General features: G+C 43.4%; 12 protein-coding genes and 1 pseudogene across 32 annotated transcripts; 6 read left to right on the forward strand and 7 right to left on the reverse strand.

Moving 5' to 3' along the window:
* Window positions 1-12,172: 12,172 nt before the first annotated feature.
* LOC108922583 (secreted frizzled-related protein 1-like) lies at window positions 12,173-38,271 on the reverse strand. Its single transcript, XM_018732800.2, has 4 exons — window positions 38,004-38,271; window positions 36,057-36,560; window positions 27,651-27,731; window positions 12,173-14,403 (listed from the first exon to the last, which is right to left on the reverse strand). Exons 2-4 carry the CDS (start codon window positions 36,553-36,555, stop codon window positions 14,078-14,080), a joined length of 906 nt encoding a protein of 301 aa, XP_018588316.2. The 5' UTR covers window positions 36,556-36,560; window positions 38,004-38,271; the 3' UTR covers window positions 12,173-14,077.
* A 24,924-nt stretch (window positions 38,272-63,195) lies between these two features.
* Window positions 63,196-73,808, forward strand: pkn3 (protein kinase N3). The gene is made up of 23 exons (XM_018732840.2): window positions 63,196-63,241; window positions 63,608-63,636; window positions 64,274-64,550; window positions 65,397-65,551; window positions 66,160-66,286; window positions 66,429-66,580; window positions 66,704-66,920; window positions 67,003-67,185; window positions 67,421-67,530; window positions 68,443-68,586; window positions 68,663-68,738; window positions 68,847-69,024; window positions 69,565-69,664; window positions 69,849-69,916; window positions 70,045-70,117; window positions 70,444-70,535; window positions 70,881-71,057; window positions 71,332-71,394; window positions 71,536-71,610; window positions 71,713-71,857; window positions 72,193-72,300; window positions 72,852-72,932; window positions 73,374-73,808. The coding sequence occupies exons 1-23, from the start codon at window positions 63,232-63,234 to the stop codon at window positions 73,578-73,580; spliced, it is 2,847 nt and encodes a 948-aa protein (XP_018588356.2). The 5' UTR covers window positions 63,196-63,231; the 3' UTR covers window positions 73,581-73,808.
* A 196-nt stretch (window positions 73,809-74,004) lies between these two features.
* zdhhc12b (zDHHC palmitoyltransferase 12b) lies at window positions 74,005-79,340 on the reverse strand. 2 transcript variants are annotated; one of them, XM_018732844.2, is made up of 6 exons: window positions 79,080-79,340; window positions 78,842-79,006; window positions 77,616-77,755; window positions 77,290-77,382; window positions 76,179-76,348; window positions 74,005-75,708 (listed from the first exon to the last, which is right to left on the reverse strand). In XM_018732844.2, exons 2-6 carry the CDS (start codon window positions 78,936-78,938, stop codon window positions 75,393-75,395), a joined length of 816 nt encoding a protein of 271 aa, XP_018588360.2. In that variant the 5' UTR covers window positions 78,939-79,006; window positions 79,080-79,340; the 3' UTR covers window positions 74,005-75,392. The 2 variants fall into 2 exon arrangements, with proteins under 2 accessions (XP_018588360.2, XP_018588361.2); XM_018732845.2 differs by having other exon boundaries at window positions 76,179-76,345; window positions 78,842-79,339.
* A 336-nt stretch (window positions 79,341-79,676) lies between these two features.
* Window positions 79,677-85,591, reverse strand: uap1l1 (UDP-N-acetylglucosamine pyrophosphorylase 1 like 1). Its single transcript, XM_018732859.2, has 9 exons — window positions 85,226-85,591; window positions 84,925-85,129; window positions 84,287-84,462; window positions 83,911-84,083; window positions 82,636-82,829; window positions 82,407-82,547; window positions 82,098-82,283; window positions 80,435-80,501; window positions 79,677-80,081 (listed from the first exon to the last, which is right to left on the reverse strand). The coding sequence occupies exons 1-9, from the start codon at window positions 85,521-85,523 to the stop codon at window positions 79,992-79,994; spliced, it is 1,530 nt and encodes a 509-aa protein (XP_018588375.2). The 5' UTR covers window positions 85,524-85,591; the 3' UTR covers window positions 79,677-79,991.
* Window positions 85,592-89,698: 4,107 nt separating this feature from the next.
* Window positions 89,699-99,059, reverse strand: LOC108922609 (amiloride-sensitive sodium channel subunit gamma-like). Its single transcript, XM_018732833.1, has 11 exons — window positions 98,730-99,059; window positions 98,346-98,542; window positions 98,078-98,208; window positions 97,257-97,420; window positions 95,790-95,894; window positions 95,578-95,698; window positions 94,987-95,059; window positions 91,317-91,374; window positions 90,944-91,017; window positions 90,775-90,850; window positions 89,699-89,890 (listed from the first exon to the last, which is right to left on the reverse strand). Exons 1-11 carry the CDS (start codon window positions 99,057-99,059, stop codon window positions 89,699-89,701), a joined length of 1,521 nt encoding a protein of 506 aa, XP_018588349.1.
* A 3,006-nt stretch (window positions 99,060-102,065) lies between these two features.
* slc25a25b (solute carrier family 25 member 25b) lies at window positions 102,066-129,946 on the reverse strand. Of its 7 annotated transcripts, none has more exons than XM_029252866.1 (11): window positions 129,569-129,946; window positions 113,227-113,353; window positions 112,175-112,262; window positions 111,406-111,441; window positions 110,625-110,736; window positions 107,988-108,146; window positions 106,050-106,202; window positions 105,862-105,969; window positions 105,597-105,764; window positions 105,340-105,490; window positions 102,066-105,067 (listed from the first exon to the last, which is right to left on the reverse strand). In XM_029252866.1, exons 1-11 carry the CDS (start codon window positions 129,908-129,910, stop codon window positions 104,883-104,885), a joined length of 1,629 nt encoding a protein of 542 aa, XP_029108699.1. In that variant the 5' UTR covers window positions 129,911-129,946; the 3' UTR covers window positions 102,066-104,882. The 7 variants fall into 7 exon arrangements, with proteins under 7 accessions (XP_029108699.1, XP_018588459.1, XP_018588458.1 ...); XM_018732943.2 differs by lacking the exon at window positions 111,406-111,441 and adding an exon at window positions 120,413-120,687 and having other exon boundaries at window positions 129,569-129,636; XM_018732942.2 differs by lacking the exons at window positions 111,406-111,441; window positions 129,569-129,946 and adding exons at window positions 120,413-120,687; window positions 120,941-120,960.
* LOC108922672 (nuclear apoptosis-inducing factor 1-like) lies at window positions 129,942-133,560 on the forward strand. The gene is made up of 3 exons (XM_018732948.2): window positions 129,942-131,393; window positions 132,486-132,536; window positions 132,858-133,560. Exons 1-3 carry the CDS (start codon window positions 130,964-130,966, stop codon window positions 133,328-133,330), a joined length of 954 nt encoding a protein of 317 aa, XP_018588464.2. The 5' UTR covers window positions 129,942-130,963; the 3' UTR covers window positions 133,331-133,560.
* A 1,512-nt stretch (window positions 133,561-135,072) lies between these two features.
* eeig1b (estrogen-induced osteoclastogenesis regulator 1b) lies at window positions 135,073-168,099 on the forward strand. The gene is made up of 12 exons (XM_029253110.1): window positions 135,073-135,473; window positions 135,739-136,057; window positions 157,187-157,307; window positions 157,726-157,755; window positions 162,878-162,994; window positions 163,646-163,692; window positions 164,163-164,317; window positions 164,523-164,627; window positions 164,776-164,950; window positions 165,123-165,244; window positions 166,005-166,074; window positions 166,939-168,099. The coding sequence occupies exons 2-12, from the start codon at window positions 135,912-135,914 to the stop codon at window positions 166,982-166,984; spliced, it is 1,134 nt and encodes a 377-aa protein (XP_029108943.1). The 5' UTR covers window positions 135,073-135,473; window positions 135,739-135,911; the 3' UTR covers window positions 166,985-168,099.
* Window positions 168,100-172,010: 3,911 nt separating this feature from the next.
* Window positions 172,011-173,807, forward strand: dpm2 (dolichyl-phosphate mannosyltransferase subunit 2, regulatory). The gene is made up of 4 exons (XM_018732873.2): window positions 172,011-172,039; window positions 172,354-172,443; window positions 172,546-172,648; window positions 173,372-173,807. The coding sequence occupies exons 1-4, from the start codon at window positions 172,037-172,039 to the stop codon at window positions 173,425-173,427; spliced, it is 252 nt and encodes an 83-aa protein (XP_018588389.1). The 5' UTR covers window positions 172,011-172,036; the 3' UTR covers window positions 173,428-173,807.
* A 1,297-nt stretch (window positions 173,808-175,104) lies between these two features.
* On the forward strand, window positions 175,105-190,216 carry pip5kl1 (phosphatidylinositol-4-phosphate 5-kinase-like 1). Of its 4 annotated transcripts, none has more exons than XM_018732896.2 (10): window positions 175,105-175,312; window positions 176,502-176,693; window positions 185,552-185,602; window positions 186,370-186,524; window positions 186,626-186,750; window positions 186,915-186,949; window positions 187,878-187,933; window positions 188,086-188,198; window positions 188,674-188,836; window positions 189,746-190,216. In XM_018732896.2, the coding sequence occupies exons 2-10, from the start codon at window positions 176,502-176,504 to the stop codon at window positions 190,203-190,205; spliced, it is 1,350 nt and encodes a 449-aa protein (XP_018588412.1). In that variant the 5' UTR covers window positions 175,105-175,312; the 3' UTR covers window positions 190,206-190,216. The 4 variants fall into 4 exon arrangements, with proteins under 4 accessions (XP_018588412.1, XP_018588410.1, XP_018588411.1 ...); XM_018732894.2 differs by having other exon boundaries at window positions 175,105-175,293; XM_018732895.2 differs by lacking the exon at window positions 175,105-175,312 and adding an exon at window positions 175,845-175,911.
* A 5,602-nt stretch (window positions 190,217-195,818) lies between these two features.
* sh3glb2b (SH3-domain GRB2-like endophilin B2b) lies at window positions 195,819-238,831 on the forward strand. Of its 11 annotated transcripts, XM_018732898.2 has the most exons (13): window positions 195,819-195,932; window positions 205,811-205,952; window positions 207,865-207,876; window positions 210,627-210,755; window positions 211,671-211,804; window positions 212,412-212,504; window positions 222,895-222,957; window positions 225,223-225,246; window positions 226,263-226,352; window positions 226,979-227,079; window positions 235,404-235,418; window positions 235,542-235,758; window positions 237,809-238,830. In XM_018732898.2, the coding sequence occupies exons 1-13, from the start codon at window positions 195,870-195,872 to the stop codon at window positions 237,914-237,916; spliced, it is 1,191 nt and encodes a 396-aa protein (XP_018588414.1). In that variant the 5' UTR covers window positions 195,819-195,869; the 3' UTR covers window positions 237,917-238,830. The 11 variants fall into 11 exon arrangements, with proteins under 11 accessions (XP_018588414.1, XP_018588416.1, XP_018588417.1 ...); XM_018732900.2 differs by lacking the exon at window positions 235,404-235,418 and having other exon boundaries at window positions 237,809-238,831; XM_018732901.2 differs by lacking the exon at window positions 225,223-225,246.
* On the reverse strand, window positions 202,290-203,800 carry LOC108922586 (tubulin beta-4B chain-like; annotated as a pseudogene).
* A 25,425-nt stretch (window positions 238,832-264,256) lies between the features above and the next one.
* LOC114910692 (tumor necrosis factor ligand superfamily member 15) lies at window positions 264,257-266,790 on the reverse strand. Its single transcript, XM_029252832.1, has 4 exons — window positions 266,565-266,790; window positions 266,330-266,366; window positions 266,155-266,211; window positions 264,257-265,005 (listed from the first exon to the last, which is right to left on the reverse strand). The coding sequence occupies exons 1-4, from the start codon at window positions 266,769-266,771 to the stop codon at window positions 264,593-264,595; spliced, it is 714 nt and encodes a 237-aa protein (XP_029108665.1). The 5' UTR covers window positions 266,772-266,790; the 3' UTR covers window positions 264,257-264,592.
* Window positions 266,791-288,358: the final 21,568 nt, after the last annotated feature.

Genomic DNA, 288,358 nt, shown 5'->3' on the forward strand with positions numbered 1-288,358 from the left:
AGCTGCAAACTGAGGGCTGTGTGAGCTCAGCAGGGTTTTATAGACTTTTCCGGAACACCAACACCCAGGAGGAACAATGCAGATGACTACAGATCTCCCGCCGCACTCCATACCATCACCCATAAATTACCGTCGCGTGTCACCAGGTCTGGTAAACACTGGCTGAGCAAGGAAGAGGAGCCTCGCCCTCATATCAAAGCATCTTGTGCTGCACATTTGTATCTCAGCTGCTTGTCACTAAGTATCCGCCTGCCAGCATTGACAACAGTATGAACGGCCTCCCGCAAGCGGAGCAGGCATCCCCTTTGCTGGATGTCAAGAAGGAAAAACTGAGAAATGAGACATTAATGTGGAACAAAACGTCTGGGAAGCAGGCGCATGTGGGACAGCGGTGATCTGGGGAGGCAGATGCCGAAACGCACCTGCAACCGCAAAACGTGCCCAACACAGGGTTCCCCCAGGTCAACAGCTCAGGGCCAACACCAGATGAGGCCTGAATTGGAGGCACAGAGATGCTTTGTTTCTTCTCTGTGGCTGTGGATCGTGACAGAGGGGAATCACAAGACACGATCAGACTGTTCCCACGTTTCAGTCAAAATTAGCCAAAGAAATGACGCAGATAAAGAAGTCTGTGACAGTGCTAGTAATTAGTGACTAATTTAACCATGTTTTTCAGCGCCTCCACATATTGTTTGACTTAATCTGGAAAAATGCAGATGTTTGCAAGCGGCTTGGTACTACTTTCATCAACTTGAAAGAGAACATTCATGATCACGGGGGATGCGGTGGTGGTCAGCCTATAGTCAAAACACTTCCGGTTCAAATCTGACCTCCTTCTGCTGTTCCCTTGATCAAGGTACCTAACCTCAACTGAGGTAAAAGTTAGTATTACATGTATTGTAATACAGTGAGGTATTAACTTTTTTTTTGTTTGTTTAAAAAAGAGATTTTAACCTGCACATTCCATTTCTCAGCAACAACTTTTGCATCACATGCAAGACGAGTGTCGATGCACTATCAAGACTCGCCGCCAGGTGGAGACAGTTTTACAACTGCATCTATGCAAAAGGAAGAGCAAATGAAAGGGTAAATTAGTCTTATGCATTAAAATCATTAGAATTTTTTGTCCTTGAGCCCTACACGAACTGTAAATAAATTTTTAGGTGGTTATGGGGGGTATGTGTCTTTTTCTGATACTAACTGGGCAAAGGCTTGCAATTAAGGGCATAAAGGCTGTGAGATGTCGGCTGTCTGATTTTCATTTGTTTGTGGTGCTCTTTAGTGCTTCAGATACACTTTATATGGTGAAGTTGCCCAGCAAGATGCATTAAGTTTTGTTCAAAAGGTTTCAAGCTCAGAAAACCTTTCGTAAAAAATAAATGATGATTTCCTCTTCAAATTCTACTACTTGGTTTAACCAATGCAACTTGGGGTTCACTTATTTTTACAACTTCTCTACTTCCATGTTTCTACTACACACATAATTTTCTCAGAAGCAACATATGGAATCGGTTATTATACACCTATTATGTCAGATGAGGAAGACTGGTTCTCATTAAATATAATAACCCTTTCATGGTAAAACTAAGGGACACAAGGGCTTTACGTACACATGTATACATGTGTGTGATATGTTAAGTATTGTTACTATTTTGCATGTTAAAGACTCTATAGACATAGCCATGTAGTGGTACTTTCACCATAACCATTAGTGCATCCTGGTTTCCCTAGCAAACAGAACAGTTCTCCAGTTCTGCATTCCATACACTGACGTATTCCCTTCGAAGGACCACAGACAGTGATGTCTTCCAGCTTTCAGCATCCTTTATTACATAAAGGACAGTGCCAGTCCCCTCAGATCATAATCACATAATACTGTGATGCCAGTATTTATCAAAATGTGCCCTCAAGCGATGGGTTACTGCAGACTTTGGTCCAAAGTAGCTTTGCTTAATTTTTCTTTTCTTAGAGCTTGGTGAGCACACCACATGTGAGGTCTGAAAATGTCATGATGGTGTCTCTCTTATGAAAGGAGACATTTTGTTTGCATTTATTAATCAGACACTTGTCTCCAAACTAATATACAACTCATAGTAAAACAGAAGTGCATCAACAACAAAGAGCTGTAGACCCAAATACAGCACTACTGATGTAGTGCTTGTGTGTCTGATACCACTATGTTGCTGTTTCACATCTCTCAAGTAGCTGCCTATAGAAGTGACATTCAGTAGCCAATACATAGATAATCATAGGAGATGGAGTTCAACTGCTATCAAGAGATCAGGAGACAAATGGCTTGAGAAAATGGTTTGAGGCCTTTCTTGAATGCTAGAAGGGATTGAGCAGCTCTGAAGGACGAAGGGATCTGGTAGACATCACTCAAGTAGCTGCTTGTATTCAAATAGCTAGTAGAAATCTGCTGGCCTTCCATCCCCACACATTGTGAATAACCTCCCCAACAACTTGTTCAATTCTTAATTGCTCATTGACAAATAATCATTGTGGCAAAAGAAGCCAAACAATATGGTTTGTGGTGAAATTCCTTGCATGCATAGTGTGTGGCATGCAATCAAGGGCAAGCCACCGCCGTTTCCAAGGTGCACCAACAAAGAGTCCACGCACACGGAACAGTCCTCACCCAGTATAATCAAGAGTGATTGCCTAAGCAGTAATAACATTATTTTTCAAAGCGAAGTTGAAAAATAATGTGTAGTTCTGTAGGGCAGGATGGACGGGAGAGGCCAAGACGAGTATTGAATCCAGACTCGGTGCTGCCTGGCCAAATGCCGCAGAGACGAACAGAGTCTGAGCAAACATGGAAATGTACAGAAAGGAATCGGCATGGAAAATGATACCTTCAGGTGACACCTTTGAAGGATAAATAAGTGTCAACGATGAAGCAAAAGGACCGTGCAGTCATCAAGTCGTGTTGAGTGTGGTCTCGACCAAGGGAGACTCATACCAACATCCCAACTGGCTACTTTGTCCTGTAAACACCCCATTGCTTGACACTGAGGGAGCAAGTTTACATATGTGGCCCATTAACTGGATCTCTCTTAAGACACACACACACACACACACAGAGAGACATGTGCACACAGAGCAGGCTCCCCTGAATATGAATATCCAGCGCGAGTTTCCATCCTCCAGGGAGAAATTTATCTGAGCAGTGGGAGTCGGGTGAAACAGAGCAGGATGCCTGTTTGGGAAGTCAAAAGAGATGTTCCCTGGAACTGCCAGTCATCCACACAGGCTGGAACTGTCTGCCACGTGAATGCAGGTGCCAAACCCTTGCTCAATATTTTCCATTATTAGTGAAAGTAGAGCATAACTGTCTAATTTGCAAGTATAAATGTTGCAGATGAACTGTAATTGTTGTTCATGGATCTTTTTCAGTGTTTAGAGCTTTTGGCCAAACAACCTTAAGGACCCAGGTTCAAATCTCTGCTCCTGCTATGGATGTAGCCTTGATCAAGATACTTACCCTGACTTGCTCCAGTGAAAATTACCCTGCTGCATAAATGGGTAAATCAGTGTGAGTAGCGTAGTGGAGCTTAGTCCCGAATCTCATATTGTAAGTCATCTTTGAGAAAAGGGTCAAATAAATAATAAAAGTTATTAATATTAAACAAAAAGGGAATTCCCCTGTATTGTAGCATTTTATGAACGAACTGCTGAGGTTCTTGCAAGAAACTTGAATGAACTAACATTTGAATGTGTCCTGCTTACTATATTCATGTGGGTCCACATTCAAGGAATGTTTCATGACAAAGTCCAGCAAATCATGGAGACATGTCTTATGGGGGTGTCCCTGTCAGACGAAATGAGCTAAGCACCCACAGTTCCCATACCAGGGCACAGTGTGGTTCTGTTTCCCAGTAAATGAGTTGCAGGCAGTGAATGTGGTTTGTCACGCTGCGGGATACAACAAGGCTGAGCCATTGAGTGGAGTCTACCGCAGTGTATGGTCCAACGTGGATGATTACCCCAATTCAATGTACAAGAGATGAGGAGCTACTCTGGCTAAAGGAGTCCACTGGGATGGCCTGCACACATGTCAGAGAGGACCCAGGAAGCGATAAACAGACAATGTTTTGACTTATGAACAGTGATTACAATAAAATACTGCAAATTAAATTTTTGAAATATCCAAATGAATTATTTACAATTGCTGTTATGTGAGAAAATCTGGCATTTCCAAGCACTGCATGGATTATTGTTAAAATTGTCAGTATCAAAATGGAGTATGTGACCTTTGTATGTAAAAATCCTCTTCAGACAGGTAAGGCCCAAGAAATGATCTAGTTGGTGGAACTTGAGGCTCCCATTTTCATCCTGAAACCCCCATGGCAGAATGGGGAAATGCTTTAACAAACATCCATATGCTGAGCTGGCCAGAACTGCAGCTTTCTGTTTATAATAAAAAATGTGTAAAAGCCAAATAAATAGCTAATAAACTGTTAAAATTTAATGAAAACTAGTAAAAAAAAAAAATGAATAACAATGCAGCGCCCCTCAAATTAATATAACCATGTTTGACATTTTCCATGAGCTCAATTCCAAAATTCAGAAGTGCCTAAATGTTAGGTGAATATCTTCAAGACATAGCCTAATTTCACATGTATCGGACATTCTTCTTTATGCAACAAATACTTATCTCCGATAAATTATATAGGGAGCATTTTTTTGTGCATTAAAAGCATCATCCAGCCATTGTCAAAAACCACTTGTCCCAAGTAGGGGTTACGGTGAGCCAGAGCCTTACCCGGCAACAGAGGGTGCAAGGATGAAGGGGAAGGGGACACACCCAGGACAGGATACCAGTGCCTTGCACGGCCCCTCAAGCAGGGCTTGAACCCCAGACCTACCATTCAGCAGGTACCAGCTGAAGCCATCGTGCCACCACACCCCCCACACATTAAGAGCATATACTGTGCATTTTATTTGACAGTGTTTGCCAAGTTTTGTGCTAAAATATTTTTTTCCTGTCTTTCATAGCAAAGGCAAAACTAACAATACACAATAAAGGACATTTGTTATTTACTCCTTTATGAAAAATTGATTTTAACATTTTTATAAAACATGTGCTTTTCCAGCTTTACCACACAGTAACAAAAAACACTGCCGCTATGTCTCTTCTTGCTGGCCACACAGCAGTGGATTGCTCTGTGAAATGTTTACCGTCATGTTTTCAGTTCTGCTGTCACAACACGAGTCCCTCGGCAACAATGAATATTAGAGATGTTTTAAAGTGATGATATATAAACAGGACAACTGCTAAGGATGACAATCTGCTTTTCAACGAGGCCGCTTTAATGAGAATCACACTACTCATATGATGGGCTGCTCTGCTTTCCTAGTCTCCAACAGGACACCAGAAGCTGAGCTGTGGCCAGAAGATTGTAGGTGTAATTCACAGAAGTTGCACTTCTTTTGTACCAAGGCCCTCAAACTGGAATTGCTTCGGTGAATATCCAGCTGTTTGACATAAACTCAGTTAGCTGATTTAGATAAGGGAGCCTTGGTAAAAATAAACATCTGAAAACTCTTACAGGTGGGCTGAGCCAAGCCTGTTTGGGCACGAAAGCAGGCAGGAGTCCTTCGTCCTGCTGGAAACACAAACACCACGGTCGGCCTCTTACCAGAGTAATTATCCAGAAACTTGCAGATGTTCCAATGCAACGTTCCTCACCTTCCTGTCAAACACTTTACACCTGTGCTGCCAGAGCTTTTAGTTCCATCCATAATTCACTGGGACATCCTGTGGTAAGATAACTAGCCTTCTTGGCAGAACATAGCAGAAGGCTTGTGGGGTCAGCAATGAAACTGCACATGTACCTTTGGACAAAGACCGAGCTCGCTCAACATAAGAATAAAAAAAAAAAGAAAAAAACAGCAGAATTGTTAGCCCTGTAAGTACAAAGTACAATAAATAAAAGTAGTAAGTGGATCTTGGGTGACCTAGGCTGGTGACTGAGTGGGTTTGTGTTGCTTTGATAGCGTGGGCTTGGTTTTGGCAGACAGTCAGGTTTTGACCTCAGTGTGAGCTATCGCTGTCTGTGAGTCTCAAGGCACAAACCCAGAATCCAACTGAGAAGTTCTGGCAGGAAGAACGGAGATGACGCAGGGGAACCAAAAGCTTATCATGAAATATGGATTTTTTTTCTATTGGAATCATTTGTACAAATGCTCAGAATGAATTTGGAAGGGATGCTTCTGACAGCGACAGAGCCCTGAAAACGACTCACATTGAGGTGAGAGCAGAAGATCCACAGGGTACTCAAATGCTAAGTCTGAGGCTGCATAAATGTGGTGATTCAATGTCTCTGCTGAGAATCTCCTGTAATCTCCATCTGTCTCAGCTTGCAATTGCTCTTAGAGTGCAGCTCGTTGTCAAAAGTTATGAAAAGTAAAAGAAAACACTGATGCACCCGTTCCAGGGAATCAAAAACTTTATTTAGTCTGTCAAGCAATTCTCCAGTTTGTTAACGACTCATTTAGTGTGCAGTTTAATTGAACATTTCATATGCTAATGGTTCTGACAAAGTCTGAAAAGACGATGCTGTGTGTTCATATCATCTTTGCCTTTTTGTGTTCTCCACATCAGCTTACATTTACATTTATTCATGTAGGAGACGTTTTTGTCCAAAATGACACACATCTCAGCAAAAGTACAATTTATGCATTACATTAAGAGAAAGAGACATAGCTGGAGACATGTGATTCAAGTAAACCTAGTTTGTTGCCTACCACTTGCTGCACCAAGGTTCATCGTTCAAGTAGGTACATAAAACACAAGACAGACAAATCCTGATACCCTACCAAATTTTTTTTAAATAATATTATAAGATACACAAGCAAGCAAAAACAATGCCGGAGTAGTGGCTGAATAAAGGCTTTGTCTGGTGATGCTCATGAAGTTAAGGTGCATGAAAATTTACATGAGCTGGAGAGATCTTGGGTGAAATGGGTCCGGAAGAGGTGAGTTTTCAGACCCTTCTTGAATGTAGACAGTTTTCGCAGTTCTGAGTGAGAGGGGAAGGTTGTTCCACCACAAGTTTACTTCTGTTTTTCATGTGGGAACCTCAAGAACCATGAGTTTCTATGCTGTTTCATTCATTTGTCTTGTTCTGCTCCAGGGAGGTGGTGGTCCAGATTCCAGAGAGGCAGGGCATGAAGGGGGGTATACCCTGGAGTGGCGTTATGTGTACTCATTTGCTCACACGCACAATGAAGAACTTAGAGTCACCAGTTCACCTGAAACACGTCTTTTGAGTGTGGGAGGAAACCAGAGCACCTGGATAAAACCAATATGAAGAAAGGGAGAACGTGCAAACTCCACACAGACTGAATGGGGATCAGATCTATGCCCAGTTGCACAATCCAGATGCTGTGAAGTATTCTGGCTACCTGGTACGACAGTGTACTGCCTGACATAAAATTTTTCTGTTTGACATTTCATATTTATTTCTTCCTTTGTTCCCATACGTATTTGTTTCTTTGTTCGTGTCTTGATTGCTTTCAATAATGGTAGGGAAAACAAAGAGCAGAACAAATTATATAATGTTGACAAAGGAGGACAAATCAATTAAAAGCACTGGAGCTGAGTACCCAGATGGCATCATTGAGGGTTCAGAGGGCTGAAGGTTCAAGTGGCTCATCTTTTGGATAAACCTGATGGACTCAGCAATGAACACTTGGCTGGTTACTGAAGCATGGTATTTCAGTACATCTCAAGTCTCTTCAGTATTGGTCAAATCTTTTGTGCATCATACAAAAAAGGAAAGTTCTTTCAATGAAAAATGTCAATGCGCTGTTCAAACGACAACACATCTCGCCTGCGGCTGTCAGGCAGTTAGAAACTGCGTGACGCTGTTAGCCACACTGAGACAGCGTTGTCAGTCTACATTTCAGCATTCACTAAATTCACCTTCTGAAGTAAATAATATAGAGGAATATGACGTGTCTCTAAACTGTGGTTCATCTGGTCTCAATAAGGCTGTGAATGTCAAGTAAGTGGCAGACGTGGCCTCATCTCTTTCGAGAATAACAGCTTGGATCACAGAAACAGCCGTTTGCTTTTGACGATGGCCTAACGTTAGCTTTGCAAGTATGCTGTGAAACTGTGTCCGGTACTTTTTTTATTCTTCTGGGCCTAGTTTTGTTGTGCTGTTGTCCTCAAAACAAAGGGATCAATAATGGATCAGTGCAACAGGGTGTGTGAGCCTACCTGAGACATTGACAGGATGAGTGTTTGAGTCATACAGGAGCCATTTTTGTTTGGGTTTTTTCATTTGGGGAATTGTGAGAAAACACATATCCAAATTGCTTGTCTATACCTTTTTTGTTTTGGTATTTGAAGTTGAAAGGAAAGTTTGGAAGCTCATCTGGTTGAGTTTGATGTTCATCTAGTCTCCAAGCTTGGCATTTTTGGTGTGTTTTTAAAATTAATCAAGGTACAGATGAGGTAACAAATACTAAAACTCACCGATCAACTTAACATCAAAATACTTATGCCACATTATTGCGTCCTAATTTGTTCCTGAAAATGGGCTGAATATTAAAAAAGCTGAATAACAAAACTACTTATTCGAGTATAGTTTGGGGCTGGGGCTCGAGGGTGTCCTTCGACAAACAGGCCATTGGCCCAGCACCCTGTGCCGCTGGGCAAGGCTCTGTCTCACCAAGAGAAGCAGTTGACAATGGCTGGATTATCGTTTATGGAGAAGAATTTCATTGTGTTACAAGTCCATCCCAAGTTTACCTCACAGTGACCTTAAATGAGGCTTAATATCATAAGAAAAAAGTTGTGCAACACATTAAAATGGAATGCATAGCAGTTAATAACATTATACGCAAAATAAATTAAAAAAAATACTGAAAGTAAATTTACAGTGATAATCTGCGGACTGGCTTGAGTAAGATGAAGGCTATATTATACACACACACTCTCAGAACCGCTTGTCCCATACGGAGTCGCGGAGCCTACCCGGCAGCACAGGGTGTAAGGGGAGGGGACACACCCAGGACGGGACGCCAATCCATCGCAAGGCACCCCAAGGGATTCGAACCCTAGATCCACCGGAGAGCAGGACTGTGGTCCAACCCACTGCGCTACCATACCCCCTGGCTCTGTTACACATTTAACTAAATGAATATTTAGAAAATTAAAGCATAATGGTGCAAAACAGAGAATGTCAACACAAACTGTTTGCGTACAAGGTCTTAGAATGCCACAACACAACTAAAAGCATGGGTACACTTTTCCTCAATGCAGTGTGTTTCCCAGTCAGGTGCTTGGAGCAACTCTCAAACGCGGACTCAGTTTATGTCTCAGGACTAAACGTTACTGTGGTAGATCAAGTAAATTAAAATCTGGATTGATTAACATTCAGCAGTTATCCCAGACTAAATATGTGAAAACCCAGATATCAAGAGCCTGAATAAAAGGGGATAGGTTTATAGGTGTAAGCTACATCAGGGACACTGGGGGAAGGTTGCCAATGATCCATAAAGAGTACCCAACATAGAAAAAACTAAACTTTAATGGCCTTTGACTAAACTGCTGCATCAGCGCAGTATCCCATGACCTCTGTACATGTGAAATCAAAGTTTTGTTGCTGCTGGTTCTTCGCCATCCACTGTATTTCCATGTACTCCATCATCTGATCCTCTTTTGGCAACTTGGTGTTGCTGCAGCTGGAGGGGAGAAGAAATGGCATTGTATAAAAATAAACAACCCATCAACACCTTTCTTCAAGACACTTACCTGATTAAATCGTCTTAGAGTTGGCAGGAGCCAAGTCTTTGTACATGTCGATGCGGGGCTGGGCCATAAAGCGTGGATGAGAGCATGGCCCATTTAATTGTTACAGATCACGACTAAAACAAACACAGTTAAATGAACAAAGCACTCTTTTGATGGATTTCCCAAGGTATGGATTAGATTATCTGAGATGTTTATTTAAGATTAGGCAGAAGACGTACTTTCACGCATCCCTTCCACAGTTTCAGAGCCCTGCCTTCACACCCAGCATCGTGTTGTTTTTTCGGCAAAAAGGAGCGTGCGTATCTGAGGCTCACACAGCCCGAAGCAATAACGGCTTCACTGTCGACCACTGTGACGGCAAGCCAAGCAGAACACAATGATCGGACTGTTTATTCATCGGAGTCTCAGAGAAAATGGCTGACAGCGGCCGGTTTCAGACATTGATCGATTACTGTTTTAATTAGAACTCTTCAACAAAATGCGGCAGCCGGGCCCCAAGTCCTTCTGTGAATGCAACCACAAATCAGTTCTGCTGGGTAGCATCCCAGCCACATGCCAACATAAATATGTATTTATTTCAGGGGTGCATTCTCCCCATGTTGTTTTCCCATTTCAAAGCTATGTTTACAGCTTCAGTTAGTGGATGTACAAGGAGTGACTCGAGTGTATATTTTACCGAGCAGCATGTAATGACAAAGACCAGTGCGACCCCAGCTGGGGACTTCCAGGTTTTTTCATCCAAGTGTTTTGTCGTGCAGCAGAAGCTTGGGTCTTACAGGGTAATTTGATGTTCTGGGTGGCATATTTCATTTTCTCCAGGATGACCCTTAAAGACATACCACAAGAAAGAACACTCTTCCTTAGACATTTTGACCTCAAACAGATGTTGCTTTTGTGAATGAATGCATAAATATGATATCCAAAAAATGTAAACATGTGAGTGTCTCAGTGAAAAGCGGGTGTGTTCGTCTTTGGGGACAGGACAGCGTAGCATGAGATGAATATTGAGAAAGAGTTTATGTCTTCAAGTTTACAGGGCACATGACCCAATTCTTTGCCATATGCATTTTGCTCCTTTCACTCCAAGGGGAAAATAGAGAGACGATTAAACAAGGTTTTACTAACTCAATAAGTGAGACATCTACTTTTCCTGCTCAGTGTCCTTACTATTTCCTGTTTCCGTCCACTAACCCTCCTTTATGTCCATCAGGAGCAGTGATCGATTTGTGATTCAGTACTTGAAGAGCGCTGAAGAGGATCATGTTGTATATCTACTGCATCATTATTCATTAGGTAAAGGGAGACCCAGAAGACTGCCAGCCAGAACAACTCATCTTAGTAGAAAAACATGTACTATTTTACAACTGAAGCCCTTTTGTCAGTTTCTATGTCTCATGCCTATGTATACTCAGTTTTTTTAATCATCCCTAGCTGTAATTGGGGTGGTACAGTGGGTTTGACCAGTATCACCTGTGTAACAAGTCTAGAGTTTTAGCCCTGCTTGGGTGACTTGTAGTAGCGTGGCATCCTGTCCAGGGTGTGTCCCCACCTCCTTCAGCCTTGCATCCTGTGTTGCCAGGTAGGCTCTGTCTTGCCGTGCCCCCACTTGGGACAAGCATTTATAGACATTAGTTGGCTGTAATTGAAATGTTCATGCACGGCTGAGGTATGGCTTTAGTCTGCACTTCTCATGGAACCTCCTCAATGGCCTGAAAATCAAGTGTAAATGCTAAACTTCCAAGTCTGTAACAGCAATTTCAAGGAAAAAGCAAGAATAGTCATATTGAAGCAAAAATGTATTAAAGTCAAAATGAGATTTGTTTGAGTAGAAGTGAAGCAAAGCAAATAAATGTTTGAAATTTTTAAAATGAGCTCTGGATGTGTTTGTTTTTATGGTATTGTTCGTCACTTACTTATATGTATTTCATTTAGAACCAATGAGTACCTGGGCTTTTAACATTCAAGGATACTTTATGAATATTAATCAAATTAAAATTGTGAACACAAAATTACATGCCTTACTCAGTTGAAGTTTTCATTAGGTTTTATGAATCCTAAAAATATGGAATGGATTGAATACAAACTTATAAGAGTTACTTTGGGGCATGACATGTAGCTGTTAGAGCTGTCACCCTGCAGTCCAAAAACCCAGGTTCAAATCCCTGCTCTTAGTGTAATATCCTTGATCAAAGTACACACCCTGAACTGATACAGTAAAAATTTCCCAGGTGTAGAAATGGGTAAATAAGTGTAAGTGGCTTAGTGCACAAACATTTCATTGTTAGTCGCTTTGAAGAAGAGCATCAGCTAAATAAATAAAAGCGAATGTTACAAGACAATTTTAAACAGCTGTACGTGGAAAATGGGAGTGAGAGAAAAAAGATACACAAGAGTGTTTGTTGTTCTTCTCATTTATATTATGGCTAGAATTGTTATGTACATAGTGATAGGCAGCGTGAGACACAAGCCGCAATTTCATGAAACCTCAGACCAAACAGAGCACTGGTGACACTACACAATGCTAACAGCCTGAAACACACAGTCCATCTTCAGTTATATTACAACTACCCCACCCTCCGACCTCCACTGACCCAACCAGTGATGGTGAAACACAAGACAGTGAACATGACCACATCTGAGCTGTGTACATTCAATACCTTTCTCTGGAGTCATGACTGGTGTTTTTGGTCTTTGCTTTTTTGTTTGACAAAATACTGCTGAAGGCTGGCTGGTGAGGCTCACACCACAGTTTATTAACTTGATTAAGGAATAGTAAATGAGTACATTTTTTTATGGTGTAACTATTAAACAGCAATTCTTTTTGGATCATTAAAATAATATTACATTGAGGAGTATTAGTAATCTACAGGTATTCAAGCTCTCACCAACATTCAAGCAAATGCTATCCTGGAATTACATATTGAAGTCACTACCTACTAGTTCTTGATGGTAACAGATGAAAGTAGAAAGGATGAGCTATATTAACCTCTCTGCTAATGAATAATGATTATTAAAAATTATTATTGACCAGATTGGACAGCTTCTTCCATGTCAGAGAGGTGTTTCCATTGCCTTCATTGAACTGTGGCATAAATCTTTCATAATAGCAAATTACATTCTTTCTATTTTGCATGTCAAATACTAACAGAGTTGCAGGAATGCCAGGAACTGGTTACTTTCATTTTCTTTGCTTTTCTTATTGAATATAACTGTTGTTGACGTTTCACATAAGATAAAAAGCAAAGAGCACATCTTCCCAAAAGCACCAGTTCAAAACTATCAGTACATGAACTGAGAAACATCTGGAATAAACAATTAAGCACAAAAATTCTGTTACCAAGGCAGAATAAATGTTTAACAGTGTTTCACAGTATTGTGAGGCAATTTATAACAAACATAAACAAACAGGCCGAAAAAATGAAAGCAAACCCTCCCGAAATATCCAACTACATCATAGTGCAGCATGAATTAATGAGTTCAAGCCCTTAGCGAGAAAATTAAGCGTAAATAAACTCACAGTAAATTCTTGAAAAATAGCAAACACAAAAATAAAGGTATCTAAAGATATCAGCATTTATCGGCGTTGTGCTATATTTGTGCTATTTTAAATGGTTCTTTTGTAATACACGAAATACAAATATATATAACATCCATCAGTTTAACCCTGCTCTGATAGAATATGCTTTTTTTCAATATACACTACAGGAAATTTAATGGTGGCTCTAAGGAAATTGGACATTGTTTGCAAACTGAATTTCACAGACAAAATAAAAGCCCTATGCCACACCTCCCTCATGCAGAGGATTTTGCAAAATGTAGAGCTGAAAAGGCATCTCGAGGTAATCCGACTAATAAACAGGGTAAATTCAGTGCTGACGTTACCTTTTGGCATTTCTTTGGAAATTCTTTTTTTTAATTTCTTTAAATTTATTTATTTATTTGCAACAACAGCAACACTCAAAATTCTTGTGGTAGGTGGTTCTGTGGTAAGGACTTCTGGGCCTCAGAGAAGCATTTGCCGCCCACTGAACAAACTATAAAGTCATGTTTCAGATCAAAATATTTGCAAAAGCCATCAAATCAACTTCAGATGTTAGACTCAGTCATACCTGTGCAAGTTTACATGGTGTAATACCATCAATCAAAAATAAACAGTGACAGAGTTAAAATCAGACATTAAGGCGCTAAAAGAGTAAAATCTGTATATTTATAATATATACTTAAGAAAACAAGGACAATTAAAAAAAATGTTTCAGGTTGTTTTTTGTGCAAGTCCTTTCAAACAGCAAGATTTTACACAAGAAGGGATCATTTGAAGACCGTTTCGTAGGTTGGGCACTTATGGGATTTCAGCTTCTTTATGGCCTTCTTGAACTCCTTGCTGGACTTGTCCCACTTGTGGATGCTTGTCAGTAGGTACTGCTGATCAGCCTTGCGGCCCATGATGAGGTAAATGTTGGCCAGGTGGTCCAGCTGTGGGCAGGGGCAGTCGGCTCCATTCTTCAGGTAGAGGACCAGCTTCTTGAGGTCCTTCTTCTTCAGATTGCCAAGCTTCATCACCTTCCTCCGCTTCTGCAGGATCACCTTGCGGTCTGAGTTCTCCCGCTTCACTTCCTTGACCTTGGTCTTGATGGCTAAGGGATTGAAGAGGACAACAGAGCAGATGTTAGAAACAGGAGCAGTGGAAGGAGATCAGAAATGGAAAGGGACAAGTCTTAACGTAACCTCCCAGGTTCATTCACACAGTCTGCACAGAGAAACGACTGCTGTTAAATTAGGACTCTGGGAGAAGTGACAAGATCTAAAACAGTAACAGCATGGGTGGGGGGATATTCACAAGCTTGGGTTCATTCATTTTACTTGAAATAACTGTCTGTCACTAGGCAGCACTGTAAATTAGCAAGTTCTGGCTAGCCACAACCCAGAATGGTGTGTATCAAACAGAACTACATATTACCTAAAGACAACAGCCTGTGAACGTGAAAAGGCAAGATCAAAATAATGGTTGAACCTGAGCAGTGAGTGCTGCACAGGTAATGTAGGAATGATTCACTCAACTCATCAACCAGCTTTTCAAGTGACTAATCACTGTTGATTGATCACATTTAAAAAATAACAGATTCATGAACACTGACAACATTATCTTTCCCATTTCCCCATTTATATTCAGTTAGCACACTCTCTTCTCCCAAGCAAAGTACACCTCGGAATATAATACAGAAAAGTATATTATATGAACGGAAAGAAAGATTTTCGTTACACAATTAGTTGTGTGTAGTCTTGTTTTTTAATGATTAAACAAATAACACACTTTCTTCTTTGTCAAGCACAAAGGAAAAGAGGAGAAAAGTCCAAAAGAGGTTAGCTTTGAGACCCCTCTTGAATGTTAAGACATGTTAAGCAGTTCTTAGTGAGAGAGGGGGATCATTTCAATACATTGAAGGCAGAACTGAAAACATTTGTGCTTTTTCCAGTCTTTAATTTGATGTGAGCAGCTATTGGAAGTCAAATCAGAATGATGAGGAGGAGAGATACGTGGGAACGCTTTGGCAAATCAAACACAACTTATACATAAGTATTCTGTCTCAGCTGGAGACGTTTTATGGCCAAAACCAGAAGGCCAGTCAGGAGAGAGTTGCAGTAGTCCAAATGGGATATCACAATGGCCCAGAACTTGGCAGAAGTTGCATAGAGTTTGTTGTAAGACAAGGGCAGATCCTGCTGATGTTTATGAAGGCTGTATTTGCAGGACTGGGTTATAGCTTCAAGAGAAAAACAGATGTAAGTTGATTGTTACTCACAAGCACTCATGTGAAATGAGTGAGTTGTCCAGTTTGATAGAGAGCTCTCAACAGCAGGACGGACCAGCTGGGAGGTGTAGGATCTTTGTTTTGGAGAGGCTGAGCTGTAGGTAATGATCAGAGATCCGAGCAGAGATGGCAACGTGTAAGGAAATGTCTATAGTTCCAGGAGTGAAATGAGAGGAAAAGCTGGGTGTTGTCACCATAGCAGTGCTAGACAGGACTGAGGGAAGATGTGTAGACTGAGAAGAGTAGGAAACCCAGCACCAAGCCTGCTGAGTTATAACGTTCACAGTACCATTAAGTATCACAGTATCCATCAGAAACATGCAAGGGCACTATTTCACTGGGTTTCAGCTTATTTTAGTGACAGACATGAAAGCACACTACACTATATTTCTGTTGTCCTGATGAAAGATCATTTTTAAACACAGATACAAGACACAAGACACAAGAATATCAAAGCACAGTTTGTCGGTCTGACACCACCATGGGCTAGGTCAAAACCAGAATCTTGAACTTGATACCGGCAGCTAAGAGACAAGGTCAGGGGATGCATGGGAACACTATGGCAAGACAAATACAACTCACAGAGCAGCATTATTAACCATAATTAAAAGGCTTGACTGCAGAGGCCAGAAGACCTAATAGGAAAGAGTTGTCATAGTCCAAAAAGAATGTCACCATAGTGTTGTCCAGAAGCTGGATTTAGTTAGACCTTAACTTACTTTAATAAGTCTTGAATTGGAAGCCCATGCAATGACTGCAGTTAGTTAAGTAATGTTGCACAAGGCTATTCTCAGATGAGAATATTAGCATGTCCTGTAGGATCGTGTGGCTAAGGTCATTGGCTTGTCACCCTTTAAAGGAAAGAGAGCTCGTTTTCAAAGCTTGTACAGAGAGGCTATAAAAGGTCATGAGTCTACAATGATCTGAAAGTTTGCCAAGAGACAGAAGCAGAAGGAGAGGGTATCAAGTGTCTGTCTGGCTGGACAGTGAAGAAGACAACTGGCAAGACTTCTGTAAACACCTGCAGTGATACCTAACCTGAAACAGTGTTTCTTAAGATATGTGCTCTGCTGCTGTGCTATCCAATATCCATGACATCTGGCCCATTCTTCTTCAGGAGACAGCAGCTAAGGTTTCCATACCAGGACCTGAACGTGAACTAGCAGAAAATAAAGGGAAGAACTAGTAGTAGCTGTCACTTCTTTGTCCTAATACTGAGCATTTCATACTGATGAAGCAGATCTGATATCCCTCACTCACAATATGTGCCAAGTGAAAGTGAAGGCATTAGTATCTTCTCTTTTTTCTGATGGTCTTCTAATCTGAGTTATCTGTTTTTCCTTATGGAAAAACCCACCCCTGGTCTTGGTTCACAGATTGGTTTTTCTTAATTGAAGTCATGGATCACTGATCTCTTTTTCACCCTCTGATTACACAATATCCTTTCACCACTCATTTCTTGCCTGATCCAGCATTGGGACCCAAAGCCAAGAAATACTGTAAATTGATCACATGAAAGCCAATCTTACAAAGGTGCACAATACACAAGCTGTCACAAACAAGGCATCTCACATGGGCCTTGGCAGGTGACCTGCAGATAATCACATAAAACCTGTTATACAAATGTAAAAAGAGGGGTTTTAGGTCACTCTGCACTTCACAGGGAGTTGAAAGCTGTACCTAGGTAGACTCATTTCTGTCACTGATCATTAAACCATAACTCAGATGATGAACATTGAGTGTGTACAAACACCATAAAAAGAGATGGGTCCTGTTTTATCCCAAACAAGACCAAAAGACAAAATTTCTTACGGATCCAAATGAACTCTCTGGGGGCCTAACATGCTGCATTCAGAGCTAGAGTTAAAGGCTCTGTGTGTGTAAGCCTGGGAAACTTTCCTCTTTGTGTGATGTTGATGTCTTTGGTCCATTTATAACGAAAAAGGAGTTGGCATACAATAGAACCTGTCTCAAGGATCCATTAATTTTATAATATCAGTAAATCAGCAGCACACTTGATTATATTTTTTGACATTTCATGATAATAACTGAAAATATGTACTGTCTATGTTTCCTTAAGAAAAGCTGTGCCAAAAACCACTTAAATGAGTTTTAATGTGCACATTCATACTCCAGTGTATATCCATTCAAGTTACGAGAATTCCACTTGATGAGGAATTTAATTTAATACTCCTACTTCATCTTAGAAGAATTACTGAATTTGGATTTGGCGATTAACAACAGCTGAGCAGCACGAGACCAGAGCCACCCTGTGTTGTTATTCGCAGTTATAGTTTGGCTCGTGCTGCATGAAGTTCTCAACCTCCGCTATCCCTTGTTTGCTAGCTTCATCACGTTATAATCTCCATAATGACGACCCCGTTTGAACTGTGCAAACCATTTCAATTTATTCACTGAGGGTCAGTCCATTTAAATTGTTTTCACTGATTTTTTCTGTCTTCAGCCTTCTGTTTGTTTTTTCATTAAAGGTTGAATTAATGTGTAAGAAATGAGTATGATATGTTTGTATGTTTTATTGAGTATATAAGTGTACAGTATGTAATAACTGGAAAATAACGGAATACTGGCAGGTAGGCATTTGTTATGTTGTATTATGACTGCTAATGTTAACTATTGAAATAATTATGCCTATTTTAATCGGATTTGATGATATTTTAGGATAAATGGGTGCCAGATTTGTGGTTCTGGGCAATATAAAAATTTTCACTTTTGAAACTAATGGTAGTCTTCAGCTTATGAGAATTCAAAGGGTTTTCAGGAACAAATCACATTCATAAGATAGGAGAAGACTGAAGTGTAAAATAGATGCCCTGACTTTCAGGTTTAAGGAAACATTGTCCCCTGTAGCCACATAAAAGTGTTATATTCATAAATTATCCTTGCTTTATTCACCCTTGTTGACTCGGCCTTTTGTTCTGAATAGCCTTGGTTTATCCTCTGCCTTATCTTTTCATTTAAACTTCAATTTACAGCATTTTATCCATTTAATCCACATTGCTTTTGACAAGACATAACTTATATGAGCAGCATGGAGGCACAGCAAGTAGCACTTTGCCTCATAGTGCCTGGGTGATGTGGGATCAATCCTTGCTTAGTATGCATGGAGTTTGTATGTTCTCCCCATCCTTGTGTGGATTTACTTGGGTTTCTTTCCACAGTCCAAAAACATGGAGTTCAGGTGAATTTTTGAAAATAAACTGGCTTTGTATCAATGGGGGAGTGACTGTGTGTGTAGCTACCCTGTGGTAGACTGGCATCCTGTCCAGGGTATATCTGGGTTAGGATGTACAGTAGTTCACTGTGAACCTGCTTGGGACAAGTAGTTATTGAAGCTGGATGCATGAATATTACTATTACTTAAATCATAAGGTACAAATTAATCTTTAAGAGATATTTATAAATGCAGTGTGCCTTAAATACTTGATTACAACCATATATACTGGGATTTTTGCTGACATTCCTTATTCTACTTTGCAATTACATTTATTCATTCAGCAGATGCTTTTCTCCTTAGCTACATCTTCAAGAACATTATAAACACTGGCTTAATACTTATGGGCCACAGTATTCATTACATTTATTAATTTAGTTGACACTTTCTCCAAAGCATCGTATAATGTTAACGTAACTGCAGTTATATAGCTAGGTAATTTTAGTAGAGTACTTTCAGTACAACTAACTTTCTCAAGGGTAGTAGAGCCAGAGGTAAGATCTGAACCTACAATTTTGAGAGTCAAAGGCAGCAGCGCTAACCACTATAGTATCAGCTGTCTCATGAGGAAACTTACAACTAATTCTTTGGCCAACTGGATTTCAGCCCATATATCACAGAGAGGGGTCAAAGTGTTAACTTCTGGTTACAATATTTAGACAGAATGTTGTAGCAACAGTATTTTCTTGTTTAGTATAATAATATGGTATAGTACAATATGTTAATGTTTCTTCTCTTAATGCTTAAAAGGTAATTAATATTCTGACAAAGGAAGGCATTGACGTTTTACTTGCAAGGCTGGAGCAGTAGCATTAGTTCTCCTCCGGAAAATAAGTATATCTATGCAGTGGAACGGGTGCAAAATACCTTTTCTTTTAAATGCCCTGCAGCAGTGTCTCTGATGAGCTGCTGAACATTTTGTATGCAGCCCTACATTGCAAAACAGATGTCTTTGTGTGTGTCCCAGCCAAGAGACCATAAATAATGCTGTCAGGGCCCTGATAGCATTTTTCCATAATTCTTTTCAGAACGTTTCCAAATATTATTTTCCAGGTCATTTTTTAGCAGCAAATCCATCCCTGCAGTCTGTACAAATGCATTTGTAATTATGAAAAATTGACAGATTTTTGTTTGCTGAACAGCTTCTCCAGGAGTGGGTAGCAAATTGTTTAGGACTATTCCCCTTGTAACTGAAGGTCCTGGGTTCAAATTCTACTCCTGCAGTAGTACCTCAAAGTACTTATTATGGATTGATACACATAAGCATTACCCTGCTGTAATAAGTGGGTAATTCACTAAGAAGCTGACCATCTAACACTGTAAGCAGCCTTGAATATAGCTGTCAGATAAATAAGTTAATAGATAAAGTTGCATCCAGAAATGTTTTATCTACATTTTCCATTGTCAGACACCTATTTTGATACCTAATATTTTGCTTATTAACTTTGGGCCACATTTACACTCTTAAAGCACCTTTTAATCAATTGACTATTTACTGCCAGCCAGGGTTGTTAATGCTATCATTTGTTCCTACAGAAATTGGGTGATAATATGGAGTCAAAGTATTGCATGTGTGGCTCCTATAACTTCATCGTAAACCATATTCTACCACTGTAGATTTATGTTAAAATAATGTACCTGCCTTCCCATAAGGTTCCTTAACAGCACACTTCAGCTTCCCTGCTGTTCAAGAGGAAAATATATGATCTGCCAACTAGATCCTAGAACTAGGACCTAAATATGATATATGACCTGCCACCTAGAAGGTAGGATTTCTGACCTAATCATACAGCTAATTTTAATAATCATGTCTCAGTGGTTTAAACATTTGCAACGAAAATCAACTTGATCTAATGGATAGTGTGAATCTTACACTTACATTAAATCCGCATGTTAATGTGGAGTTGCACAACAAGCAATCTGGGTGTTCTGACCAGATGAATACTGTAGCAATTAAAATAAAGATTTAGTGCTGTTTTGCACACAAACAATAAATCCAGCTATATGACTGTTGAGTTTACGCCAGTTAAATTTATTAGGATTTCATGTTGATCTCTTTGTTACAGTTATACATATATATAGTTTGTTTCCATTTATTGTCATCATGACTGTAATGTAAGGGGAAACATGATATGAAATGGTTTTCAGAAAGAGGATCGATCCTCTGTGATATATACCCCCCTCTCTAGGTTGATGAAACCTTTACTATTTTATTAATTTGGTCAAATCCAGGTCATAGACAGGTTTTTATGTCATTACTTAGCCAGATTACTGAATATGACACAACACACAGAGGAATGAACTCAGAGAAAAGACCATGAGGCATATTCAGTGGTCAATCACTGAAATGATAAAATGACCAAATAAATTATGAGCATCCCGGTAAATAAAACATGAGTGAGTGGAACAGCCAATAATTTGAGATTTCCTGTAATTCTGCTGGATTCCACAATTGGGATTCAGCCTCTATCATTGTATCAAATCAAATACACTTTGCTGGGATTAGTTTAATTATATTACCAGACAACAAAACAACTAAAATGTTATAACCAACCAATAGCTTTCTCGGTATTCCCTTGAATTGACCAAACTTCTCCCTCCTTCCCAAACAGCCTTCCAGCAACAGCTGTACTGGTTCCTCCATAAGCCCCAAGGTCAAGAATTTCTGAGATCTTGCAATTTCTAATGCCTATCTAATTATCTAAAAAAATAAGAACTATTTTGCATCAAGAAATAAATATAAACAACACATTCACATTGAAATTCATGTCATGTGTGGGTGAAATACTCCATAAAGTCAGCATGCAAGACAGCAGCTTTGGTGGAAAACACTCATCAGAAAGGAATGAAGGACATTTTTTTATTTAGGAATAATGTTGTGGCTCTAGAACATGCAGTGCATTATCAAAGATAATCAAAATAGATGCAGAAATTGTTCAAAGTTAGTTTGGAGATGTATCAGATATATTATTGCACAAAGTTAAATATCAGTTTGAATTAACACCTAAGATAAAAATAGAAGGGGCTCACATGTACATCCACCCCTCCTTCTCCAGCTGAACTGGGGTGCTGAAGTGGTTAAAGTTCAGGGTAAACCTACCAATGCAGAACACAGGAATATACAACCCTGATGTCTCTAAAAAAAGCCATAAAACCCCATGATACCACTTTGATAAAAGTAGAGCCATGCTTTTGTAGGCCATTTCCTCCACTGTAGAAACATGCCAGCAGCAATTGGTCAAAACCAACACTTAATGCAGCAGGATGCAGAAAAAAGCTCAAAAGAGAAACACTGTAAAAACATTTGTGGGAGATGGAGATTGTGGGTTAAAGGAAGGTGGGCTAGGAGCTGGCAACACACCATGGCAGTTTCTCGGCCTATCTTTGTTTATTCCCCGGTGGTCTGTGTGTGCACTCGGCTTTTGACAATACCCATGTTAGGTCTTGCAATACAATATCATCAGTTTCCCCAGCCAGAGCATTTTAGACATTACTGTGTAGGGTGTTTTCGCTCAGAAAAGGGGTTCCAGGTATAGACGCAACACAAAAAAACAAACAACCAATGGCCCACCACTGCACTGAGGCAATGGTCCCTTCCAGAGGTGAGATATATATAGAGCCAGACAGGTATACAGGAAGGGATAGCATGTCCCCATACCCCTAAAGACAGGGATGCCGAAATGCCAGGGAGTGCTGGAGTAGTACTGGCTATACAATCAAATTTTGAGCAGCTGGCCACAATTCCAATTTGATTTCAAAGCATTAATTTTTCCAAACCTATAATTCAACATATGGCAGGCATAATCCCTGGTTTAGTCTGGCAATCGACTCTGCTTTTTTTATATAATACCTCATTCTTTGTTGATCAGGTCTGTTCTTGTCCAGGACAGAAAGTGCATTTTTTTTGCACTAAGTCACATCAAGTCTGTCTGTTTCAGTTGCTTCAGTTGTTTGGAAGGAAAAATTATAATGGACTGTCAGTAATGTGAAACAATTAGCTCATTAAAAATTTGTTGCCAAAAACATTTCAGAACCGCTTGTCCCATATGGGGTCACGGGGAACCGGAGCCTACCCGGCAACACAGGGCGTAAGGCCAGAGGGGGAGGGGACACACCCAGGACGGGACGTCAGTCCGTCGCAAGGCACCCCAAGCAGGACTCGAACCCCAGACCCACCGGAGAGCAGGACTGTGGTCCAACCCACTGCGCCACCGCACCCCCATCAAAAGATCAATTGATTAGAATTAAAGCAAAATCCTCTCTGCAGACCTATATACCCAACAAATTTGCCAGATACTAATAGATTTCAAAGAAAAAACTTTATATGAAAAACAATCAATGTAGGCATTGCCATACTGACTCATATTTAAATTAGAACTCATTTATTTTTCACAGTAAAGGTATTATGAATAGTGTACTTAATTGTAAAAAAAAATGGACTACAAGCATTAACTGGCCAAAATGACAAAAAAATAAAGGTATAGGTCAGGTTTCATTACACTGGAGGATAAAGTGGTGGCTTGACTAGAATAAAGCCTCAGTACTGAACCCTGCCACAGTGCCCTAATACCGACTATACCACCAGTGACTTTCCAGAGCCAAGCTGTCATTAGTCATACACTGTATGTTAATTGTATAATATCATTTAAACTACACTAAATGCCCATACACTTTTAGAGCTAATGCTTTAATTGTTTAATCGACTGTGCAGGTTAAAGGTCTAAAAAGAAAGCTGTTATTACGCTGGTTTCCGTGACCACCGAAGGACAGTTGTCATTACCATGAAGATGCAGGCCACCCTCTCACACACATAAGGAAGGTGCAGTGACCCTCCTTGTGCTCATGGGAATTCAGTGACAAGGTACTGCTGTGCCTTCTGTTGAATTTTTGGTCAACATTTGTCTCTTGTTGAGTCAGCACTAGTCTCTCACTTATCTGAGACCCAGAGGGTCATGTGTTCAAAGAGGGTCAACGGGAAAATTCATGGAAGCTAAAAGTAGCAGGTATCATAGTGGTTAGAGCTGTTGCTGACTTTGCTTCAAATCCTACCTCCTCCTCTTGTACCTTTGAGCAAGGTACTTACCTTAAATTAATACTGTATTAATTGATACAGTATTGATACAGATATACAGTGCTGTATAAATGGCCAAATCACTAAGATGAGGCAAGCAAGAAAAGTGTCTGCTAAATAAATAAAATGTAAGAATGAAAATCCTGCAGAGACAAAAGTACAGAAAAGATACAGAAGTTTGCTTATTTAAGTACAGGCAGTGTATTTGTTCAGCTGATGCTTTTGTTGAGTGTTCTGCACCACTGTCATTAACACATGTGTATACAGTATATCACTGTAGCGCAGAAATTCAGGTTAAGTGCTTGACTCAAGTGTGTTGCAGTTTCCAACTTAGGACTGGAAGAGGTTCCTTGAGGTGACAAGTCCAGCTCCTTGAGCATCGAACTGACATGTTGTTGGCATTCTGAAAGCAAATGTAGGAGCTGCATTTGCTCCTAGCTTTGCTGTTCATTTCAGCTGCAGGTTTAAGCAAAAGCACATCTGCATGGGGCCATGTCCTCAGATTGCCTCCAGAATCCAGCTGGCATGGATGCAGGGCTTTCTCCCAGGACAGACCTCTGTCTGAAATGCTAAGAACGCCTCTCAAAGTAACAGAGTCAACCAGACAGATAAAAGATGCAATAAATATCTGGAAACAAGGATGTCAGCAGGAAAAAAATATGGATTAAGGACGGTCTGAAATGCAAAAACATTGAGGCAAACATTTTAAATTGGAGATTTGTATAAATGGGGGGCGCGGTGGCGCAGTGGGTTGGACCGGGTCCTGCTCTCCAGTGGGTCTGGGGTTCGAGTCCTGCTTGGGGTGCCTTGTGATGGACTGGCGTCCCGTCCTGGGTGTGTCCCCTCCCCCTCTGCCCTTATGCCCTGTGTTGCCGGGTAGGCTCCGGTTCCCCGCGACCCCGTCTGGGACAAGCGGTCCTGAAAATGTGTGTGTGTGTGATTTGTATAAATGCTCCAACTTTCAAATGAAGATGCTGGGTTTACCGAATTGTTTTCCTTTCATTTACAACAACTTGGAAAATATCACATTAATGGTTTCCTTTTCACAATGCATCCCAGATGCTGACTCACTTGGCCAAACTGACCCCCTGGCAATGACCTTGCCATGTAGCCGTGGTGTAACAACTTCAAGTGCTACCCATCTTTGCACTCCCAAAAATCATGCCATACATTGATTGGTGGGTTTTAGCAAAAGTGTTATAAATCTTCACTCGATTGTCCTCAATCCGTGTAAAGGCATGTTTCATGAAGCTAGTTTTGCTCAACTTACATCTGCTGTGGAATCTGAGGCAGTAGCTTCGCAATACCCTTTGTAAAAAAAAAAAAAAAGAAAAAAAAAACAGCAATTCCTGCTGGGGGCAAGGTGTTCAACGACAGTCTTGGCTAAGTTACCTGGCTGCCTTTAACAATGCTGCTAAAATCCATGAAAAGGTCTCAAGCATTGCTAGATGCTTTCAACAAGCCAATGCTCAAGCAAAAGATTCCTGTAAAGGCCAAACAATTATACTGGCTTGAATTAACATACAAAGAGCTCGTTCAGCAACAACATACTGCAAGTACGCAACTTCTAGTCTAAAGAAAAAAAAACAGCTGTCCCGTGACAAAGAGAAAAACAAATGTAATCTGCATTTAATGTGCAAAAGCTGACTCTTCTGAGGTACAGCTGCTGGAGTTGATTTCAGAAAAAGAACACTGACAGCAAGGAAAGGAGGAGAAGGAGGGAGTCGTAAAAATACCCTTAACTTGCAGTCCACCATCCCTACACTTGCCATGTATCCACTGGACTCATCGAGTTTACCCCTTCTGTTGCTTCAGTGTGTGTTCAGGTCCAAGGGACTTTTATTAATTTAGTTCAAAAATCCACATTAGAAAAAGAGGTAGGAGGGGAAAGAAAAAAACAACATAGCACATAGTTATTATTGAAAACAAATGTAAGAGATGGAAACTGGGCAGAGGGAAATCACAACAATATGATACCACAGATTTCATCCTGAATCACCAAAGCCATTACATTGCATTACATTGCCTAGGGCCACCTCACCCTCCTCATCTTTTTTATCTTTAAAAACCAAACCATGCACGTGAGTCACAGCTCCTGCCATCCTGGGTTCTAGCCCTAGGCCGGTGTGATCCATTAAGGGAGTGCACCCACACAGCGATGGGAACATGATCACTTGAGAAGAGGAGTTCTGAGGGGTCATACCCACTTCAGAATTTGGCAGGATCCCACATGGTTCACTGGGTGGTAGAGATCAACCTCGTGGACCAAACTGGGGAATAAATATCCCACTTGATTGCTCTAGACAGCTACTTAACAGGGGCCAAATTGTCACTAAGAATTACGCACAATTCATTTGTCCCATAGGATTATTATCCTTTCAAAGGGGAACACGGAGCATGACATGGATTTAGCCAGGTCAATGGAAAAACGTACTTTGAGATGCTATTATTAATAATTTGGTGCAGCTGAGGTCTACAGAAGTGATGTGGGCACAGAACAAAAAATCCCAGCCTTTTAACAAACTCATACAGATAGTAAAAGAAGTCCCGACAATACTCCCCATGCGGTCCTGTTCTTTACTTTTACTTTACCTGTACTGAACTGTGTTGGGTGTACTGTTTCCCTTCCAAAGTCATGTCACTACTGCATAAGTAAGCCAACATTCAAGTCATGCTGTAATTACTGTGTCAGTTCTATGAAACTGTTGAGTCCCGCTTTTAACACACTAACAGCGGTTAATGTTGACGAGGTCTTCACTTTCATCCATCTTCATTGTGAACATCAAAATGTTGCCAAATCAATGTGCTCAAACTGCAGCTGCCTGAGTTATGTATTTGTTGGGGACATTTCTGCTATTGTTTTGAGAGGAGAAACCCTTTCCAACACACACAGTGAAGAGAAACTTGACAGAATGCCCTGAATCAAGCCTCGTCAAAGCCCAATAAATTCTTCATAAATCAAAGGCAGGCCCTTCACGTTCCTGCACTGTCTACAGATCTCCAAGGGGGAGTGATTAAGGAGGAGAAGGTCAGCCAGGGGGTCAAAGGGAAGTTATTTTTTCCTGATGTCTCATGAAGAATGACAGATGATATCTCCATGGAAGATTGAGATCTCTACCTCCCCACACCAACATACCCAGAAGAGTCCTACAGGAAAAGTGGGCTGCTCCAACATCTGTCACCAGTCACCTTTACTGTCAATACCTTGCAATGTCCAAGAACTGAACTTCCACACAACTGCTTCCAGTCTCCTGTGCTGTGTGTCAAGGTCCTGATCCACTAGGCACCGCAAACATGTGACTTGATGTTAATCCTTTTCTTTTTCCCTCCCAAAGTGAAAGGCTTAATTAGAACTTCTGAATCAGTCTTAATCCCCTGTTCTTTTCTCATTCCAAGGAAATCGCCCTTGTTTCAAGTTGACCAACCAAACACACAAACCTAAATGTTAATCATTAAAGCACTTGCATTACGTGCAAAACAAAAACAAAAATGTGTGTCTGGGACAGGAAGTAGCGAGCTCATTACTGATAGCTTTTTCCGTGTTTGCTGCTCAGCATTGTTTTGCACCTTTCAGCAATACAACCCAATCTCCATCCATACCAGTTTGCTGAGAAACCAGAAATTTCTGCTGTCCACCACGGGGACCAATGCCTGATGATGTCATATATGTTTATGGCATGCCCAGCGGCCTTCCAGCAGCTTGTTGAGACACCACATAGATGGGAAGGAAGAGGGGAGCAAAGAAGAGGGTTGCAGTGAGGTTCTTACCAAACTCACTGGCACACATATGCTCAAGGATGGCTTCTGCTTTCATATCATTGTCACATGGTGGGCAGAGCGGCGAGGGACCTGTGGAGATAATAGTCAAAGACAATGAGAGAAAGAGGACATTGTTACAGAACATTGCTGGACCAAAGCGCACAAAATACATTTAGGTTATAAGCAGTCATTCAGATTTTTGCATCTGAACGGAAACACATTGCATGCTCTGTTAGGTTTTATTGTTTTTCCTGCACTATGCATTTGAGAGCCTGTGCAGCAATCATGTTCCATCACACCTTCACCGCATCCTGCCCATTCATCCATTGAAATAAGCTATGGAACAAGGGAGGAAGATGCCTCTACTCCACTCCGCACCCGGGCCTCTTGTGAAATTGTGGATGTTTATGTATCACAGTCATGGGTATTTGCCAAACCAAGACAACCATCCTGATGCAGACATCTCAGACTAAATACTTTCTGCAATGCCATGATAAAATTAATTCTGAAAGCATCTCTGCAGTTGTGTAACACTGGGATGAGCGTGGCCTGGAATCAGATAATAACCAGAGTCTGAACTCTGTTCCAGCATCAGTACAGACCCAGCAAACAAAAATGACCCCTTGGAGAACATGCCAGTTCCTGGTTCTTCACACACACACATTTTCAGAACCGCTTGTCCCATACGGGGTCACGGGGAACCGGAGCCTACCCGGCAACACAGGGCGTAAGGCCGGAGGGGGAGGGGACATACCCAGGACGGGACGCCAGTCCATCACAAGGCACCCCAAGCGGGACTCGAACCCCAGACCCACCGGAAAGCAGGACTGCGGTCCAACCCACTGCGCCACCACACCCCCTCCTGGTTCTTCAGTAGTAGTTAAATCCTTTTTGTGACACACTTTCCCCACATATTTTTTCACTCTTACCTTTTTCCTACAATTGGATATTTTATACAGTTGTACACAATACATTTTACTTAGATAGAAAATGTTCAGTAATGGACTGAGAGCTGGTGAATTCTAGAAGAAAGTTGGAACTCCAGCTCAGTGGAACACTCCTCTGGACAAACTGAACCAAAAATATTTTCTCTAATCCTTTATAACAGTCTCAACATCAGGAAAAACATCCACCCTTGCTGTTCCCCCTCTCTCTGAATCCAGAAGTGAGCCACAGGAACAATCAAATGAGCATGGTTTTTGTCTCAGCAGGGGTTGAACTCTCTCTAATGCTTCTCCTTCTCCTTAAAGGCTTTCCAAACCAAAAGATGCAGCAGGGTGGGGTGGCAGAGGGGCTAAAGGGGAGGAGGGAAGAGTTTTCCCTTAAATGGCCAAATTACATGAAATCCACTTTCACTCTGGGACGTGTGATGACTCTAGCTTTATGTCAAGACTGAGAAAGTCATTGACACCAGGGTGATAAAGACCTTGGGGCAGTAAAGAGCTAAATGTACCCATAAAACTCACCCCAAGAAAACAAAATACAGTGTCTCAGACCTACAAATGGCTTTTCCCAGTAACCACCCACACAACACCCGAACTGGGAACTTACCACTTTTTCACAGGTAAACTTTGTCTACATTTTTTACATTGATGTAATTATTTCTACAGCTGAATCCTGGCTAACTTCCTAAACATGAGGTTTGGACACTAGGCTCTTGACAATAATTTATCTACTTCCAAATACTCAAAGGTAGTAGAGTAGGGATTTATACACAGGTCCTCTGATTGCAGAATGATGACTGTACCACTATGCCGCCTCGTGATCTATAAATGTGGAATGTAGGTAGTGCTGTGACTTGAAACAGAACTGGTACCTGAAGCTGTAAGACCATTGAACAAGGTACTTGACCTTAATTTCTATGAGATGTATATATGTCACTTTGGAGAAAAGCATCTGCCATGTGAATAAATGTAAATGTAATCTAAATGGGTGGGGGCGCAGGGGCGCGGTGGCGCAGTGGGTTGGACCGGGTCCTGCTCTCTGGTGGGTCTGGGGTTCAAGTCCCGCTTGGGGTGCCTTGTGGTGGACTGGCGTCCCGTCCTCGGTGTGTCCCCTCCCCCTCTGGCCTTATGCCCTGTGTTGCCGGGTAGGCTCTGGTTCCCTGTGACCCTGTCTGGGACAAGCAGTTCAGAAAATGTGTGTGTGTGTGTAATCTAAATGGCTTCTGTAAAAAAACCCAACTTTGTAAAATCAGCTTTAAGTTTACTTTAGGTCTGAGTTGGTTTGGGTATATCTGATTTAATTGGAAATTGCAAGGTAGCAAAAAATGAAGGAATGAAAACAGTGCTAACAGTAACTGGTGTGTTTTAACTGAGAAAGGGCAAAAAAAGAGCATTGACACACTTAATCGCTGCCTAATTCTCAGCTTTCGGAAAGTCTGGTCTGCCGAGCGAGACGTTGTTACAACCTGAGGAGTGAGACAAAATCTGCCAGCAACTTCACACCTCAAGGCAATGCAATAAACCAAAAAGCTTACACAAGGAAAGAAAAAAAAGCAGTCCGTTATCAACAGCACTTTTTGCACTGCTCTTAAAAATATAACATCTGTCAGCATTCTCAGCTGGGTGAAAGACAGGGACATAAAGGGGAATTTATCCTACAAAGTGGTTCTTCCTCACACTCAGTCCCTCAGCCACTATGAGTGCAGGTAGCATGGAGCACTTGGGCTAAGGAACCACATCTGTGGCTGGGGAGGTTATAGTCCCAAGCCCTGGGAGGCACACTTTAGCAAGACACTAAACTTAATTTGTTCCAGTAAATCACAGAGCCGCATAATGGAAACACAGGGTGTGAGTCTATAAGGGAGCTCTGGCACTACATAAGACAGTTGGAATGTGCCGACATATGGAAGCTTGTAGCAGGAAGATGTGGAAATCGGCAGCTAGATAAAAAGCACATCTGTAAACAGACCCAAATAAGCTCACAACCAGAAGACACATACATACGGCCCAGCGCAAAGATGCACAAACTTACGCAAACGTGCAAATATCTGATCACAGGCAAGCATATCTGCACAGGCAAAACACCGTAGCTGTTTCCAAGCGTAACATGTACATATGCACACCCTCATCTGCCCTCACACACAGGAGCACAAACACGAGAAGACACAGATGACTTTTCTGTAACCTGCTGCTTTTTAGCCAGGCTCATTAATCACTGCCAGGACCCGAGTGCCAGGCACAGCATGGTGGGAATGGAGAGGCCTAGAGCGGGACAGTACTTCCAGCCAGACTGCTCACCTCGAACTGACAGGTCAGCGGGATGTATGGGTATGTCCTCCGCCCTTCCAATCGCCCTGTTTGGAGAGACACACTCGGGAATGGCCTTCAAGCGTGAATGCCAGTTTGCCACGGTAAGCCAAGGGCTTGCTGACCGCTAAATATGATCTGCGATCGTTCCAGCGGAGCCCACCAACCGCACAAAGTGCCTTGCCTCCTATAAAATGACTACTTTCAACATTTTCACCGGAGTGAAAAAAACCAAATGAATCCTTCAGTTTTATGAGTTCGCTTTTCAAATTTAAAAAAAAGCTCATTAAACTTACACAGCTTACAGTTTTGCACTTTTTTAGTTTGTGTAACTAGGTATTTCTTTCATGGTTTAAATAAAGCTGCATTTTATTCAGGGAACCCTAAACCTGAACCTGAATTATATGTGCACTATAACAAATAGCAGCTCCATAGCTCACCGATTGGTCAGGGCTGACTACTGAAGAAGATGGCAATGCAGAGACAGAAGAATGTCAGGAGAATGAAAGGGCATGGAGTCAATTAATAGAGGCAGTGGTGACCACCAGGTGCCAGTCATACTCCTACTGAAATAGCTTACAGGTATATGTAGCTGCTAGATGTAGATGAAGCTCGTAGATGATAGCTGGTTGAAGAAATAGGATTACAAAGTCATGTACACATACAACAACATCATCTGCCCGGTCATCTGAATAATATTTTTCACGACACAATTAGAGAAGCAGGCAGCATCACAGTTAAGGAACTAGAACTTCACAAAAGTTGTGATTTAAATGCCATATTAGGACTTATTCTACCGGTTAACCGTCTTGAATGACCCAGTTAGCATTATATTTTTGCCATACAGTTACAGTTCTAAAATGAGAAAGTTTCATATTTATGAATAGTATTGTCCTTAGATATCCTGCAAAGTACAGTTTTTTAGATAATATTCCATAACTATAGTTAATAAGGAAAATTAACAAAAATTGTATTCCATCATATTCAATTATTATTCAGTTTCATAATTTTATTTCACTATTATTGTATTTTGTAATTTTTATCATTTTAGTCAGGTCAAAGGTTGGTCCAAATCCATACAGAAGTTACACTTGGTGTGGAAAGGGCTTTACAAAACAACCTGTTGACAAATTCTTTCTTTTCCACACACACACACACACACACACACATTTTCAGAACCGCTTGTCCCATTTTGGATAATTTACGCCACGTTAAGCTTTAAAAATATTTCCTGGAGATTTCAAGTGTTACGGTCAAATCTGACATGAAAGCAGCAGCCGATACATTTTCCTTGTGTTACAAATACCAACAGGTAACATGGAGTCACAAAAAGCACTGAGCTTTCGGGAAATGCCGGGCCTTATAAATCTTCAGAATCGCCCTGAATCAGTCATCTCCTGCCATTTGAGGGGTAACTGATCCCAAATGAATCAGCTTTACAGGTTTCTTCCCAGGTCCTCTGGGAGGTGTACCACAGACAGCAGAGAAAGCCTCCCATAGGGCCCTTAGTGTTAACATGTCATTTAGCTTAGTGTTAGCTTATCACACCAAATCACCATGTGGTCATGCACTAGTGAGAAGGGGGTTAACTCCACTTCCTGTGACAACAAAAACCCTACCTAAAGAAACAATCCTGGCCATTCACTCTAACCCAACCCCTGAAACCATAAGGTGGACAGGAGCTGGTTCCGAGGTCTCATCTCAGACAAAAGCAACCCCCAGTTCTTTGGCTTCCAGATTGGAGACCCAAGCGAGATCTCATACGTATCGAGCCATGATCCTTCACCCTGCAGGCATCACAAAAAATATAGCATCTACATCTGAAATCTTCCAGAACATAATCCTTGTTCCTGGAAACCATCAAGCTTAGTTCAATGCCACTTCACCCGGTGGACCACAGCATCTGTGCACCACCCCCAGCTAACTATCACATGAGGTCTCCGGCGAAAGCCGAATTTCCATAAACTGTCCCAAACATACCCCTTCCACACCCCGGTATTCAGATAATCAGTTTTGGTACATTAATTTAACATTTCCATATAGTCCAGTGATGTTTACATTAAAATGTAACTGCTTTAAGTTTCCAGTCCTCTGTTTTCCATGAGTCACTGGTGGCAGGAAGACAGAAACAAGTATCAGATGATGGTGAAGGACCTGGCCACTTCCAACCCCAATCCACAAAACAGGAAAAAAACAGGAAAAGGCTCATTTTATTACTTATGAAAACAACATAACTGCCATGTGACGTTAATTTCTACCACATTACAAGCGAAGAATGACATATGAAATTTTCAGATTTTTGGTTGACTCCTTGAAAAGACAAACAGCTTTGTTTGATGTGCTTGCACCAGTCCTCAACAACAACTCAGACGGTTTCCTCATGTACTCTACTCAGAGCCCCAGATTTTTCTTTTTTCGCCTTCTGTGATGCGGAGGTGGGGTGCTCTCTTTACCAGAACATCAGTGGTTCACCCTTAACTCAGTAACATGGAAATGAAGTCCAGACCTTCAGTGGCATCCAGTTCCACAGCACCGAGTTATCAGTACCCAACAGTAACTGTGCTCTGGTGTAGAAATGGGGATGATGACAAACCCGAACCCAAACTCTAACTCTAACCTGTCCCTATCAGTAAGACTAACAAAAATAACAGCAAAAAAAAAATAAAAAATCAAGAAGAAATATTGCAAACTTCTCAAGAACTTCTCCTTAGTTTACTAAAACACCCTGGATGAGAATGACTACCAGCTGCCGAGATAACAAACACAGGATTGGTTTCAGATGAAGTTTGCAGGAGGAAAATAAAGTCTGAAAGAGGCCCCATTGTTTTCTGTCAAACGCAGCCAGACTAAAACAACCCTTTAATAGTAAGAACAACAATGCAGTTATGAACACCAGGCATGACCATGTACACAGTCCTAAAAAACAGGCTGTGGTCTTCCCAGTGTTCTTTTCGTCAGTGCCAGGTCAGGGGTCATTTTAATTTTCTGCTGTAATTGAAGGCCTGTCATTCTGAAATGGCTGCTGTAATTTAACTCTGCAGATGGACCTTTCTGGAATTGCCCTTCAGGCTAACCTGCACACCATCTGAAACCTAAGTCACCTGCACTACCTGGAGGACCTTTCAGAGTCCTGATATGGGCCAAAATGTTAGACCGTATGTTAGCGGTCACTTTTGGACAGCGCTGAGTAACCCGAGACATGAAGCTGCAAGTGCGAAACATCTCAGAAGTCCTGCAAAAATATGAAATATGGCAGACATAGACCTCTGATGCCAGCATTTTCTCCCCACGTCTGTGTGAGTTTCCTCTGGGTGCTCTGCTATTCCTTCCACAGTCCAAAGACATGCAGTTCAGGACAAAGGGTGACTCTAAAATTGCCCGTAGCGAGTGACTGTGTGTGTGTGTGTGTGTGTGTGTGTGTGTGTGTGATGGATTGACATCCCGTCCAGAGTGTACCACCCTCAGCCTTCCAGTAAATCTGGAACATCGCAACCCTTACCAGGACAAGCATTAATTAAAAATAGATGGATGGATACACCTCATTTAAAAATGCTTGCTGAATTAATACTGCCATTTTTGGAAAGTCTGCTTTCTACAGTGTCGGAGATTTGCTTTAAGATTTTCCCCCAGAAGACTGCTAAAATGTGAGCGGCATGTGGCTGGAAATTCTGCAGCCAGACCGCTGTGCTATCGCTCCATGTGGAAAGTGTTCATTTTGCTAATGAGCATTTTTTAAATTATGACAGGCAAAAATGCGCCGTGTCATTATTCAGATTCATGATTGCTTTTTCATTAAAGGAATGTGACAGAGATATGAAAAACCTATGAATTCTTTATGTAATAAATTCATCCATTTGACTACGTATAATTTCCTACTTTTATATTACTTTTAAACTGCAGTGGGTCTAAACTCTAACCCCATTTAAGAAGATATTTCACTGGTCTCAACTGACACCACAAAACCACACACACACACACACACACACACACACACACACACATTTTCAGAACCGCTTGTCCCTTACGGGGTCACGGGGAACCGGAACCTACCCGGCAACACAGGGCGTAAGGCCGGAGGGGCAGGGGACACACCCAGGACGGGACGCCAGTCCGCCGCAAGGCACCCCAAGCGGGACTTGAACCCCAGACCCACCGGAGAGCAGGACTGCGGTCCAACCCACTGCGCCACCGCACCCCCCACCACAAAACCAATAAGGGCATAATCCATTGCAATATATGTTGCAAGTAAAATATTCGTGTCAGTATCACTAGATGAGCATATATATTACATTTAATTAATCCACCTCTTGAATCAAGCTGCAATCTATTACAAACTTTAATCTGAATTTATTTAATTAATTTACCTGATGCTATGCTAAACCAAATGCAAAGAAAAAAAAAATAATGCAGGTTAACAATATGTTACTGTAGAAATCCATCAACCCATCTAAAAGTGTTATTCATAGCATGAATTTAAAAGAAATATGAAATACATATCTGGTCATGCTTTCAAAGGTCGTAACTTAAAAGCATCTGTACATTTAAATTTAATTTCTGTATTTCTTTGAAATAATAAACATTGTGCCCTTTTAATATTTATATCTGATATTGATTCTAACTAAAACGACGCGACAAAACCAATAAAGGCATAATTAGCAAAAATATTAATTGCAGTAACTGAAATATGGATTTTGGCCTCTGTTCTCGGTGTGCGTACATCATTTTAAAAGTTAGCCTTTGGAATTCAGTCAGAAATTGTTATTTGTTGTAATTTAACCCAGTTCATTTTCCTGTTGCAAGGACACACGCACACACGAACTGAAACCGCTTGTCCCAAGCAGGGTCCCGGCAAGCTGGAGCCTCACCTGGCATCACAGGGTGCAAGGCTGGAGGAGGAGGGGACACACCCAGAATGGGACACCAGTCCGCTGCAAGGCACCCCATACAGAACTCAAACCCTAGACCCACCAGAGAGCAGGCACAGGCTAAGCCTGCTGCACTACCGCACCCCACCCTGTTACATACAGTCACTAATAATTAGTTCAAGCACATTTCAGTACGGACATATATTATAATTAAAGTGATTAAGATGTTGCACACTGCTGTGCACTGGGAGCCCATTACAGAGGCCAGAGGTGGGGGGGGGGGGGGGTGTCACCCTTACCTGATGGCTGGGGAGTCACTGTGTCATTCATGGCAATGCACACGTCGCCCTCCGGGAACTTGTCGCAGGTGAGCATCTCTGGCCAGGGGAAGCCGAAGGCCTCCATGATGGGCGTGCAGCTGTCACGCACTGCCTCACACAGCCAGCGGCATGGTGGGATGGGGCGGTCCAGGCACACGGGTGCGAATAGTGAGCATAGGAATACCTGGGTGCTCGGATGGCAGTTCTTGTGTACCAGCGGCACCCAACTGCCTGCCTGCTGCCGCACCTCAGCCATTGTCTCATGGTCCAACAGGTTGGGCAGCAGCATCTTCTCGTAGCCCACGCCGTGGCACAGCCGCAAGTCGGTGGGGATTTCTATGCACTTTGGCTGCGGAACGTAGCGGCGCTCTCTGCTGTATTCAGAAGCTGAGCCATGCACCAACTCCAGAGCCAGGGTCAGGGTCAGGGTAAGAATGGCAGGTCTCCAGTGGAGGGTGGGCACAGGGGGTCGATCCATTGTTGCTGTGAGAGGATACAGACAGGGAGAGAAGGAGTGAGCAGCTTGCAGGTCCACGCTCTGACAACCCCCTCTGCTGCACAGCCCTTTGGGGGAGTTAGTGTGGAGAGGGCTCAGGTTACGGCCATCCCAGGACCACGCTGCTGCGTCTTTCTCTCACACACACACACACACACACACACACACACACACACACACACACACACACAGTGTTTCACACAAGGCACTCCGCTGTTCTTTATTTGACAAGATCAGAGCAGACCTTGAGGAGGGGTTCAGCCAATCAGGGGGTGCCTTTCAGCACGCCACTGTCAGTCAAACGGCCTCCAGCCAAGGGACCGAAAAACATTTGTGTGTCTATGTGATTGTGTTTGTGTGTGAGTTTGAGCATCAAGTAAAATAGCATAAACTGCTCTGTCATTTCACTAGTGTCCCTGCACAGTTCCTGCATAGTCTTTCATGCAGTAGAATAAAAATGTGCTTTTTTTCATACATGAGAGAAGATTTATTGAAATGTATCTCTCATTTTAAATGCATTGTAAAATGTATAACCATACAGCTGTATATTATAAATTAAGTTGTATGCAACACACTGAACTATATACTACACAATGAACCGTACACTATATACTAAATATATAAAAACATACAATACAAAAATATTGGACATACTAACATGCATCCTATATTCAAAATCATGTAATAAACTCTATTCTATACAATTAAATATAAACTGTATTATGAGTCACACACTTCATTGTAACCTTTATATAATACACTAAACTTATTATACAGCAAAGTGTATACAACATATTGAAGTGTGTATTATTACATTTATTTATTTAGCAGATGCTTTTCTCTAAAGCGACTTCCAATGAACTGTATGCAGTTATCAGCCCACACACCTTTATATGACCAAGGTGATTTACAATGCTGCATACACTACTTACAATGGGTCACTCATCCATTCATCAGTGGAACACACTCTCTCTGTCACTCACACACCATGGGTGAACCTGAATAGCATGTCTTTGGGCTGTGAGAGGAAACTGGAGCACCCAGCGAAAACCCACACAGACACGGGGAGAACATACACACTCTATACACACTGATTGGGGATCAACCCATCTTACACAGACTAAAGAGGGATTGAACCCATGTTCCCTCACACCACCAAGGCACTGTGAGACGGCAGAAATATTTGCCGTGCCACCATGCCGTATTATATGCTACACTCTATATAAACGTAAAGCAGGTTTAGTTCCCTTGGTTACACCAGTAACAGAAAGGACCCACACAGCTATGCAATGTGTCAAGACATACACTGGACACTGAGCTCACGATTCCCTGAATTGGGACCAAATGTGTTCAGGACCCAAAAATGATCAGAAATTAAACGTGATCAGGACCTGCATGCTACCAGAGCTCCACTGTTAGTGATCACTCACCTCAGTATTCTTCCCTCCTGCGCAGGTCTAGATGATCCAAAATACCTTAGAGTCTTGAAGCTCAATCTCCCCACAGCGTAGTTAAAAACCCTCAGCTAGGGGCACTTGAAAAACTGTGAAGACTTTGAAGACCTAGAGGACTTGGAGCACCTTGAGGAGTCCGAAGAGTCTTTGGAGTTTGTGGAATTAGTGATTTGCATGTAACAGAATGCAGCTGGAGAAGTGAAATGAGCAGGTCTTGCAAGGGGAGTCGCTCTGTCTCTGTCTCTCTCTCTCCCCCTCTTTCTCTCTCTCTCTCAGTGTTTTGGGGATTTGTGTTTTATTGCTTCCATCCTCCTGAGGCATGAGGTTTGATTCCAGAGTACAAAAAGGAGGGAAATGCAGTGAAGTGAGCAGTATACCATACAAACGTGCACACATACAAATGCATACAGAAATAAATACACACACACGATTAAGAAGAATTTCTTACATATATATTACTGCTGGGAATATATAACTTATTAGATGTTTCTCTGTTTTAACTAATTGTAGTTTACGTTTCAGTTTAATGTTTGAAATTAATTTTAATTTCACCCCTGTAGTTTTATGCAAAACTATAAAAGTGTCATTTTCTTACTATGATAAATGATGAAATAAGAGTGTAGAGCTGGTGTTTGTTCATTATATTTCTGCAGGTCACAGTGCACCTTTCACACTGTTCATTTACTGTACTTCAGAATATCTTGATCATTGTGATGGTCCTGCATATGCATCTCACAGTTTAACTCTTTTAATAATGGGGATGGAAGCAGGACCTCAGTGGAAACACACTAAAGTTTGCATTCATTAAATCTGTGCTGATGTATATTAAATCCAAAGGCACATTATGTCAAAATTTAATTTGTCAATCTACACTGCAACACAAGCAGTAAACAGTAAAACAGTATGAAAACAGTAAATAATTTGTCTTGTCAACTGTGTAATTGTTTAAGCGACTTTCTTAATAAAGTGGAGGACAGAATCACAGAAACATACACACACATTTTCTGAACCGCTGGTCCCAGACGGGTTGCGGGGAACCGGAGCCTACCCGGAAACTCAGGGCGTAAGGCCGGAGGGGGAGGGGACACACCCAGGACGGGTCGCCAGTCCGCCGCAAGGCACCCCAAGCAGGACTCGAACCCCAGACCCACCAGAGAGCAGGACCCGGTCCAACCCACTGTGCCACCGCGCCCCCCTTATCACAGAAACAGATCATCATAAAATTTGGAAAAATATCTAAAAAAGCTGGATTTTAAATATTTGTCTAATGTTATGAAAAATAATTTTAATCAAATAATGATAATAATAATCTAAGATGTGGTTATGACTATAAATCAAACCTGAGACCAGTGGATGGAAAGTTGCGCACCAGGAGGGAGGAGATCATGAATTTGTTCCAAATAAAAGTGATAAAAACAAGTTAACCGTTTAACCATTATTTAATTTTTTTTTTTTATTTATTCATGCTGACAAGAAATGGCTTGTTTTGATTGATTGGTTGTAAATTCGTCTTTATTTTTTACATATGATTTCCTTTGGGCTCCATGGGATATTTAGAACAAAAAAATATGACAACAATTTGCTGCTCGTTGAAATGATGTCTTAATTAATGTTTTGTAATGATTTTCTCGTTAATAATGAGGGTGATTCCTTACAGCCCCTCATTCAGCTCTGAAATTTGTCATTTGAGTTGAGGAGGACTTAAGTAATAAAGTTAAATTAAATCTCCACCTTCCAAAACATAAATGATGGGAAACTGTACAAGAATAAGCTACAACTTCATAGATTATGCAGTATTTTCATTTTACATTATTATTTTATATTATTTTTATTTAAGCATTAAGGCCACTGGGTTTGTGAAATATGTATAATTGGACTGGAGTAATAAGTAAGATTAGCTTTTGAAGTTTTCCTGCATGTTCTGAATTTTCTTTTTAACTTTGACTGGAAGTGCTTAAATGTACAAGAATAAAAAGGAGACACTGCTGAATAGCTGCATTATATTTGTGTTGAACTCTAACAGGGGTTTCCTGTGTTTCAGTCTGAGCCTTGTCAGCAGCCAGTCATGTGTGAGAGCTGATAACTGGGCTGCAAACTCAACATTTCCTGGGGGGTGAAAAAGAAAACCTGACACCTCCTGTTTGCTGAGGTGGGGGGGTGGGGTCAGGTAGCACTGCCTGGGGAAGTAAAACCACCCTGGGGACACCTTTTTGAAGGGTTAGGGGTTGAATTTAAATTCTATATTTTTAAAAATTAAGCTGCATACAAACCTTAATATAATAATAATAATAATAATAATAATAATAATAATAATAATAATAATAATAATAAAGTCTTTGTTATACCAAGGCCATAGAAAGGATGTCGGTCACTGTGCTGGTGCAGGACTGTCAGAACCATGTTAAAGAGCGCATGCGTGTGGTGATTCCTGGTCCTCAGAGCTGCATCCACACACCCAGTTATTTGTCTCTCCACAGCATACACTCCGTCTGTGGAATCCTGACAGGAAGGAGGAAGTAGAAGGGAGTGTGTTTCTGAAACACTTTTGTGGAAACAGCTGCAGGAGTGTCACAGCAAACAGTCTTACTGTCCCACCAAGGCTGATGGAGGAAAGAGCTGGAGCACCATGAGGCCAGTGGGTGACAAGGCCCTGGATGTGCTCAGATCTTTTATTGTTACTTTTTATTAAGCCAAAGCCTTTGCCCAAGGAGACTGTGTATACTATTATGGTATCGTTTTATCCCTAGGAGGGGTGGACAGTCACTTTTACTTGGAACCCCACAGGTCCCTTTCTTTGCAGTTGAGTTTTTGTTTTCCCCTCCTCCGCTGCCAGCCTGCTTATTCTGTGGTTCACTATGACCTTTGCTTATCACACCCTTTAATATTGGTTTCTTCACAGTAAATGTGTTCAATAATCCTTGTCACTCTGGTGAGATGAGGGCTTCATAAAAGTAAAGCAAAATTGAGATTATTTTTTCATTTTTATTTATTTGACGATTTTCTCCTTATTGAGGGGTGTGGTGGTGTGGTAGGTTTGGCCTGTGACCGCTATGTTGTGGGTCTGGGGTTCGAGTCCCACTTGGGGTGCCTTCTGGCGGACTGGCATCCTGTCCAGGGTGTGTCCCCTCCCCCTTCAGCCTTGCACCCCGTGTTGCCAGGTAGGCTCCAGCTCTCCGCAGCCCCACTTTGGATCAGCAGTTGTAGACATTGTATTGCATTGCTTTTCTCCTTCATGTTTATATAATGAGCTACTTGCAATGATTTACCCATCAAATCATAAATGATTCACCTAGCAGGGTAAGGAAACTTGAAATGTTAAAGTTACAATCATTTATGTATTTACACACAGCAGAGTATTTATCCTTATTGTATCAGTTCAGGGTAAGTACCTGCCTGAAACACATTACAGCAGGAGGTGCATTTGACGCCAGAACCACAAGTCTGGAAGCTAACAGGCCAAACCACTATGGTACCACTATCCTACCTGCAGCCCCATAACTTTCTACTTTTCTGTAAGGTGTCCTATCAGTGCGGCAGGTCAATGTAAGAACACCAACACGGGCCCCTTTTTGTGGGTGTGGACCACTCGGTGGCCCTTGTTCAACAGAAGGTCTGCTGTGTGTGTTGTGCATCTGTCAGATCCTTGTCGAGGTGGGGCTATGTTCTGTATCACACATGTAATGCTGAATTTCCATCAACATGGATTTAATCACAGATGAGGTCAATGCCATACATGGTAAAAACAGAGTCACAGTTTTTACCTACCTCTTACAAAATACTTAGGATAGCGATTTTGTGTAGATACATATTTATCTGTAAAAACATCCCTGTTGGTTTATCTTGGTAGATTGCATCATGTCTGCTGGAGTCATTATAAGCATAGCTATGAAGATATTTCAGTCTTGGATATTTTACAGAATAATTAAGTTCCACTCACATTAAGTGGGGGTCACTGTACAGGTTGATCACAGCAAATATGACAACCCAAGGGACAATATATAGGACTACACAGTGTATAGGGATAGCGCTATATGGAATAACTTTTAACTTTGTTCATATCTGCCACCGCATGCTTGGTGTGCTATTGATAAGGATCTGGGATCTGAAGGGGGCTCAGCACAAAAATATGCAGGGGTCTAAAAAACATGCAGGGGCTTGTGGTGTTCCATCCGGTCAGGGCATGCCTGAATGCAGAGGATATGTCCTGGATGAAGTCTGTTTAGAAACAGGGAAGACATCCGCTGTATATGCACTGCTATGTCAGCCTTCTTTTTACCACACTCTGGGTACAAATATCAGCATAGTGAAGAGCATGAAAATGTAAAAATCACAATTGAATTATAATGCAATCATGTAGTTCCTCAAATAAAAATGGTCAAGAGATGAATTTTGTAGCACAGCAAATACCTGTTTCCTCATACCCAGTGTAAAATAGATGGCAGTAACAACTGGTAAACAGAGTAAGGGTATGAGGACTGTCTCGTTTTCAACACACATCCACAGTCTATTTTCAGTCATTTCTTATGTCGGTTTTAATGTAGCTAGAGTTAATAAAATAGTAAAATGAAAGTTTTTTTTTTTTTTTTTAATTATATCTGCAGGCCAGCTTTTTAGAAAACCTTAACAGTGAGTAAATGGACGGACTCGTATTGTTAAGTTTTTATTGATATTAACTACGTGATGAACGTTACCCCTGAAGTTACTAACAAAATGAATTATGACCAGAGTTCAGTCCCAGTTCTGTTTGTAAATTGATGAGCACATTTATATTAAAATTTAAATGCACAGCAAACGTAAAAAAAAAAACACGGAAAATGCAATGTAGATTGTACTTTATGAAAGTGATGTGATCAATGCCTCTTGTAGTACTTTTCATTAAGATACCTAACCTGAACTGATATAGTAAAAATTACCCAGCTGTATAAATGGGTAAATAACTGTAGGTATCTTAAGACTGTAAGTGGGTTTGGAAAAAATCATCAACTGAATAAACACATCTAGACATGAAATAAATATTTATGATTTTACTATGCATATTATACAGTGCATTCAAAAAATGCATTCCATCCAACCTGACAGAACTGGAGAGGATCTGCAGAGAAGAATGGCAGAAAATCGCCAAATCCAGGTGTTCAAAGCTTGCGGTGTCATACCTAAGAAGACTCGAGGCTGTAATCATTCCCAAACTAAGTACTAAGCAAAGGGTCTGAATATTTTTGTCAGTGTGATTTCAGTTTTTTATTTCTAATAAATGTGCTAAATTTCTCCAATTTTTCCAATCCTGTTTTCGGTTTGTCGTTATAGGGTATTGAGTATAATTTGATGATGGAAAAAATTAATTTAAACAAGCATAAGGGTGCAACATAAAACTGTGGGAAAAGTGAAGAGATCTGAATACTTTCTGAATGCACTGTATATGTTATACAGTTGGGTGGACAGCAAGAAAATTATAAATCTGCCGAAACCCTCATGGGATTTCAGTGTGAAGCCTAGTTAGAAGTGGAGTAGAGCTCAACCATCATTCTGAGGCAGATTTTGAAACATACCATCATGCTGCCACAACACCAGCCAACATCTCACCAATGTGCGAAACTCTCCAAACCCTGACATGTTCACAGAGTAAGATGAAAACTCAAACACTCTGATCACACTGGATGACGTGCAGCAGAATCAAACCAAATCTGGATTTATACAGGTGCCCTGGTGATGGGTGTCAGGCCATTTGTAAAGGCCAAATATGCAGCTTTATTTATTATTGTATTCATACAAAACAACAAACGTCTCCAGCCAAAAGAAAATAACTGTAAAATGAATTATGTGGAGTTACATTTTTCAGAGGAAAAAATAAAGCATTGAGTTGATTTATTCCCCCCTTTGGCTGTCCCACTGGGCTCCTCGAATCATGCCAAACTCTTAAATCCACCATGTGTGCAGGGACACAACTCCCTAGGACCAGGGGCCATCCACAGGTTACTGTGGTAACGGATGCCTCTTATTTCATTTGAGATTTACAAATACTTAAGACAGTATAATATCGCATAATAATCATGCAGGCCCAAACTCGGACTTCGGAAGATCCAACGTGGAACATCGGCCCTTGACTACAGAAGTGGATTCACCTGTTTGTCAGCAATGACTATGAGAAAGATTTGTTTAAGATGACTAAGATGACTAATGAGCATTCCCCAGAAAGATTACAGGTAATTTACAAATGGGATAAATAGCCAGAGAGGGTATTATTTAGTGGGATTAAAATCTGACGCACAAACCTTCCAAAGATGCAGTAATGGATTTTGTGAGGGATGTGATGCAGCTCGTGCCCATTACTTGGTGTTTTTTGAGCACACAAGTAAATGCAGGCGTGTACAAACTCAGCAGTTCCAAAAAAATGCTGCAGCAGTTTTTTTGGTTTTTTAACACTACAAACACAAAAAAGACAGATATGAATTCCAAGCAGATGAACGTTACACAAAAACCTTGAAATAAGCTTGAAATAAGTGTATAATTCAGTTGTTTTTAAGGCTTTAAAGTTACTGGAGATTTAGATTGTTCTCAGATACTGCTTCATAATGAAATACAGCAAAGAGAGGTTTTTTGCTACTAAATTTGCTCTTATGAATATGAGATTTTGCTTTGAAGTTAAGAAGTTTGATCAGACAATATCTGTTCTCTCTCTCCTTATCAGCTTTATAGAAACCAAGCAGAAAATCTTTACGTAACCAAGAAAAATTACTACACAAATTACTTATGTTGAATCTATGCAGGTCTTTCCAGAAGGTTCAGGTATATGAACAATTTCAAAACCAATGTAAAGCAGGTACTGCAAAAAGAGCCATTTGTTTTGCTATTTTTTCTTTTTTTAAAATTTTATTAGAACATCTTGCTGGATAAAATCTATGAACGTTGAAGTTGTGTTATTTCTTTCCTTCAACTGGCAGCTGCAAAACTGGCCCCTAGAGGCCAATTTGGGAACTGCAGACTGATATCTACCAGCACTGAGACATGATATGCTGGATGAGCAAAATATTGGAAACACCAAGCAACATATTTATATGAAGGACATAACAAGGAGTAGGGCCATCCATTGCCTTCAGACCAACTTAAGTCCTTCTTGGAATACTGTCATACAAGTCCTGGACTGTGTGTAGTGTGATATTGCACCATTCTTCAAGAAGAAAAGTCTCCAGTTCTTTGAAGGATGAAGGCAGAAATTTGCTTTGTTCTCTGTGCTCCAAAACTTCCAATGAAGGAGCAATGATGTTTACATCTGTTTAGCAGTGTGTCTGGGGACATTATCATCCTGCAATGGGGTAACATCATGAGGGAACAGTGTTGGCACCATAGGGTGGACCTGGACCTGTAGAATAGCCTCATATTCCTTGTCTGTCATACAACCATGCAGAGCAGTCATCTAACCAAATGACTCGAATGAGATGGTGCCCACACCATTACAGATCCTGCACCAGCTGGCAACAAACATTGTGGACTGAAGACATCCTTTGACCTTCTCCATATGTAAACTCATCCAACTGTAGGACATAAAATGAACGATTACTCTTCAGACCATTTTACTTTGTCTAAGGCTCAGGGTCCAGGTTTTGTACTCCTTACAACAGTCCTGCCATAAACTCCAGCTTTGTGAAGCTCACAATGTACAGTTATTGCTGAGACTGGGTCACGAAGGTGCTTATTCAGTTCTGTGGTCATTTTTGAGGCTGAATTTTTGAGGCATTTAGTAACTATCCTGTGACGTATCCATCTTCAACATATAATCCCTGCTCCTCTGTGTCAATGCAGTTTGTCCATGTTTAGAATATGCTGTCTTTATTTTTGAAACTGTTCTCCTGGATACATTAAATAATTGAGCAGTTTTTGTGATTGATTCACCTGGAATCTGGTCAACAACTATTTGCCCTCTTTCTTGGTTGCCTCATGTTTCTTTGAGAACTCACATACCAGTATGTTACTCGTCAGACCTCTTTTATAGTAGACACATACTGGTACCTGGCAATCGACCGAATATGACTCACTTTTACAGCTGTATTTGTAATTGTCATTTAGTTACTTTAAAATGAAATTCCTTTTTCCCATTGCCTTGTTTTCGTTACTTAGTTTACCCCCTGTAGAAGCCCTTTAAGAAGTATACAGGTAAAGCAGCAGGTAGGATTGTGGTTAATGAACTAGACGTGTGAAAAGAAGAAATCCAGTTCTAGGACTGGAGATGACGGCCGTTGTTGCTCTCAACCTGAATTGTTCCAGTAAAACAAAACCAGCTGTGTAAATAATCATCTCTGCCGGCATTTCCTGTTTGCAACGTCTTACCAGGGCAGCAAGCACTGGGGCCAGGGGCCAGGTGACTCCCCTCCAGAGGACTCCAAGCCAAAAAATTTAGCTTTCAGTACTGATTTACCTTTAAGTACAGTGTCCTAGAAATAAATTTATATTGTTTGTACACTGAAATTAAGAAGGTGTGAAATATTGATCAGTGTAAGTTGTTCTGGATGAGTGAAGAATAGAGTAAACAATCTGATCAGGCTTGAGAGGACTTATGGCAACCGAGCCAAATCCAAAACTTGGACGCAGACAAAATTACAGTGAAAACCAGGGCAAAAATGGTAAATGTGGGTGGGAAATATGATTTTCATGAATAGACGGAATGTGAGGTTCACCTTCATGTTCATCATAAAAAACCACACAGCACAAGAACATTCTTCCACAGTTTATATATCTGCCATCCCATTTGCCAATCACTGCATTTCATCAGTGTTATTAAATGGAGGGGAATGTGGAAGAGGTGTAGAAAATAGGATAGGTGGAGGAGGGTACGGGTGTGAGAGCGATGGGAAGAAGAGGAAGGAAGCTGCAGTGCGTGTGAAGAGGAGAAGACCTTGCCAGGCCTAGTTTTCATGCTTTGGATTCCTCTTTCTGATTGGTGTTTGTTCAGGTCACCAGAGCCGAAACAAACACTGCATTTAATGGTTGTTTTGTTTTCGTTTGTTTGCGCAGACCCCAGTTCAAAGGCTCAAAACAGCCAGTATACCATACACTGTCCACAGCTTTGCTTTGCACACGTTTAAATGCAGATTTGGGCAACCCCTGTTTGGGTCTCGTGCAGGATGTTGTGGCACAGACACTGACCTACACCAGAACAGGTGCAAGGGATCAGCATCAGATTTGTGACTGGAACCACAGTGGATGTTTATGACCATGGCCAGAGACAGACGGGTGAGGTCAGCTTACTTGTAGGCCTGTTGTGCACTTTAGGGAAAGCACAAATGTACCATCAAACAGTAAGTCCACTTGCATTCAAAATTTAAGCATTAAGCTTCATGTATTTAATACCTTTGACTTTAAAATTTCACAATATATCCATTAATACATCAAAGTAATTTTCAGCTCAGAGGATCTTGATTGATGGTATTGCAGTAGAAGAGGAATTAAAACCCAGGACCTTCACACTGCAAGGTAACTGCGTTAACTGGTACACCATCCATTTGTCCATTTTGTCTTGTACCATATGTCATAGTGAAAATATATCTGGTGCATTCTTGATACTTTTTACTGTTTTTGTGGACATACACAAAGAGTCGGTTTTCTTGAACTAATATGTTTTTTCCCCTCTGCAGTTCTAACTATATCTTAAATCCAATGCAGAAATATTGTCCAACATCATGAATGTTGGTGGGAAAATAAACACATCTTTCTCTTATATAATGGTACTCTTAATGCACCCTTAAGGCTATAAATCACACACACACACAGTCTGGAACCACTTGTCCCGAGTGGGGTCGTGGCAAACCAGAGCATAACCCGGCAACGCAGGGGCAAGGCTGGAGCTGGAGGGGACACACCCAAGACGGGACGCCAATCCGTCACAAGGCACCCCAAGCAGGACTAGAACCCCAGACCCACCAGAGACCGGCACAGGCCAAACCCACTGCGCCACCGCACCCCCATAAGGCTATAAATATTATATTTAAATTTAGCAGACAAATTTCTTCAAAGCAGCTTATATCTCGTAAAACAATTTTTCATTTTCTAGTTCTTAATTTTCATCTCAGAGATCGGTTTTTATTAAATAGGAATCAGAAAGCCATGACTACAACATACAACCATAGGCAACCAGAGCCACTTTTAGACAATACTTTGCAGTCTTCTTTGATCATTCCCGCCTCCTCCAATCTAATGACCTTATTAAAAAGCAATAATCATTCAGCAGCATGTCGTTGAAACATCCACATGGCCCGTTTTTCAATATCTCGCTCTCTTGTGGAAAAAGAAAACCATTTGTGCAAGCAGAACTCTTCTGCAGATGGATGCAGTATGGAGTCCAAGCACACCCTGTCAGCCCTTGCGTCCTGCATGATGAATGGAGCCGCCCTTACATTCCTGCCACCTCACTGCCTTTTAGGGTAGCCTGAGGTATTAATTGCTGGAAAGCTGTGCTCCTCCATCTGTCTTTCGAGTCAGCGTGATCCCACCAGTGGTTTAAAATGTCAGAAAGGTAGAAAATGTGCAAGAAAAGCAGTTTGCCACATTTCCTTGTCTGGTTTCCTCTCAGATAACATACCTGGCCACTTCCTGTCCTCCAAACACAGTAAACTGCTCAATGCACAACAGAACATTGATCTCTTAAGCTCATGTAAGGTGTAAATGTTCATGCACCATAACTCTATGACTATGCCCAGATAAGCCTTTACACAGCCGCTACTCCTGTATTGTATGTAAATGTTTGTGTAGCTCCAAAAAAAAAAAAAAAAATTGTCAGAAGGTGATCAGGAATCATCTATTCTGAGTTTTATGCAGCTACTCATGTAATGAAAATTGGTGCAAATAGTGGAAAGAAACAAACTAACTTTACTTAAGAATCACACACACACACTTTCTGAACCACTTGTCCCATACGGGGTCGCAGGGAACCGGAGCCTAACCCGGTAACACAGGGTGTAAGGCCGGAGGGGGAGGGGACACACCCAGGATGGAACACCAGCCCATCGCAAGGCACCCCAAGCAGGACTCGAACCCTACACCTGCTGGAGAGCAGGACCCGGTCCAACCCACTGCGCCACTGCGCCCCCTGTGCTTACTTAAGAATCACACATCTGCAATTGTATCTCTCTTTCTCCTAATGTAATGCACAAATTGTATTCTGTGAAATGTATGTCGCTTTTGAGAAAAGCTTCTGTTAACTGAATAAATGTAAATGTAACATGGTACCGAGGCGATTACATTGCCTTCCACAGCCAATTTGCCAGTTGTGTTGTTGCCACTCAACACTACCAAGATCGTTCCAGAAATGCTGTTTTCAGTGAATAAAGGGACACTGCTGGTCATCACGAGGGGTGTGGTGGCACAGTGGGTTGGACCCCGGTCTTGCTCTCCAGTGGGTCTGGGGTTCGAGTCCCGCTTGGGGTGCCTTGCGACGGACTGGCGTCCCGTCCTGGGTGTGTCCCCTCCCCCTCCGGCCTTATGCCCTGTGTTACCGGGTAGGCTCCGGTTCCCCCTGACCCTGTATGGGACAAGCGGTTCTGAAAATGTGTGTGTGTGCTGGTCATCACAGCTCTTTGATATAATTTTTGACTGTTCTGCTATTGAAAATATTGATAACTATTTATTACCATTCAAATTGCGTTGTTCTAAGAAAACTTTTTGCAATGTGCAAAAATGATTTCATCGGTCTCTAAAAATAAATTGAACAGGCCCTAAATAGACATTGAACATTAGACAGCAGTTACATTATAACATTTATTTAAAAATAAAAAAAATTGATTTTCAGCTACTTCTGTCTAACATCAGGTAAGGTGACGGTGAATGCAAAAAGTCATAGAGTCCAAGCTATGGGTAGGTACAGAACCTAACTATCCATCTGTCTATCTGTCTAAACATTGTTTTGGCTCTTTGCCTGGAAAAACCTCTATGTTTATGTGGCGAAAGCTCAATTAGTACAAGAGTTAGCGACTATATGGTGTAATAAACATTATAAATTATTAATTACTGTGAGACACAGGTGGGGTAGTTTGGTCAAAGGCAATTCATAGCCAAAAACTCAGGTGGTATTCATGCTAAAGGAAGCTATGGGAGTGGTTTATTGTGCATGTCTTTGGACTGCAGACATGGAGAGAGCTGTAGGTCACTTTGGAAAAAACATCAAATGCATCTTTTGGCTAAGGCACTCATGAGAGGTCTAAAATCAAAAGTTCATTTGTTCTTAGTTTTGCCCTGATGTGGTGGAACAAACTCCCTCTGTCTCTCACAGCTGCTGAATAGCTGCCAGCATTCGAGAAGAGTCTTAAACATGTCCCTCTCAGACCCAGTTCTCTCCTGATCTCCTGACAGCTACATAAATGAATCCAACACAATCTGCCATGATTATCTTTGCATTTTCTGTTTGCATGTCACTTCTACAGGCAGCTACCTGAGGGATGTGAACCAGCAACATGGAGGTGTCATGCAAACAAGTTATGTCGCAATAATACTGTGTCTCTGTCTGAAGCTCTTTGTTGTTCATGCAATTTTTTTTTTGTATTGCCTTGGATAAAAGTGTCTACCAAATGTAAAAAATGTAAATGTGATACTTTTCACTGCGACTGAGAGAGGCCAGTGCAATCAAGGGCTCATCTTGAACGACTCATTCTTGGCTTCAGTGTCCATTTTTGAGATGTGTGTGGATATGCACTGCTAATGTGCCAGTGAATGTGTCATGGTGTTTTATCTCAGTTATGACCATGGTGCCATATTTAAACAAAGCAAAATGATAGCCTATCTCAGTGACCATAAAACCTTCATTCTATTTTAACCTCAATGAAAGTGTATGGGGGGGTGGCTGGTGGCATCATGGTTGAAGTGGCTGCCTCCGACTGTAGTGCCCTTGAGCAAGGTGCTTGCCCTGCAATTGCTCCGGTACCTTTGCCCGGCTGTGTGCCTGGATACCTAGCTGTGGTCCTGCAGTGGACTGGCGTCCCATCCAGAGTGTGCCCCCCCACCCCCTCAGCCTTATGCCTAATGTCTCTGGGATAGGCTCCGGTTTGTCGCAACCCTGTTCAGGAGAAGCAGTTATTGAAATTGGTTAGTTGGTTGGTTGAAAGTGTATAAAATGATCCAATGAAATGGGTCTCCGATTAGTAATGCTCTAAAATAACTGAATAAAAATTACTGTCTAAGCAAAACTTGCCCAGTTTGATGCTTGGTGTCAGTGTGAAATACGAGAAACTGGAAGCAATGTTGCTTCAGGAGCATCATTGTACATTTACAATGAAAGTATTACATTAAAGATACATAAATGCTTAATATTATTAGCCTACTCCTAAGTTTTATGTGTTTCGGCAACTTATGAGTTGGGCATATCATTAACATTAGTAGAATTATTTAGCAACTCAGCTGGTTTTTATATTCCGAAAAAAAAGTATGAAACTACATAAAATAGGGCACATCTGGTTTATTAAAGATATATTACTGACCTCATCTAGACCTCAGTTAAATCTGAAATTGGGGTAGGTTGATTTTTGTTGTTCTATGCAAACACAGAATACCATGCCATTATTATAGTATTTTGTTTGTGATTGCCGGAGCAAGATAATAATGAACAAACCTTCAGCCTTGTGTTGTAAGAGATATAATGTAATGAATATTACATGAGTTCAACTTCTTTACACAAATCTAAAATCACAAAAAAGTTTAATACATTCCTTTGACTTTAATGAAAAACAGGGGAAGATAGAGATGTTTCAGATTTAGTCTATTTAATTTGAGGAAGTTCGAAGAGAATAAACAGTCATTATTGTTCTTCATTTAGTAGAGCGAACCTTTTATTTTCAATGCTTGTAATGAACTAAAAATTAAAGCGGTGGAGACAAGGGAAGCAAAGGGCTGTGGTTTACTTTTGTCATCAATCCGATCTGTCCTGAAGGAGACAGTTGATTAGCTGAAATTGAGAATGTTGCACCCTGGCCTGTGAGACGACAGCTGGAAGAGGCCAAGCATCCACATTCCATACAAAGGCTGGGGAAACTGGTGAAAAACTGCATTCGGAGCACATATTCACTGCAAGATTCCTTTTAACAAATGGGCTACAAATCTTTCTCATTGTCAGCAAAACCAAGACACTGAAAATGAAAAATACATAAAATACTAAACTATTACAGGGTCACATAGTGTAAAATAATGTACAGTAAATTTCACTAACAAGGTCTCAGTAGTAAAATGTTCAGAGTGAACACATACACCACAATGTTAAGAAATATTGGCTTAGCTGCAATGTTTTTCTGCTATTTACATTAACCTTGTCTCCCCTGATCTGGCAAGCAACATTAGAAAATGAGTGAATGATTTTATTATTCACCTAATGATCTGAGCCTCACATAGCAGTAGGTGGTTTGGTGGTTAGAGCTCTTACTTTGCACCTGGAGGATCTACATTTAAACCTCTGCTCCTGCTGCAGTATCCTTGATCAAGGTGCTTACCTTGCACTGATGCAGTAAAAATTACCCAGCTGTATAAATGGGTAAGTTATTGCAAGCAGAGCTTAGTGTACAAGCCTAACACTTGTAACTCACTTTGGACAAAGATAAACAATAGTTAAAAATTAATACTTTAAATAGTAGTAAAACTTAGGTTACTAAAGCAATACATTGTCAAGGGTTTGTATCCCACTGTGGAAAAGGAACCTGTAAACCTCTAGCAATAAGTTCAGGTTCATCTTCTTTATATCCAGAGGAATTTATTGGGTATTTTATCAGTTCATGACTTAAGTCTGTATGGGCTTGTGGCACTCGACCCACAAAGTAATGAAACTTCACAAGAAAAAGCCATAAAAGAACCAAACACTATTTTAACCAGCATTCTGCACATTTAGTTCTGCCTTCATGCAAAACACATTTATATTTATCTGACACTTTTCTCCGAGCCAGTTTACAATATTATGTTTTTACACTAAACTACTTACAGTGATTTACCTGTTTACAAACACTGACATCAAACTCTGCTGGAGTCCACTCTTCCCTGGGAGGTTCCCTGTTCCTCTCATCTAAGTGCAATAAATACCTTTTCAGTTCTAGTGTTCCTTCTTCAAGCTTTTAAAAATACGGCCTTAAATTTAATTAAGGATTCGAGGAGGCTGAAGCTCTGGAGGCCCAGTGCAGAAGGGTGCACAAAGCAGTCCTCCATAGCACATACACTCACAAGGTTGCCTTCATCTCCAGGCCCAAATCAAAACAACACCTAAAAGCATGTCATCTCAGAATTACTATGACATTTGGCTGTTTGAAAAGCTGTCAATAAATAATGGACAGCCACAAAACTGGAGCAAAAACAGAGCCAAATGTTTCCTCCCCCCCCATGTGAACGAGGGCCATTTCCCCTGGAGCAGATAAATATGTGGTGGCATATTAATGGCAGAAGGTTTGCATGAAGAAAGGGCTGGCTTCCAGCAAGCTTTTCCTGAGAACACACTAGAGCAGAGCGCCATTTAACACTTTACTTTCTTTTGAAAACGACAAGTTGGTTCCGCGAACATGAATAATTACATATAAAATATTAATTCATTAATATTCAATTCATTTTCATTAAGAATTGTTCTCAACAAAGCGACAGAGACCCAAACAATAGAACATGTACAGCTGGCTCATAAACGATAATAAAAAGCAAAGACAAAAGAAAGCACAGAATGCGGTTTGCTAATCTAGTAACGTCAAAACAACACACTTCAGTCAACTGACAATAGTAAGGGTTTAGTTTTTGTGCTAAAATTCCATCTGGCTGTAGTCTTCTTTTAAGAAAAAAAAAGGGAACTGCACTCTCAAATTTAATAATTCATTTAAATTCATTTTTATTGTCATTATAAAAGTATAATGAAATTTAATTTTTGAACTCCCAGAGTGTAATGCAGCATTCAAATGCAAAATATATAGTACTGGAAGATGCAGAATAAATAGCATTATAAATAGCATATGATTAAACAAAAGAGCAAAATAATTAGTGACAAACTGTTTTATTACTTATCCTTTTTATTTTTATTTAAATTTTAATTCAATACATTTTTATTTAACATTTTAATTCTTTTAAAAGTATTAAATAAATGTTACACAGTACACAGAAGCAAGGCAGCCGTCATCAGTGTGCATGCAGACTACAGAATTACACCTATAAAGTGTACAAAATATGTGACAAGTTATTATATCACAATTACTGGAAATATTATTGTACTGATCTGAAATACACCTTCTGGCAACCGAGGAAAGGAAAAGAGAGAATTCCCAAGTCAAGAAAATGGGAGAAAAATAAACCTCTGGGGGTTCAAGTATTAGAGGCTGCCCACCTCTCCTGGATTTTCAAGGGAATTAAAGTGGAAATTACAGTGTGGGGTTCTTCTGTAGCTAGAATGTTCAGCGCAGTTGATTGAATTCACACTGTAATCTGAGCTGAACAGCAACGCTTCACATGGTCGTGAAACCAGTTTTACTGATTGCTTGTGTTTGCTCCCCTGGCAAGTACAAAAAGACTCATAAATAAATCTTTTTTTACACTGGTAGTGTAATGGATCCCTCCTCCAATGTTTCACAATATCTCCACACATGGAAAGAGGCAGAATATGCCAAGCAACAGAGTTCTCTTTCATTCGCTGGAGTGAGCAGTAGAAACTTTTGTAAAGTTTTCAACGATTTAAGATTAGTTGCCACTTTTTAAGGTTCTTGAGGTGTATTCGAGAGCTCATTAAGAATAGGAATGTGCACAATTAAGTGTAGATTGCAGGAGATCAGGTGTGTGGGTTGCTATTAGTCCTCGGTCATCCAGAGAACTCAAAAGAACTGAAGAGGTAAAAAGGCACAACTGGCCAGATATTAAACAGCTAAGAAAACAAAAGCTGAGAAATTTTGGGGTCTTGTCAGGCAATGCTTTTACCGTGTGGCAGACCGATGTGGGAGGAAAGCGGATGTGGAAGTTTTCCAAAGGACAATGTTCAAGCTGTTACAACTGAGGATCCAGAAGTGCTGGGACAGATGAGCATTTTGGTTTAATGTGATGGATGGATATGTTTATTTTCTCTTTACGAAATTTAGATCCCTGGTATTAAAAAACATCAAGGGTATCTTACCATTTGACATAATACCGTATATTGTACAGCTCTCTATACACACTTAATCCATGTTTTATAAGCAGTTAAGGTACGTATTTTCAGACATACACAACTTCCTCCAATTTATTTTTTAATGTATTTTCTTTGCTTACATTTTTTAAAATTTCTTCATTTTGAAAGCAAAAGTAAGTCGTATTTGCTGTCCAAACCGATAAATGACAGTACAGAGTACCCAAACAGAATAGGAGTTTGGAACCTCCTATTTTCAGCTGACATCAATAGTGCTTACAGTTCATGTATTGTGTTTCTGAGCATCAGTTATAAATAACAAGATAAGGAAAACTGAACATTTATATGAGCAAGTTGTTAATCTGCATTTTGTGGAAACAACTGTTGTCATTTTGACATCTTCAATTTGTTTCAGTTTGAATGTTGCTTGAACTTAATTTAAAAAACAATATTAATATAAAGTCTTACAAAGTATTTTTATTTATTATAGCATTATCCTGATTTTTATGAAACTAACTCATCAATAAACTAAGGGACATCTGCATTATAACCTTTTACTGAGCACTACTCATTAGTACTGTCTTATCAACCTTTTATTTTATTTGTTTAGTGACTTTGGATTTATGAGAAAACTGAGTTATGAAAAGATTTCCCTGCTGTGTTTGTAAGATGTGGAGTCAGTGTACCATTATAGCTGCAATATCAAAGCATTGCAGAATAAGAACAGTATTTCAAGGGTGGAGCAGGAGCATGAATCGCTTAATTACATGGCACCTTAGTTGAGTCCTGACAAATACTGTAGCACTGAATCTATACTAGAACACTTTCTTATTGCATTTTGCATTCACTTAAATGAAACCACCCTCCAGTTATGAAAAACTTGTCTTCAAAATAAAAGACTTGAGCATCTGCGATTTCCTCAAATTATGTGAATGCTCCAAATTGCCAAGAATTATTTTCTGATGGCATAAATGCTTTCAAACCAAGATGCAGATGTCTTCATAGACCATGAGACAACGTGTACAAGTCCACAGCACACAGATTGGATTTATAACCATCCATGTGATGGGAAGCAAATTATTATCTTGTATTTCTACAGGCTAATTGATCACCCATCTGACAGCGCCATCTGTGCATGTGGAGGATGCTGGTACTCAGCTTTTCTAATGCAGTTACGTGGTGCAATGCACTGGAGGTCTTGTTTTTGTTGGTACCGATGAGAAAGAAAGGCTTTTGTGACCATGTGGACCTCACATTGGCCCTTACCTTCACGCTACTGAAAGAAATTAAAAAATGCTCAGCAAAAATGGGTTTTGAAGGAGGAATAATTTCTTGGACTGTAGCAGGGGGATTTTTTTACAAGTAAAAATTGAGAGCATCCAGTGGAACGACATCTACCATTACGGCACCAAGTTTTACATTCTGCTGACTCTCTCTTTTTGGATGCACAATGGTAATTTAACTTAGTGCTGTGCCCCATGTTCCAGGTGCTGATTCTGGCTCCAAGGGGGTGTTTGTCAAACCTTTTAAGCCTGGCATGAAGCATTTATTTTGTACACTTCCATTATACAAATTCCAGAAGGAAGGCAAAAAATTTAAAATTCAAATACAGCAGGGGCACCATGTTTTCAGTTATTTAGACAAGGTACAAAATTAACTACCTTGCTCTTGGGGAATGGATCTGCCAGATCCACTTATATTCAGAAGCCTCAAAAATGTCTGGACTGTTTCTTAACTGGCCAATACAGCAGGTTAATGTGCAATACAATTACACCAAACACAAAATCAATCAATTTATGAGAAGGAATTTAAAGGTATGCAGCAGGTGGTGTGCTGATTCAGGAAATTCACCTACACGCAGCTGGCTGCAAATTACCATACCTGCCCTGCTGCTGAAAATCCTCAGAAAAGTACTTATGCAAAAATGTGAAAAATGTGCAGTAGAAATACGCATGTACATATGAAGGAAAAAAAGAGGATTCCATTTAAGTTACATAAACCATTAAACCATAAACCATTTCAGTATTTCAGAGACCATACAAATTAATTAAGTAATATCAAAAATATTTAAAATATTATTCAGATTTGTGGATGTTTTTGTTTGTTATCCTCAGGTCTGAATCCTCATGCAGTTTCTGATTTCACTTTTCAGTGTCTCCTCAAGTTTTATGAGATACTGTTCGGTTTTTGCATGCACCCTCAGAAGGGTTATAAGGCAGCTCCATGAAACTGCCTCTCCTACAAACAGCACAAATGAAGAGCTATAAAAGCTGTAATGAAAGACTTGTCATCCTTTCTGTTTCCCCAAACCATTTAGTCACACTTCAGAGATTGAAGACCTCTTCAAAACTTCAACACCATCATCAAACTACTGTTTCACTAGTAGTGAAACAAGTGGAAACCATCATCAACATCAACTGTAATTTGGTGAGGGAGGCACGATGGCGCAGCAGGTCTGGCCGGGTCCCACTCTCTGGTGGGTCTAGGGCTCGAGTCCTGCTTGGGGTGCCCTGCAACGGACCGTCATCCCACCCTGGGTGTGTCCCCCCTCCCCAGCCTCGCGCTCTGCACTGCCAGGCTAGACTCCAGCTCGCCGCAACCTCGTTTGGGACAAGCAGCTTCAGACAGTGTGTGTGTGTGTGTGTGTGTGTGTGTGTGTGTGTGTGTAATTGGATGGAGTCTATTATTAGAGGGTTAATCACTCAGTTCTCCTGTTTTCTACAGCCATCTTTTGGTTCATTAAAGTACTGCATCCCTAAATAATGCACAATCCATTAATATACACACTTTCAAGTCTGTTTAGTTATGTCTAAGAAATAAAAAAAAATTTAAAAGAAAATAAATAACACACACACACACACACACACAAACTGAAACTGCTTGTCACAAGTGGAGTCGCGGCGAGTCAGAGCCTAACCTGGCAACAGTTCCTGGATCGGGGCCTTGGCGTGGCGGAAGGGCTTGCGTGATCTAGGGATCTCCAGAGCTATGTCGTCGGGAGCATTATGCTCCTGGTAGATCACCATCTGGTGGTGAGTTGGGTCAGATGGTGGGGAAAACTGATGGACAGACCCGGTAGGCCCAGACATTTAATGAGGGTGTGCTGGGAACGACTGTCAGAGGACCTTGTCCGGAATGATTTTCACTCACACCTCCGGGAGAGCTTCTCCCATGTGCCGGAGGAGGTAGGGGACATGGAGTCTGAATGGACCCTGTTCAAAACCTCCATTGTGGAAGCAGCCAGGCACAGCTGTGGCCAAAATCTTGTTGGTGCCAGCCAGGGCGGCAACCCGAGAACCCGCTGGTGGACACCGGTGGTGAGGGAAGCCGTCAAGCTGAAGAAGGAGGCCTTTAGGGCTTGGTTGGCTCTGGGGACTCCTGACTCAGCAGACAGGTACCGGCAGGCGAAAAAGGCAGCAGTGGCTGCGGTTGCAGAAGCAAAAGCCCGGGCATGGGAGGAGTGTGGAGAGGCCATGGAAAACGACTATCGGTTGCTTCAAAAAGGTTTTGGAGAACCATCCGGCAGCTCAGAATGGGTCGGAGGAGTTTCACTCAGGCTGTGTTTAGTGAAACTCTGACCTCTGATGAGGACATTGTCAGGAGGTGGAAGGAGCACTTTGAAGAACTCTTAAACCCAAGTGATATCAGAATCAGAATCAGAATAAGCTTTATTGCCAAGTATGTTCACACATACAAGTAATTTGACTTGGTGACAGAGACTTCCACAGCACAGACAGAATGACAGTGACAAGACAGATGAGAAGATAGAATATGTGAATGAAGGATAAAAAATATATAAAAATATAAAGTACCCAATATACAAAAATAGTCACTAGACATTGTATGTATGTACAGGTATGTTCTATACAAATGTAAGGGAGTCTGAGTAAGAGATATGTGATAAATAGTTATAAACATAAATATAAATAGCGTTGTGTATTGAACTGGTTTACTCTCTAGGGGGGATTTAGCTGTTCATGAGGTAGATGGCCTGAGGAAAGAAAATTTTCTTGTGCCTGGCTGTCCTGGTGCTCAGTGCTCTGTAGCGCCGGCCAGATGGCAATGGTTCGAAGAGGAAGTGGCCTGGATGTGAGAGGTCTAGAATGATTTTGTTAGCCCTTTTACTAACTCTGGACGAGTGCAGTTCTTGGAGAGCTGGGGGGGTATGCCGATGATTCTTCCAGCAGTCTATCTGCTGTAATCTTCTGATGTCTGATTTCGTAGCTGAGCTGAACCAGACAGTTATAGAGGTGCAGAGGGCAGACTGGATGACTGCGAAGTAGAATTGCATCAGTAGCTCCTGTGGCAGGTTGAACTTCCTCAGCTGACGAAGGAAGTACAACCTCTGCTGGGCCTTCTTCACAATGGAGTCTATGTGGAGCTCCCACTTCAGGTCCTGTGAGATGGTGGTGCCCAGGAACCTGAATGACTCCACTGTTGCCACAGTGCTGTTCCTCCCTTACAGGAGTCAGGGCCAGAGGTTTTCAGGCTGTCGGAGTCCATTTCCGTGGTGGAAGTCACTGAGGTAGTTGGTAAGCTCCACAGTGGCAAAGCACCAGGGGTGGATGAGATCCACCCGGAAATGCTTAAGGCCCTGGATGTTGCAGGGCTGTCATGGTTGACACGTCTCTGCAATGTTGCATGGACCTCGGGGACAGTGCCCTTGGATTGGCAAACTGGGGTGGTGGTCCCTATCTTTAAGAAAGGGGACCGGAGAGTGTGTGCTAACTATCGGGGCATCACACTTCTCAGCCTCCCTGGGAAAGTCTATGCCGGGGTGCTGGAAAGGAGGCTCCGGCCGATAGTTGAACCTCAGATTGAAGAGGAACAATGTGGATTCCGCCCTGGCCGTGGAACAGTGGACCAGCTTTTTACCCTCTCACAGATCATTGAAGGGGCATGGGAATTTGCTAATCCAGTCTACATGTGTTTTGTGGACTTGAAGAAGGCCTATGACCATGTTCCCTGGGAAATTCTGTGGGAGGTGCATCGGGAGTATGGGATACCGGAGCCACTACTGCGGGGCATTCGGTCCTTGTACATACGGAGCAAAAGCTGTGTCCGCATACTCGGCATTAAGTCAGGCCTGTTCAGTATGGGTGTTGGACTCCGCCAAGGTTGTGCCTTGTCTCCACTCCTGTTTGTGGTTTTCATGGAAAGGATATCAAGGCGCAGTCGAGGTCAGGAGGGCACTCTGTGTGGGAATTGGAAGGTGACGTCTCTGCTTTTTGCAGATGATGTTGTCCTTTTGGCACCGTCACATGGCTGCTTCCAGCATGCACTGGAACAGTTTGCAGCCAAGTGTGAAGCGGTGGAGATGAGGATCAGTACCTCAAAGTCTGAGTCCATGGTTCTCTCACGGAAAAGGATGGTATGCCCCCTCCAGGTAAGGGGAGAGTTTTTGCCCCAGGTGGAGGAGTTCAAGTATCTTTGGGTCTTGTTCACAAGTGAGAGAAGAAGGGAGCGTGAGATTGGCCACAGGTTGGGAGCAGCGACAGCAGTAATGCGGTCGCTGTACCAGTCTGTAGTGGTGAAGGGGAAACTGAGCCATAAGGCGAAGCTCTCCATTTACCGGTCGATCTACGTCCCTACCGTCACCTATAGTCATCAACTCTGGGTGATGACCAAAAGAATAAGATTGCGGATATAAGCGGCAGAAATGAGTTTTCTCTGCAGGGTGCTGGGACTCATTCTCCGTGACAGGGTGAGGAGTTTGGACATCCGGGAGGAGCTCAGAGTAGAGCCGCTACTCCTTCACATTGAGAGGAGCCAGTTGAGGTGGTTCGGGCATCTGATAAGGACGCCCCCTGGACGCCTCCATTTGGATGTATACCAGGCACAGCCAACTAGGAAGAGGCCCCGAGGTCGGCCCAGGACCCGCTGGAGGGATTATATCTCACAGTTGGCCTGGGAATGGCTGGGGATCCCCCAGGTTGAGTTGGAGGAAGTTGCGGGGGATAGGGGTGGCTGGGCCTCTCTGCTCTCCCTGCTGCCACCACAACCCTTTAAAGACAAGTGGGACAGAAGATGGATGGATGGATGGATGGACATTGACTAAAACTGCTTGTCACAAGTGGAGTTGCGGCGAGTCGGAGCCTAACCTGGCAACACAGGGCGTAAGGCTGGAGGGGGAGGGATACACTTATTACGGGATGCCAGTCCGTCACAAGACACCCCTGACCCGCCAGAGAGCAGGACCCAGTCAAACTCGCTGCACCCCCCTTATAAACAAACAAACAAACAAACAAACAAACAAAAGAACAAATAACAAATACGCCAGATATCTCAGATTCTCTGCAACAAACCAAGAAGGAGATTTATGACTCAGAAAGGGTAACAGCTCTGCTAGTCATTAGCCTGGAGTTTTATAGACTGGCATGAAACAGGAAACACTAGTGTTTCACTCTCCAGGACAGGATAAGCAGATTCTAGTCAAAGTACCCTTCCAAAAAAGTTGGCAACAACCTTTTGAAATTCTTCATTTCAAAGATCTAATGTGCTTTTTTGGCCTAAAAGGTGTCAGACACACATTTCAAATCTGGGCAATGCAATCACTTTAAATATAACGTTGTTGTTGTTGTTGTTGTTGTCGTCTTTTTCCTAAGTGACTGACAATGTTTGAAGGCATAACTTTATTATTACTTACCCATTGATATAGCTAGGTAGTATTTACTGTAATCATTCCAGGGTTAGTAGCTTGGCATAATGGTAAGCGTTTCGCAGTCTTGCACCTTGCAGGTTTGAATATCACCAGTCCGTCGCAAGACACCCCAAGCAGGGCATGAGCCCCAGACCCGCCACACGGGGGGAACTGGCCAAATCAAGTATATCTGTCCAACAACTTGTTTACTTGTTCTGTTTTCAAATTCCAGCTCGCAGTACTTCTCAGTGGACAAACAGAAGACTATAATGATATACTGTTTTTTAAAATTCTGTATATTTCCAGGAAACTAACAAATCAGTCTCAAGCTTATTACAGTACAGCTACATGACACAATGTGATTCTATTTGGTTCAAACCATTGAGGCCTCTCTGATGTACGATGAAGCAGAGGGAAAATGAGTGCATTTGGAAAAAGGCCACAGCAGCCCATTTCCAGTAAACAAGCAGAAAATAAACAAATAGGGTTTTGAAAAGCCAGTGAAGGCAAAGACAAGCAGCCACCCAGTAGGCCTAACACAGCCTGTTAAAGTGGAAATGTAGAGCTTTTGTTTTCTTGTTTTCTTTTTCCAAGAAAGCAAGCAGTGCATTGTGCAAACATGACTGTCAGAATCATTGCAGTCACATCGCATTGGACAAAGACTCGCACTGCTGACTTTGATTGTGGATTCACACTCAAGAAGGCCGCAGCCATTGATGATTGGCAGTGCTGTCAAAGAATTAGGTTTCAGCAACCAGTAAGGTTGTGGGTTTGCATCCCGAGGGGTTAACATTTATCTCGATAGTAAAAAATAAAAAAAACAAACACTGCAGGACATCCATACGTGCGTCATCAATATTTCTTGCATCGAAGCTGCTGAGCAAGGAAAAATAATTTGCTTACCTAGCAACCCTATTGTAAGGGTGATGCTGAATCGCCATGGTGACGTCACCCTCAAGTGACGCTAACCAACAAAGTGACGTCATCTACAGATGATGCTGAGCCCAAACACTTGCTCCTCCCAACTCCGCTAAGCATTTAATACTGGGGATAATATTAACAGCAGGTATAGTGTCCAAACAAAGTTATTGAAATGTTTCTATTTATTTGTTTCTTATCTGACGCTAAATGACTGACAGGATTTTACCTGTTCATACAGCTGGGCATTACTCGTATTATACATTTTTAAAATGTAAACATAAATAATAATTTATATGACATAAACCTGTATGCAAATACTTAGTGAAATCTAATTTAACGGCGAGGTCTTCTTAGGTCGCGTGGTAGCGATTTACGTCATTGTAAAAACGATAAGTCCTCATTAGGAGGCGCGACCCTGATGACAGATCAGCCGTGGGAGGGGTTGAAGGAAAGGGGTAGCGGCCGCTAATCTACTGTGGACACGGTAGAACAGGTGATCTGATGCTGGAATTCTTGTCTGTTTGATCGTCCCACGTGACTGAAGGTTGCACGAGAACTTCTCGATGTTCGCAGGTAAACGTTTTCAGCGATTTGTTCTCCAGATCGACGCTCAGCGCACGTTTTACATGTTTCTATTGTTATCAGTTTTCGCAATTATATTCGTGTTAGTAGCTTTTTTCTGCAGTTTCTCTCGGTTATCACGGATTTACACCATTTTCCCCCGTTTTTTTTTTTTTTCGTTTTCCACCCTTCCCTTGTTTCTAGCAATTTTCCTTGTTTTCACACATTTATACCAGTTTTCTCCGGTTCTTCCGAGTTCTCACCGTTTAACTAGTGTTATCCCCTGTAACTACTAACTAGTCTTATCCTAGCTATTTCACACAGAGTTTTACCCAGTTTTTTTGTGTTTTCACCTTGTTCACATCATGTGTCTTCCAGGACACATGGCGGCGGGATCAGCACTCCAGGTGAGCAAAGGAACGCTCATTTTACATAATTTTAAGTGAAAAGAGAATATTGGTAAATTCACTTGTAGTTGTCACCTAAAAACCGGCTATTAATGCTATAAAATTAACCTTTGATTTTAAGCCTTATTCTATAAAAATGATGCACAAAGCTTGAATTTGTTCAGTGTCTGATGTGCTGAATACCAGATAGGATTGAGGATTATTCAAAAATCTTTAAATTTTAAATATGTACTGCATGATAGTATTTGCATTCATTTTTAAATACCCACGTTAGAATTTCTTTTGACTGGAATGAATCCTGGTATGCTTGCTTGGTATAGTGGACAGTTCTCTGGACTGGTCCATCAGAGAGCGTACACACACACACACGCCACTCAGCCATGTGCTGAAAAACAAATTGGAGTAATTAGTTAACCCGAAAAGTGCAGTTCTGTAGGAGGCCTTGAGTATATCCAGTCTGTTTACCAGTTCCCCATTCTGACTAGCCTATGTTGTTCATTATTTTACTGCAATGCTGTGTTATTTGTTGTATGCACTTGTACATCCTGAGAGCATTTGCTCCTCTGTGACCCTTGGCTGTTGTAGTGCTCCATTCAGTGTTTTCCTCAAACCACTATGGCTGCCATCCTGTTGGCAGAGCTCCTGTTTGGAGGGTTTGGCTGAGGGGGACATCCTGGATCCAGAGTTCCAGCAGCGGTTAGAGGATGCCCGTGCGCTACTGCGGCAGGAGATCCAGAGGGAGCTGAAGATCAAGGAGGCAGCAGAGCGGCTGAGGCGTGTGGTGACAGGCCGGAAGAGTGCCGCCGAAGTGGAGGGCCAGCTCCGTGCCTCCAGCCGCAGGTTGGAGCAGCTCCACTGGGAGCTTCAGGAGCTCAATGCCAGGGCTATGGCCGCTGAGAAAGAGAAATCTGTAGGTAGGCGTTGGGTAGGAGGTCTGCCTTCCTACTTCTTAATTTACCTTAATGGTGAAACTATAAAAAGACCATCAGCACAGGAGATTTGCATAAAATTAAACTCAAAAATAGTCTAGTTAAGAGAACTTGACTGAAATAGTGACTGTGTTTTATCATTTCAGTACTGAGAGAGTCACACACACACATGAATTAGATCTTCATGTATACACTTATGTTGTACATTCCAACATAAAATCCAGCTGTAGAAGCGTTTGGGTTGTAGCCGCTGACCTTGTGATGGGTGGGTGGATAGATGAAGTCATTTTGATACTGCACAATGTTCACAAGCACAGCATCCTCACTATCCCTAATGGTGATCTCCATCCATTCACACAGTCCAAAATCCATTCAGTCACTTCTTTGTACCCCCAGCATCTCTGCTCAAACTCATCCAGAACAGCAAACCTCTGCTGAACGAACAAACAGGCTACCTCTGCAGGACAAATTCAGCTGATGTCCCGTATGCATAAAATCCCTACTGCTGTCACAGTTACAGCCCTCAGTGGGATAAAGCACCCAGTGAAATTAACCATAAACAAGCTCCACAGCTGTTCCACATTCTTAGTGAACAGAGTACACAAAAAAGTCATCCTATGTAGCTGGTGCTGTGTAGCAAACCAAAGAACATCAAGGAAAAAATTAAAACACTAAGAATAAAGAAAGCATGAAAAAAATACTGCTGCACTCCAGATTGAGGTTTAGCAATGGTAAACTAATCTTGTGTCAGTTTCTTAATCTAATCTTATGTAAGGCAATGCTCTTGCATCCTATGAGTCTGTGGGTGCAGTGTGATGTCTTTTCTGCTAGATGACACCACCTCTCCTGACCCATGTCACTGGGAGGAGAGCACCTCCCCACTGGCCGCCAGGATCCGCACCTTGAAGAAGCAGCTGACCGTAGAGATCAAAGTGAAGCAGGGTGCGGAGAACATCATCCAGAGCTTTACCAACAGCTCTGTTAAGGTGTGGCAGAAGAGGGGGTAGCAGTTAAAGGGACAAAACCCGTGACTTGGCAAATTGAGGTTACGGAGCGTGTTTTGGTTGGAGGTGCAGTTGAGAAAGAGAAATGTATTTCTGTAAAATATCTGGGAATAATGATGAAAAGTGTGTAATTTAGCATTCTGGATTTGTTTTAGGAGTCACTTTTGTTCAAGTTCCTCATCCATTTATGTGACGGTGTCACTTGTAACTGGGCTTTCCCTTCACTGGTCTAGCTGCATAGATGATATTCCTTTGAGAAAAACAAAGTTCAGGATGTATGTAGAAGTGGCTGTAATTTAATGTTAATCCAAGAGATTTAAGATCAAGAAAACTTGGAGAACTAACATCAAAGAAACCGGGCCGTTGCCCAGCATCGCAAGAGTATTGCTCCGCATATCGCTTGCCTGGGAAAATATCTAAATTCAGAATTCAAAGTATGGTTTCTACTGAATGTCTATTGCCAACTCTCCATCATAAAGTCGAAAAAAATCGTAAATTGAACAATCATAAATCGGGGACCACCTGTATATATATTCTGTATATATATGCTATCTGCATTCGATTGCTCTTCCCTCACCCGTTTTCTACAGGATCGGAAACTGTTGTCCACCGCCCAGCAGATGCTCAGAGACAGTCGAACTAAGATTGAGCTGATCCGCATGCAGATTGTCAAGGTTACGCAGGCCCGTGAGGGTCGGGAGGGCATTGATCCCGAGGGTGAGTGAAGCTGCTTCGGGTGCATGGCTACTAGCATTTGGAAATGCAGGTTTTTGTTTTTTCTGTATTTGTATTTACTTATGCTAAATTTTTGTCCACCTTGGTACCATTTTGTGTAGCGGTCACCTTTGTCGTCCATCAGGGCGCCCGTTGGACACAATCAGCCCACTGGAACTACGAATAGCAGAGCTGCGCCACCACCTAACGATTGAGGCAGCAGTGGCAGAAGGGGCCAAGAATGTATTAAGGCAGCTTAGTGGGAGGAAGGTCCAGGATCGACGTGCTCTGGCTGAGGTTGGCACTAAGGGTGGCAGGCAGGAGGGAATGAAATTAGGGTTGAGTAGTAACAGGGAAAATCAGAACAGGAATCTGTCTTGATGCTTTGCTCATCAAGCTCTGTGTGTGTTTGCTCACCAGGCCCAGGCCCGCCTTCTGGAGTCTTCTCAGAAGCTGGACCTCTTGCGACTTTCCTTGCAGCAGAGGCTGAGCGAACTGCCCCTGGATCACCCCCAGCGAGCAACCATCCAGGAGGAGCTGACTGTAGGAGCCACTCCGTGCATGGGGCCACAGCGCTCTCGAATGTGCTCCTCTTCCTCCTCATCTTCCTCATTGTTTAAACCCGCCTCTCTCACAGGTACCTGGATGTGGTACCACACCATTCCACTGAGGTGTAACTATTCAGGTTATTACTGGGTGCTGTGTGTTGCCCCCTGCAGGCAGACTAGATGTGAAGCTGATTGGCTGTCAAGACTTGTTGGAGTCAATGCCTGGGCGTTGCCGTGAAACCAGTATTTCCATGACACCTGGGACCCCCGCTGAGGGCCGATCTCTGAGGGTGCGAGCCGGGCTGTCGGGTCGAGGAGGTGGAGGCAAAACGAGCAAGATGGATGAGTTCTGCAGTGAGTGTCTTTGAGTGATATGTGGTCGTCTGTGATATTGACATGTTTGTTGTTTTGTTGACTTTTCCACTGGTCACATAGGAGCTGCTTGCTTGTTTACATGAAAATAGGTGGAATGGAACAAAGCTCCCCTAGCTGTAGATAAATTCAGACACTGTTAGGTGAGTTAAATGAGTAATGAGACTGAGGCACCACGTGGACACAATAAGCCAGTCAAAATGTCTCTCATCCACAGTGGAGGTGAGTGGGGTGCTGAAGCTGGACAACCACATGGTAGGTCGCACCCAATGGAGAGCCCCAAGCCCTAAGGCTTGGAACCAGAACTTCAGCATCGAACTGCAGCGTGTGAGTCCCTGATCAGTCTGGATCAGACCCCTGCTTGGAACATCTCCCTCAGAGGAGGGACTTGTTCAATGTTGCGATAATACCAGGTCACATCACCACTGTGCTTTGGTACCACAGACACATTCACACCACTGGTTTGTCTTAGTACCAGAGAACACAGCACCTAGGTGGAAAAATCGCAGCATGTGCTGCTTCGATTGTTTCACATGAATTTGTCTTTGGGTACTTCAGACATGACTTTCATCTTCTCTACACCACTAGGACTTGAGTTTTTCTACAATTGTATCCATAAATACATTTAATGTCAGTTTCAAGAGCAAGTGGGTAGTGTAATGGTTAGACCCACTGCATTTGGACTCAAAGGATACAGGTTTGAATCCCAGCTCTGGTCACAGTACTTTTGACCAAGGTACTTACATTCACTTGCTTCAGTAAAAATGATCCAGTTGTATAAATGGGTATCTAACTAAGTAGCTTTGGAGAAAAGCATCTGCTAAATAAATAAATGTAAAAACAAACTAAAGGTGCTGTTCTACATATTATAGGAAAGGGAACACCCCCAGTACCCACCCAAGTAAAATGAGACCTTTCAAGTCCATCCTAATTGTACAATACAGTATGGTTTATACTAATATAGCACTATATCTTAGAGGGAGTCTGAGTGCATTCACAATTTTACATGTGAAAGAAATCATAACAAATATTTGTGGAAGGTATTATATAAGTGCAATTAAAATGCTCACAAGTGCAAACTGAGTGAACAGATATGATGTAATAGTCATAGATGTAGTTCATAATGAGGGAGTGAAGATGAAGTAAGGAGGAAGTGGCCTGTGGGTAGTGGAGGAAAGGGGCGAGGACTCCACACTGGAAAATGTAAAACTTGGTTTGACCCCTGGTCTTGGTGAACAGTCCCGGGAGCTGGAGATTGGTGTGAACTGGCGGGACTGGAGGGAGCTGTGTGCGGTCAAGTTTCTCCGACTAGAGGACTTTCTGGACAACCGGCGGCATGGCTTGAGCTTGCAGCTGGAGCCCCAGGGCATGCTGCTGGCTGAGGTGAGGCCTGGCACTTTGAAAATGAGAGGAGCTTACATATCACTTATTCTAGTTCTTAATTTTCGTGATCTTGCAGGTGACCTTCATTAACCCTGTCATTGAGCGGCCCCCCAAGCTGCAGCGCCAGAGGCGCATCTTCCCCAAGGAAAAAGGTCAGCGCCATCATCACCACTGTGACGCAGGCCTTCACAGGCAGAGCACTCAACTTAACGGTTGTGGAAGGTCTCAGGACTGCTCCTCAGACCCGTTTCTCTCTCCAGGGAAGAACTTCCTACGGGCTTCACAGATGAACATCAGCTTGGCCACATGGGGCCGGCTGGTCATGAGTGTGTTGCCCCCCTGCAGCTCCATGACAGCTGTGAGCCCCCCACTGCCTGAGCCAGGTGTCATCTCCCCACCATTTGCGAGCAAGGACATGTCCACACCTCCACCACTTGGGTGAGAGAGCCTTGCACCTTGGCACCTGTCTGTGGGTTTCCAGAAACTTGCTGACCTGACTGAGTCTTGAGGCAGCAGGTGGCATTGTAAGTAGAGCTTCCATATACCTCTCATAAAGATCCAAGTTTGAATCCTCCTGCTGTAGTACCTGTGATGAAGGTATTTAGCTGAAATGCTTCTGTACAAATTACCCAGTTTTATCAATGGGTAAATTAACTTACAGTATTAAGCTGCTGAGTATGGGGGTGCGGTGGCGCAGTGGGTTGGACTGGGTCCTGCTCTCCAGCAGGTCTGGGGTTCGAGTCCCGCTTGGGGTGCCTTGCGACGGACTGGCGTCCCGTCCTGGGTGTGTCCCCTCCCCCTCCGGCCTTACGCCCTGTGTTGCCGGGTAGGCTCCGGTTCCCCGTGACCCCGTATGGGACGAGCGGTTCAGAAAGTGTGTGTGTGTGTGTGTGTGTGTGTGTATTAAGCTGCTTTGGAGGAAAACATTAGGGAAAATGAATGCATGTAATGTAAATTACCCCCCCATCACTTTTGTAGGAAAGGGGCTGTAATGAGGCTTGACTTCAGTGAGGAGAAGCTTCCAGGGAAACCAGGCAGCCACATGGGAAACTCTCCTCCAGAGAGCCCTTTCACCTCGGTATGAAACATGCAGCCTACACATTTCATTGCCACCTGAATGGTTCATCTACGTTTTCCCTGGTGTGGGTGATTGGTCAAACCATAGCAACAATGTGGGCAGTGCATTATGTCTTATGTAAATATAATTTCAATGTAAACATTCTTAATGTGCATTTAAATTTATACCTGTTTTCCTTTTCAAGGCAAGCCCTTGTGAGAATCTTCATGCTCCTCCAAAGCCCTCAAGAAAAAATCACACTGAGGAGCTTAGGTAAAGCACAGTAGGGGCCATGTCCATGAGAACCACTCCCACAGAGTGGCTTCTGGGCACCTCTCTGTCACTCCTTGCTAAGGGAATGGCCCATCCTCTAACGTCCCTCAACCATTTCTCTCCTCCAGCGTGAGTAGTGGCGCCATGCAGATGGAGGACTTCAGCTTTATTGCGGTCCTGGGAAGAGGCCACTTTGGAAAGGTACTGATTTCATTGGGCTTGATAGAAACATCACCGTTTTGGTGCTGTCAGTGTTAATGCATGAGACTTCCATCACCAAGGATAAACATGCCCTCTCATGTCAGATGATGTAATCCCTTCCCCCATTTTATGTTAGATTTAATAAGCAGATGCTTTTATCATGTTTGTTTTTATATATGGATTACAGGTGTGTGCTTACATTATCGAGCTTCTCCAGTGTTTTGGAGGAGTTCTCACAGTCCAACAGCATCTCCTTGTCACAAATTTTAGATCTGCAATTCTGAGACTACTAATCCAGTCCCTTCACCACTCATGTTCCTGCTCAGGTATTACTAGCAGAGTCCAAGAGGACAGGAAAGTTGTATGCCATTAAAGCCCTGAAGAAAGGAGATGTCATAACTCGTGATGAAGTGGAGAGGTATGTGTCTGGGTGTGTTTGTGTGTGTGAGCAAGATGTGTTGAAACAGTGGTAACTATCTGCGATTAGTGCATGTTCTGCTTTGCTTTGCCCATCATTTTTCTGCAATTTTCCAATGCTTTTGACACTAAATTTATAGTTACCTGAACTGAATAACAATTGATGTTTAAAAAAACTTGCTACAAAATCCCTCATGGAAATCAGTCTTTCAGTTTTAGATACGGTAAACATCTCACCCAAACGTGAGTTTGCTGAGTGTTCTTCTGGGTAGAGGACTCTTTGCATTCATATTTTCCTCTGTATGTGTGTGTGTATATGTGTATGCACATGTGTACTTGAGTGTAGCCTGATGTGCGAGAAGCGCATCTTTGAGACAATCGGAGCATCCCGACACCCCTTCCTGGTGCACATGCACAGCTGCCTCCAGACAGCTGACCACGTGTGCTTCATTATGGACTACTCCCCGGGTGGAGACCTGATGATGCATATCCACAAGAACGTCTTCAACGAACAGCAGACCAGGTGAGCTCTGCCAACCCCTGAATGATCTTGTTGACGGTAATACTGACTTATACCCTTAAAAGAGCTTAAAATGCTAACATGCTGATCAATTAATGAAGTTTGGTACTGAACACAGTAGCCTAGGATAGCATGGTCCATACCTAACAGCACATGTATCTTCTGGTGCCTTGATGTTAACACTATGTACACTCCCCCCCCCCCCCCCCCCCCCCCCCCCCGAAGATTGTTTGATTTTACTTTTCTCACAGGTATGTAACTTTTGCTTTAAATCTAGGTTCTTTACTGCTTGTGTGGTTCTGGGGTTGGAGTTCTTGCACCTCAGTGGAATTGTCTACAGGTGAATATTGCTGATGACCTTTGCCACCCTGACCTGGGTTCTCTCTTTTAGAATCTGAGAACATCTTTGGGGTTGTACCTCAACTGACCAATTGGTTTCTTTTTCTTCTTTTAAAAAAAAAAAAAAAAAAAAAAAAAAAAGGGATCTGAAACTGGACAACCTGTTGATGGATGCTGATGGCTATGTGAAGATTGCAGACTTTGGGCTGTGCAAGGAAGGAAAGACAGAAATCTGATTGTAGATGGTTTTCTCATTACCGCTCCCACTCCTCACATGGAGGAGCTACGTGTGTGACTGCCCTTCTTCCCACCTCACCACAGGAATGGGACACGGGGATCGTACGTCCACATTCTGTGGTACTCCAGAGTTCTTGGCTCCCGAGGTGCTGACGGAGTGCAGCTATACCCGTGCTGTGGACTGGTGGGGCACTGGGGTCCTCATCTTTGAGATGCTTGTTGGAGAGGTCAGTCATGAAATGGAGTGGTCTGTCTTTACAAGGTAATGGGAGAGGTTGGTATTAAGATGCTGGTGGGTGCGAGGTTGGTCTTGAGATGCTGCTGGGGGGCGGGGTTAGGTCAGTCTTGAGATTCTGTGGGGTAAGTTGGTCTTGGATTTCTGCTAGAAAGTTTGGTCTTGGAGTAGAGGTGAGTCTTGGGATGGTGCTGTTGGTCTTTAGGATACTGGTGGACAAGTAGTTCTCAAATTATGGAAGGATGGCTTAAGAGAACTTATTTTTTGCAGGTAAAAAATCAACAATGCCTTGTACCCATGTGTTCATCATAATGACTCTTCTCACAGTCTCCATTTCCTGGCGACAGTGAAGAGGAGGTGTTTGATAGCATTGTGAATGATGAAGTACGATACCCCAGGTTCCTCTCACCTGAGTCGGTCTCCATTATCCAGAAGGTGACTTGTCATCCAGAGCTTCATTAATGTTTCACAAAGCATTGCTTGCAGTCTAGAGTTGTAACAGTTCTGAATACGTTTTGTCCAACACATGCTACTGTTAATATCTACAAACATGATTTTCCCCATAGGAAGTGATTTACACTGTAAATTGACTGTTTAACATCACTCAAGATTTGCTGAACCTGTCTTGGAGAGTAGCATTGGCAGGAACACTTTCTGCAGCCTTGGGGCTATACACTAATATTTTATGCTGACAAGGGCGATGATGCAGGTGTCGAGTGGCAAGTGCTTTTCACAAGGCATCTGCAAGTTTTCCTTAGAACTTCAGTGACTGTTGCTGAGTAGGAACAGCAGGTGGCATGGTAGTTTAGGAAATGGACTCATTCAAAATCTGAGATTTTATATGGGTCCTCCTTTTGCTTTTTTACTTGAACAAGGTACCTCAGTCAAAATGCTTCAGGCTATATCATGCTGTAGAAACAAGACGGTGTAGTATTATGACTTATAAATAATGTGCTCAATAAATAATTTGACTCCTTGGATTGCAGCTGTTGAGGAAGAACCCGGAGAGGAGACTGGGGGCTGGAGAGCGGGATGCCCAGGAGGTTAAAGGCCACAAGTTCTTCCAGGTGACTGACTGACACTTAAAAAATTTTAGCTGCTTATTTCATATTCAGCCTCCTTTTTCTATTTTGTCATGGGGGAACTTATGCTACCTCACTCAGCTTTGTAGGAGAAAACTGTAGAGGTGAAAAGGTTCCATAGAGAATTTTTTTTATTTTTTTTGGCTCATCAAACCTTTAATAATTTGTACTGATTCATCTTTACGATACTTTCCGGTCATTTTTAACTGCGGTTCTTGTACAAAAATGCACAATAACCAGCTTATTTGAAAATTTAAATTATCACTCTTGACTGCGTGGTATTCCTTGTATTTAGTACAACTTAGGTCAGTTTACAATATTAATGGACATTATTGATCAAGAAGTAGTTTCAAACATTGACACATGCCCGTGTAAGGTTTAATAAAGGCGTTGGGAAAAGCCACTGTCCATGTTGTTGGTTTGCAGGAAATCGACTGGGTAGCTATGCTGGCTAAAAAGATGAAGCCCCCCTTCTTGCCCTCCATCAGGGATGCCACCGACATCAGTAACTTCGATGGGGAGTTCACACATCAGCGACCTGTCCTCACACCCCCACAATCGCCATACTTCCTCACGGCTGACCAGCAACGCATCTTCATGGACTTCGACTTTGATGTTGCTACCCCACTGTGAGCTCAGGACTGACACTGGGTGGCTTTTTCAGGTGTTCTCAGCAGGAGGTGCCAATGTGTGCCATGCTCCCTACCCCCTCCCTCTTGCACAGGCATGGACATCCAGTGTTCATGTGGCTGAGTTTTATGACAATGTGTGTTTAACTATGAACTACTGTAAGCCTAGGAGAACTATTTTGTATTTTCCAGTAAACAATTGTGTAAGCAGGTAATACTGTGAAAAGTCTTGGCCCACAATATATTTACAAAAAATTTAATGTACTGTAAAGAGCAAATTTATATGAAATAAAGGTATATAAAATATCCTTCTGAAAGTCCACAGGAAGAAAAAATACACTGCAAAGGCAGAGGAATTTTTATTGGGGACATTTTACTCAGTTTAACATTTTTAATGGCTTACAAGTTTCAGGTTTTTAAAAAATACTTAAATACTGTTAACATGAAAATATTGCATAAACTTCTATAACTGTATAATCTAAACTGCAGTAAACCTTAGAATTTCTAAGAGATGTAGGAAACTGGCTGGTAAGAGTCACAATTTAAACTGCAGTACAGAAAAGTGATTAAAAAAGTTATTGCCTAAGTTCATTCATACATAATTTTCTACATTAAACAGTTTACACCCATAGCTATGGGGGGGTTAATGCATTGCACCTGTTGTCAATCTGTAGTATACAGGAAGCTAACAATGGAAAAGTCTCATGCTGACATGAAAATGACTTCTGCTGAAATGGAAGCACTTCTAGTACACAAGGGGGAAAAAATGGCTTGCGTTTATAAATATTAACATTTACAAAAGAGATGCCATAGAAATTACCCTGTATTTATAAGCTTTGTTCTCAACTGCCAGGAAATGTACAACCATGACACCACACCAACTTGTCAACTGGTCCCATCAGCTGCATATGAAGCACCCTCAAATAATAAAGCTGTTATCAAATGTGCACCTTATTACCTATAACTTTGATACAGCCTTATCCCATGTGGGATGAAAGACAGGTATGGTTACTTTAAAAGGACAGAAAATGTTCACGTGCAGAATCTCTGATGGTCAGGCTGGAAAACGCTCTCCCTTTGCAGTGTTACATCTGACAAGGCCAGGTAGGTCAACTGCAGGTCACTGCACCAAGTTCTTGGATGGAAATCGGTTACAAGTCCAACCCCTTTGAAACAAGAGTAACGAGCTCCTTCGGTCCCTAAAAAAAGCAGCTATTAAGACATTCGATCATTCAGACACCTCCTTTGTCAGGCAGCTGGCAGCATGCAGCCCCAGAATCAGTCAGCATTTCACAGTCCCTTTTGGCGGACGAACAGCTCCTCCCTGCAAACTGACATCCAACCGTGTGCTAAAATGTAAATGAACGTCTTCCATCCATTTGTAAAACGAGCTGTGCAAAGAAGTGCTGTGCTTCAGGAACAAATAAAACCGTAGAACAATGAACCCAGAGCACTGCCTGTACACTCAGTACAATGCTGAAGTCCTGAGGTTGTATCACCCCCAACCTTGAGACTTTGATTTCGGTTTCCTGAAAGGATTAGAGCCCGGGGTGCACGGAGATGAGGAAAAAAACAAGGAGTGTAGTATGTTATGATACCACTGAAAGTGTCCCTTACAAAAATCTACTGAAAAACCAGGAGCTGTGCGGGGAAAATAAATTCTGGACAAGAGTCACATCAATAGCTTTTGTCATAAGATGTAGAAAACTTCTATCTTACTCAGCTCCTGAACTTGAGCTGCAGTGTCTTGTGGCCCACTCAGGGCACAGCCTGGAACCAGCCAAGGTGAAGGGGTATGGTTTAAAGAGGTACAGGGTTACACAGAATCACTGCCCTCTGTAAAGTACATCTGCTCCCAGACAACAGAGCCCCACACACAAAAGAAGGCCCACAGGTTCCGAAGTGTCCCGCGGTCAAAGGGGTTCTCATCAGCACCACAGTGCTTGAGGTAGGAGATTCGATGACGTGACATGAACTCCCAGGTGGTGGTGTTGAGGGAGATCAAGTAGAGGTGCGAGCCCAGCAGCAGCAACACCACCATGGAGAACAAGGCGAGCAGTGAAGAAGCAGCCAGCAGGACACCATTCCTACTCAGCCACTGCTGCCAGCCAGGGGCAGGGGTAAATCCCGACCTGTGAGGTAAAGAAGGAAATGCCAATACACATGTTAAATGTTAATACTTTGGCTGGCACTTCGGGAGCTGAGCAGGCAATCAAGTCATTCAAATTGTAGGACAATAACTTCTGCTGTACCCTTTAAGAATGATACTATGATTTCCTGCATGTACATCTAACTTTATGAAGCCATCAATCTATAAGTACTATATAGTGGACACTAAGCATTAGTATTAGTATTAATGTATTAAGGACTCAGTTTCTATAGTGCACTTCAGTCATGTCCGTCAAGATCAAGGTCTTCTCTCTTTCCTAGCATTCATTTTGTTAACACCTCCTGGGAAATTAACCTGAAGTCCATCTCGTTTACCACCAAGCTACCCGGTAAGCTATTCAGGTACATCAGTAAATTCATCCCAAACCCAAGACAGAATTATCTTTGTCTTTGCCATGTTACCCCCGTGACCCTGGGGCCAACAAACACTTACCAGGCCACCTGCAGGCCCCAGAGCAGCACCACCAGCTGCACAGCCAGGTAGAGCACAAACCAGCGGTGGTTCCTCTCACCCACGCAGTTTTCAATCCAGGGGCAGTGGTGGTCATAGCGTCGCACGCAGTGCTGGCAGGCCTGGCAGTGTTTGGCTCTCATTGGCTGCTGCTTGGAATATGTGACAGGAAATGGGGTGGAATAACAGATAAAGAACACTTTGAGATGAGGGCAAGCAACCTAAAGTCAAGCTTCCTACCGAATCACTGCACACATTTTGATGGAGCAGTGGAAGAACTGATGGTCCATTCAAATAACAGGATGACAGTACATGCATCAAGTTCCAAATGTAGCATCATAACTGAAAACTGCAGGGTTTCAGACTTTCAGCCAGGTCTTCACCAAGTTATATCTGTCCATCAGACAAAAATACCTCAACATCACAACTCTAGATACTTCCCTGAACTTCTACAGTTTGCTGTCAGAGTTCAGTGTTTAAATAGCTATTGTATTTTGGTAAATTTCTTAAAACGCAGTACAAGCAGGAGGCAACAACAAAACATACAGAACTGTATGTAAGATATATAACTATTAACCATGTTTGTTAAATTGACCAATTTTTGTAAGATAAGTGTTGTAAATGTTAAGGAATCTTGTTTGTTTTTATATTCATCATCAGCAGTATACTGTTCCTTTCAGGGAGTCCTGCTCTCTCCTTTAGTGGGTGGAAATCACTTCTGCCAGACTGAATATTTCTTAGGGGGTACGGTGGTGCAGCGGGCTTGGCCGGGTCCTGCTCTCTGGTGGGTCTGGGGTTCGAGTCCCGCTTAGGGTGCCTTGCAATGGATTGGCATCCTGTCCTGGGTGTGTCCCCTTCCCCTCCAGCCTTACACCCTGTGTTGCCAGGTTAGGCTCTGGCTCATCGCGACCCCACTTGGGATAAGTGGTTTCTGACAGCGTGCGTGTGTGTGTGTGTGAATATTTCTTCAAAAATTGGAAATGGAACATGGTAACAAGGGAGTGACATATCTGCAAAGTAACATTTACTGGAGTGTCTTATTGTGAGGACCACCTGTTACACAGAAAAAAAAGTTGCTAGTGTGCATCCATACCTGGACAAGGCAGTGACCACAGCGACGCTGTCGAAAAGTCTTGGATGTGTGAGGGATCATATCCTGGGTCTCCTCAGTGATCCCCAGACCAAACTGGAACACACAAAAATATAACTACTGAGTATTTCTGCACATCCTTGTCTAAATACATGTTTGTTCACGTCTGTTCACATCTATATGAGCCTCCTCACAAGCATTCCAACGCCCAGTGTACCCAGTATAACTGTGCAAATGGCAAATAAACGACTCTGACTCTGGATGCTCATGAACATGTAGTCCGTTGTGTTAACTGGTGGTGTGCTTGTTTGTTGTGTGGCGGGACTGACCTTGCCCTCACCCTCTTCAGACATGACAAAGCCAGGGTCCATCAGTGACACGGCGAAGTAGAGCAGCACGGACACGAGCACAAGCAACACGAAGAGTACAGGCTGCGCGAGCTGACCACTTTCCTCGTGTCTGCGCAAGTCTGCAGGTGGACCGACACACATAGTTAGACTGCACAGTGTCTTCACAGATATTCATCAATGGGGGTTAAGCCATGCATGACCTGCAGTGAAACAGGTTTAGACCACATAGCATCCATAATAACACTGGGTCTGATCACAAAGCATTCTTCTCCAGAGAGACATCAAAAGCCTGACCAAAGGTCCACCCCAAAGAGGGTCTGCCCCTACAGCGGGACACTCCAGGAGATTCTTACAAAGGCTGGCAGACATCCTAATGCTCATAGCAGTGCCTACACAGACAGCTAATTCTTATTAATATATTCACCATATATAATACATAGAGATCATTGTAATTATTTATCATCCTACATAAACAGATTTATGTGGCCAGAGACAGTGGTGGAACAGAAGTCAGTTTCCTCAGGACTGACAGCCAGTAACACAATACTGCACCCAGCACTGACCAACACACCAGCAGCAGGACAAATTTTGTGTGGGTGTTGCGATAAGGTTGACTAACAGTCGTGAGGAGGTTAAGAGGTTTTATAAAGGTTGTGTGATTGTTCAGCATAGTGTATGCAGGTTGTCATGGTTGCGTGATGACTGTTGAAGGTGTGCGATGGTTGTGTTAAGGTTGGTATGGTTGCATTGAGGTTGTGTGATGGTTCTGTTAAGGTTGTGATGATCGTGTTGAAGTTGTGCGGTGGCTGCGTTGACTTGTGATGGTTACGTCTAGGTTGTCAGTAAATTATACGGTGACAGTGAGTTCTGTTAAAATTGTGATGGTTGTGCTGAGGTTGTCTGTAGATTTTCCTAAAGTTGTGATGGTCGAGTTGAAGTTGTGTGATGCCTGTGAACTGTGATGGTTCTGTCAAGGTTGTCAGGAGGTTCTGTTAAGGTTGTGTGATGGTGGCATTGAGGTAGTCAGCAGGTTCTGAGTGGTGTGATGGTTGCGTTGTGGTTGTCAGAGATGTGTAAAGGTGTGAGAGCTGCATTGAAGTTCTTACTAGGTTATGTTATATTTGTGGTGAGCAGGCTCTGTTAAGGTTGTGTAGTGATTTTGTTGATGATCATGTGCGACGACGGCTGTGCGTTCTAGTCCTTACCTGTGTCGTAGAGGAAGAGCACAAGCGTGATGACCCATGTCAGGATCACGTGCGCCGTCCTCACGAGGAATCCAGAGCCGAACACATTTTTGAACATCCTAGCATCCTCAGCCCAGTAATCTCACATCCATAGAATCTCCTATTCATATGCAGATGATGATGTAACTGACGGGAAAAAAATTATGTAGTTACGCCTCTCTGCTCAGCGCATTCCGCCAGACCAACAACACCGACTTACACGAAGTAACCTGCTCTCCACGACGTTCGGTTCGCACGATATCGATTAACATCTAGAGATGTTCGATCCTGTTTTTTTCAATATTTTAAGTGTTTCTCTTTGATTATTCCACTATGACGCTCGCCTTCCTTCAACATAAAACACAGCTGGAGGTTTGTGTTACACGTTCCGTTTGCGGAGGCAAACAAGCGCTCCGATTGGTTATAATTTATCACGTGGTCATCGCGACAGAGGGAAGTGCTATCACGTGCCACCCACGAGGGTGGAGCTTTGGAGGGTCGGGCGTTTTGATCGGCAACTCCATATATCGCCTCCGTCGCCAGGGGGCAGCTTTTCACACATCACATGGGTTCTAGTATCATGAAATACTATGAACTACTATTGCGGAAGACACTGCAAACTTCAAACTTTTAATTAATTAAAAAATGATACATTTTCACCTTGAAATGCAGCTTCCCGCATCACTAGTTTATGAACTGTAGATTTCTGCGAGTGATTATTTTCACATAAGTGATCAGTTTTTTGAAAATAAAAATACTGTAACGTTAAAAAGATCACTCTCTGGTCTTTATCAAAAGATATATTGAAGTCTGAGGTTCTCAATACAAAAGCACAGGAGAATTACTTAGAAAGAAGACACCTGAAAAGTGCAGTACACTGAATATTGAGTTTTGGATCAGAGAAAAATTAACTCCTTCCATCTTGCTCACTTCATTTTTAACATGCACTTTCATCCCTCAGCGTGAACCAGAATTTCTGACGATTTGTCGCTCACAGATAGCTACTATTTTCTATATAAACATAAATGTGTGGCATCTTCATGAGCACCATGTAATAATCCCTTATTATTGAAAACATCTCTTCTCCAGCAGGACAACACGAGCAGGGGGGTCACGTCAGGAGCATGAGGAGCTACTGAACCCACAGGAGTTCCTTGGCCACTTTGTTGTCCAGAATGAAGGGGGATGTAAGGGTCCTGTCTCTGAGGAGCTGCTCAAGGCCCTGAAGGATTAGAGCAGATGAGGATGAGAACAAGCTCTGATAACCGTGGGAGAAGGGCCGGCCGCCTGAGTCCCATCACAGGCAGCGAGACCCTGCTGCTACCCTTGGAAGACCCCTGAAGGTCTAATTGAAGGTTCCAGATTTATGAAGTCCCAGTGTAGTTTTTATTTAACCTTTTCAAGATTTTTTTTTCCTCTTTAAGTTTTTTTTCAAAATTGTAATATGTGCAAAATAAAATTTGCTCGTTCCTTCTGTGAGTCACTTGGTAACATAATGGTTAAAGACCAGAAATTATCTCCAAGAGTGTTTCTTGTTCAAATGTCATTATTCAGTGGAGCAGAGAAGAACTTCACCTCTCCAAAGTAGGAGACCAATGGGGAGATCTCACATATGGCTGGGGGGTCCTCATCCAGTCCCACACTGCACAGGAGGAAGGTCAAACTGTCAGTCAACAGAAAGCCTAACATTTTTTTCCCACAATAACTGGCTCCCCATTTTATGAACAGTCAAGTTACACAGTTCTGGAGGTACAAACACTTTCCTTTTTGTTCATTTTTATTGTATTTTTTCCACTTAGCTATTTTCTAAAATTTCAGTTTGGAGGGGAATGCAACCTGTGTTTACTTGTTGATAGATGACAATAAAGAATAGGCAAACATCAGGAGTTAAGGCCACCCTGAATTAATTTACTTCCAGTGTTTACAGCTTCTGTCTGGTGTTCTTCAGTGTTGGTGATCAATGAAAAGATGAATACAAGTTGGAGCAAACAATGTATTTTTATGTTTAGAAATTTTACATAAATTTTAATATTGCTCAAACTTTATAAAAATATTAAAATAAATCCTACAAAGTATTTTATTACAATTATTGCTGGAGATTTTTACAGAATCCAATCCATAAACAAATCTAGGCATGTCTTTATTATGAAGCTATCATGGCTTCTGACTTAGTGCTACATTTACATTTATTTATTTAGCAGACGCTTTTGTCCAAAGCGATGTACATCTCAGCAAAAGTACAATTTATGCATTACATTAAGAGGAGCAGACATAGCTGCAGACATGAAAGTCTCAAGCAAACCTAGTTTATCACGTACCACTTGCTGCACCGAGGTTCATCGTTCGAGTAGGTGCCGAAAACACAGGATAGACAAATCCCAATACCCTCCCACCATTTTTTTTTTTTTTTTTTCTTTTTAATATTATAAGATACGTGGGGGGGCGTGGTGGCGCAGTGGGTTGGACCGGGTCCTGCTCTCCAGTGGGTCTGGGGTTCGAGTCCTGCTTGGGGTGCCTTGCGACGGACTGACGTCCCGTCCTGGGTGTGTCCCCTCCCCCTCCGGCCTTACGCCGTGTTGCCAGGTTAGGCTCCGGTTCCCCGCGACCCCGTATGGGACAAGAGGTTCCAAAAATGTGTGTGTATTATAAGATACACAAATAAAGTACAATGCCAGAGTAGTAGCTGAATAAAGGTTGTATCTGGGAATGCTTATGACGCTACGATGCGTGAACAGTTACACCGTAAATGAGCTGGAGAGATCTTGGGCAAAGTGGATCTGGAAAAGGTGAGTTTTCAGACCCTTCTTGAAAACAGACAGAGTTTCCGCAGTTCTGAGTGACAGGGGAAGGTCATTCCATCACAACGGACCCAGAACCGAGAACCTCCGAGCTTTACCTTTCTTGCGCGGGACCACCAAGCGAGCAGAAGTAGACGAGGGAAGGGGCCTGGCTGGGGTGTAGCGGTTGCTAAAAGTGACTTTAAAATTATGAACAAATCAAATTACACTTACAGCAACCAGTAATAAAAAAATATTCATTTCTAGTGTAACTACATAAGATTGTATTAGTCACTTAAAACACACACACGCTGTCTGAAACCACTCATCCCGAGCGGGGTCGCGGCAAACCAGAGCCTAACCAGGCAACACAGGGCGCAAGGCTGAAGGGGTAGGGGACACACCCAAGAGAGGATGCCAGTGACTAATAAATGAATAAATGTAAATTAAAATGTTCTTACCCGGGTATGGGCTTGATGGGTTCCCCCTGGGTGTTCCGGAAGGAGCCCCCAGCACCCAGCACCCACCGATAATGCTGGGCAAGCAGGGAGCGCCTGGCTGTGGTGGGTGTGTCGAGGGGAGCACCATCTGCGTTCTTCAGTGGAGAGAACTCCTCCTCCCTCGCCACCTCAAACATAACAAAGTTCCTGCACACACACACACACACACACACACACACATCAAGCGTACATACAAAGGGACTGGGGGAGAGTAGAACATATTGACATCGACTCACCACCATTACCACACTTGGGGCTGACATGCCTCACCTGGAAAACTGGAAAACATCAAAGACAAACTTCTCCATCTTGATTCCGTTGGGTTTGGTCGGTTTCACTAGGTTCCCCTCCAAATCCACAAAGGGGACTTTTTTAATGGCCACGTGCTGCTTCAGCTTTCTGTGAAACTTTCTAAAAGAAGGTAACATACAGATCAGTTGGATTTGTTTGACTGTAGAGACCAGTATAGAAGCCAAGCACCGCAGGACCATAGACTTACTGGGACACCTCACTAAGGAACTCCAGGGTGAAGAAGTGGTTGCAGATGTTTCCAGCGCTGTAGATCAGCTCGCCACTAGGGCCACGTTGCTCGGCCACCTCTGGCGGGACCTCACTGTACTCCATTACCTGGCAGACCCCATCCACCCGGCAGACCACGCCCACCGGCTCCGCAGCATACGCCTTCTCCACCACCTGGACAATGTAAACACAAAGCATGACAGCAATAAATAAAAGATTTACACAACAGGTGGCTTTATCTTTCATGAAATTTTGTACAGAATTGTACAATATGTTCAGATGAGTTTTAAACTGGCTCCACATGTTACGAATGGTTAAAGTATGAATTTACGAAGATACATATTTCAGTTTATGCTTTTAACTGGATCTTGTTCACTGATCTTTTTCTAAATATTCTGGCAATAGCTAAGCAAAAATAACCTGGACTTTCCCTTCGTTCCAATAGTTGGCGATACAGGGCACTCGGGCAGAACGGGAGTGTGCAGTCACCTTAATTCAACTCTGTTCCACAGTGTTAACAGCTTGTGTTTGGTGTTGCTGAGTGTTGTGATCAATAACAAGATGAGGGACATTGGACATATTTACAGGATGAATTGGTCATACATCAACTCTGAAACCAGCAGTAGCTGATAGCATGGTGGCAGGAGCTGTTCCCTTTGAATCCGGAAGTTGCTGGTTCAACTCTCCTCTAATGCTGTACTACCCTGGAGTAAGGTACCTACCCCGAATTGCTCCAGTAACATTACCCAGCTGTATCACCGAGTAAATAGTTTGTATGCAATATAATATTGCAAGCATCAGCTAAATTAATAAATGTAATTTACATTTCAGAAAGTTTCAGTCAGTCATTTTAAATAAATTTTCACATAGCTCAAAGTTCATAAAAATTAAAATGTATTACAATGTATTCTTTATTCCAGCTAAAGTTGAGATTTTTGCAGAATCTAACCATTAAAAAACACATATTATGTGGCTTAGTGGTAAAGCGACTTCGGATTCACAAACAAATCAAATTAACAGACTTCTAGCTGCAACTGAGTGCCTAAGATGAAAAGCCAGTGTACACTTTTTTTTCTTTATATACAACTGGATAGCCACAAATTTAGGTTAAGTAACTTTTCTAAGAGTACAAATGGGAAAGCTACCTTCATGTAGACCTTATTCACTATACCACCTATTGGCTGAAGTAGGTACAAACACCAATTTAAAAAAATTTTAAATTAATTTTGATTCTGTAAGTCTTAGCCTAAGGTACCTTAGCGCCACAGTCAGCCCCCTTCTTCACACAGAAACCGACGAAGACCGGGTCGGCCATTTTGACCAGAATATTGTCGACACAGTAAACATGAAGGTACTGCACTCCTCTGCGCTCCATGTCCTCCAGGATTTTGTTTTCCAGGAGGGCCTGGTAGAGACCCCCATTTCCATCTGAATCACAGAGGACACTTAGAAGAAAGAAGTCACTGAGAGGAGGGATGCTTATTGTCACCAAACTGTCTAGACTATGCAATCATGCAAATTTTATCTGATAAAATGTAGTAAAACCCAAACTGCATTAAAGTGAAGCTGCGACAAGGTAGAACTCAAAGCCCAAAGAAGAAAACACCCATAATGCAGCGAGATGTTCGGACCTGGTGCCATAGCGATCTTGTTCTTCTTCTCCAGGATGACCTTCCCATCGAACGCGACAGCCGGGATCATCCTCTGCTCAAACATGACCACGCTGGACGGGTCAAGGTTGAAAAAACTGTTGTCTTTGAAGAACCTCATGGTAGGCTCCAGGGTGAACTCACTGGTCATTATGTACCTGGAGCAGAGAAGGTGAAGAAGATGAATGAGAAGGTGAAGAAGGTGGGGTTAATCGTGGAGAAGGTGGTCGAGGAGGTGGAGAAAGTGGTCAACAAGGTGGTCGAAATCATAGAGAAGGTGGGCAAGAAGGTAGTACAGAAGATGGATGGCAAGGTGGTAAAGAAGGTGGAACAAGTCAGCAAGAAGATGGTGGAGACAGAGAAAATGGAGGAATTCCATTCCTGCGCTGAAATGTACGCACAAACTTCAGTAAAAAAGAATATTAATGATAAACCCTTAGTGTGACCAAAGTCTTATGTTCAATACCACTGTGCCACCATTACTACTTTCTTACCATGGTACTAAAATAGCAACATTGACTCCTTACAATGGTACTGAAACAGTACTATGTTGTTACCATGGTACTAAAACATCCTCACTCACCTCTTACTACAGTGTTGAAACAGCACCATGTTCTTACCATGGTATGGTACACTTCGTACCGTGCTGAGCCTCCGCCAGCTGTTCCACCCTCCTCAGGCGCTCCGCCTGGATCTGGTACAGGGTTTTTCCACTGGGGAGCCCCACGCTGAACATGCCCTTAGGATAAGGGACCCCAAGGCGAGTGCCCTGTCCTCCGGCCAGCAACAGCGCCCCCACGTGGCCGTGCGAAATCTGCAAGAGCCCTGGGGGAGAACAACATAGCATGGGATTTATTTAAATATTAAATTATTCGGATAAACATCCTGCTGAGGTGAAATTCCGCGCAAAAACCACAGGACCTTCGAGTTCCCACTCCTCCAGCGTGCTCCTGTCGCACCCTTTCACCCTGCCAACGGCCTCCGGGGGAACGGGTTCCATGCGCAGGGGCGGCCACTCATGGGGGTCCGAGCCTCGGCGGGCCGCCTCCACCGCCCTCCTGCAGTGGTCCCGCAGCTCGGCAGAGTCCAGCTGGGAGAGTTCGGCCAGGAAGCGCTGACGCTCCTCAGGGGCGAGTTCATCCCAAAAGCGCAGGAGGTGGGACTGACCAGCCTCATCCAAATGCCTCCTCAGCTCATCCACAGACACTGTATCCATCATGAGCTGCGGGGGGAGGGGACACCTGTCCAGGTGAAGCAGGAGAGACCCCCAGCTGTGGAAATGGAGGACTGCACAGAGGGTGTCAAGAACACAGCAAAATAACTAAAAACAATGAAACAATGCAAAATAGCTATAAACATGGAAAATTACTTTTAAAAAAAGCAAAATAACCAGTAAATGGTTATAATGACTACAAAAAACAGCATACATAATTATAAACAGTAACTGTGAAATAATTTTAAAATGTGTAAAATGACTATAAAACAGTGTAGAAAATAAAAACATTATAATAAAGTAACTATACAACAGCAAAAAAAGTCGGAACGGTGTAACAAATATAGGGAGTACAGTATGAAAAATTCTGTAAAACACCTACGCAACTTTAAAAAAAGAAAACAATGTAAAATAAACTGTGCAAATACCTGCCGACAACTAACAATGCAAACAATACAATAGCAAAATCGTAAAAATAATTTCAAAGCAGCTATAACAACTACAAATCTGTAGCGACAGAAGTTAGCGCTAACTAACTTGCATCCAAAGGTCGCAGGTTCGATCCCAACTTGCCAAGGCTGTAAAACTATTTAGCTGCAAAGTACTTACCTTGATATTGCTCCAGTAAAATTACCCACCTGTATAATTATAATGGATGGGTAAATAACCGTAACATTGATTGATTGTAAAAGCGTCAGCTAATAATATGCATAAATGTAAACAGCGAAACTTCAGGTGCTCCTGACTTCTCACCTGTAGCTGCAGCACTACTCGTGAGCAGAAAAGGTTAAATCAAAGAACCCTGATCTATTCGTAACTTTGCTTATAGCGAGTGAAAGAATCAGAATGTTCAGACCGGCTCTTCTCGTGACCACGTAAAGGTCCAATAGAAAAACTCCGGTCTGTTTCCGCGTGACTGCTGTGTCTCGTGACTTGACCCGTCGCCCAACTCAGCAAACGGCTAAACCGCAGGTCCACTCGTGAACGCGCCAGCCGTAGAGCCGCTGTCGAACTCCCGTTTCCGAGGCTGACGACTGGGATGATGACGGGCGCGCTGATCACTTCCTCGACTCCCTGTCGCGCGGGAATCACGTGCTGAGCTGCAGCCATGTGAGGAACTTCCCGTGGCGTGAGACACCCCTGATCTGCCGCCCTTGTCCGTACCGGCGGCTCGTGAGATTGAGAAAGCTCAATGCGCTGTCTCTACACCAGGGGCGGCCAAGTAAAACCCAGTGATTTCATTGGGGTGGCCAAAAAAAAATCACAACTGACTGACATGCTGTACCAAAAGCAAATTCTACAGACAGAAATTCTATAAATTCTAGAATTTATTTATTACAAACGTACACAAGAAATTACAGTGGCAGTACTTAGAAATGTCTGTGAAACATTATAATATAATTTAATACGATTATTCTACATTATTTGTATATTAAGATGCTAATGATGCAAATTGGATATTGGAAATTATTATTTTTTTATGTTTGCTGTTACAACGTATGTAACCTACATACCTGGTGGACAACGACTGACTGCATGAGTGTTTTTGCTCATCTCTGATTCTGGTCTGATGTGTGCTGTCTCTGTAGAGCTTCTCCACAAGCTCCCTCTCGGACTGTATCTCTGCGTCCCCCTTGTCTCTCAGCAGCATTAATTTCCCCTGCCTCTTTCCTCTCTGTAGCATTCGGTTCCCTGCCTCTTTGTCATTTTCAGTTTTACTGCTACTAGTCCTCAGTTTGTAAAAAAGGAAAGAATCTTATCTTCCCCTGCTTTCCTTTTCATGCTCTGCAGTTTAGACAAACACACTTATCAAGAAACACTTTTATTATTATTAAATTGAATAGCTACTTACAAAAAACAGTGACAGACTCATAATTTAATCATATGATATGGTAATGTATACACACACACACACATTTTCAGAACCGCTTGTCCCTTACGGGGTCACGGGGAACCGGAGCCTACCCGGCAACACAGGGCGTAAGGCCAGAGGGGGAAGGGGACACACCCAGGACGGGACGCCAGTCCGTCACAAGGCACCCCAAGCGGGACTCGAACCCCAGACCCACTGGAGAGTAGGACTGCGGTCCAACCCACTGCGCCACCGCACCCCTGCATGGTAATGTATATATTTTTAAAAATTAACTAGCTAGCAGCTGCAGTAACTTTAGCTAACATTAAGCAAACATTTGTTTCTCATCATATGATTAGCTAATGACTGTTGTTTCTATTTGTATAGACTCTGCAGGGGGAGTAGCTACGTGGTGGCCGTGGGTGGCCAGCGCCACCCCCTGACTGAAGCTCAGCCACCCCTCTGGCCACCCCTGTTGTGCAAAGCACTCTGACCACACTGACAGGTGACTTTTTTCGCCGCTAAAACTTGTGCAATGCACATATTGTATGTATACGTATATTTGCTAATACTGCGCAGTAGATGGCACAGTGGTTGGAGCCTTGGAATAAAAGGAGCTCTGGCTTAATCTCATCTCCTGCTGTAGTCCCCCTCATCAAGGTACTTCCTCTGAATTGATGCAGTGAAAGTTATCCAGCTGTATAAATGACTCAATAATTGTAAGCATCTTAGTGCACAAACCTCAGATTGTAAGTGACCTTGGAGAAACATCACATAAATCATTAATAATGAAAAACACACACACACACAGAAGCTGCTTGTCTCACGTGGGGTCATGGCAAACCGGAATCTAACCTGGCAACCCAGGGTGCAAGGCTGGAGGGGGAGGGGACACACTCAGGATGGGACACCAGTCTGTTACAAGGCACCCCATGCGGGACTCAAACCCCAGACCCACTAGAGAGCCGGCACAGGCCAAACCCGCTGCGCCACCGTGCCCCCACTTAATAGTGAAACATCAGAAACAAAAAAGGAGACTGATATGGTAACAATTTATTGTTAGAGAATTTCACATTTACATGGTGTGTTGTCTCACCCTCAGCCAGAAAACACCATTTGTAAAGTAGACTACTATAGAATGACTCATGCATTTGTGTAAGATCTGTGATCTTAAGTGTAAACTCATGTCATATGTAATGCAACAAGATATTAGTGAGGTGTAAATATAATACAGTATTTCAAATAAATCAACACAAAAGCAAGTCCACTACACAGAATCCTAGGAACATGATGATAATCTGTTAAAGCACCATCTAAACAAAGCATCACAAGTGTCCAACTACTACAGTATAATTCTCACACTACCTCGCTCCTATATATTTGCTGTTTTTCTAAATGTTTACGACATAAATTGATTACACAGAACCCCTCTGCCTTTTCCAGCTTTTCTAAGGAAAACAATTATAAATCTGTTGGACTGCCCACAGGCAACCTGTGAGACACTGATCTGAAACCTTTATAGCCAATGAAGTTAGGAGGGTAATTTGACAGTTTTAATATCATTGACCCAATTATATCTTATATTTGGTCTTTAAGAAAACGTACTGATAGCTGTAAGAAATAATTCATTAAAAAGAAGCTGTTATTTTCAACAAATATTTTCATGGGTTTAAACAATATTTGATCTGTCACATCCCTTGCTATGATAACAGCAGTGCTCAGTATAATCAAGGTGGCAAAAGAAATGGACTTTGAAAAACTGTGGATTCAAGTCCTGATTGGGGCCCTGCTCTTGTACATCTAAGCTGGATACCAGACCTGAACCCAAGTGCAAAATACTAATTTGTATAGTACATACAGTATAATAGTTTGGGTTCAGTGCAGGTCCTCACCCAGTGGGGAGTTAGAGGGTGTAGTGGTTATAGTCATTATTGTGCAGAGGTATCAATCCCCCACTTCAGCTGTAGGACCCTTGTCCTAGGTGCTTACCCTGAAATTGATAAAATAAAAATTACCCTGCTGAATAAATGTGCGAATCAGTGTAAGTAGCTTAGGTGCACAAACGTGGCATTGTAAATCACTTTGGAGAAAGCATGAAATAAATGAACAATAGTTATTAATGTTGTCCAGGTGTACCAGGTATTCATCAGCTCTGGGAATCAGGGGTAGGGCAGCCGTTTGATGCTGCAGGGAGAAAACAGTCAGCTGCTCACTAAAGGGCGAGTATTGTATGGTATAGGCTGAAATACCTCTTGAAGCCTTTACAACTTTACCGTCATCACCCAAAGCCATTGCATGGAACTACATGTCCCCAGCCCCTTCTGAGTGGTTATGAGGGCGGTCCTTCTCTGCCTGCCATCAGCGCTGAGGAGGCAGGCCCCTGTGAGCGGCTGCTCAAGCATCCACGGGCCACGATGAGCACCACGTTGACTGCGAACTCCAGGAACTCAGCCAATGTGCAGAGAGAGACCCCGACCCACAGACCCACAAGGCCTCCAACACTGGAAAACAGGTCGATGTCCTGAGGAAGCGCAGAGGAGAGAGGGTTCCACATTGTGTTTGTATTTCTTATAGTTTGGGCCACCAGGTGATGTTGTGGTTAGTGCTGTTGCCTTGTCTTTCAAAGGATCCAAGTTCATATATCACTTCTGCTGTAGTACTCTTTACCTTCAGACATACCCTTAATCACTCCAGTAAATGTTATCCAGCTTTATAAATGGGTAAATCAGTGTTACGTCATAGTGTACAAATGTCACACTGCAAGTTGATTTGGAGAAGTGTCACATATATGACTACACTACATTTAGGTGTATTTCTAATACAGTCATTTGAAACACCTTGACTGCGCACAAGTAATCTCCATGTAACCAGTTATGTAACTTCTAAAACCAATTGCCTGTATAAGTGATGATTTAGGTGTGTCAAAGTAAATGGGGTGAATACTTTGGCAATCACTTATTTTGTATTGTAATAATTGTAATATTTAGATTAATTTGTAGAGATTTGATTTCACTTGCACATTTAAGAGTCTTTCTGATGGTCTGTGTCAAAAACACCTAATTAAATCTATTGTGATTCAATACTGTAAAACAAAACATGAAAAAGTGCAGGGGATGAATACTTTTTACAAGCATTGTATCGTGTTTATTTCGTGCATTAAGTTTTTAATAATCATTCAGTTGTATATTAAACCTATGTTATTTGTAGCTCTCCTTGCAGACAACACTTTTTGAAATAACTTATTGATGGCAGGTTTCAAGTTCTTGAACAGTCCATAAGCAGCACTGAGCATGCTCTACATCTTGCCAATATTATTAATATTAGACCTTTCTTTAATTAATTCTAGTATAATCCTTTTTAATGAAGACATACAATATGTTGTGCCTCATTTGTGTCTTTTCTTACAGTGATGAAGGGCTCCTCTGAAATGTGCTCATAGTTCAGCTTCTGGTAGTAGACCACCACCTTCACCATGTTGTCTCTGGAATGGAAGAGAAGAACGTCTCTTAGGACTTTTTCAGAAACGGACCACACAGGAGATATGGACGGCACACTGACACTGCCTTGTACAGACCGTATGTCCTGGGGATTATCTGCTATGGCTTTCAGCTGGCCACCTTTGCCTCTAAGGTTGCTGGAGAATTTGTCCTAGAGTCAGGGAGAAAAAAGAGTTCAGTAGAAAAGAGTTGTACATAAAAGCTCCTCACTGCTTGGTTTTTTCACACCTTACTCAGACCACCATGGATGTTTTTACTGAAAGAATTTGTTACTGTAGATAATAATCTTTTGGATACAATCCACTTCTTTTTGATATGATTTTACCTATTTCTTTCACAGAAAATACTCATGCTGAATATTACTAAATATTCTGACTGAATCTGATATTTTTAATGTTTTAATGTGTACATCCCATTTAGACACCAAGTTTCAATGTGTTAGACACTCACCAAAAAGGCGGTTGCTGGCCACTGAGACCCTGACACAGTCAGGCTGTAGAGCTCCTCTCTGAAACCAGCACATGGATCAAAGCTCTGAACAAATCTGACTATCTGTAGGTGCAGCTCTACTACACACTGTTCATATTCAGTCATTACTGAAACTGACATACTATGAGCTTTGGATACAAAGGTACTTTCTTGTTCTATGCCCCCTTGCAGCACTATACTTCTCAAAAGAATCAATGTGCACGCAGTGTAGAGTATTTTAATGTCACAGACCTCTCTCTGTTTATTTATAGCTTAGGTTCTGTACAAATCTCAAATACACAGTAGCTATGAAAAATAGAAAATACCCTGTAAGACTTTAATTCCTATTTCATCATAATTAAAATTAATGTAAAATGACTGAAAATTGTCTCCACAAACTGCCATTAAATACATTTACTTATTAGAACCTTTTCTCCAAAGCAACTTCTAATGAACTCTCTAATGTTATCTACTCATACATTTTATTCACCAAGGTGACTTACACTGGTAGATACACTACTTACAATGGGTCACTCAGTCATACAGCAGTGGAACACACTCTCTGTTGCTCACACACTATAGGTGAACCTGAACAGCATGGTTTTGGACTGAAGGAGGAAACCCATGCAGATACAGGGAGAACATGCAATCTCTACACAGACTGAGTGGGGATCGAACCCCCATCCTCTCGCACCACCCAGGCACTGTAAAACAGCAGCACTACTCGCTGTACCGCCAAATACCAATTTTAGACAGATTCATCCTGTAAACTTGCAGTGTTTCACACCTTGCTGTTAATCACTGCCATGGAAGGACACCAGACATGGGCTATAAACATTTTGGAAGTGAATTGAATGATGTTCCTGTTGTGTTCAGGTGCTCTTTACTACCATCTGTCGGCTGGGCAAATAAAAAGTGGTCACACTTGCTCGGCAACGGGAAGAATATTTTGACAATAGCTAAGTGACGAAATGCAATTAAAAATAAACAGGAAAAATATTTGTATCTTTGAAAATTTGCATCTTGACAGTTTGTAAATCAGTGCTCATAGTTCATGTATCCAGGAAAATTGGTTCAGCAAAGAGAAAAAAGCACTCGAAACTCATTTTAACATACACACCCCATACACAAATATAAAACAAAAAACAACGGTGTCATGACAACCAGGTCAGTATGTTAGTATCACATGGTAATGGTGACCTACTTTTTAACCATAAGATGCCAGCTCCCCCGCTGTCCCCTGCCTAGATCTTCCTAGGCCTAGCCAGAGCAATAATTGGGTCTCATAGGAAAAGGGGAGTTAATCTTCTAGAAGACCTATAGTCTTATATAAGATCAGTAATTTTGATCCTGAGACAGAATGTCAAGCCACACTGACTGATGTTTTATGAATGATTGACACATGTCCCTTCAGGCCAAAGCACTCTTCGTGTTCCCGAGGTGTGAAGATTTGACACCTCCATCTGCTCAGCTCTACTCCAGTTAATGCTGTAATTATTGATATGACCATGTGTTCCTAGTTGTGCTGTGGTCTTCCAGGTCCTAGATTGTGTTTGAATTTCCAGCTGCCCGTTCTTTCTCAGAATGCCTTATGTACTGGAAGTAGACAACTATATAACACAGTTGTCAGAATCAGCAACCTTGGGCCTAGAAAATGAATTTTAGCTTCCATAGACTGTACCTGTGCCTGGACTGATATACCAGTCTTTTTCTGTTTTAGACATATCCACACTGGTGCTCTGTCACCACAATAAAATGACCAGGATGGGTCAGCTACCTTGGATCCCCAGATATATTTTTCTCCCTTTCTTTACAGGTTGGAAGTTTTTTTGTTTTCCTCTCCTCAGCTCCCAGCTGGTTTACTCTATTGTTAACTATATCTGTTGTAATTATAATATCAGATCTGCAATATTGCAATCTTGTGCAGCATTCTATGTCACTCTGGTGAGAAGAGTACCATATAAAAATAAATTGAACTGAGTTCTTGGTTAGTCTTGGATACCTGTTCCATTCCTTTAGAATATTATCTACCAGCAGTTTTACTCAATGTCTCCGTGTGTGTGTGTGTGTGTGTGTGTGTGTGTGTGTGTGATTTTCAGTAGCCTAGAAATATCAACAGCGGCTGCCAATACCCCTAGTAAAAACAGAGAGTACGTTTTCCCTGCAAATGAATAAAAAAATTATCCCTCACCATAGCTCACAGACACACACCAAGGTGACCGCTCTTCATACTATAGAGAGATGCCAAACCCTCTTGAACCCTCCTGGGTTTTTTTCATATCTAAATCATCTGATCGACCCCTGCATGCTGCTTGAGGACCCCCTTAGGCAGCTTTTGGGACTTGTCAGGGTCCACAGCATGTACATTTACCTTTATAAATTTAGGGCAGCACAATGGCACAGCGGCGGCATAGCGGCGGCATAGCAAGTAGCAGTGCTGTTCCCACAGCAGCTGGGTGGTGTGAGAGGATGTGGGTTCAATCCCCACTGAGTCTGTGTGGAGTTTGTATGTTCTTACCTTGTCTGCGTGGGCTTCCTCCAGGTTCCTCCCACAGTTCAAAGGCATCCTGTTTAGGTGGACTAGTGACTCTAAAACCCCTCCATAGTGTGTGTGAGTGATACAGAGGAAGTGTGTTTCACTGGTAGGTGGATGGGTGATTCATTGTAAGTAGTGTGTCTTGAATTGTAAATCAGCTTGGGTAAATAAGGTGTGGTTTGATACTACTACACAGTGTATGCTGGAAGTTGTATTGATGAAAAGTGTCTGCTAAATGAATAAATGTAATATGTTTCTCTAAATAAAAAGGGGTGCGGTGGAGCAGTGGGTTGGACCATGGTCCTGCTTTCCTGTGGGTCTGGGGTTCGAGTCCCGTTTGGGGTGCCTTGCGGCGGACTGGCGTCCTGTCCTGGGTGTGTCCCCTCCCCCTCCGGCCTTATGCCCTGTGTTACCGGGTAGGCTCCGGTTCCCCGCGACCCTGTATGGGACAAGCGGTTCTGAAAATGTGTGTGTTTCTCTAAATCAATGTACAACTTCAAAAAGTACAACTCACCAACAGAGATACACACACATTTTCTGAACAGCTTGTCCCATTCGGGGGTCATGTGGAGCCAGAGCCTAACCTGGCAACACAGGGCGTAAGGCTGGAGGGGACAGACCCAGGACAGGATGCCAGTCTGTCGCAAGGCACCCCAAGCGGGACTCGAACCCCAGACCCACCGGAGAGCAGGACCCGGTCCAACCCACTGTGCCACCGCGCCACCGCACCCCCGCGCCCCCGCGCCCCCCCCCAACAGAGATAAAGACAAGCAATTCTAGAAGTAAAGTAATTTAGTCCAAATAGCATTGTTTTTGTGGGTGCGTATTTCATCAATGGCTATGAAATTGAATATAAAATTGATGGGGTGTTTTCATTTTTCTAACATTGTATTAAAACTTTATGGAACAGATAAGAAGTGTGTAGAGAAGTGGGTTTAGAGGAATTCAGCAGTTCTGAGTGAGGGAGGGAGATCACACTGGACCAAAGTGAGAAACCATGGCTTTGTAGAGATGCTTACTACTATTGTGCCTCACAAACATACAGTACACACCACTTAGCTTTCACACATAGTCACACTCTGGGTGCTGGAACGGCTGGGGGGAATTTGTACCTACTTGCACTGAAGAGGACAGTGGCATGGCAGTATATCCTGGGCAAATTTGTATTCATACAGCTCCAAACATCTCCCTGCAATAAGATAGACAAACAGGCAACATGAAGCAACACAACATAAATGGTCATAACAGGTCAAAGCCTTAGAAAGTGGAATAAAATCAAGATTATGCTTTATTATTTTTTATTTTATTCTTTTTATTACTTTACTGTTTTTTATTACTTCTGTCACTTCTTACATTATTTTTATTACTTTGGTGAGGACATCCAAAATGCATGTTATTTGGCGTGACAGCACTATATAGAGAGACAACAGGACAGAGCAAGAAAGTGACACATTCTAAAGTGAAATAAAATTGTTTAAAGCAATAAACTGCTTTTTTGTTAGTTTCCATGAATAAACATGATAAATCCTGCATTGTCTTCAATTTGGATAGACACTGATCTACTACACTATTGTAATTACTATTATTATTGTTGTTGTTCTTCTTCTCAAGTATACAATGACAAAATTGTGCAATTTTCCCCCTGCCACTTCTGACTGAATCAACCCCTCAATTTTAGAATTATGCATTGACATAATATACACTCACGGGTAGCAGGAGAGCTGAAGTTGCATTTTGGGTATTGCAGGTCAGGGAGGACGGCAAACTCCCAATGGCTGCATCCACAGTCCTTCATGATGCTCTGCTGGGCACAGGTTCGCTTGCATGCCTGGAAGGAGCATGTAAGAGCAGTGAATGCTTGAATCAGTCTGGCCAGCTTCATCAGTGAACGAACAGCAAGAGAGTATGCAGACACACACCTCTCTGGTGTACTTGAATCCATGAAGGTCATGGTAGAAGTTGGTGATGCCCTCTCCATCAGTGCAGTTGCTTCCGTATGGGTGTTTCAGTCTCCTAATGCCAACCTGGTGAAGATGTCCAAAACACATAGTGTGACCTTTGAGCACTCTATTTTAAATGTTAGCACAAATGAAAACATGTGCACTGGATGTCTCATTTTAAATAAAAGGAAAATGTTATTTGGAGATGAGTCCTTTATATGTTGCTGTCACTCTTCCATCATTCTTACAAAATGCTTCTGTTATCCTCCCAGAGTCACAGCAAAAAGATTTTTGGATGTATTTGTAGGATTTCTAAAAAGTTATCCAAGCCCCCCCCCCCCGCCCCCCAGCATATGATAACATTTTAAAAGCTTAGAATTTCCTCCTCAAGGATTCAGCATTATAGCATATACAGTTTAGGGGATAACATTTAAAATATATGCCCTCAGAGGGGAGAAAAGTAAATGGCTGGGTCCCAGGAGGCTTATAATGCATACGTCATTTACAAACATACATTGAATCTTTGACTTAGAAACTGTCAAATTGCACACTTTTGAAGATGTTTTTTTCCCAAAATGTATGAAATAAATTTTATATTGTGTTTACATATCTACTTTTTAAAATCTATGTTGACAGAGCAACAGGGACCTGTGTTCAGCTGCCAAGCCTATAGACTGCAGTAAAGAGCACTCAAACACAATAGTGGTCTGTATTAGTGTCTTTAGACCTGTCTGTTCAGCTATATCACAATAATTACATTCATTTAAAACATCCTATTATGATCATTTGTGTGAGAAAAATAAAAATTTTAATAGGAAAAATAGGGTTTGGGCAGAGCACATAAAACAGGGGTAAACATTGCATACAAAAACTTATAGCACGCCAAAAATAAAATTACAAAAAAGCATAATTGTTTGAAAATAAATGATAAAGCACATAAAACAATGAAAGAATGTATCCAAATATCTACAAATTACATAATTAAAGCTGTGTTATTGCAGAACTGATTGTATTTGTGATTTTAATAATGACGATCGGATGAAGGCAACTGTTACTATGGTAGCCAGAGTGGACAAAATAAAGATCATACCATAAATAGGACTGTTTTTATTTTCAGTCATTTTAAAATAGTTTTAAAGGTTGCAGCTAAAGTTAAAATAATAAAATAAAAAGTCTTACAGAGACATTTGTATGGTGTAATGAACTGTTTACTGTACACGTGACAATAAACTTGAATTTTTTTAATAGCTTTATTTGAAGATTCTACAGAAGCTAACCTCTATTCATAAATAAAAACAAATAACTAGTTACAAACTGTTTTCCAGTACCAGTTCATAAAATGACAAGTAAGTGTATAATTTTGTTTAATGAAACCTTTCTTCTTGGCCATACTTCCTTTCTTCCTTCAACCCCCAGCACACACCAACCCCTTCTAGCTTTCCTCACCTTTGTGATGCCGATATCTGTCTCAGTTCCCGGGGGGATGTTGACTCCCTCGTCTTCGGGGAAAGGAGTGGCCAAGTGGTCATGGATGAGCATGCGGATACCAGCTGAGTGGGTGATATCTCTGACATATTCGTTCTGCTGGATGAAGAGCTCCAGGTGCAGTCCTGCGCAGGGTGGTGGGGTACCTGACTGTGACTTTTCTCTGTACAGTTTGCTCCATACATTACAAGACACACACTGAATTAATACCCAAGTGTTTTTGCCTCCTGCTACCAGCTACCTTGAAACACACACATCACAGTGTTTTAACTCAAGAACAGATTCTGTGGTGCATCCGATTATTAAAGTGACTGACAGATAGCCATGCAGTAACAACCTGATTCCCTGAAATTTCTTTAACAAGCAGATCATACCTGTGATGGCCTTGGAAGAATTAGACTTCTTTTGTGAACATATTTCAGTTCAGGTTACATTTATACATTTATTTCACTGATGATTTTCTCCAAAGTGACTTACAGAGCTAAGATACTTTCACATCATATACCAATTTATACATCTGGGTAATTTTTAGTGTTTCAATTCAGGGTAAGTGTCTTAAGGAAACTACAGCTTTGGATTCAAACCTAGGTCCTCTGAGTGCAAAGTGGCAGTTCTAACCACTACACATCTGTTGCCCTAAGCACCATTCAACTATTTGGCCTATTCCCATGTCTATGACTGTAGGGTGGTTATAATTTTCTGCAAGTTTTGCAGAAGGAAATATGGAGATGTTTCATTACAGTGTTAAACATGCACATGCCACGTTCCTTCTTCAAACTCACCGTACATGAATCCAGCCTTTGTTGTGTTCAGTGACTCACTCTTGATGGGCCGGCCACGGATGTCGGTTTGCTTGTGAGAGTTGAACGTGTAACAGTTACCGAACTTGTAGTTGATAAAACCGGAGAAAAAACTTCAGGGTGAGCAGGTGGGAAGATGTTGAAGAAAGAAAATTAGGTGGAAGGAATGGAATTTAATTCATATTACTGAAAAATACATATGATTTTATGTTCATCACCGTTTGGTAAGATCATGGGAATTTGCTGTCACCTCGTGTTGCATGGCTGTCCATGATAATTGCAGAATAAGAGCATGTCCTCTAGCTGGTGTCCCATGTCCAGCTTTTCCTCATCTGAAAGCCTGTTGAACTCTGAAGCAAACTTGCTGAAAGAGTTGGCACACCTGTTGGTATCCCTGGTGGCACCGGGGTAACCAGTGCTGTTCCACCGTTGGGCGAGGCAGAAGTCCTGTTTGAGGAGGAAGAGCACCAAACTGAAAAATAGTTTTTAATGTTCTTATAGGGCACTGCAATGATGGACTCAAAGCTGCAGCCCAATGAGAATAAAAATGAAGAAAAATCAAATTACTTCATAGGATATTGAATTTCAGTGATTTAACATCATGTTAATATCACACTTAAAACACACTACTAACCAAGAAGGTGTTGTTCAAAGCAAAGTTTCTCTTCAGAGCAGAGTGTCTCACACTGTTCAGGTTGCAGATGGTGACTGCTGGGAACATCAGCTTGGTATCGGAGATGAGCCTGATCTTTTCATGTGAGGGGTAACTGTAGAAGGTCATGATGATCTCCATGCACTGCCAGATTGCACAGCAGAATGCAAAGATGACAAACATGGCCCACAGGGAGCGCCGGAACCAGTGCCGTGCACGGAAGATGTTTGGGATCCCGTGGGCTGTAGTGTGCTGGATATCATCTCTCAGCATCCACAGCGAGGTCATGGCTCCAGGTTTCTTGGGTGGCATGTTCAAGACCTCACCAAAGAAAAACACAGAAGGCTTACCCACTGAACCGTCACAAAAGGAGGTCCTGTTGGTTCTTCAAGCACAATAAGCACGATTTTTTGTCTTTTAGCAGCACTGAACAATTCACAGGAAGAAAACATCCAAGAAATGAGGGCCCTCTTGGACTCAGAGGGGTTATATTTATATCACATGTCCACATTCTAGGTCACTGGGGTCCACGTCTATAATAAGCACTGTCCACAGGTGTTGGCGAGATACGATAATCCACATAATTCCACTTTGCAATAGGGCTGTAATGAGGAAATAATTTTTTTTATTCCTTCAGGCTGTGAAAATCAACAGATTTCTCCCACTAATGAGAAGTGTCTTCCGTGTGAACAGAGGGATCTGTCTATGACTCACCTGTACAGGCAGGTGTGAAATTGGCATCGGACAGGCAAAGGCAGCTAACATACAAAAAATTTACTTAACTATCGTGGCATTAGATTTTGCCAAGAAAAATGTTACGAACACAATTGTTCAAGATACCTCTTCTTGACCAGAAGGAGTCCCAAGATGTAGATGATCATTGTTCATATTGCCATGGAGTCCCATAAATACTGCTCAATACAATTATACTGCAAATTGTTCCTGTTATATCATTTGTGTATGCGCAAATAAAAATGATTATAAAGAAAAAAATTCTGTAACCTGGTCCGTCCAGACAATTCTTATCCATATTTACCTAATTAACGTTATTGTTAATGGGGAGGAGACACTAATTAAAGCCTGATTATGATGAGTCTGACAAACTAAAATCTCTTCTGTTGTTCACCTGGGGAGGAATTTCAAAGCCTCTTGTCCTGATTAAAGTCCCATGAGTAAGAAAAAAAACACATCTTTATATGGTGAGCAAAAATATCATGCTGGTTGCTGAAAAACTGGAACTGTGACCCAAATGTCTGCTAGTGGAACCAGGTGCTGTAATGCTGGGAGGCATACTTAGCATACACTGATTTTACTTACAGGCAAATGGGGAAATGATGTAGTGTCCGCTGATAATGTAAATAACAATTTTAAAAGTCTGTCCATCATCATCAAACACTTGTCCAATGCAGGGTTGCAGTGGTCAGGAGTCTATCCTGGAAACATACTGTGTAATCACAGACCAACACAGGGGAATCACAAACACACAAACACACACACACATACATACACACTAAAGGCAATTTAGAGTCACAAATCAGCATGAAATGCATATTTGGATCATGGGGGAGAACTGTAGCCCACTGGGGACACCCCCACAAACACAGGAAGAAGATGAAAACCCCAAAGCAAACTGAGCCAGATTCAAACCCAGGTTAAAAGTATCTGTTGTAAATGACCCCAGTTAAATTATTTAGTACAGCAGTATGACTCATTGCCTGAGAATCAACTCTCATATCTGCTTCAGTAAAAATGTGAAAAATTCTCCAGTATTTCCAGCTACAAAGGAATGTAGTGTTTACTATGTATATCTAGTGCTGTGAAAAACTATTTCACCGCTTTCCAATTTTCATTTTTGCATTTTAACATTAAATTTGACATCTTAGTTCCAGTAGGACTGAGAGAAGTGTGGTATCAGTGTTGGTTTATGTCATTTCCTTGCAGTGGAAGATGTCAAAATGTGTAGACAAAGGTGTAAAAACAATACCCCTTGAGTCGATAACTAGTTCAGCCACCTTCAGCTGCAATGGCTACAACTAAATTTTTCATGTACTTTCTCCCACGGGCGCAGGAAAAAACACACGGAACTCAAGACGCTTTCACTATGCCTATCCCGACAGTAGTGCATCATGGAAATAGCACACGTGCACAAATTGAGTATTAACTTATGGAAATAAAGGTTCCGCTCAACAAAGCAATTAATCACATGAACTAAACAAATCTGCGGGCAGAACACTTCATGTTGAGGAATTTTGGCCCCCTTCTTCATGCAGAACTGCTTTAGCTCACCAGCTCTTGCAGGTTTTTGAGAATAAACAGCTCTTTTCAAGTCTTGCCACAACACCTCAATCCAATTCAGTTCAGGACTATGCCATCACATAACTTCAATTTTGCATTTTTTAAGCCATATTGATGTTGAATTTCTATTATATTTTTGGATTATTGTTTTGCTGCAGTGCGGGGATGCGGTGGGTTGGACCACAGTCCTCCTCTCCGGTGGGTCCGGGGTTCGAGTCCCGCTTGGGGTGCCTTGCGATGGACTGGCGTCCCGTCCCGGGTGTGTCCCCTCCCCCTCCGGCCTTACGCCCTGTGTTACCAGGTAGGCTCCGGTTCCCCATGACCCCGTATGGGACAAGCGGTTCTGCGTGTGTGTGTGTTTTGCTGCATGATCCGCTGCACTTCAACTCTAGTCTGCAAACCTTCAAAATTTTGATAAAGAGGAATTCATGGTTCCTTCAATGATGGCAAATATCTCCACACTATTACCCTGTCACCACCATACTTGACTGCTGGTAGAATGCTCTTATTCAAAAATGCCATATTTGATTTTTACCCAGCATGAAGTCATTATGTCTTTAACAAGTATCTAGATGACTCTCAAGACTTCAGGACAATGTTCTGTGGAGTGACAAAATTACACTTTTGTAATTCCACAGAACATTTTCCTGAAGTTTTGAGAGTCATCTAGGTACCTGTTGTCATACTGTAGAAAGCCTTTCCTGTTCTTTTTAGTGAACAGTGTCTCGGCTTTGTCACGCTCCTCTGTATTATTTTTACAGTATCTTTCTGACTGTTAATGAGTCATGAACACTAACTTAAGCAAAGGTGTTCTGCAGTTCCCTGGATGTTGTTCTGGGGTTCTTTTTGAGCTCACTAAATTTTACCGAATAGAGAAAATTGTAAAAGGTGGGGTGGTTTTACATAGTGTGCTTCAAAAAAACCATTAAAAAATCATTTATATTTTCAAACCTGAAAAATACAAAAAAGTCAAATAAGAGCAAACAGGTGAATGAAGAATAACTTTATTTTACAGTTGTTCCCATAAACATAAATACTTCATTACATTCATTTACTCATTCTACAAAGGACAATATTAAGATTGTTTAAACAGTTTTTGCATTGCTCTTTGCGCCACATCACAATATTCTCCTTTACAAAACAAACCTAGTATTAGGGCTCAGTACAGATATGTTTTGTTACTCAAAAATTTGGGTTGTCCTCTTCAGCTAGAGTTCTTTACATTGAGGCCCTTTGTTTTAAATATTTTTCCTCAAATTTCTACATTAATTACACATCAAATGTCAGTCAATACTGAACATTCAAGTTTACATAAGCAGTAGTGCCAGGCTGTCAGCTGTAGTAAATGTAAGGCGCATGACTTCAGACTAAGAAGTTGGACTTTTTACTGATGTGCAGGGGATGCTACACGCGGTATGTACAGTTCATAAATAGCGTGACGCTGTACAGGACAGATTCCCTTTGGACGAAGCAAAAATGCACCGCCTTTACAATTTTGCACACAGGAGAAGAGGTGGTTACCAATCTTATGGAAAATTTGAACCTGGTGGCTTGTTTGCTCTCATGTCAGAAGTAAAATTTGGAGCAGCATGCTTCTACACTGATGATACGATTGAACAGAAATGGGCTGAACAGGAAGCCCAGTCTCCCAACAAATGTCACATAAAGCATTATCGTTTCAGCCACATTAATTCCTTTGAGCCACTTAGAGAGATTTTCTGCAAATTAAATCATCCTCGCACCTAAACTCTGTTAGGAGGAAGAGAAGAAATGAGGGAATGACCTCAGCATCACCAGTAAACTGGAGGAAAGAGAAAAGAGCTGTGGTGAAAGTGGTGTTAAGACTAAGGAGGCAAGGAGAAGTGCAATTTCTGAATGTCAGTAAACAATTCCTCGGTACCTTCTGCCAGGAATCTCCCTGAGAGACATATACGAGAAAATCAGAAGTCCGTCACCAACTTCTCCCTTCCTGCTCCTGTGGAAGCAGCAAAGGCTGAAAGCAGCCATACGTCTCGTGCGGTATAAGGCAACAAGCGATGAGCGACATCCACAACTTTCAGTACACAACTGGGAATGACTGAAACCCTGTTGGGTTAAGGACACTAGTAGACTTGCACCAAACTTCCTTTAAAAAAAAAAATACAAATCTTAAAGCAGTGCATTCCCTTTAAGACAACAACAAATATTTAGCAAACTAGCAGTCTCCCTTCTGCTTTATGCTAAAATAAATATGATTTTATTCAAACAGCCATGCACCTACACCGAAACTATTTAATAAGTCATTTCACTGCTCTTTTTCTGGCAACCTCGGTTCAATTTGTTTATGAGATGGAAATAACTATGTTTTTAAAGATCATTATAAAGTGCTAAAGTGTTAATCCACTACAAATCTACACACTTCACCTTGGCAATAGTTTCTATTATAAATACTTTTCCATTCACAGTGCTGGCCTTCGGTGTCCGATGCTCTTGGGGGAGCGGGGTTACATGAGGCAACTCAAAGACCACTTCCCAGACCCAAATGCCTGACTTTGGGAAAGCGGAACTGGAGTTAACTGGAAGAGAAGCCTGCATGTTACAGCAGGCACCTAGGACCAAGGTTCAGGAATCTGGCTTTAACCAATGCCATTAAGATAAATTAAGCACAAAGAATGCCATGTACTCTGGGGGGCTGGTCCATCCCCCAACTTGGCTAGCCAGGCTTTGAAAGGGAGATCCACAACAAGATTCACCCATTTGCAAGAGGAATTGCATCAAACGGGGAAGATCTGCGCTCCAAAATGATTAACTATAGCCAAACACCTTCTTTTGTAATTACACTAACTCATAGTGTCAGACTTCTACTTGCAAAAAAAGCAAAAAAAAAAATCTACAAAACAGGCTCTGTTAAAATAAATATCTGTTTAAAAGTTACAAAAATAAATTGCCTCGCAAGCAACCCTTATTTCTTTCCTAATCGGTATGAATTCACACTGATAAAGCAAATTTCCCACTTAAGTGTTATTTAAGTGTTATTTTCAAACATAGACCCTAGTCCCCAAGTTTTGCCCCTCCCCATTTATACAAGTTTTGTTTTGCAGGTTTGGTTGCTTGCAAGAGGTGCAATTACAATCTTTTATTGTAACTTAATGAGAAAAAAATAAATAACTAAATTTCTCTTAGGGGTGAGGAATAAAATCAGCATGTGTACTACTAAAAACATGTAAATGGATGGATTAATTTATGTATTACAAACAAGACTGATTAATAGCCCTTATATGTCTTTTCTTATGTACATTTAATAATTTTGGGTGCAGGTTCTCTCAGACCTTCTGCAAACTGCCTTTAGGATTGCCACCTGTAATCCTCCAGGATTGCAGTGTAAGCAGTTTGGTCAGTCTGAGCAAGAAGCAATTGGGTGGGCTGCAGAACAGTGCTGCTTGGTCCTCAGTCAAGTATCACACCTTAACTCCTGGGTAGAATCTCAAAATTAGACAAGGGAATATAAAACAATACAGAAAACCATTTTAAAGACTACTAAGATTTTTTGGACCTTGCAGGGACTTGAAGCAAAATGCAACTTACTGCCACCAAGACATGCCTTTTGTGACAATGACAATTACTAGAATAAAATGGACGGCAAAACTTTTTAAAAGAAAAAGGGTACGCAATGCTCCAGCTGGATGTCAGAGTGTCTGTGTCACCTTCTCCTGCTTAGCCTAGTGTTCAAGCTCTGTCCACAAACATTCACAGAATGAAACGATTGTGCAACACTTGAATAGTGGCAGTGTTGTCCACTCCCCTCTCTGGCTTTATCTGTGCAGGATACAGATGCCCTTATTCGGCCTCCTGCAGGCCTCCTCACCGCGACTGGACCCCTAGGGTCACCTTCAGGTTCTCATAGACCACATAGCTGATGCTGACTGCTGGGATGACTTTCATGAAGTTGGGAGCCAAGCCCCGGTAAAGTCCTGTCACGCCCTCTGTCTGGACAATGTGCTTGAAGAGCCCTGTCATGCTCATCTGGGGGCCACCGTGAAGAGAAGCTGTGGGAAGTCATAAGAAACAAGACCGATAGATAGTAAATCATTAATGCCTGCTGAGAAGAGGACCACACTACTGGCAGCTTCACAATCATTTCACAATAATGGGGTCACAATCTCATACTTGTTTACATCCCGCAGTAGTCAGCAAGTCACAGTGGATCACAAAACCTTGACCTCACATTCAAAACAGGTCTTAAAAGACAACTATTACAAATACAGGACTGAGAACCTTATGACAATGCCCCTTTCGGCAGCACGAGCCCTGCCATCACCTTGAGCCTGCATGCGGGTCCGGACCAGTGCAAGGGGGTAGCTGGCCAGCTGGCCACAAGTGCTGGAGGTGGTGCCGCAGGCAAGCAGGACAAACACACCAGGGTCAGCACTGTCAGTGGCATACCGCTGCAACCAGGCATTCTTCAGTGTCTGTGGTGGGATGGGGGATGGATTTTATGTGACAATTTCCAGCTAATCAGTGAAAACCAAATAGCCCTTGAGGTATCATGTTCAAACATGACCAAGCCTGTCCCACCTCATATACAGCCAGGTCAATGCCAGCATAAGGGATGATGCCAAGCATGTTTGGAATGTAGCCCTTGTAGAATGCCGCTAGGCCCTCCTTCTGAAAGACGTGCTTGGCACAGTCCATGATGCCCAAATATTGACCAGTTTTCCTTAGGGCTAGCCGTGTCTTCAGAACCTAAAATGGAAAGACAAAACCCCACACAGGCTGATAATCCAGATGAACAAGGTCGTGAGACGAGGTAAAAAAAATCTTTGACATCTTTCTGGCTCACCTCCATCGGATAGATGCTGCTCTGAGCAATGGCTCCTGCCAGAGAACCAGCCACCAGGCGTTCCATGATGCCCAGTGTCTCCTGATTGCTGCCAATCAGCCGCTTTATCTGGAAGTTGCCAGCCAATCAGAGCAAGACTACACAAAGATATGTACAATATAGTTCTCAGGAAAACACAGGTTCTGTACCTGCTCATAAGCCACAAACTTGATGGCTGACTCAGGAGCAATCTTGAGGACATTGATTCCATTGCCTCGCCACAACGAGCGCACACCCCCTTCCCGAATCATCTGGCCAAAGCCTCCCGTGATGCACATAGTGTTGCTCCTAGAAGCATGCACCTGTCCAGGAACAGACACAGGAAGTTACACACCACACTAGTCTAAATGGAGATCTTATCAGCTGGATGCATTCCAGATACAGTGACAGGTTAAAACACCTAGGTTAAGCAACAGGAAGTGTTAGGAAAAAATGCCAGGACAAAGCTATCTGGTAAAACAGCATAAAACTAAGGTATGCATGCTACAAGAAACACTTGAGAACCAAAAGAGCAAAGCAGTTTTAAAAAAAATAAATAAAATAAAACACCGTCCTGCTGTAGCACCCTTGACGAAGGTGCTGAATTGATTGAACTAATAAACATTGTAAGTCACTTTCAACAAGGTATCAGATGGATGTAAAACAGGATACAATGTTTTGGTCCAATATTACATATGAAACTGAATCATTGCTGTTATTTAAAACCCAACAATGAATCCAAAAACTGCTGCCATCTCTGCTTATGCCAAAATTTGAAAAGTGGGGAAAATTATTCATGTTGAATAGCAGGCATGTATATGATTACTCATATTTTATTTGACCAAAAAAAATTACATTATTCATACTTGTTGAAAAGGGATGTATTAATCAGACTAGCAAAATCTAATTTTCATTTGCTGCTTCCTAGATCCATCTACCTTTGCATTGTGATTTAGCTGACTTCTCCAAAATGACTTGCAAAATTGAACTACCTACAAATTACTTACCTATTTATACAGCTGGGTAAGTACATTACTCAAGAGAGCAAAGGCAGCAGCTCTAACCAGTAAGCAAGCTACCAGCTGCTCCTGCTTGTTCACCTCATTCATCTGCTTGAATGAACCATTTTTTTCTTTTTTTTTTTAGATAAAGTCACTATGGTTACTGCTTTGGAGTTAGATGCTTCATCACCTTCACGGTCTTAAAACTCACCTCTTCCAGACTCACTTCGACAATGATCTAAGCTCATGTAATGTACAAATGTTCATGCACTGTAACTTTGAGCTCATGCCTGTTAAACAATGGATAAACCTTCACGCAACTACTCCTGTAATGCAACGTAAATGTTTATATTTAAAAAAAAAAATACTAGGAAGGAGTCACCAATATTCAGATAGTTTTATACAGCCACTCATGTGATGTACATTGGTTCATTTGGTGGTAAGAAACTAACTGTACTTTAGAATAATGTGTCTCCATCTATGTCTCTTTCTGTTAATGTAATCCACATATTTTCAGTAAAATGTATGTCGCTTTGGAGAAAAGCGTCTGCTAAATGAATAAATGTAAGTGTAAGGAAAACGAGAACTGTCTTGCAAGTGTACAGCAACCGATTTGGAGATGAAATTGAAAATAATAAGGGAGTATGACAGTGCACAAAAATCATTGTCTATAGCACAGGAACCAGGTTTAGCCGTCTCGACTGAATACAATAAAGAAGGATGTTGCACATATAAAGGAGCACGTGAAAGGAACCGCTAGCATGAAAACAACAAGAACAAAGAAACGTCACGGTGCAGTAACTGAGATGGAAAAATTATGTTGAATGGTGGAAGAGGAGGGGGAATTTTACATACGTAAATTCTGACTTATGTAAGGGGTTGAAGGACAGGCTATTTGCGTAAGCTGAGGAGTGTCTGTACTACAGCAGTAGGTCTGATCTGAACCTGTGAATTTTAGACTCAAAGGTGGTTGCTCGAACTAATATACTATCAGCTTCTCAGCAAAGATTTCCCCTAAATCAAACCTTGAGTAACAACAGGTCAGATTAACAGTTCCAGTAGCCACTGTTTTAACTGATGTTTTATGTAAATATCAAATTAACTCACCTGCATGAGCACTTTGAGTCTGTCCAGTGGAGCTGTGCAGGTCCGAGACACAGCGCCAGCTCCCCCTCCAGCCACCAGGTGCCGCCACAGCATCCCTGTGTTCCTCTCCTCTGCTGTGAACTCATCTGGCACCATCATACTCTCCCCAACATCAAAAATCTAGACAAAGGCAGAGACATACACAGAGGATAAAATAAGTTGATGGGTTTCAATTTTACAACAAAGTGAAATGTGCACAAGGAAACAAAAAACACACTGCACCTACACCACACGCTGCCTCAGAAAGACGATGCGCACCATGAGAGATCATAGTCATCCCGCACAGGCACTTTTCTCTTCCCTGCCATCTGCAAAATGGTTTAGGTCTATTCGAACCCACACAGCTAGGTACAGGAACAGCTTTTACCCCACTGCTGTAAGACTATACAACACTAACCAATGTGCCACCTTTAGTAACTAGAGTTGGTCTGCTCCACCCAAGCACATTGGTAAATTACACTGCCACTTTAAGCATTCTCATTCTTTCGTTCTGAGTTCTGACTGTCAACTGACATTATTTTTACTACTGTTACCATTATTTATTGCTATTGCTGTTACACTACTCACTGTCATTGTCTTGTTTGTGCAGTATTTCTATTGTCTTTGTCCACAGTCTGTGGAGAATCATTCCGGAAGAATTTCACAATACATGTACATGGTACTTGTATCTATGAGAATAAACTTGAAACATAACTAACAAATGACAAACTGGGCAGCATGGTGGCACAGTGAGCAGCATTGCTGTCTCACAGCACCTGGGTGGTGTGAGAGAATGTGGGTTTGATACCCGCTCAGTCTGTGTGGAGTTTGCATATTCTCCCCGTTTGAGTGGGTTTCCTCCAGGTGCTCCGGTTTCCAACCACAGTCCGAAGACATGCTGTTCATGTTCTCCCGTAGTGTGCGAGTATCACAGAGAGAATGTGTTTCACTGATGTATGGATGAGTGACCCATTATAAGTAGTGTATCTAGCAGTGTAAATAACCTTGTTGAATAAGGTGTGTGGGCTAGTAACACTACATAGTATCCATTGTAAGTTGCTTTGGAGAAAAGCATCTGCTAAGTGAATAAATGTAAATGTAATGTAAACTTTCAGTATAATCATCCATAATATTCCTGTGGAAATTAATCAAATTTAAGGAAAGAGTATTTTTTGAATAAACTAGTTAGTCTGTAGGGGGCGCGGTGGTGAAGTGGGTTGGACCGGGTCCTGCTCTCTGGTAGGTCTGGGGTTCAAGTCCCGCTTGGGGTGCCTTGCAGCGGACTGGCATCCCGTCCCGGGTGTGTCCCCTCCCCCTTCGGCCTTACGCCCTGAGTTGCCGGGTAGGCTCCGGTTCCCCGCGACCCCGTCTGGGACAAGCGGTTCAGAAAGTGTGTGTGTGTGTGTGTGTGTGTGTGTGTGTGGTTAGTCTGTACATGAGGTATATATAGAACTGATCATGACATTTTTAAACACGTGTATATTTTTCAAATATTTTAGGTTTATAAGTTGGAAAAGCAGGGACAACCAGAGGAAGCTGGAGTAACTGTTTTGACAGCCGAGTCCACAGGACAAGAGAGTCACATGTACAAAATAGCATGAGGTGTTACACAAGCACACTGGGTGTTAGTTAGGATGCTGGGGATTCCATGATACTGAAACGTGAATGACAACACGGGGCGAGCCGTTTCAGGTTCGCTGGAGACCATTTCAATCTGACTACATTATTCCCTTCTCCTCACTTCTTCAGCCTCAATCTTAGCTGTGTTTTGCCCTGCACTATATGGTAATGAAACCGTCGATGGCTGTTTTGCTCAGACTCAAATATCTTCTTTTCAGATGCATTGGAGGGTACTCAGCCATCACAAAGCTAAATAAAATCCAGAAAAGTTAAGGCTGTCCCTCTAAATAACATGTTGGCATCTCATCTTACAAACAGCTGAGTTATGAATGTTCAAAGGCACTATATAACAATAATAGCAGCAGTTTTTTTCCCCCACTTACCTAATTTCTTAAATTTGTGTTTGTTTCATGAAGCAACATGTGCACCCAAAAAGAACAGGAGTGTGAAACTACCTTAATTCCCCTCACTTCCACAGTGAAAGTTAGGGGTAACACTCTTGTCTGGCATTTCTAAATGGTGATTAATAACATGATGAAGGCTGCACATGTTCAATGGGATAAATCAGTCAATCAGCAATGAATAAGGAGTTTGTTGAAATAAAATGTTAGCAATACTGATTCAATTTTTTTTTTTTTTTTTAATATCAAACTTTGTGCAGTACGCATATTGGTGAGAACCAGCCGAGATGTTTACTCTCAAGAAATTAACCCATAGCTAAATAAAACTTATTACTCTCCTCACCCAAGGTCAGAAAGAGCATGTCATCTGAATATAAATTGTAGGGAATTGTGTCTGGTCAAAAGTATAGGTATGCTAGTACAAGTGTAAGCAGGTGTCTGTAACAAGGAACTTACTGAGTCACCATGGAATTACGAGAATGAAAAGTCTTTTTCACATCAGACTCCACTGATGAATTTGATTTATACATCTACTGTTGCTATGCTACTCCTGCTGTAGGAAGCATAACGGAGGCTCTCCTGGCCAAAACAGACTTACTGTGGAATGCTTCCAGTATAGGATGATCTCTGGGATATTGTCCGCAGGGTGGAGGAGATGATAGTCACGCCACTCATTCCAGTCGATTGTCATCGTCCCATTTTTGTCCATGCTGTTGGCCATCAAACACAGAGCACTTTGAACACTTTAAGCCAGTCATGCATTAAATGTGTGGGTATGTGCATGCACCATGTCCATGGGCAAACACCAGGTGTATATTTGGTTTGGTGTGTATGGTGAAAAAAATAAATCGTTAGGATAGCAGACAAACTGCTCAAGTGCAGTATTCCTTCAGAAGCAATAACGTTCAACCTGTAACTTTCAACTACACCGGCTCCTCAAGTTACTAAAGGTAGAGTTATGAATTTAAAGCAATTTTTCCACTTTCTTCACTTGTCTATTTCTTAACATTTTTTTCTGTAGTAAAGGAAACTCAAAGTCTGTTTTTTTTCCCCCATCTTGCTGATATGTGGCAGTAAAACACACGTAGAAAGAATTTATATTAAAAAAAAGTACGGGACTATCTTAATTCACCTCACTTCCAGTGTTCACAGCTTGTGACTGGTCTTCCCGAGTCATTGATCAATAAGATGAATGTTGTCCATGTTTATGAGAGGAATCAATCAACATTTAGCACTTCAGCTGGAGTTTGTTGAATAGCTTGCTCTCACGCACAAAAAAAAAAAAAAAAAAAAAAAAGGATAAAATTTGTCAAATGGGGTAAAGGAGCAGAAAGCAAGACCTGGAAAGCCAAGCAACTGAAGTGGCGTCCACTACTTACTATGCGATAGGAGCCCAGATACAGCCCCTCCTGATTCTGAGACAAGCAACAGTGTTGAGGTGAGAGGAGGGGGAGAGAGAGGCAGGGGAGGAGGTACACAGACAGTTAAAACCACAGACAAAGACAGGTAGAAGACAAGTTTCTGCACGAATGCATACCCTGGAAGGCCGAACAGTGCAACCGTGGGAATGATTTACAGATCGTTTCCACACCATATTTGTGTGTGTATTGGGCTTTCAGCTGCACCTGGCCTTGTCCTCAGACTGGATGAGGTATTAACAAAAAAAAAAAATATAGATTTACTGAGTAGTTTCTTTCTTTAAACAATACAAAAATTCCCAGAATGCACCACAGACCAAGTACACTTCCCAGGAAAGGAAATGCTTTTTAATGGAACGGCTGAATAGTTTGGTTGATCTTTAAAGTGCCGGTTCAGGCCTGGAGAAACTGCCTGTGCAGTGGGTCAGGTTGAAACTGGTCACCAGAATAGCTGGCTTGGGTTCCAGGCAAACAGTGGACATTGACACCAGCATGCAAGGAAAGGGAGACCTGGACTATAGTGTCAACCTGACCACCCCACAGGATGGATCAGAGCACCACCTAGTCAAGATCAAACTGCCTTTAGGGGAGACAACAACACATTCTAGACTGATTAACACACAGAAACGCACACTGGCACCAAGAGGACATTCCACAATAGCTTAGAGCAAGAGCCAGCCAAGAGCATCCTCTCCCACTAGTTTTTCCCTCAGATCGCAACAGTTCCCACCTTCTCAGGATCTTCTCTGCCTGCTCTTCGGAGATGTGCACTCCAAGGTCTCGCAGCGACTGCACAATCTCTTGTGAATCAATGCGGCCTGCAGAGGCAAACGATGTAGACATGCATCTGTTAGACACCTACAGCACCATGTTGGTTCTGTAACATAGGGGAGGTCCAATAAAAAAAAAAATAAATAAAAATCAAATCAAATATCAGTAAGCAGCAAATGTCTTTGGAAGCCCACAGAAAATACAGAATTTGAGACAGGATGGGTCATCTTATCTACTGTTACTGGTGTAAATCAGGTGTTTTCTTGATACCTAAAGAATGTTGGCTTTCAATTATCAAAGTCAAACCTTCTGGTCTATAAACTATTACTGTAATTATAAGACTAAAACTTTAATGGCCAATTGTGTATGCACATACAAGGAATTAGTCATGGTGGTTGCTCATTTAGACACATTCTATGTACAGAACATCAAAGTGGCAGGGCAATAATGTAGTCACAAACTTTGGAGAAAATTCAATAAAGTACAATTACTTACAGGGAAGTGTATGTGTATTTGTATCTAGATAATATGGGTATAGAGGTGGAATAACCAGGAAGTGGTTGGTAACATTTACATTTATTCACTTAGCAGATGATTCTTCTCCAAAGTGACATGTATCCATGACAGCAATAAAGAGCAGCAGAGATTTTGATGCAGACATATGACTGAATACAATTTCTTATATACCACAGTATAAACCAGTGTAAATTAAACAGCTGTTTTTTTTTTTTTTTTTTTTTAAATTTAACAGATAACATAGTACATATTTTAATAAATCTACTTTACCAAAGGTATTACTTTGGGTTTCTGTGCAAATTCCCAACTAGATTGTTAGTTTAGGAGCTGAATGTCAACAGCAGAATCTTAATGTCCATTCAAGTGTGAGTATGGATTATAATGTATGCTTCAGGGGTAAGTAAGGGATGATGCTTGAAAGAAAAAGCAATAAAAGTATCAGTGATAACTGACGTTTGGGGACAAAGTCAATGCATCAACCCAAAGAGGTCTTACCATCATTCTTCTTGTCCAGGCTCTTGAAGACCACCCTTAGCTTCTTCTCATGGTCGCGAAGATAGTGCACAAACTCTTCAAAGTCCAGCTGCCCATCTAGGTCCTTGTCTCCTGCCTTTACAATTTTCTGCATGGTCATAGGGTGGTGGGGGTTGGTGGAAAGAGGGGAAGAAAGGCACATAACTTACTGTACAACAACACGTGCAAAGACAGTGCTTATGTGTTTGCCTAATGGCACAGCTGACTCCGGTGGAAAGGAAACCAAACATTGCAGGTAATTACAGCAAATTTGGATCTGTAGTCACCTAAGCGTGAGAGATTTCAGATTTAAAGACACCAAAGAGGCACAATGCATTCCTCTCCGCAAACACAGAAAGCACAGGTGACAGGTTCCATTAACAAAGTACAGCAACAGCTTGCGTGATGACTCCCAGCATGTGCATGAGTGTGCGTACAGGCTTCTGGACCATTGAGCAAGGAGGAGGCATATGAGCAAGGCACAGTCCTGAGCTCAGTAAACAGTGTTTGTCAGCCTTGGTCCATCACACCTGCAGAGGGTACGATAAAAGCAACCAGCACTGACTTGTCCTGGGTGTCATGTATTTCCTGTCTGTATTGCCCTTCTTAAACTCATCTTCTGGAGAACCTTATCAAAGAGTTTAACAGCTGAACGATGTGACTTACCGGAGCACGTTACAGTACTATTTCGCACAACTGAAAAGCTCGCTTTTCATCATATTCCTACATTTAGATATTTATTGAAACCATGTGTCAAAAGCAGCAACAGCAGAACCCTTCTTGGTATTCTGAACTACAATTAGCTCTAGTTCTTCAACAATCAATAAAACAGAAAATAAATGACTCAGATCAACTTGGTTAGGTAGAAACCATAAGAAATGTAGGGGACGTGACCTATCTGCCAGTCACTCCACCTCTATGTCCACATTTCTTGTTTACAGGTTGGTGTTACTGCTTCCTGGGAAACATTCCTGGTTGCTGGTTTCTGGTGTAAACCAGCTGGAAGTCTCAGCCTGCGGTCACAGAAGTGCAGGAAAACATTCTCAGTCACTGCTACCCTAAACTGTGTCCTAATAAGTGACCTGCAGATTTCATTCAGGACTAATATAACACACCTTCAAATTGGACTTATGCTGAAGTAAAGGACTCAGAGCAAATTGTGCCTGTGGATTTAAGATCAACCAGAATTCAGGCACTGAACCCTGTAGTCACCGAGATTTGCAATGCAGAGTAAAACAGTACCGCCCCTGAAAGGTAGCTAGGATGTCACTGTGCAACAGTGAAGTCATGCAGGCCTACTGAGGACTACACCGGGGGGGGGGGGGGGGGAAAAAAAAAAAAAAAAAGCTCTTCTGAATTACCTATACCCCAGCCAACCTCTTCGCTGACCAACATGCAAGACTGCTTGGTGGCACACACTCATAGTCTGAAAGCAACTTGATCACTTCCATGCATTAACCATTCTCAGAATTCTGACAGTTTGTGCTTGACTAAGAAGCTGCAAAACAGAGATACACTTTCTGAACACAAACCCATTGGGATGCCCAGAGACAACTGCTTAGGTCTCGCCAACTGCATTTACTCATGCACCAATTCAACTAATTCTTAGACTACTCAGTTTCATTAAGCAAGGCAGTGCCGCAAAAATGATTTCCAGCACAAGCTGAATCGTTGTTTCCTGTAAGTGGAACACGTGTCATGCTCCTTACAAAATCACACCCACTGTGACATCATCAAGAATAAAACAAAACCATGTAAAAAACCTCTGAATCAAATCAAACTAAAGCAGGAATTTTTAACCTGGGGTCCACAAATGGGTTTTGGGGGGTTTGTGAAGCACGGGCTTGCTTTGAAAACAACAAAGTATATATATATATATATATATGTTAAAAATACCATCAGTAACATGATTACAGGCACTCCTCACTTAACGACCGAGTTCCGTTCCTACGGCTAGGTCGTTAAGCGAGGAGCCACCCCTTACCGATATTTCAAGCATACTATATAGTGTATGCATACATACATACATACATAATGCTTGAACAATGCTTAGCAATTGATGAACCAATCCTCAAATAAAGCTTACGTCATCCATGCCTTGTTACTTGCACGACAGTAAACGGGCAGCGTGTGCTTAACCTGCTTCAATGCACGTGGGTTCTCGGAGCGATAGATGAGGAAAGGCTTTAACTTGAACCCAACGATATTTCCTCCCAACAACGTGACCCTGTCCTTAAAAGCTTGAAACCGGGCATTGTTTTAGCTTCTTTGTGTATGTAGGACCTTTCAGCATTTTATTCCAAAAAACGCTGGTTTCATCTACATTGAAGATCTGTTCCGGACGGTAGCCCCCTTTCTCAATCTCAATATGCGGTCTTGGAGATTGCGAACGCTAGTGCAGTGAATACTGACCGACTGTGGGAACGAGACTGAGAAAGGGTGATGCGAGATGAGATGCTTCATGCTGAGATCCCGCGCTGCCGTTTCCAAGACCAAAGTTCTTGTACACAGTGTACAGTACCGACTGGTCGGAGAGCTGGTTGTAAGCCCGCGCAGTCGTTAAACAGGTAGGTTGTTAAGTGAGGAGAACCTGTATATGTTACGGTAAACAAGTTAGAGTTAACATTGATTGGGTCCTTCTTCAGATTGTAATGACTAATGTAAGGGGTCCATGACCTAGGCTAGAAAAGGTTAAGAATCTCTGGTCTAGAGAAAGCACCTAAAATCAAATTCATAAGTACACATACAAATGTGTATGTACAGTACATATATTTAATACACACATACAAGAAGCACCACATAATAAATATATTATAAAAATATTTACAATCAGGGTAATATGGGAATCATCATGGACTGGAAACCTGCCGCTATAGTATCGTGATAGAAGGGCTGCAGTGAGTCTATCACTCATATGTTACCAATCCTCACCAGCAGAAACCCCCAAAAAATCCAGTCTGCTAGCTGTGGGTGCACTGAGGTGCGAAAATGTGTTAAAAGTGTGTACCTTCCTCCATCTCTGGTACGTGGAGAGCTCCTGGGAAGGCAGAAAGAGGCTCAGTTTGAAGAGTGTCTTCAACTCGGACGGCAGTCCCTTTGACTCGAAATACTCAAATTCCGTCTGCTCCAAGACGGGAACCGGCACATAAAAGCACAGGCAGAGCATGTCGACTTAAATAAAGGAAAGGAAAACTTTAAATATAACTAAAGACAATAATTCTTGTACGACCCAGCTTAGCAGCTTTTCGCATTGGCGCCCCGCTGATATGCCGGTAAAGCGGCAACACATGGTTAGTAGACTACCAGAACACCGCCCACTGCAACTGGCTCAGTCACGGTGCCTTGTGATTGGTCCAGACCACAGCCATGTTTTGTCTACATCGTGAATAACAGCTCCGATAACCAATTGCAAAGTAACCCATTTCCGCCTCCTCCCCTTTCCTGAAGATGAATGCTCTAGAAAAAAAGAACCCTTATAGTTCGTCCCCCACAAACCAGTAAAAGGCACACAAAGCTGAATTACGGTTTACCGGGCTGCGCAAGTGCTTATGTATACAGTTTTTTTTTTTTTTTTTTTTTTTTAAAAACAAAGAATATGACCTGTAAATAGCTCTAACAAGGTATCGGCGAAGTACCGCACACAACCAGTGCCGTAAAAACATGTATGCCTACTTTAACATGTTAATTCAACTGAAAATGTGAACTCGTTAAATAAAAGTATTTCGCAACACACAGGGGACGTAAAGAACACAAGTCGAATTTCGAGAACTGAATCGTACAACCACGTCCCTCACCAAGACGACCGAGCTCACGGGGGAGTAGAACTGCAGGGAACTGGTTGGTCGCATTAATTAGGGGAAAAAGGTTGCGTTTTAATTTTTTTTTTGGGTAATTATTAAACAGTGTAAATGAGGATTCAGCCTGGATTCCTACCGTAAGTTAAGGGAGAACTGTAGCACTGTATCTGCCTAATATTTCAGCCAGTGCTGTGAAATACATAAATGTTATTGTAATGACCCGCATTACTCGTGAATTTGAGCGGTAAAATGTGTTTATTGTAAATACTTGAATTATGGGTAAAATGGAATTATGTTTAACCGTTGTGAGAACGTACTGGAATATAGGGGGTGAGTCTAAAGCAGGCTGCCTTGAGGTGCAGGTCCTGAAGAAAAGGGGTCCTCAAACCAAGGGCATTATTTCCTTGTAAATGTACATTTATTAATTTGTACTGGAACATCAAATTCTGTCAGGTCTGTAGCAGTTATGAATTGGACATCAGGCATAAGGAAAGAAAGCTAAGAAACTGATAGGGCCCGTGTTTTCCAGTCTTCAGCACATTTGAGCCCGTGGGTGTCTTGGATTGCCTACCATCGCAGAACAGCCAACTGAAGCACATGAATAAGTAAATGTGTGGTTTGTTGGGATCTTCCAGAAACGAAAACTGTCAATGCTGCAGTCACTCTGAACGTCCTTATGTAAGCAACCGCACCTGGCAAGTAAACCTGTTTGCAGTTTAAAATCAGGTGCTCTCTCCTGCATTGGGAGAACTGAAGGTTTTTCTTGAATGCATTGCAGTCCTCCTTGAGTTCAGGTACTCTTTGAGATGCTGCCATGCTATAAGCGTGTTACATTTATTTAGCTGATGCTTTTCTCCAAAGCAACTTACAAAGTTATTCTACCTACAATTACTTACCCATTTATACAGCAGAGTAATTTAGGTTAAGTGCCTTGCTCAACAGTTCTAAAGATGGAAGTGAGATTTCACCCTGCAACCTCTGAATACAAAGGCAGCAGCTCTAACCACTAAGCTACCAGCTAACCCTAGTTAGTCTTGTAGTATTAGACAATGCATGCTACTAGTCATCTACTGGTTGAGTGCTAATAAAACCAAATGAAAAATGTAGGCATCCCAACCACAGTAAGGACTACAAGATTGCGAGGCTCGAGAAAGGATAGCGTTTGTCACTGAGTATCACGTGCCTCATGCTGGCCACTGTTACGGGGTCATGACTGCTGCTAGAGCTCCAGCGCACTGAGACAGCTTTGGCGGTTAAGGAGATGTGTTTTCCAGACGCAGGATGTGGGCCAGAGGACTGCTTGAATCGCACTCCAACTAGCCAAGGAACACCCCTGTAGCTTTGGGTGAGAAACCCTGGAACAATCCAACCACACATGGTGTCAGAATGAAGTGTGAGTGGATAAGGAGAGGAAAAATACCTAAAAACATTTGTTGCCACTGGTTTATGCCTTCTAATTTCAAAAGATCACAAGATGAAATTGCTAGAGTGCTGGGGAGTTGACTGCATAAATTGCCTGTCTCTAAACCCACCCCTCACAGCATAAACCCATTCCAATCCCTCATTTTCTGCCATGGTTAAGACTTCAGACCAGCTCCCCAGAAAGACTGCCTAAGGTCCTGTATTTAATTAAGCAGCTTTTGTAAACAGGGAGGAAGCAGAAAGTCTTTCCTTGTTCAAAGGGTACTTGACAGCAGCAATGTGCCTCAACCCAAGACCATGCATGGAACTTGTTAGGTTCATCTTCATCGAGGGCTGAGCAATGAGAAAACAGCAACAGGGACAACTGAAGCAATAATAAACAACAGGCAGGAACTCACAGTAAATCTATCCACATAACCACTTACCCATCTAGCAATCAGAGACACTGTTCAACTTCTCAATTATATGCCACACCCCTATAGATGAATCAGTCAATAACTCCTCTGTATTTTCTATCTGCACAGATAATGGTGAAGTCGGTAAACATCTGTATCTCCACCAAAGAGGGACTTCAAAGAGCCACTGCAACATGCTGGGAATTTTTTGGGTTGTAACATAGGAAGAAACATTGCAGCACATTGGCTGATAACATGGTGTTTTCTTCTCACATTAACACTGTTGACACTTTGGAACCTGTTCTGATTGGTTCTGTAAACAATTTGTAGTGTTAAGCATTGAAATGTGTTGGGGCAGACTGGTCTTTGGTTGAGCCTTAAGGGTGAAATGTACTGCAGTTGGGGAGAGGAACTACAACTGGGGCACCCTACCATTCTACAGAAGTTAGATGGGCAAGGTGACAGCTTGACAGAGGAGGAAGACAAAAACTGGGCTGGTGACTACATAGTTACTTTTGGTTACTTTAGTGCATAAGATGAAGAACATGGGAACTTTGGCCAATCCTAAAAACTGGCTTTGAGCACCCTCACTTAGTATTCCCATCTCAAATGGTGATTCAAAGAACACCTCACCCTCAAAGCTAATCCTGTATTATCATCACACAGACCAGATAGAGAAACTCCTGTCCGCTGGATTTTTTTTAAACACCCGAGAGGCGTAAACTTCCAGCTTACATGAGGACACATTGCCTTGGAGCACTAAAAAAAAATGCCAGCCAGGTCAGATGTTTGATAAGTGTGAAGTTGATCAACCCTGCAAAATATTTCAGTTGAAACCATTTACTGGTTACTCCAGTTTCATTCCAAGGCATGCTGCTGACAGGTGACCAGGCCTCTCCATTACCCATGTTACATAAATCTATGAGGAAAAACTTTTGTACATTATCAGGGCAGATAAACCTCACCTGTCCACTTCTACCCAACAACACAGAACAATAACAGATGTCCAGTAAGATGACTGATCTGTACACTGCACAAATGTACCCATTATGCTAGACTGCTACAGCACTGAAGCCTTCAGGAGTCCCGACTCTTCTGATTTCTTCTGTAAAAGAGCAAGCTGAATATATGGCTAACTAGTGAGAGCTTCTTTGCACTTCAGTGGTACATCAGCAAATGTCCAGTCTAATATTCAGATAAACTTGACATTAGGGTTATCATACTTTGTTACACATTATGAGAAGATGTGCTTTCTCAAAAAGATATTTTATAAAAGTATGACGAAAATAAAGAAAAGGAATAGCTGCAACAAATGGGTGGACTCAAATCACAGCAATGATGGATACGCCCCTTTCAACACTAAGGGCATAAGTGGCGGAAAGAACATTCTCGATGGAGTATCTTTGGGGTCAACAACAGTCCACACTGACTCGACAGCAGTCGTCAACAACTAACTGCGCTTCCAGCAACCCTCTCACAATGTCTCCGGGCCATTATGTCCTGGATGGGCGAGGAGGAGGTGTTGAACATGATTTTAGCCCCATGATGCTATACCTGTTTGAAGTCCGGCGGGGGAGCCACCATGACTAGAAGCGTAGTCTTCTTATTTGGGCCGGAACTCTTTTCATTTGTCACTGGTGGGTCCAACTGAGCCCCAGACTCATGCCCTGTCTCTTTGTCCACTTCCTCTGCTTTCCCAGAGCACCCTGCGTTGAACTGGCCTTCAGTCTGACCTTCCGTCGCCAACTCGCACGAGGCTTCACCAGCCCTCGAAAGCCAGCAGGAGAAGGACTCCCAGAGGCTTTGCAGCATCCCTTAGCCCGATGGCGCTGCCACAGAGAGAAGCACGAATGCCGACTCAGACGGACACACGGGGTTATCGGCATGCACAAAGGCCAGCCATACACTGACCTAAGGGAGGAAATGCCAAGGGACATACAGGTTACACACAACTAGTGAGGGTACACTCAACCACACTGCATGCACATGCATGAACAAAACATTCATGTGAACCCAAAACGCACGGAGTCATCTAAAATGTACAAGTTCATCACACAGTCAGGTAATCTCTCTCTTACTCACACACGTCTGCAGACCAGGACTAGATTGCAAAGAGGTTCTGAAGCTTCTTCAAGTCACAGGGTTCGTCCTTGATCCCAAGCACTCAGGAGGGCCCCCTCTCCTGCTCCTTGTCCTCTTCCAGATCTATCTTTGCACTTTCCCTACAAGCAGGGTACTCCCTAGTAGTCCCACCCCTCAATTGCACACCGCATGACAACAGATGCTTTCATTTCACCTTAGTAAGGAAATCTCTGAGGCTCAGTGGCAGCAGAACAATGAGAAAAATCACATTTATCTTTGGGTATCCATCACTAACTTCCAGCATCTCAGGAACAAGACACGTGAGGTAAGCACAAAGGAGGACGGATGCCCCACGATGTCTCTCCCTGTGTGCGCTACTGTAGATTCCCAACCGGTTCCGCACCACTGCCCAGTGATGCAGGAAAAAGCTGCAACCTCACTGCAGCTGCGCTTGAGCCAATCACTGCACTCCACACTGACGGGTTTGGCCAAGAGGCCGGAGCCTCCACAGCCAATCAAAATGCGGGATAAAAGCCAGCTATCGGCTGATTGATGGTATGCCATTTGAAAATCAATGGATGGAGAGGGGAGGGGAGGGAATACAGGAGTAGTTCCTCCAGGTCCCCTAGTCCCTCCGAGCTGGTTTTCCTAGGCCTTTCTTCCTCCTCCTGTTCGAGATGCAACCTCTTCCAGCATTTCCCTGTCACCATGGCAACACCACCATTACAGGCTGGGGGGGAGGTAGGCAGGCTGGAGGGAAGGCAGGTTCAATAAAAGCCCCCCTCCCAAAGACCACTTGCTTCATTTGCACACATACGAGACGCAGCCCCTATTGGGCTCCAATACCCCTCTCTTCTCAAACCTTGGCTCATTGTTTTCATCAGACTATTCCGCCATGCTGCGTGTTCCACAAAGGGCTCATGAATGCCACCCAGCGAATGGGTTAATTGGCTCTTCATTGTGGATTAAGGTGGCACTTTTGCACAAAGGTGTAAAACAGGCTGCCATTTTGGGTTGAGGAAAGTGCACTATTTTTACACTGTAGACAGGTCAGCCAGTTCAGAGCTTCAGAGGGGAAGAAACACAGTACAAGTATTTATTCACCTGGCCTTGCCGGCTCCCAGCATGGCACAAAAACCAAGCTATTAGAGGCACCATTAAAATGCTAATTAACTCTGGTAAGTGGGGGAGGGGGGGCATGTCCATGTAAACCAAAAGTGTCCTTAGTCTCCTATCCACCAGTATCCAGCAAAAAAAGGTTTTTGGATATACGTATTCTAGCATTTCTACAAAGGTGGCCCAACCAAGTGTGAGACATCAGGTAAAACTGCAGAATGTTTAAGATACATTAGAACTCAGCATTGTAGCACATACTGTTTGGGATATACACTTAAAAGTATACATCCTCTAGATTAGACAAAAATTGAATGATTGGGTCTCTGGTGGATAATCAGGAATTTGTGAAGGGGGAGGGGTTTCCAGACAAAAGAAGAACCCTAAACAGCCACATAGTGCCTGCCCTGATGAGAATGTCAGCTCAGTGGATGGGATGTAAATGTGGAGGGAGCGTCCCTTTGCATACCAACCCCAGCCTGGTGTCTGCAGCTCTGTCCCAGAGCAGTCACAATTACTTTACACCCCCCACCATCACCGGAAGCATCCTCAGCTGTGGCTCAGGGCGTGACAGCTGACTTAGAATTGCTGCCAAATCCCTAGTGGAAGCCAAGGGGCCCGGGGGATTGGGGGTATTGCTGATACGGGCAGGCTCACGCTGGGGTCATGTGAGGAAACACTTGATCCTTCACACTAATATACAGCAAATTTAACTGCGTCCAGCCTCCCATGAAGTGTTGTACTACGGGCTGGAAGTGTGTGTGTGTGTGTGTGTGTGTGTGTGTCTCACAGATTTCTGTCAGCAGGCCAAGCATGGAGGGTTGGCCAAGACTGCACAAGACAAATCACCAAGCACAGAGTTCAGTCTGCTGCACAAAACACACAGTCAAGTTCTTTCACTCGGCAAAATAGAAAAGAGAATGTAGAGGAAGGGGGTAAAAGGGGAAGGGGGGCACTCCTGGCCTCATGAACCTCCCAGATGAATGTTAGGAAGCTCCCTGTTGGCTGATACAGGGACTGCACTATTGAACTCATACTGTATTCTGTTTTTGGTTTGAAAAAATTTATCGTACATTTCTCCAGTATGATTTATAGTACTAAATTTGTACACTGAGCCACTTATACTGACTTACCCATTTCTATAGCTGGGAAATTTTTACTGTATCAATTCAGAGAAAATACTAAAAGAGTACTGCAGCAGGAGTAGGTTTTCAAACCTACATCATATGGTGCCCCAATATATGTACACACACACTCTTATAAGCATAGTTAGGAAACTTTACAGACAGTATCTTTGCTGCGCTACAGTATTTTGGCAGGAGCACTTGTTCAATTTCTGTTGCTGTGCTGCATTGTTATTGGCAAGCAGTTCATTGAAGCAGGTTTTTCCAACAAGATTGGATAGCAGGTGGCACAGTGGTTAAGGTGCTGGACAGAAAAACTTCATACTGCATCCATTCAAAAGGATGAATGGTTATAGGCCTAGTAAGTGATCCTGAATGAGTGTGTGTATTAAACCAACTCATACAAGTAAACAAACACATTGAGGTGTGCTCGTGGAAAACCCAACTATTTGAGGAAGCACCCTGAACAACAGTGAAGCGCCTATCAGTGGCAGCCACTCTGAGGTTCGCTGGCTCACACTCACAGTAATTTGTAACTGTCAGGGCTCCTATGGCCTCACGAGTGTCCTCTGGGACCCAGAGTCCCACTAGAGCACGAAAGACACATCCTCACTCTGTCTACTTGGTGTAAACAGTCAGACCAGTGCCGGGGGTCACCTTGGGGATACATGGCTCAACATGGAGAAAAACAGCTTCGCCCCCAGGTATCCTAAATAAGCCTCAACCCACACTCGAACCATCATACTGGGTGTTGTACTGACAAAATTCTATACGACTAGGTCTGTCATTAAATAGATGTATAATTAAAACTAGTGCAAACAGTAGATGAGGCTACTAACAGACCCTTTTGTTATGACTGTACAGAACCGCTACAGCAGCTGCATGCTTCTAGAAAGTACTGTGAAGTTCCCACTGTGTCCTGTTCACTTGTATACAAGCATAAAAGTAGCAACATTAGAAAATGTTCAGCTGCCACACAATACTAATGAAACTGAAAATAATTCACCATTGGTAACCATTAGCTGAACTTGAAAGTGAAATAATTCAGTTGCTCCCAAATTTTCAGCTTCACATGTCATCTCATCTCAACATGTCCACCAACACTTATATTCAGATAAATATATACTGGGGGGATCTTATGGGAATTTGTGTGTTACGTTAAAAAAATGTAATAGTGATGTTCATTGCAATGTTAAGGAATGTGACAATACATTGCAGTAATTAAAAAAAAATCTAAGGGAGCGTTTGCTGCAGTTGAGAGATGAGGCGGATGGTGTGAAATGTGTAGTCTGGGCTGACCGAAGGCACAAGGAGGGAATGGCTGCCATGTGACACCTGCTAACTTGTCATTTCAGCACAACCCAAGACTGCAGCCCCTCTACGAACACCTCTGACGATGGAAATATGTAAATACACAGGAACAGGGTAACTTAAAAGTGGAGCAGCAAAGGAAGGTTTTACACCAGGACTCAAGCATGATGATGATATGTTAAAACATTTAAATATAAAAATATTTACAATTATTTATTCAGCAGACATTTTTTCTCCAAAGCAACTTCCAATGAACTCATACCTTATTCACCAAGGTGACTTACACTGCTAGATACACTGCTTACAATGGATTACTCATCCATACATCACTGGAACACGCTTTGTCACTCACACACTATGGCTTGTCATACATGAACCTGAACAGCATGTCTTTGGACTGTGGGAGGAAACCCACGCAGACACAGGGAGAACATGCAAACTCCACACAGACAGAAGTGGGGATTGAACCCACGTCCTCTCACACCACCCAGGCACTGCAATACAGCAGAGCTATTCCCTGTGCCACCATGCTGCCTGTATAAAAACTGATCCATATATAAAATTGATCCATCCATTATGAATAACTACTTGTGCAATGCAGGGTGGCAGTGGTGGAGAGCCTATTTCAAAAAACAGGGGATGAGAGAGGGTATACCCTGGATGTGATGCCAGCCCATGGCAGGGCAATAACACACATTCACACAGCCCTAATTTAGAGTCATCAGTTTGCCTGAAAGACATCTTTGGACCGCAGAAGGAAACCAGAGCACCTGGGGGGAAAAAAAAAAAAAAAAAAAAACTCATGAAAAAGGGAAAACAGGCAAAACTTCACACAGACTGAGCCGGATTCAAACCCATGTTGAAACACCCGCACCAGTGCTACCCACTGCATCACCATTGCCTTACTATCTTTCAGTTTCCAAAACACATACACAGACAAAAAAAAAAAAAAACCTGAAGCACACACAGACAGACACCTGGGGTTTAAATAACATTCCACTGACAATGAGTCTTTGGCTTTCCAGTAAAAAGAAAGTCTCTCCCCTCCCCTCCTCCAGGGAACTCACTGAGTAACTCACTGGAGTCTGGCCTCCATCTCATAGGAGTCAGCAGTCAGCCTGGACCAGAACAGGAAGACCTGTGGGAGAACGAACCTTCTCTCCTGGTGGAATGGAGTGCAGGAAAAAACATCCCGTGCTGTGTTTACAGAGGGCAGCCCAGACAGATGCTCATGGGGGAAGGGTTCCTTTTTAAATCGACCATCAACATCCTCTCCATCATTTCCTGTGCCTATCAGCAATAGAAGATCAGGGACATCGGCTGACAACCAGCAGGCTACCGAGGGACCAGGACGACATTCTTGTGTCCAAGCCCTGTGAGAGGGGACTCGTGACCAGTTGGCAAAGGGTCAGGAGGCTGTGCCAAACAGGTCAGCGTGTGAGCACGTAAATAGGTCTGTGCAGAAACACACACGCACAAGGATATTGACATGTATAGGACAAGCTGATAGTGCAGCAGTTAGAGTTGCTGCCTTTGGATCCAAAGATTGCAGGTTTGATCCCCACCCCCACCTGTAGTAGCCTTGAACAAGGTACTTACCCTAAATTGCTCCAGTGAAAATTGCCCAGCTGTATAAATGGGTAAATAATTGTAACCTTAACATTGTCCATTCATCCATTTTCTTGCCCGCTTGTCCTTCTAGGGTCGCGGTGGCAACAGGGAGAGCAGAAAGGCCCAGCTGCCCCTGTCCCCCTCAACTTCCTCCAGCTAAGCCTGGGGGATCTCCAGCTGTTCCCAGGCAAACTGTGAGATATAATCCCTCCAGCGGGTCCTGGGCCAACCTCTGGGCCTTGTCCCAGTTGGCCGTGCCTGGTATACCTCCAAAGGGAGGCGACCAGGTGACATCCTTATCAGATGCCCGAACCACCTCAACTGGCTCCTCTCAATGTGGAGGAGTAGAAGCTCTACTCCGAGTTCCTCCCGGATGTCCGAACTCCTCACCCTATCACGGAGAGAGAGTCCCAACACCCTGCGGAGAAAACTCATTTCAGCCGCTTGTATCCGCGACCTTAGTCTTTCGGTCAGTACTCGGAGTTCGTGACCGTAGGTGAGGGTAGGAATATAGATCGACCAGTAAACAGAGAGCTTTGCCTCATGGCTCAGCTCCCTCTTCACCACTTCAGTCTGGTACAGCGACCACATTACTGCTGCCGCTGCTCCCAGTCTGTGGCCGATCTCTCACTCCCTTCTCCCCTCAATCGTGAACAAGACCCCAAGATACTTAAACTCCTCCATCTGGAGCAAATTCTCTCCCCTTACCTGGAGGGGGCATGCCATCCTTTTCCGTGAAAGAACCATGGACTCATACTTGGAGGTGCTGATCCTCATCCCAACCACTTCATACTCAGCTTCAAACCTTTGCGTGTTCGAGGCAACCACGTGACAGTGCCAAAAGGACATCATACGCAAAAACCAGAGACATCACCTTCCAACTCTCACATAGAATGCCCTCCTGACCTCGACTGCGCCTTGATATCCTGTCCATGAAACCTTAACATTGTAAGTCGCTTTAAAGTAAAGCATCAGTTAAATGAATAAATGTAAATTTCAGTTGATCTGAGGAGACATGGTGGCACAACAGGAGATTGAATGTTCAAGTGGGATTCTTCCCATAGTCCGAAGATAAGGCTCTTATGTGAACGGGTGACTCGAAATTGCCTGTAGAGTGTAAGTGAATGAACAAAAGGACCATCCAGGTGTACCCTGCCTTACACTCGATGCTTCCAGGATAGGCTCTGGACCACTGCAACTCTGCGCTTAAACAGCTTATTTACTGACTGATGGATGGCAACCAGACGATACTGAAGTGTAGTGTGCTGTGTCACTAGGTCAGATCCACCTTGACGAGGACAGTGGGTGAGACGGGTTCTTTTGTGGGCTCTTTATCGGCTGGATCAGAATGCTGGGACACCTCAGTCCTGCTCAGCAGATCGACTGGGTATCAATTGTTTAAGCCAGTCCAGCAGAAAGCAGTGATGCCACAATATACACAGAACAAAATGCAGCTCTGCACCTATTCAGCACTTTCAATTCTTCACATAAACAGCGTGAAGCAGTGCATCATGGGAAATCTCTGACCTCCAAATGCTGCAAACCAACTAATGAGGCAAATTAGACTAACGAAGCTCCTCCAAGATCTCCAAAAATGGCAGGACCATGACTCAGAAGTTGTGTACTGGGTAGAGTCATCACCTTGGAGTTAAGAGTCTTGGTTCAAACCTCTAACACTCTAGGACCCTTAGAAATAGATAAATCATTTTAAGTAGCTTAATGTAAGTTGCTTAGATAAAGGCTAAGATAAGGAATATGGCAACAACCAATAAATAGTATCTAAAATTACCAGGCAGAGCTTATCATTTGACCTTTTACCGTTTATACAACCAAATATGTTACTGAGCAGACTTAGATAGTCACGGTGGCATTTGAGCCAACAGGCCCTGGGTCTCTCAGTTCCAGTTCATTAACCACGCTGCCAGTGGCTGCAGCCATACCTCTGCAGAGGGGTCATCTAAGGTCACCTGGGCTGCCCAAAAGGGAAAATCACCTGCCAGCAATGCCGACCCCACACGGAGGTCTGAGAAAGTGACTCTTTAAAGGGACAGAGAGGTTGACCCTGATGACCTCATCCCTCCTCCACCTGTACCAAACAGGGTGACCAGCAGGTTTCTTCAATTCAGAAAGCCACATCGTGAAGGTAGAACAGCAACTCTTTGATTACATTGCAATAAAAACTGAACCATTACACCAGTACTGACATTTGACCTCAGACAACTGTCACCTCTTTACCTGAATTCTCTGTAGGAGCAGAGATCTCATTTCCTTACTCCCAAACAGTCCCCAACACATACCTCATTGTTAATTATATGGACACAGAAATTCAACTGTACTTTGGGTAACAGAGAAAAAAGAAACCAGTAACAATACAAATAATAGATTTTTTTAGACCAGATTTTGCAAACCAACCAAGCCCATGGTTTAAAAATAAAGATTTACTATTAAGCAAGGATTCATTTTTTGAAAATGAACAGATGTACAGATTACAGATGTATTGAGAATAGAAGTCAAACATCCGTATTTGTTAAAACAGATGTGTGTAATGTATGGGTAAAAAGGGTAGACTAATTATACGTATATATGTATGATTAGTCTACCCATTTTATAGATTAATCCTTGCCAGATCAAGTCCTTTTAAAGAAGGAAATTGAGAGGGAAAAAAAAAAACTTACCCAGAAGTTTCAATTAAAAAAAAGAAAAAAAAAAACGCTCTTTACTATATTTAACTGGAACGATGTTTAAGGAGGTATCGGACGCAATATATTTGACACACTAGAGCCACAGACTTAAAGATACCGCAAAGTAATACCGGGGCTACAGTATACTTTTCTGGATTACAAATTATGGCTATATTAACATGCTCCGACGCTCAGTTAGTGATGAATCAAGAACATGTTTCTGATGCTCAGTGGTGTGACTGAACTGCAGCGACGAGGTGATCCGCTTCCCCAAACATTAAATTAATATATACTGTATTACATAATCACCTCAAAATAGAATGCAGCCGACAGTCGTTGCGGATCACATTTCAATCAATCAATGCGTTTTCAGTGCGGATCAGTCGATTCTCTCGGCGTCTCCGATGTTTTCTCTCACTCACACACCATCAGTATTGAGACAGTGTCCGTGGCTCTTAGTTTATCCCGGATATGTTGCGTCCTTCACACCAACAGGCGGGACACCATTGTGTGCGAGAGACAATGAGCTCCCCTTCAATCATGATCTCTCACAATCACGCGGGGTGCGTTTGCCATCGTTTCTTCAACGGGCATGGAATACGCTGGAAGATAATCGGTGTTTAACAGATACATGCGGATACAACCTGCTCAACGCGCGCGCGAGAACACACGCGGACACACACACACTCGCGCGGATGCAATGATTGAATGTAACGGGCCGGCTTTTCCTATAAGTATCTTCGCAGAACTTGGGTGACGTGCACGCGAGCGCGCGCACACCCGCTTACCATGAGCTCGTTCTCCGTGCGGTGGACGCCCAGTTTCCTGAGGCCAATGCTGAGATCCTGCACGCAGATGCCGCCGTCCTTGTTCACGTCCAAGATCTGGAAGAGAACCTTTAGCCGGTGCTCCTGCTCCGGGCCGCCGCACACCTCGCCACCGCAAGGGTCCGAGGGGTCGCAGTCGCGTGGGCCGCGCACAGGGCAGTCCCTGCACGCGGGCGCCGGACAAGAAGCGGCTGCTTCGGGAGCGCTACCCGAACCGGTAGCGAGCGCAGGACCGGGATCCGAATTGCACTGACACAAGACACCGCTAAGCAACGGCGACACGAGCGATCCCTGGTGTTGCATCGTACTGACTAGGATAAAACAGACAAAAAAAAAAAAAAAAAAAAAAAAAAAAAAAAACTTTAAAAATTAAGTCAGTTTCAGAGTAGGTTCGCTCCCCCGTGTTCACGTGCTCATCCGAATGAATGAGCCGCCTGATCCTTGTTTGCCTTTTAGCCTTTTTCTAATCCCGCTTCAAGAATTAAGAAGTCCCTACGTCTATCCATAAGATGTCCCCGGGAGTGTATCCATTAAAATGTCCTTATTCCGAATTGGTTTCAAACACGGCTGCTTCCTCGGGATGTCCAGTTTCGGAGATAAACCACGAGGATGTCGAGCCGAGTTCCCCGTGACGAGTGTACTCGTGGAGTCCACAGCTACTACGGCCCGGCGACTAGGGCGCAAGCGCCTGATCCACGCGTCTCGTCGATAATAACCTTCATCACTTCCGTATTTTCTGTTGTGATTTCTCAGGTTTTTTATTTAATCGATATAGGATCCACCTTCGGATTGACAGAGAATAAAGAAGATAGAAAACGCCGGTAACTGAGGACGATTCCAGGACGGAGATACCAGCCGCTGATGAGTGGGAGGAGCCACCCAGGCGCTAAGGGAGGGTCAGGCTGCGATGTGTACGATACCCAATCATCTTCCACTATTCAAATTAACGCCACCCACTTGCAGAAAAAAGTTGTTCGGAATTGAGCTAACGATTGAACGAGGAAGTATTATTAGGTCAATTCTTAGGTATAAGCGCGTTTATAAATTTTAAATTCATTTTTTAGATTGAAAATATAGCTAGGAATTAACGCTATTCATTTACATAATGTTAATAAAACCAAGTAACTAAATATTTCATCAGTTGACTCTGGGGAGGTATGCTAGAACCTTTAGTCTGGCCAATTGAGGAGACAGTACGAGACGATGGGCGGGGTTGGCAGCCGGCTGGGAGGGGGGGGTCTTCGGGCTGGGGGCGCGGGCACGTTCAGGAAGCCATTGCGGAGCTCCGCTCTTTGAGTAACTCCCACTGTTTTTGCGTATCGTACGCACTGCATTGCACGATTCCGCCACACAGAAATGGCATCGGCAGCCAAGAAGAGGAAGATGAATTTCTCCGACAGGGAGGTGGAGATCATCGTGGAGGAGATCGACAGACACAAACACGTCCTGGTTAACCACTTCAACGCCGGAGTCACGCACATTGCCAAGAACAATGCGTGGCAGGAGATCCTCAAAAGGGTCAACGCCGTGACCACCTGTCCCCGGGAGCTGGCCGAGGTGAAGAAGAAGTGGTCTGACCTGAAGACCGAGGTGCGCCGGAAGGTGGCTCAGGCCCGAGCCGCAATGGACGGAACCGCGGACTCGGCCCCGGTGTCTGTCACCTTAACTTCGACGCAGCAGCACATCTGCAACTTGTTGGGGGAAGCGACGGTCATCAGTGTAGCAGCGGGGGAGCAGAGCACCGAGATCAGCCTTCCCGTGACCACGGTGACCCTGTCCGCACAGGGTGAGTGGGTCCGGCTCGATTTTTTTGCCCGTCGACAGGTCTTATTATGGAGACGCCGGTCTACGTTCTTCCGCCGCAGGCGCAGGTAGCTCCGTTTTCGTGTAATTTGTCCAGTCCGTAGCGGGCATTCTGCATTCTAAAGTTTTGTTTTTCTGCATTATTTAGGCTTTGATTGCACATCAGAAAGTCCCATAACTCATAAGTTAGCTGAACAAAAAGTAAATTATATGTTAAAGCAGTAATAAAGTAAAACTGTTATAATGTCGCCCGCAGCTCGTGTCGATGACCTCTTTCGGGTGCTTCTAGGTGAGATTTGCTTGTTTTAAGTGTCGCACATGTGTGGTTTCGCCTTTGAGGACTTTGGATTGGTGGCCGCATGAATTTTTTTTGAACTGCTGTCCCCCGTAGACACGCCCCCAATGACGCCAGGTTAGACTGTGATGAGACGCCTCTAAATTACGTCAAAAAACGAGTATAGTGACACGTTGGGAAAGTGGGCGTGGCTAAAGAGCACGGAGCCCGCGACGGCGTTTTAAAATTAACGTGCTCAATGTACTAAAGGTTCAGGGATCCAGAGGGCAGCTGCATATTTCAGTGGGGTCAAACATACCAATATGTGTAAGCATTTAAAGTCTGCACTTTCATTGCCAGGCAGCAGGAGCTATTGTGGTTAGAGCTTGGTTCTAATACCACCTCCTACTGTTGCACCCTTGATCGAGGTGCTTGACCTGACTTCCTATAGAAAAATTTCCCGCCCATATACAGTAAATGTAAGTTTGGTGTACAAACCTAACATTGTAACCTGTAAGAAAAGCGTCACATGAAATTATTATTCTTATTATTGTCAATAGTTCAAATATAGTTCTTGTATTAGCCAGCAGAGGGAGTTTAATGAAATGAGGTGTGTTCTTTCACCCCCTAAAAAGACAATCTGGGTGAAAGGACTTGACCGTGTATTTTTTGCATGGCAGATTATTAGTACTTTAAAAAAAAAAAAAAAAAAAAAAAAACCCTTTGTTTGGGCAGTGAAGTACAGTATGTTGTATGCTGAAGTACAGATGCTGATGGAACCTCTGTGGTTGACTCTCCTAGGTATTGAAACTGCAGGGTCCGCAACCTTTGAGGTTCAAAAAACTCTACAAGGTAAATATCTCCCTTATATATTCTTCATATTTTTAAAAATAAATATAAAATTTAAGAGTTTTTTTTTTTTTTATAACAAAGTAAACAGTTATATAACTATATCCCAATTAAAGAGGCTATATTGGAATGGCACTTTAATCAAAATCTTTGGAAGTTAAACATTTCCATCTTCAAGTGGCGGGTAAATAAATGTAAATGTAAGTGGTTTTGATACATTTCAAATAGTTTAAAAATGTTATAGATATGAATCAGAACTTTTAGAATAGGTTTTACATGAGCGGTGTCCCGCTCAGTGTGGCTTTATAAATCCCCCCCGTGCAGGCGAGACCACTTACCATGTGCTGGAGGATGGAGGGATGGTGGAGTACTGCACAGCAGAGGCAGAGGTGGCAGCTGATGGCCAGGCAGAGGTGCCCACAGCAGAGGGTACGGAATGCTCCGCTCGTCCTCAGGAGCTGAAGAGCCGCATCGCTCTCAACTCGGCGCACCTGCTGCAGGAGCAGCGCGTCACAAACCTGCATGTGCGTGAGATCGCCCAGCACCTGGAGATGCAGACAGGCATGCTGCAGATGATCCGCCGTTCACATGAAGTGCAGGCCTGCGCCCAGGAGAGGCAAGCTCAGGCCCTGGAGGGCACACAGGCCACCCTGCATGCCCTCGTCCAGGCGCTGCGGCCTGCTCTCAAGGACCTCCGCAAGTTCCTGCAGGGTGCCACTAACACGGCCGCCTCAGCCACCCTCTCGGAAGAGGCACAGCAGCCGGCCACAGTCCTAAAAGTGGAAGATCTGAACTAGATTGTGTGTCTACCCATGTGGTTACCATTCCACATGCAGGCCCTGTGGAGCAAAACATTTGCAAACTCTGAGAAATTTTTGTAAACAAGGGCCATAGTTGCAGGTACTGCAGTGAAACTGTGATGATTATCGAATGTTTTAAGTTATTTTTGTATTCTAAAAATTATAAATGGGGGGGGGGAGCTTTTCTTGTTTCTGCCTATAACAAATAAATTATAAACTTTTGCCTTGTTTTTTATGGATGGATGGATTTTTTTTTTTTTTTAAACTATGTGGTTTTACACTTTTAATAACTGCAAGAGTTATCTGCGTTTTCTAAAGAAAAAGAATCTTTAAGTGAATTAAGAAACGGATACACCTCGTTCATGCTGTGTACTTGACTGAAATTCTACATTATTACCGACAGGTGGCGGCAAGTATCAACAAATCAATATTTCCTTACAGCACTGTACCTGTTACAGGTAAATTAAATCTTTCCAAGATCCCACCTTAAGCTGTGATTGACAGTAATCGTGCGTGTAAATTTAAAAAACTATGGAAAAGGGTATTAGTAGGATTATATTCCAGCTGCTTTCATTTTAGTAATTTTGTCATGATAGCTGGTACCATGGTGGTCAGAGCTGCTGTCTTTGGACCCAAAGGGCATAGGTTTCATCACCACTTCCAGCTGTAGTACCCTTGTTCAAGGTACTTACTCTAAAGTTTCTCCAGTTAAATTACCCATCTGTATAAATAGGTAAATAACTGTAGGTAGACTAATGTTGAAAGTTGTTTTGGAGAAGTGTCAGCTAAATGAATATACTGTAAATGTAATATGCATTCAGTGGCCAAGGGTGCTGTTTAATGTGTTTGATAAATGGATGAGCTGCTTATTAGTGATACAGTAGTCATGACATTCTCATTGGTGATGTTCAGCCGAGCAGCTGAACTTAGATCATATCCCACTTTCCAGTGAGGACTGAAGCCACATGGTGTCAAGTAGTGATCACAATGCCTGGGTGGTGCAAGAGGATCTCAGTCTTTGTGGAGTTGGCATGTTGTCCCCATGCCTTTCATCCGGATACTCCAGTTTTCTCCCACGGTCCAAATACATGCTGTTCGGGTGGATTGGTGACTCTAAAAGTCACCCATGGTGTGTGTCTGTGAATGAAGTGTTTCAGTGATATATGGATGAGTGCCTTATTGTATGTACTGTATCTAGTGTTGTAAGTTACCTTTGGAGAATAAGGTGTGGGCTGATACTACTACACAGTGTTTATTGGAAGTCGTTATGGAGAAAAGTGTTGACTAAATGAAGTAAATTTAATGTAAGCTGGAGTGTAGTTCTCATGTGCAGCTTCTCTAGATGCTGTATGCAGACTTCTGTAGGATCATGCTCAGAGGGAAAGAGAGACTACAGTATAGGATAAGGTAGATGTAGAGAGGTGAAGGTAGGTGAGACATTAAAGATAAGAAAAGGTTGAAGAGAAGGATAGACTAAGGCATTTGAAAGAAGAAAAGGTAGTTAAGTTAGTTGAAGTTATGAAGGTAGTTCAAGAAAAGGAAGATGGAAGAAGGGACTAGAAGAAGGTAGTTGAAGGAAGAAAAAGGAGAAAGAACAGAGAAGGAATGACACTGGAGAAGAAAGCTGATAGATGAAGGAAGAAAAGCAAACAGAGAAGATGGGATGCGACCGGAGGAGGAAGGAGACAGCAGAGAAGATAAGAGGAAGAAGAAGTCGGGAGTAGAGAAAGCAGAGAGGAGGTGAAGAGAGGAACAGGAGGAGGGAGGAGAAGGCGGCGCTTAGCCGGCTCTAGAGGAGGGTCTATCCGCGTTTGTCGACGTCCAAAGTGCGCCGGAGATCAGTTCAGTTTCGGTTCGGTCGAACCACTCGAGTTCGGATCCCCGGAGAGTCGACGTAACAGAGTGGGTTTAGTTCTTGGCGCTTCACCTGGCAGATCGACTGCAGCTCTGCGCTTTGCGCTGCAGAACTTCTCGCGGCAGAGTCGGGTCCCGGAGCGTCCTCGAGATCCTGCAGATCCCGGCTTCTGTCCTTCTGGTCCCGGTTCTTGGAGGTCCTGTAGATCCGGGAGATCCTGGTTGCCTCCTATCCTGCAAGAACCTCCACGTCTCCTCGGAGTGCCGAGCTCACGGGAACAGTACGGTGAGTTGTGCGGAAGAACTCCAGGAGGTGTCGGGTTCGCAGCTCCCAGCCGGTGGACCAGCGATCAAAGCGGAACCTGAGCTGACACTTCGGTTTGGGTTCGAACATGGACTCGAAGTAATACAAACAAACCCAGCTGAATCGCCACTTGAAGTGAAAGTACATCCCTACCAAGCTGCACTATTTAACGCTCATTAAAATTTATTTGCTGAGATATTTGTACTTGTTTATGCAAAAAAATAACATTTTCAATTCTTTATCCTAGGTCTTCCCCGTCTCCAACGGCCGTTCAGAGATGATCAGAACCGGGTTCAAGACAAACTTCCAAGCTCCAGATTAACACCCCCAGAACTCGTAATTTTATTGTTTTTTTTATTTTGAATATTTAAGTAATTATTTTAAACTTTCCTGGGTCTTGGACTTGGGCTGCTCGAACTCATGGCGTTTTTGATGAAAAAGAAGAAGTTCAGGTTCCAGATCTCCTTCATGCTGGAGGAGCTGACAGCCGTTCCCTTCGTCAACGGGGTCCTCTTCTGTAAAATCAGACTGTTGGACGGGGGAGACTTCGCTTGCGCATCCTCCAGGTACATCATCATCATCATCATCATCATCATCTCTTTCCAATGACATATATATATGATATATACTTCCTTTACCATACACATGCCATGCCATCATGCAGTAATAGGTACTTAAACCTCTATGTGATTCTATGGTTCTGTGTGTATTTCTATGTCTATTATCTATAAATCTATAACTGAGACAATTTATTAATTATCCCATAACTATACAATTAGTGGACAGAACCCCCCCTCCTCTTTTGTGAACTCTTCTGTGGACGTTTTGCAATCAATGTGTTTTCTAACATGGTTTTTAATATCATATCTTGGCAAAGGCATAACTGCTGAGTGTTTTGGGTGTTTACTGCTGCAACGCATCATTGTGCTTCACTGCCTATTGATGGGGATGTCAATATGTGAGCCCGTTTTTACAGTGGCTGTATTTACCGTGGTAAATCCGAGGATGATGTGAGAGGAGAAGTTCTTAATGAGAAAACCACCAGATCCATCATCAAACGTTATCATGATATGCACAGGTTTTCTCTCACTCTGTATATACTGTATATATAAATATATAGGTAGATAGCATGTGTGTTTACGTGTCATTGATGCATTCATTTTAGGAGTATCATCGAAATCATTTCCTGCTTATACAGCTGTAAAGTCAGAACAGGTTAATGGACCCTGCATCTCCAGGACTCATTGCTTGTAGAAGTCCAGTCTTGGATGCCTCAGGCTGCTCTGATTAAACCACAAACAACCTGAGCCATGTGGGTATCAAACCCCAGGCCCCATTCTGTCTCTCTCTTGATCAATAGTAAAACCTGAGGATTCCCTGGTGCTCAAGCCCCACCCTGTGATACAAGTTTGTTAGCACATGGCCCCCTCTAGACAGACATGTTCTGGTGAAATGCACCATAACCCTAACCAGTAGAGCTCTGGCCCTGTTTTGGTTACCAGCTCTGACCCTTAACTAATGTCCTCCTTGCTCTCTTTAATCTACTCAGAGTTAATCCATGCAAACAGGTGACTGCAATGGTGATTCACCAAAGTAACAGTTTTACTTCACTGGCCTAACATGGTCTCCAAGGTGTGGTGCTCTATTTATATTATTTGTTTGCTCAGCAAATGTTTATTTTGAATGTGGAAGTGTGTTTTTCCCTCTTTCCTAAAGTGCACTCTAACTTCAGGGCCTTGTACCCCTACCTTGGGTTCTTCCCTCTGGATTCTGTCAATGAGTTTCCTCTCTCAGTGGAGCTGTGCTTTCCACTTGAAGATAGTGTGCATGTGTGTTTTCAGCATGACGTTATCCGTCACACGTGTCACGTGTTTCCGCCTTGTGCCGCCCTACCCCTCGACTTAGCAATTCTCCCACTTATCACCAGACTAGGGTCTGACCCAGTTTAATGAATAACATGGGAGTGCAGCCTAGGCTTTGTCGAACTGCTCCCAACTTCTCACAGGCCTGGCGTGTTCCTGTGTTACAGAGCAGTGTTAACACGTCACAGCGCTGCATTGTGTTCCAAAGGGCACCTGTGCAGATATGCAAAACAAGGCATGTTGTCATTAATATTAATTTCTTTCCATAAGCAAAGACTGTCGTTTATTGCAACCTGCTTTTATTTATGGTTTGATACCGTTCTTGGAGAGGTTCAGTCTACCGTCTCCTGGTTGTTATTCATGGTTGTTTCATTAAACGTGGCTTATTATCTGTAATATTCTTCATGTTATGTCTCTTCAAAGTGACATACAGTATGAGGTTTCTACTCTACGATACTGATTTACCCATTTATACAGCAAGGTAGTTTTTACTGTAGCATTCTTGGTAAGCACATTGATCAACCCAAAGGGTGCGCGGAGATGTCCGCCATAAAAAGGGTATTTTTGGTACATCCACCCTAACCCTAGAGGGTATACAGGGTACGTGTACTATAAATAGGGTACGTTAGATTCATCCACCCTAACCCTAAAGGGTACACAGGGGTTTCACCCCCAGGCTCCCACTTGGATAGCTGCACTCCCCCGTATGTACATTCCTGTGGTTCTAATGCTCCCAGGAAGCTTTGCATACGCAGGGCATATTTGACGGCTGCCTTTGCATGTAGACCTTAATGCGGATAACGGGGCCATCCCTGTGAAAGAAGGGGTTGAATGAGCAGATCCTGGTCGTCCATCTCCCCCCTTGGTGTGTGCAGCTGTCAAGCCTCATTAGAGCAGGACTCTAGCACTGCTTGGAGGTTTTTAAGACGGCTCAGTCAGCCGGGGTCTATGCAGTGTGGTTGTCTGTCCAAGCAGAGCTGTTAGGAAATAGGTCATTTGTCCCATCTGTACTGTGTGTGTGTGTGTGTGTGTGTGTGTGTGTGTGTGTGTATCAAACAAACCGCAGTGCTGTTTGTTTAAAATAGGGAAGAGGAAAGTGTGTGTGTGCATGCGCACATGCAAAGAATGGAACAGTCCAGAACTCATCCCTTGTTCTTTTCATGACCCTGTCCCACCCTATGGCTCTCTCCCCCCCGCCCCGGCATCCTGGCATGGGTAGCATGCTTGACACTGGCACAGATGTCATGCCCGCTTGGTTTGCAACAAAACGGGACAGCAGAGAGGAGGAGCAGGAGGAGCCTGGGTATGAGATGAAGAACAAAGGAAAGATTGAGGGGAAAGAGGTTTTAAAAACAGACGGGTCATTGTTTTAATACGAAAGACTCACACACACACACACACACACACACACACACATACACACACTTTCTCCCTCGCAAAGCCAGTTCAGTTTACTGTGCTTTATCTGTGACATTTATGTCTGGAAATCATGAGGGAGAACAAAACAAAATGTTCAGAATGCTGCAGCCAATGAGATCAACTGTTCACACAAAGGCTCTGAAAACTATAACTCGAAATGGAGTGAATATTAGTAGCAGCAGGTGACACGGTGGTAAGTGGTATCACCTGGAAATTGGTGTACCCAGTTTCAAATTCCACATCCGGATGTGGCACCCTTGATCAAATTACTTACCGTGAATCAATACAGTTAAAAGTACCCTGCTGTATGAAAGGGTAAATAATAAGTAGTTCAACATTGTTGTCAGTTTGGAGAAAAGTAGCTCATGGGTAAATCACTGTAACTAGCTTATTGTACAAACCTAACCTTGTAACTGATTTTAGGGAAAATCAGTAGACAGATTGATATATTTGCATTTATTCATTTAGCTGATGCTTTTTCCAAAGCAGCTTACAATGTTTTACTTAGAATTATTTACCCATTTATACAGCTGGGTAATTTTACTGGAGTAATTTAGGGTAAGTACCTTGCTCAAGGGTACTGCAGCCACAGGTGAAAATTGAGCCTGTGACCTTTGGGTCCGAAGGTGTTAGCTTTCATCACTACGCTACCGGCTGCCCTCATATACCCGCATACATAAATAATAGGGACAGCTGGTAGCGTAGTGGTTAGAACTACTGCCTTTGCATCCAAAGGTTGCAGGTTTGATCCCCACCTCTGGCTGCAGTACCCTTGAGCAAGGTACTTACCCTAAATTGCTCCAGTGAATTTACCCAGCTGTATAAATGGGTAAATAATTGTAACCTTAACATTGTAAGTTGCTTTGGAGAAAAGTGTCAGCTAAATGAATAAATGTAATAGTAATAACAGTTCCAGTGTGGGTAATGAAATGTGTTGTGTGTTGAGGTACAGCTGCTAAGGGATCCTCTGTGGTTGACACTACTGGGCACTGAGCCTGCATTGTACACAACTTCTGCAGGCATTCAGAAATTCTAGTGGATACATTTTTGCCCTGAAGCATTCTGGATATTTTTTTTTTTTAAATTTACATTTAAAATGGATTAATAAAAAGCACTATCACATTCTGCACTTTTCCCCAGATAAGTCTCTAAGAAGAACTGTGAGAACTGTAAGGTGGAGGTGTGGCTATGGATGGACGGATGGATGGATATACAGTAAGATACACTGGCTGATGCTGTGAGTGACCCATGGGAGACTGGACTGAACTGGGTGGGGGAGGACTGGCCCTGTCTGAACTGCAGTTTTTTGGCTCTATTTAAGAGAATCGAGGGTGGGAAGGGTGAGAAACCTTGATGATGTCTTGGGAGTTTGTGGGAGTCAATGCTGGAACCTCAGACAAGGGTGTGGAGTACGGAGGGGTTGGGTGGGGAGGGATGGGTAACAGGGACCACCTCAATGGGGCACCCCCAATGTGGAAAGTCCCATCTGCCAATGGCGTGTGTTCTTGTACTTCTTAGTCTTGGAATCGAGCTCAGGTGGCGCACATGGGTTATCTGAAATCCAACACTTTGTGCTGGCCATGTTCCAGTTCTTCTCCACTCCTATCCAGAAAGTTCCAGACACACGGGTGATGATGTCACAGCTGGGCTTCATGTGCTGGTGATTTTCCTACCTGATACTGTGGGCATAACAGTGCAGTGCATGACCTGCAGTCAGGTAGTCAACAGTGGTCATCCTTCCAAGGGGAGTGGGCGGGGCTGTTGGGCTGGGTAACTGCAGAAGGAAGGGGGTATCGTCAGACTGGCATCATACCACCGAGAAATGATGGCTCTGTACAACACTATAACTTGCAGGGAGTCAAAGGTCATACCCTCACTCTCCTGCTTTCCTTGCTTGCCTGCTCTGTTCACTCTCCCACTGTCGGCACCGATGACTCAGCACACAGATTCACTTTTTCCAGTTGAGAGCAGAAAACAAAAACAGTGGGAGGATTGAGAGAGTGGATGGTGCCGCCCTCCCATCCAGCCCCCCAGCTGGACCCTGGGACTCGCTCCAGGACAATGCTCCAGGGATTGTCCCATCGCCCTGCTCTGAGTTCCAAACTGCATTGTGGACTTCATGGAAAGAATACATTATCAGGCTGTACTGCAGAGACTGTCTTTGCGTGTGTGCGTGCGTGCATGCATGCATGCATGCATGCGTGTCTGTGTTGACCCTTCCTATTTCCCTGGAAATTCTCAGTCCCATACTGCTACCATCAGACCTGGGTACCAGGTGGCGCAGTGGTTAGGACCAATATTTGCAGTCAGACTCGGGTTCAAATGACCCGTTTGGTGTACTACTCTTGAGAAAGTTACTTACCCTGAATTGATACAGTTAAAATTACCTAGCTGTATAAATGGTTAAAACTGTATATTTGGTGTAGAAAGCTAACATTGTCAGTCACTTTGGAGAAAAGTGTCCCCTAAACAAAAAAAAGTGAAAATATTAATGTTTAAAAATTGTTCAAGAAGGGAACTTTTCTGCAGGATGTTTAACTGAGAGATCTGCAGGACTTCCATGTTTCTGCTGGGTGGTCACCCTCACACACTTGGACTGATACATATTCCATCTTATGTACATTATGGAATACGCATGCTGCGCACCTGCATCTCTCGCTGGGTTGTGTTTAACGTGGCAGGACATTTGTGGAAACTGACAAGCCTGCATTGCTCACATTCCTCTGGATGGAGAGAATTGGGGAGATAGAGACAGAGAGAGGGAGAATCAGGAGGAAAGAAAGAGAGAGAGGTTTGGGTTTCACAGGGAGGGACAGAGAATGAGAGAAATGGGTGTGGAGCGCAGCTTCAAGTCTTCTGCTCCTTTGGGTTTGGACCCAAACACCTAATTCTTCAGAAACACCCATATTCCTGGTGTTTGGAATAGTTTCCAGATATGTGTCTGACTCTATAGGTCCACTGGTATTCAGCAGAACACCTTCAAGGCTAGGTTTGGACCCCACAATTTCCAATTGCCCTTTGCTCACTACGGGTCCCATACCAGGGGGAGATGAAGGTTCGAGAAGTGATTCTGGTTTGCACAACCATCCCTTATCAGTGTCGGTAACAGGGATTGACATATTTATACAATTATTTCTAAATTTTTCTGATTCTTTTCTCCTAAGCAATATAGTTACTGAAATTATTTACCCATTTATAACAGCTGGATAATTTTTACTATAACTACATTGATTAGCAGTACTGTAGGAGGAACTGGGATTCAAACCAGGGTCTTTTTAGTCTAAAAGTAGAGCTCTAACCACTGCGCCACCTGCTGCCCAAGTACACAGGGCAGCTTGCTCTTTCCTAGTCTTGGGTGGACATGACCCTGGTCTCTTTCCCCACTGTGCTGCAGTGTGCTGTGGGCGGTAATTTCACAATACTTGCCACGCTCTGCCTATCCTGCCAAGCCTACGCATCTCCTTCTGCTCATGACTTCATTAACTTCATAATGAGCACATCTTAGCATGTCACTCTCACACATTCTCCCCATCTCCTTCCCACCGTGCGTGTGTGCATAACGTGGTTCTGTTGAGCGGAGCGGATCTGCAGAAGATCAGCACCTCTGTGTCGTTTTGGACTGCAGACCACCATTTGGTTGTTAGACTGAGTCCCAGCAAGTGGCCCTGCTGCTGTGCTTTTAAGTGATTTGATCTAAACTGTTTTCATACCTCATCCAGCTACGTTAATAATAAGCTGCAAATTATCGACACTTGGGGTGTGGTAGGTGATTGAATTAAGGTTTTTTGCTGAATGAACATGTGTGTCATGACATATGAATAAAAATGTGTACAGTAACATACACACGGTGCGTGACTCTGGGTTTTGGTTCACGGTACCTCCACCATTGATGCCTGAGCAACCACAGAGCATCTTAGTAACAACAAGTCCATATTCACTCATACTGTGGCTGTCGTGCTGGCATAACTATAACACACACCCACACACACACATACGTACACACACAACAGTGACACTACTGAGTCACGGTTTGCGATGGGAGGGGACTCACGTCAGCGAGGACATGTTTGGATTTGTGGGGGTGTGTGGCAGACTGTCAGATCTAGCGTGGGTCCTTGATGCAGCTGCTTAGTGTGGTTTGAGTGGATGTGTTAGGATGTCTGTAGATGAAGTGGGTCTAGCTGATTTACCAATAGTCTGATTGCCTGATTGAAAGCTTTCTGTGTCTCAGAAATGGCCTTCTTTGAAAAGTTCCTGTGTGAGTAAAGCAAAACTCAGAGGGACCACTTTGGTCTGCTTACCACAGTGTGTGTGTCTCTGAGCAGAGGACAAGAGCGGTGTAAGACAAGAGGGGTTGTCAAAGGGTAGCTGTGTCGAAAGAGGCGAGATTGGAGGTGACTGGAGGCGTGTCATTGAGTCAACGCAGGTGTATGTTTGGTAACCCTGGGTGCTGTTCAGAACAGGGAAGAACAGTTGGACACTCCCTGGTGGGCGGAGTCACTTCTCCAGCCAAAGGCTGTCTTTGTCACCTATATGTAAAGCCTGTGGAAGAACAGGTTTGAGGATACAGCTTTGTTCTCTGGGGACCTGCCAGTAGAAGCTATTGCAGATAAATACACACATCCACACCATAATTGCACACACGGTAGGAGCCCAAGTAAACCTTCCTGTGATCTAACTAGAGCCTAGGTCCCCATCTTGTCCATCATGGTCATATGTGCTGTCACTGGCATCAAGAGGGTTGCTCTCTGCAGCGTGGATTCTGGTTGGTGGAGGCTGAACTACAGCAAATAGCGTCTGCATGTCCGAGCATCACAGGGCCTCTGTGTGACCAGCTGGTCCAAGGCCCCCGCCAGGTGGAGAAAGCAATGAACAAGGTGCATCACCAGGTGTGGGTGCCTTCTGTTCAGTCTGGGTCAGTCCTCTCATCATGAGTGTTTTTGAACCCCCCCTGCCCGGAGGAGCAGACTCTTGATGATTGCTGCAAAAGCACCATACAGATGAGTCCACATCCATCTGCCAAATGAAACATCTGTGATGCGTCTGTGCCTCCCAAAAGTACTTGTGTGCCACTCTCTTCGCCATCATGGCTTTGGTAAATCAGCAAAACATCCAAATTCTGCTCACCATGCGGTACCAGGGGCTGTCCTCTGTTGGATCAGGAATTGCACATGCATCAACACTGTTGGTTTGGAACCAATGGCTGCGTCCCCCTTTGAAGGACTCAATGTCTTCCTTTCTTTATTATATTTAGGCTTAACTTGATACCGTCAAGGAAGTGCAATCAAGATATTGTGGGTTCAGATTCAATGAGCAAAGCACTATACGAAGCTACTTATCTTGATTCACCCACTAGTACTGCAATATAATTTTTACTGTACCAGTTTAGGGTAAGTACCTTGATCTAAGGTACTGTAGCAGGAGTTGGATGCAAATTCTAGTCCTTCAGTTGTGAGATAATGGTGCTAACCACTAGGTCACCTGCTGCCCCTATGCTGCTTTCTACCCACTTATGGCTGAAGCTGGTAAGGTCTTTCTTTCTTCCTTCTTGAAGTTGAGAGGAAATTCAGTGATAGCTTATATTTGTCTGGGGGACCATTTGTTAAACAGAGGTTGGCTAAAAGATCCTTCCTTTTATCAAAGATGAGGGCTGTTAGCACAGTGACAAGACTGGTACAAGTGAGTTGCCCAGGACCAAGTCTAGTTTATGAAGCTCTATAAACAAATCAGGCAAGATGAAAGATGGGTCAAAGCTGGCGTGACACGGAAGGAGGTGTGGTACCCAGAGGCTAATTACTCGCAGCTCTTTGTTCCTTAAATATTCCTGCCAGATATATGCTGCTTTCTTCTTTTGGGACAGCTTTTAATTGCTGTGTGACTTGCAATCTATAACGATTTATCAAATCAATCTATCTGGTACGATTGTAGTGTTTGTACAAGTCCTACTGCTGATGGTTCCTACATTCAATTTGGATCTTGGCCTCACAGGCAGTGCTCTAAGTTTTTTCTAGTAGTTTGTGTTACTCCCATGTGGTGCCCAGAGTACTCTGTGCTGACGTTTTCTAATCCACATCAGCACTCATTCTCAGGATTTCCCCACAAGCAAGCATTCGAGCTCTACTGTGGTCAGTTACGGACACTTTCCAATCCCTCTTGACGTTTGCTGGTTGATTGCGATGCTGAAGGTTCCTTCAGTGAACCAACTCTCCATTCCAGCGGCGCTTTGTCACGCACCGATACTCATCGGCAGCCTTATCTCTTCCAACTCCATCCTGGCATCTCGGAATGTTAAGAGTGGAACCAGACACCCCCCACTCTCTCCACCTCCTCTTTTATGAACACAAATGGAACCTTTCAACGAATTCCCAGACTCCAAAATAGAGGCTAGTCAAGTTTCTTCTGATCTGGATTAAAGAGGGGATTTATGCATTAAAGAGGAGGGAAAATAAAACGGGGGCTTGAAATAAGATTCGACTTGCTTATGCTTACTCTCCTGTTTGCTTCATTTTTTTTTTTTGGTAACTTTATCAGGGTGTCTTGAGCCAACATGGTCCTCCACTATCCTCAAAGGTCCACCCAGGTCTAGAACAATCTGCGTGAGAGCAGGAGAGAGGGAGACTTTAGCTGACAGTTTAGCCGTTTGGTTCCTGTGTTGGATTACAAGTTTTTCTTAAGGACTGCCGGAAAGATGAAATGAGATTGGGTGAGATGGCAGGTTCCCAGGCATTTACTAGGCATTGCGAGATTTGCTCATAAATGAATGCTGTTTCCTCCTTGTAGGGTTGGCCCATGGATTTTTGCATTTCATGGCTAGGAATAAAGCAGCAGTGAGACTACTTTACTTTCTCCTCTGCGATCTAGGAATAGAACAACCCATTGTAGTTGTTTTGTTGCTCTGTGGTTAGTTCCTAGTCTTGGACTTGACCGAAGCCATAAAACATTTTTGGTTTTCTAATTTGATCATCCTGATCTGACTTATATTGTCCTAAAAAAGAGAATTTTGCTATTGGGCATACTGATAATGCTTCTGAAAACAAAAAAGGAATATTCTCCTCCATAAATTAAGAAAGTTTTCTGCCAAAGAAGCAGGACTGATGTAACAGCTTGTTCTGGCTTTGAACCTTGAGCTCCTTGTAATCCACCTGGGCTCCTTCAGAAAGTGTGCTCTATTGCTCTGGGGAGCAGGTATCCCAGCTTCTCCAAAAGCAACACTGAGACAAATCGTACATTAGATCTGCCTACCTGGGGGATGTGGTCCCTGGGAAGTGCTCTTGGGGAGCACAGCTATTGAGTGAGCACTCTAACTTGGCTCACCTGGAAGGAGATAGCCTTGTGGACAGGTTTCTTTTTTGTTTTGTGTGATGGGAGGTATTTGTCTGTCCCACTCATTGAACTGCTGTGACCATCACTGTGTGCCCTCAGCATGGAGGTATGTTCGTTAGAAATAGTCAAAGATTTTACAGCTTCGAGATGCAACCACCTCTGGTGCAGGAAGCAGCATTAAACTTTGGCACACCACATTGACATGATCGGGCATGGCCAGGCATCCCTAAAACCGGAGACTCTGTCCTTTAATTAGGAAGGAATCTGCCTTGGAGGCCCTAAAAAAGGACGAGTGCACATACATACACACAGAAAAATCAGTTTGTCACTGTGTCACACTGCACCACCATTCTGTCAACTTATTCGAGGTCGGTATGATTAGAGGCATGGCGGTTTGTGGGCAGGGCTAGAAGGAAGCTAAATCACAGGGTTGCCTCTTCCTTCCTCTTCTTGAAACGGTTCTTTGGGAACGTGTGCCCTACGCCAACCCCCCACCAACACATTTACCTTAGCCATGTGGCAATCGATAGGACGGACTCACATTGTGCATCATGGGAAAATAGAAGGGCGAAAGACATCCTGTAGAACTGGGTGATGGTTCATTGTGCTCCTGTTTGTACTTGTACTAATGGGCCATTATAGACCCATTGGCTGTGAAGGGGTTCACAGACATGCAAAAGCAAGTACACACATGCATACACAGTAAAGAGGAAAGGAATAAAGTTCAACAATGAATGATAGAAAAAAACAGTGGTTTGGAAATCGGGATCTGGTGGTCAAACCTGTGCTCAATTTCATTTACCATTCCCCGATACCACTTCCTCGCTATGTCAAGCACATGGGGAAACAAACAAAACTGGTCATAAACTGCAGCCTAAATCCCCCTATCGCAGCACGTTTGAGTGTTACTCAGGCCACCCTGTGTCTTATTTCCCAGATTGCAGTAAATGGGACTATCAAGAGATTAAATTTGTAATGGTTCATAGCAGCAGTAAAATATCATTAAAGGCTTTATTTTGAGGTTCTTTAAGTGTGCATTGATTTAGGTGGTGATTTGTGGTGTGCATTGATTTAGGCTTTATAACTGCAACTGCCAGTGGAGGATTGAAGTAGAAGGCAGTACTCTAACTGAAATGCTTTGATTTAAATATTTTATTTCACAAGTATTATATTTTTGTTTCTTCTTCTTTGTACTTTAATGGTTAGATTTTTTTTTTTTTTTTTTAAACTTGGGTGCCCTTGTTTGATACAGAACTTCTATGATTTTACAGATACTGTAATATTAATGGAACATTGAAATGGTATGTAGAGTTTTCCTCCAGATTTTTTTTCTTAAAGTTTATTCTTTTGGCACTAAAATGTTTTATAATTTAGCATTTTAATGCAAGGTTCAAATGTAGTGTACTGAACTGAATGTCTGTTTCATATTGAAGAGCTAAAATGTATGGTTTTGTTTAATATATTCTTATTTTTGCTAATAATTAAAGGGACATGGGTTTAACGCATATAGTGCTAGTGTCACGCACGCAACCTCGTGCCGAACAACCACACCTGCAGCAAGGCAGGCTATTAATGACCGCTCCGACGCACCGGTTCACAGAACCTCATTTGAGCCACCGCAGCCTCAGTGACTACTCGACACAAGCTTGTCTCCTTGTTTCCCTTATTCCCTTTTGCTGTGCCTTCCCTGTATACCCATAATCTGTTTCTGTGAATTTCAATCCTTGGCTTTGTTTCCTGGACCCCATCTCTGGTTTTCCCCGTTGGTATGACGTTTGCAAATCGGTGACAACCTGCCTGTTTTGGACTACACTTCCGCCTCTTCCTTGTTGGCTTAGATGAAATAAAGCACCAGCAACTGGGTCTGAGGCCTCTGTTTCTTGTGGATGCCACGATAGCTAGATATGTCTCAAGTCCAGATCCTGAAAGCCTTCTTCAGGCACCCCACTGTGCAAAGAAATCATGTAGTCAGTTATGTTTGCTCTATCAATAAATTTGCATGGAAGTGATCCTTAAATGGGAAGCCCTGAAAGTGGCTTTCTGTAGCACTATATCCGAACTGTCATGTCACCAGGATGATGTGTGCTTTTGCTCCGTTTTGTTGATGTTCCCAATATTAGCTTTTGTTAGTATTTGGCTCAAAGGTGTGAACTGTCATCAGTGAGTACTCTGAAAGGAATGTGAGCAATGCTACTGAACGTCCAGTTGTGACTTTTCCAGCTCACCTGTCCACTAACACCTCCCTATTTGTTTGCAGTACTCTAGTGTGTCCACCGTGTACTCCATGTGGGCAGGCAGGCGGTCGACTTCGTAGGAGATCACCGCACTGCTGCCCCGAGACCTGTCGCAGCATGCGTGTGCTTGTCTTATGTGTTCCATCCTACAGCTGCATCTGCATTCCTCAGCTTGTGGCTGTGATGCGTAGATATAGAAGTACCGGTTTAATCCCTTCACTTGACAGCAAATCAGGCAATATTTCATGGATGTGAAACATAAGAAGATTAATCTCACCCCTACTTAAAACGTGCATGAAAGATGTGATGTGGACATCGCTGTCTGCCTGTCAGTTAAGAAGTAAGGTTTCATAATCTGTGAAAAGTTTTGTTACAAGGTCAGAACACCAGCGTTTATATGGAAAATGTGAAAAATCAGGGTTGGAAGTAACATTTATTGCATTGTAAATGTAAAACATGCTTTCTGATAACAGCAGGTATTTGAAAGGCCAAGCAGTGGTTGGATGATGATCTGATCATGTTGCTGGAAGGTATCAGGGGCCCGTGAGGGGGGTTGTTCAGAGTCCTATGTGCATTCCTTACCCTGTGGGGTGAAACTAGGTATAGGGGTGAATTAGAGGTCATATTGGCATCTGAAGGTGGTACCAGCATGCACTTGGGTGAAGGTAGGTATACAGGTAAAATGATTAGAAGTGAGAGATGGGGGTAGAAGTGGGATTTATCTCTGCAGTCAACAGGTTTCATAGGCATCTGTCAACCTCCAATTAACTTCCATGATTACAAAGGACTCTCTTCCGCATGCACATTGCTCAGGTCAGATGAAGAATTGAGTAAGTTGTGAAGCTACACCTCAAAACCTCTGAACCTCCCCTCCAATCTCAGACTCAGCTGAGTTGAAGATTTTGCATGTTTTTTCGTGGGCATTTTCATGAGAAATATCTCAACAGGCCTAGCAAAATATATTTACCCTTAACAGGCCCCCTAAGTGATTTTTCCATTAGCTTCAACATTAATCAGCTAAGGAACCCTGCTACTGTTTATACACCATGTGAGCATATAGGATGGTGGGAGGAGGGTCAGAGTTAAGAGGTCGACAAAGGTTTAGTTCTCGTGAATGCATGTATCTGTGTGCATGTAAGGAGTTTGTGTGTCTGCTCTGGTAATTAACTCCACACATACGTTCCCCTGCCCTTGCTTCCTGACTCAGGAGCCATCGGCAGTGAAGCGTGGCTCATTGCATTAACCGGATGCCTGTTGGGTGTCCAACAGGAGGGCACCGGAAGGAGCCTTTACTGCCTGAGAACATGGTCATGGGGGAGGGTTTGTTCTGGGTAGGTGTTCCAGAAGCTTCCTAAATTTACCTTTTGTCAGGGATGCTGTGCCACACGTCCCGCATGTCTCCTGTCGCAAGGCCATATCCACAGTTCTGTAGGACCTGCTCAGGGCATAAAGAAAAGTGCTGGTGATAAAAAATGCATGTCTCTCTACGTTGAGTTGGACAGGTTGTGGGAACGCTTCTCTCTTCATGCAGTTGCTCTGCCTCTTATCTTTCAAACATGCAGAGGACCTTTTTGAATTATACATCAGATCCATGCTGGGGGGTTTTCAAGAGGTGATGAGCATTCACTTCTTTTATTTCCACACCTGGCTAAAACACACATTTTGTTCAGTAGTCTCAGTGCTACAGTTGCACCTGGGATTCAAACCAATGGCCATGCGGTGCTGCACTTAGGCCAGCAAGGTGCAAGTCAGTGCTCAAACAGTGCTGTGGACCAAAAACACTGCCTTGGGTGCTTTGGACGAGATACAGCTAACAGCTGTGAGAGTGTGTTTCACTGATGTATGAATGAGTGACCCATTGGAAGTAGTGTATTTAGCAGCGTAAGTCACCTTGGTGAATAAGGTGTGTGAGCTAGTAACACTACATAGTATCCATTGTAAGTTGCTTTGGAGAAAAGCGTCTGCTAAGTGAATAAATATAAATGTAAAATGTAAATAAATGTAAATGTTTATGTTGCTGTCGGTTCTGCAGGGACAGGAAGGAAGATGATGGACCTGTCCCTATGCCACACTAACCTGGCCATGGTCCTGCTGGGAGTTGGGGGAGGGATATGTGATATCCAAGTCTAGCTGCAGATGATTTTCCGGCAACACCAGCGATTTGCCTCTGCTTGAAGGTGCTGTGTGTGGTTCCATGCACAGTGGATTTAAATTGTTGTTGCTTGTGAGAATGCAGACTGAGAGCATCTACAGAATGTACAGCTGCCCAGGTTCTTTTTGACAGCTGAAAATAAAACTGGTTTGTATCAGAATTTAATGAAACTGGTATTGGGACAGTAGGTGGCATCATGGTTCGAGCTCCTACCTTGCACTCAAACCAACTGGGGTTCAGATTCACTTCTTGCTGTAGCACTCTTCAGCAGGACACTTACCCTGAATCAATATAGTAAAAATTACCCAGCTGACTTGTAAATCATATCTAAGTAGCTTAACGTTGTAAGTTGCTGTGGAAGTGAATGCCATTTAAATAGTAATGATGATAAATTATTATATGAGGTGTAACTTGTAAAGAGTGATTGTACTATAGCCTGCCAGAACCAGGCTGAGGGAGTACAGCTCTTACCCAGCCAATGTGGTTCTTTAGTGGTGTGCGTGCGTGCGTGTGTGCGTGCGCGCATGCTATCTGTGTAAGGTCATGTTGACTGCTCTGAGCTCAACATCCTGACCATAAGTATTGGGAAACATGGGTGGTTGGGGGTGCAAACACAGGTAAAGAATGTGAAACACGGCTGAAGTTCAAGAGTAGGTAAGGACGAAATTGGGGGAAAGCATAGACAGAACATTGGACCAATATGCTGGCTTCTTGTAATATGAACATTTGAGATGAATTTTCTCATTACCTATTTAATTTAAAATATTTTCTTCAGTTTTTCCAAATTTTCTGTTGCAGATGACAGCCTCTGTTTACCCTCCAAGTTGATAGATGGCAATGAAGAGAAACAAGACAGGATTGTGGGGCTGATCTGATTCAGCTCACTTCCACAAGCTCACATCTGCTGTCGGTTAATATAAAAAAAAAAAAAAAAGGGCAATCACAAGAACAAAAAATATTTTTGGTTTGTTTTAAATACATCTGGGACAGCCGGTAGCATAGTGATTAGAGCTACTGCCTTTGGATCCCAAGGTTGCAGGTTTGATCCCAACCTCTCGCTGTAGTATCCTTGAGCAAGGTACTTACCTTCAGTTGCTCTAGTAAAATTACCCAGCTATATAAATGGGTAAATAATTGTAACCTTAATACTCTAAGTCATTTTGGAGAAAAGTGTCAGCTAAATGAATAATGTAAATCTGAGATTTTTCAAAACCTAATCTGCGAATAAATTGAAATATATAGTACCTCTGTTATTTGTATGAAAACTGAGGAGCAATTGTGGTGCTAGGGAGTGACTGGGAAGGACAGTGTTGTGTCCCTTTCTACATGATTCTGGATCAGAGGTTCATTGGTTCAAGTCCCAGAACTGAACTGGGGGCACGAGGATCAGCAGGGAATGTCTAGCCTTGAGGGTCAGTTTCCTCATCTCCATATGAACCAGATGCTGGATCAGGAAGTCCTGGATGGTCTGTTTTACCTTGAGATAATTTTCCTGTGCTGATTGGATGCAGGTGTGTTTGTGTGTGTGTGTGCGTGTGTGCGCGCGCGCACAGCCCTGCTCCGACAGTGAGTGTATTCGCTGTCTGTTTAGACCAGGCTCTCAAGTGTCTTGTAATTGACTGCCAGAGAGATGTCTCCGGGGCAGAGGTCACTACACTGAGGATGTCATCACATTCACCGTTTGTTGCCACAGCAACTGATTAGACCTTTGAATTGATGGATTCATTTCCGTGGCAGGTGTGATGGGTGACTTTTTTTTGTTTGTTTTTTCTTCCTGCGGTATAGCTTGAATGTGTCTTCTGTCTCTGATTCCAAAATTCAGGCAAGTGCCATAGTGGTAAGAGCTGCTTCCAAGCCTGGGCAGTGAGTACAGTAGTGGGATTTTAGTGTAAGAACCCAGGTCAAAGGCTTGATCAAGGTTCTTAGCCTGGATTTATGCGTTAAAAATGACGCAGCTGTATGAAAGAGTAAATTACATTTACGTTACTTCATTTAGCTGACTCCACAGCAATTTACAGTGTTAGTCTACCTACAATTATTCATCCATTTATACAGCTGAGTAATGTTACTGGAGCAATTTTAGGGTAAGTACCTAGGCAGGTAGGCAGTAACTGTAACCAATATGCTATCAGCTGTCCCCAACTAGACTGCTCTAGCCTCTGTTACCAGCTGTCCCCAGTAAATAATAGTAAGTGGCTCAACATTACATGTAGATTAGCAGAAAAGTATGAGCTCATTAAACAAATAATAATAATAATAACAATAACTGCAGCATTGTGGTGACTTTCACATTGTGTGTTCAGTGCAGTAAAGGCTTTCAGTGAGGACCCTTGACTTGAACGTCTGATGGGAGGTCCTTTCAAAAGGGACTTGTTCCTAATAGGTCTGTATGGGTGAGCAGGGGCTGCTGGGTAATGTTGTAATTTCACCACAGTAACCTGTGGGACACTGTGCCACCTCATCGCTGGAGGTGGATAATTGAAGCCATTGGTCAATGTTGTCACAGGATTTTCAGTCCAAGCTTTGGTCCAGCTGCCAAGTGGTGTGTATCAGTCATTTACCTTCAATCGAATTCCCTCACTCCGTGTCACTGCGGAAATGAGGAGAAACTTTATTCCCCACTAAAGCACCCTCTCCACCATTTTCCTTTCATTTCCCCTTTGCTTTGAGGCTGGAATACAAACGAGGAGCAGATGGGCTCTGAGAAGTGCCTGCAGATGTGGCATCCAGTTGTGGTACAATGCTGAGACATCCCCTCCCCACGCGTAAAATGCTGGGAAAAAACCTTGCTAATATAATGCATGTCAATGAGATGTATTGTTCATGTGCACAGAATCGCAGTGTGAGGATTCCCCTCCCGCTTATCCCTTGTCTATCAAGGCCAAAAAAGTCTGATCGGTATGGTGTTTCCATAGCAACGCACTAACCAAGACCCATGCATATAAAGCCATGTGTTCAGAGTCCAAAGTGACAGTAACGTGATTATGCAGTCACACTAGTAAAGTTAAAAGGTAACAAAGTGGGTTTGGAACATGTGGTTTATTATTCTGGGACCATGAATGATGAGTCCTGCATGAACAGCCGTGACTCACTGACACGGAGCACCAACGCCGCATCACCATCTTAGTGGAGCATTCTTCTTTTAAGAGGGTGCAAATAAACAAATGGGAGGACGTTTTGTGCGTTGGCTGTGTCTGTGTTTGCATTTTCAGAGAACACATTCATGCTGTGTGTTTTGTGTTCGGCATTGTCTTTTCATGCCTTATGGTCATGTTTCCTGGTCAATGGATGTTAGCGGTCTGTCCTCCTCGCGCCACTGAGCTCAAAAACACAGAGGAGGGTTGGGATTTCACACACAAGCCTATTGGCTAATCCTGGACAGCAATCTGAGCGGGCCCGGTGGCAGATGGACCGCACTTGGTGCTTTAATCTTGCTCCAGTGTCAAACGTGCGCGCCTGTCTGCGCACATCGCACAGCGGGGGCCCCGTGTGATGTCTGACATCTGATTGGCGGGTGCGGATTACATATCGGATATGGCAGGCTTTAGGTTTTGTGTGGCGTGCGTGCATGCGTGCGTGCAGGGGTTCACCTGAGGTAGCATAGCTTACCTTCTTATTTTTATTTTTTTTTTTTTAATAAGGCCAAGGTTGCAGTTCTGGTTCCTCTACTTTTTTACACCGCTGTTTTGTCTACTGGGTAGAAAACCATGATCTTAAACAGAAACTGGAGACACTATGTTCCCTTTAGCTTGATGTAAAAATTAGATATCTCATTTACATATTTTTTTTTTCTTCTCACTCAAAATGACAAACAGAAAAGTTGTGTTAACAGGTGGTGTAGTGGTTAGAGCCCTCGCCTCGCAGTAAGCTGTTCTGTGGTTCAAATCCCTGCTCCTGCTGTCGTACCGTTGATCAAGGTTCTCACCCTGAACTTATGCAGGGAAAATTAGTGTGCTATATAAATGGGTAAAACATCGAAAGCATCTCAGTAGAAAATGAGTATAGAAAAGACTATAAATTTAATTAAATTAATTACAAATGTGAAATGTCTCATACATGAATGTGAAGTGTAGTTTAGGTAGTAATAATATGAAAGGGAAGTTCTGTGGTCCTCGATCCAGCCTTGTTCTGCTGAGTCACAGTGCTGACTTTTTTTTTTTTCTGTTTTTTTTGCTGCTGCTGTCAACAAGGCTGGACCACAGAGCATATACTTAAAGCAACTTGTGTACAGAGCAGAAATGGACACTTGGTGAATATTTAGGACTAGGACCGTGGAATGGGTTAGTTTTGCCATCTGCCTGACCTGCCCCATTCCTCACCTGTTCTGCAACGTTCACAGAGAAGATTGAGGCCACTGAGTTGAGTGTTTTTGACACTGGATCTGGAGGTTGTGGGAACAGGCTCTGAAGATACGAGGCACTGGATCTGACAATTTGGGACACTGGGTCTGAAGATTTAGGATGCTGGGTCTGAAGATTTGGTTAACTGGATCTGATAGTTTGGGACACTGGGTCTGATGGTTGTGCATTGACATCCCAGCAGGACCCTGCTGTTGCACCTGTGAAAAAACTACCAGAATCACCCCAGGTTTTAGAACAAAATTTGCACCAGAATGCACTCTTCGAACATAAGTGTGTATAAATGACCGCTATTGGAAATGTTCATGCAGGAGGTGGTAAATAATAGTAAACACATAAGCAGGACAAGAAAAAAGTGCAATGGTGACCCACTTTTGGATTCGTGCTCGTTGTCTTAACGGCTGGAAATAGAAAGTACCATCAGTTGTGTTGAGGTGCATTCGCAACATGACTCTTCACTTGACTTAGCGCTGCAGTAGGAAATAGGTTTGTGTTAGACAGCTCCACTTGGACCTTCACCTCGTACGCACTCAGAAGCTGTGTGGCGTCCTTCAAACGAATGTTTCTTGTCTCTCTCCCACAAGGTCTAATGTGCTGCTAATGCAAAACCAAAGCTCCTCATTTCTGCAGCAATACTCAGAGGTCCTCAGGCCATGTTTGAGGGATATAAATAGGCTCTTGAAGACAGTGATTGAACTGTCCTCCGTTGGTCCTTCATGGTGATACAATTGGGCATAAATGGGAATCAATGAGGGCTGGGTCCTGGAGGGGGGGATAGCAAGTGTTATCAAACCAAAGGCAACCAGAAGGATGCTGTCGCCCTGGGCGCCGTTACAGTTGCATAACAAATGGTTGGGCTCTCGCTGCCCTCCACAGCCAGCTTGGTCCCTTTCTTTAACTGTTTCTCCATAGCAACCTTGCACAATATTTCAAAAAGGAGGGAGATTGAGAAACATCCTCTCCTCAAAGAGTGACGTGGGAACTGGCCTTCTCAGAGATTAGTTGTAGCCAGGGGCATTGCTGGACTTTCACAGAGGTCTCAAGGACCCGGAACAGTCTTTCTGAATATAATGATTGCCAGGAGGGGCCTAGACTTGCAGTGATGTTTTTGAGGACACAGAAACTAACACAAACAATCGGAAAAGAATAGATGTCTACAATAGCTGAGGGTTATTTACTGGATTCATTACCCTCTGTTAGTAAAGCTGAGATGTTGCTGGGGAAATGAGTGCGGAGGTAGACAAAGGGGTGTATTTGGTTACACTGATAGAAAAAGGAGATGGATGGTCATAAAGTGAATGGATTGGGGAGAGGGGGTGGCTGCCACCCTTGACACTGAGATTTTAAAAAGTTTCAATGTCTGCAGTCCTTCATGTCTGCATGAACACAGCCATGAGTCCATTAAGTACACAACAGATCTTCTATTCCTGTTTACTGTGAAAAGTCAAGCAGGATGGTGTGCTCATGACTCCATGGCGACAGAGTTTGTCATTATTGCGCCCTAACAGGAAGTCAGAAAAAAGGAAGTGGCACATGGTCAACAGGTGGCGTAGTGCTTAATTACTGCCTTGTAATCAAAGGTCTTGGGTTCATATCCCACCTCCTATTGTAGTACCCTTAATCAAGGACCTTACCCAGAACTAAAACAGTAAAAATGACCCTGCTGTATAAATGGGTACATCAAGTTGCTTAACACTAAGATTCTTTGTAGAAAAGTGACAAGTAAATGAATTAATAAAAATATTGAATCTGTTGTTTTAAGTTGTGATATTACATTGGTGTTAATCGGTGATTATGACTGGTTGAGATTGCCAATGCAGTAGGATGTTGTTTTCCCATGTTGCCTTTTTCTCAGCATAATTAAGTTTCTGTACATGGTTAAGTGAGTTTATTATGTTCTGTAATTTTCTTAAATTTTTCCATGAGTCTTCACTCCATCTTTCCTCTGCTGCTCTTGTACTGAATATCTGATCTGAACTGATAACCAGGGGCAGAAGTGGTGTTGTCAGGAATCACCTGTATGGGGTTAAGGACATTAGCATGGTGTCATTGTCATTTGCATCCTTGTCAAGATTGTACATATTGGAAGTAAAAATAACAGTCTGATGAACAAAATGAAACTGTACTGAGTTATTTGCCCATTGTATGAAAAATGTTTTGCAAAATAGTACAAATTGCAGGAGCCTGTTATGCAAGGAGTGGAGTGGATGTAGTCACTATCTGATGACAAGCAGGTGGATTTCTAATGTTCTTTCTGAACGATGTAAATGTGACTGTGCCCAATGATCGCCACCGCTCTTTGGACAGCAGTGGCTTCCTGACCGGTATCTCTTTTCTCATCCTGCAGGGAAGAGGTGCAGGAGAACTGCGTTCGCTGGAAGAAGAAGTTCTCCTTTGTCTGCAAGATGAGTGCCAGCTCCACAACAGGGGTGCTGGACCCCTGCATCTGCCGTGTGTCCATCCGCAAGGTGAGGAAGCCCTTGACCATAAACCTTTCCTCATGATTCCCATTGAGATGGGAGTTTCAGTATAGGAATGAGGGACCTGAGAACTTATCCTCTACCCAATGCAGATTTAACCCAATGGGGTCTTCATCCAATGTGTGCTCTGCCCGCTCTACGGGGGCTCTATCTAATGAGTGGCTTAACCCAACAAATGGCTTTTCATACAGACATTGTAAATGAGGCAGGAAGCAGAAGTTTTGTTCAGACTTCTTTTCCTTCCTTCTTTGCACATCTGTGATCAAGTAGGTGCATGTAGCGAGGTCTTTCTCAACTCATTATAACTTTGCTCCCTAATGTGAGTCCAGACCACATTTGAGAACAAACACATAGTCGTAAAATTTTCCCGAGATCCAGACTTACATATTTCCTCTTTCCGTCATAGGAACTCAAAGGTGGAAAGACTTTCTCAAAGGTAAGAGAGTGACTATATTGATGTGTCTGTCGCCTTTTTTCCTTCATCCTTTCATTCAGCTTGCTCTTCCACATCCGGCTCCCCATCTCCTCACACATTTATAACAGGCAGAATATGCCCTGCATCAGGTTTTGATGCAACATTTAACAGAGCAGGATAACATTTATCATGCAATTTATCACATGATAATGTATTAATATGCATGGGGAAGCTCCTTGCATAATATAGATATTATCTTGTAGTTCATGATCCCTGAATGAATTCCCCATCCTGCTGTAGTACCTTGATCAAGGTACTTACCTTGAATTAATACAGTAAAAATTACCCAGCTCTATAATTGGGTTAATTAGTGCAGGCAGATTACCTTACAACTTCAGGTGGTTTCCCTTAATGAATTACTCTCTAATACTGTTTGTCTACCTGTGCTAGTTCAATTCTTTCATACATGGGTACACACCATATATTTACACACTCATGAACAATATATGGGTGGGTGCCGTGGCGCAGTGGGTTGGACCACAGTCCTGCTCTCCGGTGGGTCTGGGGTTTGAGTCCCGCTTGGGGTGCCTTGTGGCGGACTGGCATCCTGTCCTGGGTGTGTCCCCTCCCCCTCTGGCCTTGCGCCCTGAGTTGCCGGGTTAGGCTCCGGTTCCCCGCAACCCCGTATGGGACAAGCGGTTCAGAAAATCTGTGTGTGTGTGAACAATATATACATACATTTGATACTCAATGTTTAATTAGTCATAAGTAATCAGTAATGTACCCTTTCATGCAAAAAACTGAAGAGTACACAGAAAGAAATCAATGAAAACAATGCAAATCGAATCACACTCGCCAAACAAGTCAACACAGTGTCTCGGAGTGGCTGAACTGTGCAATTTGACATGGGTCGATTCTGGCTTAGTCTGTGTGTGGTTTGTATGTTCTCCATGTGTTCTTGTGGGTTTCCTCCAAATGAGAACAGCAAAACCAAACCTGCCATCAAACACTGTAATAAGAGCAGAGACAGAGGACAGACACACACTGGCTCCCTGCAAATAGTAGTGCCTGCAGTGTTTTGGTGATGCTGCCTTATGATCTCCTTCCTACATATTCTTACTAGTCCTTTCTTTGTCTGCCCTTTATCCTGCTGAGCTTCAGGTTTGAATCTTCCTAAGGTCCTTAGACTCCCTTCATTATTCAAGAAAATGGAAGAGCTCATTGTACCTCTGCAGGTAGCACCACCTAGTAGACACACACACACACACACATACACACACACACACTGGCTGAAACCGCTTGTCCCAAGCAGGGTCGCGGTGAACCGGAGCCTAACCCAGCAACACAGGGCGTAAAGCTGGAGAGGGAGAGGATACACCCAGGATGGGATGCCAGTTCGTTGCAGGCCACTCCAAGCGGAACTCGAACCCCAGACCCACCGGACAGCAGGACCCGGCCAAACCTGCCACACCACCTCCCCCTCCCACCTAGTAGACTGGATATATTTTTGGACACTGAACAAGGTTACAGTGAGCAAAGTTAAGGGGCTGCTGGTCATGTAGTGGTTAGAACTGCTGCTTTTGAATCTAAAAGTCACAGGTTCGAATCCCACCTCTAGCTGTCTTACCCTTGAGCAATGTATTTACCCTAAATTGCTTCAGTAAAATTACCCAGCTGTATGAATAGGTAAATAATTGTAGGTATCTTAACACTGCAAGTGGCTTTGGAGAAAAGAGTCAGTTAAATGAATAAAGGTAATATATTGGTACTAGAACTTTAGTAGGATCCAGGTGTCCGAGAGAAATTTAGCAACTGCACTGAATGGGATTAATTTAAAAGGACAAAGGATGCACCTGTTCCTCTTTGAACATTTACTGTTGTTGAGACAATGCTGCAATGAGCAGGACACCTACAGTTTCTCTGAACGGAAGCTCCACAGGCTTTGTTGTGTTTTTCAGAGGGAAAGGGGAAGGATGTTATCGACTGGTCTGCACGTCTCTGCTTTTCTTGCTTCCTCCTCTTTAGGTGGTCTCCTGCGTTCGGGAGGAAGGGGGGAGGCCCCAAATATTCTGTTAACTCAGCAGGTTGTGTTAAGGTCACCCAGCCCAGCAAGGTGACAGCAGTTTCCACCCCCCGTTTCTATTGGCTTCACATCCCTGCCCATCACCAGCATATTGTACATGGTCACCAGACAGAAGAAAGCCTTGTTCAGGTGTCACACATCTGTCTAGGGGAGATGACCTCCAGAAGCTCATATTGCTAAAAATTTACTAATTTATTCAGAAGCAATTTTGTAGAGCTTGTTTTTAATGGTTTTCAGAGGTTCAAAAGGATTTCCTCTCTTAGGAACACAATAGCAATAGGAACTCTCCTACTGCTCAGTGACTATAGATATACACCCTTAAAAACTTTGAGTTTTGGTAGTCTTGATAATGAAGAACCATTTGACTGGTACTTGGTGAGTTCCAGGATGTGGCACTTGTCTTTCTGCACCATTTCTCTCCTGCTGTCCATTATTGGACATCTCCTGTTGGTTCCTGTGTGGTTTTTCTGAATCATAGATCTTCATAACTTCAGAGACGGCTCTTTCCATAGAAGTCTAAAATAACCCATTTGTAGCTGTACAGAGGAGTGTTTTTAATAGCTTTGGAAAGGAGAAGCTACCAATCGGAGGTATTTTTGGGTGTGTAATGGCAACGTGTTTGAGGCCTGAAAAAGACTGTAGGACAGAATAAACATGTCCCACCTTCTACGATCATGTGTTTGTCAGTTGCTGGAGGCGGGTTAGGGCAGTGTTCAGAAGAAATTACGCTCCGAGTGCTGATACAACTCCTTTCTACTGTTAAGACAAACCTTTGCTGTTGCTTTCAATTTCCGCTGATCACTTGGGCTACCCTGAACTACAGCAAAATTTCCTTCAAACACATTTCCATTACTTGTATGTACAGAAGCTCTTAGACTTATTAACTTCTCAACCTATGAGCACAGTTACGCTATAAAGTCTGTAACTGCAAAATCAGTTTTACCACTAAGTCACAATCAGCAAAAGCTTAATATACTTGATTTATGTATAGGCTAGGTTCTATAAAATTATGATGAAGCTATAATACATTTTAGAAATTAATACTTTTTACTGTAATAGTTTTAATTTTGATATACATTGCAATCACCTTTTAAATGACTGAAAGTATAAAAAAAAAAAAAGGAAACTGAAAATTTTGTACTTTCAAAAACTTAACTCTAACACAAAGAGCCAATGTACTCTTTTTTTTTTTTTTTTTTTTTTTTTTTTTACAGCAGCCACATCAGTAATGCAATTTATTCTTCTGTTACTCTTTATTCTGAATACAGACTCACTAATTCATTCACCCATGCATTATCTATAACTACTTTGCTGATGCAGGGTTGCAGTTGCCCAGAACCTATCCTGGATGCATTTTATTTGTGTAAAACTAGATAATTTACCAGATAAATTGTATTTAATACTCTGCATTGCAATTTGCATCCTTTCTAAGCTTCGGATCCAGTCTGCATGTCTTACCCAAGAGTTTGGTAACATGACTCAAAGGGTCATGGGATGACATTGAAACAGTGTAACACTTCTTACTATAAGTGATTGTAAAATGATCAGTGAGGGGCAGCTTAGTCAGAGTTGTCACCATTATGTATGTACAACTTCTATGGATTCCCTTCTGGACATACATGTTGAGGAAGTATTCTCCAGGCTAAAGCCACCATTCCAGCCCACTGCTGTGCTGTAGCGACATTAACAATGAATGTGACGCCTTTTCAGTCCTGCCGAGCGATGCCCTGGGACTGTCCTTGCAAGCCCATTAGTGAGCATCACGTTGCTGCAGGGCCTTCAGCACTGTGTTTCCTCGGAAACAGAGATGGAGGGCTTGGGTGGGGGTTGGGGTGTGGCGTCCACTTAGTAAGCAAGTGCATGCTTCACGGATGGGCGCCTGCCAGCTTCACACAGGGATGGTTATGTAACGGCACGTGCTGGGAAGTTAACCCTCTCCAAACCTCCTCCTCACGGCTGCTCTTGTGCAGACAGTCACCAGAGCAGCTGTCACGTTGTTATTGTTCTTTATTAATTTTTCTGGCACTTTCTGCAAAACGTGTTACAATGTTACTTTCGTTAACTGGGCAGCACGGTAGCACAACAAGTAGCACTGCTGTCTTACAGCACCTGGGTGATGTGAGAGGACGTGGGTTTGATTCCCCACTCAGTCTGCGTGGAGTTTGCATGTTCTCCCTGTGTCTGCATGGGTTTCCTCCAGGTGCTCTGGTTTCTTCCCATAGTCCAAAGACATGCTGTTCAGGTTCACCCCTAGTGTCTGAATGATAGAGACAGTGTGTTCCATTGATGTATGGATGAGTGAACCTTTGTAAATATTCCATCTAGCAGTGTAAGTCACCTTGTTAAATAAGGCGTATGGGCTAATAACACTATGTAGATTCATTGGAAGTCGCTTTGGAGAAAGCGTCTGCTAAATAAATAAATAAATAAATGTAACTGTTTGTCCAAGTCACGGTTGCGGTGGTTTGGAGCCTATCTTGGAAGCAAGGAGCATACAGCTAAGGAGAGTACACCCTGGGTGGAATGCCAGTCCATTGCAGCATTGCCAAAGTGTAATCTATTGCAAATGAGTTTTATAAAGCATTTCAAGATAAAGCTTGTAGCATTATAGCCTTTCTCTCTTGATCCCCACCATTTATTTGAACTCCAGAACGTCTTTACACCCGTATCACGTTAGACAACCATGTTTCGCTGTACTACAGTAGATCAAAAATTAGTACTAAATGCAAAAAATGCATATGTACATACCTGGTTTTGTTTTATGAAAATTGCGTTTCTCTGTTTACACATCATGTCATAAGAGAATTGTGTAAAGAAAACACAGAACTGACTGTATGTGACTGATATATCCATTTATATAGCAGGGTAAATTTTACTCTAATTTTTTTTCTGGGTAATTCGTGGGTACTAAAGTAGAAGTCGAGATTTGAACCTGAGGCCTCCGAGTGCAACTATTGTTACTACTCCTCTTCCTCCCATCCACCTTGTCTTCATCTCCCTCATATCCTCCCTCTCTTTGCCACATTCTTATCTCTAACTGTGGACCTTCTCTCTGTCCAGCTGGGTTTTGCTGATCTCAACCTGGCTGAATTTGCTGGTTCGGGCTCTACGGTCCGCTGCTGTCTGCTGGAAGGTTATGACACCAAGAACACCCGACAGGACAACTCCATACTAAAGGTCAGGGATCAGTGGTCAAGGGCTGTCAATGCTGGGTATGAAATATGGTTACCTTGGTTGTTCACTTGTGAGCATGGTTAGGGTGAGTGAGTGAGTATGATGGTTCATGTTGACTGAGACAGTCACCAAAGGGCTCATCGACAACCTAAAGGCAGTAAGTGGGTTTCAGTCCAATTTGAACACCACAATTCAGCCTGACAGATGGGTGGTGTGTGTGTGTGTGTGTGTGTGTGTGTGTGTGTGTGTGTGCATGCTATCTGCAAGTAAATTAAGGATGTGTCACAGCCCATAACTGTAAATCTGCCATCTTAGCTGATCTCTACGGAGCTCTGATTCTCAGCTTCACGGTTGTGTGAACTTTGCAGCGAGCAGCCATCTGTCTGCCGACCTGGAGGGATTAAACAAATTGTCAGATCTCATCATCTGATCTAGCCTGACCTTTCTTCACTCGGCTCGTTTTCCATGGCTGCTGCTTCAGTGTTGGTTTTAAAAGTCATAATTGTCTCCAGTACAGTCTTCACTGTGGCTTTTTATGAATTGTTTGGTTTTTTTCATTCACGGGGTGTTCTGAGTAAGTTGATTTGCTAACAGTGGTTATTAATATTAATAATTATTATATTTAATAACAAGATATCATGGTTCTACCTTCAGGTAACGATTGGCATGACGCTTTTGTCTGGAGACCCTTGTTTTAAAAGGTGGGTTTTTTGTTTTTTTTTTTTTTTTTTTTTTTTTTGCATCTGTCCATACGCTATTCATTTGTGAGATTTAAGCTTTGGCGTCCCCTCTTGATCAGAAACGGTACTGCACCCTTGGAAAATACAGCAGAATTACGCTTACATTTATTTCTTTAGCGACTTATTTAGAAACGTTTTCCTGAAGCGATTTAAGGTATTAAGCTACTTACAATGATTTACCCATTTACACAGCTGGGTAGTTTTTACTGTATCAGTTCAGTTCAAGTGCTTTACTTGGTGGTATCTCAGCATGAGGTGAAAATCAAACCTACATACTTGGGGTCAAACAGAGGTTTTTACATTTACATTTATTCATTTAGCAGATGCTTTTGTCCAAAGCGACGTACATCTCAGCAAAAGTACAATTTATGCATTTTTCTAACCACTACACCACCTTCCAACCGATAATTAAAGGTTTACCTCGTCCCCAGACCCCCCAGCACTGCTAAGTCCATCTCAGTCCCGGGTCAGGACCACTCCTTGCAGCTGGACTGCAAGGGCGAAGGAACTGGCTCCCCTTCCACTTCGTCTGGAGGCATCACCATGGGACGTCCCCCTAAACCCAGACTTCCAGCACTCAGTTCTGGTAAGAGGAGGTGATGGATCCTGGCCTGAGTGACCATTTGTTCAAGGGTTCAAATTCCAGGAAGGGAGGAGCGTGAATTGCTGAGTAAATATGCAGCTTAACCGTGTGGAATAAGGGTGAATTGTAACACATGTCAGGAAACACACAAATACAGCCTAGCTTATGCTGGTTTGTCTCACCTGGTGGTTCTCTGTTACGGTCCCAGGTCTGCTAGAGGAGTCGGATCAGAACCTGTCCAGTCCGGATGAGGTCTTCCGCTCGGGTCACTCCCGTAACTCCAGCTATACCAGTCAGCATAGCAAGAACTCAGGTGAGAGTCCCCCTCGCTTCTTTCTCTTGCAAACTCTCTCTCTCACACACACACACACACACACACACACACACACACACACACGCATGCAGTCTATTCTTCTTGTGTTGATGCTCAGCACCTCCTGCCCTCGTCAACGCCCCTTCAGGCTGCAGCGCAGAGCACTCATTCTCCTCCAGCCTGACGGACCTCACACACCGCCGTAACACCTCCACCAGCAGCAGTGCCTCCGGGAGTCCTGCTGAGCCAGAGAAGGACCCCGTCCGTACTGATAGGCCACCCCGACCCCCACGCCCCCCCCTCCCCTCCAACAGATCCTCCAGGTAACCCCGCCCTGGGCTTCACCACATGACTTATTCTTCCAGTACACTGTAGGCCCTCACTGGTTCTAAAGGCTATGAACTGAGAGCCATCGACAACGTAAGGGTGTGGGTTTTGAAGACTGCTTTGTGAGAGCATTTCCACCAAATCTTCTATCCCATTCCCCTCATACAGGAGGAAGAAGGACTCCGAGGAGAATCACCCCACTTGGGTGGATGATACCCGGATCGACGCTGACGACATCGTGGAGAAGATTGTGCAGAGCCAGAACTTTGCTGACGTCAGCAACAACGAAGGTGAGGAGAGAGGCACAACCTCCACCAGTGGGTGGCATTGTAACTGAATTCAGGCCTCAGCAGACTTTCAGTGCAACTCCCAGCAGAAATCTTAAATCAAGTGCTCAATAATACGAGCTGGTAAGATTTGTAGAGAATAACGTGACAGAGTATGAATCCATTGTCCTTTTACTGCTGCAGTTCTAAATCTGGAGAACATTGGCTTTCAAACCCATATTAAAGTATGATAAAAAATGTTAAAAGTACAAATGATTAACAATGAGTTTCATTAAACTATTTTAACATTACTGAAAATAAAAAAAAATTTCCATAAAATTCCCTATTCAGTTGCCAGTTGTCGACTGATTTATTCCACAAACATGTCCGGCGTTCATCATGTTGTTATTCACAACACTCAGGAGCACCTGACATGAGTTCTAATCACTGTGGAAGTGAGTTGAATTAAGGCAGCCCCACGGCCACCTTTTGGCTTGGCGGGTAAACATGGGTTATGTTCACCTCGCTACAGACAGAAGTTTTAGGAAAAGCACACTGTAAGCATGGAAAATGCAATTAAAACAAAATAAAAATGTGTAAGTCAGCTGTTCATTACACAAAGTGGTATTGTACTGTGTGAATGGGACTTGAAGCCCAGGAAGAGCACTCTATTTTGATGATATTGGCACTAACTAAGAGGTGTGTAAGACGACGATGGTGTTGCTGTGATGTTACAGTACCATGTTTTGTGCTGATGCTCCCCACCCCTCCTTCCCTGTCACAGACAGCAACCTGAGACTGTTCATCAGCCGAGACGGCACCACGGCACTCGGCGGGATCCAGCTGGGCAACCGGTGGGTCACCAGGGGCAGGAAAGGCTGTGGGGCACTGAATCAGTGAATGTAATTTGGGTATGGTCTGAATGCCTGGATACACTCAAAATTACCTTGTTGTACAGATGCATAAACCAGTATAAGCAGGTAAGACTACAGATCTCATAAAGTTGGTAAACTTGGAGAAACAGCCCAGGGTTGTAAAATCAGATCGATCCAGCACGTGTCTCAGTAACCATGGACTTGCAAGTTAGAAAAAACCTCCCATTGTTTCCCAGATGAATTAAATGGGGCAGCATCTCAGGTTTGAGTCCCAGGTCAAATTCCCAAGTTTGAATCACACTCTCTGTTATAGGACTCGATTAAGGTACTTACCCTAAAAATTGTTTCATTTGAACTTACCCAGTTGTATAAATGGGTAAATCGCTGTAAGTACGTTAACGTTGTAACTGGAGAAAAGCATCAGACAAATGTAAATGTAACCTGTGCTCGATCCAATAGGAGTGAATCATGATCAGTAAGTGTTCAGCTTGAAGACGTGTGGGTGATCATGGCGAGCCTCTTGAGTCACTCTGGTCTCCAGCTGTTGGAGAGGATATTGTTCTTCACTACTTCCCCCAGCTGCCCTTCTCAGGGTGGCAAAACTGACTCAGTCTGGTCACAGAACCGGCTAACCAGCCTGAGGAGTGAGTGGGAGTGTTACACTGTGGGGTTTTTTAGCATGGTGTTGCACAATGAACAATTTGCCCGGGTGCTGAAATGCATGAATATTGTGTAAGTTATGAACTAAAAGGAGTGTTCCTGTAATGCGTCCATAGAAGTGACGATGACTAACCCCCATCCTGGTTTGTTGAATCCTAATATCTTGCCCTCCTTCTCTCACAGGGTATCCGCTGGTGTCTTCGAACCTGTTGTCATCGAGAGCCATTAGATGCCTGACGCTTCTGGCGTGTGTTGAAAACCTCTTTCCCACATTCCAGTCCCTACCTGTGAGAGTCTGGGGTGGAGTTACCCTTGGGTTGCCGTGGAAACGGCAGCTTTCTGTAGACACCCCATTTCTGCTGTAAACTGTGTGTGAATGTGCATTGCATGTGTGTGTTTTGAATTGGGTGACTGTGTGTGAAAATGCAAAGCACTTCAATGGACACCAACATGCCACAGTAACATTACACGCATGACAGCCACTAGAGACAGGTATTTCTTTTGACATTTTAATCAACTTAAGTGCACATGTGTAAAAATCTAATTAGCATCCCAGTGGTGTATCATGGGAGTTGCAGTCCAACACTGAAATTGGAGGACTTCAAGAATCCCACAGTACTTCATTACATTCCTTGTGGCCACCAGAGTCATGTAGTAGACAAAGGGGTCAACTGTACTACCAGGCCTTGAAAGAGAGCTTATCTTTTGAAGTTGGTACCCACTGATGTGTGATTGTATCCTGCATTGACAAGTCTTGAGTTGCTAAGAGATGGGGTCTGACACTTTGGCAAATAAGTTAACTGAAGTGGGAAAAGTGGGAAGCCCTTGAAACTTTTAAAGTCAAGTAGCTCTCAAGCAGCCCACAATATCCATTTGACAGGCAGTTAAACACCAGTATCTGTGTTTGGCCAATAGTTGACCAACAATGACTGTTTGGCCAGCAGTTGATTAGCAATGTCTTGTGTTTAACCAAAATTTGGCCAACAATGTATGTGTTTGACCAACAGTCTGCCAATAATGTCTGGGTTTCACCAACAGCTGACCAGCTATGTCAGGCTTTTGTTAGCAATTTCTGAGTGTTTAGTGGTGCTATCAGAAGCTGTTTCTTGACTCCTTGCCCTTCATCCTTCAGGGAAACAGAAACATACAGGTAACCTCTGTCCTATTTTTTATTAGACCAATTAATTGAATTCCAGTACAAACACACGCGCAGCTGAATCGGTCGTCATTCTAGCTGTCTAACAGACACGTTTTCATGATGGATGGAGACCTTGAGTTTTTCTTTAATTCTGCTTTCTGTTCATAAGCTACCTCTCTGGTTGGGGGGTTTGCAGTGAATTGCAGGAGGCCTGAGAACATTGAGTTAAAGGAGAAGGGGATAACGCTTGGATGATGCCTCCAGCCAGGGAGAGGAGATTAGATCCGAGAAGGGTAACGCTGTCGACCAGTGTGCCCAGCTTTGGTGCTGACCAGGCTCACGGTTCCACTACCTTTAAACACAACACATGTCACATTACAAGCAGTGAGCTCATCTGTTCTAGAAGTTGGTAGCTGCCTTGAGTGAGGACAGAACTGCATCGTTGGTAAAATCAATTTGGGGTGGAGGAAGTGTTAATCTTCTTCTGTTATGGGTTCCCTTTTTGCCCCAGGTGCTCCCATTATGAGCCAAGCAACAGCCAAGTTGAAGATGTTTTCCTCTCATTAAACAGGCAATGTGTTTCACTTCTAGAATTTCTCTGTCTGAATTTTCACAGCCCAAGTGGAACCATATCTATGGGTTGGGATCTTAGCTGTATTTTCATAATGTGCTCTATTAGAACTTTTTTTTTAAAAGAAAAAATCCCCCGTTTTTCATGTGTTTCAAGTGCAATATGGGCCTTTTCTCTGAAGAGCAATTCCTACCTTTACCCAGAATCCTGCTGGTCCCCTCCTATATGTAACCTCTGAATGCCAGCAATAATCCAACTGAAATATAACTAAATTCTGGCCTCACCATAAATGCTGCATACCCCTTACTTTGTTACATGCAAACGTCTTGGGGAAATAAGAGGGGACTGTATTGAGATTTTTGGCCCGGAGGTCTGCAGATCGTTTGAGGTGTCTGAAGTGCCCCCTTTACCTGTGCCTTCAGGACAGTCCTCTGCATTCTGATAAGACAATGGGGCAGCAGAGCAGTAGCTCCTACATCTACATTGCCTGTGCACTTTTCTTTCTCTATTGTCCTTTATCCATATGTGTATGTGTTTGTGGCCCCTCCACAGCGATCGGTGGTGTAAGCAGTAGGAAAAACCATGTCCTAAATTAAATTAAAGCCCAGGAGCCAGTCACTGTGTGTCTTTTTTTCTTTAGGAATGTATGAGAACGTAGAAGAAAATGTGAGTTTTTCCTTTTGTGTACATTCACACACACAATTGACATGCCGAAAAGTCACTACTGAACAACCCACACGCCGCCTGGTGTGGGGTCATACCCCACCTGCTTGAATAAGTTACTGTTCCTTGTCTGTGCAGAACTCACTTTTTTCTTGATAGGCATGTTTATCACTTGTTCTTTTTTCCAAACCAGCAGGCTGGTTCCTTTTTTTTTTTTTTTTTTTTTTTTTGTTTTATTGTATAGTCTTTTTTGAAGAGTTTGTGAGGAAATCCTTAATCTCTGCTCTGTGAATCCTAGGAAAAAAAACACCTAGAGAGACAAGTACATGAACTGAAAGTTTGAAAACTAAGAGTTAGTGGTGTCATGCCTGGATTTGGTTTTGAGGTTTTCTTTGGTTTTACTCCGACTTCCTACATACTTGATTGTTTTTAACCTGTGATTTTTAATAAAGAGAGAGGTTCAAATCCATCTCTGGGAAATGTTATGTGTATAGCACAAGGGTTTCAGCATGTCTTTTCTTACTAATGTAGACATGTTTATGTTGTGATCGTTCTCAAGTGGTGCTGCACCTCTCTCAGCTGGCTGCGCTAAAGAAAAATCGTGATGGCTGTTAGGGTTAGGGTTGCTAATGTTCTCTGTTGGAGTCGTGGATCTGGCTCACATACATGGTGTGGAAAGAAGTACTCATTGACTCCTCTTGCTTCATTGTAAGACTCCGAGCTTTTTGGCATTCAGCGCAGCACCACTTGAAGGGTCACCACTTGCTTTGCTCACTTTTAAAGTGTGAGTTTAGGTATTTTCATTTGATAAAGGGATTTAAGCTATGCACAAAAGGCCACTGATTCCTCACAACAATTTGTACACTTTAATTGCAGCCCATTAATACAGTGTTAACAACAAGTGACATTTGTATAATTTTCTTCAGTCTATATGCAGAATGGATTGTAATGAGAGGACTATATAGATGGCTCTATTTTTGTGTATGGAAATATTTTATTTGATCTGAGATCTATCTGATCTAAGTAAAAAAAAAAAAATTAATCTACAAAAAATATTTTATTTTCCACTGGGAAACATGTGATGAGCATGGCAGAATATGGATGAGGCACAGTGATTACAGATCAAAAGTATATTTATATGCGTATCTTTGTTTCCTACACTAGATTATACCAGTAAACCTGGAATAAATGTATAATTTTACTGAAATAAAGATTATGTTGGATATCCCAAGGAAAATTTGTTGTGCTTCAATTTTCTTTTTAAAATTTCTTGTTTTGCTTTTGTTGTCAGCAAACTTCTTTCTTTTTCCAGGACTGCAGACACCATTTGCCTTTTTTTAAGGATATTAAAATATCAATCTTTTAAAATTAATTTCCAAAAGTGATACATATCTCTACACACTACTTTATTAGGAACACCTGTAGACATGCTTGTTCATGCAATCAGCCAATCATATGGCAGCACCTCAGTGCACAAAGTCATGCATACACTGTTGAAGAGGTTTCAATTAAGATAAAATATAAAAATGTGGAAGAATTGTGATCTAAGCGGCTTTGAACCATGGCATGGTTGGTGCTAGACAGGGTCGTTTGAGTATATAAAAAAACTATTGCTCTTGTGGGATTTTCATGTGCAACAGTCTCTAGAGTTTACACATATTGGTGCAAAAGACAAAAAAACATCCTGTGAATGACAGTTCCGTTAGTGGAAATACTTATTGAAGACCACTGGTCTGAATAATTTCAATTTCTCCTGAAATACGCAGATGGCAGGGTCAGAGTTTGGTGTAAACAGCATGAATCCATGAACCCAACATGCCTTGTGTCGACAGATCAGGCTGCTACTTGTGTAAGGGTGTGAGGAATGTTTTCTTGACACATATTTGGCCCCTAATACAAATCTAGCATCATCACCATGTGCATCCCTTTATGGGCACAATTTACCCATCTATTAATACCTATTCCCTGACATCAATTTTTGTGTATGTATCTCACCGGCCCCTTTCTTAGGAGCACCACTCCAATACTATGAAGGATCTCTTGCTCTCAAAACAGCCTAAATTCTTAGTCAGGTGCATGAAACATTTTTGACTCTACTTATATTTAATGTATTCCAGTTTCTGAAACAAGTGAATGTCAGCAACACCTTACCTTGTAATTAACAGATATTTGAAACCTCATTAGGCAATAGAAGAACACCTGGGACCTGTCATTATTTAAACATTTTGCAAAAGCAGAAATATGCAGAGAAAAAAAAACAGATAAAAAGGAGAAGCATAAATACAAAAAGTTAAGAAAAAGAAAAGGCAAATTTAAAGCAAATGGAAAGAATAAAATGCAAATAACACTGACGGCACTCATTAAAAACTTACTTTTGCACTTTTTCTTTGATTTCTGATTTGTTTTATGAACTTTGATGACTAATATTTAATTTTCAATTCTGTTGTTACATTGACTTCCTTACAAGTTTTAATCATTTAGTTTTTCAGTTTTTTGTTTAATCATAGTAGTTTTCCAGGGTTTTTGTTTCCTCCAACAATCCAAACACATGTTTCAGGTTAACTGGTGACTTTAAATTGCCTGTAGTGTATGTTTCATTGCTCTCTGATGAACTGAGTTGTCCCATCCAGGATCCTGCGCTTGGATAGTCCCTGAACTTGAAGCTGCATGGAAAAGCGGTTATGGGTAGTAAATGAGAAACCGCTCCTCCGTGAGAAATTTCTGCGAAGCAACGAAATACGAACATAAACAAACTGAACCAGGCGACCGCTTAGTCCTGAACGTCTCATCCCGTAGTCCCAAAGAATCCGACTGTGCATTTGCAACTACATTTCCCTTCATGCCTTTCGCCTTTAGCCAATGTTGGTTAAACTTCCAGGTTAATTTCGCGGAAAGGGCGAATCACAAAAATGGTGAGTAAGGACTACGTGTAATTTTTACACAAAATTAAGTTTTAACATTTATGAATTATAGAAGCATGCTGAAGAACATTTTTACATTGCTTGCAGAAAGTAGTTAGACAATAGGAACATAATTCAGAGAGCAAAACGCTCGTTCAGTTGCTGTGTTTCAGTTAATCATCGTCCACGTGACAGCTACTGAATAGTTACTCACTGTGTGTGAACGAACGAATGAAAACTTTATTAATAGCAATGGAAATTTCACAATATCCATATATATCATTTTTTATGCATACTTCACTGTCTCTGTGTTCGATGCTTCAAAGGCTACGGGAGCGGATCAGGTTGCCGGGATGAGCCTTGTTTGCTTCAGCTTAGTGCTGTTTACCTACTACACCGTCTGGGTCATCGTTCTGGTGCGTATTCACTCCACATCTGCTCATCATAATCACTATTGATTGTAATGACAGTAGTGAGGACGTGGTGGTGCTCACTCTGGGTCTCCTTTCCCCTCACAGCCATTTGTGGACAGTGATCATGTGATTCACACCTTCTTCCTGCCTCGTGAGTACTCTGTCATCCTGCCCGGCATGGCAGCACTCATCTTAATCCTCTGTGTGGGTGAGTGTTTGAAATGGCCCAGAGAATATAGAATCTGATTAAACGCTGATCACTTAATACACCCCGGCAAGAATGCTACACTCCTCCACCTCTGGCCGTTTGGCGGTCCCACTCATGAGTGTCCCAAAACTGAAAGTATAAGTTCTCAGTTTTGGCTCTGATGTGGTGGAAAGAGCTCCCTCTGTCCCTCAGAGCTGCTGATTCCCTGACAGCATTCAAGAAGGGTCACAAACACATCTTTCAGAACCATTTCTCTCCTGATCTCCTGTCAGCTACATCAGTCCAACACCATCTGCTAGTATGATTAGATAATCATGTATTTGCTATCTGACTGTCACGTGAGGGATGTGAACCACCACCCCATGGTGGCATCATACACACAAGCTTTGCTTTGATAATCCTGCTTCTTTGTCTAAAGCTCTTCATCTGTTGTCGATGTGCTTCTGTTTACCCTGTTGTTTGTTACTGTTAAGAAAAGTGTCTGCTAAATTAAGCACTAAACGTGTCTGCTAAATTAATATGTGTAAATGTAAGTCTACGATGACTCTTATTCTAACGTATATCTATACGGCACATACTTATGTTTTATACCAAATACGAATGTACGAGTACGAATGTCTAGTAAATGTATTTTGGGAGCACTTTAGTTTTTATAAATTACTTTTGTCTTTAGCATTTTTTTTTCCTTCTTATTAATACCTTAGATGTGTTTGTTTACCTCAGGGTTGTTCATCGGCGTTGTAACGTGGAAGAACCGCAAGCCCAAGAAGGTGGACTAGACTGGGGGGCCCCAGCAGTGCTTCCACCCATCTGGAGGGGAAAATCACGGCTGGATTTGCTACACACATTTACCATAGAGACATCACCAAATGACAGGATTCCCATACTCTGTCCATTCCAGGTGTACAAACAATGTCTCCTTGATGAGTCAAACATTACGATCACTGATGTCAGTGCCACCAAGTCCTTCCATCAGTACGCTCTGTGATCGTTCTGCTGGGCTGGTTGACCTCAGTGGTACTGTGATTACACCAGACAAGGAGAAGATCTGCTGAAGAAGCTGTTTATTCCTTTTGTTTTGTCAGGGAAAAGACAGCACCACAGCACAGAACACACCCCTCCCCAAAACTGGATTATACTACATTTCCCCTCAAAAAAAGCATGAACAACCATTAAATGAGTTCCCACCACTGCATTGTTCAGCTCACTGTATCCAGTGTTTAAACTGGATGTGATGTAACTTTAGAAATATGATGAGTAGTTTGAATGTGAATATTTATATAGGCAGTATTTGCAAAATTTGGCTATTCCAGTACATTGTGATGTTTAATATCTTGCGTAAAACAATGTAGCTTGTGTGATTCACAATGTGGAGCAAGAGCAGAGCTATTTCCTTTTTGTAAAAACAAGTACAGATTTGCAGAAGTACAGGTATGTAGCTTGGCATTTTATACAAGCTTTAATAAAAACAATTCACAAGACCAATGCGCTTGTTTTTATTAAACAACATTGTCATCAGTGGAAGATGTGCTTTGCTTTTATAAACCTGGTTTACTGCAGCACAGCTGCAAAATGCTGATTAATTTGCTTACGATGAGTAATAGTAAGGGGGCGCGGTGGTGCAGTGGGTTGGACCGGGTCCTGCTTTCCAGTGGGTCTGGGGTTCGAGTCCCACTTGGGGTGCCTTGTGACGGACTGGCGTCCCGTCCTGGGTGTGTCCCCTCCCCCTCCGGCCTTACGCCCTGAGTTGCCGGTTAGGCTCCGGTTCCCCGTGACCCTGTATGGGACAAGCGGTTCTGAAAGTGTGTGTGTGTGTGTGTGTGTGTGTGTGTGTGTGTGTGTGTGTGTGTGTGTGTGTGTGTGAATAATAGTAGGGGGTGTGGTGACGCAGTGGGTTGGACCGGGTCCTGCCCTCTGGTGGGTCTAAGGTTCGAGTACCGCTTGGGGTGCCTTGTGACAGACTGGCCTCCTGTCCTGGGTGTGTCCCCTCCCCCTCTAGCCTTACGCCCTGTGTTGCCAGGTTAGGCTCCGGCTCCCCGAGACACTGACTGGGACAAGCAGTTCGGACAGTGTGTGTGTGTGTGTGTGTGTGTGTGTGTGTCTGTGTGTGTGTGTGAATAATTATAAACTACAGATGTGCTGCACAGTGTTGGAGACAGAGGGACCAGTTGGGTGATAGCAGAAATGCATCACTGTTCTATTTCTGAAAAAAAAAAGATTGGTTCAAAATATAAAGGGAAACTACAAATTTATGTATTTTTATTGCGCAGGAAAGAGGAAACGCCTTTTTAGTCTTTTTTATAACCAAAGAGCCACACTGCATGTCGGGAATAACATTATTTCCAGAGAACGTATTTTACTTTGTTATTACCATGTTTTTTTTTTCTGTGGAGTCACAGTCTACGCCCCCCACGAGCACAATCTCCCCCCTCTTTGGTTCCGTCTCAGTAAAAGACACCGACCGCATTTCTAGACCAGGCAGAAGAAAAACCCCGCGGAAGAGCGACGCGACGGGATCGAGAGCCGTGCGCGTTCACGGCGAGACGCGGCCACACGCACAGTCACGCGCGTATCGGCCACGGGCGCGCGAGACGCGCGCATCTCCGGGAGCGCAGGATAGATGAGTGGAAATGAGTGACGGCGAGGTATGAGGGAGTCGCGCGGGTGGGTTGTGCTTAAAAAAATAACATGTTTGTTTGTACAGGTTGGGCGGAACTGAAACGAGCAACAACACTGGCGTTATTTGTTGTATTGTTGTTACCCATTCCTTCCGGTATGATATTTATTTATTGTCTCTGTGTACGTTCATAGTAAACACGCTCCAGTCAATGATGCTGTAATAATTGTGAATGAATCAATGATGATGTGCTGAAGAGGCCGCAGTGTGACCGCAGTCATATAACCGCACAGGAGCGGGATCTGGTTAAAAACCTTTTTTATTAATCATGTATATTAATAATAATCTGCAAATATTTACATACGAAATTCTATTGTTGCTTGAGATATATGACATACAACATGTATAAAGACAACTTTGATCTTATTCTATAGATAAATCGACTATAAAACGCACAACAACATCAGAGGTGGGGATGATTTTTCATGATCATTCATATTATTATCATATGCCAGGTGTGAGGGTCACATCCAGATTGCTGGTCCCTGGTGCTGCCTTCACTCCTTCATTATTTTTGCTGTGAATAATTAGAAAGACAAAAAAACATCTTTTTGAAGGTTGGAGCTCCAGATATGCTTTTGTATAGGTGTGTATGAAATACTATCATATCTTTTGGTGAACATTATTTGGTATGTCAGATTAGCTGCAGAATTAGCCAATAGGAGATGAGTTTGAGACCCCGTTTGGCAACACCTCTCCGGCATCATTTGGCAACACCTCTCCAGCATTATGTCAGGAGACCAAACTTTCCCCATTGCGGGACCCCCAGGGAGCCCTTTCCCGTGTTTTTGAAGACGTCCAGGTTGTGTTGGGTCCTGAGGTAGAAATTTCTCCCAACAGGGACATAATTACCACAGTCAGATGCTGGCCTGGCAGCAATGTGGCTCAGTGGGTAGCACCAGTTCCTTGAGTGTGTGCGTGTGTCTGCCCTATGATGGATTGATATCCCATGCAGGGTGTACCCTATTGCACACCCTAGTTACACCTGCACATCTGTCTGTAGTGCATCTTTTCAATTTCTGAAACTGCAGGTGATGTTGAACACGACCCAAACAGATGACTGACGTCTAAGGTGTTCCCCGAAGCAGTTGGGAGGTTGAGAAAGGTCAACAGTGAGGGTACCCCCACCCAGCACCAGCACAGTTTCGTGTGTGTATTTCTGCTTGCATGTTGCAGATGGAGGCATCGGAGGCAGCACCGCATCACTCTCACACTCCGAAACGGCGCCTGTGGCGGGGTCTGCGGCAGCAGTGGAAGCTGCTGGGGCTGTTTGAGGTCGACCCACGGCACGAGTTCTATGGCTTCACCTGCATGATGAAGGAGGGGCTGTCAGCTGCTGTGCAGAACACTATCGATAACCCGGTGCCGGTAAGGGAATGGGCTATCGCATATGACAGTGAGATGGACAGCAGGTGGTGTGGTGGTTGAGGAACTGATCATTTACATAAAGGTTTTGAGGTGAAAATCCTCAGGGGGCCTTGCTGTTGTACCCAGGTGTAAAACACTTAACTCAAACAGAGAGGGACAGCCGGTGGCACAGTGGTTAAATTCACTGCTCTTCAGTTTACGGACCCAGGTACGAATCCCTGCTCCTACTGCAGTACCCTAACCAAGGTACTTACCCTGAACTGATACAGTAAAACCTAGACAGATACAGTATATAAATGGGTAAAGCACTGTAAGTAGCTTAGTGTAGAAACCTTCCACTGTACAAGTCATAATGGAAACATCACATGAAAAAGGAGTTTAGCTTGTAAATGTGAGTCATTTGATTGTGTTTACCAGTTATGAGTATGTGTCAGCTTTAAGTAATTATATTATATATCATTATTAACAATTATCACTTTGATATGTGAGTTTTAAAAACTACATGAAGCAACTAACAAATAGGAAAAATAGTCGGTGCCCACATTGCAGGAGTGTCAATCACAAAAACTGCAAAACTGCGAAACTATTCAATGTGTCCAGGGGAAGAGTGTCAGTGATGAAAGCCAATGCCAAACAGAGACAAACTGCATCGATAAAGAGGAGCGGGGATCGCACGTCAAAGATGGACACTTCACAGAATAGGTACTAAATGCCGCAAAAATCCTGCCTCAGAAATGACCACAGAATTGAATCAGCACCTTTGCGACCCAGTCTCAGCAACAACTGAATATAGCGAACTTCACAAAGCTGGTGTTTATGGCAGGATTGCTATTTGGAAACAGCTTGTATCCAAGGTCAAGACTCATAACCTGGTGTAAGAAGCACAAAACCTCCAAAGAATGCCTACAACTCACAATGTCTGTTGCTAGCTCTTATACATGGAGGAGGGTCTGTACTTGAATGGACAACCACCTTGTGAGAATTATTAGGTCTGATGTTTGCTCTGCATAGTTCTATAACAGATAAGGAACATGAGGCCATTTTACAAGACCAAGTGCACCCTATGGTGCAGACATTGTTCCCTCATGATGTTCCCATATTGCAGGAGGATGAAACCCCCACACACTGTTAAACAAATTCAGGTTGTTTTATGAACACCAGAATAAAGTCCAATTCCTTCTATGGCCTCTCCAATCATAGACCTAAAGATCCATTAATGAACCTTTATGGGACCTTTTGAAGTGCAGAGTGCAATGCAAATTTTCACCTTCTTCATCTCTCAAAGAGCTGAAGGCTTTTCTCCTTGAAGAACGGTGCAATATCCCACTGTATAGTACATGGTACAGTTTTTTTTTAAGGAGGCAACAACAACAACAATAATAAATGACTGCTTTATGACATTTACTCTTTTAGCTGATGCTTCTCTCCAAAGCAGCTTACAATGTAAAGCTACTTACATTTATTTACCCATTTACACAGCTAGGTAATTTTACCAGAGCAATTTGGTACCTTGCTCAACAGCACTACAGCTAGAGGTGAGATTCAAACCTGCAATATTTGGATGTGAATGCTGCAACTCTAACCACTGTGCTACCAGCTGCTCTAGATGTTACCCAGTGTAGCTCCACGACAGTAACTGTTAATGTAAATGTGTGTAAATGAAGAATGAAGCAGACATCCACACCTCTGTACTTGAGGTGAACAAGCTGTTCACTGGTTATTTCTGGAATCCAGCAGTGAGCCTTGGTGGTCTAGTGATGTGACCCTGTGCCCTAACCCCATCACACTGCATCCAAAATAAACTGAAATGAGTTGTTATTTTCTCCCAGCATCATTCAAGATCTTCCCTTACCCCAACTGGACTCCATTTGATTTCATGATATTCTCCTTCAACTCAGATACATGTAGTGCTTCCTCTGCCAACAGCCCCATCTCTGTTTTATTGTTCCCCTATATGTTTACTGACACAGCCTACCCAGAATTCCACTTTCCTCAGTGCTTCACTTCATTGTGACAGGCTCCCGCTGGGCACTTTGGAAGACAAGTGGGGTGCAGACAAACACATCCATTGTCCCTGGCGAACAGTCAGAATTGGAATGGAGTCACAAAACAAAGCAGGGACACATTCCATCAACAGACAAGGCTTGTTCCTCACTGACACAGGGATGTGAGAGCAGAACCCAGAGAGCCAGTATCACCCTCTCAGCCTGTATTGCCAACATTACTACATACATCTTCAGAGGACCTTCTGATCAAAAAGGATGTGAACAGCATGTAGTGTTACTCTTTGTCATCATTGTTATATACACTGCATCCTCATGTTATGAATGGTTAAGATTCAAATTTGTGGAGGCAACTTGCATTTTCATTCCCAACCAAGAGGTGTCAGTAAAGTGCACTCAATCAGAAGAGGAGTGTGGGGCTGCCTTTAGTTCAACCAACCCAACTATGTCTACAGCTTGTGTTTGGTGTTTGCTGTCAATAACAAGACAAAGAAGATGGCATATTTACATTACATTTGTCAGACATCTTTCTCAAAAACAACTTACAATGTTAAGCTACTACACTGATTTACCCATTATTGAGCTGGGAGGTTTTTACTTAAGTTCAGGGTAAGTACCTTGATCAAGGACACTACACTAAGTTCAAGTTTATTGTCATAGGTACAAGTACCACGTACAAGTATCATGAAATTCTTCCTGAATGCTTCTCCACAGACTATGGACAAAGACAGAGACAATAGAAATACTGCACAAACAAAACAATGACAATGACAGAGAGTAGTGCAACAGCAATAGCAATAAATAATGGTAACAGTAATAACAATAATACCAGTTGACAGCCAGGGAACTCAGAACAAGAGAATGAGAATGAGAATGCTTAAAGTGGCAGTGTAATTTACCAATGTGCTTGGGAGGAACAGTCCAGCTCTACTTACTAAAGGTGTCACATTGGTTAGTGTTGTATACTCTTACAGCAGTGGGGTAAAAGCTGTTCCTGTACCTAGCAGTGCGGGTTCGAATAGACTTGAGCTGCTTTGCAGATGGCAGAGAAGAGAAAAGTTCCCGTGTGGGGTGACTATGATCTTTCATGATGCGCATCATCTTTCTGAGGCAGCGTGTGGTGTAGGTGTCCTGGACTGCTGGTAGCTGTGTGCCGATGATTCCCTGAGCTGTTTTGACCACCCTCTGCAGGGCTTTCTTGTCCTGTGCAGAGCAGCTGCCACCCCAGGACGTAATAGACCCTGTGAGGACGGACTCCACAGCACACCTGTAGAAAGTGGTGAGGACTGTAGTGGACATCCGGGCTTTATTCAGACGCCTGAGGAAGTGGAGATGTTGATGGTCCTTTTTGATGGTTGATACTCTGTGCTTAGTCTATGTGAGTTTGGCAGTGAGGGTGACCCCTAGGAATCTGAAGCTGTTGACCCTCTCTACAACGTCCCCTTCTATGTAGATGGGTGCATGAACTGTATCCTGTTTCCTGAAGTCAATCACCAGTTCCTTAGTTTTACTGACATTGAGAGACAGGTTGTTGTCCTGGCACCACTCTCCCAGGAGCCTCACCTCCTCTCTGTAGGCCGTCTCATCGTTGTTGGTGATCAGACCCACAGTGGTGGTATCGTCAGCAAACTTTATGATGGTGTTGGAGCTATGACTGGCCACACAGTCATGTGTGAACAGGGATTATAGCACTGGGCTCAGGACACTTCCCTGTGGAGTGCCAGTGTTGAGGGTCAGTGGGGAGGAGGTATTACTGCCAATCCGCACACGCTGGGGTTTGTTGGTGAGGAAATCCAGGATCCAGTTGCACAATGTGGCACTCAGTCCCAGCCCTAGTAGTTTGTGGATCATCTTGGTTGGGATGACAGTGTTAAATGCTGAGCTATTGTCCACAAATAATAGCCTTGCATAGCAGTTTTTATTGCCCAGGTGAGACAGAATGGTGTGAAGTGTGTGTGATATTGTGTCTTCAGTGGATCTGTTGTGTCAGTAGGCAAACTGCAGTGGGTCCAAAGTGTCTGGGATGGTGTCCTTAATGTGTCCCAGCACCAGCCTCTCAAAGCATTTCATTGCAATAGGGGTCAGTGCCACTGGGCGATAGTCATTAAGGCAGCTCACTTTGTTTTTCTTAGGAATGGGGATAATGATGGTGTTTTTGAAACAGGTGGGTACAGTTGAGCTTTTTAAGGAGGTGTTAAATATGTCTGTGAACACAGCAGCCAGTTGTTCACTGCATGTTTTTAAAACTTGCCCTGAAATTCCGTCTGGACCAGCAGCTTTGCGGATGTTGACACGGCTAAAGGTTTTTCCTCACTTGTGCTATAGAGACGGTGAGACTGGCGTTATCATGCAGCGCAGTGGGGATCCGCACTGGGGAGTGTTTGTCCTTGAACTCGAAGCAGCCATAAAACGCATTCAGTTCGTCAGGGAGAGACGGAGCGGCACCTGTCAATATCCGCATCTGTGGTTTATAATCTGTTAAAGTTTGGATTCCCTGCCACAGCCTACGTGCATCTTGAGTTCAGTTAAACTCTGATTCCACCTTCCTGCTGTATTCCCGTTTTGCGCTGGCTATGGCTTTGCGAAGCTCCTACTTGCTCTTCTTGTACACGTCCGTGTCTCCGGACTGAAACGCGCAAGTTCACGTGCGGATCTTATTTCGGATTTTGGCGGTTAGCCATGGTTTTTGGTTGGGGAATGAGTGGACTGTTTCATGTGGTATGCAGACATTTACACAGTACCCGATGAAGTCTGTGACACTGTGGCATACTCGTCCAGATTGGAGGATGAGTTTCTGAACATGTCCCAGTTCACGGAGTCGAAGCAGTCCTGGAGCCTTTCCTCTGCTTCTGGTGTCCTTCGCTGCACAGTACATGTCACAGGCTCCTCTCACTTCAGTTTCTGCTTGTAGACCGGGAGCAGCAGAATTGAGGTGTGATCTGACTGCCCGAGGTGTGGACACAGCAGGGAGTGGTACGCACCTTTGTGTGAAGTGTAGCGGTGGTCAAAGGTGTTTGAGCCTCTGGTGGGGCAGGAGATGTGCTGATGGTACTTTGGGTACACATTCCATCCATCCATCCATCCATCCATCCATCTTCCTCCGCTTCTCCTGGGCTGGGTCGTGGGGGCAGCAGTCCAAGCAGAGTCCCCCAGACTTCCCTCTCCCCGCACACCTCCTCCAGTTCCTCTAGGGAAACCCCAAGGCGTTCCCAGGCCAGCTGGGAGACATAGTCTCTCCAACGTGTCCTGGGTCTGCCCCGAGGCCTCCTCCCAGTGCTCCTGAGCTCCTCACCCTATCACTAAGGGTGCGCCCAGCCACTCTGCGGAGGAAACTCATTTCTGCCGCTTGTATCCGCGATCTCATTCTTTCGATCACGATCCAGAGTTCATGACCATAGGTGAGGGTAGGAACGTAGATCGACCGGTAAATTGAGAGCTTCGCCTTACGACTCAGCTCCTTCTTCACCACAACAGGACCGGTACAATGACCGCATTACTGCGGACGCCGCATCGATCCGTCTGTCAACCTGCCGCTCCATTTTTCCCTTACTCGTGAACAAGACCCCGAGATACTTAAACTCCTCCACTTGAGGGAGCAACTCCCCACTAACCTGGAGGGGGCAATCCACCGTTTGCCGACTGAGAACCATGGCCTCGGATTTGGAGGTGCTGATTCTCATCCCCGCCGCTTCGCACTCGGCTGCAAATCTCTCCAGTGCACGCTGTAAGTCTTGACTCGATGAAGCCAACAGGACCACATCGTCCGCAAAAAGCAGAGAGGAGATCCTGCGGCCACCAAAACAGACACCCTCCGTTCCCTGGTTGCGCCTAGAAATTCTGTCCATGAAAATAATGAACAGAATCGGTGACAAGTGGCAGCCCTGGCGGAGTCCAACATGCACCAGGAACGGGTCTGACTTACTGCCGGCAATACAAACCAAACTCCTGCTCCAGTCATACAGGGAACGAACAGCCCGTAGCAGCGAGCCCTGGACCCCATATTCCCGAAGCACCCTCCACAGGATCCCACAAGGGACACGGTCGAATGCCTTCTCCAGGTCCACAAAACACATATGGACTGGTTGGGCAAACTCCCACGAACCCTCCAGCACCCTAGTGAGGGTATAGAGCTGGTCCAGTGTTCCACGGCCAGGGCGAAAACCGCATTGCTCCTCCTGGATCCGAGGTTCGACTATCGGTCGGATTCTCCTCTCCAGTACCCTGGCATAGACTTTCCCAGGGAGGCTAAGGAGTGTGATCCCCCTATAGTTGGAACACACTCTCCGGTCCCCCTTCTTAAAAAGAGGGATCACCACCCCGGTCTGCCAGTCCAGGGACACTGTTCCCGAACTCCACGCAATGCTGCATTCCTGAAATCAGCTTGGTTAAAGTCCCCAGAGATAATGAGCAGTCCATCTGGGTGCTTGTTCTCGTACTTAGTGACGACGTGGTACAGTTTGCTCACTAAGAGATGGGATTCAAACCTTGGGCCTTTGGGTCCAAAGGTGGCCGATCTAACTAGTACACTTCGCAATGAACCAGTCAGTAATTTTCACCAAATAGACTTGCTGGAGAGTATACAGTATATTTTATTTTCAGTCACTTTACATTAGTTTTCATTGTAATTTACCTTGAAGTTAATTAAAACGGGTGGCACGGTGGCACAGCAAGTAGTGCTGCTATCTCAGAGCACCTAGGTGGTGTGAGAGGATGTGGGTTTGATCCCTGCTCAGTCTGTATGGAGTTTGCGTGTTCTCCCCATGTCTGCGTGGGTTTCCTCCCACAGTCCAAAGAGATGCTGTTCACCCATAGTGTGTGAGTGACACAGAGAGAGTGTGTTCCACTGACGTATGGATGAGTGACCCATTGTAAGTAGTGTGTCTAACAGTGTAAGTCATTTTGGTGAATAAGGTGTGTGGGCTGATAACACTACATAGAGTTAATTGGAAGTCACTTTGGAAAAAAGCATATGCTAAATGAATAAATGTAAAATAATATCAATTTAAGTATTAAAAGAATCTGTGTTTTTATTTATTATAGCTATTTCCAAGATTTTGAGAGAGCCTAACCAGCAAAATAAAATTGAGGGATGTTATTGTTGTTTTAAGCGGGGGTGCGGTGGCGCAGTGGGTTGGACCGCAGTCCTGCTCTCTGGTGGGTCTGGGGTTCAAGTCCCGCTTGGGGTGCCTTGTGGCGGACTGGCGTCCCGTCCTGGGTGTGTCCCCTTCCCCCTCCGGCCTTACGCCCTGTGTTACCGGGTAGGCTCTGGTTCCCTGTGACCCCGTAAGGGACAAGCGGTTCTGAAAATGTGTGTGTGTGTGTGTGTGTGTGTGTGTGTGTGTATATATATATATATATTGTTGTTTAAAATTGTATTCATAATGTTAGGAGCCAAAAAAAGCAGTTCACAAGCTCAAAGATACAACAGGAATTCCCCCTGGGATTTAAACCACAGTCTTTGATCCTAAATTCAGTAAAAGAAAACACCTGCTGAGCCCTCTCCTTTCTAGTGTTTTTGGAAACTTTACCGTTTTTCGTACTGTACTTGTTTATTGCATCAGGTGTGTTTGTGTTGGGAAGAGGATGCTTCAGCAGTGAGGGGAAAATTCATCATGGATAAACCAAGTGGCAGTTGGCTTTGGTCATATGAGCAAGTTTGGGAGTATAGGTGGTGAAACTGAGTAGTGTATTGCTTATGGAAGGGAAACACACACACACACACACACACACACACACACACGGTGCACATTAACACGATTAGCTGACTCGGCTGATTGGTTAATGGCTACCCTGACCATTGTCCATGATTCACAGTGTCTTCCTTCCTATTGCCCAGCAATACTTCCCCTCTTGTCTTTACTCCTCACACATACTCTAACACATTTATCCCACCCATCCTACAACTTACAATTAAAGCACAGATTTGGTTTTTGACAAATCTACAGAATGCGTGTTGATTGTTCTTACATGTTTGGCATGAACATGCATTTTATTGATATGATTGTTATATATTTGCTACATGCCAACCAGACTGCTGCGCTCTTCCACATCTGCCAGCTTGATGGTCCCACACACGAATGGTAAAGCATGGAGGTTCTCGGTTCTGTCTCCATTGTGGTGGAATGACCTACCTCTCTCACCTAGAACTGCTGAATCTTTGTTCACATTATAAAAGGGTCTTAAAACTCATGTGTTCCAGACTCACTTTGCCCATCATCTTTTAAGTTCATGTAAGGTATAATTGTTCATGATCAGGCTTGGATCAATCCTTTACAGAGCCACTCCTGCAATTTAACGTAAATGTTTATATGTATTTTTTTTTTTTTTTTAAAAAAATGACTAGGAAGGTGATTAGAAGTCAGCGATATTCTGGTAAAATTTTATGCAGCTACTTGTGTGATGAACGTCGGTGCATATGGTGAAGGAAACTAACTGTACTTAAGAGTCACACATCTGCAACTATGTCTCTTTCTCATAAGGTAATGCACAAATTGTATTTTCTCTGAGATGTACATTGCTTTGGAGAAAAGCGTCTGCTAAATGAATAAATGTAAATGATCAACACCAGAATTTCCCTCCAAAAATATGTTTGACTCAAATGTCCAATTTTCTTCCTCTAGAACAGTTAATATTTGACCTCTGTCATAATTCTAATAAATTCTAGAAGATTTGGTCACTTTACTGTATCTGCATGTATTTGCATAGTCTCAGTATTTTGATTTTTTTATGTCCTTGTGACCCAGTTCTGTTGTGTTCTGTTACAGATACCCATCATAAAGTACCTCCACACCAGCTAAGAATTGTCTTCTGCATCTCATATTTTTGATGATCTGTAAGCTATGTATTCTCTTCTAGGATGAACTTTCTGAAGAAGACTTTGATATGGAAGTCACCCAGATACATGAGGTACAGCTGGAGATCTCAGAATGTTTATGAATAATTTCCTCATGCTCAAAAACAGATATTCTTTAAGAACCTATAATGAAGTGGATATTTAGGACAACGCATGAAAAACCTGGTTAAATTAACACTGGCTTCTTAACATTCGACACAACTGGGACCTGAAGTCTGTTCATAACTTGATTTGTTTGTATATCACAATCAATGAAAGCTTAGTAATACAGACACCCCTTGATTTATATGCCCAATAGATTCTGTATAAGTCTTAGATATTGAATTAAAAAATAAAAATCCTTGGTATAATTATTAATTTTAACCATTTATCAAGTTTGATCTACACTAAAATTAAATTTAAAATCACTGAAAATAAAAATACATTGTCTCCACAAATTTCAGCTGTCGATTGGTTCATGCCACAGACGTGTTCAGTGTTTCTGGTCTTGTTATTGATCATCAATACTCAGGAATATCAGACATGAACTGTAAACATGATGGAAGTGAGCTGAATTAAAATGCTGGTCTCACACTCCTATTCAGATTTTGGTACTGCCATCTAAAGGCTGGATGTGTAAATGCAGATGTGTAGATGCAAGTGCACATAGTACAGTTAAACGGAAAAATGTTTGTATCTTCAGCAATTCGTAACTTAAAACTTTTTAATACGTGGACCTGTATATTTTAGACTAAAACTCTCCCTCTATTGTTACTCTTCCGATTGTTCTCTCTCACTCCCTCTCCCTCTCTTCCTCCATCATCCCTGTCCCTCCACTCAGGGCTTCCGGATGGAGACGTATGCGGGACCCGTGTTTGCCTGGCTACGCCGCTGCCTCGGCATGGATGAGAGAGAGTACCAGCGCTCGCTTGCCTCCCATGGCTGCTACCTGCAATTTATCAGCAACTCCAAGAGCAAAGCTGATTTCTTCCTCACGTGAGGCTGGCCTTCTGGGTAGTGCCCCACACGCAGTCTACATGCAGTCTACACGCACTGCCATGTGACACAGCTTGTGCTTCTCATACCTTGTTTTTCAGAAATGACAAGAGGTTCTTCCTGAAGACACAGAGTAAGCGGGAAGTAAACTTTCTTCTGTCCAACCTGAGGATCTACCTGGAACACCTGGAGAAGTACCCACACTCCCTGCTGGTGAAGTTCCTAGGTACGAGTCTTTGAAACACCTGAGCCATTTGAATGACATCGATCATGGCCAGTCAGATTTCAGTGCTGTGCCCGTAATGGCAGTGAGACTGAATCTTACAGCCATACTTTGTTTTGAATCCTTAATCATACCTTGGTATTGTCACAATTGCATTTTTTATGTAGGTGTCCATCGGCTCAAAATTCCTCGCCAAAAACTGGTAAAGCATTTCTACTTGTTTCCCATTAAAACTGATTATGTGTTTTATTATGATTATTACACTGACTACTCCTATTACAGTTGAGAACTTTCAAACGTCCAAATTCTGGTGTATTTATTTTTAAACACATTTCCATCTGTTCTAATGTTTTTTCTAAACTGTCTACAGTAAAAGGGACCAAGACTTGTTTTTCTGAGTCCAGCCAATAGCTGGCAGTAAAGAGCTGCTAAATTTATTTTTACTCTCTCTTCACATCCATTTTTTAAAACTTCAGTCTTTAATGAATGCAACTTCTTTTTATACGCCAAGCAGATAGGTGGGGGTAAAGAGTATCCACAGATTATTTATTTTCAATTACATTTTTTCTACATCCATTTCCTAAAATTTCTATTGGTAGGAGCAAAAATGACTTATGTTCACCGCCTCAACTGATAGATGGCAGTAAAGAGCACCAAAATATAACAGAGGGTGTGGAACCACCTTAATTCAACTTTCATTCACATTGTTTGCAGCTCCTGTCTAGTGTTCCCTGAGTGCTGGTAATCAATAACAATATAAGGAATGCTAACATGTTTATGGGATGAAGTAGTTAGCAATCAGCATTGAATCAGAGTTTGTGGAGAGAACATACTTTTATTTTGAGTCATTTAAAATTTTTTTACATTTAATGTAGCTCAAAGTTAAACTAAAATGAAGTTAAAACTAAAGTTACCGTCTTTAAAATTATAACTATAGGTAAGATTTTTACAGAACCTAACCAGAGAACAAATCCAGGGACGTCTGTTTTATGAAATGTTTATTAATTGTGACTTAGGAGGTGAAGTTGGAGTAATGGACAAGAGGAGTTACAGTTTTCTTTGTAAGATGAGGAGCTGTTGAACTGTGGCCACATATTAAAGGTTTTAACTTCCTCATGTGTGCTTTTCAGAAATATTTTATTGTGATGCAAAGCGTCTTCTACCCAGATGAGAGGATTCAGGCCAGGTAAGCTTGATCGGAGTGCAAATTAAACCAGTTAAAATGCTCTAACCTGACTGGACTGGTACAGGGTCACTGTTACAAATGAAACAGCATTAATGCACAGAATTAATGGAGAGTAACACCAGCTGAATTGTCATGAGTCGGAATTTCGGCAGGTATGACTTTAAAGGCTGCGAGGTGAGTCGCTGGACCGATCCAGCCCCAGAGGGGAGCCAGGTCATCGTTGTCCTGAAGGACTTGAACTTTGAGGGGAAGCAGATCGTCCTAGGTGAGATCTTAAATGGTGTTTTCATCTCTTATTGTCATCTGTTACAGTAAAAACAGGTCGAGAGTTAATAAATAAAAGTCCCAGTGTTACAGAATGAGCTGCTACTCTGCAAACTGCTTCCACACCAGTTCAGATGACTGTTAATCGTAGTATAATGTTCTTTAGTGTAATGTAATGTCCAGGAAGAGAGAATTTCCTATCCATGGAGACATGCAGTGTTAGACTGTTAACTTTGCACTGATTTACCCATTAATACAGCTTGGTTATTTTTACTCTGTCAATTCAGGGTAAATACCTTGATCAAGATTATTACAACAAGAGTGGGATTCAAACCTGGGTCCTTACACTACAAGCCCACTACTATACCAAGTGCCCCTGAGACAGATGAGCCCATGATCAATGTCCACCTGACAGAGACACACAGAGACCCAGACACACACACTCCATTGAGATGTATGTTGCTCCTGGTTCCCAGACCAGCAGCGCTCCTGGTTCCTGCGCCAGGTGGACATTGACACAAGCTTCCTGCAGAGGCTCAACGTGCTCGACTACAGCCTGCTGTTGGCCCATCAGCCGCTGCACCAAGATGAGCGGCAGCAGGGCCTCTCCTTTGCCACGCTTGTCATGCGCACTGCCAAGTAGGAACTACATCTCCGTCGGCTTTCATGAGATGCTTATACAAAACATGGGAAAAAACCATTTAAATGTTCCTATAAATTCTTAGAAACATATTAACATATATATAAAAGATATAAAGCTTCCCATAAAGACATAAGGTTTTTTTATGTGTCCGAATACATATATTTGTACTTGCAGATCCTGCTCTCTCTTCAGAACAAGGCCAATGACTGGCAGGCATGTAAACAAACAAACGGAAGGAGTTAAAAACCTGCTTTTAAACTGCTTAACAACTTAGAGAACTAACATTTGGTTTAATGAATCTGCCATTGTCACTAGACAAATTTCTGTCCAATTCGATGATTAATTTCTTAAAATATTGCCATAAGCCAAAAAAGAGCAACTGTAATTTGAGAAAGATTTATTTTAATTTCGTTAATTTAGCGCACGCTTTTGTCCAAAGCAACTTACAATGTTAAAGTTACAATTATTTACCTATCTGGGTAATTTTACTGTAGCAATTCAGGGTAATTACCTTGCTCAAGGGTACTACAGCTAGAGGTGGGGATTACGGTTAGGGTCCCTAACCCTTGGGATCTAAAGGCAGCAGCTCTAACCACTACGCTACCAGCTGTCCCCATCCCCATTTTAGTTGCTAAATGTGTGAAGCGATAGTTAATGCTTCCTGATGTGGACTGTGGGTTTGTGGGTTTACTCTTGTTTGTTACCCTTTAGTATGTTTATGCTTTCAGAGGGCTTGCTGTGTTTTGGGACTCAAACCAAATAAGCTTCAGGTTATTTGTCTGTGCCCCTCATCACTTTGCTGCTGCTGCTCTTGATACACACACTTCACCACCATTGTTGCTGTTCACCTGTGAGTCTCTGCAAGAGTGTGTTAGTGATTGTTCCATTCCCCTCTGCATCTGCAGGTCAATGAATGTGGGTTCTAGCCCCTCCCAGAGCAGCCATGCCTCTGTTCCAGGGGCTGTCCCAGAGGAGGACTCCACCCTCTTGGTGGCACAGCTGGATCGGCAGACAGATCGCTGCCGTGTTGTGGAGACGCGCCTCATTGATGGGCGAGACCTGCAGTCCGAAAGCCCTGGGGGGCAGGCCTTGGGAGCAGAGGTGGGCACGGACTCTGAACTGGAGGAGATCTGGGCCCAAAACCGACGGCTACTGCCTGGCACCAAAAACCCACTTCACGTCATTGATGGCCCGGAGCTACGCTACTTTGTGGGCATCATCGACATCTTCACTGTCTACGGTTTCAGGAAGAAGCTGGAGCACCTGTGGAAGCGGCTGCGCTATCCAGGCAGGACTTTTTCCACTGTAAGCCCACCAGCGTATGCCTGCCGCCTCCGCCAATGGGTACAGGGTCACACCCAGTGAGGTGCCGCAGTGGGACGAGTACCCATTGGGTGTAGATGGGGCCTCGCTGGGTCAACACAAGCATAACGATGCCACGACAACACTGTGACAATGCCTTGACAACGCCATGGCAACCGCTCTCCTTCTAGTCCTCCAGCCCAGCAACCATTGCTCAGCAAAGCCTTTAAAAAGATAACAATTTTATTAAGTTTCATTTAAACACTGGCTTCAAACTAACCCACATTAGTACATTTAAATAGTTTACAGATGTTTTTTACCATTTAAAAGACATAAATCAGAAAGTATACTTTAAAGAGTATACTGAAAGTACAAATGCTGCAAACCAATAACTATGTAAATTTTACAAACTTCCGTGAGAATTGGCTCACATTTGTATGTATAAAGTACAGCTGCGTGAACTGCTTTATGTAGAAATATTTGCAACATTTTTAATGTGCTATTTCTTTAATTTGACTTTTATATACAATATATGATTTTGAATTATTTTAGTGTTACAGTTGGTATTCCTGAACATGAGATAATAACATTTAGCTGAACATAAAAATGGAATGGACATTTAATTCTGGATCAGGCGGCAGTGAACAGAGAAAAATTTGGATTATGATACACTTTTAAAAGGTCACATAAGGTAATGTATAACCTGTGACTGATGACCACACCCCTGGTCATTTTAAAGGTCAGTTTCCACCTGATTTACAACTGATTCATCAGGTCACATGACTTGTTACCCATAATTAACAAAGTAACAGTAGAAGGAAAATCTTTCAAAATGTGTTGATTTGGAAAACAAAAATTGGTGATTCCTCTAAGGGGTCTGCAGGAAAAAAATCTGAAGAAAGCAAAAATAAACAAAATAATCGTTTGAGATATAAGCCCATTTACACATTCAAAGGTGTACAAGAATCTTATCGATACAAAAATATGAATGTATGCCATGTTCTGCACACATTTGATGAAGCGTCATGCTTCCTCACTGTGGCTGTACCATGAATTGCAGCCGCTGCACCTGCCTATGCACAGCTGACAGCCTCAGTTTGCAAGTCATCGGGGAGCGTTTTATACCTCATGCTAAGTTTACATTATGCATGGCAGCTGATCTGGCATCAATGATACCAATGGACTTTCCTCACCAGTAAACTGAGGCTACAAATATACAATTGCTTTACAAATATACGATAAATATAATCAATTGTAAATATCCAGTACGATATACTGTAAGTAATTATGTATAATTACTTTTGGGACTGTATATGTTGAGCTGATCTTATGCGTATTCAAGGTGCAAAACTCTGACATGGCCTGATGCATGTATGCACTGTGAGGGAACTGACTGAGCATGACAAAGAAACAATGAAATCCCTTATGTTACTTACTCTCCAGGACAGAAAGCGAGAGGCTGAGAAGGTAAAAATAAAGAAATTACCAAAATATGTACATCAAGTATGCAGAATCCAAATTAATTCAGAAGTCTTCCTGCTTGGTTGCAGATGTCATTCTCCTGTTTCTCTCCGTCATCTTGCTCAGTTCAAGACACACAACTGTCAATAGGTGAGATGGATGAAAGGTTCAGAACCAATGTACGCACTGATTAATACACACTATGTAGTAGCACATCCTTGGATATCATGTTGTGTTTTACACATTTTTATTGTAATGGCATGGGCAAAAGTGTTATCCACAGTGACATACAACACTTATAAGTTTATGGTGTAAAAATACTTGGCTAGTATAGGATGGTAGTACTACATATTCAAATAACGACAAATTAATGTTATAAATGACATTAAAAATGAAAAATTCGCTTCATTTAAAGCTGAGAAGTTACACAAAAAATACATAGAATAGACCATATAGTAAGTATATACTGTGTGGAGTACTCATACGGATTCGCTCAAGCCACACAAACAATACATAAAAATGACATTTTTAATGTCATTAATCATTAATGACATTAAAATGTCATTTAAAAAACAATTTTTAATTTTAAATGTCAGTTTCTAGGGATTTCAGTTTAATTTGTGCTGAAAAAAAGCACGCTCTTTACAGCTTATAGTTCTTTGCAAACTACAGAGTTCGACACTGGAGAATTTTTTAAAATGTAAATTTCCAGTGGCAATGTTAGTACAGTGTTTCAGAACAACGTTCGCCTTCTGATTGGTCACTTTTCTTACCTCACCATGCGGACAGTGTTTTTATTGGTTCTAAAAACCACCTCGCGCTGCCCTGTCTTTTTTTTCTCAACTATACATGCGCAATGTGGCCTCCTTCAGCCACAGACAGAAAAAGGAGAGCGACGATGTAATCGGTTGAGCGGTCACTTATAACTACCTCTTATTTTCAAATAATAATGGCCACTGAAAATGTCTAATATTAACATTTTAAAAGTATTTACAGAATATTTAGTTTGTTAGTTATTCATTTAACTGATGCTTGTCTTCAAAACGACTACAGAGTGTTAACCTACGTACGTATCATTCATTGTTTACCCACCCAGTGAGTTAAGTACTACAATTTTAGCCTACGTACCTCAAACGTGCTACAGCATTAGCTGGTATCCAAACCAGTTTTTCTAGTGCAAGGGGGTTCTATTTATTATGCAACCTGTTGCCCCAGTTACTCTTAAAAATAAATATTATCCACATTTCTTTTCAGACAGCATAGTCTGTTGCTAGCTGTTTAAACATACATGTTCATGTACTGGCTTGTAAATATATTTTTATGCATGATAATAAAACTAACATATTTTATAATATCTGGAACAAAATTCTCTCACTTATCTGAATTACTGAAACTTGCACCAAGGCTTATCTGACATCCTACCAACTAGACCATAAGCTCCACCTTACTCTGTAAATAGTATGATAATGCTGGTGATAAATGCTGAGGTACATGTATAATAATAATTAAAAAAAATCACTATATGACAAAATGTAATATAAAAACAACCAAAGCAGCGCTAAAGTAAAACAACTGTAAATAAATGTATAAGTCACTGACCGTATCTGGAGGGCATGGCCCGTAGTCACTCTGGTGATTTGGAAGGAGAATGGTGCAGAAAATAAGGAGGGAGCTCATTAAAAGGATCATCAGAGTCTTTGGCAAGAGATTGAATCATCTTTGAATCTTCAGCATCACACTCGGACTCTGATTCTGATTTGTAGACCACTACAGAAACACTTATGTTTTGGAGTCCAGAAGTGGAAGGCTCAGGGGTACCAGAATGCGCAGTATCAGAGCTGGCTTCACTTAATTTCCTTATTTTTTTTGTGCTCTCTTTCCTAGCGTTTTCTTCCTCTACTTTCCGCTCTCTTTTTCCAGATTGAAAATAACGTAGCATAGATGACTGCTGTAAGTGCTGCAGTTTTTTTTCATATAACACATGGTAGGGGTTGAGCGTTTGTTTTATTAACTTTCGTATGTGAATGCTTCTTTCGATATCGTCGTCATAATTAGCTATTTTGTCATTAAGTTGCTTTTCAAGGTTAAATATTTCTCGCAGCATTTCCACATCGATTTCCTTAACTTCTGTGACTTCTTCCAGTTCTTCTTTATCCTCTTCAGATTTTCGTGCCTTCTCCAACTCAACCAGCTCTTCAGTTCTCAGCTCTTCATTGTGTGAGGTCAGGACTTCTGCAACATCCTCCTCATCCACATCCTTGAATCCTGCCTCTTCTGCCAATTTCACAATCTCTTTTTGGATCTTGCTTTGAAGTTCTTCGGGTTTTAAACCTGGGAGACCGCGAGAGTGACTCGGACAAAGTTTTGACCACACTGCATTCATGGTTTCAGGTTTAATGCGATCCCAGGCTTCTGCAATGAAACGAAGAGCAACCTTGATGTTGAAATCCTTCCAAACATCTAATAATGATTTGCCGCTCTCAGATTCACTGACAAGATGCCTCATGAGATTCTCAAGATAGTACGCCTTGAATGTCGCTATTATGCCTTGGTCCATTGGCTGCAGCAGAGAAGTCGTCCTTTGAGGCAGAAATACGACTTCAACGTTGTCTGCATAATGAATAGTTCCAGCAGGATGTCCTGGGGCATTGTCAATGACAAGGAGAGCCTTGTTAGGCAAATTGTTCTCTCTGCAGTATTTCTCGACAAATGGTGAAAAATAAGACCTAATATAGTCCATAAACACATCTTGGGTAACCCAGGCTTTACGATTAGATCTCCAAATTACAGGAAGGGCTGATTTGAGCATTCCTCTCATTGCCCTGGGGTTCTCTGAGTGGTAGACTAAGAGGGGTTTCAGCTTTATGTCCCCATTCAGATTACCACCGAGAAGCAATGTTAGCCTGTCTTTGGAAGGTTTGGGACCCGGCACCCTCTTCTCCCGCTGTGATATGAAGGTCCTAGAAGGCATTCGTTTCCAAAACAGGCCAGTCTCATCCATGTTGAACACCTGCCTGGCATCATAACCACCTTCCAAAAGTTGGTCCGGGAAAATGGTCACTGATTCAGCATCGGCAGAAGGTGTTTCACCCGACAACCTAAGAGTATGAAGGAAGACCCTCTGACGAAACCGATCAAACCATCCCCTACTGGCTGCAAATTCAACCTCTTTCACTGTCTCATCCCCCTCTTCCAGCATCTTCTTCTTCAAGCCCTCAAACAATGACAGAGCCTTTTCCTGAATCTGCATTGTCGACAACGGAATGCAATTCAAATTTTGGTCCTCGATCCACTGCAGAAGCAGCAGTTCCATCCTCTCAAGTATGGCATGCCGAGAACGGGACACCTTCGACAATTTGTCACCGCCAAGCAGAGTTTCTGCACTTCTCTTTATCTTTTCTTTGTTTTGAAAAATCGTATAAATAGTAGAGCCAGCTAAACCTGTACTTGCAATAATATCTTTCTGCTTCTCGCCACGTTCAATGCGATTAATGATTTCTAACTTGTATTTTAATGTTATATTTTTTCTTTTCATTTTTTCCTTCTCTGCCTTTGCAGCCTTTCCAAAGGCCTTTTGCACTTTCTTTTCAGCCTTTTTAGGAGCCATTTTGACAGTTTGACTCAAAAACTTAAATGAGATAAAGAAATAAAAGCCCTTCACACAGCACAGAGACAATAAACCACATGGACACTGGCGTCATTACTAACAAAAGCTTGAAATGAGATAATATTCATTTCATTAAGGTGTTAACTGTGCTACCAGCCATCGTTTCCAAGGTTATGTAGAGGCTAATACACCAGATTTAGCCAGAAAAAAAGCCAAACTGGCACCGCTGAGGGACAAAAATCGTTTGTTTGAGACACCAAGTGTGAACCTCTGTCACAAAATGTCTGATACAAGCCGTTGCACAAAATAAAACGCCTGCTGTGTAAAGAACATGACCGCGTAACCTGAGAGAACGGCGTTATAGAGGAGAAAATCCCGTTGTACAAAAAAAGGTGTATATTTTCACACGCCGTTGTAGCGGTGTTTCGTTGTGCGAGAAGCCGTAAGACAAAAGACGAGGAAACCACCAGCGGCTCTCCTCGCGCCGAGGTCAGCGAGTCGATTTCCGACAGCATCGATAACAGGGATTAGCGCGCTCCCCTCCGAGAGCCTTCGTCTCGCGGCTCGCATCCAGCGCGTGACGCGCGTCGCATCACGCACCGCGCACCGCGCACAGAGCCCATGCTGCGGGGCCGACGCTCGCGCGCTTCGCCGACAATATGGACTTCAACGTGAAGAAGCTGGCCTCGGATGCGGGGGTGTTCTTCACCCGGGCCGTGCAGGTACCCGGGTTTTCTTTTATGTAATTTGGAATAACAGTTTCGCGGGGTGGGGGGGAGGCGTGATGGCTGTTTCTTCTGGTTCCCAACGATGACTGTGTGTGTCCGCTTCAGCACACCGATGATCATGATGGCCAGTCAGGGTAACCCACGCGGGCTGGCTTCGCGGGTGGCCCCAATCTGCACTCTCACTGCGCGTCTCCGACCGACCTCGGTGTAACCTGATCGCGGTTGGACGGATAAACGCCCAGCATCTATTATTTACCCGCAGCCAGGGAACCGAAAGTCGGGATTTTCATACACGAACCCCTCTGCACCCCGTGCTCCTCTGCCTGCGCTGTTACTCAGTGTTTTTAAATATATAATATATATAACATACTGCAAACTCTACCATCACCCGACATTAGTCATTCTAAGAGACGTGGGTGGTGTTATTCAACGAACTTGGGCTATTAGGCCCGATTGTCTTCAAAAGATCCGCACGACGGCACGTTCCCAATTTAAACATTTTTTGCGCAAAATAGTTTTTTTTTGTTTTTCAGAAAGCATGCTCTAAATTTGTTTTATTATTATTATGTAATACTAATAATAGTAGTAGTAGTAAACATTTAAGAAATTGGTTTTCCTATTTAAATGGGGATGCTGCCATTGTACCTTTGAGGGAGGTACTTCTGGGAGCTTCTGAAGGTGTCGGTCAGCGTATACCTGGGTGTTGCTTTGTTCCATCTCTTGGCTGGGAGGCAAAAAAGGATTAGACACTTTTCCAAAAACAAAAGCATGATGTATTTTTGAAGGGGAAATTTTACGCCTCACTACAGTGCAATGGATGTGTTTGTTTATAAAAATTATTATTATTGTTGTTATGTATTGGTCTAGCTGACACCTTTTTCCCAAGGCAAACTAAAATTGTATATCCCTTTGTATAGCTGTTTTTTTAATTAAAAAAGCTGGAGTACTTTAGGGTAAGTATCTCTAATTGAAGGGGCAGCACTGAGGAGGGGCGTGAACGGTCTCTGTCACCTCAGATGGCCTCCTTCACCTTCTGGAAAGTGGGAACCATGAGTTTCCGGAAGGACAGATCCATCATCTACTTCCATTAATACGAAATCAGCTGACGCCACAATGTCTGAAGACCTCAAGATGTTCTCGTGGAGATTTTGTGCTGCGCCAGTTCAAAATATCGTTTCTGTGGCTGGTAATCTGTACGTAGAGTATGCCAAGTTCTCAGGTGTAACTTTTTGAATGCAAATGAGGTGGGGTTTGCTAAGAAGTGAAGTGTGGGTCACTCTGTGGTGCTTTTGTACAGCTGTAGGTGACTGCTGAGTGTACACTGCTTTTAATTTGTAGGGTTGATCACTATAAGTGGTTTGTGACCTCACTGTCTCTCTCGCTTTTACCTGAATAACTGCTTTTAGCAAATTGATTTGCTTTAGGTAAAGTTGTCCACTATAATAAAAATTCAATTTATGTAATAGTTCTTCTGTTGTTCTGTGCAAAATTAATTTTATTTTTTGTGATAAAGTTTAGTAAAAAAAAAAAAAACTTTCATAAAATCATGATAAACATAGTTGATGTAGTTTAATATTTTTTAACTGCAATCTGTAGTATATTAAAACTTTTTCAAAATTACTGAAAAATAATTCTTTCTCTGCACAAACTCCCATTTAGTAGAGATTGTTGTTTGATTTGTCCCATAAACATGTGCAGCATTCCACATATTTTCTCTGATCACTTAAACTTCAGCTGGGACAGCTGGTTTCATAGTGGTTAGAGCTGCTAGCTTTGCACCCAAAGGTTGTAGGTTCAAATTTTGCTTCCAGCTGTACGATGCTTGAGCAAGGACTTACCCTATATTACTTGAGTAAAATTACCCAGCTGTATGAATGGATAAACAATTGTAGGTGCCTTAATGCTGCAAGTCACTTTGGAGAAAAGCATCAGTTAAATAAGTTAATGTAAATTCAAGAACCACAGGCAGAAGTTGTTAATACTGTGGGATGCTCTTTACTGCAGTCTACCAACTGGCAATGTTTAAAAAAAGGAATTGGAAAATGTTTGTTTCCTTCAGAATTTATATCTTGACTGCAGGTAATGCAAGGAACTTGTGCACATTTGTGGTTGCTTTGTTTTTTTTTTTTTTTGGTCACCATCAAGGGTCTTCCACTGAGTTTTGCTCTCATCCTTTTAATACTGTGTGGAGCTGCATAAAAATAGGATAGGCCAGTGCTGCCTGAGCCAAACAGTCTGGCACTTATTAATCTTTAAAAACTTCTAGTGGCCTAACGGATGCAAAGGAACTTACATAATTTAAAGTGACAGTAGCCCAAGAGTTATTTTTCCCGCTCATCTGTTGTTGGCTTCTATCTGTCCTCTGGGGTAAGCTGTCTGTTGGTCCTTTCCTGTTTTATAGAAGGATATGCATAAAAGATGTTTCAGGGGCTTTCCTTGTTAATTAGCTAATTATCATAGAAACCTACAATATGTTCTACCGCTGAAGCAGCCAATCGTTAAATAGGCGTCGACACTCTGCCCCTTTTCATACTACAATGAATCTGTTTTTATTCAGCAATCCCGTGCCATCGATAGCTGTTGTACTTTTCATATCAATTTACATTACATCTAAATTTTATTAATTTCCAAGGTGACTTACTGTGTTAGGTGTGCACAGTAATCTACTTATAATAATTTACCTCTTTATACAGCTGGGTATCAGTTAAGGGTAGATACCTTGCTTAAGTGTGCCACAATAGGTGTGGGATTCAGACCCAGCTCCTTTCATTGTAAGACGACAGTGCTAACTGCTCTGCCACCTGCTGCCCTGAATGTTCTTAATATTTACAAATTGAAATGCAAAGAGAGCAGTGTGATGTGTCATATCTCTGGACATGAGGACAAACCCACTCAAAGCAATGCTTTCCGAGGGGGGGGGAGTCTTGTGACACAGAAAGGGAACTGCAGTCGGGCTGAATAACACACGGTGACACAACGTATTTATGGAATGTGGGAGTTTAGCTGCACATGCGGAGGAACCTTTAACAGGGTGTTCAGTGTGGAGAGTTAGTCACCTTCCCCTGGGGCCGCCCATTGCTTAACCCCACCCTCTGCAACATAAGGCCAAAGATGCCACGATGTTAAGAAAATCGTTACTATGAGGGGAAGGGCATTTCATTACATTACTTCATTTAGCTGATAATTTTACTCAAACTGACTTATGAGTTCTCAAAGGTTTGTATCCCACTGGAGCAATGCATGCTGGGTACTGCAACCATGATGGGTGTGGGATCCAAACCAGCAAATGTGAGGTTATACGTCAGTGTCCTTAACTGCTGCGCTCCCTTTGGCCACATGTTTTATGTGTTAGCCGATCAGTGTGGTTGGGTGTTCACCTTTGCACCACCTGGAGTAAAGAAAAGTGCATTTCACAACAAAAAGTCGTAAATGCAGATATGATGTTCTCTAAGCACAGTCAGTCTGTCCAATACCAGTTTTTCCCAGCACACATTAAATGAGTAGCTGCTAATAGCATTGATAGAAAATAGAAAGGCAACCATAACAGGATGTGATATAAGTTTATGGAGCTATCAGGAGAGAAGCAGGTCTGAAAGAGATGCGTTTTAAGATCGTTCTTCAATGAAAGGGATGCAGTAGCTCAAAGCCAAAACTGAAAACTGACAGACTTGATTTTTGTACCTCCTGTCTGGGATGTACGGAGTGATTTAAGACTGACTGCTGCCTGTTTGTCTCTGGGGAGCACCCCATGAGTTGGACCAATCATTGACCATTGGAAGGAAGCATGTTAAAAGCACTTTGGTGTAGGTGAGCACAGCTGCCTGTGGTCAGCCGCTTGATGCTCAGAAAGGGATGATTGTATACGGGTGGGTTCGCTTTTGCTGCCACCCACAGATAGAGCAACGGTCTCTAGTTTCCTGAGCCTCTATGAGTGTTGGGCATTTGCGGCCCACTGAACAGATGCAGAGCACAGCCAGCTTAAGCGGAGCTGATCCGTTCTGGGTGGGGCACATGTAGCACACCTGCTGCCCAGCTATTGAACAACCCCCCCTCTGCGTCATCAGGGTTACAGCCCTAGTCCTCCATCTGTGCATGCAGCATTATAGCCATTGTCATCATGGGCTCTTGTGCATTTTCTTCTCACCCACCAGCTTCACGTCCTACTGAATGGTACCTTATATTCAGGGATGTTTATGTCATCCTTGACAACTGGAGCAGAATAGTTTACCCGAACATCACATATACTTGTCTAGGTAGTAGTCCAGGTCTTCAGTGTTCATTGTATTACAGTACGCATTAGGTGGCTTTAGATATTTCAGATGAAGATGTCAGGTGGTGCTTTTGTGATGCTGATCAACCTACGGTGATTTCAGGTATGAGACTGGGATCATCACTCAGTGTCTGACCCGAGTGAGTAAATTAAGTAAGGATTAAAACCACCTGAACAAAAAAAAGAAAAAAGTATATTCGCCATACTTGATCCTGTGGAATGCGATTTATCTATATTGTGTGCTCATTTTGTTTCTTTCCTTCCCTCCTCCTCCTCCTCTCTTGTGGTCGTGCTGCCAGGAGTCGTGCTGTGGCTGTGGAGGCGGTGTGGGGAGGGACTGTTAGCCAATCACAAATCTGCCGATGATGATGGGAACAGTGATGTATGGGCTGCACTACGATTTGCAGAGCTAATGGAGGGTGAGAAAAAGCCCATTTGATGTACCCCCCCCATGAAGATTCGCACAAAAGGATGTTAAAAGCGACTTTGAAAATAGGCACCTGTAGTAATTTCACAGAGATGCAGCAATTTTGGCCATGTCCTCTGACTTGTCTACTGCAGAATACAGGTTTAGCTATTTTATCAGTAAATGTGGAAACATTACTGTTGTTAGGTTGACTCTTATATACAAGGTGATTTTGAAATATCAGGATAAGTATAACACATTAGAATACATTACAGTGCTATAATACTGAAGTATATAAAAGGCAATCTGTCAAATGTATAGGTTAATGTAGGGTTAATTTCTTCCCCCAGTAGTGTAAAATTGTGGTGCACAGCAGTAAAAATCTCCAGTAACAACAGCCACTACGTGGCATTATGGTTAAAGCCATCACCTTGCAACTGAAGGGCCCTAGTTCGAATCATGCCTTCTGTGGTAGTCAGGTTTAACAGGATAATGTAACAGTTACCCAGCTGTACATATATATGGGTAAATCAGTGCAAAGTAGTTTAGTGTACAAACCTGATGTTGTAAGTTGCCCTGGACAAAGGTAAATAAATATAAGTAACTTGGCTTTGGTAGCTTAAATTGACCAACCTTGAGGCTGAGAGGGAGTGAAGCCAAAGAGTCTGGCAGTACATCAGTCCATGTGTCCACATGTATGTGACAATTAAGCTGTCATTTGCTACTTATCAGGCCCGTGGCTTGCCGGTATCTGCTGCTTGGTGCTTTCAAGCCAAAGTGATGTGAACGTGCTGATCAAGCAGAGCACCAATGCTTCCGTGTGCGTAGGATTTCGTGGAAGCATGATGAGTTGGCCCTTAGCCTTCTTCTATGGCCTCTCCTCCTCTTGGAGACAGTTTAGATGTTGTTCTTTATGATCAGTTTTTCTGAGAGCTCTAGAACCCATATGACCATATGAAAGGTCTTGTGCTCATTAAATGGGCCCTGAAAGAACACATGCTGTAAACTTGAAAGCCTAGGGTCAGCCTAGGTCATAGATCATTTGATGTTTTCACTGACCTCTTGCTGAGTTCTATTTGTTGTCTTCTTAAAGCCTCTTGTTATATCTTTTTTTACGTCTTCCCCTTTTCTTTCTGGCTCCTGAACTTAATCTCGAGAGGACATTTTAAATTTTACACATCAGAGCAACATAAGGCAACTAATGGAGTTCCAGAGGCCCAGTAGTTGTTGCCTTGGGGATCAGTCCCAAATACTGCAGAATTATTTAATGTGTCAAAGGGGACAGTCTCAAAAATAATACCATGTGTCAAACGGACGAACTAAATCGACAAACAGAAGCAGTGGACGCTTCACATAGCTGCTAAATGCCGCAAAAGTACAGCCTCCAAAATGAGACCTCCAAACTGAATTGGCATTTGTAATCCACTCTCACACAATGTGGATGCCTTTGACACTAGCGAGTACAATATTAAGCTGTATCATCAAAGTTTTATTACAGAATGATCTCATGGACTACTCTTCAGTTCTGCTTCTTATGAAATATGGAATACAAAAGCAGTTCATGAAAACTTGTTACGTGTTTGTTTTGTATAGATAAGCAAGAGAATGGAAGCAGGACAAATGTTGAACACCATGAATTTATTAGCAAAACTTTGAACATCTAACAAAGATACAGTCAAGCCATCTCTTTTTCACCGTCTTCCTTGACTCCTCCCTTTTCCTTGGCTGTGGCATCCTGGTACAGCTGGTACTCGGACACCAGGTCGTTCGTGTTACCCTCAGCCTCAGTGCACTTCATCTCATCAATGCCCTCGCCTGCGTACAAGTGGATTAAGGCCTTGCAACGCAACATGGCTGTGAACTGCTCAGGAATGCACTTCAACAGCTCCTGGATGGCCGTGCTGTTGCCGATGGAGGAGGACATCTTTAGGCAACAAGAGGGAGTGTCGCAGAAAGCTGTTTTCATTTTGTTGGGGATCCACTCCACAAAGTAGATGCTGTTCATGTTCTGTACGTTCAACCTTTGCTCGTCCATCTCCTTCATGGACATTGGACCACGGAAGATGGCGGCCACAGTCAGGTAGCAACTATATGGTGGGTTGCAGGCTGCCATCATGTTCTTGGTATTTAACATCTGCTGAGGGAGCTCAGGTACTGTAAGGGCACGGTACTGCTGGCTCCCCTTACTGATGAGGTGTGCAGACCCAGGTATGAAGAAATGTAGACGAGGGAAGGGAGCCATGTTTACTGCCAGCTTGCGCAGATCTGCGTCCACTTGGCTAGGAAACCTAAGGCAGGTGGTGACCCCGCTCATCGCAGTTAACACTAGGTGCTTAAGGTCACCGTAGGTGGGTGTGGTGAGTTTAATTGTGTGGATGCAGATGTCATACAGGTCCTCATTGTCAATGTAGTAGGTCTCATCTGTGTTTTCCTCCATGATGCATGAACCGCATAGCATTGTAGTGTTCAACGACTGTGTCTCTCACTTTGGGACAAGGTACCACACTGAACATGTTCATGATGCAGTTGGGATACTCTTTGTGGATGTTACTGATGAGCAGGGTGCCTATGTCAGAGCCCACCTAGGAAGTGTGTAAGCTGGAAGCCCTGCAAGCAGTCATAGTTCTCTGCCTGCTTCCTCACCACGTCCAACACGGAGTCCACCAGCTCGGTATCCTCCGTATAGTGGCCCTTCTCCCAGTTATTGTCAGCTCCACTCTGAGCTGTGGTGAAACGTAAAAGCAGTATGTTGACCTTGAGATGGATCACAGAGAGGCAGGACTTCAGTTTACACGTGACAGACTCAAAGCAGCATAGCACAAATATGTAAAATAAGTGAATCTCACCAAAGATGAAGTTGTTTGGCCAGAAGACATTTCCAAACATGGTCTGCCATGCTCCAGGTCCACAAGAACAGCTCTTGGGACATATTTACCACCTGCACGGAAACGCAAACCTTTATTTTCCAGCAGTACATCAGACATCACACAAATCCCCGGGTATCACAGTGTACGTGTGTGTCATGGAGGAGTGAGGAATCCTCAGCTTACCTGTGGCTTCATTGTAATAGATATTTGTCCTCTCCAGCTGCAGGTCACTGTCTCCATGGTAGGTGCCGGTGGGATCAATTCTGTGCTCATTGCTGATCACCCAGAACTGAAACAGCACAAGACCCATGAGCATCATGAAGGGGTGTGCGTATATATGGGAGGATAATATGGCATGCAATTGCCATGCCAACTCAAAACAAACTGCAAACATGAAAACACCTCAGAAATTAAACTTTGATTGTTTTAATCATCCCTTTTCAGTTTCAAATAAGTTGTAATAAAAAAACATTGCTTACTCATGCTTGTAGTCATAAAGTTATATTAGTTAATCAGCTAGGTAAAGACATAAAAGTTGATGTTGTCCTCAATAATTATTTTGCAAAATCTCTGTTGCTGTAACTTTGCTACTGAGGTTAAACTCAAAACTTTTTTTGTTGATCACCCAGTCATCCATGAACCATAGCACAAGTCTTATTTTCACAGTGACCGCCTTGGAAATGAACACTCTCCCTTACGGCAGTCTGGTGGCATAGCTAGGATCACTGCTGTCTCACAATGCCTGGGTGGTATGAGAGGACATGGGCTTGATCCCCGCTCAGTCTGTATGGAGTTTCCATGTTCTCCGTGTGTCTGCTTGGGTTTCCTCCCATAGTCAAAGACATCCTGTTCAGCTTCACCCATAGTGTGTGAGTGACACAGAGAGAGTGTGTTCCACTGATGTATGGATGAGTGATCCATTGTAAGTAGTGTATCTAGCAGTTTAAGTCACCTTGGTGAATAAGGTGTGTGGGCTGATGATACTACATAGATTTCATTGGAAGTTGCTTGAAAGAAAAGCGTCTGCTAAATAAATAAATATAAATTAAAATATACCTTATGTCTGAAAGTCCATGAGTTACTCTGGGTTTCACCATGGTGACCACACAGAATACATTGTCTCTACATAAATTAAAGGACAATACTTTTATACACTCCCGCCTTCTGAGATTGTCGGTTGATCATTGTCAGTCAGTCATTCTGTCTGAAATCTTTAAATGTAATTGGAAAAAATGTACTGGAGGTTCTGTAACCAGGTGTTTTGGTATTATTTGCTGTTGTCATAACAGCGCTCCTAACTAAGATACTTGGCCATTCATACACAATGCATGTTGGTTTTTGTTTTCCTCATACTTAAGAAAGAAGATGAACACTTGTAGACTAGCAGTTGGTGTCACTCTCATTGGGGTGTTACTGGGGTTTACAAACCAGCATTATGTTTATGCAAACGGAGTGCATCAAGAACATTGCCTTTATTCATTTACTCAGCACTTTTCTCCAAAGCAATGTAAATCTCCAAGGACAATGTAAAAAATCCATCACACAAACAGAAGGAGAAATCTAGATGCAGACAGATCTTTTGTTAAATTTTAGGTGTAGGCATTAATTTTTGTTAGATTTTCTTGGTTACGTTGTTACTTGGATACTGGTTACTAAGGATGCCAGAATGGGTTATTGACAACAAATTATTATGAAAACAGTTATATCTGCTATCCCAGCCAGCAGATATATTAATGTCATGTTGTTGTAAAGTGCTTTTGAATCAGTGTTGACTCTTTGCCTCCCCAAGAGTGGATAGTCTTCAGAATGTCCTATTCTCTACTTATGTTCTTAGTGTTGAAGGGGTGCGTCCAGAGTTCTTCAGTCTAGTTGCTTGTTGTCTAACTTTTCCAATCATTCATGTCTTTTTGAGAGAATCTGACCTTCTCATGATGTGTCCGAAGTGTGGTAGCCTCAGTCTCATCACTTGTGCTTCCAGTTATAGTAGGGTCTGATTTGATCCAAGATCCATGTTTGTTTTGGTTGTCCATGTTGTCCTTAAAAATGTCCTGCACAGCTGTTGAAAGGCTTTCGTATCCATACAACATTATAGAAAATACCATTTATTGAGCATTTGTATTCTTCCATCTTGTGGACACATCTGAGATCTTTTTCCTCATATTTCTCTGCAGCTCTGCATATGGCTAGTCTTTGGTGTGTCTTCATTTTTGGATGTGTTTTTCCAGAATATTGATTGCGGTAGACAGGAGAGTCATGTTTTTCAGTGACTTTTAGGGGCATGGTATTTCCCTCTGAATGACAGTGTTGTGATATTTTGCTTTGTTCCTAGTTCACCGAAGAAAAGTTGGGCCAGGCAGAGAAGACTGAGCTGGATGCCCACTTGGAGAACCTGCTCGCTCGAGCTGACTGCACCAAAAACTGGACCGAAAAGATCTACCGGCAGACTGAGATCCTTCTTCAACCCAACCCAAGTAAGACCTTTCTGTAGGGGTCAGAGGTCACAGGGACATTTCTTCATTTTTTGAATCACTGGCTGGTTTGACAACAATGTTTTTAACTGCTTAGCTGTAGCTTTTGTTCAGAAAGACTTTTCTATATCTAAATACACTATATGGCCAAAAGTATGTGGACACCCCTCCTAATTGAGTTCAGGTGTTTCAGTCGCGCCCATTATTAACAGGTGCACAAAATCCAGCACATAGCCATGCAATCTCCATTGACAAAGATTGGCAGTAGAATAGCATGTTCTAAAGAGCTCAGCAACTTTAAATGTGTTACTGTCAATGGATGCCAACTTTGCCACAAGTTAGTACATTAAATTTCTGCTCTGATAGATCTTCCCGAATTGACTTTAAGTGCTATTATTGTGGAGTAGAAGCATCTAGGAGCAAGCTCAGCCACAAAATGGTAGGCCATGGACACTTACAGAGCGGGGATGCCGAGTGCTGTAGCACGTAAAAAACGGCTATCCTCTGTGTCATCACTCACTGCGGAGTACCTCTAGAAGCAACATCAGCACAAGAACTGTGTGTCAAGAGCTTTGTGAAATGAATTTCCATGGCCAAGCACCTGCACACAAGCCTAAGATCACTATGCGCAATGCCAAGCATCTGCTGGAGTGGTCTAAAGAACACTGAGATTGGACTCTGGAGCAGTGGAGATGTGTTCTCTGGAGTGGTGAATCATGCTTCGCTATCTGGCAGTCTGATGGATGAAACTGAGTTTGGTGGATGCCAGGAGAATGCAACCAACCCGAATGCATAGTGCCTACTGTAAAGTTTGGTAGAGGAGGGATAATGCTGTGGGGCTATTTTTCAGGGTTTGGGCTAGGCCCTTTAGTTCAAGTAAGGATACTGTTAATGCTACAGCAAATGAAGTCATTTTAGACAATTACGTGCTTCTGGCTTTGTGGCAACAGTTTGGGGAAGACCCTTCTATTCCAGCATGATTGTGCCGTGCCCCTTTGTACAAAACCAGGTCCATAAAGACATGGTTTAATGAGTTTGGTGTGGAGGAACTCAAGTGGCCTGCACATAGCTGTGACCTCAACCTTATTGACCACCTTTGGGATGAATTGAAACACCAATTGCAAGCCAGGTTTTCTCTTCCAACATCAGTACGTGAGCTCAGAAATCCTCTTTTGGCTGAATTGGCACAAATTCCCACAAACACACTCCAAAATCTTTGGGAAAACATTCCTAGAAAAGTGGAAGCTGTTATAGCTGCAAAGGGCAGCCAACTCCATATTAATACCCATGGTTTTGGAACGGGATGTCCAAAAAGCTTGTATAGGTATGATGTTTAGGTGTCCACGTACATTTGGACATATATTGTATTATGCTTAACATATCCATATTAAGCACCTTATTGAAGGATGCAACAACAGGACCCACTTGAATCTGCAGACTTCGGGTCCAGCCCCTTAGCTGCTAAGCCCACCCCTTGCTCTGCAGAGTGTAATGATCAGGTCACTTGTCCCATCCATGATGTTCTGTGGTTTCTTTTGTCTTGTTCTTTGGCGTGTATATTATACTATACTGAGCTGTATTTTTCTTTCTTTGTTCAGGGATTTTTTCAAGACTGGTTTGACTTGCATATTTTATTTGTTTTGGCAATTTAACAGATGCTACTTCTGTAGAAATTTTAGTGTTTGCTAGCTTATTGCTGTCTCTTTTGAGGAATATTAGATGTAGGAATGAATGGAACTTGTCCACACATTTACCAGACAAGAAGGGGAGTCCTGTTCATTTTAAAGGATTGTCATGGAGTATGTTAGTGTGCTACTACTCCCATCATCTACACTGTGCTTAGTGTAGAATGATTCAAGTGTGTGGGAGCAGGGGGCTCTAACCTATTACTTTCTGATCCCTCCCCATGCTACAGTTGACCACACTGGTAAGTCTGCCGCTCCTCTCCTGGCACCTCTTGGTGCCAAGACTGTCTTCCTCCCCATCGTTTCAGGCCTCTGCAGAGTGGTAGTGGGAACATGTGTCAAGCTGGTCCCGTGATTGCGGGGAGGTTTTGAAAGAGTAGGAACTCCACGGCGCACAGGAAGGTCGTTTACTCTGAAGTTGTAGCTCTGTGAAAATATTAATATACGGAGAACAGACGAAAGCATACAATTTAGAGAGCAACATCACATTGCGTGCTAAAGGGCTATTTAACTAATTACTGATAGGCTGTTTACTAGTGATACGAATTGTACACTGGCTCATTTTATGAACACAGTGGGTTTTGGATGAGTTTAGTCACAGTCTATAAAAGATTAATAATGTCTATCTCTGAATTTATCTATTAGTTTGGTTTTGTAAAAAACGGATGTAGCTATAATAAAATACAATATTTTTTCCTTTTTTTAACTGGAAAACTACTAAAAATGCTAATACTAAAATATATATTTTTATTTTAATTTTTTCATTTACTTTGTTACACTAAAACAAAGAAATAAGTAAATTTAAATGTATGCTGTTTCCTATTCTGTGCTAATTGTTGACTGCTCTATTTAAAAAAAAAAAAAGTGTAAACTTTTGTCATCTTGTTATCGATCACCATGAAGGGAGTTCAGTAAAAAATGTCACGTGCCTTTTATGTTTGGGTACAATTTACTGCCATGTGTTGGCTTGATGGGTAAACACAGGTGGCGTTTGCTCCTATCCAAAGAGAAATTTTAGAAGATGCATGAGAAGAAAAAAACAATTAAAATAAGTAAATTAAAAAATGTGTTATCAAAAATCTGTTACTTGATCGTTCATAACATGAGGAGCCAGTGTACTTTTTTTGTCTGGACCGGACTGCCGGAAAGTGAGGTAAACTGCAGAAATTTACTGGAGAGCCCATTGTGACCAGGACATATCAGGGAAACACTTGTTAAATTTGGTGTTTCTTTATAGAAAAACTTTTGTTCATTGAATTTCCTGATTGGCTCTCGTGTCACATCCCATCGCTGTCACTGAACTAGTTCGCAAATAGTTGCTCCAGAGAGCTGTCAGGTTCTCTGTGTATATTTACAAGCCAGTGGCAGATGGCAGGCATGCCCCCAAGTACCAGCTGACACCTGTTTCTGCTGGCATCAGGAGCTTTTGATAACCTCCCCACTTTGCCCTTTTTAGCCTGTAGTTATCAAAGAGCCTCTGTCCCCCACCCTCATGAGTGCCACACATTGACATGGGGGGCTTTTGGTGAACAAGTGATTCTACCCCTTGCATCATTTTAATAAGCTGTACCATTAGTGGAATCATAACTTATGGTTTTATTGTCACTCCACATGATGATCATCCAGGACTTCACTCCTTTCGTTTGTGATGTCATCACCTGGGAATTTACTCTTGCCCATTGTGATGCCATCCTTTATCCTTATGTACTGCCAAGGGGACTTTTCAGCTTCCTTCCTTGATGCTGTCACCTTGTACCATGCTCTTTCTTTTCACATCTCCATTCTGGGCTTCGCTGCTTCTGTTCATGGCGGCATGTTCCAGGCCACAGCAAAGGAAAACACCGTGCTGCATTGATCATGTGTAGTTAATATTTACATGTATGTGTTTGGCAAACACTTCTGCAAAGTGAATTACAGCTCAGAATAAATGAAAGTGCATCAGCAACAGAAGTTTGGATAGACATGATTATTGAAGCACAACTTTTTTTGCTATTTAGTGATAGTGCACATCAGTTACCTACTGAAATGATGTTTGAACAGAAAAATAGGTGAATAAAAAAATAGCAGGTGGTGAAGGTCTAACATTCAAAGGTTTGAGAAGCTTGGTAAGGAAGTGGGTCTTAAAGAGATGGGTTGTGACACCCTTGTCGAATGCAGGGAGTGATTCAGCAGCTCTGAGGTACAGGGGGAGCTCATCATATCAGGATCAAGACTAAGCAAAATCCATGTCACACCACATAAACTTAAGAGGAGCTATTAGCAGACTGCAATTTTGTTTCCAAGAATCCAGAGCACAGGCCATACTGTCACGAGCTGTGACATGCTGGCACATGACTCTGCTTTCAGCAGCATCATGGGTTCTGTTTGGGTTGTATGTTGTATGTCTTTCTCAGAAAAGGAAATAAGAAGCCTGATAAAAAGAATAGTCTGTAACTTTAAATTCACAGCTGCCACAGTGTCAAAGCAACTTCAGCCATCTCTGATAAAATTAGAAATAATTAATACACACACACATTGACTAAAACTGCTATTCTCAAGCGGGGTCATGGTGAACCGGAGCCTAACCGGCAACACAGGGCGCAGGGCTAGAGGGGAAGGGGACACACCCAAGACGGGACACCAGTCCATCGCAAGGCACCCCAAGGGGGACTGAACCCCAGACTCACTGGAGAGCAAGACTTGGTCAAACCCACTGTGCCACCACACCCCCTCGTTATAATAATTAAATTTTTCAACTAAACTTTGTCTCGTGTTATTTGAACAGCTTGCCGTTTCTTTCACATTTTTTTGGATTTTCTTTGAAAAAAGAATATACAGCACTTTGAAAGAATTTTTTGTACAAAATAATCTAAACAGATCAAAACTTGACCACCAGACTGATGTAGAGTATCCTGGATGAAGCAATAAGTCACTGTGGTTAACATGTTGATGTTGACATGTGGCTGACTTATCCTAAACCAGATAGTCTCCTCGTCTGTGTCCCCCACCCCAGGTGCCCGTATTGAGGAGTTTTTCTATGAGAAGCTTGACAAGAAGATCCCATCCAGGATTACCAATGGGGAGCTTCTGGGACAGTACATGCAGGATGCGGCCAATGACTTTGGCGCGGCAACCCCATATGGTGAGTTACAGGAGGGGGCTTGGAATTGTCCAAGATGCAAAAATAACACTATGGTAATCGTATGTCTGCTACATTAGGATAGTTTTTAGCAGACCCGTTTCTCCAAGGCAACATACAACAAATGATAAGCTTTAACACACACAAGATTTTTAAAGCACATCTTCTTTACCTGATACCGCCATGTTTCTAGTTTAGATCCCTGAAGCAGCTGCCTATAGAAGTGACATTCAAACAGCAAATACATAAATAATCATAGCAGATTGTCTTGGACTCATTTATGTAAGTGTCAGAAGAAAAATGAAGAGAGAAATGGCTTTGAAAGTGATGGGTGTGATATCCATCTTGAATTCTTGGAGTGATTCAGCAACTCTGAGGGACAGAGGGACTTTATTCAAGGAGTTGGGCAACTTTTCCAGGGACTGCAAAACATAGCTAAAGTGATGATGATACCCTACAGCCAAACCTTGTTCTCAGTGAAAGGGAAAAGAAATAAATTGAATAAGCCATGCCTTTTACTGTCAGAATGAATCAATTTTCATCGTTCCGGGACAGCCTTCCATCCACCACCAGTGAATCACAGCACGTCCATGTCTCCTCAGTGGGTCTCATGGGTCAGTAGTGCTATGATGGAGTCTCCCTTTCTTTTTAGCCTTCATGGCTTTCTGCAGAGTTGTGACGCTTCTGCTCCGTTCTTCACGCATGACATTTGTAGAAAGTAACTGAGGCCGTCTGATCGGCCTTGTGCAATGTACAACAAATGTATGCAAATTAGCACTGTCTGGTAATCAACATGGCTTGTGCTTTCCCATAATTAGCATGTTCACGGAATGTTCTTACAAGTCTTTTAAACCTGCCAGCTTTCAACAAGTCAGCAGTGTCCCTTTCCACATCTAATCTTTCATTTTTACACTATAGGAAGCACGCTGATGAAGGTGGGCGAGTACCAGAGGAAGCTGGGCGAGACTGAACGGGAGTTCATGCAGACATCAGCTATCAGCTTCCTCACCCCACTGCGCAACTTCTTGGAAGGCGACTGGCGGACTATCTCGGTGAGTCACGGGAGTGTAATGGGAAGACAGGATCAAAGTTTTAGGGGGCTTGGGGGCTTTCCGAGTTGTGATCAGAGTGGAGTTATTTAGGCACTGGTGACATACTTTGGTAAGGGCACAACTGTTGGGGATATGTTCTGAAAGATATGTCATTTCAAGACTTGAAGGACATGGAAGTTTTGCGAAATGCTTCCTCCACAATGGGTTTAGGAGGGGAGCAGGTGACAAAATACTTAGTACAAGAGCACCTGCCTTATGATTGAAGGATGTGGGCTGTAATCTCCATTCTTTCTGTAGTAACCTTGATCAAGGTTCTTACCCTGAACTGATACAGTAAAAATTACCCAGCTGTATAAATGTCACTGTCTTAGTAAGTAGCTCAATGTACAAACCTAGCATCGAAAGTAACATTGGAGGAAAAGCATCAGGTAAGTAATGGCTTATAATAATTCCTAGCAGACTGTTGTCTTTTATTTGTTTTGCATTTACTTGGTTAGTTTAACTGATAGCATCTCAGTTTATTTGGACAGCAGATTTAATTTATGAATGAATTCTTTATTATTATTATTATTATATTGGGTAACTGGGAAGTGTTTCATCCCTGCAGAGAGAGAGACGTCTTCTTGAGAACCGCCGACTGGACCTGGATGTCTGTAAAGCGCGTCTGAAGAAGGCCAAGGTGGCAGAGGCCAAGGCCTCGGTGAGCTTCCATTCCTCTTGGTCCCTTTTGTCCTTCCTCCTCTACACACTCTTGCTCTTTCTCCCTTGTTTCATCTCCAGTTCTCAGTTTTTTCATACCTCCTTCCTCTTTCTTTTGTTTTATTCACTGAAGTGCTATTGTTTGGCTCCTTTCTTTCACTCAAGACTTTGTCCTTTGCCTTCTGCCCCCTTAGTCTCCTTCTTACCTTTTCCTTTCTTCAGTAGCTCTCAGTGTGTTGCACACAATCTTGCTGTTGTGAGTATTATAGCATATGGCACTGTGATGGAGAAGATATTGAATAGATTCCACTGTGGTGGATTTTTCCATAGTATTCTCCCCACTGTGTCATTCGACTTTTCTTTTGAGAAGTGGTTCAATGCAGGCATTTTCAGATTTCAGGTGAAATGAATTCACCAAGGCAAATCAGCTTGAATCCCCTTAAGAAGTTTTTACCATGTGGTTGTTCTTTTTACGGCCCTTTTTCAGTGATTGTATTTAGGTATGTTATGCATTTCTCTCGTGACTATATTTTGAACTTTATTTTTTCTCTGGTTTTGGGTTTTTGAAATGATAGCAATCGATCAGCAGAAATTTTTAAGGGACGAACAGTCGTGCTTGTAATTTGTTGTTAACCTTTTGATGTTTTAACACTGATTTTTCTCACTAAGTGTAGGTTTGTTCTGGCACATTTCTTTGTATTTGAAGCAGCCTTATGCCATTCATAACCTTTGGTATTGCAGATAACTATCTGGAACTGCCTTTCTTCTTGGGTGACAATTTTTAAACTGGAGATAGAGATTGTTGTAAGACATCATGTGAAAATATGCTAATCGGCTGGTCTGTTAAGGTGCAGGTTGGGCAGCAGGTGGCATAGTGGTTAGAGATGTTTCCTTGCAATCTGAAGGTCATGGTTTTGAATCCCTACTCCTGCTGGAGAACCCTTGAGCAAGATACTTATCCTGAATTGATGCACTAAGAATACCCAGCTCTATTAATAGGTAAACACTTATAAAATTCATTACCCAACATTTCACCTGCAATGAAAGTATGAGATAATTGTTGATAATAGTAATAAAATACAATTATACCTCATACAGAAACTCGAAGTTATGACATTTCAAATATATATACATTTCAGTTTAGTTGTATTTCCTTTACTGTTCTGTAACACTTATATGGCCCGTGTTTCTGCTTGCCACCAGTAGATGGGAGCAAAACACTAAGATGGAATAAAAGTTTTAAGGGTGCTAGATCTCAGAGGGGAGGCAGTTTGTGTTAGTGTAGAGAAGCAATTTCATTTAACTTTTTCTTAATTTTATTATAGCTGACACTTTTACAAGTACTATCCATCAGAAAAAATTGAGGTGCTTGTCTTATTCTTTTTATTGCAAGCTAACTAGATGCACCATGGTCTCTGAAGAAACAACATTTCGTTCCACTGTACACAAGCTGTATGGAGGAATGACAATAAAAACTACTTAACTTGTAGATATTGACATACTTATATTTAATGGTTGCTGCTTTGGGGCTAGTTCTGTTATTCTCAGTCACAAATGACATGTCAGTATATAAGGTGACACTTCATTACAGTCCAACTTACTCTTTCTCTACTGTTTCATTCTTTTGTGCCACATGAAGCGTGTAGAAAGCAGAACAGACTGAATAGGAGGTTGTAGAGCTGATGCATTTTTAAATTCTCAGTAACTGTAGAATAGACTTAATGTTGCTTCAAATGCACACGCACATTGACTGAAACCGCTTGTCCCAAGTGGGGTTGCGGCAAGCTCCTGGCAGGTTCAGCAATGTCAGGAAGGTCTTGTGGCAAGGGGCTAGACGAAAACAGTCCACTGGTCCCTGGAGGTTATGGGTTGAGCATGGGGCTAACAACCTCACACTATAAAAGCACATTTTGTTACGGAAACCCATTCAATTGTCAGTTGTGATCAGGAAGCCAATGTTAATCTGAGCCAGTGACTTGGCGACATGACCACCCCAAGCCTGCTACAGGAAGTCAGGAGTATGAAATCAAATCTACTTGGACCCAAAAACAAGATTTATGGGAACATGGAATGTTTAAACCATGTATGAGGCATCAAAATTAGCTCAAGTCCTCAGTCAGGTGGAGAGATGTACTGTAAGCTGAGCATTATTGGTATTAGTGAGTCCCACTGGAATGGTGCTGGAAGACAGGTAACTGGCAATGGGTCAGTTATACTGCATTTGGGACACACAGGCAGTCACAACTAGGGTATAGGCATCATAGTCTCAAAAAGCAAGTTAATACCTTGCTTGAATGGGAACCCATCAATGACAGCTTGATCAGAGTATGCTTCAACTCTAAGCACTGTAAAATTACCATTTTGTAGTGCTATGCACCAACAAACGAAGTGGAGGACGACAACAAAGGTGACTGGTATGAAGTCCTACAACTAGAAGTCTCAACAGTACCACAGTATGACATGTTAGTGATCATAGGAGACATGAATGCAAAGGTTGAGGGAAATAATGCCAACTGAGAGTTTCATGGGCAAAAATGGCTGTGAAAATGAAAGTGGTAGGAGTTGGTATCATCTTTCCACACGAAGGCATCCACAGGCAACGACAAATAGTGATCAATGGTAAATAGCGCAGGTCATTACAAAATGTATTTATTTGTTGCGGGGCAGACGTCTACAGCGATTACCACCTAGTGAAAGCACCTATCAAGCTGAAGCTACAAAAAGCTGAACAGGAAAGTCAGCGCAGGAAACCATTGCCAAGCTGAAATGTCTAAATACCAACCAAGAGCTTATAGTAGAACTGAAAAACCTCTTTGAGCTACTAGCCAATATGACTGAAGAGCCTGATATTAATGCCAAATAGAAGTCTATAAAGAACATTTATGTAGAGACAGCTACAAGTATCTTAGGACACAGAAATGGGAAGAACAAAGAATGGTTAACACCAGGAGCATGGCAGATCATCGAAAAGAGAAAACAATTGAAGAGCAAGATCTTGAACACAGTCAGACCGATTTAGATACAGCAAGCTTACAAGATCAAATATAGAGAGGTGGAAAAAAAAGAGTGCCAAAAGAGATGAGATTATTTGTGGAGGAACATGCAAAAGATGCTGAACATGTAGCTGAGTGAGGAGAAATGAGCACTGTTCATAAGATCATTAAAAAGCTCTGTGGCAGAAACACAGTCTATCCCTGTGAAAGACAAATATGTAAACAACCTTACAACAGGGCACGAACAAGCAGAAAGATGGAAACATTTCCATGAAATTACATTATCCAAAACCAGAGGACCCAGCAAATCCATCAGCAGAAGGTATTTGACATTGATTCCAGTCCCTGAACAGAAGTGGAAGTCAGACATGCCATGAAAGCTTTAAAGAAATGAAAAAGCCTGTGGCATTAACAATATTCATGCAGAGATGCTAAAGGCCAACATAAATACTAACAAATGGACTCGCAGACTTCTTCTGAAAAAGATACAATCCTTGATAACTGGTCTAAAAGAGTTATTGTCCAAAGAAGGGAAACTGGTGAAGCATCACACTGCTCTCAATTCCATCAAAGTCTTCTGTAGAATTCTACTGGACAGAATTGATTCAGCTATTGACAACAAGTTGGGATAAGAATAAGCAGGATTTAGGAAATGCAGAGGCTGCATAGAGCAGTTATTCTCTCTGAGAAACATTATAGTACAATGCCCAAAGTGGAATAGCTTGTTGTACATTAATTTCATTGACTTTCAAAAAGCTTTCAACAGCCTGCATCAGGATACATTATGGAAGATCCTAAGGTCCTCACCCCCAAAGATTCTAACCTTGATTCAGTTATTCTACAAGGACTTTAAATGTGATGTCATTCTTGAAGGGCAACTAACAGAGTGGTTCCCTGTATAATGAGGTGTATGCCATAACTGCATCATTTCTCCAATTATATTCCTAGATGGTATGGACTGGGTCATGTGGAAGACAGTTTACAGTCCAAGAGGTTGTTTTTCCCCATGTGGTCAATGATCTAGCTGTACTCTCCTCCAAACACATACCTGCCAAACAGATTGGTCTAAATATAAATACCTCCAAGACTAAAGTCATGTCTGTCAACTGTATTATAAATACATCAGTGATGATAAATAGTGCCCCACTTGAAAAGGTGGAGGAATTTACTTATCTGGGAAGTCTTGTCATTTCTGACAACGCTGTCAGCAAAGATATCAGTGCACTCCTTGGAAAAACTCAAAATGCCCTTCCTATACTTTGGACCATCTGTAGGTCTAGACAGTAAAGCTTATGAACTAAGGTTAGAATTTAACAGCAACGTAAAGTCTGTCTTATTATATGGCTCTGAATGTTGAGAGAGGTCCAAAGTGATAAGAGGAAACTAGGGGCATTCCAAAATAACTGCCTCTGAAAAGCCATCCATCCATCCATCCATTTTCTTGCCCGCTTGTCCTTCTAGGGTCGCAATGGCAACAGGGAGAGCACAGAGGCCCAGCCGCCCCTGTCCCCCGCAACTTCCTCCAGCTCAGCCCGGGGGATCCCCAGCCGTTCCCAGGCAAACTGTGAGATATAGTCCCTCCAGCGGGTCCTGGGCTGACCTTGGGGCCTCGTCCCAGTTGGCCATGCCTGGTATACCTCTAAAGGGAGGTGCCCAAGGGGCATTCTTATCAGATGCCCGAACCATCTCGACTGGCTCTTCTCAACGTGGAGGAGTAGTGGCTCTACTCTGAGTTCCTCCCAGATATCCAAACTCCTCACCCTATCACGGAGAGTGAGTCCCAGCACCCTGCGGAGAAAACTCATTTCAGCCGCTTGTATCCGCGATTGTATTCTTTCGGTCATTACCCAGAGCTCATGACCATAAATGAGGGTAGGGATGTAGATCGACCGGTAAATAGAGAGCTTTGCTTTATGGCTCAGCTTCCACTTCGCCACTACAGTCCAGTACAGCGACTGCATTACTACTGCTGCTGCTCCCAGTCTGCGGCCGATCTCACGCTCCCTTCTCCCCTTACTCGTGAGCAAGACCCCAAGATACTTAAACTCCTCCACCTGGGGCAAATTCTCTCCCCTTACCTGGAGGGGGCATGTCATCCTTTTCCGTGAGAAAACTATGGATTCAAACTTTGAGGTGCTGATCTTCATCCCAGCCGCTTCACACTTGCCTGCAAATCATTCCAGTGCATGTTGGAGGCATCCATGCGATGTACCAAAAGGACAGCATCATCCGCAAAAAGCAGAGGCATCACCCTTCCAACTCTCACATAGAATACCCTCCTGACCTTGACTGCACCTTGATATCCTATCCATGAAAACTACAAACGGGAGTGAAGACAAGGCACAATCTTGGCAGAGTCCAACACCCACATTGAATGGGCTTGACTTAATGCTGAGTATGCAGACTCAGCTCTCTCTCCATTTGTAGAGAGACCACATGGCCTACAGTAGTGGTCCTGACACCCCATACTCTAAGTACCTCCCACAGAATTTCTTGGGGAACATGGTCATGGGCCTTCCCCAAATCCACAAAACGCATGTAAACTGGATTAGTGAACTCCCATGCCCCCTCAATTATTTGTGAGAGGGTAAAAAGCTGGTCCACTGTTCCGCAGCCAGGATGGAATCTGCATTGTTCCTCTTCAATCCGAAGTTCAGCCATCGGCCGGAGCCTCTATTCCAGCACCCTGACATAGACTGGAGGCTGAGAAGTGTGGTACCCCAATAGTTGGCACACGCTCTCCGATTCCCTTTCTTGAAGATAGGGACCACCACCCCAGTTTGCCAGTCCAAAAGCACTGTCCCCAAGGTCCATGCAACATTGCAGAGGCATGTCAGCCATGACAGCCCTACAACATCCAGGGCCCTAAGCAGTTCCAGGCAAATCTCATCCACCCCTGGTGCTTTGCCACTGTGGAGCTTACCAACTACTTCAGTGACTTCCACCAGGGAAATGGACTCTGACAGCCCGGAAGCCTCTGGCCCTGACTCCTGTAAGGGAGGCATATTTCTTGGGTCTAAAAGTTTCTCAGAATGCTCCTTTCATCTCCCAAAAATGTCTTTATTAGAGATCAGAGTTTCTCCACCCTTGCTGAGCACAGCTTGAGTGAAGCTCCTCCGACCTCTCCTGAGCCGCCGGATGGTTCTTCAGAACCTCTTTGAGGCCTCTCCAAACTCCTCCCATGCTCTGGATTTTGTTTCTGCAAATGCAGCTGCTGCCTTTTTTCTTTTTTTTTTTTTTTTTTAAATAAATACCTACCAGTACTTGTGCGGAATCGGGAGTCCCCAGAGCCAACCAGGCCCTAAAGGCTTCCTTATTCAGTTTGACGGCTTTCCTCACCACCGATGTCCACCAGCAAGTTCTTGGGTTGCCGCCATGACTGGCACCAACAAGCTTTGGTCGCAGCTGTGCGTGGCTACTTCCACAATGGAGGTTTTGAACAGGGTCCATTCAGACTCCATGTCCCCTACCTCCTCCAGGATATGGGAGAATCTTTCCCGGAGGTGTGAGCTAAAATCATTCCGGACAGGGTCTTCCGACAGTCATTCCCAGCACACCCTCACTAAATGTTTGGGTCTACCAGGTCTGTCCATCAGTTTTCCCTGCCATCATCACCCCCCGCCAGATTTTCCAATCATTGCCAATGTGAGCGTTGAAGTCCCCCAGCAGCACTATGGAGTCTGTAGGTGGGGCCCTGTCCAGAACCCCACCCACCCTCTCCAAGAAGGTTGAATACTCTGAACTGCTGTTTGGTGCATAAGCACATATAAGTCAATTTTCCTCTCTGTGACCTTAAGTCGCATTGAGCCGACCCTCTCTTCCACCGGGATAATCTCCAACTGTATGGCACCCAGCCTGGGGCTTATGAGTATCCCCACACCTGCCTGACGCCTCTCACCCTGTACAACTCCTGAGTAGGAGCGAGACCACCACCTATCGAGGAGTTTGGTTCCAGAGCCAACACTGTGAGTGGAGGTGAGCCCAACTTTATCTAGTTGGTATCTCTCAACCTCCCGCACCAGTTCTGGCTCCTTCCCTCCAGTGAGGTTACATTCCATGTGCCAAGAGCCAGTTTCTGTCGTGAGGGGCCTCAGTGCCACGCCACGTGCCACCCCGCCTGCTCCTGCCGCCTGAAAAGCATCGCACCCAATCCCCATGTTGGACCCCACGTTGTCTTTTTGGGCTGAGCCCGACCGGGTTACGTGGGCTGCCCGGCCACCGGGTGCTCACCTAGGAGCACTACCCCCAGCCCTAGCTCCAGGGGTAGGTCCCAGTGACCCTATTCCAAGCAGGGTAAACATTCTCCTGTTTACTTTTTTCATGGGGGTTTTCCGATCTTCACTTTGGACCTGTTCGCCTTGGGGGATCCTACAGGAGCATACTGCTCCCAACAAAATAGCTCTAGAGATCCCTAGATCACGCAAGCCCTTCCGCCACACCAAGGCCCCAATCCAGGAAGGGGCCTCCAAAATTTTGTGGTATATTCTGGTCAGTAAAGCCATCTAATGAAGAACTGCATAAGACCACCAAATAGTATAGTGTAATTCAATAAATCAAGTACCAGTGGATGAGATGGCTTGTACACATAGTTAGAATGGAGCAGCAACATCTCCCAAAGGTTACCCTCAGTTGAACACAACAAAAAAGTGAAAATGGGGAGGCTAAGAACTGCTTGGAGAAGGACTGTAATATCTGAGCTAAAGGAGATTAATCTTACAACATGTTGCACATGATGGTTAGAGATGGTGGTGATTTGTTGAGGCCTTATGTCCCAAACCAGGGATGAAATGAGATATACTTTAATACCTTCTCTTGACACTGTTCATCATTACAATTCAAGTTACTCTCCCTTCTCTACTCCACTGCTTCATTCTTTTGTGAGAAATACTTAATGTTGCTTCATGTTTAAAAAAAAAAAAAATACACTGGATAAGATATTATACTCCATACATATTTTTCAGCAGCTGTACACAAAGACTCAGTCCAACCAACAACATGATGCCACAGGGAATAACAGCATAGCCAACATACATCTCCATGACTTGAGACCAAGAAGCTTAACTACCTTCTCCAACCCACCCACCAAGCTAACAAACCAAACCTAACCCACCCACAAAACCAAGAAACCAAGTCTAACCTACCAACCAAACAAATCAAACCCATCAACCAAACTAACAAACCAAACCAGCAGGGTAACAACATGAGTATTTCATTGAGACTGTCAAGTGGGCACCTCCCTTCATTGGTGTCTTGTTGAATTTGGCCCACTACACCTCCGGAAGGCTCAACAGTGCAGTCTGGGTGACCCAGACCCAGACATGTTAGATGCCCTTCACCCTCAAAAAAATCCTGCACCTCTAACTCGGCAACCAGTTAAATCACAGCATCATATGTACCTTCTAGGGACTGCACCTTTACCTCTATACCCACCAGCAGAAACTGCAAATACAACACTCCACCAACTTAAACTACCATAATTAAAGGCCACACCTCCTTAATCACTGCCAGCTGCCTCCCATTACTAGCCACCTGCCACTAATTTTCTACCATTACACACCTCCTTCTAACCTGCAACCCCAACTTTCCTGCTCTCTTTTCAACCATAACCACTGACTTGCCTTCTCCACTGCCTTTAACACACGGCATCTAATATCAAACTCTGCTTTCTCTCCAGGACAAGCCTTTCTATCTCTACCTGCTGCCTTGTCTTCACAACACCCAGCTGCTCCTTACTCCTCACCTGCATATATATACAGTGTGTGTGTGTGTGTGTATGTATGTATGTATGTATATATATATATAATATATATATATATATATATATATACTATGTAATAGAGAGAGAGAGAGCACTGAGATCCTCTATTTAGAAGCTGTTGATTAAAAATAAATGTCCTACAACAAATTTTAAATTCATTACAGCTTTATGTGATGCTTTTAGCAGAATGCAACCCATGAATAAATTGAGGGATTAAGCTGTATTGTTTAAGCTTTAACTTCCAATCCACGTTTTAAATTGAGGTACAAATGTTAAATACTTCTGTGTTGTGTTGTTTCTTCTGTATGTTATTTCAAATGGACACCCCTTGCATCAAACCCTGAAATGGCAGTGATATTTGACTAGGTAGTCCAAAGCAGTGGCTTGTCCCATCATTCTTTGCAAGCTCATGATGTGTTTCCCCACCATGCGCGATGTCCCATCTCGCTTTGACTCTGCTTCACGATGTAACTAACATGTCTTTCTATTGTGGCCTGCAGTGTGATGGAGATGTGAGGATCAGTAAAACACACACAAACAAGAGTGCGGGATGGCTTTAATTCAACTCGTTTCCAGTGTCTTTTGTTCCTGAGTACTTGTGATCAATAATAGGAGAAATTTTGCACGTTTATGGGATGAATAAATCAACAATCTACATTATGTAGGAGTATGTGGAAGACCTTTTTATTTTCAGTCATTTCAAAGTAGGTATAATTATAATGTGGCTCAAAATTTTATGTGTGTGTGTGTGTATAAAATATCTTTTTATAGTTTATGTCTTAGATTTTTGCAGAATCTGACCCGTAAAAAAAAAAAAAAAAAAAAATTAGATATCCATTATTAATCCTTTATTGATTGTGACTTGGGGCATGAAAGTTAAAAACAAAATGAGCAACAAACAGATTTTGTTTTTTCACTGCAAAAAATTAGTTTTCTCTTAAGATTGGTTCTGAAGCCTGAAATTTACAGAAAGTAGCCTTGGATGGTGTACTGAGAGACCAGGTATGCAATAACGATATTATGTTATGAAAGCATGGGTTCAAATTATTTACAGTTGTGAAAGGTAAAGATAATTTTTTTAGTCCTTTGTGTTTGAAGGACAGTTGCCTTGTGAAAAACAAACTAGTTTTCAGGGTTTTAGGCAATCCTCCTCTAAATACATATGTGGTTGAAATGTAGCTTACAATATGACAATGAATGTGTTTAAAAGGGCCACATTACAAGCCGTTGTGGCTGGCTGGTTCCCGGTGGGGGTGTGGACCCCCAAAGGCTGAGCATAGAATTTTGTAGCACCAAGATGCTAAGCACGAATTGGTTCTTGATGTTGCTACTCTCTATGCAGCGTTCTGCAGGCTGGTAGAGCTTTGTGCCTTATTCTTGCTGATATAAAAGTCCCATTATGTCTTGCTCTCTCACCAAAATATTTGCTGTTCAGTGGTCAAAGGACACTGAACCTCCCCATTCCTTCAGCAGCCTCTCTGTGCCTAGGAAATATGAGAGGATGCATATTTTGGTTTTAATTTTTATTTTTGGCTTTGTTGCCTTGGCATACTTTCTCAACCCTTCTATCTATCTGCTGATGTGGTTTGTGCTGATGCATGGTGCATTGTGGGTAAAGCTGTGTTCCCCTTCGCCTGTAGGCTATGCCTGATTTTCAGGAGACTAGGCCACGCAATTACGTTCTGTCGGCCAGTGCATCTGCGGTAAGGAGCCGTCACACACCTCCACATGCAGACACATACATGCATACCTACCATGGGCCCAGTCTGTCTCTTCTATAAAGATACACCCATTACATAATTTTAAGGCCGTCTACAGTTCTTCGAATGCATATTAATACAAACATAAATAGCATATGTCCAAGTGAAACTGGGAGTCATTTCTTCTATTTTGTTACTTTAGAACTTATACTAATATTAAAACGTTTAGCAGAAATTAAATATTGTTGGATTCACTGGGTTGCACCGCTTCTTAGATCACTGCATTGCCAAGTGTTTTTTTTTTTTTATTGCATAGAAGCTACAAATCTAAATGTACAAATGTACACAGCTTAAGTTACACGGTGTAACTCTTGCACATGTAAAAAAAAAAAAAGCAAGAGAAGGAGGCCCTGCCCACTGCCTGAACCTCTCTCTCATATCCTATCATTGGTACCGTTTTTGTTTTCTGTTCCTTTACCTCGTGTACTGCTGCTTCTTGGAAGACCAGCTCAGTGGGTTTGAGTTTGGAGACTCCCAAGTGGGTGACGCTGCCGAGAAGAAGGTCGTACGCTCGTTGTAGACTTTCCTATAGGTAGTAGCATTTAGCCAAAAAAAAAAATAACACCCCAGACCCCTAGAAGTACATATCATCCCTGCTACAGCACCTCCTACTGTTATCCTCCAAGGTTCACTGTTGTCCAGATAGCACAGATCCCCCACTTTAGCTCCACAGAAATGCTAAAAAAGCTGCATCACTTCATAATTGCTGTTCACTGCATTCTGCTGGGGTAGTCAGTGGGCAAGACTGCAGTGGCTCTTGTCTGTAAAAGTTGCATACCCTTTATTTGCCTGCCTGGTAAAAGTGGTAAATATGAGTGACTCTGGATGAACTCTTGTTGCAGAAATGAGGTTGGAAATCAGCTCTTGTTACCAGTGTTACCATTTGGAGTTAAATGTTATCCCTTCTGTCCTTTGTATTACAAGATGATTATTTTTACATTACTTTTCCAAATTTGAAATGAGACAATCAAATAAAGAGGTATGCAGCACATTACAACAAAACCAAGGGATGTGCTGACTGAGATAGATCCAGTTGGTTTCTGTCTGAAACACAGCAGCCGAGTGTCTTGCTACTCCGAGTGTGTTCCATCTGGCAGGTGGTTCTGAGACCGAGTCTACCTGAAGACAGGTAAAATATGAGGTGTCGAGGCCGCTGTGTTCAGACTCTTCTTTGGTTTTTCTGTTTGGAGCTTCCCATGTCTGGTCCTGAGGATTCTTAATAGGTGCAACAATATAATAGTGCATAAGTTGAAAACTTTACACTGGCTCTTCGACATATGCATTTTTGATAATACAAACTGTTTATTTAGGTTATCTATGCCTAAGTGTATTTTTTTTTCTATTTTGTAGAATATCAGTTTGCATTAGTCAAGGCAAGCTTTATTTTCCCACCAAGACAATAGATGGCAGTAAAAAGCACCCAGACAGAATACATGTATAATTCCACTCACTGCTGTGATCTTTACATGTTGTGCCTCATGTTGCTGAATGCATGCGGGAACACACACACACACACACACACACACACACACAATGGCTGCAACCGCTTGTCCTGAGCAAGGTCACGGCAAACCGGAGCCCAACCTGGCAACACAAGGCGCAAGGCTGAAAGGGGAGGGGACGCACCCCGGATGGGACGTCAGTCTGCCGTAAGGCACCCCAAGCAGGACTCGAACCTCTGACCTGCCACACAGCAGGCCCCCCTGTTGCTGAATGTCAGTGATCAATTACAGGGTGGTGAATGTTGCATATGTTCATGGGATGAAGCAGTCTATAATCTACGTTGAAGAAGAGTTTGTGAAGATGGTGCATTTTTTATATTTTTTCCAGAATTTTTTTCAGCTAATATAAAATTAATAAAAATATTGAGATTATTTTTTATAGCTATATCAAATACTTTTACAGAACATAACCAGCTGGTAAGTCTTTATTGTTAACCTTTTATTAATTGGGACTTACTGGTAAAAATGACTCTGGACTTACAAGCTGAATGAGTCAGACCGTCCCAGCTGGTTTTTTAAATTTTGAGGGTCAGGGTATTTCTTTACTGAGGGATCCAAAACAAAGCTACGGCTGACTCAGCCTCGGGCCCTAAATGATTCCACTGGGCAAGAAATGGGAACTGCTTCTATGATGTGCTCATTGCTGGACTGGTGGTCGGAGAATGTGGCTCTCATCCCGTTTCTTGTTGCCATGCTGCTTTTTCAGCTGTGGAGTGAGGAGGTGAGCAAAGTGAGTATCTGAGCAGTAGAAGCCAAAAATCTACCTTTTCTTGATGAAATAGCTCTGCTTCTCATCCTTTCAGTACTTAAGGTGTGCGTGGGGTCCATGTGGAGATTTTTGGCCTTTACAATGGAGAGGATGGTTGTGTTAGGGATTGTGTTTGTGTTGTGTGATTCATAAATTCCAGTGCCTTTGAACATTCATATTGTGAGGACAGAATTATCGTGGAGTTAGTTTGGTCCTGTGCAGTAGCATGGTTCCTCTCTTGGGAGGAGGGTCATGCTGGACATCTGTACAACAGCATACAACTCGCTCAGTTCAGGGAGGCAGGCTTAGGAAAATCGATATGAGCGCTCCTTCATCCTCTGTCTTTCATCCCTTCACCTGTGCTGGTTTTTTCAGTGGGTAAGAACCAAGCACTACACAAGTACTTGTATTTAGTTGGGGTTGGTGTTGCAATGATATGGAAATAAGGAGGCCATTTTGTAGGGGAGCACATGGAAATAATTTCATGTATATTTGGGTGTATATCCTTCTGAGACCCAGCATAAAATGCCCATGATTTCAGACATGTTTTTCAAGGATTTCTAGAAAGTAGTCACAGCCCTGCCCCCAAACCTGTGCTGGTTTTAAAGGCATAAAATGTCCTCTATAAATTGGATTAAGAATGAACATTGCAGCTTGTACCATTTGGGATATATATTCAAAAGCGCTATGTCCTCTAGAGTGGACAAAAATGAATGGCTGGGTGTCAGGAGGATGAAAATGTGTGTGTTTATGTATATGTGACATGTACATGTTTGAATTGGTAAAAATATGTACATATTGTGTATCTCTTATGGAACTAATTTTTCTGTGTAAATTAGTTTCTTGTGTGGGGCTGGTTCAGTGTCATTGTGTGTCCGGACATGTCTCTGTGTGTCCTTGCTGTCATCCACCCCCATCCTTCACCCATCTGCTGCCCTGCCCTGCCCTGCGGTAAAGTCTCTGTATTTTGCTTTTTCTCCCCCACTTCCCCTTGGCAGGCAGAGCACGAGCTGCGGGTGGCACAGACAGAATTTGACCGACAGGCAGAAGTGACACGCTTGCTCCTGGAGGGAATCAGCAGCACCCACGTGAGTCATCTGGGTATGCAGGGGGTTGTCGAGTGTTTGAGGTGGGAGGTCACATGCCAGTTTACACACATGGATGTCAAAAATGCACCATTGTGTTACGGTCATGTGAGATTTAAAGGAAATTCCACTGTGCCCACAACTGTTTTTGGCATCTGGATGAATGAATTAACAAACAAATAAATGAATGCCTGAAACTTTATTAATCCCAGAGGGAAATTCACTTTGGTTGAGCAGGATACAATTTAAAACACACATACCTACACTAATATGACATATACATTACACAGAAAGTGATAAATAATAAATATGAATCAATGAAATATGAATAAATGTAAATGTAATGGGGGGGCGCGGTGGTGCAGTGGGTTGGACCGGGTCCTGCTCTCTGGTGGGTCTGGGGTTCGAGTCCCGCTTGGGGTGCCTTGCGATGGACTGGCGTCCCGTCCTGGGTGTGTCCCCTCCCCTTCCGATCCTACGCCCTGTGTTGCCAGGTAGGCTCCGGTTCCCCGCGACCCTGTATGGGACAAGCGGTTCAGAAAATGTGTGTGTGTGTGTGTGTGTGTAAATGTAATAAATAAATGAGTGAGTGAAACACTCCCCCTCCCTCTGTGCTATTACATGTGCAGGTGAACCACCTGCGCTGCTTGCATGAATTTGTGGAGGCCCAAGCCACCTACTATGCTCAGTGCCACCGGCTCATGCAGGAGCTGCAAAGGGAGCTTGCCAGGTGTGTAGCCGCCTGAAACAGCAATCATGGGTCTTGTGCACCTCAAACTTCTGACACGCATACATTTGATAATAGATCTCAGAAAAACAAAAAATATACAGGTGGTCCCTGATTTACGATGGTTCGACTTGCGATTTTTTCGACTTTAAGATGGTGAGCTGGCAGTAGACATTCAGTAGAAACCGTACTTTGAATTTTTCCCGGGCAAACGATACGCGGAGCAATACTCGTGGTGCTGGGCAGCGACAGCAGTCCGCATCTCCCATTCTGTCACGCAGAGGTGTATTAGGTGTATTAAATGCATTTTCGACTTACGATATTTTTGACTTATGATGGATTTTGGGGAACGTAACCCCGTCGTAAATCAGGGACCACCTGTACACAGGTTTTCCTGTGTTACCAAAATATTTAGTAACAGTGTTCGGACAGATTGTCAAGGATTAAATTACCAGGGGTGTCCATCTTGTGGTATGCCATTTCACATAATGCGGCCTGTGAGAATATAGCTATCATAAATACTATAATAATTCTGTGAAATTGCGTGATAATGGAGTTATGGTTAGACAGTGTGCAGTGGCCAGTAAGGTTGACACACACACATTTTTTGTATTTTAAAATTCCCAATTGGAGACAGCAGACAGCAGAACAGAAAAAACAGAAATATAAAATACATAGTATAAGTATTGAATGACAGAGCAACGGACGATGGACCTCCTGTCCCCAGTTGGGGCTCCGCTTGAGTGTGAGTGCTGTGTTTAGCCGCAGCTCGGTTATCCTCAGTGGAATGAGTTAGTCACACTTTGTTAATAGTACTTACATTTGCTAGAGTTTCCGTGCTGAACATGAAGAGGAGAAAGGTTTTTGACAAATGTCGGACATCGGAGGCAAATAGAGCTTGTTTTTCTTTATTGAAATTATGAACAGTCATGCTGGTTTGATTACATAATGAAGCAGTTTCAGTTCCTAAGGAATAGAATGTTAAAACACATTATTATGTAAAACATGTACCGATGTTTGACAGATTTTAAAGTATAGTCTGGAAACATCAAAGTATCACAGCTGAAAAGTAAACTTTCAGTACAACACTGGCTTTTTTTTGGCCCTCTGTATTGATGAGTTGGCTGATAGTGTTAAGAGCAAAAGTGAAAATTGAATTCTCACACACACCCATACAATGGCTGAAGTCGCTTGTCCTGAGTGGGGTCGTGGCGAACTGGAGCCTAACCCACCAACACAGGGCTCAAGGCTGGAGGAGGAGGGGACACACTCAGGACGGGACGCCAGTCCGTTACAGGGCACCCTAAGCGGGAGAGAGCAGGACCTGGCCGCTGCACCACCACATCCACCCCCCCCCCCTCCGAAAATTGAATTAATAATAATATTTTTTTTTATTTTTACACATGTGGCCCTTGAACTCATTCACAATAATGATTGTGTCCCTTCTTCACAAAAGGTTGGACACCCCTGATATAAACATTATTCATGGTTCCCACAGTCTTGGAAAATTCTGAAAAGTCATTAAAAAATAGGTAGTCATGGAAAAGTTACGGAAAACTGCAATTTTCATGTCATGGAAGTCAAGGAAAATGCTTAGTTATAGAAAGTCATGGAAATTGATCAGTTTTAGCTATAACAGTTTTCCAGTTTGAGATAAGTAAATTGGCAGTGGTCAAATTAGTGATACAATCATACTATCTGCTGGATGCCATGAATGACTATGATATTGTTGTGATTCCAGCTGCTAGCATTACTGACTCTGTCCAAAACTGGAAGACAAAGGATGTGGCATCCCTTGCCTCTGTACTTAATATAACTAATTAATCATTTTTCTTTTTACCAAATATAGGCTGGCATCCCTTGCCTCTGTAGCTAACATAACTAATTAATCATTATCAAGTATAGGCTGTGGTGGTTCACAGCTGACTAGGGGTGGTGGCTTAGAAACAAAAAGTAGTGAAGGCTTCCCTTTTATACATTTCCTTGTAGCTAAGTTAATCATCCATCCATCCATCCGTCCATCTTCCTCCGCTTATCCGGGACCGGATAAACCCCAAGGCGTTCCCAGGCCAGCCGGGAGACATAGTCTCTCCAACGTGTCCTGGGTCTGCCCCGAGGCCTCCTCCCAGTGGGACATGCCCGGAACACCTCACCAGGGAGGCGTCCAGGAGGCATCCGGAACAGATGCCCGAGCCACCTCAACTGGCTCCTCTCGATGCGGAGGAGCAGCGGCTCTACTCCGAGCTCCTCCCGGGTGACTGAGCTGCTCACCCTATCCCTAAGGGTGCGCCCAGCCACTCTGTGGAGGAAACTCATTTCTGCCGCCTGTATCCGCGATCTAATTCTTTTGGTCATGATCCAGAGTTCATGACCATAGGTGAGGGTAGGAACGTAGATCGACCGGTAAATTGAGAGCTTCGCCTTACGACTCAGCTCCTTCTTCACCACAACAGACCGGTACAATGACCGCATTACTGCGGACGCCGCATCGATCCGTCTGTCAACCTGTCGCTCATTTTTCCCTCACTCGTGAACAAGACCCCGAGATACTTAAACTCCTCCACTTGAGGGAGCAACTCCCCCTTAACCCGGAGGGGGCAATCCACCTTTTTCCGACTGAGAACCATGGCCTCGGATTTGGAGGTGCTGATTCTCATCCCCGCCGCTTTGCACTCGGCTGCAAACCTCTCCAGTGCACCCTGTAAGTCTTGATTCGATGAAGCCAACAGGACCACATCGTCCGCAAAAAGCAGAGAGGAGATCCTGCAGCCACCAAAACAGACACCCTCCATTCCCTGGCTGCGCCTAGAAATTCTGTCCATGAAGATAATGAACAGAATCGGTGACAAAGGGCAGCCCTGGCGGAGTCCAACATGCACCAGGAACGGGTCTGACTTACTGCCGGCAATACAAACCAAACTCCTGCTCCGGTCATACAGGGAACGAACAGCCCGTAGCAGCGAGCCTTGAACCCCATAATCCCGAAGTACCCCCTACAGGATGCCACGAGGGACACGGTCGAATGCCTTCTTCAGATCCACAAAACACATATAGACTGGTTGGGCAAATTCCCATGAACCCTCCAACACCCTAGTGAGGGTATAGAGCTGGTCCAGTGTTCCACGGCCAGGGCGAAAACCGCATTGCTCCTCCTGAATCCGAGGTTCGACCATCGGTCGGATTCTCCTCTCCAGTACCCTGGCATAGACTTTCCCAGGGAGGCTAGGGAGTGTGATCCCCCTATAGTTGGAACACAATCTCCGGTCCCCCTTCTTAAAAAGAGGGACCACACCACCCCGGTCTGCCAGTCCAGAGGCACCATTCCCGAGCTCCACGCAATGCTGCAGAGACGTGTCAGCCAAGACAGCCCCACAACATCCAGAGACTTGAGAAACTTGGAGCGGATCTCATCCACCCCCGGAGGCTTGCCACCGAGGGGTTTTTTGACTACCTCAGCAACTTCAGCCAGGGTAATGGACGAGTCCCCCTCCGAGTCCCCAGCCTCAGCTTCCTCTACGGAAGGCGTGTCAGAGGGATTGAGGAGATCCTCAAAAGTACTCCTTCCACCGCCCGAGGACATCCTCAGTTGAGGTCAGCAGCGCACCACTTCCACTGTAAACAGTGTTGGCGGAACACTGCTTCCCCCTTCTGAGTCGCCAGACGGTTTGCCAGAATCTCCGAACTCCTTCCAGGCCCGAGTTTTTGCCGCGGCGACTGCCAGAGCCGCGTTCTGTCTGACCCGCCGGTACCCGTCAGCTGCTTCAGGAGTCCCATGAGCCAGCCAGGCCCGATAGAACTCCGTCTTCAGCTTGACGGCATCCCTTACCTCCGGTGTCCACCACCGTGTTCGGGGATTGCCACCGCGACAGGCGCCGGAGACTTTATGGCCGCAGCTCCGAACCACCGCCCCGACAATGGAGGTGTGGAACATAGTCCATTCGGACTCAATTTCCCCAGTCTCCCTCGGTACCTGGTTGAAGCTCTGTTGGAGGTGGGAGTTGAAGACATCTCTGACAGGGGCCTCCGCCAAACGTTCCCAACAGACCCTCACTATGCGTTTGGGCCTGCCAGGTCTGTCCAGCTTTTTCCCCCGCCATCGAATCCAACTCACCACCAGGTGGTGATCAGTTGACAGCTCAGCCCCTCTCTTCACCCGAGTGTCCAAGACATATGGCCGAAGATCAGAAGAAACGACTACGAAGTCGATCACTGACCTCCGACCTAGGGTGTCCTGGTGCCAAGTGCACTGATGGACACCCTTATGCATGAACATGGTGTTCGTTATGGATAAACCATGACTAGCACAGAAATCCAATAACGACTCACCACTCGGGTTCAGATCAGGGAGGCCGTTCCTCCCAATCACGCCCCTCCAGGTGTCACTGTCGCTGCCCACGTGGGTGTTAAAGTCCCCCAGTAGAACGACAGAGTCCCCAGTGGGAGCACTTTCCAGCATGCCCCCCAGGGACTCTAAAAAGGCCGGGTACTCTGCACTGCCGTTAGGCGCATAAGCACAAACGACAGTGAGAGACCGTTCCCTGACCCGAAGGCGTAGGGAGACGACCCTCTCATTCACCGGGGTAGACTCCAACACATGGCGGCTGAACTAGGGGGCTATTAATAAGCCCACACCAGCCCACCGCCTCTCACCCTGGGCAACGCCAGAATAGTGGAGAGTCCACCCTTGGTCGAGAAGAGTGGTTCCAGAACCCAAGCTGTGAGTGGAAGTGAGCCCAACTATATCTAGACGGTATCTCTCAACCTCCTGCACTAGCTCAGGCTCCTTCCCCGCCAGTGAGGTGACATTCCAAGTCCCAAAAGCCAGAGTTGGCACCCGAGGTTTGGGTCGGCCGGGCACTCGGCCCTGACCACCGCCCAAATCACAACGCACCGGCCCCTTACGGCCTCTCCGGCAGGTGGTGAGCCCACCGAAGAGTGGCTCCACGTCCTGGCTTCGGGCTAAGCCCAGCCAGGCCCCATGGGCATAGACCTGGCCACCAGGCGCTCGCATGCGAGCCCCCCCTGAGGCCTGGCTCCAGGGTGGGGCCCCGGTGACCCCATACCGGGCGGGGTAAACGAGGACTTTGATTTTATAGTCATAAGGGGGTTTTGAACCGTGTTTTGTCTCGTCTGTCACCCAGGACCTGTTTGCCATGGGAGACCCTACCAGGGGCATATAGCCCCAGGCAACATAGCTCCTGAGATCATTCAGGCACTCATACCCCTCCACCATGCTAAGGTGGCGGTTTGCGGAGGGGTAAGTTCATCATATTTGGGGAAAAAAAAAAGAACGAGAGAAAGAGTATCAGAGAAACCTACCGATGAAAAATTCATAAGTTAACTTAAGAGTTTTCCATCAGCAAGCTTCTCTGACACTGAGAAATTGATATGCTCTAGATGTCGGTAACTATGACATCAGACATGCTACTTTCAAGTGCGTTGCTGGATGATCCAGAGTATATAGAATGGTTGCAAGAAGTCAAAAATGACAAGCACAAGGCCTTCTGCAATATAGGAATGCAGACATGTAAAAACATGTTCTACCAGATCCGGTTTTCGTGACACGTTATGTGCCCTCAACTTGTCGAACATCTATTGACGGTGCTGTTGCTACAGATGATGTACTGATGGCAGAGGTCATGTGGTCATTGAAAGTGGTGATGAGTGATTACTCATTAAATTCCTGCAAAGACATCAATCAGGTCTTCATAAAAATGCTTCTGGACAGGAATATTGCAAAAGCTTTCTCATGTGGTCCCATCAAATGTGCCTCCATGGTTTGCTTTGGTCATGCTTCTTATTTCCAAGAAAAACTGGTAGAAGACATCAGAAGTGCTTCATGTTACCCAGTGTAATTCAATGAATTCATGAACCAGGTGTGCCAAAAAGACCAGCGTCATCAGATACTGGGACAGTGTAACTGAACAAGTTGCAGCATGATACCTATGGTCACAGTTTCTGGGCCATGGGACTGCAGCTGATCCTCAGCATTTCAAAGAAGGCATAGCTGAACTCAATCCTAAATGCTTTCTGCAGGTATCAATGGATTGACCTAATGTTAAATGGAAGCTTTATCAGGATCTAGTTTTAAAAAAAAAAAAAAAAAAAAAAAACAGCAAAAACTACCTGAGCGTCCCAGCAGGCAGCTGTGGTTTGCACATTGTTCCTGGAATTTTACAAAAGGAGCTACCAAATCAGGCTGGAATCTTGGGATTTTGCTTAGGTCCCTTTGGCAAATTTTTCATGACATGCCAGCAAGGAGAAAATACTTCTTCAAAGTCGCACGTAGCACCCTCTACACTTTACAGTTTTGTGCCCACAGGTGGGTAGAAGATGTCAGAGCTGCTGAGCGTGCTCTTCTGATCTTGCTTGATATGACTATATTTATTGAATCCTTCAGGGACAAGCAGGTGCCCAGTACAGTTTCATTTACATTTCTTGAAGCTGCCTGTGCTAACCCACTAATAACATCCAAACTTGAGTTATTAATTTTCTAAGCAGCTGCAGCCCTTACTAGTCAGATTTCAAATAGATGTACCAATAGCACAATTTCTGGGCCGATACAGTTTATAAATAAGGAAATATTAGACAAACCTGATACATACCAGAAGCTGGCAAGCTTAAACCCAAAGGACAGAAAGATCCACGTATCTCCAGAACAGGTGGATTTGGGATTTGCAGCTTGTCAAGCTGTGAAGGTTGTGACTGACAAACAGGTTACCAGTGATTAACGAGTGTTACCTTCAGAAAAGAATGCATCTCATTTCTTGCAACTATGACAGCAAAACTCACCTTGGGTCTCTTACACCTCAGAATCTGATTGCTAAGTCGTCTGACTCAGCTACAAAGTTTGCTAAGATTCTAGTTACTTTTGAATGCAAAATGGAAAACCAGTGAACAATGTGGTGAGCCCAGTACAAGAGTTTCTTTGTTGACATGAGATGGCAGCATTCCACTGAGTTCAAGGCCTTCACTCCCCATAGTGACACCAGATTGAACACTTACCTGGGTCAGTACTGGAAGACCACCAAGTATGGCAAACTCTGGGATGTTTTTAAGATGCTGCTTGTCATCTCCCATGGCCAGGCTGCGGTTGAAAGGGGCTACTTAGTGAATAAGGATCTCCTTGTTGAGAATATGGAGGAGAAGAATGTTATTACCTTTTGCGGGGTCTGTGATGGTGTGTTTTTCTCAACCACAAATTTCACTGAACTTTCCTTCACACAAAAGCTGAAGAGACATGTGTGGGCTGCAAGAATGAGATGTCAGGAGTACTTGGAGGACAAACAGTAGAGCAAGGTCAATGAGCAAGACTGCTAGAAAGAGGGTAGCAATCCCGGATGAGATTGTCCATGTTGAGAGAAAAAAAAAAAGATTGTGGAGGGCACTATGGAAACCCTGTACAAGGAGGCTGATGAACTGGCTAAAGAGGCTGAAAAGAAACATGAGTTCTTCCTTTTGACAAAATCAAATGCAGTGTGTGGAATACAGGCATCATTGAACCCTCCAGCAGCCCCTGGTCAGCTCTGGCTATCCTGGTCCAAAAAGAAGGATGGCAGCTGGCAGTTTTGTGTGGACTACTGCCACCTAAATGCCGTTACCAAGCAGGACTGGTATCTGCTGCCGCGCATTGATAATGCACTGGACTGCATCACAGGTTTCGCAGTTGTTTAACTCCCTGAACCTGTGGAGCGGCTATTGGCAGGTTGCATTGGCACCGGAGGCCCACACGAAGACGCCATTCACCCTGCAGCGGGGCCTCTGACACTTTGTGGTTATGCCTTTGGTATGTGCAATGCAGCTGCTATCTTCAAGTGATGGAACAAGTCTTGATGAATTTGCTGAGGAGCAAGTGCATCGTTGATCTGGACAACCTCCTGGTCTACGCCCCCTCCTTCAAGTCTGCCCTAACGAACTTAAGGGTGGTGTTTGTCGCTATCCATGCAGTTGGGCTGAAGCTGCACCCTGTAAAGTACAACCTTCTGTAGCAACAGGTTTAGTTTCTGGGCCACATCCACGCACCCTGACAAAGTGAAGCAGGTACAATGCTGCCCCACATCACGGGACATGTTGGAGCTTCAAAGCTTCCTAGGGCTTGCATCGTGCTACTGTCAGTTTTTGCGCGACTTCGCTGATGTTGCTGACGTACCAGCGGTAGGAAGGGCTGGTGTGTAGCCAGGTCCTGTGGCAACTCCTCATACCCCGTAGCCAAAGGGATTATAGCTGTATGTTGCAGTGTGTACATGGTCCTGCCGGAATCAGGCACTTCAGATTCAACGTCAGATGCTAATTTTTCTTATTCTCACTTCTTTCCTTCCTGCTGTCAGTTTGAGTGGAGACACGTAAGCATCATGATGATATAATTCCGTCTTAAATCATAATTATTTTTTATTTCATTTCTGTTTTTTGGAGCAAAGTTTAAAAGCTCCAGCACCTTACACTAAAATGTCCTATGTACCCCCAAGGTTCCCAAACACCTTTACTGTGACTCCCAGCATTTCGGCTGGCCCATCTGGTGTCGCTCAATCTGCCATGCCAGCAGCCCCGCACTCTAAGGCCATGGAGGCAGATGGATTGAAGATCGAAGAGGTGCAAGCCCCTGCCGCTGGCACGCGTAAAGCCAAAGTGCTGTATGACTACGATGCTGCTGATGCCACTGAGCTTTCCCTTATGGCGGATGAGGTGAGAGCACCCTATCGACAAACGCTCACCTTTGTCTCTATCTGTCCGTACCTTCACAGCTGTGACAGAAGACATTCTTAATGCTGGTGGCTTCCAGTGGCTTGATGATAATTTCCCTAAATACAGCTGGTTTAGAGAAGATAACTTTATCACTCTTCCGTGTTAGAAATGAGTTTTCCAGCTGGACTCCCCAGTGGCACTATTTCTAACCCTTTACTCATGTATGCTAATTTATGCTGTTTAATTAGGTACAATAGTTTCTGCAGCCTTTTGTTTGGTTTTGGACTGTGGAGGTCACATACGCATGGCTACTTTAAGCCCCCAGCCATTGAAAAGCCTTTGCTCCATCTTGTAGTATACCTTATGTCCAACTCTCTCATAATATACCCATGTTTTGCCTTTCTTCTATCCTAATATACATATAATTATAAACTGCCAAATCTATCTAGTAACTAAGCTTCCTTATGTACACATATGGTGAATGTGATCAGAGAAAGTACACACACACACACATCATCTGAAACCACTTGTCCCATACGGGGGTCGCAGGGAGCCAGAGCCTAACCCGGCAGCACAGGGCATAAGGCTGGAGGGGGAGGGGACACACCCAGGACAGGACGCCAGATTGTTGCAAGGCACCCCAAGCGGGACACGAACCCCAGACCCTCCGGAGAGCAGGACCCGGTCCAACCCACTGCGCCACCACGCCCCCAACCCAGACAAAGTAATGTTAATGGAATTCCATGACAGTCTGTTCCTCCCAACAGCAAATTATATTCAATTTCAATTTATTTTTTTTTTTTATGGAGCACTCTTCTCATTCAGTGACACAAGAGTGCTTTAACACAAGCATAAGGCAAGAAATACAAATACATCAGATAAGAAACAAAGAAAACAGTTGACTAATTACTACCATATTACTATATGGCTGCAACTCAGTATATATAAAGCAGGGTCAAGCAATTCTACTGGAGTAAGAATGTGAGAAAGTTCACGATGCCTGATCCAAGGTATTTTGAGTGTGGTACGATCTTTGGTACCCCAGATGTGGTGTTTCCATATCTCAGAAACCGCCACACTTCTGGGATTTTTGTGCAGTATGGTAACTAATGGTGCGATAAAATGTCCACTCAGCAGAAACTGTAGCCAAGCAACACCTTGTTAATAAAGGGGGTCAGAGGAAAATGGCCAGACTTGTTAAAGATGACTGTAAAACCACAAATGTGGAAAAAAAATAAATTTGTACAATGCTTGAATGCAGAAGAATACCTCTGAAGGCACACTTCTTCCAACCTTGAAGCAAATACAGCAGCAGAAGACCACGTTGGGTTCACCCACCTTTGAGCTCAGAATGCAAAGATGAGATCGCAATGGACATGCAGCCACTGAAACTGGACAATTGAAGAAAGGAAAAACATTGCCTGCTTTGTCAAATGCCAGCTTCTGTTGCGACGTGGTCACAGTGAGATCAGAACTTCATGTAAACAAAACTGAACCCATCCTCCCTAGTGTCAGCTGTACAGACTGAGGATGGTGGTGTAATGATGTGGGGAATTACTTGGTGCACATCAGGTTTTTAGTACCACTAGAGAGCATTGTTTGAATGCCACGAAGGACCAAAACTTTATTGCTGAGCAGGTGCATCCCTTCATTGCTAGTCTATCCTTTCTTAGACTGATACTTCCAGCAAGGTAATGTGTCATGTCACAAAGCACACGTCATTTCAGGATGGTTCCACAAGCAAGACAGTGCCTTTACTCCAATGGCCTGCACAGTCTTTAGCTCTCAAACCAATAGGGTATATCTGGGAAGAGGAGGAACACAATTTTAACATGTCAAACCATCATGGACCAAGAACCCAGCTGAACTGGTCCAGCACCTTGTTGCTGAATTCATGCGGTTCTGGTATTACCTATGTGTACCTAACAAAGTGGCCAGGTTCTGTGTATTCTAAAGCTAATGCTATGTAACCATTTGAAGTTGGTGTATCCTGCCCTCTAGTGGTTGAAGTCAATCTCCGTTCCTAACGTTTCCCTTTCTATGTTTCCAGCTCATCACAGTGTACACTGTGCCAGGCATGGACCCAGACTGGCTGATTGGAGAGAGGGGCAATCAAAAAGGGAAGGTCCCTGTCACATACCTGGAGTTGTTGAGCTAAGGGTATCAGGGAGACGACAGCTTGTAGAAAGACAGATTATGGACTACGCTGGCTACACTCAACACATGATATAGTCAAGCATTTACATACTGAAAAACACTTGCTGTGTATACCTCCTAAAAAATTTCAGACCTGCACCACCACAGAACAGAGCTGAACTATAATGAAGAAACAGTAATAATAATAGGAAAAATGAAGAACATGCACAAAATTATGTGTATCTTCAGGCTTCAGTTTAGCATTAAATTAAATGTAATGTTCCTTTGTTGGGGAAACCCTGAAGGTGAGATGGTCACAAGTCTGTCCTTCTTTTGACTGAAATCCCAGTGCAGATTCATAAATCTTTAGTCTGCTTCCTTTATTGGCCAATAGGTTGACTGTGAAGGGTGGGAGAGGCACTGGAAAAAGAAGCAGGTTTTCCTCAGGATGGGTGTGTGTGTGTGTAGAATCACACTAATGGAACAAACCTTTAGATGCTCTTTTTCCTGAGGAAATGGTGGTCAATCAGATGCAGATGTGACCTTTCTTGCTGTGTTTGTAGTGTAGCAATGAATAAGGGGAACATTGGGCACGTTTTTTGAGCTCAGGTCTTCCAGGGTCTGATGGAGTGTATGATGGAGTGTGTGCATATTTATATTTAAAAACTTAATGCCATCTCTGTGTGACCATTAACATCTGCAATGGTCTCCCTCTTGTTTGTGCATCAAAAGAATGTCTCTTAAATGCAAGTGAAAGCTTAGCCAGAGAGAATGTCAGACATTTGATGTTGTAATATTTTTCCCTTTAAAACTGTATATCAAGGTCAGTTAAACTAAGCTGTATTAAGTGGCCAGTACAGTGTTTGGTCTCTGTTGTAATTTGTCTGTCTTGCAATCATAGGTGTGTGTGTTTTTGTTTTTTTTTTTTTTTTGTTCTCATATCTACTATTTATACTTTTTTTTTTTTTTTTTAATAGTCAGCTTGTGATGCTTTCACTTGTTAGGTGTTTGACGTCTCTGGCCATCAGAAGGCTGGAGCACAGGTATGCTTTATGGATGCTGTGCCCTTCCGATCTCTTTTGTTCAGCATGGTCTTGCCGTCACCTTCCCTAACCCTTTGCTTCTCCTCTCTGTGTATATTAATGCCTGTTTCCAAGACCTTGTGTAGTGAACATAATAAAATAATGGCTTTATTGGGACATGCTGTCTGAGTAAGTTTTTTTTTTTTTTTTTTTTTTTTTTTTCCCCTTTCAGTTTTATTGCCTACATGTTACATCATATATGTTTCAAAGCCTGTTGCCCTGAGTTCTTCCACTAGAATGCATAGCTTTATACATGTGTTGAACATTGTATGCCAATGTTAGATGAGAAGTGAATTAACAAGGGCTTTTCATATCAATCTCTTTTCAAGATTATATTATATCTGCTTTGGCAAGGAGTCAACTCCAGTCCAACTTACAATTAATCCTTTTCTGTATCATCTATTACTCTGAGGTGTAGGTCACTTCTGGAAAAAAGTATCTGGTAACTGAATAACTTTTTTTTGAGTTATTACTCAGAACTTTGATTACTCAGGACTTTGATTACAAAGCAAGGGTGGTGTGGTGGCGCAGCGGGTTGAACCGGGTCTTGCTTTCCGGTGGGTCTGGGGTTCGGGTCCCTCTTGGGGTGCCTTGCAGCAGACTGGCGTCCCGTCCTGGGTGTGTCCCTTCCCCCTCCAGCCTTATGCCCTGTGTTGCCAGGTTAGGCTCTGGCTCCCCGCTACCCTGTATGGGACAAGCGGTTTCAGATGATGGGTGTGTGTGATTACAAAGCTGAGCCTGCTGGGTCTGACTACCTCCCTCTGCAACTGGATCCTGGACTTTTTGACTGGGAGACCACAGTTTGTCAGGATTGGCAACTCCACCTCCAGCACCACCACACCATCGGCGTTCCCCAGGGCTGTGTGCTCAATCCACTGCTCTTTACCCTACTGACTCAGGACTGTGCTCCAAAGTAGAGTTCACATCATATCAAGTTTGCTGATGACACTACAGTTGTGGGCCTCATCAGCAACAGTGATGAGTCAGCATACAGAGAGGAGGTGAACCAGCTTGCAGAATGGTGTAATGACAACAATCTATCTCTAAATGTTGATAAGACTAAAGAGATAATTGTTGACTTCAGGAGGACCCGAGTAGACCACTCACCTCTGCACATCAGTGTAACAACTGTGGAAAGAGTAAGAAAGCTCCAAGTTTCTTGGTGTGCACATGACAGAGGACCTCTCCTGGACCCTGAACACCACCTGCCTAGCTACGGAGGCTGAAAAGAGCCAAATGCCCCCCTCCCATCCTCACTACTTTCTACAGAGAGACGATAGAGAGCGTCTTGACCAGCTGTCTCACCGTGTGGTACGAGAACTGCACAGTCTCCGACTGCAAGACCCTACGGTGAGTGGTAAGAACAGCTGAAAAGATCATCAAAGTTCCTCTTCCCGCCATCAACTCCACATATAAAAACCGCTGCATCCTCAAGGCCACCAGCATTGTGGAAGACCCCTCTCACCTCTCTCATAGACTCTTCGCCCTGTTGCCAACTGGCAGGAGGTACAGGAGCATCCACGTCACCACCAGCAGACTCCGCACGGTTTCTTCCCTGAGGCAGTCAGACTACTCAATACCCAGCTGCCTCCCAACGCTCACCTGCCACCGTCGAACAATTAACTCAGCACTACACTACACCTCAACTGCCTACAGCTCGCAGCCATACCCGCATCCACGTCCTGTCCTGTGTATTTATTTATTTATTGTCTTGTGCTATGTTCTGTGTTGCACCATGGTCTCTGAAGAAATGACGTTTCGTTCCACACAAGCTGTATATAGGAATGACAATAAAAACAACTTGAACTTGAAATTGACTTTGTCGCAGTTGGTTTTCAAACAAGCACCAGTACCTCTTTTTTAATTAAAATTTAGTTACAATGCAATCTCATAAATGAAACACATTGTTGTGCTCCCGTGGTTGTATCAGCAGTACAGTGGGCTCTGAGGAGTACCGCTGGTTACTTATCGGATACATTTCTGAGAAAAAACTTAAAATATTAGCTTTGTACACTTATTTACAATAATTTACCCATTTATACAGCACAGAAATTTCCATTGAAAAGCACATGGGATTAGGGGTCCAATAGCAGGAAGAGGGTTTGAACCTGGCACCGAAAGATAAAACAATGACGCCAACCACTGTGCCACTTGTTATTTATTTTTCTCTTCCCTAGATAGGACAGAGACTGGATGAATATGAAAAAAATATGTTTATGTGTAATGTTAAATATGTTTTATATGTGTAATGCACTGTTTTATTGTTTACTGAGATATATGTTGCTGTGGAGAAAAGCATCTGCTAAATGAATAAATGTAAATGTAATAGGTTTTACAACAGTTAGTTCTTGCCGAAGTTCAAACACAGTACCAGCACTACATTTCTTTATGTAATTCAATGTAGGTCTTGACAAAAGTAATCAAGTTCTGAACAGGCTATTAAAACACTGAACTGTAATACATTGTGTTACAACTTGCTCCTGTGAAAAGAAAGTACTTGGATCCAAATCAAAAGAAAGTACATTGTGTTTCACAGAAGGAATTCCCCATTCTCTTTCTCTGGGATTCCTCTGAATGGAGAAACACAGTGGAAACTCTTGTAGCTGATTTAGAAGGTGGCATGATTTCTTAGTCAGCCAGTACTTGCACTATTGCTTCACTTTTACGTGCCAGCTCTGTGTGACATTCCACATCAAGCACACTCATTTATGCCTTTGTGCATGTTTGTGAGTGAGCTGACCAAGTCTGAAAAGAAAACCAAAAATTTCCAAAAAAATGTTTTACTGGCATTGCAGGAAACCATGAATAGTTGAATGAACTTTTCAACTATTTTGTATAGTCAATGAATAGTCAGTCTCCGGACAGAGTGTAAAATGACAATCTTTGTATTAATCAGTCAAGCAATGTGGGATTTTAGTTTTTCATGGCCAGAATAGTTAGGAACTGCTGGGATTCAGTCTGTTTTTTGCCTTAGGCCATTTTTGCTGGGATGGTTATACTGTCCTAGATAATGTAAACCCTCTGTGACTAATTGCTCTTAACATCTGTTGGGGATTTTTGTGACTCCCTGCCAGATCTCTTCCTTTCCAAATTCGTGCATCCCTGGGCTATTCCCTCTTTCAAAGAAATGATCTCATCAGCTTTACCTTTGAAGGAAAAGCTACACGCATCATAACCAAAAATCAGTTTCAGTCTGAGATGCGATTATGAACTTGAGATCTTTAGTGCTGGAGCTCTTTGGTATTAGAAGCGGCAACATTCACCGCCTGAGGTAGTGTTGTTCAGTGCTCAGTTAGCCTCTGTCAAGAGGTAAAGTGCAAGTGTTTTTAGATGCCTGTGTCAGACTTCAGCTCTCATCTATTTCTTGATTCTTGTTCCTTGATTTTCCAGTCTTTACAATTCTTTGCCTGGCTGACTAGTCATTCTTATTGTTACATACTGTGTCACATGAACTTTTATATAACACATACAAAGAACTGCATTACATCACTAAATGGTACACAATAAGGCAGTTTTGATTTGATGATATGTTTGTAGCCTCAGTTTACATGAAAGAAGCCAAATGTATGAACTTAATCCTCCCTGCTAATATGAATATTGGCCATTATTTCATTGCTCTAACTGGGATATTCCAAAAAGGAAATATAATACCAGCACCTACTAGAGCTTTAGCTGAGAGAAATTGTTGACCCATTTTTTGACAGCTGTGATGCTACCGTGCCTGCTATAGTGAATATTAGGGACAAAAGAATTGGGCTGTTCAACTATTATCCTGAGTTTAACGGGCTTTGTGGCCCTGTATACAGGAAATTCCATAATCTGACCCCTTGGTTGGAATAAAACTGTAATGTTCATTGTCTCCTGGGACTGAGTTTGAATAGCTATGTATTGTAATAAACATTTTATGTACTGGTTCAAGCCCTTCTACCCTCTTGTACACTTGAGAAATCTACCTACCCTTAATTTCTCCACTAAAATACATAGCTGTACACACGAGTTGAATGTTTGATTCCAGTGTTTGGTGAGAAATGAATAAATAAGTGCTTTCAAAATTTTTGATTTCATGCCTTGATAAGGACTGAGAAAAATCTGCCTTTGGCTAGGGGGTGTAGTGGCGCAGTGGGTTGGACCACAGTCCTGCTTTCCAGTGGGTCTGGGGTTCAAGTCCTGCTTGGGGTGCCTTGTGATGGACTGGTATCCCGTCCTGGGTGTGTCCCCTCTGGCCTTACACCCTGTGTTGCTGGGTAGGCTCTGGTTCCCTGTGACCCTGTATGGGACAAGCGGTTCTGAAAGTGTGTGTTCTCTGGCTAGGAGTCAATAACTCTAAGCTCACTTTTGAGAAAAGCAGCTGCTAAGTAAATAAATATTCTTTCTGGGTCACTTCTTGGGACATCATGCTTCGTGGGAACTAATGTAAACAGCTGTACAGCTGTAAACATCAGAGCTTTGTAACTGATAATTTAAGCCAGCAAAGCAGCAGAGATGTAAGTTGATTTGGGCACTTTGCATGTAAGCACTAGGAACAGTTAGTAGTATAGTGGTTAGAGCTGAGGGGTTGTGGTGGTGCAGTGGGTTGTACTGGATCCTGCTCTCTGGTGGGGTGGGGGTTTGAGTCCCACTTGGGGTGCCTTGCAGCAGACTGGCATCCCACCCTGGGTGTGTCCCCTCCCCCTCCAGCCTTACGCCCTGTGTTGCCGAGTTAGGCTTCAGCTCCCCGCGACCCTGTATGGGACAAGGAGTTTCAGATAGTGTGTGTGTGTGTGTGTGTGTGTGTGTGTGTGTGTGTGTGTGTGTGTGTGTGTGTGTGGTTAGAGCTGCTCTCTTTGGATACAAAGGTCAAAATCTCACCTTTTCCTGTAGTGCCCTTGAGTGGGGTACTTACCCTAAATTGCACCGTTGAAAATGATCCAGCTGTGTAAATAGCTTAATATTTTGGAGATAGAAAACTGAACACTGGAGAAAAGTGTCAGTTAAATGAATAAATGTAAGCATTTCTAACTGACTATTTCTAATAATTTCCCTTTTTTTGTTGCACACCATATTACACTGCCTCTTATGCTGCACAAATTTTTATAATTCATTGCACATTTGTTTATAGATACACAGACACATTTTCAGAACCGCTTGTCCCATACGGGGTCGCAGGGAACCGGAGCCTACCCGGCAACACAGGGCGTAAGGCCGGAGGGGGAGGGGACACACCCAGGATGGGACGCCAGTCCGTCGCAAGGCACCCCAAGCGGGACTCGAACCCCAGACCCACCAGAGAGCAGGACCAGGTCCAACTCACTGCACCACCGCACCCCGTTGTTTATAGATATTTATATATTTTGCTTTTTCATGGGGGGGGATGTGGTGGTGCAGTGGGTTGAACCAGGTCCTGCTTTTCAGTAGGTCTGGGGTTCGAGTCCTGCTTGGGGTGCCTTGCAGCGGACTGGCGTCCCATCCTGGCTGTGTCCCCTACGCCCTGTGTTGCCAGGCTTGGCTCTGGCTCCCCACGACCCTGTATGGGACAAGCAGTTCAGACTGTGTGTGTGTTTTCATATTCATAAACAGTTTTTATATACGTTTTTTACATTTTACTACATGTTATTTGTTTTTTTCTTTTAAACTGTTATGTCAGACAGCTGTATAAAGCGTTTCACTGCATGTTGTACTATGTATGGTTATCTACGTGACAAATAAAATTTGGATTTGATTTGATTTTTAATGTTTAATGTTTTTATTGAATGTCATTCCTGATAATATGTGCAGAATCACACTGTACTGCAGAAGGCTTCACTGTCATTAAGGGTAATCCCTCTGTATTTTGAGAAGATATTCTGTACCACTCTTATGGCTTTTATCTAAAAGGATTTGTACTGATTTTCTTAGTCAATAGTTAAGTGCAGATCATTTGGTGTTGACTCTTGGTGACCACATGTATAGATTTACATTTACATTTATTAATTAGAAAATTTTCTTGAAAGCACTGTACATCTGAGAAAACAATAGAAAAATCCGTTATATATTTAGCTGATCCTTTTTTCCAAAGTGATTTACAATATTAAGGCATTTACCCAGGTGGGTAATTTTACTAGAGCAATTCAGGTTAAGTACCTTGCTCTAAGGTACTACAGCCAGAGGTGGGAGTTGAACCTGCAACTTTTTGGGCCCAAAAGCAGTAGGTCTAACCATAACATTACCAGCTGTCTCTGGCAGAAGGCCATTTCACTCAACATTATACCAATGGGAGGCGATGTCTAGATACAGGCGTGATTCTCGAGTACAGTTAATTTTCTCATGCCATCATTTAAACCAGCATATGTTACATGATTAGTTGCATGCAGTTTTATTTTAACATATAACATAGTTCACATTTATGGAGCACACAGGAGATCAGGGGAGAAATGGGTCAAAAAGAGATGTTTTAAGTCCCTTCTTGAGTACTGAGAGAGATCCAGGAATTCTTAGTGAGAAAGGGAGTTCATTCCACCACATCAAAGCTAGAATCAAAAACCTTTCTGCTTTTGTTTTTGCACCTGTTATGCATGAGGCTACTAAGTGGGCAGAGTTGGAGGAGTATAACAGTCGACTTGGAGCGTAGTGAGTGATCAGGTCCTGTAGATATCGGGGCAGCAGATCTATTGACAGTTAGTCTTGCTGGGATATCACCATGGCCTGGACCAGAGGTTGCCTTGAGTTGATTGTGAGATAAGAGCAGATCTTGCTGATGTTATGCAGGATGTATCGACAGGATAAGATTATAGTTTCAATATGTAAATTCCTTCCTGAATGATTTATCTTTAGGGGGGCGCAGTGGCGCAGTGGGTTGGGCCGCAGTCCTGCTCTCTGGTGGGTCTGGGGTTTGAGTCCTGCTTGGGGTGCCTTGCGGCGGACTGGTGTCCCGTCCTAGGTGTGTCCCCCTCCCCTTCTGGCCTTATGCCCTGTGTTACTGGGTAGGCTCCGGTTCCCTGTGACCCCGTATGGGACAAGTGGTTCTGAAAATGTGTGTGTGTGATTTATCTTTCACTTGTGTCTTTAGAGGTGGGTCAATTATTGTGAATTCGTGCTTGTCTTTGCTTTTTGGGCATAGTTCTTTTTCTCATCAACTTTTTCAAGCACTAGTTCAAGATCCAGCTATCCAGTGTTTTTGTTAAGAGTCTTCTCCACCACACTTCGGAGGAATCCACAGCCATATAGTGCAAAATTAACAAGAAGGAGGTGACAGAAATGTAAGTAAAAGTACTTTTTTTTCTCTTTAAAAAAGCAACTTGAGCAAATATAAAATCTATCAATTCTAAAAATTACAGTTAAAAATATGATTTCTTCAGAAACTGACTCACAGTCAGCTCCAAAAATTCAAAAAAGAAAATGAAATTAAAGAAAATTAGCAAAAATAATTGTAGAAGATAAACAATAAATATGATTATTCAAGTTCAAGTTTATTGTCATAGATACAAGTACCATATATAACAAATATCCACTAGTTTCAAATATCCACTCAAACATTTAGAGAGAGTATTCACCTTTCTTATAACAAAAATCATCCACATAAGATTTTTTTTTTCTTTTAAAAAACTGTATTTTCTCTCAAAAACATACAGGGAAAAATTGTTGGCACCCCTAAAGAATTGACAACAAATTGGCATTTATGACAAAATTCTATTTTTTTAATTGCTGTCAGTTTAGAACATCTGTTGACCTTTGAGCATTTCCAGTTTCTCTGGAGTATAAATATGAGGTTGCACACATTTAAAGTCCCCTTGTCTTCCATCACCATGTAGAAAGCTACAAAAGAAGACAGGTGGTTGTTGACCTGTAGAAATAAGACAATGAATACATGTCTAAGCAACAGAAAACACTGTTAATCGAGCCATAATCAAAAAATTTGCAAATTCTGGGAAACTTGAAAATTGGTCAGGAAGACTGTGCATGAGCATGCTGTACACATACATGGTGAGGAGAATGGTGAGGGAGGCAAAGAAGCCCAGATTTCACCCAGGTATTCAGAACGTCTTCAGTAAACCAAAAACCTGAATTGTCATGCTCATTCCTGTCGCCTTGAACAAGAATATGAGTAAGAGAGATTACTGCATTGTAAAGGACTTGCTTTCAGTAGCGATACTGAAGTTAAACAGGAAAAACATTATAACAGGAATGCTTTTGGAAAGCACCAGCAAGGTTTCCCAGTTTTACACCTGTCTCTTTTAGCTAAACCATCATTATGTGAATATCACTGATACTGAAAACCTGAACACTCTGTCCAACCTGTTTTACCAGTGGATGTCACTGAAGGATAAACAGGAATAATTTTTGCAGAGACACTATTTTTTTGTATAGCAGCAACAGGATTTCCCCCTTTTAACCATATGTCCTGAGGCAAACCAGCTGTGTAGGTAGACTGTGTCCTAATTATGTATGGAAACTTCCAGACCTACTTAGATCAAATGGCTTTGCAATATATCAAATTCATCATGTTCTTACATTTACATTTTCATTTATTCATTTAGCAGACGATTTTGTCCAAAGCGACGTACATCTCAGCAAAAGTACATTTTATGCATTACATTAAGAGAAGAGTTCTTTCCTATCTGGGTAATTTTAGAATTCCCAGGAAGGATGGGCTGTTATGGCCTATAGCAGCCACAACAATTTTTCATGTCTTCTTTCACCTCCTGTTTCTTTTTCCCCATTTACATTGTCTGCATATATCTGTTGTTGTGACTAATGTTTCTTGTATCCCTGTACTTATACGTGCTCTGAGGTAACCTGTTGGATGTGTTTACATTTAGCTGACACTTTTCTCCAAAGCAACTTATAATGTTAAGCTGCTTAAAGTTATTTACCCATTTATACAGATATAAAGGTGAGATTCTCATCCCCTCCCCAACCTTTCAGTTCAGAGGTAGTAGCTCTAACCACTACGCTACCAGTTGGCCATATTTGTGGTACTGAAGGACACTAAATACATACATTTATATGTATGTATTTAGTGTCCTTCAGTCCTTTAGTATCCTGTATTAATTCTATATATATATATATACACACACACACACATTTTCAGAACCGCTCGTCCCTTACGGGGTCACGGGGAACCGGAGCCTACCCGGCAACACAGGGCGTAAGGCCGGAGGGGGAGGGGACACACCCAGGATGGGACGCCAGTCCGTCGCAAGGCACCCCAAGCGGGACTCGAACCCCAGACCCACTGGAGAGCAGGACCACACCCCCCTATATATATATATATATATATATATATATATAGAATTAATACAAGATTGAGCACAATTTCGAGAATTTATGTATCACACTTTGATGCCCTTTGTACTGACTCACAAAATACAGAATCTTTCAGAAGTGTCTAAAGGGTGTGTTTGAACAAATAAAAACAAACTTTGTTTCCTTGACCAGAAGCAAAGCCCAGTGAATCTAAATATTTTAAAATATATTTTCCAGAATTTAAAAAAGAAAAAAGGAACAAAAATTATTAAATTACAAATTAATTTAAATTACATTTGAAGTTTTATTTGTATTAACTGAACATGGTAGTTCTTGGTTAAGCAGGTTTATGCTTGAAAGTAAGATTATATCATATGACATTCCTGTGGTTACACATTACACCGAAGTGAATCCTATACTTTGGAAGATCTCTGCGTAGCTGCGCAATGTTCAGGAGAGTGCAGGACATGGAGGCGCATGCACAAAACAAATACCAAAACAATGCTTTGAAACGAAACATGCAAACAAGTCCGTAGGAATAAAAATTGTTTGTAAAGTAAATCCATATCAGCAGGCATACTGAAGATGTAGACGTAGACGCAGACACAGATCAGACAGATTAGTACACATTTGGCATTTTTACTGAAGTCTTAAAAAAATTGTGAGAGAATCTTAAGACCTTCGTTAAGAAACAAAGTACACCTTGGCAAACCAGTCTAACAGGAAAGTATTTAAACCACAACTAACTTTATACCTGTGTGAGCTACTGTACCCAACTTCTATTTACTCCTTCTTGTTCTTCCTCTTTTCCTTCTGTGCGATCCCTGCAAGGCTTGAACAACCTTCCCCTGCTGGCTTGGTGGGAGTGCGACAGCACACTGCAAACACTCCCCACACATGTACTGTTGCATATTCTTCTGAAGTCTATTAAACTTTCAACCACTGATAAGTTTTTTGTTGATTTCATTCAAAGTGAAGTACATTTACTCTGTTACTCAGTATTGTGACACAGCATTGGACTTTAGTATATTATGCTTGTTGTTACACACACACTCTCCTATGTGCTGATGTTTCCACTGGCTCCCCATTACATCCAGATTATTTCTTTCATCCTTATGTAAAGATTCCTACATGTTATGGTTTCTAGTTACCGCCAATCTCACAATTTCTTCTCCAGTTTCTCCATACTGTACTTTGCGTATTCTCTTCTTTGCTTCTCCATGCCTTGTCTCTGTACCTTCTACCCAAGAACTTCTTAAGGGATTCCCCATGGTCTCTTCTTCCCAGGCTATGGAAAGAACTTCTACTCAACATTAGGTCTACTACCATTTTACTGACCTTTCATCACCTTTTGAAGACTCCTCCCTTCGCTCATTATCCTGTTTAAACACCTCTTACTAATGATCTTTTCTAGTATTTCAGTTACTTTTGTTTCTGTTCTGCTTGCACTTACTCTTACTTTCTTTAAATCATTGTTTATTCCAGTACTAGGTTTATTTGCATTAGCTGCAATACAATACTGTAACACAGTGTTCTGAGTTTAGCTAGGGTGAAGAAGGATGCACAGACAGCATTCATTACAAGTGTTTATTGGAACACCAGAAAAAGAAATAATGCTCTCAGTCTGGGGACCCCTTTTCCTCACAGACCTATGCCAGCTTGCCCAGCTTGCCCAGCTTGCCCAGCCTGCCCAGCCTGCCCAGCCTGCCCAGCCTGCCTGTGTAATACCCCTCAGGATTTCTGTTTTCACACTCAGTCACCTCATTATATTCCCTGTAAGTCGCACCAATGGTTGAACACTTGATTCCATTTTCCCCATATTTCAACTATTTACAATAAACTCCTTTTCCCGCTCAAACTCAAAGTAATGCGATCGTGACAATACCATATTCTGGATTTTCATTCATTAGCTGATCACATGAATAAAGAATAATAATTAGTATAGTTTTGTCAGTATAAAACTGTTAAATTCAAACTACCTAAAGAAGAAACCTTTATAAGTAGCCATCACCAGGCCTTAACCTCTTGCTAATCAACAAACCTCATTGCTGATTAACAGGTTGAATCTCTTTGTGTATTGGCATTGATCTTTCTATCATATTTAGTAACTGCTTTTATAAATGCAAGATAGCAGTGGCTTGAAGATTATCCTGCAAACACAGAATACAAGGAAAGCTAAACCATTTAAGGGGCATCGGCCCATCACAACAAACATGCATACACTTTAACACACTATGGGCCATCTAGAATGTCTCCCCAGAGAGAGATGGATTTGAACGCACAGCATCTACACAGCAAAAACACAGCTCGGCTGCTGTGCGGTACCAGCGGTACCCTTTGTACTACTGTGCCTCTAATTCTTGGCATTCATCTGTCAGTATTTAACACCCAAATATACTGTTTCCTTTATTTCTTCATAGAACTGGGTCTACTGCTTCCTTTAATAAGCTCACAGTTGAATGGGATGACCAAGATTATTTTTCCATATTGAATTTTGTTTCCAGGAGACACTAAAAGGCCATTTAGTTTGAAACAAATAACTAGACCTTTGCTCTTTTCAAGGTTCAGCCTTTACCAAAGGGGAAACCATTTTCCATTCTGCTTTGTAACTTTGACCCTCTCCAATGTCATTACTCAGATAATGTACACTGTTTTGGCAAAAAGCAGCCACTAAATTAATAGATTAAAAAGTAAATATACATTTCTAACATTCCTTTTCTTGCTATTGATCTTCAACGCATACAAACCTGAGAGAACTGTAAATATTGGGAGTGAGCAGAACTAAGGCGATCCCAACATCATTCCAGAATGTAAGCACAGGTTGCTTTTGTTTTGCTGTAAACTGAAAATTTAGAAATTAAGCCAGTGAAAGAAATTGTGAGCCAGCATATAATCTGAAACTCTTCACCTCATTCATGTGTTCAGTAGTTCAGTGAAGACTGAATCTCATTAAAAGATAACATAAAATAACTTTTAGTTCAGATGTAGTTAAAAGGAAGTTAATCCTAATGCCTGCCAAAAGATGTTTTTCTAAACATTTTTATCACTGATAGTCTTCCTACTCCTAGTCAGATGCAAGGCATGCACAAATTCTTCAGACTAAATATGGAAAAAATAAACATTGACATTTTAAATTTTATCGATATCAGACAAGTGAACGCTTATCAGTGGTTCTGGAACATAAATAATGACTTTATCCTTTTCCTGTTACTTTTCTCACTAAATAATGGGAAGAATTATTTTTTCAGGAAGTTTTGCTCTGGTCTGATATTCATTTTTAAACTGCCCACCTTAGAATAACACTGAGGTTGTGATATTAGCCTTATACAAAGAAGATATTTCTCCACTGGACATTTTCTGGGATTTAAGCCTTGGGTGTTGTTGCCACTGTTGAGGTCAGCTCTTAGCAGATACACAGGGTATCTGTAGAATTTTTAATCCTCCTCTTGCATCCTTAGGGTTGAAAGGAGTATATCCATTGTCACCATGATTGATTCCATCCATCTGGTTTCTGGTTTGGGGTTAGGGCTTCCATCTTCTGTTTCTTCAACCTTTGGCACAGTGAGTAGCGCTGCTGTCTCACAGCACTTCGGTGGTGCAAGAGGACATGGGTTTGATCCCTGCTCAGTCTGTGTGGAGTTTGCATGTGCTCCCCAAGTCTGCATGGGTTTCCTCCGGATACTCCAATTTCCTCCCACAGTCCAAAGACAATTTGTTCAGGTTCACCCACAGTGTGTGACTGTGTTCCGCTGATGATGCATGAGTGACGCATTGTAAGTAGTGTAGAGCACTAACAGTGAAAGTCACCTTGGTGAATAAGATGTGGGCTGGTAACACGACATGGAGTTTGTTGGAAGTCACTTTGGAAAAAATTGTATGCTAAATTAATCAATGTAAATGTACTGAAAATGAAAACTTCTGCAGAACACAGTATAACACACTGCATTACTTCCACACATTGTATTTTCTTTGAGATGTATGTCACTTTGGAGAAAAGTGTCTTCTAAATGAATAAATGTAAATGTAAAATAGAGGCACGGTGTGTGCAAACACAGTTTATCATAAATAACAAAATCAATAAATTTTTCAGTCTGATTAAGTTACTTTCTATGATTTTTACATACATAGCCCTTGAACCTTTTCACAGTAATTGTCTGCAGCTCTCAGCCAAAAAAAAAGAAGCATTACTCAAATACAATCTTTAAACCCCTTATACAGTGCTGATGAAATAAAAAAGAATATGCTCAGTTTTACTTTTCTTCTCAAATTCCCAAGTAAATATTCTATGGCTGACTGAATTATCTGTATCTGGCTGGACTGCTGTCAGCTCTACTGCACTGGTGATAACATGAACTGTGTTTCCAACTATGAAATGTAGACATTCTTTGAGTGGCAGCTCAGGCTCAGAATATATCATTTAATATTGATCACTGCAGTCTCCTTTGAATATACTGAGTGAATTGATAAATCCATCTCTTGGCACTAAGCCCTCCCACACAGTTTCTGTTACACTGACATATACACTAATAAACACTATAAATCAGGGTCATAGAAAATACTGTAACATTGTCATGATGCCCCCCCCCCGGCGCAGAAGCATCGGACCCAAGTGCAGAGAATAGGAAGTGGAGTCAAGGGGCGATCCAGTAGACGTGGTCAGGGAAACAGGCAAAAGGGTCACCAATCTGTGAACAGAATCCGAAGGGTAAATCCGAAAGTCGTTGTCCAGCAAAACAGGCGAGAAGTCGTGGCAGACCAGGAAGTTGAAACCGAGGAGCAGGACGTGGAGCAGGACGAGAAAACAGAGAGGTCAGGAGATCGGTCACAAGAAGAGCGAGTAAGAGGCAAGGCTGAACAAGGTTCCGCGATTGTGTTTGCTCCGTGCTTTCCTTTTATATGTTCATCCGCTGATGAACTGCAGGTGCACCTCATCGCGCTGAGGTGGAGGGCGTGACAAACATGCTGCTTCCTGCACTGTGGGTGGAGGTACAAAGGGCTCAGGAGACAAAACTCCGGGAACACGGGCTGTATTAAGTGTCAGCGTGGCTACAATGTTATGTAACATTAGATATGGAAAGAAAAGTACTCTGAAGCCGGTTCCTTTTTTTTTTGTTTATTACACACCACTGTGGAGCTTCTTGGTGATTAACATCAGTAAACAGTGAACATTAGCTAAAGTAATGCATATCAATGGTAGATAATCCATTTACATTTATTCATTTAGCAGATGCTTTTCTCCAAAGAGGCGTACAGTTCTGCATTTGTTGATCTCCCCCATGTGTCGGCCATGTGCGTTGTAACAACCATTGCTGGTTCAAGAAGGGAACTCCTCATATGTACACTCATCAACACACCTCAGCAGTGTGTCATGGGAATGCAGGAGGAAACCCACACAAACAAGCAAAATGTGAAATATGTCCCGAGGGAAGACTCAACTCGAGGGGTGTGAAGCAACTGCAGAACTGCCTGCTGAGTCACCTTGCTGCCCACCCACCAAAGGTCTCAGTATTAACCCAGTCTTGCAGAAACTTCTTCTACAACCTTTATATAAATGGCTGTACCTCACCCCAAATTCCCCCAGTTCCTGGAGCAGGTTATAAAGATATCTTGACTGGACAGCTCCCTCCTGTCTATAGATACAAGTTCCCTTCAACTTCCCAAAGTATTTCCAAGTGTCTCCCCTCTTCCTTTCTCTTCACTGGCATCCTCTAGATGCCTGCATTAAGTAAGTTATGGTTATAGTCTACAAGACAGTGGTGTAAATTAAATGACTATAACCCCAATACCAACAGAATCTAGTCAACACTTACACTATAGCAAGTACTGCCCTCCACAGCCTGTAGCTTCTTGGAGGTCCTTTCACGAGAGTCCAAAACTGAAATCTTGTAGGGTCTTGTTTTTGGCTCCAATGTGATGGAATGAACTCCATCTCTCCCTCAGAACTGCTGAATCCTTTTCAACATTATAGAAAGATCTCAAAGCATATCAATTTTGTACTCAGTTCTCTCCTGATCTCATAACAGCTGCACAAATTTAGGAAAATTTGCATAATTTGTCACATCATTTTCATGGATCTGACTCAATGTCATAAGCACCCGCTCATGAATTATGCACCAAAAAAAGACTTTGGTATGAGACAAACTGTGTTTTGAAACATGTGTATCTAAAGGTCTTGTTTACTTTTGTAAGGTCTTGCTTGCTGAGTCAGATGTTTGACCGAAAATTGGAGGGAAAACAAAACACTTTCCCTTCTGGCATTTTCTACTTGTAGATTTTAGCCCTGATAGATATTTTCACCAGATATGGAAACAAGTCACCTGCTGTTTGTTGCTCCATTTCCTGACGGAATTTTAATTGGTTCCTTCAGTTAAACAAAGTCTGGGTGGCTAGGAATGTCTGTTTTATAAATAGCAGTTATACAAATACCCAAGTAACTTTAAAACTACTGGCTGGCTACTACACACTGACTATCCCTGAAAAGGCCGGCTTTCTGTGAACTTGGTAGCACTAACCACCTAAACACAACTATTTTTAATTTATGTCAAATCAAATGAATTACCATTCAAATCTGTGAGAAATTACAACTTGCTTGAAGTTGTCTCTGAAACAAATGTGAGCACAGAATTTAAATTTAACATGTTTATTATGTCTTTATGTGGTGGTGCAGTGGGTTGGACCACAGTCCTGCTCTCTGGTGGGTCTGGGGTTCGAGTCCCGCTTGGGGTGTCTGGTGGCAGACTGGTGTCCTGTCCTGAGTGTGTCCCCTCCCCCTCTGGCCTTATGCCCTGTGTTGCCGGGTAGGCTCCGGTTCCCTGCAACCCTGTATGGGATGAGCGGTTCCGAAAGTGTGTGTGTGTTATGCCTTTATAAAAAGGTAACAAAGAAAACCATTAGCAGTTTACATGTACAAAAACAGAAATTATTTCAGAACCCACTATGGAATACACACACACTGTCTGAAACTGCTTGTCCCAAGAATCTGAAGCTCCAGATTTCCCGCGACCGATGTCCTTGATCTTTCTCGTTAGGGCACGCATACGTAAATTGAAAAAAAAAGCTGTCACTTTCAAAATAAAAGCAATGAGGTTTTATTCTGTGCATGGCGTACGCTTATTTACATTTGATTTCTAATTTCCAATTGATGTCTCACAGGCCGGACTGGGACAGCCAAAGGGCCGGATGTGGCCCGAGGGCCGTAAAATGCCCAGGTCTGCTCTAGAAGTTGGTGAGAATGGGAGGGGGAGATTGGCACTCTTCAGCCTCCATAGGAAGCGGAAGCAGTGCTGGGCCTTCTTGGCTAGGCAGTTGGTGTTGAGAGTGCAGGAGAGGTCCTCCGTCATGTGGACACCAAGAAACTTGGAGCTTTCAACTCTCTCCATAGTTGTTCCATTGATGTGCAGTGGTGAGTGGTCTATTTGGATCCTCCTGAAGTCGACAATCATCTCTTTAGTCTTATCAGCATTGAGTAGATTGTTGTCTCTACACCATTCTGCGAGCTGGTTCACCTCCTTTCTGTACACTGACTCATAATTGTTGCTGATGAGGCCCCCAACTGCAGTGTCATCAGCAAACTTGATGCTATGATTTGAACTGTACTTTGCAGCACAGTCACGAGTCAGCGGGGTAAACAGCAGTGGACTGAGCGCACAGCCCTGGGGAACATCGGTGTTTATTGTGGTGGTGCTGGAGGCAGTGTCTCAGATTTTCAGCAGCAAACGTCTGTTCACCTCAGCAGTCATCTTCCGGCACCCCGCCAGATTCTAGTTCTTCTACAAGGCCACTTCTGGTGGTCCTCGCTCCCATTTGATGCACATGAGTACGTGGAGGCCTGTGAAGTATGTGCCCAGGCATGGACCCCAAACCAGAAGCCCACAGGTCTGCTGGAACCTGTTCCGGTTCCAACCCAGCCCTGGTCCCACGTGGCAATAGAATTCCTAGTGGATCTGCCTCCCTCAGGCGGTAACAACGTTGCCCTGACCCTAATCGACCACTTTTCCAAGTCATGTTGCTTGATCCCCCTGCCCAGGTTCCCTACATCGTTAGAGACCACGGAGGCCCTGTTCCATCATATCTTACAGCTCTATGGTCTCGCAGAAGACATTGTTTCGGACAGGGGGCCCCAATTCACCTCCAGGGTCTGGAGGATGTTTTGGTGTAAGTGTGGGGTGTCGGTGAGTCTCAAATCAGGGTACCACCCTGAGGCTAATAGCCAGGTGGAGCAGCTCCATCAGGACATCGGCTGTTTCCTAAGAAGCTATTATTGCCACACTCAACATCAGTGGTCCCGGTTCCTACCCTGGGCTAAGTATCCACATAATGCCCTATCCCAATGCCCTGTTCCCATTCCAATGTGTTCTAGGGTATCAACCCCCGCTATTCCGCTGCCATCCCGGACCTAGCGATGTGACCGCCGTCCACGCCTGGCATGAGGGCAGTGAACAGGCCTGGCATGCTGTAAGTGAGCACCTCCAACGGAGCATGCGACGGATGAAGCAACAGGCCGATCGGCACCGCCACACCCTCTCCTTCCTTCCTGGGTAGAGAGTCTGGTTGTCCACCCGCGACATCAAGCTGCGGCTCCCCTCCAAGAAGCTCAGCCCTTGATGCATTGGTCCATTTAAGGTGCTCCAGTGGGTCAACTCAAGGACATATCGGTTGCAATTGCCCTCCGATGCTGAGCATATGTCCCACGTTCCACGTCTCCCTCCTCAAGCCATGCTGTACGTCCCTCTTTCAGGCTCCGTGAACCGCCGTGCCTCCTCTGCCAGTGCAGGTTGATGGCGCTCCCGCCTACTCTGTCAGGGCCTTTCTTGACTCCCAACGGTGGCAAGGGGGGTTATAGTACTTGGTAGATTGGGAGGGCTATGGTCCAGAGGAGCAGAGTTTGCTCCCCACACAGGACCTTGCCCGCACCTGCCTCTTATCAAGGTGGCACAGGATAAAAGGGCCGGGATTCCGTGCCTGCTTGTGGAACCTCACTTCAGCGACCGCTACTCCTGCATGTCCAACGATTCCTGTCTTTTTGAACTTCCTGATCCCCTGGCTACCAACCTTTGCCTCGTCTCGTCGTTTATGTCCCTTGTCTGCGCCAAGAAACCCTGAACTCTCATCGCCCAACCCTCGCCTGTCCTTGACTACTGCTCTTTGTCTTGCTCCTTGGCTTTGTTTGTTAATAAACGGAACCCGCGATTGGGTCCTACTTACTTTGCCCCGGTTTCCATTGTTCCAGCATGACATGGATAAAGCTATAATACCTTAAAAACATTGACTTTTCATTTTAAGTTTTTTGGGTTCTTTCAGAGCTGGTGCATCACAGTATCTGGGCTGTGCAGTTAGATGCAGATTCAGTCACCACTCAGTCTGTGTGGAGTTTGTATGTTCTCCCAATGTTTGTATCGATTTCCTCTGGGTGCTATTTATGGCAATCTATGACCATTTAATCCCTTACATGTGCCACACAACAAGAGCTACAAACACTATGGGTACACTTAACTTGTTGGATGGAAAGCTGTCATTTATATCTCATGTAAATGCTTTGATGAAGTTGTACTTCCTTCAGCTGAGAAACATAGCTAAATTAAGGTGATTCCTATGTAGACAGGATGCTGAGAAATTGGTTCATGCTTTTGTTTCAAACAGGCTGGACTATTGAAATGCTTTATTATCGGGTTGCCCATACCAGACTGTATCCAGACTACAGTTGGTACAAAACACTGCTGCAAGAATTAACACTAGAACTAGGAAGTACGACCATATAGCACCAGTACTGAAATCTCTGCATTGGCTCCCGGTTCGGAGCCCCCCAGGGGCTCAAAAACCCCTTATGAAGGAAAAAGCAAGGCGTCCGTTTACCCCGCCCGGTATGGGGTCACCGGGGCCCCACCCTGGAGCCAGGCCTGGGGGGGGGGCTCGCATGCGAGCGCCTGGTGGCCAGGTCTATGCCCACGGGGCCTGGCCGGGCTCAGCCCGAAGCCATAACGTGGAGCCGCTCTTCGGTGGGCTCACCACCTGCCGGAGAAACCGTAAGGGGCCGGTGCATTGTGAGTTGGGCGGTGGTCGGGGCCGAGTGCCCGGCCGACCCAAACCTCGGGCGCCAACTCTGGTTTTTGGGACTTGGAATGTCACCTCACTGGCGGGGAAGGAGCCTGAGCTGGTGCGGGAAGTTGAGAGATACCGTCTAGATATAGTCGGGCTCACTTCCACTCACAGCTTGGGTTCTGCAACCACTCTACTCGATCGAGGGTGGACTCTCCACTATTCTGGCGTTGCCCAAGGTGAGAGGCGGCGGGCTGGTGTGGGCTTATTAATAGCCCCCCAGTTCAGCCGCCATGTGTTGGAGTCTACCCCGGTGAATGAGAGGGTCATCTCCCTACGCCTTCGGGTCAGGGAACGGTCTCTCACTGTCGTTTGTGCTTATGCGCCTAGCGGCAGTGTAGAGTACCCGGCCTTTTTAGAGTCCCTGGGGGGCGTGCTGGAAAGCGCTCCCACTGGGGACTCTGTCGTTCTACTGGGGGACTTTAACGCCCACGTGGGCAGCGACAGTGATACCTGGAGGGGCGTGATTGGGAGGAACGGCCTCCCTGATCTGAACCCGAGTGGTGAGTTGTTATTGGATTTCTGTGCTAGTCGCGGTTTATCCATAACGAACACCATGTTCATGCATAAGGGTGTCCACCAGTGCACTTGGCACCAGGACACCCTAGGTCGGAGGTCGATGATCGACTTTGTAGTCGTTTCTTCTGACCTTCGGCCATATGTTTTGGACACTCGGGTGAAGAGAGGGGCTGAGCTGTCAACTGATCACCACCTGGTGGTGAGTTGGATTCGATGGCGGGGGAAAAAGCTGGACAGACCTGGCAGGCCCAAACGCATAGTGAGGGTCTGTTGGGAACGTTTGGCGGAGGCCCCTGTCAGAGAGGTCTTCAACTCCCACCTCCGACAGAGCTTCAACCAGGTCCCGAGGGAGGTGGGGGACATTGAGTCCGAATGGACTATGTTCCGCTCCTCCATTGTCGGTGCGGCGGTTCGGAGCTGCGGCCATAAGGTCTCCGGTGCCTGTCGCGGCGGCAATCCCCGAACACGGTGGTGGACACCGGAAGTAAGGGATGCCGTCAAGCTGAAGAAGGAGTTCTATTGGGCCTGGTTGGCTCATGGGACTCCTGAAACAGCTGACAGGTACCGACGGGCCAAACGGAGCGCGGCTCTGGCAGTCGCCGCGGCAAAAACTCGGGCTTGGGAGGAGTTCGGTGAGGCCATGGAGGAAGACTTTCGGTCGGCCTCAAAGAGATTCTGGCAAACCGTCCGGCGACTCAGAGGGGGGAAGCGGTGTTCCACGAACACTGTTTACAGTGGAAGTGGTGCGCTGCTGACCTCAGCTGAGGATGTTCTCGGGCGGTGGAAGGAGTACTTTGAGGATCTCCTCAATCCCTCCGACACGCCTTCCGTAGAGGAAGCTGAGGCTGGGGACTCGGAGGGGGACTCGTCCATTACCCTGGCTGAAGTTGCTGAGGTAGTCAAAAAACTCCTCGGTGGCAAGGCTCCGGGGGTGGATGAGATCCGCCCCGAGTTTCTCAAGTCTCTGGATGTTGTGGGGCTGTCTTGGCTGACACGCCTCTGCAGCATCGCGTGGAGTTCGGGAACGGTGCCTCTGGACTGGCAGACCGGGGTGGTGGTCCCTCTTTTTAAGAAGGGGGACCGGAGATTGTGTTCCAACTACAGGGGGATCACACTCCTTAGCCTCCCTGGGAAAGTCTATGCCAGGGTACTGGAAAGGAGAATCCGACCGATAGTCGAACCTCGGATTCAGGAGGAGCAATGCGGTTTTCGCCCTGGCCGTGGAACACTGGACCAGCTCTATACCCTCACTAGGGTGCTGGAGGGTTCGTGGGAGTTTGCCCAACCAGTCCATATGTGTTTTGTGGACCTGGAGAAGGCATTCGACCGTGTCCCTCGTGGCATCCTGTGGGGGGTACTTCGGGATTATGGGGTTCGGGGCTCGTTGCTACGGGCTGTTCGTTCCCTGTATGACCGGAGCAGGAGCTTGGTTCGCATTGCCGGCAGTAAGTCAGACCTTTTCCCGGTGCATGTTGGACTCCGCCAGGGCTGCCCTTTGTCACCGATTCTGTTCATTATCTTTATGGACAGAATTTCTAGGTGCAGTCAGGGAACGGAGGGTGTCTGCTTTGGTGGCCGCGAGATCTCGTCTCTGCTTTTTGCGGACGATGTGGTCCTGTTGGCTTCATCGAATCAAGACTTGCAGCGTGCACTGGGGAGGTTTGCAGCCGAGTGCGAAGCGGCGGGGATGAGAATCAGCACCTCCAAATCCGAGGCCATGGTTCTCAGTCGGAAAAAGGTGGATTGCTCCCTCCGGGTTAGGGGGGAGTTGCTCCCTCAAGTGGAGGAATTTAAGTATCTCGGGGTCTCGTTCACGAGTGAGGGAAAAATGGAGCGGCAGGTTGACAGGCGGATCGGTGCGGCGTCCGCAGTAATGCGGTCATTGTACCGGTCTGTTGTGGTGAAGAGGGAGCTGAGTCGTAAGGCGAAGCTCTCAATTTACCGGTCGATCTACGTTCCTACCCTCACCTATGGTCATGAACTCTGGATCATGACCGAAAGAATGAGATCGCGGATACAAGCGGCAGAAATGAGTTTCCTCCGCAGAGTGGCTGGGCGCACCCTTAGGGATAGGGTGAGGAGCTCGGTCACCCGGGAGGAGCTCGGAGTAGAGCCGCTGCTCCTCCGCATCGAGAGGAGCCAGTTGAGGTGGCTCGGGCATCTGTTCCGGATGCCTCCTGGACGCCTCCCTGGGGAGGTGTTCCGGGCTTGTCCCACTGGGAGGAGGCCTCGGGGCAGACCCAGGACACGTTGGAGAGACTATGTCTCCCGGCTGGCCTGGGAACGCCTTGGGGTTCCCCCAGAGGAACTGGAGGAGGTGTGCGGGGAGAGGGAAGTCTGGAGTACTCTGCTCGGACTGCTGCCCCCGCGACCCGGCCCCGGATAAAGCGGAGGAAGATGGATGGATGGATGGATGGCTCCCGGTTAGTACAAAATCCTACTTTTGACCTATAAGGCAGTACATGGTATTGCTCTGGTTTACCTTTGTGAGATTATTAATTCTTATATCCCAGGATAATATCTTTGTTCATTGGATGTAGGTTACCTTAAAGTACCTGTGATCAATAAGACCTCAATAGGAGGGTGTGCTCAAAGCTATAGAGCACTTAAACTGTCACGACTCCCAGGGGTAATACCTCTACAGGCCAGAGGAGGCGCCACTCCCTGCAGCTGACCCAGAACCAAGAACCTGTTCACAATGTCGTACTTGTTGAGGTATTAAAAGAGTAAGCGGCACATAGTGAGGTGTAGATTCTTGATCAGTGTTTTCGTGGTGCTCGCCTTGCGGTCGCCTATTTCTGCAGTTTGTTCCATAGGTGTTTATGGTCCAGTCCCGAGTGCCCGTGTTGTTGTCGTCTCTTGCCTCTTGTTCTCCAGTCCTGGTCCAGAGTTCCAGTCCGGTATTTCGTCACGCCTCTGGGTTCAATCCGTACTCATAAATTCGCGTTTCACTCTTCACCTTTGTGCGAAGGCATTGTGTTGCTTTGTCTCGCGTTTATTTCACCTCTACCGAGTGCTTTACAGTTTGCACACTGCACTTTTAATATCACTCTGCACGTGGGGTCATCTTACTTTTCGTCCGTAACAGCAACACCGTGTCTGTGTCGGACTCCCGTCCGGAGGCTACAGAATCCGCCTGGTAACATGACCTCAGCAATATTGCGTGAACTTGCGGAGCAGATAAAGGTGAACCTGAAATGGCTCGCGGGGTGTCAAAACACCCTTCTCTGCATTACGAAGTACTTGTAGGTATTGAAACAGTGCACCAGACTCCGTGTTTTCGACATTATTAATCCGGTCCATTCAGTCGCGCAGGTATATCTCCGACTGCCTCGAGTTTGCTGGGCATGGGCTGCCCCGGCAAAAGAAATCTGAACTGAGAGGTGGGGACTGTGCAGGCTATAATTGTAGTAAAGGCACTGTCTTGTCTGTGGAACCATCATAGGTTTTTGTTCTGTGGCATGGCTCAAATCCCTGCCAGAAGTGTCAGTCTGAGAAAGCATGGATTGGTCATGAAGTGATGTGCCTGGTCAACAAGGATTTGGTAACTTTGTGGCACTCAATGATCTCAGCTGGTATGAAAAACCTAATGACATGTATGCTGTGTAAACATTCCCCACAGCATTACACCACCAGTCTGAGTCTGTATGGCTGACACCAGGCAGGGTGGGTCCATGGATTTATTCTTTTTAAGTTAATTAACAATTGAATGCCAGTAATTTGCCTTGCAATCAGTATGTCGCAATAAAACCAGTGACTGACAGACTAGGCAATGCTTTTCTGTGCTCCAGTTCTGGTGACTGTCCATTGCCACCTGATCTTTCTTCAGATTTCACAGGAGGTCTGAACTTTAGCAAAGGTGTACATGCGGTAGTACCTTTATGCACAGTTGTGTTGTACTGGGTTATAGCATTTACAGTTTTGCTATTAGCCTGAGTATCTATGTTAATTCCTCAGTGTGTCATTAACAAGCTGTTTTTGCCACAGAAGTGCTATTTGAATGGGTGTTTTGTTTATTGCAGAACTCCCTGTAAACTCTTGATGCTGTAAATAGGCAAAGATCATAAGAGTGGTTAATGAGATTCTTGAACCAGTATTTCTGGAACCACTGGTCAGGCCACACTCAAAGCCACTTATATCACAGGTCTTGCCCATTCTAACATTAATTTGAAAAGTAACTGGACCTCTTTACCATGTGTGTAGATATACACACACTGTGGCAACTCTATTTAAATGTGGGTGTGAGCTGTATATATTAAAAGTAGCAGCTTTCTCAAGAAAACATTCAATCAGCACAATTTGTCATCTTATTTTGCTGTTCCCCAGTGGGGGTGCAGTGGTGCAGCAGGTTTGGCCAGATTCTGCTCTCTGGCAGGTCTAGGGTTTGAATCCTGCTTGGGCTGCCTTGTAATGGATTGGGGTCCTGTCCTGGGTTTGTCCCCTCCTCCTCCAGCTTTACACCCTGTGTTGCCAGGTTAGTGTCCAACTCCTGGTGACCCTGTATGGGACAAGTGGTTTTCTTCAAAGTAATACAATTTGTGTATAGCATTGAGAGACATAGCTGCAGACATGTGATTTAGTCAACCTAGCTTGTTACTTCTCACTTGATGCACTGATTATTGCTCCAGTAGATGCATAAAACTCAGGATAGATGAATCCTGATAACCTTCCTCCAATTTTAATGTACAAACTGCTTGTCCCAAGCACAATTGTGCTTACATTCAAAGACTTATCAAATATCACGAGCAGGAGATGGACATGCACCCTGATTGACAGCTGCCTGTGAGCAATATGTATGTGGTGTGCAATGTGAAACTGTCTTTAAATAGCTAAGTACATGCCTACTGACCTTTCACAAAACCTCTCTCATGGAGAGGATGGGGTGTGCTGTGGACAGCAGGAAATCTCCTACTGGAGACTTGTCTGTCCATTCCTGTACTTTATGACCACTTTAACTGTTAACACCCATACCTGTGTCTATGAGCCTTAACACACCATTGCATATAATTCATTAGCTTGTGACCAACCATATGGTACCTGTCTTCACTTACCTTTCAGGAAAGGTCAAAAATGTTTCAGTACCCTTAACCCTGCTGAGTGCTAATTTAAATTGCTTACGAATCAGTCAGAAGCAGGTGCTGGGTCTTTGGTGTCAAATGTTAGTCTGGTATATTCTCATAAGAATTGACCAAATGATGTGAGATGCATGTTCACAACTTTGAACTGTTTTGCAAATTCATTTTGAAATCATTTAGTCTAAAACCACAAAATGGCCTTAGTGCCCCTTGAGGAAACCAATTGTAACAACTAAATTCTGCTGAGATCTAGCTCAGGAACACAGCTGGCAGACTGTCATGGGCAGGGACTGAGTTTTTAAAAAAAAAAAAAAAAAAAAAAAAGCCCCTGTTATGCAACCCCCACTGCAGCTCCTCAAATAAAATGCAACAAAGTGACCATCCAGTAAAACACTTTATTAAATAAAACATCTTCAGTACTGTCCCTCCAGGTGTGGACATATAGCCAATTTACATAGTAACAGTGATGAGATAGGCACAGTTTTAATATAAAACGTGTGCTGGGCCCCTCTTGGACATAACAGGAAGTTTTTGTGGACAAAGACACTAGACTGAGATCAGGTACATCTGGACTTTGCTTTTGATTTTATGTCCATAATGCTGATCTTACACCCAGCCTGAAATCTATACTGAATAAAATAATTTAAAAAATTCATAGTAATAAAACCTCTGTAAAAAAAAAAAAAAATACCTTTTCAAATTTGATGTCTGAACATAATAGCTTATCTAAACAAGGAAAGCACCAAAGAATATTTTTTGCTCGTCGGTCTGAACAGCCAGCTCCTTATCTGCGCCATACCAAACCTGCAGTTTGCTATTCTTCTCTAGATCATACATGCCAGCTGTATAGATGGACTTTTCAAATATCTCCTTGCAGGACAGATAATCTGAGGCGGACATCAGGGGCACGTATTCCGGGTAGCTGTCTTGCCACACTCTGACCTCAGGTCGCAGCGGTATGAACAAGTCACCCTCGCTGCAGTTGTAACTTTCAGGCTTCCGGAAGGTGATCTGCAGGTAGACGTGGTATTTGCCCGACTGCGGCACAATGAGCTCTCCCTCCTTGTACTTGAAGCCCTGGATAATGGCCTGGTTGTCGTTCCAGTGGATGACATGAGGCTGGGACAGTGCACAAGGTGCTGTGAACAGCAGAGAATTCATGTTATGTCAGTTTGTTGAAGTTTTTATCCAAATTAAAAACTCTATGCATCTACACAGCACTACTACTGGAGCAAATAAAGGTAAGAACTGCCCTCAAGTAACTTTAGGTATGTGCCCTATACTTACTTACAAGCCTTCCAGGCCACTAGCCCTGCAGTGCGTGGTGCTAAATGTCATGTAGAATTTAAAAGCAAAAATTGACATCAGCCAACCTTCCATCTCTGATTAATAGAATTACAGCCCTCTCTCCCAAATTTTTCACCAAAAATATTTAAGATGAAACACAAAGGAAGTGCCAACTTGCTCAGATCTTAGACAAACACAGCAGGAAATGAAACTGCTCCACAATATGCAGGCTGTACTGTTTACAGCTGTAATTTTTAATCTAAGTGTGGTTCCTTTCATTCAGATGCAAATGTGTTTCCAACACTGAATGCTGTCCAACCACAAGCACTGCTGGGGTTAGATCTGGGGTGGAATTATACACTGAGCCTTCAAAGTCAGCTCTAGAAACAGCACGGTATGAGGAATGCTACTGTACAGCATCACTCTTACAGTGGAGTGAAACCATAAGAACAAGTGAAACCTTGTGCCTGCAGCCTCTGTTTATATGACGGATGACTATTGCAACCTCTGTCTGCGTGGCATAAAAGCATCAAAAAGGATGTATGTAAACACAGGCCCAGGCCATGACAGAGTGATTAACACCAGACTTGCTCATGATGTAGGAGGAAACCATAGGACCTCCAGCTACTGAAGCTGTGCGCACATGGAGAGTTCCAAATATTCACTTTTTTTTTTTCTCCCTTTTAGCTGATGCGTCTTACAACTTACAGTGTTAAGCTACTTATGATGACTTCATTCATACAGCTATGCTATTTTAACTATCAGTTCAGGGTAAGTACCTTGATCAAGGGTACCACAGCAGGAGGGGGGGTTCGAACCAGGGTCTGTCAAGTGTAAAGTGACAGCTGGGACTTCTAACCTCTTAAAACCTCTCACACAAACCTCTAAGCTACAGTAACTCATAACTCTGATTGCCCTCAGCCAATCACAGCATCTGCTAATCTTTAAAACATAAGCAAAAGTTAGTTATTGGAAAGTATGAAATTGTTCAGATTGAATACCTGTTAAGTGAGCACTTGGCTTGACAGGGTATTCACTTGTTTGTCTCTGGGACACACCTTCTAGTAAGGGGAAAGTACAGTAAGAAACAAGGAGGGATGCAGACATCAGAAAGCACAACAACAATAATAATAATAATAATAATAATAATAATAATAATAACAAAAAACAACCTACCAAATTCAGCTATTCTGGGTTCTACTGAATGTTTCACCTGCAAATGATGGAATATTTAAAGACAATGTTAATATTGCTATCAAACAGAGATCATAATGATTATACAACGTTACTCTTCATCTGTGCTCAGTTAAAACACGCACTGGCACAGGACAGAGGACCGCGGCCCCCCAGTGGGTCAATCAGCTATCATGAACATATTAAAATTAAACAGAAAAATGATGCGATGAGTTACCGTGTCCGACGGCAGGCGCCCGAGGCCGCTGGAAACTAAGAAGAGCGCCGCGCATCCAAGCAGGAGGAAGGCAGTGGCCACGCGCAGGCGACACTCCTGCCTCTTCATCTCCCTGCAGTGGTCCATGAGCACGAGCACGGCGGGGTCGTGCTTCACCTGCAGGACCACGCTGTCCTCCTCGTTGCTCTGCCGCTCGTGCCGCCCCATGTCGGCCTTGTCTTGTGTGTGTGTGTGGATCGCTCCCGGGGAAGAGTGTGCTTCTGGGGAAGCGAGCCGCCGATCTCCGCAGGGAACCAGACGACGTTTGTGTCGCTCTCCCCAGACTCTGGACAATTTTTATAGAACTTTTCTTCCCCCGCATTCCGAGTTAGTACCGCCTCCCGGCGCGCGGTGTCACAATCCCGCGTCCACCGGCCCCACACGCTGACAACGGTCCACGGAAAATCCGGGACTCCTTTCCCCTTTTTTTTTTTTGCAAACAAGTTTGCGATTCAGTGAGAGGGGGCGTGTCGAGACAAGATCGTGTGCCTGTGTGTGCTTCTCAAAAGGACGGGGAGACGGTGTGTGGGCGGCGCTCGCAGAAAAACAGGTATCGCACCTGGACGTAGGCGATGATGCAAAACGACGGTAAGGATCGTGTTCTAACTGCAGTTACCTGAACCAGATACCCCATGATGGCATGATCATGTATTTAAACACCATAGCCCCATAATAAAAATACAGAACAAGTAGATCGCCCATGAATCATGGCATGATAATTTACAACGCTGGAGTCGAAGTTCACTTCTGGATTTCTCTGTGGCAGACATGACAGAATTTTCAGAATCTATGCTTTATTTAATGTATAGCACTGGGTTCCACTGCTGGAGTCTACAAAAATCTAGAAAAATTTATAAAACGCAAGCATTAAAATATAATTTTACCATTATCATTCTTACAATTATTGAGCACGCGACTCCTGAACTGAATTGGGAATAACCGAAGTAAAAGAAATATTACAAAGAAAAGATAAACGGATTAGACTAACTGCTGAATCAGTAATTCAATCACACGACTTCCCCTAAACACACAGTAATGCATATTGTGCCTAGGAGAATAAATACTATTTAATAAAAAATGTTAAAGGGGAGGGGGGTGCGGTGGCGCAGTGGGTTGGACCGCAGTCCTGCTCTCGGGTGGGTCTGGGGTTCAAGTCCCGCTTGGGGTGCCTTGCGGCGGACTGGCGTCCCGTCCTGGGTGTGTCCCCTCCCCCTCTGGCCTTATACCCTGTGTTGCCGGGTAGGCTCTGGTTCCCCGTGACCCCGTATGGGACAAGCGGTTCTGAAAGTGTGTGTGTGTGTGTGTGTTAAAGGGGGTGTGGTGGCGCGGTGGGTTGAACCACAGTCCTGCTCTCTGGTGGGTCTGGGGTTCGAGTCCTGCTTGGGGTGCCTTGTGATGGACTGGCGTCCCGTCCTGGGTGTGTCCCCTCCCCCCTCTGGCCTTACGCCCTGTGTTACTGGGTAGGCTCTGGTTCCCTGTGACCCCGTATGGGACAAGCAGTTCTGAAAATGTGTGATGTGTGTGTTTTAATTAATTTATCCAATGTTCAAGGTGATTTACAATGTTGTGTTTGTATAACCCCACAATGTGTCTCTACAAGCGCTGGTCCGTACCGGGGTCGTGGTAAACCGGAGCCTAACCCGGTGAGGGGAGAAACACACCCTGGGTGGGTGTATATATATATATATATATATATATAAATGTACAGTCCTTTTTTCTGGACAATATAAATTTTTGCATTGAATGCTTAGATTAATAGCTTTAGGAACAAGTTTAAACAGCATCATGCAAAAACAATGTTAGACTTAAGTAATTTTACTGTCCTTGAAGGACAAGTTTTTTGTGCTTTTGGATGTTGACAGCTAGGCTGGGCTGCTCCAGGGGTTTGTTACCTGGCATGAGTTATGGCGTTAAAAATAAAACTTAGAAATAAATAATCACAACAGCTAGTGCACTTCTTTCACTCACCAAGCCACAATAGGAAAGAGTTCTCTAAGTGGGACAGTAATTTAAAGTCAAATCAGTAGGATGCTGAGCGGTGCGGACAGTAACAAATCTGATATGTCCTTATTACTTCCAAATTTATATGTATAATTAAATATTTTAAAAGTGAAGTCCTCAGCTCCACATTTTTGAGAAAACAGTTTATTTTGTTGTTATGAAAAAAAGATCACAAGCTACTTGATGCTGAAGTCCCCCCATTATACAGAATAAGTGTTCGCTTGTGGTTTTGGCAAAAGTGATATGCATCATTTGCCTGGTGAAGGTATAAAAATTGTAGAGAACTCAGATAAAATGGGCTGAGTGTTGAAGTTCAATGGTGTCAACTCAGCACTTTTGCAACATGAAGAACATGAAAAGTGAAAAAAATTGACAGGAAGGGTTGTAGGGCACATGTTACGTGTCCTTCTATTGTGAGCAGGTAGTCATTTCATAATAAAAATAGTTATCAGTCAGGAGCAGAAAATCTGGGGTGTTAAAATTGTCCAGCAACATCATAATTTTTCCATTTTAAGTTTTATTTTCCTTTAAATTGAACACCTGGAAATTAAATGAATTCATTTTGACAAATGATGGAAAACTAAATACTTTGCTCAGTGGTTTTAATGGTATAGACCTCTCTTGTAACTGACACCCAGTAAAATTTTGGTCACACCACTTTTACTGCAGGTCTCATTTTGCTCCCTGGTGACCAAAAAATGACACCTTTTCTCACCTTCTCCACAATATATGATGCAACCAGATTTAGAAAAAGATAAGGAAATTGATAACAGTTTCAAGGTGTTTCCTGTTATACAGTACACTTCTCTCAATGAAGAGGGGCTTCTGGGGTTATTCAGGGATATCTACATGTTTTCAGTATGGGCAAATAATTCTTGGAATACACACACACATACATCTGAGATTTGCAGGAGGCAATATGACATAAGGGCAGCAACAAACACAGTTCATCAGAATGATGTTAATTATTAACGCACCTGACAACAAAGTGTGCCTGACCACAGGTAACCTGCCACTACCATGTCTGCTTTATGAGAACCTCTCCCAACCCAGTTGTGTTTGGAGAAACTCAGGAGGAATCGAAGTCACAACAAATTTATTGAAACAGGAGTTTTCAACTTTTGCTTTTGATCGATTAATTGTTCTTCTAGATACTCTTTATCAAATACACCTTGTCTCAAGATCAGCTGGTTGCCTGAGAGATTGCCATTGCTGACATCCTCCACTATTTGTGGGACCAAATGGCAGGAGGAAGGCCTCCACTTAATACCATCCAAAAAAGCTATATTTTTCTTATATTTTTATTTTCTTCTCTATTTCAAATCAATTAAATCTATTGTTGAAATCAAATAGGTAAATAAAATTTAAAATCGGTATAAAACAAAATCTACAGTCTTCTAATGAATTTTCCCTTCTGTACAAGCTGTAGTCCCTCTAAGCGCTACCTTTGTGCTTGTGCACAAGGTTCATTAACCACATGCAAATGACAAAATACTGAATGCACGTCAAGCATCCATTTTTCAGTCATCAAAAATTTAATAGAACAGACAGTCAATTTAAATGGAGGTCATTAGGTTCAGATTTATTTGTTTTTACAAAATAAGTGTTTTGCATGCACAAGGTAGCAGTTTGGATGCAATACTGGAGGTATGCACAAGACTGCAAAGGCAGAAAACAAAGGGCAACCTCAGCCCTTTAAAGGGCAGTTTGATGGTGGATGACCAACAGATACATTCTCTTCAGTCAAAGAGGAGTCCATTTGTGCTGGAGAGACACATGGAGAGAGGTGATGTATGTTGCATTTTGTCTTGCTGCACTTGCTGATGCTATTTTTTTTTTACTCTCTTACCATCTGTATCATGTTGGATCATTTAAATCGGTTGTCATTGTGCATTTTTTTAAACTATGCTTAAAAATGTCGCACGAAAACAGTTTATTGTCACCACAGTCTCTTCTAAATTAGGGGTAGCTGGTAGCATTGTGGTTAAAGCTGCTGTCTTTGGCCCCGAGGGTCACAGATTTGAATCCCAACTCCAGCTGTAGCACCCTTGAGTGAAGTACTTACTCTCAATTGCACCAGTAAAAAAGAATACCCAGCTATATAAGCCGGTAAATAATTGTAGATAGCTTAATACTGTCATTTACTTTCTGAGATGTACATTGCTTTGGACAAAAGTGTCTGCTAAATAAATAAATGTAAATGTAGGTAACATTACAAATAAGACAATTAAGAAATGAAATAGCAAAGTGTGAATCAATTAAATTCAGATTTTTTTATTAGCAGTCTCCTCAACAAAGGGACACCTGGCACTGACAGTGGACTATATACATAAACTCATAACTGACAATGAAAAGAAAGCAAAGTCAAAATAAAAGTAAGCTGTTAAAAGCAGGTGACACGGTGGCACAGAGAGTAGTGCTGCTGTCTCAGAGCATCTAGGTGGTGTGAGAGGACAGGGGTTTGACCCCTGCACAGTCTGTGTGGACTTTATGTGTTCTCCCCATGTCTGCATGGGTTCCCTCCCACAGTTGAAAGACATGATGTTCAGGTTCACCAGTAGTATATAAGTGACAGACAGAGTGTGTTCCAGTGATGCGCGGATGAGTGACCCATTGTAAGTAATGTATCTAGCAGTGTAAGTCACACACACATTGTATGAAAACGCTTATCCCAAGCTGGGTCGCAGCGAGCCGGAGCCCAACCCGGCAACACAGGGCGTAAGGCTGGAGGGGGAAGGGACACACCCAGGACGGGATGCCAGTCCATCACAAAGCACCCCAAGCAGGACTCGAATCCCAGACTTACCAGAGAGCGGGACCCAGCCAAGCCTGCTGTGCCACCGCTCCCCGCAGTGTAAGTCACTTTAGTGAATAAGGTGTGTGGGCTGATAACACTACATAGAGTTCATTGGAAGTCACTTTGGAGCAAAGTGTCTGCTAAATAAATGAATGTAAATGTTGGTAGGGACAAGCGGTTTCAGCAAGTGTGAGTATTCATATGAAATATGCAATGTCATAGCTGAGGAGAAGAAAACAAAATACTCCCAATCTGAGCAACTGGGAGAAAAATAAACCTCTGGGAGTCCAAGTATCAGTGGCTGCCCACCCTTCCTGGGTTTTCTAATGCATTAGAGTAGACCTTTGTGGAGTACTTTTGCAGCTAAAAAGTTATCTTGTCTTCTTACAAATAGGACATAGGACTAGTGGATACAGGTGAACAATTTCAAGATATCTTCTCAGAAAATCCTTTGAGACAAAGAGAAGGGAACTCTGATGAAATAGCCACTAATTGTATAGCTCATAAAAGACCCAGCTGTGAAATATAAATTTTATTCAAATCATAACAGGGGACCATGAGTGTGACGTTGTATGTTTGAGATATAAAAAATAAGATGCAGTGCCAAAATATGCCCGACATATTTCTGATTCCCTGTGTAGAGTGCACAAGCAGCAACGAATTCCCCATAGCAATTTAACTGGTAAGTCTAATTTTAGCAATAATTGTCAAACCAAATTATGCAACCGCAACTTTGAGAAAGTGTGGGTGGAACCCAGAAACTGCAGGGCTTTGTTCTACTACCTGGGATATCCCATCTGCCACAGAAAACTACATGCCAAGGAAAACTAAGACAAAAGCACTTTGAATGACCTCTGTGTATGATATGACACCCGCACCTGCCTCTCATCAAGGAGGAACGTTATGTAAAGGGACCAGGACAGGACGTCTGCTTGCGGAACCTTGTCTCGAGCAACCGCAACTACCCCATGCTTCGCATTCCTGATTCTCTTCTGGTTTTGATTTCCTGGCATCCGACCCTCATCATTCTTTCTTGACTACGTCCCTTATCTTATCCTACGAAATCCCGTTCGCTCATCGCCTGACCCACGTCTGTTTTCGACCTCCGTGTCCGCCTGCCCCTTCGGATTCGTTGTAATAAAAGGACCCGCGACTGGGTTCAACTCTTCTGTGACCAGGCTTCCCTTCTTCCGGCATGGCACATGCTATATAAATAAAATAAACTTGAAACTTTAAATAAACAGAACGGTCTAGCTGTCTCATCACCATTCGAAATGACACATAAAAACCAGATTGCACTTGATCACGACTACTATGCTGACATAGCAAGACACCGAAACAAAGTTCGTGTTTCTGCGTGTGTGTGATGAAACTCTGATGAAATAATCGCTAACATCCTTGGCTCTTACGCAAAAGCTATTTTTAGAAAATGCTTGTATTTCCCTCTTCACTGAAGTTAGTGGAATGAGAACTTTCTTTAGTTATCTGCTTGAGCCGTGGGTGTTCCCTTCTATTGTTTCCTTGTTTTGATGAATAAATTCATGTTGCCTAATTGCAAAACTTACAGATTACTTTATAAAAGCTCTTCACACTGCTTTCACACTCGATGAATTGGTATCACGAGGTTGGTCATTTTGTGATTTCTGTCCTGTTTGTTTTTTACCGTAATTTCCCAGAAATGCAGCTCATTCATGGAGATCAGTGTAGGTAATTTTTCACTGAGACAAAGCTTTGCAATGTATTATAGTGAGTTTTCTGCAACCATCTTACAGATGGAGTGAAACCCATTTCATCAGGAAGCTCCTTTGTCAAGAGAAACGGGCCCTCAGAAAATAAAGTTGAATCTCTTCATATTTTGAACTTGATTTTGTTGTTATACTTAAATATGCAAATAATGGGAAACACAATAAACTGAGTAAAAACACTTTCATAACCATTTTAGTCCAAAGACAATAAAATAAAACATTTCATGCCAAAAAACTTATATTGTACATTTACATTTATTAATTTAGCAGATGCCTCCCTCCAAAGCTATCTAAAACTTAGAGAAAAAATACAATGAGTTCATTACATTAACAGAAGGAGAGATTTGGATGCAGACACGTGATTCTAGAACAGTCAGTTTGTCACAATGCACCATATGAACCAGTATATATCACATCAGTAGTTGCATAAATGCTTTCCCATTATTAAACAATAAGTTATCAAAAATACACATACTGGCTGAAGCCACCTAACCCGGCAACGCAGGGCACAGGGCTGGAGGGGGGAGGAGGCATGCCCAGGATGGCACGCCAGTCCACGTAAGGAACCCCAAGCAGGATTCGAACCCCAGACCCACCAGAAAGCAGGACCCGACCAAACCCGCTGCACCACCACACCCCCCGTTGTCAAAAATTAATGAAACATAAACATTTCCACGCTTATCATGCGCTTAAGAATGAGAGAAGTGAGTCCAAAAGAGGCTATGAAAGTAATCACCTTTCCAAGTCAATATTTTTCAGGATGAGGCTTTTGAAGGGTGTGTGGGGTCATTTTGGAAACTTTGCCAGCACAGTGGGCATGGTAGATGTCCTGTAAGGAGGGAAGTGGGGTACTAATCTTCCCACCTGAACACCTCCTTCTGTAATTGGATTTTGGATTTCTTCACTGGAAGACCTCAGTCAGTTTGGATTGACAGCAGGACTTCAAGCACCACCATAGTGAGTGCAGGAGGATCCCAAGGGTGTGTGCCCAGTCTCCTGCTCTTCACTCTACACCCCATGACTGTACTGCACGACCCAGCTCCAAGTACATCATAAAGTTTGCTGATGACACAATTGTGGTGGGTCTCATCAGCAACAATTATGAATATAAAGGGAGGAGATAGACCAACTGGCTGTGTGGTGCAGGAACAACAATCTCCTCCTAAATGTGGGGATTGCCATTGACCTCATGAAAGCCCATACTTATCATCCTTCACTGACCATTAACGATTCTGATCCAGAGAGAGTCAGCAGTTGATTTTGACTTTACATACAACCGTTGTAGATGATTAAGTCTGCAAAGCTGTTAAGTACTATGCATGTACTGTAACCAGTGGTATAGCATTTAGTGCTGTCAGCTTTTAGTCAGAGTACCTTAGTTTAGCTTTAGTATGCTTACACAATATGCTTAACCTGAAATGATCCTGTAAAAATTACCCAGCTGTATAAATAATTGTAAGTAGCCAGCCAACCAAGATCTACAACCACTTGCTCTGAGCAGGGTTGCAGCAAGCTGGAGCCTACCCAGGAACGCAGGGCACATGAGACACACCCTGGACAGGATGCCAGCCTGCTGCAAAGCACCCCAAGCAGGGCTTGAGCACTAGACCCGCCACACAGCAGGCATTGGTCAAGCTCACCGCACCACCATGCCCCCCCATTATAAGTAGCTTAGAGTACAAACCCAACATTGTAAGTCATTTTGCAGAAAGGAGTCAAATAAATTAATATAAAAAAAAATTATACTTTGAATTTATCTGTGCTCCATTTAAATGTGCATCAGCTTCATGAATAAATGTAAATGTCACATTTCTGTCTTTAATTTTACATTACATTTATTCACTTAGCAGATGCTTTTGTCCAAAGCAACTTCCAACAGATACTATGTAGTGTTACTAGCCCACACACCTTATCCACCAAGGTGACTACATTGCTAGATACACTACTTACAAGGGGTTACTCATCCATGCATCACTGAAACACACTCACTCCATGACACACACACTATGGGGGAACCTGAACAGCATGTCTTTGGACTGTGGGGGGAAATCGCAGCACCTGGAAGAAACCCATGCAGACACAGGGAGAACATGCAAACTCCACACAGACTGAGAAGGGATCAAACCCATGTTCTCTCACACCACTCAGGCACTGTGAGACAGCAGCACTACTCGCTGTGCCAGCATGACACCCAATGGCTAACATTCCCAGGCTTTTGACTACCAGTAAGAATGAGGTCGGCACGTTGTCCAGTAAGATCTTGACAGAGCTTTTGAAGGGAATGGATGAGCAGGAGGACAGAGGATTTCAGTGTTGGAGAGGCTGAGTTGGAGGTGGATGTCGGGCATCCAAATAGATAGGTCAGACAGAAATGCTCCAATGAGTGAGGATATGTCTGTTTGTTCGATGCAAAAATAGGAAGAGCTGCGTATCATCTAGATAACAGTGATATGAGAAGCTGTGGGAGGAAGTGATTGAACCAAGGGAAGCACTATAAATGGAGAACAGACCAAGTACTGGGCCCTGCGGGAAACCTATTGAGAGAGGTTTTGGGTAGCAGACAAGGAGTCATGCCAAACTACCTGGGTATATCTATTGGACAGATCCAGATACAGATCTTTTCAGTGACATCCTTTTATGCCAAACCCTTCAAGCAATTTAAGGAGAATGTGTTAGCTGACTATATCAGATACAGTGGAGAGGTCAAGAAGAATGAGAACAGAAGAGAAGGAGGTAGCTGTAGCAGACTGAAGAGCTTCAGATACAGCAAGGAAGATAGTCTCAGAAGACTGGCCCATGTTGAATCCAGATTGATATCCATTAAGCAGATGTTTCTGCGGGACTAATGTTGATAACTGATTGCAAACAGCATGCTCTTTGATTTTAGACAGGATAAGGAAGTGAAACATTGCACTGTAATTTTTGAGTTTGGATCTATACATGGTTTCTTTAACAGATGTGAGATGCAGAAAAGAAGAAACTACAGGAAATAGAGAAACTGAAGATGAATAAAATAAAAGGCATAAATTTATAAAATGTCTATTAATTTATTTCACTTCTTTAGTTCCGAGGAGATGGTCATTATAAGATTTAGGGAACAGGGTCAAGATGGCAGGTGATGGCTTGGTGTGAGAGTAAGAGTTCAGAGATATCGGTTTTAGTGTGAGAAGCAAGGTGTTGTGGGATGTTGGGTGAAATATTTATCTAATGTCTAGTGGATGAGAAAATGTCATATGGTTAGATGTGTCACACTACACAAAAAACTTGGAGGTCGTCCATTCCAGTTTCCCAGGATTTCACAATATTCTCCATTCTTCTTCTTATTAAAGTACCCTGACTAAACTGTATTCAGAGTTATGCTGAATAAGCTACAAGGAGGATATTTAGTCAGTATAGAACCACATGATTCTGTTTAAATTACTTGTAAGTGCACAACAGCCTTGCAACAGACATCAGTAATTTTTTGGTGTTCAGTACTTTGTGCCTTCAATAATGATTACTGCTGAAGCCCTGGTGCATGAAGTCAACTAATGAAAAACAGCTGTAAAAGTTAGTCAGGGGGATGTGGTGGTGCAGCGTGTTTGGTTGGGTGTGGGGTTTGAATCCTGCTTGGGATGCCTTGTGGCAGACTGGCATCCCATCCTGGTTGTATACCCTTGCCCCCCAGCCTTGCGCCCTGTATTACTGGGTTAGGCTTTGGTTCGCCGTGACCCTGCTCGAGACAAGCAGTTGTTGACATTGTGTGTGTGTGTGTGTGTGTGTTTGTGTGTACTGCTTCATTGTATTACTTCATGATATTTCTGCAGTCATATCCAATTTTGGGAAATATTATTTTAGTATTTAAATTCACTATTCATTCATCAGTCACCATAATCCAAAATTAGGTACAATATGAGGTGTCCACTCTACGTTCTTGACAATTATTTGGCCATTTATACACCTGCATAATTTTAACATTTTTTGTAAATACCTTGATCACCAATACTACAGCAGGAGTGACAATTCAATAAGATGCATCTTCCATCCATCTTCCTCCGCTTTTATCCGGGGCCGGGTCGCGGGGGCAGCAGTCCGAGCAGAGTCCTCCAGACTTCCCTCTCCCCGCACACCTCTTCCAGTTCCTCTGGGGGAACCCCAAGGCGTTCCCAGGCCAGCCGGGAGACATAGTCTCTCCAACGTGTCCTGGGTCTGCCCCGAGGCCTCCTCCCAGTGGGACAAGCCCGGAACACCTCCCCAGGGAGGCGTCCAGGAGGCATCCGGAACAGATGCCCGAGCCACCTCAACTGGCTCCTCTCGATGCGGAGGAGCAGCGGCTCTACTCCGAGCTCCTCCCGGGTGACCGAGCTCCTCACCCTATCCCTAAGGGTGCGCCCAGCCACTCTGCGGAGGAAACTCATTTCTGCCGCTTGTATCCGCGATCTCATTCTTTCGGTCATGATCCAGAGTTCATGACCATAGGTGAGGGTAGGAACGTAGATCGACCGGTAAATTGAGAGCTTCGCCTTACGACTCAGCTCCCTCTTCACCACAACAGACCGGTACAATGACCGCATTACTGCGGACGCCGCACCGATCCGTCTGTCAACCTGCCGCTCCATTTTTCCCTCACTCGTGAACAAGACCCCGAGATACTTAAACTCCTCCACTTGAGGGAGCAACTCCCCCCTAACCCGGAGGGGGCAATCCACCTTTTTCCGACTGAGAACCATGGCCTCGGATTTGGAGGTGCTGATTCTCATCCCCGCCGCTTTGCACTCGGCTGCAAACCTCCCCAGTGCACGCTGCAAGTCTCGACTTGATGAAGCCAACAGGACCACATCGTCCGCAAAAAGCAGAGACGAGATCTCGCGGCCACCAAAACAGACACCCTCCGTTCCCTGACTGCGCCTAGAAATTCTGTCCATAAAGGTAATGAACAGAATCGGTGACAAAGGGCAGCCCTGGCGGAGTCCAACATGCACCGGGAACAGGTCTGACTTACTGCCGGCAATGCGAACCAAGCTCCTGCTCCGGTCATACAGGGAACGAACAGCCCGTAGCAGCGAGCCCCGAACCCCATAATCCCGAAGTACCCCCCACAGGATGCCACGAGGGACACGGTCGAATGCCTTCTCCAGGTCCACAAAACACATGTGGATTGGTTGGGCAAACTCCCACGAACCCTCCAGCACCCTAGTGAGGGTATAGAGCTGGTCCAGTGTTCCACGGCCAGGGCGAAAACCGCATTGCTCCTCCTGAATCCGAGGTTCGACAATCGGTCGGATTCTCCTTTCCAGTACCCTGGCATAGACTTTCCCAGGGAGGCTAAGGAGTGTGATCCCCCTGTAGTTGGAACACAATCTCCGGTCCCCCTTCTTAAAAAGAGGGACCACCACCCCGGTCTTCCAGTCCAGAGGCACCGTTCCCGAACTCCACGCAATGCTGCAGAGGCGTGTCAGCCAAGACAGCCCCACAACATCCAGAGACTTGAGAAACTCGGGGCGGATCTCATCCACCCCCGGAGCCTTGCCACCGAGGAGTTTTTTGACTACCTCAGCAACTTCAGCCAGGGTAATGGATGAGTCCCCCTCCAAGTCCCCAGCCTCAGCTTCCTCTACGGAAGGCGTGTCGGAGGGATTGAGGAGATCCTCAAAGTACTCCTTCCACCGCCCGAGAACATCCTCAGCTGAGGTCAGCAGCGCACCACTTCCACTGTAAACAGTGTTCGTGGAACACCGCTTCCCCCCTCTGAGTCGCCGGACGGTTTGCCAGAATCTCTTTGAGGCCGACCGAAAGTCTTCCTCCATGGCCTCACCGAACTCCTCCCAAGCCCGAGTTTTTGCCGCGGCGACTGCCAGAGCCGCGCTCCGTTTGGCCCGTCGGTACCTGTCAGCTGCTTCAGGAGTCCCATGAGCCAGCCAGGCCCAATAGAACTCCTTCTTCAGCTTGACGGCATCCCTTACTTCCGGTGTCCACCACCGTGTTCGGGGATTGCCGCCGCGACAGGCGCCGGAGACTTTATGGCCGCAGCTCCGAACCGCTGCCCCGACAATGGAGGCACGGAACATAGTCCATTCAGACTCAATGTCCCCCACCTCCCTCGGGACCTGGTTGAAGCTCTGTCGGAGGTGGGAGTTGGAAGACCTCTCTGACAGGGGCCTCCGCCAAACGTTCCCAACAGACCCTCACTATGCGTTTGGGCCTGCCAGGTCTGTCCAGCTTTTTCCCCCGCCATCGAATCCAACTCACCACCAGGTGGTGATCAGTTGACAGCTCAGCCCCTCTCTTCACCCGAGTGTCCAAGACATATGGCCGAAGGTCAGAAGAAACGACTACAAAGTCGATCATCGACCTCCGACCTAGGGTGTCCTGGTGCCAAGTGCACTGATGGACACCCTTATGCATGAACATGGTGTTCGTTATGGATAAACCGCGACTAGTGCAGAAATCCAATAACAACTCACCGCTCAGGTTCAGATCAGGGAGGCCGTTCCTCCCAATCACGCCCCTCTAGGTATCACTGTCGCTGCCCACGTGGGCGTTAAAGTCCCCCAGTAGAACGACAGAGTCCCCAGTGGGAGCGCTTTCCAGCACGCCCCCCAGGGACTCTAAAAAGGCCGGGTACTCTACACTGCCGCTAGGCGCATAAGCACAAACGACAGTGAGAGACCATTCCCTGACCCGAAGGCGCAGGGAGACGACCCTCTCATTCACCGGGGTAGACTCCAACACATGGTGGATGAACTGGGGGGCTATTAATAAGCCCACACCAGCCCGCCGCCTCTCACCTTGGGCAACACCAGAATAGTGGAGAGTCCACCCTCGATCGAGAAGAGTGGTTCCAGAACCCAAGCTGTGAGTGGAAGTGAGCCCGACTATATCTAGACGGTATCTCTCAACTTCCTGCACCAGCTCAGGCTCCTTCCCCGCCAGTGAGGTGACATTCCAAGTCCCAAAAACCAGAGTTGGCGCCCGAGGTTTGGGTCGGCCGGACACTCGGCCCCGACCACCGCCCAAATCACAATGCACCAGCCCCTTACGGTTTCTCTGGCAGGTGGTGAGCCCACCGAAGAGCGGCTCCACGTCGTGGCTTCGGGCTGAGCCCGGCCAGGCCCCGTGGGCATAGACCTGGCCACCAGGCGCTCGCATGCGAGCCCCCCCACCGAGGCCTGGCTCCAGGGTGGGGCCCCGGTGACCCCATACCGGGCGGGGTAAACGAAAGCCTTGATTTTTTCTTCATAAGGGGTTTTTGAACCGCGCTTTGTCTCGTCTGTCATCCAGGACCTGTCTGCCATGGGAGACCCTACCAGGGGCATATAGCCCCAGACAACATAGCTCCTGGACTCATTCAGGCACTCAAACCCCTCCACCACGGTAAGGTGGCGGTTCACGGAGGAGTCAATAAGATGCATTGATGTTATAAATAGCTGTTTAAGTTGACTTTAAAGTCTGTTCCTTTCTAGAATGCCCAGGAAGGGTAGGCAACCACTTACACTTATTGTGGAACCAATAAGTGATCTATATATCTAAATTGTTGCAGAAGAACTGGAAAGATGTTAGCCCATTTGCTGATCAAACTTAACCAAATGTATCGTAGAAACAAAAATTGTTTCCAGAAAGTGTACTCGTGTTTCACTGATATTGTATATAAAAATAGCAGCTGAAAAGAGTACAAAAGAGATGAGTGATGAAGACCAGCAGGGGAGATACGAGGAGATAAGGGTACACAAGTGTGTTGCACTTGCAGTACTGCAGTGGATTGCAGTATATTTCCCCTCAAACAAGTGGCAGATCAACTCAGACAGAGAGAAAAGGAATGAGTAAACTCACAGGTAAAGCAAGACTCTACGCTCTATTCTTTTTAATTGGTGATGCAATACATACTACGTATAATAAACGTTATCACCGAGTACATTTACAGAGGATGACAATCACTACCGATTGCTCAAGCATGCACACTCAATGTGAGGATAGCCTCTTACAGGTTATGACTTGCTTGAGTCCCCTTTTATCTGCGCAGTTCATATGACTGTTGACGCTGACTCCACGAGAACACGTCTCTGGAAGATGACTGAAAGCACAGGAAAGCTGGAACCAGAAAGCAATAGTTTCTTTGAGTAAATGACTAAATTTACAAGAAAGTTTGTAAACTGCATCATGTTTTTTTCTCTGATGAAATCTGTTCTGAATGACAACTCATGAGTTCATAGTTGTTCAAATAACTGACTTTCATAATGGCTATTGATCACCTCTGTGAAACATTGTTATTTGCGTTCCTTGATTTGTACTTGCAATTACAGTTTCAAGATTACTCTATACACACACACTGTCTGAAACCGCTTGTCCCAAGCGGGGTTGCGGTGAACTGTAACCTAACCCGGCAACACAGGGCGCAAGGCTGGAGGGGGAGGGGACACACCCAGGACAGGATGCCAAGCCGTCGCAAGGCACCCCAAGGGGAATCAAACCCCAGGCGTGCCAGAGAGCAGGACCCGGTCAAACCCGCTGTGCCACCGCAGCCCTAGTTACTCCACATTTTTTATATATTCTTCAAGTGTCTGTAACCTAGTATTACTATTTTTAATAATAGCAACAATAGTAATAATACTAAATTGTGTGCTATTGAACTTTGTGACAGAATACCAAGATGTGTTCTTACTTCAAAGAGGGTTGAATTAAGGGAGATGAAGTGATAAATCAGTCATTTAAGAGCCAGCTCACTCAAGGCAGCATTAAATAGATTGTCTTTCCATAACAAAAGGAGTTCCTTCGTTTCTGTTAGCTTGTATAAGTACCAGAACGAAATTACAAGTGTACTGTAGAGTGGTGCACTCTGGGTTTGGCTGAGGCAAAGTAGGATGTACTGACACCATTAATAACGTACATTCATTGGAACACTTGCACACAGCAAGAGGTATAGGCACAAACCAACGGAAATAATGCTCTCAGTCTGAGGATCCCTTTTCCTCAAGGACCTGTACAACGACCTGCTCAAGCCAGCCTTCTTAGCCCTTCTCAAGCTTTCCTCTACCTTCCCGCACCAGCCAATAAGCACTCACCCCCTCATCATCACTGTGAGCCCCCACAGCAGTTGAACAACACACACACACACACACACACACACACACACACACACACACACACACACTTTCAGAACCACTTGTCCCATACAGGGTCACGGGGAACCAGAGCCTGACCCGGCAACTCAGAGCGTAAGGCTGGAGGGGGAGGGGACACACCCAGGACGGGACGCCAGTCCGTCGCAAGGCACCCCAAGCGGGACTTGAACCCCAGACCCACCGAAGAGCAGGACTGTGGTCCAACCCACTGCGCCACCGCACCCCCCAGTTGAACAACCATTACACATTTTACTCACAATTCTCAGCTATTTACAATAAACTTCTTTCCCTGCTCAAACAGGACAGTAATTCATGTTGTTACAGTACTTTGAGTGACACAATTACAAAATTTACAAAAAACTCAAGATCTCCTATAAAGTTAATGACAAGCAAGATACATATTTTAGACAGTGGATTGAGGAAGGAACTTATTAGATTTATTAAATTAGCTCCAATTCTAATACTAACCACCCTTCCAGACAGTCGATCACCAAACTCTACCTTCAAAGTGTTTTGACTTGCTGCCTTTATAATCACATATAACTGTTCCTTTAGTGTCAGCACCTGGCCTTCATTATCCAATTAGGGCAGGGGTGGGTCTGTGGAAGCCCTGCTCCCACCTTCTCTGGGTTGAACTGTCCAGCAGCTCACAATGTAAAGAAATAAAGTCCACAAGAGCACAAGATTTCTTTTACCTGGCATACAGACAATAAAAAGTTGTAATAAACAGAAAATAAAACAATTTTCATTTCATATGCAGATTAAGGCCTTATTTATACTGCCATAAGGGTATTCATGTTATTAAAGCTTCTCATATGATCTGAGTTAAGTTACATGTTTGTGTATACACTTGGAGACATGCACAGGTGGTTAAAGATGTGGATGAGTCAGACATGGGGTTGTCAGTCTGGACATATGAATCATCATGAGTTGGCCTGCTTCTCTCTCTCACTCTTTCTCTGATTAACTCAGGAGAAGGTTAAACAGACAGTTATCAGTGGGTTACTGACAGGTTTGGATGGTTCTTCTGCCCCGCCAGACACTGTATGTCATATATAGTAATCAAAAGTTATGACTGGTTGAGGTTGCCAGTATGATGGGACATAGAAAGTAATTCTCCCATGTTGTCTTGCGCTAAGCATAGTTAAGTTTCTGTCGGTACACACACTTTCAACAACCGCTTGTCCCAAGCAGGGTCACGGTGAGTCGGAGTCTACCCAGCAGCACAGAGCGCAGGGCCAAAGGGGGAGGGAACACACCTAGGACGGGACACCATTTCATTACAGGGCACCCCCGAGCGGGAATCGAGCCCCAGATCCCCCGCACAGCAGGCAGTGGCCAAGTCCACCGTGCCAACCCCCACCTTTCTATCAGTAGTAAAATTAAGTGGTTTTGTATAATTTTCATTCTTGTAAATAGTCCCATGAGGGTTTGTTACATGTTTACTATTTTCAAGGTTAGACACAAGGGGGGCAGCTTGTAAAGATATGTATGTTGTCAGGTAAGTTGTATTCTACGGAGGATGAGGAGTGTCATGGAAAAAGCAAATATGTGAAGTAAAAATGCAAATAAGAGAAGCAAAAAATACTACAAAAAATTTGGTTTGAAAATCCAAATGAATTAACTTTAAAAAATTACTGTTTTAGTAAATGCTTTTCTCCAATATGAAGTTCAGTTTAAGGCAGACAAAAGTGTACACGAAACATTACAATCATTTTTTTCCATCAGACCTTTTCTCCAGAGTGACTTACCCATTTTACAGAATGGGATAATTTTACTGGAGTAATTTAGATTAAGTACCTATTCAAAAGGTTCTACAGCTGGAGATAGAATTCAAACGTTCCACCTTTGGGTCTAAAGGCAGTCGCTTAAATGGCTCTGCTTCAAGCTGTCCCTATATCAAGCATGCACTGTATGTTATGAATAGCTATTTGGCTATTCATACACCAGCATAATTTTAACTTTAGTCTTTACATGTTTTGTAATTTAATTTACTGCTCACTATTCTGTATTGTTCTATTAATTGTTTGAGTGGGGGAAGCAGCTGACTTTGTGATCAGCCTCCTCTGCTTGGGCAAGGAGCATCTGTTGGATGCCACAGCTCTGGGAAAGAAGCTACTCCTCAGTCTTTTACTGTCCTGAACTGTTTGCCAGACCGCAAAGGGTCAAATAGAGTGGACGCAGGGTACAACGGATGCCCTGATATTTAATTTAAAAAAAAAAAAAAAAAAACCCCATCATAAGTAATAGAAGCAGAATTACATTGTTTATGTTGATGTGTACTAGTTAAGTAAGCAATAGTATTAAAAAAAGATTATGATTTTCATCAATTAATGTTGCACAATGTTCAGATCCCAATAATGCCAGATACAGCATCTGGCTCTGTCATGCGGAGCAGAAGACAGGACCCATGTGAAGGATCGTTCATTCAAGCCAAAGGGAGAGATTTGTTCTTTTTGTCAGGGACAGGCAAATGGTCGGTCAATTGGCAATCAGGGTGAAAGCGAAGAGCCGTGGACTAAGTGAAATCCACTCCCTGCATGGGGGTGGGAGTTGCTTAAAGCCACATCAGATGCTGTCCATCACAAAGGCTGCTAATTTGAACTAAAATTCCTCTATGTATTTTATGGTACAAACTACATTTTATAAAAGGAAATAATATACAAGCTGTCAGGCACGAGGACCAGAGACAGGGAAGCAGTGGACCCAATTGCAGATTGATTTATTCTTGTAACCAGGTTCGAGGGACAAGACACGATCAGGAACAGGCAAAGGTCTTTCTGGGCATAAACATCTCAAAGCAGGCAAGCCCAACTCAGTAGTCAAAGAGAATAAGCAAGGATCAAAACGAGGAACAATAGAACAGGCGGGATACAAAGAGCAAACCGAAAATGCAGAGACTGCAAGACCACTAGGGTGGTTCCGCATCGACGTGTGGACACGGAGCTCCTTTTATCCCGGGTCTTAATTGGTTGCAGGTGTTGCTGCTTTGCTTGTTCCTGGGGGGTGACAGTACCCCCCCGGTGGCTCCTGCTGCCCGCTGAAGCCAAGGTGGACGTCTGAGGCGCTCGGTGATCTCTGTGAAAAGAGGCAATTAAGGCTGGATCTAGGTACCTAACTGCTCTCCTCCGGACCGTACCCCTCTCAATCAACCAGATACTGTAGTCGGCCATGAGAACATCAAGGAGCTCCTGGACTCGTATGCCGGGGTCCCATCCACCTGCACCAGTGGGGGTGACTCCGATGTCCTTGGGGCCTGGAGGTGTGACTTTATATGGTTTGAGTAGGGATACATGGAACAACAGGTGGACCCGGAGAGATGGGGGCAGGCGTATGCAGTATGTGACGGGATTTATTTGGCGGACAATCCAAGAAGGACCTATAAAGCAGGGGCTGAGTTTACGGGACAGGCGGCATACTCTCAGGTTCCGGGTGGACAGCCAGACCCACTGACTGGACACCGGTGATGATCTGCCTGATATTTATACCAACGTGTCCTGCGGCATAACTGGGCTGTGACTGTCCTCCAGGTCTCCTCCCTGTTCCGGTACCATTTGTCAACTGCCGGGATCTTGGTACACTCCGGATGCCAGGGTAATAAGGGAGGCTGATACCCTGGACACATTGAAAGGTGCGAGTGCAGTAGAGGAATGCGGCAGGGAGTTATGAGAGTACTCCGCCCAAGGCAGATATCGGGCCCACTGGCGCCACTTTCGGCTACAGTATGACCTGAGGTACCGTCCAAGGTCTTGGTGCAGCCTCTCGACCTGGCCGTTCGCCTGTGTATGATACCCTGACGTAAGGCTTGCCGCAACTCCCAGTTTCTGCCAAAAGGCCTTCCAGAGCTGTGAGGTGAACCGGGGGCCTCGATCAGAGACAATATCCTCCGGAAGGCCATAAAGACGAAACATGTTGGAACAGAGCTGCTGCAGTTTCCAACACTGATGGTAGTTGCGGCAAGAGTATCAGGTGACAGGCCTTAAATCTGTCAAGGACGGCGAGTATGATGGTGTTGCCTTGTGATGAGGGCAGGTCCACCAGGAAGTCTATTGACATATGCGACCAGGGTTGAGCTGGGATGGGTAGAGGCTCCAACAGACCAGCGGGCTTCTGACTGGGGGTCTTGGCTTGGGCACACATTTCACAGGCCTCGACATACTCCTGCACATCCTCTTTCATAGACGGCCACCAATAGCGGCTGTGGAGAAGGGCAGGATCCGTCAGGTGCCTGGATGTCCTGCCGCCAGGGAGTCGTGTGCCCACTGTAGGAGAGAAGGTCAGAGCCTGACTGGGACATATTCCTTACCCTCCCGTTGATCTGGTGGTCCGGGATCCTCCTTGCGGGCTGCCTGGAGCTCCTGGTGAAGATGCTGTCGAACCGGAGCCACCACCCATTGCTCTAGCAAGATTGGGGTGGGTTCTGCTGGGCCTGGGTCCCTGCCATGCACCCGACAGTGTCGGCCTTACTGTTCTTCAAGCCTGGCCAATAGGTCACCGTGAATCAGAACCGGGTGAAAAACAAGGCCCAGCACGCCTGTTGGGGATTCAGAAGCCACACTTTCTACAAATAAATAATCCAGATTTCTATGATCAGTCAACACGAGGAATGGGTGTGCCGCCTCCTTGAGCCAGTGTCGCCATTCCTCCAAGGCTAACATTGCCAGGAGCTCTGTTACCAATATCGTAGTTCCATTCAGCTGGGGTCAGCTTTCTTGAAAAGGGGTGAAGCTTAGAAGGATTGCCCTGCATCTGGGATAGAATAGCCCCGACCCCGATCTCCGAGGCATCTATCTCCACCACAAATGGAAGCGAAGGATCGGGGTGTCGCAAAAATGGAGCCATGATGAACCTTTCTTTCAGAGTCTGGAAGGCTCTCTGCACCTCCGCAGTCCACTCCAGCCTCTTTGTCTCACCCCATAAGAGGGCTGAGAGTGAGGCAGCCACCGAGCTAAACCCCCAGTGAATGATAGAAGTTAGTAAACCCTAAGAATTTCTGCAGGGACTTGACAGATGTTGGCTGAGGCCATTCGAGAGCTGCCTGCACCTTCCGTGGGTCCATTGCCACCCTGTCCGAGCTCAGTATAAACCCAAGGAAGGCAACCTGCTTCTGATGAAATAAACAAACACTTTCCCCTTTTACATACAGACAGTTCTCCAGCAAATCGGGTCAATACTTGTCTGACCAGATGGCTATGTTGTTCCATCATGCAGAAATAGATCAGTATGTTGTCGACCTATACAGTGACCCCCAGTTCACGAGGTCTCCCAATACATAATTCCCATGAGCCGGAAACATAGGTGCATTCGCTAGACTGAATGGTATGACGAGATATTCATAAGGGCCCAGTGAGGTGCTAAAACGCAGTCTTCCACTCACCCTCCCAGATATAGATTATAACCACTGTGCAGGTCCAGTTTAGTGAACACTTGGCCCCGTGGACCTGCACCAGCAATGCGGTGATGAGTGGCAAAGGGTGTGGATGTTTAACGGTAACCACGTTGAGTCCCCGATAAGCGATACAAAGATGTAGCCCTCTGTCCTTCTTCGCCACGAAGAAGAACCCGGCGGACGGCTGAATGAATCCTGAAGCTAAGGCCTCCTTGACATAGTCTTGGAGCACCCGTTACTCAGGTAGGGATAGGGGATATATTCGGCCCCTCGGCGGAGACGCGCCCAGCAGTAAATCAATAGCGCAGTCCCACAGCCAATGTGGTGGCAGGACGGTCGCCTTACTCTTACTAAAGACCTCTGCCAGGTCCTGATATTCCCTGGGGCAACAAAAGAGTTGGACGTGTCCGGGCTCTCAATGGAAGTGGCTCGGCAGGGCAATGCTAGACACGTGGTGGCACACTGCGACCCCCAGGCTAGCAATTCCCCTTTGCGCCACAAATAAAATGGGGGTCATGTCTTGTCAGCCTCATGACCCCCCCCCCCCCCCCCCACAAAAAAAAATCACCAGCGTCTCTGGCAACCTGATCAGATAAACGCAAGGTCCTTGGTGTGGCAAGCCCTGACCCGTAATGGTACGGTCTGTTTCTCCATTACACCCATGCTCAGAGGCTAACCGTCCAGGGCCTTGCTCCGGTGGATAACCTCACATTCTCATATCGGTA

The sequence above is a fragment of the Scleropages formosus genome, chromosome 6 (assembly GCF_900964775.1).
Source record: "Scleropages formosus chromosome 6, fSclFor1.1, whole genome shotgun sequence".
In the NCBI taxonomy this organism is placed as follows: Eukaryota; Metazoa; Chordata; class Actinopteri; order Osteoglossiformes; family Osteoglossidae; genus Scleropages; species Scleropages formosus.

Excerpts from the sequence above, each read along its gene's own strand:
- pkn3 (XM_018732840.2), top strand. Across the intron at positions 67,186-67,420 it reads CAAGATGGATGAGTTCTGCA|TGGAGGTGAGTGGGGTGCTG; the intron begins GTGAGTGTCTTT and ends TCTCATCCACAG. Across the intron at positions 68,587-68,662 it reads AGGGCATGCTGCTGGCTGAG|GTGACCTTCATTAACCCTGT; the intron begins GTGAGGCCTGGC and ends GTGATCTTGCAG.
- LOC108922672 (XM_018732948.2), top strand. The coding sequence starts at position 130,964 with ATGGCATCGGCAGCCAAGAAGAGGAAGATGAATTTCTCCGACAGGGAG. Across the intron at positions 131,394-132,485 it reads GGTGACCCTGTCCGCACAGG|GTATTGAAACTGCAGGGTCC; the intron begins GTGAGTGGGTCC and ends TGACTCTCCTAG. Across the intron at positions 132,537-132,857 it reads GGTTCAAAAAACTCTACAAG|GCGAGACCACTTACCATGTG; the intron begins GTAAATATCTCC and ends CCCCCCGTGCAG.
- LOC108922609 (XM_018732833.1), bottom strand. The coding sequence starts at position 99,059 with ATGCCACCCAAGAAACCTGGAGCCATGACCTCGCTGTGGATGCTGAGA. Across the intron at positions 95,060-95,577 it reads CTTCAGCTCTCCTGCTACCC|GGAGATGTTTGGAGCTGTAT; the intron begins GTGAGTGTATAT and ends ATCTTATTGCAG. Across the intron at positions 91,375-94,986 it reads CACTGTCCTCTTCAGTGCAA|AGAGGAGCTCTACAGCCTGA; the intron begins GTAGGTACAAAT and ends TGCTGGTTTCAG.
- uap1l1 (XM_018732859.2), bottom strand. The coding sequence starts at position 85,523 with ATGATGGATACAGTGTCTGTGGATGAGCTGAGGAGGCATTTGGATGAG. Across the intron at positions 85,130-85,225 it reads GGAGGAGTGGGAACTCGAAG|GGCTCTTGCAGATTTCGCAC; the intron begins GTCCTGTGGTTT and ends GTTCTCCCCCAG. Across the intron at positions 82,830-83,910 it reads GGGCTGACTGTGGCGCTAAG|GTGGTGGAGAAGGCGTATGC; the intron begins GTACCTTAGGCT and ends TACATTGTCCAG.
- sh3glb2b (XM_018732898.2), top strand. The coding sequence starts at position 195,870 with ATGGACTTCAACGTGAAGAAGCTGGCCTCGGATGCGGGGGTGTTCTTC. Across the intron at positions 211,805-212,411 it reads GCGACTGGCGGACTATCTCG|AGAGAGAGACGTCTTCTTGA; the intron begins GTGAGTCACGGG and ends TCATCCCTGCAG. Across the intron at positions 225,247-226,262 it reads GGAGTGAGGAGGTGAGCAAA|GCAGAGCACGAGCTGCGGGT; the intron begins GTGAGTATCTGA and ends TCCCCTTGGCAG.
- slc25a25b (XM_029252866.1), bottom strand. The coding sequence starts at position 129,910 with ATGCAACACCAGGGATCGCTCGTGTCGCCGTTGCTTAGCGGTGTCTTG. Across the intron at positions 110,737-111,405 it reads ATCTGGGCTCCTATCGCATA|CATGGACAAAAATGGGACGA; the intron begins GTAAGTAGTGGA and ends GATGGCCAACAG. Across the intron at positions 105,765-105,861 it reads GCAGCATCTATCCGATGGAG|GTTCTGAAGACACGGCTAGC; the intron begins GTGAGCCAGAAA and ends TTTCCATTTTAG.
- zdhhc12b (XM_018732844.2), bottom strand. The coding sequence starts at position 78,938 with ATGTTCAAAAATGTGTTCGGCTCTGGATTCCTCGTGAGGACGGCGCAC. Across the intron at positions 77,383-77,615 it reads CTGAAGAGGGTGAGGGCAAG|TTTGGTCTGGGGATCACTGA; the intron begins GTCAGTCCCGCC and ends TGTGTGTTCCAG. Across the intron at positions 75,709-76,178 it reads TGGGGCCTGCAGGTGGCCTG|GTCGGGATTTACCCCTGCCC; the intron begins GTAAGTGTTTGT and ends TTTACCTCACAG.
- LOC108922583 (XM_018732800.2), bottom strand. The coding sequence starts at position 36,555 with ATGGATCGACCCCCTGTGCCCACCCTCCACTGGAGACCTGCCATTCTT. Across the intron at positions 27,732-36,056 it reads AGTGACTCCCCAGCCATCAG|GTCCCTCGCCGCTCTGCCCA; the intron begins GTAAGGGTGACA and ends TTATCTCCACAG. Across the intron at positions 14,404-27,650 it reads TATGTGTGCCAGTGAGTTTG|CCATCAAGACCAAGGTCAAG; the intron begins GTAAGAACCTCA and ends TCAATCCCTTAG.
- eeig1b (XM_029253110.1), top strand. The coding sequence starts at position 135,912 with ATGGCGTTTTTGATGAAAAAGAAGAAGTTCAGGTTCCAGATCTCCTTC. Across the intron at positions 136,058-157,186 it reads TTCGCTTGCGCATCCTCCAG|GGAAGAGGTGCAGGAGAACT; the intron begins GTACATCATCAT and ends CTCATCCTGCAG. Across the intron at positions 162,995-163,645 it reads AGGACAACTCCATACTAAAG|GTAACGATTGGCATGACGCT; the intron begins GTCAGGGATCAG and ends TTCTACCTTCAG.
- LOC114910692 (XM_029252832.1), bottom strand. The coding sequence starts at position 266,771 with ATGGGGCGGCACGAGCGGCAGAGCAACGAGGAGGACAGCGTGGTCCTG. Across the intron at positions 266,367-266,564 it reads GGCGCCTGCCGTCGGACACG|GTGAAACATTCAGTAGAACC; the intron begins GTAACTCATCGC and ends CATCATTTGCAG. Across the intron at positions 265,006-266,154 it reads GCCAAGTGCTCACTTAACAG|CACCTTGTGCACTGTCCCAG; the intron begins GTATTCAATCTG and ends TGCTGTTCACAG.
- pip5kl1 (XM_018732894.2), top strand. Across the intron at positions 186,525-186,625 it reads AAAGCTGATTTCTTCCTCAC|AAATGACAAGAGGTTCTTCC; the intron begins GTGAGGCTGGCC and ends CTTGTTTTTCAG. Across the intron at positions 188,199-188,673 it reads GGGGAAGCAGATCGTCCTAG|ACCAGCAGCGCTCCTGGTTC; the intron begins GTGAGATCTTAA and ends CCTGGTTCCCAG.
- dpm2 (XM_018732873.2), top strand. Across the intron at positions 172,444-172,545 it reads CCGTCTGGGTCATCGTTCTG|CCATTTGTGGACAGTGATCA; the intron begins GTGCGTATTCAC and ends TTCCCCTCACAG. Across the intron at positions 172,649-173,371 it reads CATCTTAATCCTCTGTGTGG|GGTTGTTCATCGGCGTTGTA; the intron begins GTGAGTGTTTGA and ends TGTTTACCTCAG.